Here is a 252085-nt window from a genome sequence, read left to right as displayed (position 1 = left end):
TACAACGAAATAACTGAAATATCACATTTACATAAGTATTCATACTCTTTGCTGTGACACTCAAAATTGAGCTTCGGTGCATCCTAATTCCGTTGATTATCCTTGAGATGCTTCTACAACTTGATTGGAGTCCATCAGTGGTAAATTAAATTGATTGGACATGATTTGGAAAGGCACACACCTGTCTATATAAGGTCCTGCAGTTGATAGTGCATGTCAGAGCAAAAACCAAGCCATCAAGACGAAGGAATTGTCCGTAGACCTCCGAGACAGGATTGTGTCGAGAAACAGATCTGGGGAAAGGTATAAAACAATTTCTGCAGCATTGCAGGTCCCGAAGAGCACAGTGGCCTCTGTCACTCTTAAATGGAAGAACTTTGGAACCACCAGGACTCTTCATAGAGCTGGCCGCCCGGCCAAACTGAGCAATCGGGAGAAAAGGGCCTTGGTCAGGGAGGTGACCATGAACTCTGACAGAGCTCCAGAGTTCCTGTGTGGAGATGGGAGAACTTTCCAGAAGGACAACTATATCTGCAGCACTCCACCAATCAGGCCTTTATTGTAGAGTGGCCAGACGGAAGCCATCCCTCAGTAGAAGGCACATGGCAGCCCACTTGGAGTTTGCCAAAAGGCACCTAAACAAGATTCTCTGATCTGATGAAACCAAGATTGAACTCTTTGGCCTGAATGCCAAGCGTCACGTCTGGAGGAAACCAGGCACCGCTCATCAACTGGCCAATGCCTACGTTGAAGCATGGTGGTGGCAGCATCATGCTGTGGGGATGTTTGTCAGCAGCAGGAACGGGGAGTCTAGTCAGGATCGAGGGGAAGATGAACGGAGCAAAGTACAGAGAGGTCCTTGATGAAAACCTGCTCCAGAGTGTTCTGGACCTCAGAGTGGGGCAGAGATTCACCTTCCAACAGGACAACAACCCTAAGCACACAGCCAAGACAACGCAGGAGTAGCTTCCTGACAAGTCTGTGAATGTCCTTGAGTGGCCTAGCCAGAGCCCGGACTTGAACCCAATTGAACATCTCTGGAGGGACCTGAAAATAATTGTGCATCGACGCTCCCCATCCAACCCGACAGTGCTTGAGTAGATCTGCAGAGAATAATGGGAGAAATTACCCAAATACAGGTATGCCAAGCTTGTAGCATCATACCCAAGAAGACTTGAGGCTGTAATCACTGCCAAAGGTGCCTCAACAAAGTTCTGAGGAAAGGGTCTGAATACTTATGTAAATGTGATATTTCAGTTATTTTTAATTTGCAAAAATTTCTAAACACCTGTTTTCACTTTTTTATTATGGGGTGTTGTGTATAGATTGATGATTAAAAAAAGGAATTTAATCCATTTTAGAATAAGGCTGCAACGTAACAAAATGTTGAAACAGTGAAGGGGTCTGAATACTTTCTGAATGCACTGTATATGTCCAGATGTCTTTAAAAATTGTAATTGTATCCACTTCTTATAGGTTCCTTTAGCAGCTCATTGCAAATACGACCTACCATCTGAGTGAAAAGGTTTATAGTCATACAGCATGGAAACTTGCACTTTGGCCCAACTCGCCCATGTTGCCCATAATGTCATAGAAAAACAGGTGCAGGAGGAGGCCAGTCGGCCCTTCTTTCATGGCTGATCATCTAAAATCATCCCACCTAAGCTAGTACATAGACAGAGTGCTGGAGTAAAACTCAGTTGGTCAGGCAGCATTTCTGGAGAAAAAGGATGGATGATGTTTTAGGTTTGAACCCTTCAAACCGACTGCTGTATCCCCATAACCCACTTTTGGCCCATATCCCTCTAAGCTTTTCTATCCATGTACATGCCCAGATATTTTAAATGTTATTGTTTCTGTCTCCGCTATTTGATCAGGCAGCTCATTCCATATACTCTCCACCTCCTGTGTTAAAAAGTTGCCCCTCAGATTCCTATTAAATCTTTCCCTGTATCATCTTGAATCTATACCCTCTTTCTTGTTTCCACACCTGGGAAATAGACTGTACATTCATCCTTAACTAGTTCCCTCATGATTTTATACACTTCTGAGATCAGTGTACAGTCCCCTGCACTCCAATGAGTAAAGTCCTAGCCTGCTTAACCTCTCCCTCTAGGGCCTTGAGTATTGGCAACATATTTGTAAGTCTTCGCTACGCGCATTCCAGCCAAGTGGCAGCTTTCCTATACCCGAGTTGTACAAAACAAAACACAATACTCCCAAGGGTGACCTCACCATTTCGTACAACTAACATAATGTCCCAACTTCAAAACTTAATTTCCTGACCAATGAAGGCCAGTGTGCCAAAAGCCGTCTTTACATTTATATTTACTTGTGATGCCATTTTCAGGGAATTGAACTTCTACTTGTACTTCTTGAGCTCTCTGCTCAACAATGTTCCCCAGGATATACCATTCACTGTGAATGTCCTATAATGGTTTGACTTCCCAAAATGCAACACCTCACACTTTAACTCCATTTGCCATTCCTCGACCCACTTGCTCAGCTGATCAAATTGTGCTGTAATTCTTGATATCCATCGTCACTGTCTACAATATACTTAGTTTGGTGTCATCTGTAAACTTACTAAGCATGTGTTGTACATTCTCAATCAAAATGTTGATGTAGATGACAAACGACAATTGGCAAAAACACTGATCACCATCCTATGACATACCACTAGTCACCAGTCTGAAAAACAATCTTCCACCACTAACCTCTGTTTCCTACCACAGGGCCAACTCTGTATCCAATTGGTTAGCTGTCCCGTCCCTTCAGACTCGAGTATGCCGCTTCCCAGGGTCACTGTTGCAGAGGTTCGATCAGCCTTCCTAATGGTGAACCCATGGAAAGCAATTGGCCCAGATGGAGTTCCTGGCCGTGTCCTGTGCGAACCAGTTAGCGAGAGTATTTATTCTTTAATCCTCCAACCACTTTATGAGGTGCCCACCTGATTCAAGAAGACCAGCATCATTCCGGTGCCGAAAAAAAGCAAGATCTCATGCCTAAATTATTACCGCCTAGTGGCGGTAATAATTCATAGACTATAACTCTGCCTTTAACACCATTATACCATCCAAGCTCATCACCAAACTCGCGGAGATGGAGTCAGCACTCATCTCTGCAAATGGATTCTCGATTTCCTGACCAACAGACCCCAATCTGAGGATAGGGGACAAATCATCCTATATGATAATCCTCAACACTGGTGCTCCTCAAAGATGTGTTCTCAGCCCCCTTTAATACTCTTTGTACATCCATAACTGCAGCCATGTACAAATAATTCAATTTACAGATTTGCAGACACCACCATTGTGGGCTGGATATCAAATAATCATGAGACAGAGTACAGGAAGGAGATTGAGAACCTCGTGACCTCCTGTCGAGACAACAAGCTTTCAATGTCAGCAAGACAAAGGAGATAGTGATCGACTTCAGGAAGCAAAGTGTTTGCATTGACGGCGCCGAACTAGAGATGGTTGAAAGCTTTAAATTCCTCTGAGTAAATTTCACCTGTAACTTCTCCTGGAATTAATACTGTGGGAGACCTCTATAAGAAGGGGCTCTCTCTTTTCAAAAACTACAGGAGAAATATCACTTGAACGCCAACAATTTTTTTAGATACCTTTAAATCCAAGATTATGTGAAAACATATACACATGGGTCTTATACACATATACTTATGGGTCCCGATATATTAGACGATTGTTTGAATAGACATACCGATACAAGTAAGTTGATATCTTACATTTACAATACTCTTCTAAATATTGATACCCCACCTTCTGAGATTTAAAGGCATGGGAGGACGAGCTGGGTTTACCCATTTCAAAAGATATATGGGAGGAAAGCCTACTATACATACATTACTGTTCTTTAAATGTCAGGCATTGCCAGATACAATTCAAAGTATTGCATAGGTTATAAGACCAAAGACCAAATTGAATAAGATTTTCCCAACTGTCTCCCCTCTCTGTGATAAATGTCACCTCCAAGAAGCTACCCTAACCCATTCTTTTGCATCCTGCATAAAAATACAAAACTTCTGGATGGGAATATTCAATACCATTTCTAAAACACTCAAAATTCAATTGGAATCAGATTCAGAATTAATAATATTAGGAATGTCAGAGGGCTGCCCTAAGTTAACGATATTCCAAAGACGTTTCCTTGACTATGGTTTAATAACTGCGAAAAAACATACTTAAATTCTGGAATAAGATAACAGTTCCCACAGTGAAGATGTGGATCACAGAAATGACCAAGACATTACATTTAGAAAAAATAAGGCTTGTTTTGTCTGACAAATCAGATAAATTTTCCAAAATATGGTCTCCTTTCATTGAATTTCTTCAACAACAGAATGGTTGAACACAAATTCAAAACTGACGCTAGGGTCGGGTGAGCGGGCAGAGGGAAGGGCAGTGGGATATATCTCTTTTTTTCTTCACTTCTTCGTTAGTTCAGGGGTTTTTCTTTCTTTTTTGTATCTTCCTTTCCATTCTTTCCTTTTTTCTTTTTTCCGATTCACTTATTAGTTTATAAAATGTTAAAACTGAAACTACGAAAATTGTTTAATTGTTATATCGATTACTTTCTCCTTGTACAATTGCTTCTAATAAAATAAATATTAAAAAAACAAAAAAAACTTCTCCTGGACCACCTATATTGAAGCAACGACCAAGAAAGCACACCAACGCCTCTACTTCCTTAGATGGCTTAGGAAGTTCGGCATCTCCCTTCCAACTCTCAACAACTTCTACAGATGCACCATTGAAAGGATTTTATCAGGATGCATCACAGCTTGGTTAGGGAACAGCTCCATCCAAGACCGCAAGAAATTGCAGCGAAGTGTGGACGCAACCCAGACCATCACAGAAACCAACCTCCCTTCCATTGACTCCATTTATACCTCACGCTGCCTCAGCAAGGCCAGCAGCATAATCAAGGTTGAGTCACAACATGGCTGTTCCATTCGCCAATTGGGCAAAAGGAAAAGAAGTGTGAAATCGCACACCTACAAATTCAGGGACAGTTCCTTCCCAGCTGTTATCAGCAACTGAAACATCCTACCACAACTAGAGAGCAGTCCTGAACTATTATCTACCTCATTGGTGATCCTCTGACTATCTTTGGTCAGAATTTACTGGCTTTACCTTGCATTAAACGTTATTCCCATATCATGTATCTATAAACTGTAAATGGCTCAATTGTAATCATGTATTGTGTTTCCGCTGACTTGAAAACGTGCAACAAAAGCTTTTCACTGTACTTCGCTCGGTACACATGGCAATAAACTAAACTGGCAGCCAGTTGGTGCTGCTGCCAAGACGACAGTTCATGGAGAACCCTTGGCCAGCTCCAGAAGTGGGCCAATACACTCCCGGTCCATGTTTTTGCAACATGGAAATATAACAAATATAAAATGATTTAAAAAAACAGCATAAGCAATAGAGGACAGATACTAGCAACATTAGTTTCTCACAGTTCTAAGGTGAGAGGTATGTGACTTGTTTTCCCTTCATAATGTATTTTTCAATCCAAATTAGATTGATACCGTCTAAATGTTATGACGTAAATTTTAATATTTAAGCTTATTTATGTATTTTTTCAACTGGTTTTGTGTAACTATTGATCAGAGTTTAAGCTGAAAGGACTTTGGACCAGATTGCCAGGGTTATCCATGTTCCACACCTGCAGCCTAGTCATGGCCCACAGGATTGTCGGGGCAGTAGCCTCAAGTTAACATGGACCCATATGATGTGAAAGGTTAATGCGTGAGGGTGAACTCAATGGTCAAGCATGATCGGAGTAAATCATTTGTCAAGAGCTTTCAATCCAGCACCTTCAGGATGTCCCACTTATTATAAATAGATTAAAGAAAAATGGTCTGTCGTTTACAGTCTTCAGAGTTAAGAATCACTCACAGAGATTGGAATTGAGGGAGAACGAACGGAGTCAAATCTCTGACCTTGAATTGATTCCTGGACGGATAAACCCCATCGTCACAAGTAATTAGAAGAGCTTGGGAAGATGAGCTTGGCCTAAAAATTTTATAGACAGATGGGAGGAAAACCTTTATATACACAATTGTTCGATCAACGTTAGGCATTCATTAATTCAATTTAAAATACTGCACAGACTCTATTATTCAAAGTCTAAACTGAATAAGATCTTTCCAAATGTATCTCATATTTGCGATAAATGTCTTCTTCAGGAAGCAACTATAACCCATTCCTTTGTCTTGTATAAAGTTACATAATTTCTGGAGAGGAATTTTTGAAATTTTTTCCAAAACACTGAAAATAAAATTGGATCCCGACACGGAACTGATCACTCTAGGTACTTCAGAAGCCTGCTCCTATCACTATTTCAAAATGGGGAATACGCCCCAATCTCCATCTACAGGGACAGTGGAGAGAGTCCAGCTTTAAGTTTCTGCGCACTCACATCTCAGAGGACCTCACATGGTCCACCAACACCGCTGCGCTGGTCAAGAAGGCACAGCAATGACTGTTCTTCCTGAGAACATTGAAAAAGACTGGTCTGCCCCAACAGCTGCTGACATCCTTCTACCGCTGCACGACAGAGAGCATACTAACGTATGGTATCTCTGTGTGGTATCTCAGCTGCACGGAGGCGGAGAGGCGAGCTCTTCAGTGCGTCGTCCACAGAGCGCAGAAGTTTATTGGGACACCACTACCAGCCTTGGAGGGCATCTACCACACACGGTGCCTCAGGAAGGCCGTCAGCATCCATAAAGACTCCTCACACCCTTGTAATTGACTGTTCGAACTCCTACCTTCCAGCAGACGTTACAAGGCCTTCTACGCCTGCACCTCCAGACTCAGGAACAGCTTCATTCCCAGAGCTATAGCTGCTCTCAACCAGCCCTGCTGAGTGCCCCCAACCCCCATGGAATGTCTCCCTCGGATGGTCACGTCGCACAGACATCTGCACTTTAGTCTGTTTTGACTGTTTTACTGGTCTTTTTACAAACCATGTTCTCAGGGTATCTAAATCTAAATTTTATTAGTTATTTAAGTTATGACATTAGATGGAAACTGCATACCCAAATCTCATTGCACTTATGTGCAATGACAATAAAAGATAATATTATTATTATTAGTACCAGTATTAAATACGTTTCCTTAATTATGGCCTGATAACGGCGAAAAAACTAATACTTACATTTTGGAAACATACATCAGTCCCTACTCTTAAGATGTGGATTATAAACATGTCCGAGACGCTACATCTTGAAAATATTAGACTTGTCTTGGCAGAAAAACCAAATCATTTTTCGAAGACATGGATTCATTGATTTATTACAAGAATAGTATGGCACAATACAACTTTGGATTTAAATCTAATTACGGGTAGGGTGAAGTGGGTGGGGAGGGATGTGAGGCAGGTATATCACCACTTTTTTCTTTCTTTCTCTTTTGGTCCTTTTTTTTCTCTATTCCTTTCTACTTTCATTTATTCACTCTGGCTACACTACTTTGGTAGTCTATGGGGTTCTATCTTTTTTTGCACATCTCACTTTTTCTCTTTCTTGCTTTTTCTCCTTTCTTTTCTTCCAACTAAAGCTAAAAAGTTAAAATTGAAGCTGTACAATAACTATAATTTTATATGCCATTGGTTCTATTTTTGTACATTTGCTTCTAATAAATAAAAATATTTAAAAAAAAGAAAAAGAAAATGTGATCACTTTCCCCAAAATGCTCTTCCACAGTTACACCAGTCATCTGGCCACCCTAATTTCCCAATACAACTGCAGTATGTCTTCTTGGGTTGGACTATATTGTTTCAGGACGTCCTCTTGAATACACCTAACAAATTGTGCCCCGGCTAAGTCTTTGGCACTGAGCAAGTCGCAGTCAGTAATGGGGAAATTAAAGTCACCCACTAAGACATCTCTGTTGCTTTGGCATCTTTCGGTAACCAGTCTAAATATTTGTTCTTCCAGCCAACCCCCCCCCCCCCCCCCCCCCCATCCCTGCTTGTTATTGAGGTCGATAGTACAACCCCGTTAGTGGTTGTACTATCTGTTGTACCCCGTCAGTGAACAAACCCTCCAGTATGTCCCCTCTCAGTGCCGCCATGTTAGTTTCCCTGATTAATCGAGCAACTCCTCCACCTTTTTCCTCCTTCTTTATCAGGTCAGAAAGTTAAAAACCGCAGAATGTTGAGCCAGTCATGTCCCTTTGAGATTTACTAGTCCTAACCTCTATCTTCCCATCAATCCTTTCAATTTCTGACCTACTACTCTAGTTCCGACCACCCTGTCACTAGTTTAAACCTTCCCAACATTGGCGAAACTCCATGCAAGGATACAGTATACAGTAGATCTCCCTCCAGTTCAGATGCAGCCTAACCCTCTTATGCAGGTCATCTCTGCCACAAAATCTGAATCCCTGACCCCGGCGCCAACTCCTGAGTCATCGGTCCCATATTCCTATTCGTACCCTAATTAGTGTATGGCACTGGGTGTAATCTGGAGATTATTACCTTCTGGGTCCTGTTTTTTAATTTTATGCCTAAATCTCAATATTTAATCCAATGGACCTTGTCCCGTTTCCCACCAATGTCATTTGTGCCAATGTGCACGACTTCCAGCTGCTCGCCTGATCAGTAGCTTGAATTCTTCTACTTCTTCTTGAATTCTTCTTGTTGCACAGCCTAAAGTTGTCGGACAACTTGTTCTATTTGATCTTATTTGATTGTGCATGCCGGGTTGATTGCATTGTCGAAACAGGGCGGACCACGTGAAGGTTGCAATCTCCCACCCCAGTAGCTTGAATTAAACTCCATCCACTCATTTCTATGCCTGATCTTTATCCCACCTTCCTCATTGTGCATAACTCCATCAATTTTGGTGTTGTCTGCAAAATGACTAAGCAAATAATCGACACCTATGTCCAGAAGATAGATACAAAAATCTGGATTAACTCAGCAGGTCTGATAGCATCTCTGGAAAAAAGGAATAGGTGACGTTTCGGATCGAAGCATCTGATAGGGTCTGAAGAAGGGTATCAAACCCAAAATGTCACTTATTCATTTTCTCCAGAGATGCTGTATGATCCGCTGAGTTATTCCAGCTTTTTGTGTCTGTCTTCGGTTTAAACCAGCATCTGCATTTCCTTCCTAGACATTTATGTCCAAGTTATTTTAAAATATTATAAACAAGAGGTCCCAGCACAGATCTCTGTGGAAATCCACAGGTGATAGACCTCCAGCTAGAATAACACCCACCACAACTCTGTTTTCTGTGAGTAAGCCAATTCAGAATCCAAATGACAAAGTCACCATGGATACCATGCATCTTAATCTTCTGGATTAGCCTACCATGAGAGACTTTATCAATAGCCTTACTAAAATCCATGTGGACAACATTCACTGACCAACCCTCATTGATCACATTTGCCACCGCCTCAGAAAACTCAAATCAAGTTCATAACACATGAACTACCACAGACAAAGTCGTTCTGACTGACTCCAATTGGCCCATTCTCTCCCATATGTGAGTAAATCCTATTCTGAAGAATCCACTCCAATTGCTTCCCGACCACTGATACGAAGCACACCAGCCTATAATTTCCAGGATTACCGCTACTTTCCTTCTTAATCAAAGCAACAATATTGGCTACTCTAGTCCTCCGCGACCTCGCCTGTGGTTAAAGACATACAAATATTTGTGAAGTCTCATGCAATGGTGAAGGAGAATTAGAGCTTAAACCCTCAAAATCAGCAAGATGTTGAAACTAGCTGATTACTTCAGTGAGCATGGTAGAGCACATTCAATAGTGTTGAAGTGAAAATGGTTGAGAGCTTGAAGTTACTATTATTTCGAATATTTAAGGTTTAAAAATCACCAACAATCTGTCCTGCATCAACCACATTAAATGTACAAAAACGCACACCAATGCTTCTATTTTCTCGGGAGACTAAGGAAGTTCAATATGCATCCAATGACCCTTAACAACTTCTAGAGATACCTCATAGAGAGCATACAATCGGATTACATCAGGGCTTGGTTTAGGAACAGCTTCGCCCAAGTGCAAGAAATTGTTGAGTTGTGAATGTCGCCTAATCCATCAGACCATACTCTCCGCCATTTATTCCATCTGTACGTCTCAGGAAAGCAGCCTACATAATCAAGGATAGACACAAAGTGCTGGAGTAACTCAGCTGGTTAGGCAGCATCTCTGGAAAAAAGGGATGGGCGATTTTCCGGGTCAGCACCCTTCATCAGACTGGAAGTAAGAAGGGTCCCGTCCCAGAACATCTCCCGTCCCCTACTTTCAGTCTGAAGAAGGGCCCCGACCCGGAACATCACCTATCATTTTTCTCCAGAGGGAAGGTCATAGAAACATAGAAATTAGGTGCAGGAGTAGGCCATTCGGCCCTTCGAGCCTGCACCGCCATTCAATATGATCATGGCTGATCATCCAACTCAGTATCCCGTACCTGCCTTCTCTCCATACCCTCTGATCCCCTTAGCCACAAGGGCCACATCTAACTCCCTCTTAAATATAGCCAATGAACTGGCCTCGACTACCCTCTGTGGCAGGGAGTTCCAGAGATTCACCACTCTCTGTGTGAAAAAAGTTCTTCTCATCTCGGTTTTAAAGGATTTCCCCCTTATCCTTAAGCTGTGACCCCTTGTCCTGGACTTCCCCAACATCGGGAGCAATCTTCCTGCATCTAGCCTGTCCAACCCCTTAAGAATTTTGTAAGTTTCTTAAGGTCAGCAGGTCAGGCAGCATCTCTGGAGAAATGGATAGATGGCATTTTGTGGCGAGACCTGGCGTGGGGAAGCAGCTCAACCGCTGTACCACTGTGCAGGACTGTGTTCAAGAGGTAAGGGAAAATCTCGCCTCAAGACACTTGCTGAATATGCTTGTGGGTGTCGGTGGGCAGCGGCAATGGGTGTCTGCATCAGTGAGAACATCCATCGGGAGGTTTCACGGCAGTCGGGTCACGACCCATGACCCGTATTGTTGCTACGATACTCCAAGTGGATTACACGCGATGAACTGCAGGTAGGTACTTACCATTGTTTCCAGCGTAGCGGGCCCGTTAAAACCCGCTGAAATGGTCAATTTTTGCGCTGTAAATAATTATGGAAATCGGGATAAGCGTGTGAGACATTTAGCCTACTTCAGAATTCCAAAAGTGAGGAGAAATGACGGTAGATAGAAGCGAGAGCTGAAGGGACAACAACAGCCAGAGTGCTTGGCGAACATTGGCCGTTTGCTCACTGCTTTTCATCAACTAAGGCATTATTTGTGTTTTTTCTTGATTCCTTTGGCATCTAAAAAGATTCAGAAGTGATAAATCTGGCTGTAAATTTTTTTAAATCGCCCATGGTTCCGAAGTGGGTTTTTACATACAAAATGAAAACGCACCTGAAGAAAAATTTACAGTCAGATTGATCACTTCTGAGAATTTTTAGATACCAAAGGAATCAAGAAAAAACACAAATAATGCCTAACTGTTGATGAAATGCAGTGAGCAAACGCGATAATTCCCAATATTTTCAATTCCGATATCTGCACGGCCAATGTTTACCAAGTTGGGTACATGTCTCTCACACTTACCCCGAATCCCACAATTTTTTTCAGCGCAAAAATTCAACATTTTGGCGGTTTTTAACAGATAGGAAAGTACACGTTTCTTGCATTAATAACATATACCGGAAGTGACGGATGTCCTCCAGATGGATTGAGTGGCTCCGTGCGTCAAGCCCTATGTCCCAATGACCTTACGTGCAACCCCCCTATAGTAATCTTGTGGTGTCGAGGCCACTGTGGGGGTCAGTTGAAAGCTACGCAAGGGCACTTCAATGTCAGCTGCCAGAAGGGAGATGGTAACTTGGTGGCATCCTCTGAATCTGACCTCCTCCTGGGGAACTGCCAGTTCTTCTGGCCCTCGAACGTAAACATATGTTTTCCCAGTCACCCTTGCCCTGCACCAGGGTTTTGGTGAGTAGCTTGCAAAAGAGTATGGATCAGAGGGTACTGTCTGAGGAGGAATGAAATCACTTGTTGGGCATGAGAAAATCTCTGGATCAAATACTGTCAGGCAAGGGGGTCCTCTGTCACGCGTTTAGGGGTTAAGATCACAACTGGGTGCAGTGGGAGGGGTACAGTTACTGCTGGATGCAATGGGAGTGAGCTTGGCTACTCCTGGGTGCCATGGGGGCGTGATTACTCCTGGTGGCGCGGGCAGGGACGTGGTTATCAGCAAAGATACTCAGGAGGCGGGACATCCATCTTCAATCGCCGACGATGAGCGCCAGGTCGGCCAGTAGGTGGGGAACCGCACTTGTCCCGATCGCGTTTTGAGCCGCCAACCGCGGCGGCCACCATAGAGCATCATGGCGGCGCTGTGAGGAGGGCGGGTGGGCGCGAGCGACGTTACCCGGGAGACGAACGTGGGCCGCGGCTGCTGCTCTCTTACTCTCGCTCTCTCTCTCTCTCTCTCTCGCTCTCGGCACCGTGTCGGCTGCCGTGGCAGGTGAGGCGCTGCCGTGCGACACAGGCCAAGTCCGAGTTGCGCGGCCCGAGGCCTTCTCCTGACCCGATAGCACAACCCCTCCCCCAACCCCCCCCCACCCCAGCACCCGGCTCACCCCTCCCTCTCCCCCCCAACTCTCCTATCCCCATCTTGTCCCACTCTCCTCCCTCTCTCACCCCTCCTTCTCCTGTCCCACTCCTCTCCCCTCCCTGGGGGAATCAGTGACACTGAGTTTTGCATGGCCACGATCATTTTAACATAGTGGTTTAACGGAAGTTGTTCCTCATGATCCATTTGTTCATGTATCAGTTTATGTTGCAGACACACCTGTGTGGAAGATGACATCTAAAGGAACCAGTGCGACTTACTCGAGGAAGAGTTATCGGCTAACCTCTGACATCGAGAAGCCAAAGATCACAGGTATGTTTGAATCAACAGCCAGTGGTTGGTTGAGACAGTTTATATATAAAGAAAATATTTTCCATGGTGAACTGAAACATTGCACGTAGGATTGAGAATAATGCTGTCTGGTCCACATATGGCATCTTGTGTGCTGCAGGAGCCTGATAGTATGGCAAAGGATTTTAACCACATTGCTAATTTTTTTAGTTTTAGAGATTCGGACAATAGACAATAGGCGCAGGAGTAGGTCATACGGCCCTTCAAGCCAGCACCGCCATTCAATGTGATCATGGCTGATCATCCACAATCAGTACCCCTTCCTGCCTTCTCCCCATAATCCCCTGACTCCGCTATCTTCAAGAGCCCTATCTAGCTCTCTCTTGAAAGTTTCCAGAGAACCAGCCTCCACTGCCCTTTGAGGTAGAGAATTCCACAGACTCACAACTTTCTGTGTGAAAAAGTGTTTTCTCATTTCCGTTCTAAATGGCTTACCCCTTATTCTTAAACTGTGGCCCCTGGTTCTGGACTCCCCCAACATCGGGAACATGTTTCTTGCCTCTAGTGTGTCCAAACCCTTAATAATCTTATATGTTTCAATAAGATAGCCTCTCATCCTTCTAAATTCCAGAGTATACAAGCCCAGCTGCACCATTCTATCAACATTTGATATCACGGGAATTAACCTTGTGAACCTACGCTGCACTCTCTCAATAGCAAGAATTTCCTTCCTCAAATTTGGAGACCAGAACTGCACACAATTCTCCAGGTGTGGTCTCACCAGGGCGCTGTACAACTGCAGAAGGACCTCTTTGCTCCTATACTCAACTCCTCTTGTTATAAAGGCCAACATGCTATTTGCTTTCATCACTGCCTGCTGTATCTACATGCTTACTTTCATTTACTGATGAACAAGGACCCCCAGATCCCGTTGTACTTCCCCTTTTCCCAACTTAACACCATTTAGATAATAATCTGCCTTCCTGTTTTTGCTACCAAAGTGGATAACCTCACATTTATCCACATTAAACTGCATCTGCCCACTCACCCAACCTGTCCAAGTCATCCTGCATTCTCATAGCATCCTCCTCACAGTTCACACTGCCACCCAGCTTTGTGTCATCTGCAAATTTGCTAATGTTACTTGTAATCCCTTCATCTAAATCATTAATATATATTGTAAATAGCTGCGGTCCCAGCATCGAGCCTTGCAGTACACCACTAGTCACTGGCTGCCATTCTGAAAGGGACCCGTTAATCCCTACTCTTTGTTTCCTGTCTGACAACCAATTTTCTTTCCATGTCAGCACTCTACCCCCAATACCATGTGCCCTCATTTTGTCCACTAATTTCCTAAGTGGGACCTTATCAAATGCTTTCTGAAAGTCCAGGTACACTACATTCACTGGCTCTCCCTTGTCCATTTTCCTAGTTACATCCTCAATAAATTCCAGAAGATTAGTCAAACATGATTTCCCCTTCGTAAATCCATGCTGACTCGGACCGATCCTGTTACTGTTGTCCAAATATGCCGCTATTTCATCTTTTATGATTGACTCCAGTATCTTCCCCACCACCGATGTCAGGCTAACTGGTCTATAATTCCCTGTTTTCTCGCTCCCGCCTTTCTTAAAAAGTGGGATAACATTAGCTACCCTCCAATCTACAGGAACTGATCCTGAATGTATAGAACATTGGAAAATGATCACCAATGTGTCCACGATTTCTAGAGCCACCTCCTTAAGTACCCTGGGATGCAGACCATCAGCCCCTGGGGATTTATCAGCCTTCAGTCCCATCAGTTTACTCAACACCATTTCCTGCCTAATGTGGATTTCTTGGATATCCGTATAATGTACAAGAACGTACAAACTCCGTACATACAGCACCTGTAGTTAGGATCAAACCCAAGTTCTGGCGCTGTAAGGCAGCAGCTTTAGCACTGTGCCACCCGTGGCAAAATTCAATACCATTCAGATGAATTGGAGCCTTATTTGAATCTCAAATACCTGATGCTGCTTTGAACACGCTTTATTTTGGGTAACACATGGTTTCAAACAATTTGACAGGTACACTACCAGGATGTCCTGCTAAGTTGCACGTGGGGGATTCAAAATCCCCTCAGCATTTTCTTAAATCACAACAAATTATCTAGGAGTCATCATGTTGCAGTGTTAAGGAATTTAATGTGCCAAATTATCTGCAAATTATCTCAAACATTGATTGTACAGATCCCCAAATATGAATACATGAAAAGTAAAAGAACCATTACCTGCTTAGCTGGATCGACTAAGTATATAGGTGGACAAAAATAAGCTCTGCTACTCTATTGCACATGCTGAGACAGTCCTGCACTCAAATGAGTGTTGGGAGTGCGCTGAAATGTTTCTAAGAAATGATTTGTTGGTCTTTGTTTGGAATGTGTTGGTCATGACCAGGTCAGTCTATTGAGCTTGTTTACCAAACAATGTTTTATAACTGTAATGTTGGATGAAAGTATTACGCAGTATGTTCCTGAGCAGAGATGAGAATGCAGTTTAATTTGTACAAGGTGATTATTTACTTTAACCTCTGCTGGGAGTGATTGGAGATGATGGTATATTGACATTGACTTCCCTTGGTCTGGATAGGGATTTTGGTTCAGATCATTCTGCAGTGAATTAAATTAAAAAGAGTACAAGACAGTTTATCTTTGCTCTCTATAATTAAACAGCCTATTAAATTTAAGACTTTGGGTACTTGGAATATCAGTGTGTACTCAGTCAGCCTATCCGCTTCTGATTGGATTTTTGAGAATTGCAAACAAGAGGATGAAATTAGAAAGAGGCTCTTTTGGAAGGAAACAAGGGAGTGCTATTTGCACAATTAGTGCGTACGAGCACCATAGCAGAAATTAATGTTGGAAATAAAAATATTAGGTAGTGTAATAATTCATGAATTTTGTTTTGCAGGTTTTGTTAATGACAGACTCCTCGGCAACTACCTCCAACATGTATTCCCTTTCTCTGAGAATGCTCAATTGGCTACTACATCCAGGTACACCATGTTTGATGAAATGCTTCTGTAGACGGTTTCAACAATCTTGGCTCCTGTGGCGTGTAGATGTACAATGTCCAGTCTTTGTGGCTGCACACTCCAGTTTCTGATAACTGAAGGTGGTCAAAATTTTCGCTTTAGTTCTCAATCTTGTGCTCTGTTGAACGGTTATTTTGTTGGCCTATTTGATGATGTACTCTATAACATTACTCTAGTACATTATTTTGGGGATCAAGCGAGTGATCAGTGTTTATTCTAACAAATACACAGCGCTGGAGTCGATCAGTGGGTCAGACAGCATCTTAGGAGAACGTGGATACATGACATTCCAGGTCATCTCAGGTCAGACTGAAGAAGGGTCCCGACCCAAAACGTCGCCAATCCATGTTCTCCTGAGATGCTGCCTGACCCGTTGAGCTACTCCAGCACTCTTTTGTACACCAGCATTTGCAGTTCCTTGTTTCTACAGTATTTGTCCTAGTTTGTATTTGGATAAGTGAATGCTCTTTTTATTATGTATTATTATGTATTCTGTTTTATTTGGGCACAATGTAAGATACAAGTGATACTTGTACACTTATTTTGTTTTTAATTGATTTTTAAGGCCACTCTCAATTCACTTATTAGTAAACCAATTCAAGCTCCCCTGCCCAGAACTGTCTTAGCGGCTGCACAAGTTCTCCAGTATTTCTGTTTTACAACTGACTAATATGAGGACAGAATTGATGCCTCAGTATTCGGAATAAAATGGTAAAATGTAAAAGCCCTAATGACTTTTTGTGACCTTGTTGGAGTGCGCCCATGTGTGCGCAACAGATTATAACAGGATCATGATATTGGAAATTGCAAGTGATATAAGTTGACTATACTTGTCCATTACACATGGGTGTCAACTGGTAGGCTTTGGTGTATTTGAATCAACTCTCGGGGGAACTATAAAATTATGGTTCAGCATATGAAATAATGTTTTTTAAATAGTGTGTTTTTATTTCTGAGAATGGTACGATATAGTATATCTACACGCCAGATATTAAGCCAATATTTTCTGATTTAAATCTGTCCAGTTGTCAAATTTTTGTCTCTATGATGGGAGAGAACAAGATGTTAGATGTTACAAAGAACCTGATGTAGCCTGTGATTGCCTTTCAGAGAGGTTGCTAGTGGAAACTGCTTGACTATTCCACTTAGCTGTGAGACTTTGTGTGAGTTTGCATTCACTAATAATAGCTTGATAGTGTAACTAGATGACACAGCTCAGATTACACGGCCCTGATGATGCAGATGTTTTCCAGTAAGATTCCAGCCCCATTCGTTAGCTTGGTTTATCTGTGTAGTCCAATTTTAAATTGACATTAGAGGTTGAAGTACAAACCTAGATGGTAACTTAAAAACAGGGAGATCAACTAACCAGAAAAAAGCAAGGGTTATTTATAACAAGTGTCTGAAGAAGGGTTTCAACCCGAAACGTTGCCTATTTCCTTCGCTCCATAAATGCTGCCTCACCCGCTGAGTTTATCCAGCATTTTTGTCTACCTCAGAAAATAACAATAATTTTTTCATTACTATTTATGGTAACAGAGATCCTAAACTTTAATTACCTCCACCACCTTCTGCAGTGTGTGCACCTGTGAAATATATTGCAGTTACTCATCTAGGCTGCACTGACATCATCTCCCAAAACCTGTGGCCTCTACCACCAAGAATGGGAACGCATCATTTGTGGATTCCCCTCTAATTTTCATCACATCCTGACAGAACTAAAATGCTGTTGCTTCATTGCTGGGTCTAAATATTTGAGCTTGCTCCCCAACAGTATTATGGTAGCACCTTCCTTCATCAGAAGGCTGCAGAGGTTTGAAGTGGTTGCCCACTGCAACCTTCTCATGAGAGAATGGCCAATAAAGGTTGGTGTTTCAGCAATGCCCACACCCCAAAAAGTGACACATTTATTAAAAAATATGTTTTCTCTCCACCTCGAATAGGATAAGGTATATGAGTGGGGAAAGCTGAGTTTCTTAAGTTTTAAGGTTACAAATTTATTCTGTAGTCTAGTTTAAGTAAGAAGTATGTCTTTTGTTGTTATTTTTATTATCATTATTTATTTTATACATTTGTTTTAGAAAGCCGTTGAATTTTCAGAATCTGAATGAACATTTGGATCGACTATTGTCTGAGGGATTGGACAGTGAAACAGGCAAAGGTAGGAAAAACGAGTCATGGGAATATCACCACGCATTTCTTTGTGAGCAAGGCTTTATAAATCCAGATGTAGACTTGTGTGGTAGAAAGTTTACCTTTTCGCAACGCCGGTATCTTAGTCATTTATCCTCATGGGGTAATGGGTGATGGCTTGTTCTCTTCCTACTCTAGTTGTGAACAGCCTATGACAAAATTGACCATACAATCTTTCAAGAAAAGGTTCTCGTGTTTAGTTATTTTTCTGCTCCTGTTGTGTTCTTTTCGTGATCACCAAGAATCTGTACTTGGCTCTCTTGTATTTTTCATCTATCCTTCATCAAAACTGAGTGTGCATACCTTGCTGAGTTCTGATGCAAATCTCTGGGTAACATTTATTTTCTCATCTGTTTAATTCCATAAATTAATTTAAATATCTGCTCTCCTTTCCCCAGCATTGTTTTTACAAATCTAATAACCACATTATCCCAGCCTATCCAGACTTATCTTAAAGTTGCAATTTTCTCAACCGGCCCACCGCATTATAAATTCCCTCTGCATATTCTACAAAGCTGTTACACCTTTCTTATTATGTGACTGGAGACGTTTGCACTACATGAACTGTGGCTCAACAATCACCAAATATAATTCGAACACAACGTGCCTGTCCTTGTATCCTATGCCTTGACTCGAAAGGAAAGCACCCAGTCTCCATGTTTAACACTTTATTGATCTGTTTGGTCACCTTTAAAGATTTGTGGATGAATTCTCAAAAGTACCTTTGTGCACCCACTTCTCCCTTCCCTCTCCCCTTCCACCTACACCCCTTCCTCTAGCTTCACAATTCATAATTGAACATGGTTTTACTAAATTGATTATTTGCCAATTTTCATATAAAGAAAGATTAAGTAAAATTGGACTACACTCACCATTTAAAAGAATGAGATGATATTATTAAAATTCTGCAACGGATTGACAGAGTAAGTGCCAAGACCTAGAACTGAGGAACAGGTCACAAGAAAAGAGAATGACTTTTCTGGTCAAAGTTGAACAATACCTTTACCCAGAGTATTTAAATCCACAATGTTTAAATCTTTGGAATTTTCTGTCTCCGAAAGCTCTGAATGTTTAGTAGTTGAGCATATTTAGGGCTCCTTTATCCTAATAGCTTTCTACATTCTGGCTCTTGCATGTTCCTAATATGATTTACTGCTCCAGTAATGGCTATGACATATCTTGCCTGGACCAAACTTTCTGCCTCTCTCCTTTTCTGTAAGACGTCTTTTATAATCTGCCTTTGAATAATTGTTTGGTTACATGTTGTAATGGATCAGATCTTCCGAAGACCAGTCAGTGGCCTGAGCATTCAAGTTCTCTGCCTTTGGAACATAGTGTGTCTTTCAGAGTGGTAAAGAGTTGTAAATAGAGTTGTAAAGGAGGTGATCTTTGGGCTTGATCTTTTGTAGGCCAGCCCATGGGTGAGGACCAATACAGTGCAGGGATTCATGGTGGGCAGCTGGCGGGCTCCATTTCTGAGTGATTTTGACAGCCGGTAAGCGTCTGTCTGCAAACTCCACTAGCTGTCAAACTGCTGCTGGCCTGTGATGAGTTGCATGTTTTTGGTCTGGCTTCTAAAATTAACCCAGAGTTTCTTGGCAAGGAAATTGGAATTCAAAAATTAAATGGAAAATCAGTTGCATCTCTTTATGCTAAGTGTAGACCTCAAATCATTTTCCAGAAGATATCAACACAACAGTGGTAAGTGTGACCAGTTTTGGGCTTGACTGTGTCACCCTCTAGGTTTAGTGTTAATTTTGACCCATATGAACATTTCACCAGAGGAGCCATTCCTCGGCATAAGTGACTGACTTTAATAAAGTAACGATAAACACATTTTCTCTCGTGCACCAATCTGATTAACTGCACACTTTTAACCATTATACATAGAAAAATACAGTACAGGAACAGGCCGTTCAGCCACACTGTCCCGCCCCCCCAAAACTCGCACTCTGACGGCCAACCCGAGCGATCCCGCCCTTACCCGAGTGCGGCCGGCCGCAGCGCCCCGCCCCGCCCACAGCCCAGCAGTTCTGGATTGACAACCCGAGAGACCGAGAAATGCCGAGGAGCACCCAAGTGCTCCCGGCCGTAGCGTCCCGCCCACAGCCCTCACCCGAGCACCCGAGTGCGGCCGGCAATAGCGTCCCGCCCCACCTACAGCCCAGCAGCCCCCTCCCAGGGGATATGGGGAGAAGGCAGGAATGGGGTACTGATTGGGGATGATCAGCCATGATCACATTGAATGCGGTGCTGGCTCGAAGGGCCGCATGGCCTACTCCTGCACCTATTGTCTATTGTCCCTCTTTCTCTCCCTCCCTCCCCCTTTTCCTCCCTCTCTCTCTCTCTTCCTCCCTCTCTCTGTCCCCCTTCCTTTTTTCTCGCCCTCCCTCCCTCTTATTCCCTCTCTCGCTCCCTCTCCCTCTCTCTTCCCCCCTCCTTCTCCCTCTCTCCCTCTCTCCCTCCCTCCTTCTCCCTCTCTCTCTCTCTCTCCCTCTCCTCTCCCGCCTCTCCCCCCTCCATCTCTCCCTCTCTCCACCCCTCTCTCTCCCTCTCTCCACCCTTCCCTCTCGGCCCCTTGAGCCCACCCACCGTTCTGTAAAATCAAGGCCAATCCCAATGTAACTGCAATCCCACCGCCCACAGGTAACTTTTCACGACTAGGCTTATCCAGAATTCTACCACTGCCTGAAAAATAATTCAAGGCTCAACTTCCACTGAGAAAGAATTATTGTTATATGAGATTTTTCCCGAACAGTCTGTGACCCATAAGGCTGAGGCCATAGCGCTACATTTAAAGCCCATAGCGCTACGTTTAAAGCCCATAACGCTGCAGTCAGTAACGCTATATTTAGAACCCATAGCGTTGCAGCCAACAGCTCTTTGTTTAAATTCCCACGTGTTAAAACTGACAGCGCTCTGTTTAAACCTTTGAGCGCCAAACCGGCAGTGCTGTGTGTATTACCTTTACACCCCTTCGCGGGTCGGATGCGGAAATTTCCCGAAATTATTCAATTTCCCTAAAATTACCCAAAGACAACCAGAATGTCCCGAATTTCAGGTAATTTCCTTCAGTGGGAACACTGCCTGGAGCCCAAGATCCTTCTGCAAATCCATGCTGTTAAGGGTCTTGCATATATCTTCCCCTGACATTCAACCTCCCAAACTTGCTTAGATTAAACGCCAGCTGCTATTTCGCTGCCCATTTCTGTAGTTGATTTATACCTCGCTGTATACTTTGACAGCCTCCCTCACTGTCCACAACTCCACAAATAACCGCGATTCCAGCTCAGAATCCCTATATCTCCTCCCTTGCCTGGGACCTCAGCAGTCATTCCAAGTGATACAGAGGTTCATGTTCACCTCCGCTAACCACATCTACCACATCTGCCCAAAGATCACCTCCTTTACAACTCTATCTACCACCTTCTGTACATTGATTAGATCACGTGTAGACTTGGCAACCGGTTAGCTGAACATTTGCACTCAGTCTACTTGATCTCCTGGTTGCTAACCATTTTAACTTTTCTTCCCATTCTCATCCTGATCTTTCTGTCCTGGCCTTCTCCATTGCCAGAGTGTGGCCACACGTAAACAGCCATTGATTATGTGCAACAGTTTCTTTTATTCACCTCTGACTTTTATTTAAAACCCAAGAGAACTTTATGTGTTTGTCAATTTCCAAAGTGACTTTTATGTGGCTTTCAAGTATCCAATGGAAACGGCTCTCTAATCTATGCTTTGTCTCACTAATGTAAAGGAGGCTGCATTAGGAACACCAAATGCAGCCGACAAGCTTGGAACGTATGACTATCTCACCTGGGAGGGCTGCTGTGGCTCCTAGATGGAGATGAGACCAAGCGTAGTCCAGACGACCATTTTGCCAAACACTTGCTCTCTGTCCGCCAAGGCAAACTTTGGCCTCCATTACCGGAGTGAGGCACTTCGTATTCTGTTTTCGTAGCGTACAAACAAACATCTGCCGTTCAAACTTCCTTCGTCTGTTAAAAAAGGCACAGTGCTGGAGTAACTCAGCAGGCTAGGCAGCATCTCTGGAGAACTTGGATAGGTAACGCTTTGGGTTGGGACCCTTCTTCAAACTGGAAGGGTCCTGACCCGAAACGTCACCTATCCATGTTCTCCAGCAATGGTGCCTGACCCACTGAGTTACTCCAGAACTTTGTGTCTTTTTTTGTAAACCAGCATTACACTTCCTTGTTTCTCCCTCATCTGTAGCCATCTAATACCTGCTAGCTTTGTCCTGCCTCTCTTTTCCATCTGTCTTCCCCCCTTCTATAATCAGTCTGAAGAAGGGTCCCAACCCAAATTGTCAACTTTCCATTCCTTTAACTGATGGTGCCTGAACCGCCAAGTTCTTCCTGCACTTGTGTTTGCACAAGATCCCAGAGGCTGTAGTTCCTTATATCTAGGGTTATGGAAATATGCTTTATATAGCAATGTTACAAAATTTTGAGATTTTAAAAATCAAGTCTGTAATTTATCCCATCAGATAAAGCATAAAAATAAGTTTAATTTGACATCTAATTCACTTTCATATCTCAAGTATTTAAAAAGTTATGGCCATTTTCATACTCGGAAATGAGCATCTTGTTCCCTATTGATTTTCTATGGACATAACAAAAAAGTTGTGATCGTGAACAGTCAAAAGCCCATAACTTTCTTAAAAATTAAGAGAACTGAATGAAATTTTCAGTTATCATAGATTGAAGCATTCTGAAACAAATATAAAATAATCTTACTTGGATGACCTGAAATTAAAGCATATAATTAGTTAGTTACCTAATTGTAGCTAATTTCAGACTTCAATTACTAGATCTAAACATCTATCCATTTCTTAATAAATGATTAACATTTTTAAATAGCCTAAATGTCCAAATAATATTCACAAATAATTCACAATAAAACATGATTTTAAAATCTCATTTACATTAATTTATAGGCCAAATGGAAGGAATTCAGTGTTCAATTGCTGTAAATAAATGCCCATTTAAATCAGCTTTCCAGTGGGTCCCTGTGGAACGCGCTGGTTTAGAACGTTCACATTGCGGTAGATTTGTGCCTCAAATGCCGAGAAAAATACTGCGCGATATAATGGGCCCAAATTGAGCTACTCGCAATATTAAATTTTGTATAAAAGGATCTTTAGAAGCCCTTTTGAATGTAAAAATATACAACCTACCTTCTGCTATTTTCTTTATGAGACCCTGCGGTTGCTGACGATCGCGGGTTTAAAGATTGATTTTTAAACTACTATAACTATTATTCAAGGCCTTTAAACCTAATAATAGCTTTTGCGACGGGGTCTATCAGCGATTTTTCGTTAATAATTAACTAGGCTGAACATTTTCGATTGGAACAGCTTAGAGAAAATCGCGTTTTAAACCCGCCCCCTCTAAACGGCGCCAAAATCGCGCACAACCTCAGCGGCAGATATTCAACGACGCTTCAGGTAGGCTTTGCAACATACCTACTTTATAGCAGAACTACAATACATTAAAAATAAATAAGCACAAATGTCCTATTCCTTGACAGCTAGTAGGTTTTTTTTTTGCACAGGATCTGCCGTAAGGGACATAATTGACATTTCGAGATTTTCCATGTGAGCATTAACTTAGTTTAATGTGATTGGTGAAGTTGATCAAGTTTCCTGAGTTCATCTGCACTAATGCAAGCTGAGTTAAAAAAATGGATATAGGAGCGCTAACTTTTAAGATCAACTCACCAAATCACATAAAAGATAGACACAAAAAGCTGGAGTAACTCAGCGGGACATGCAGCATCTCTGGAGAGAAGGAATGGGTGACGTTTCGGGTCGAGACCCTTCTTCAGACTACATCACATGTTGGTGATGTAGAATCGCAACATGGATGTGGTCAAGCTCTTCTGATGACACATGCTCCTATGGGATAACACATGCTCCAATGCTCATTCACTCATTAGCATCAGAATAATGTTCAGGCCTCACCTAGTGTTATACTTTGATGTAGAAGTTGTCATTGTTGTATGGGCAGATGTTTAGCTTGTATACACATCCAAAATAAAGTTCAAAGATACCACGTGGAGACATCTGTTCACGCTAGTCCTATGTTATCCCACTTCCCGACACATTAGGAACAATTTGCAGAGGCCACAACCTGCAAACACGCACGTCTTTGAGATGTGGAAGGAAACCGGAGCACCAGGGGGAATCCCATGTGGTCACAGGAGAAGGTGCAAACCTCACACAGACAGCACCCTAGGTCATGATTGAACTCTGGTTTCTGTTGTGAGGCAGCGGCTGTACCAGCTGCACCACTGTGCTGCAACATTTACATATGAAATGGAACATTTAATAGATAATGACTGATAAAGGGACGTAAAAGATATTTCTGAATCATTCATTCACCACAATCCTGACTTTCCTTCCCTCAGCTAGAATGAGGAAAAGTTGTTAGGAATGCAACCTGGTAATCAGACAGTGAGGTTATTTGTGAAAGCCAAGAATTGAGTCACTATCATCTGTTTAAAATGTATTGCTTTGCACAAGCATAATTTTGAATATTTTTAGTGCCAGATTTTAGAGTCTCTATTATATACAAATTGCCTGAAATGCTCTTACTCTTTGACCCTTTGCTGTGTAACTGTTCTATTCTGCTCTCCAAATACTGATCAGATCGCAAGCTGTAATTTGCTCGCTGCTATCTGTGTTCTATCCATCTCTGCAAGTTTATTTAGTGATTGTTGTCAGTTGGATGCTGGCAGTTGCTCACAGTTTGATTATTGGCTCGATATTTCAGATCAAAATGCGGATGGGCGTCTTGGCCCAACCACAGTGGTCCTGGATCACACAAGTGGGTTTGAAGGATTGCTGCTTGTGGATGATGACTTACTTGGGGTAAGTTCTTGAGAGAACAGTTTCAGGATTAACTCCCTGCTTTTAAAGATAAGTTCTTCTTAACATATTCCATTTTATTTTAGTTTTCTTCCTCAAATTCAGCATGGATATAATGGGCTGAAGGGCCCATTTCTGGGCTGTTTATCATAAAGTTTTGCAACAGATTTGGCCTATCTATCCCTACATCATGCATATCTATGCAAATGCCACTTGCCTGCTGCTATATTACGGACAGCAGAATGAATAACAACTTACACGCAGGCTGCCTGGATCACGAGAGAGATTTATTACCCAACATTCCCTACTTATATACAACACCAACTCATTAGTATATACATGAATATGCATGAATACATTACACCTGCATTAATTCATATCCATCGATGCCCTTCTCATTCAAGTACCTACCCAGATTGTATTGTATTCAAATTTATTGTCATTGTCTCAATTAGAGACAACGAAATGAATTTTCCTTACAGGCAGTATCATAAAAATAAATAAATAATAAATAATAAAACATATTAAAAATAAAATTGAATTAAAAAAAGAAAAGCACAAACACAGAAAGTCCACAAACACAGCCAACCTCCCCTCCGATCTTCCCAGATGTTCATCCGTGGTCTGGGCCTTCCGAGCACCCGCAGTCGCCGCACCGGGCGGCCCGATGTTCAGGCCCTCTCGCCGGGCTGGTGGAACGCCGACGCCGATCCCCGACGGTGAACATCCTCCTCCTCAGCGGCCCGGACCTCCTGATCAGCCGCCTCCCGCAGCCGGAGTCCGCAGCTCCCGAGTCCGCAGGCCGAGCCGGGCGGAGTCGCAGAACCCCGCGTTGTTGATCAGCGCCGCCCGCGTTGGGAGCTCCGCAAACCGCAGCTCCATGATGTCGGTGCCGCAGGTCCATCACTCCGGGCTCCAGACGGCGACCCCCGGTAAGGCATCGCCAGCCCCGTGATGTTACAGCGATGTCCCGCCGCTGCTGGAGCTCTGGTCGATCCCGGCAGGAAAGGCCGCGCCAATACAGTAGGTAGGCCGCTGGGGGGGTGAGGACGCGACTCGAATAATAGTTGCGTCCTCTCCAGGAAGCGACCGAAGGACGGTATCCCCCTTACCGTGCCCTCTTCCCCCACATAAAGACATTTAAAAAAACATAAAAAACACACTTTAACATAACTAAAAAAACAAAAAAACAAAAAGATACCGGGCTGAAGGTGGAGGCTGCTGGCACCAGCGCCACCGGAAGTACAGATATTGTTACTGTTCTTGCCTCCATCAACTCCTCTGGCTGTTCATTCCAGATATCAACAACTCTGAAAAATGTACCCCCCAGATTCCCATCAAGCTATCTCCCTCTCACTTTAAACTATTCCATCCTGCATCAGCACTCCCAAGTCCCTTTGCACCTCCGATTTCTGGATTATCTATCCATTTAGAAAATAATCTACGCCTTTATTCTTATTACCAAAATGGATGACTGCGCACTTTGCTAAACTGAATTTCATCTGCCACTTCTCTGCCCAACCTCCTTACCTGTCCAAGTCCTTCTGCTTGCTTCCTTGCTTCCTCTACACTGCCTGCCCTTCCATTTATCTTAGCATCGTCTGCAAAGCCTTCAATCCACTTATCCTAACCATTAATTTACAATGTGAAGAGAAGCAGCCCCAGCTCCCACCCTTGCGGAACTCCACTCGTCACTGGCAGCCAACCTGAAAAAGTGCCTTTTATTGCAACTCTTTGCCTTCTGCCATCCAGCCAACCCGCTACCAAATCAGTAGGCGGATGGGATTCCCCCGAGAACCAATACACGGAACCGTGAGAGAGTTCCACAAATGGCGATCGTACCTGTTACTCCACCATCTGAAAAACATATTCTTCGAATAAACTGCAAATCATTTTTGAGTTCAATCTTGCACTGTAAAATCAACACATTTGTATGTTTGACAAGGATTTATAGTTCAAAGGCTCAACGGTCACTTTATTGTCACATGTACCAATTAAGGTACAGTGAAAGTCTAATTACCATAGTTGGTACAATAGTTATCATAGTTTGTGCAAAACACAGTGATGGAGTAAAGGGCCTGTCCCACTGTACGAGGTAATTCAAGAGTTCTCCCGAGTTTCCCCTGATTCGAACTCGGAGAATTACGGTAATAGCCGTTCATAGGTACTCGGGGCTCTCGTGGACATTTTTCACAGTGCTGAAAAATCTTCACGAATTACCGCGTTTCCCGAGTACCTGCCGTTAGCATTACGAGCTGCTACTAGACGTCCACGAGCTCCGACGTAGCCGCTACGTACATTCTACGTACTTACCATGAGTTTGATTTTTTTTAAACTCGGGAGAGCTCTTGAATTACCTTGTACAGTGGGACAGGGTCTTAATTCAGCGGGTCAAGCAGCATCTCTGGCGAACATGGACAGGTGATGTTTTGGGTCTGGACTCTGCTTCGGTCTGAATGAAGGATCCCAACCTGAAACGTCACCTGTTTGTCCTCCAGAGATGCAACCTGTCCCACTCAGTTCCTTCAGCACTTTATGTTTTGCTCAGGATTCCAGCATCTGCAGTTCCTTTTTGCTCCATCTATAGTCAGTGTATAGATGTGGCACCGCCAGTTGGATTTCACAGCTGTCTAGTTGCATTTTTTCTGTCTGAGATCAGCTTAGTCAACATGGTCCGGGTTTGACATCCAATGTGATTTTCTTGATCTGTATGGCTTGGCCATGAAATCCTGTGTGCTTCATATTTGTTTTTTACTACCCATTCGTTTGCAATGAACCTTTGAAGGTTAGGAATGAATAATGTTATTATAATGCTCAGAATCCATACTGATAATGTTGCTATTTCTTCATTGCCACTTGCAAGATTCCCTGCGTTTTGCTGTCATTTCACGGATTTGAGGGAATGATTTATAGATTAATGTAATCCATCTCCCGTGCAGCTGAGGAATAATTATGGCACTGTAAATGTTAACTTGTACTTGTTCTTTTTTTTAGGTTGTTGGTCACAGTAATTTCAGCTCAATAAGAGCTACCTCTTGTATATATAAAGGTGAGTGTGAACATTTTTAGGTGGGTCAAAGCATCCGTTTAATTATACCTTTTGTAAGAAGGATCTGACCATGTTGTATTGTGTCATTTGAATTACTGTGGAGTAAAATCAAAGACAAATAGTTCAGTTGCACCACAAACGCATTTACCTACTTTCCTGACCAACTGTCTGATTTTGAACCAAACTGTTCCACATTAACTTGCCTTACTCCAAGGTGTTCCAGGCTACAGATTTATTACATTGCTGGGACCATTGTTTCTACCTCCATAATATCATATAACTCCCCAACTCATCTTCTGGTATACACTGCATTCAGAAAGTATTCAGACCCCTTCACTTTTTCCACATTTTGTTACCTTACAGCCTTATTTTAAAATTGATTAAATTCATTTTTTTTAAATCTTCAATCTCCACACAATACCCCAGACTGAAGAAGCGAAAACAGGTGTTCAGAAATTTTTGCAAAGTAATTAAAAAGAAATAACTGAAATATCACATTTACATAAGTATTCAGACCCTTTGCTATGACACTCAAAATTGAGCTTAGGTTCATCCGGTTTCCATTGATTATCCTTGAGATGTTTCTACAACTTGATTAGAGTCCGTCTCCGTCTGCGCTGAGGCCTAATGGCGGAGCTGGCGGCCTCGGGGCTGTGGCGGCGTTCCGGCGGTGGCCCGACTTGGAGCTGTGGCAGCGTTCCGGCGGCGGACCCGACAACGAGGCTGGTGGACCCGTCGCAGGTTGGTGACCTGTTTTTCCGGAACTCCCGCAACAACTGTTGCGTCCGTTGGACTGGAGGGCGGCAGCTTCAGCAGCTTCGACCACCCCGGGTCGCGGAGTTTGAACCGGCCCGTTCGCGGAGCACGATTGAGCCACAGGACTTACTAACCATCAGCCGGTGGGGGTCACAACATCGGAGGCCTGGATCGCCTCAGCGCAGAGGGAGAACAAGGAGGGAAGAGACAAAGACTTTAAGACTTTTGCCTTCCATCACAGTGAGGAGGTGCCTGGTGAACTCACTGTGGTGGATTTAAAATTTGTGTTTATTGTGTGTTTTTGTTATTTTTTATTATATGTATGACTGCAAGGCAACGAAATTTCGTTCAGACCGAAAGGTCTGAATGACAATAAAGGATACTTTGACTTTGAGTCCATCAGTGGTAAATTAAATTGATTGGACATGATTTGGAAAGGCACATACCTGTCTATATAAGGTCCCATAGTTGACAGTGCATGTCAGAGCGAAAATCAAGCCATTTAGACGAAGGAATTGGCCGTAGACCTCCGAGACAGGAATGTGTGATACACAGATCTGGGGAAGGGTATAAAACAATTTCTGCAGCATTGCAGGTCCCGAAGAGCAAAGTGGCCTCCGTCATTCTTAAATGGAAGAACTTTGGAACCAGCAAGACTCTTCATAGAGCTGGCTGCCCGGCCAAACTGAGCAATCGGGGGAGAAGGGCCTTGGTCAGGGAGGTGGTTACTCTGACAGAGCTCCAGAGTTCCTCTGTGGTGATGGTGGAACCTTCCAGAAGGACAACTATATCTGCAGCACTCCACCAATCAGGCCTTTATGGTAGAGTGGCCAGACGGAAGCCACTCCTCAGTAAAAGGCACATGATAGCCCGCTTGGAGTTTGCCAAAAGGCGCCTGAAGGACTCTCAAACCATGAGAAACAAGATTCTCTGGTCTGATGAAACCAAGATTGAACTCTGGCCTGAATGCCAAGTGTCACCTCTGGAGGAAACCAGGCACTGCTCATCATCTGGCCAATACTATACCTTCGGTGAAGCATGGTGGTGGCAGCATCATTCTGTGACGATATTTTTCAGCGGCAGGAACTGGGAGACTAGTCAGGATCGAGGGAAAGATGAACGGAGCAGAGAGATCCTTGATGAAAACCTGCTCCAGAGCATTCTGGACCTCAGACTGGAGCAGAGGTTCACCTTCCAACAATGACAACGACCCTAAGCCAAGACAACACAGGACTGGAGTCGTGACAAGTCTGTGAATGTCCTTGAGTGACCCGGCCAGAGCCCAGAATTGAACCCGATTGAACATCTCTGAAGGGACCTGAAAATTGCTGTGCATCGACGCTCCCCATCCAACCTGACAGAGCTTGAGAGGATCTGCAGAGAAGAATGGGAGAAATTATCCAAATACAGGTGTGCCAAGCTTGTAGCGTCATACCCAAGAAGACTTGAGGCTGTAATTGCTGCCTAAGGTGCCTCAACAAAGTACTGAGTAAAGGGTCTGAATACTTAAGTAATAGTGATATTTCAGTTATTTATTTTTAATTGCTTTGCAAAAACTCTACTGCCCATTTCCAATCTCGCATCAAGTCACAACCACTCATTAATATTTAAGAAGGAACTGCAGATGTTTGAAAATCGAAGGTGGACAAAAATGCTGGAAAAACTCAGCGGGTGAAACTCACCTGCTGAGTTTCTCCAGCATTTTTGTCTACCACTCATTAATACATTGATTTACATTGTTTTCAGTTAAATAGCATTTCATATGAAATTCTCATTTAAGGCTATTCTCTATCAGAAAGACCTTGAAGCCCTTTTTTTCTTTCTAGAATATATTCAATCAATTCCCCTCAATTAATGCTCTCTTCTGCCTGGTAAAACTTGTTCTCCCCATTAACAGTTCTCTTTTGATTCAACCCATTTGTACAAATTGAAGATCTCGACATGGGCACTCGCATGGCCCCATCTGGTGGCTGACTCCTGGTTGTCTACATTGTGTAGTCAACAATTTTGTTGAGTGGTGTGGGCTGAATCACCTGCAACTCAACACCGACAAGACTAAGGAGTTAGTGGTGGACTTTAGGAGGAGAGGAACACCCTTGTCCCTTGTCTCTTATCAATGGTGTGGATGTGCAGATTACCAGGGACTACAACTACCTTGGCGTGTACCGGAACAGTAAACTGGACTGGTCCAGGAACGCTGAGGCCTTGTACAAGGAGGGACAGAGCCGGCTGTACTTTTTGAGAAGGCTCCGCTCTGTCAACATCTGCAGTAAGATGCTGCAGATGTTCTACCAATCGGTGGTGGCCAGTGCCATCTTCTTCGCTGCCGTGTGCTGGGGCAGCAGGACGAAGGCTACAGATCCAATAGGATCAACAAACTCATCAGGAAGGTTGCTCCCTCCTGGGGGTGGAGTTGGATTTGTGGGAGTTGGTCTTGGAGGGGAGGATGCACCTCAAACTGCGGGGCATCCTGAACAATACAGCTCACCCCCTCCAGGACACACTGGTCAACCTAAGGAGTACCTTCAGCAACAGACTGGTTCAACCAAGATGCAGGACAGAACGCCACAGGAGATCCTTCTTCCTAGTGGCTATCCAACTGCACAACTCCTTCCCCTTCAGTCGTGGGGTAGACTGAGATGGACTCTCCCCCCCACCCCGCCCCCAACCTCAATCTGTACACATCCCCAATCCTTTCCACTCGTCACTTTAATTTCATGTTTCATGTATTTTGTGTTTTTATGACTGTTGGCAGATCAATTTCCCTCCTAGGATAAAGAAAGTTGTCTCGTATCGTCTATGTGGACCAGTCTTAATTCAAAGCCTTCTCTGGTATCACTCCCCAACTCTTTCCTTGCTACAGTAATGACTGCTTTGGTGCTGCCTCCTGCACCTGAGTGTGTCTTTGGAATGTGGGAGGAAACCGGAGCACCCGGAGTCCATTCATTCGATGCAGTCAGTCAGATACGATCATATCCTTAACATTTTTTTGCGATTCTCTCACAATCCTACCAGTCCCATCTTCCCATATCCTCCCCTCTGTGCACTTCACAAGAGCTGGTAGAGCTGCTGCTCCACAGTGCCTGAGACTGGCTCAATCCTGATCTTGGCTGCTGTCTGCAGGGAATTTGCACATTCTCCCTGTGACCATGGGTTTCCTCTGGGCACACTTGTTTCCCTCCCACGGCCCAAAGATGTGCTGGTTTGTAGGTTAATTGGCCCCTATAAATTGCCCTTAGTGTGTAGGAAGTGGATGCAAAAGTGGGATAACACAGAACTAGTATGAACGACAGGAAGGAAATTGTTACACAGGTCTTTTGCAGGACTAATCTTGGAATACATACATTGAAGGCAGAAGAAAGATTTACTAGGTTGATTTCTGGGAAATGGAGAATCCATTTAGGAAACATCAAGTTTCCAACTTGAAACATGGACAATGAATTTCGGGTTTAGAACAATGAAAGGTGATTGTTTCAAAACATGTAATGAGGTTTGACTGAGTGTAGCTGCAATATAATTTTCCATAAACAGGTAGGTGAATGGTGGAGACGGTGTCAGCTGTAGTGATAGGAAACCCAATAGCGGGCAGACTGGAGATGCTGTGGCTGCAAAAGTGATACTAGGTATGTTGTCACCCAGGTTCCAGGATCAATAATATTTCTTGAGTAGTTGCTAGAAATTTTTCAAGGATGGTGGTGAGTAGCAGAGGTCAATGTACATATTGGTACCAATGACATGGCTTTAAAAAGCAGGTTCGCAAGGGTAGTAATCTCTGGAATACTTCCAGTGACCATGTGCAGCTGAGTGTAGGATAAGATAGACACATAGCTGGAGTAACTCATTGGGTCAGGCAGCATCTCTGAAGAAAATGGATGATGATGTTTGAGGTTGGGATGCTTCTTCAGACATTTGAGAGTAGAAATAGTAGAATAAGGCAAATTAATGTGTGGCTGAGGAGCTAGGGCAGTGCCCTTCATAATATTTGGGACAAAGACCCATCATTTATTTATTTGCCTCTAGTCCACAATTTGAGATGTGCAATAGAAAAAAAATCACATGTGCACATTGTCAGATTTTATTGAAGGGTATTTTTATACATTTTGGTTTCACCATGTAGAAATTACAGCTCTGTTTATACATAGTCCCCCCATTTCAGGGCACCATGATGTTTGGGACTCATCACAGGTATTTGTAATTGCTCAGGTGTGTTTAAATGCTTCCTTAATGCAGGTATAAGAGAGCTCTCAGCACATAGTCTTTCCTCCAGTCTTTCCATCACCTTTGGAAACCTTTATTGCTGTTTATCAACTTGAGGACCAAAGTTATGCCAATGAAAGTCAAATAAGCCATTATGAGACTGAGAAACAAGAATAAAACTGTTAGAGACATCCGCCAAACCGTAGGCTTACCAAAATCAACTGTTTGTAACATCAACAAGAAGAAAGAGAGCACTGGTGAACTTACTAATCGCAAAAGGGACTGGCAGGCCAAGGAAGACCTCCACAACTGATGACAGAAGAATTCTTTTTATAATAAAGAAAAATCTCCAAACACCTGTCCCGACAGATCAGAAACACTCTTCAGGAATCAGGTGTGGATTTGTCAATGACCACTGTCCGCAGAAGACTTCATGAACAGAAATGCAGAGGCTACACTGCAAGATGCAGACCACTGGTTAGCTGCAAAAATAGAATGGCTAGGTTAGTTAGCCAAAAAGTACTTAAAAGAGCATCCACAGTTCTGGAAAAAGGTCTTGTGGACAGATGAGATGAAGATTAACTTATATCAGAGTGATGGCATGAGCAAAGTATGGAGGAGAGAAGGAACTGCCCAAGATCCAAAGTATACCACATCATCTGTGAAACACAGTGGTGGGGATGTTATGGCCTGGGCATGTATAGCTGCTGAAGGTACTGGCTCACTTATCATCAACTGCTGATGGTAATAGCATAATGAATTCTGAAGTGTATAGACACATCCTATCTGTTCAAGATCAAACAAATGCTAAAATTCATTGGCCGGCTACAGCAAGACAATGATCCCAAACATACTGCTAAAGCAACAAAGGAGTTTTTCAAAGCTAAAAAATGGTCAATTCATGAGGGGCCAAGTCAATCACCCGATCTGAACCCAATTGAGCATGCCTTTTATATGCTGAAGAGAAAACTGAAAGGGACTAGCCCCCAAAACAAGCATAAGCTAAAGACTGGCTGCAATACAAGCCTGGTAGAGCATCACCAGAGAAGACACCGAGCAACTGGTGATATCCATGAATCGCAGACTTCAAGCAGTCATTGCATGCAAAGGATATGCAACAATATTCTAAACATAATTACTTTCATAATTTACATAACATTGCTGTGACCCAAACATTATGGTTCCCTGAAATGAGGGGACTATGTATAAACGCTGCTGTAATTTCTACATGGTGAAACCGAAATGTATAAAAATGGCCTTTATTAAAATCTGACAATGTGCACTTTAACCACATGTGATTTTTTTCTATTACAAATCTCAAATTGTGGAGTACAGAGGCAAATAAAGGTCTTTGTCCCAAACATTATGGAGCGCACTGTGACTTGGATGAATTGGGACAAGAGGCTGAAATATTATAGCTACTACAAAACACGGCTGAAGGAGGAGCAGATCTGACGGCTCAGTGTTCCACGGTACAACGTGTTGCTTTTTGATTAAGAAAAGAATCACAGCAGTAGTTCGTGATTAAATTACAAGAGTTAGAGGAAGAAATATGCAGGGAGATTGCGGAGAGTTGCAAGGATAATTGGGTTGTGATACCAACTGGGACTGTCATTGTGCTAAGGGCTTAGATGGGATAGAAATGTGGGGTTCAGGAAAATGTTATCAATCAATGTGTAATGGGCCCAGCTAGAGAAGGGGTAAAACTCAACCTCTTGGAAAATAAAGCAGAGTTGGTGACTGAAGTGTGAGTAGGGGAGCACTTTACGACAAATTACCATAATTTTATTAGATTTTAAATATTTATGGCAAAGGATAAAACTTTCCCAATAGTTGATACCCTAAACTTGGGCAAGGCTAATTTTGATAGTAGCTGACAGGAACTTCCAGAAGTTTATTCGGGGTAGCTATTTGCAGATAAAGAGATGTCTGGAAAATTGGTAGCTTTTTAACGTGAGTTAACAATAGTTCGGTGCCTGCATGTTCCTATTGGAGTGAAGGGCAAGTCTGCCAGGAGTAGGGAATACAAGATACAAATAATTTATTAGCCAAGTATGTAAGAACATATAAGGAATTTGATTTGCCATACTGGCATACCAAAAAAGCAGCAAGACGCACTACTACATAAAAATTTGCATAATCAACCACCACAGCGCACTGTGATGGAAGACAATAACGTATTATCTTCTTCCCTCCTTTTTTCCCTGCGGTCGGGGCAGTCGAACCATCCGCATTCGGGGTGATCGAATCTCCTGCTTCGGGGCGATGGAAGCTCCTGCGGCTTGGAGCTTCCAAAAGCCGGCTCTAACCAAGGGACTGCGAGCTCCACGATGTTAAGTCCGCAGGTTCCACGGTTGGAGCTCCTGAAGTCGATCCCTGACAAAGGGATCACAAGCTCCGCGATGTTAGGTCCGAATGCTCCCGCGGTTGGAGGTCCCGAAATCTAACCCCAGCAAAGGGATCGCCGGCTCCACGATGTTAGGCCGCAGTGCGGTCGGAGATACGATACGGAAAAAGTCGCATCTCCGTCAAGGAAAGAGATTAAAATAATACAAAACTAAAGATGACAAGAGATATTAAGGCCCTTGAGAATGCACCATGTAAATCTTCACACAGCAGGGATTGTCTCATTAATAGGATGCGAATCCGAGGTATAATCAGGATGGAAATGTTTAATTAATTTGGGTGTTGATTTTCTGCCTATATCATTTAATTTGGGGTTTTGGGTTAGCAGTATTTGACATTAATCTTACAGAATAATGCTTGAAAAGACCCATTAACTTGTGGGAAATGGTATTTTAGCAATCTGGGAGGGTTGGAGATGGGTTTGAAGTAAAGTAAAAGCATAAAATGCTGGAAATGCACATAGAGCATTCTATGGAGAGAAAAACAATTAACATTTCACGTTAAGGCACAAAGTCTTGGAGTAACTCAGTAGATCAGTGCTGGAGGAACTTTGTGGGTCAGGCAGCATCTGTGGAAGGAAAGAAGGAATGGGTCTGTTTAGGACCCTTTGGTCTGAATCAATCTGAAGAAGGGTCCTGACCCAAAACGTTTTCCATTCCCTTCAAGCACGAATGTCAGTTGTTTCAAACCAATATTTCCATTTTGCCTACATTAAAAATTGGTGCTTTGTCAAAACATGGTGCCTAAATGGAGAATTACTTTCTCAATTTTCTCTTTGGTTTTCAGCAATAATATCCAGGGTAATTCCGTGTTTTAAATTATTTTTTATTGTTAACAATTAAATTATTGTTCTCCAATTTGAGATTATGATACAAAGATGTGTTATGTAGGTGAGACATGTGGAAAGACCTAAACCCTTTGTGTGCTTCTGTTATGTTTGATGTCATTTTGATTCTCGTGTTATTGGCCACAGGCAAGTGGATGTATGAAGTTCTGATCTCCTCTCAGGGGCTAATGCAGGTTGGTTGGTGCACCCTTCACTGCAGATTCAATCAGGAGGTGAGACGATATTTTTCTCTCGCATCTTTGCAAGGTGGGTGGTAAGGTATTTTAACAAGTTGGTGATTCACTAATAACAATCTGCATTTATGTAGTTCCTTCAACATAAAGTGTCCTTGGCAAGAGACTTAACAAATGGGTTTATATTGCGTGGCATAACGATCTATTAAGTTAGGTGAATATTAGTTTCAATGAGAGGTTAAGGAAGGAATTCCAGAGCTCCAAGTTTGCCAAAAGCCCATTTTGGGCATGTACAATTTGTGAGGTGGAGTATGGGAACTGAGGTAAGTGTAGGACTGGTACAGAATCCAGAGGGAAGGATAAGACCAGTGCTTGGGGTTGAATTTCATTGTTTTAACCAATTATTCATGGGGAAAACACCTTGAGGGACTACTTGGAAAATCGTCTTTATTTTTTCCACTATTAAGGCGTACTTCCTGCAATAAATGTGAAATATGCTGACTGTATTTTCATTTAAGCATGTTGCATTTGCCGTGTAAAACTTTATGGAGACATCTCGCTGGTCCCATTTGTTTGCGAGATGTGCTGAGCAGTGACCTGAAGGTGATGAAAGAATGCTGGGGCAGATATGGAGTGAACAAAAAAAGTGTTAGCAATTATGTTATTCTCTGGAGTGTTGGAGGCTGAGGGAAGACCTCCTAAGTATATAAAACTGAGAGACATGGATAGCATAGACTGTCATATCCTTTCTCCAGGATGGAAATGTCGAAGATGAGAGTGCATAACTTTAAAATAAGAGGGGAAAAATTTAAAGGAGATGTTTGGGGGCAAACTTTTTTACGCAGAGTGGTGGGTGACAGGAGTGGCAGGGCTGATGTGGAGGCAAATTCGATAGTGGTACTCAAGAGGCAATTTAGAATAGTGCATAGTTATGCAGAAAATGAAGGGATGTGGATCATGTGCAGGTAGAAGGGATTATTTTAACCTAGTATTATGTTCAGGACGGACGTTGTGGTTCGAAGGGCCTGTTCCTGTCCTGATCTATGTTGTATGGATGTTCTTGTGTGTGGTAAAATCGGGATAAAATTCAGGTTTGAATTGGTAATTAGAAAATATCATTTTGCACTACACAAATGCCAGATGATGGTCATATCCAATAGAGATTTTAACCACCACCCTTTGATAGGTAATGATGTTACTACCCTTGGATTCCCTTCCACCATTGTCTTAGGATCACCATTAAATTGAAACTTACTTGGCTAAGCCACATTAATGTTATGGTATCAGGAATTGATGAGTGACTAAGTAGCCTGCAGTATGCTTTTACAATACGATACTATACAATATAAATTTATTTATCCCAGGAGGGAAATAGATCAAGTGAAATTTTCACTTTACTTCCCAAACCCTGTTCTCCATATGCATGGCATAATTTGCCTAATGATACCTGAAGCTATTGATGATAAGTGCTATTGATCACAAAGTGGCCTGCTTTTCTTTCCTAAGTATTCTCAATCTCGACCACAGGCATGGTGTGGTGACAATACTGTGTAACATCTTGCCAAGATAACTTCAACAGCAATTCTCAGTTTTGGCCACCTTAAAGGGTAATGTCAGCTACCAGATGATGGCACCAATTGCATTTCCCTTCAAGTCATATTTCTTTTTTGGTTGCGTTTAGTGATTCCTTTATTAGGTTAAAAGTCTGGAATACCTTCAGCACAAAGGAAACAGTGATATGAATCCAATTAACGTAATAAGACAATTGGCGATGGACCTCAAATTCTGATCTTTCTGGCAGTATTCACATGTTGTGAATGTTGGATTATTGGATTTGAAAAGCCTAGAAAAAAGTAGCACGTCAAGCAGCTGTGCAAAGTGAAATGGCCAATATGTCAGGTCTACGACCCTTTGTTGGTGTGTAGACTCGTAACATTGTTTATTTTTCTACATATTCTGCCTGATCTGCTTTCCAGCCCATTCTATTTTTGTTTCAGATTTGCAGCATCTGCAGTTTTTGATTTCAAAGATCATTGAAATCTGTTTGATTAATTTTCACACTTTTTCACAGAGATTGTTCATAAACTGTCATTATTTCACAGCGATGATAGCAAAATGTGTTTAATTATAATTGAATCACACACTTATTGATTGATAGTTGAACTATATTATTGGATCATAAGGAGATGTACTTGACTGACATTCATGTTCTTAAGCAGGGATTACGGTACCTGAAAATTTGTAAGTGTTATGGCTAGAAAAGTGTAGTATTCTTGGCAGCGTATACAGTGTATATGTTCCTGATACCTATTTGCCTACTCCACAGGAGGGGGTCGGTGACACCTCAGATTCTTATGCTTATGATGGAAATAGAGTTCGCAAATGGAATGTTACCACCACTAATTACGGAAAGGTAAGTGACTAGCGGCTTAGACATTGATTGGAATTACTCTCTCCTTCCCCCTTGGCCCTTCTCTCTCAATCCCTTCCCCCCCTCAATCCCCCCTCTCAATCTCCCTCACCCTCCTCCCTCTTCCTTCTCGCTTACTCTACATAACTAGATATGGGACGCCATGATATTTTGCATGATTACCTTTCTACACATAATACCATTCTAAAGATTGTTTTCCATCACTTTCCTTCACTTCATCACCATTGTTAACCTTTATCCTTGTCCGTGTCTTAGAAGCTTGTGAGAAAATGGAGATCATTGCAGCCCCGGTGGACTATCCTGTCTTTGAGGGCATAATCTCTGAATATTATTTTCTTCAGACAGCAAAAGATTGTGCTGGGGCACTGGAGAGTGGTGAATTTCATCTCCCTCGTATGCATGTGCTAGCAGGTGTTTTTTTATGTAATAGGGAATGCGATTTACATTATCCAAGATTTCATTATAAATCTCGATAATTTGGGCGGCTGCGTTATACACAGTTGCTTGTTTGTAGCGATGATTTGCTTGCAAATGTTCTGTATTAGGCTCATTCTCTATCAAGCTTCAGAGCACGAGTCCATAATCACTTGGAGTTCATCCTCTGAACACACATGTTGGCGTTGTCTGCATAGTACACCTCAATGACTGTGCTTGGTGTGATCTTGGTTCTAGAGTAATGGTGATAAAGGATGAACAGTTTACAAATCTTCCTGTACATCCGCTACAGTCCCATTATGGGACATGGGATGATTGAAGCCTGGTATCTTGCCATAGAATGTACAAGTAAAATTAATTTTCTAGGCAAAATATTGTCTATACTTTATTTTTTTTTCCAGGCTTGGGCAGCTGGTGATATTGTAACTTGTGTGATAGACCTTGACGAAGGAAAGATTGGCTTCTGCCTGTGAGTGTTAAACCTCTCCCACATTAACATGCTATGTGTGGTAATGTTAAAAATGTTAATTATTTTCCATTATTTTACTAAAACATTCAGGGAACTACGCAGTCCTTCTTGGCAGCCTCATTATAATCTATCTCGAAATTGAAATAAAAAGTCGGGAATAGCATTACAACTCTTGGCTTTTAACCTGAAACTCAATGGGTTGATATTGTTACTTGGTTTCACAGCCCTGTCGAATAACGTGGCTGTTAGAAGCATTTCTTTCCATGAGACTGTACACGGGTAGTGAAGAGTCAGCACAGAAATTGTGTTGTGGTTTTCTAGTGCACTCAGGAGTGGCAACTCAGGGAAGAAGTGGAAAGTGCTTGGTCTGGTCCAGGGTCTACATTAAGGAAAATGTATTCAGGTATTAGTGCCAAGAGCAGCTGTGGTTGGGGAGCAGCAAATTACTGCAAATCTAGCCAATGTGTCAAATGGTCAACTTTCATTTGCATAAAATAATGTCACTATAAGCAGTGGAGTCCAGATCAACAAACTACCAGATTGTTATTAAATACAAACTGATTTACTAATGTTCTTCATTTATTGTTGTTCAAAATCTGGAGGATACATTATGCATGTGGTACTGAAACTCGCCATAATCATTAGCAACATTTTAAGCTTGCACAGGATGAATTTTACACCGCTACTAATAGCCTTGAATAATAAGTTCATAATAACGTGAGACTTCAACCAGATGAACCTCGTGTGTGCTATCTAAATAGTATAAACACATCTTCTGACCCTCCTGAGGCCCAAACACCCTCAACGATTGCTCCACAATCATGAAAGATGCCTATTGTTCTATCTCCTAACTGCATTTTGGAAAATCTGCCACCTGGCAGCGGTTCTGAATGCTCCTTGCTTACAAACAGAAACGGAAGTCAGAAGATCCAGTACCAAAAGTTGTACATTGCTGGTGTGAGGAAACATATGAGATCCTTTGTGATTGCTGTGTGGGTAGTTTGGACCATATTCAAAGCTTCTGTGGCTAACGTAAATGAGTATGCCACTACAATCACAAAGTGTGCAGAGTAATGCCTGCCTAAGAAGACAATACGAGTATTCCCTAACTGGAAACCATGAATAAAGTCTGAGGCATTCAAGTCAAATGATCATGATCTGGTTCAGTGAGGACCCACCAGCAGCAGTACCAGGCACAGCTGCAACATATGTAAAACAGCAGAGGCTACTATTCATCATAGAGCAATATGGTACAGAAACAGGCCCTTCTGCCCAACTTACCCATGCAGATAAAGATGCAACGAAGATAGACACATCATGCTGGAGCAACTCAGCGGGGCAGGCGTCATCTCTGGAGAGATGGACTGGGTGACGTTTCAGGTCGTGACCCTTCAGACTGAAAGTCAGGGGAAAGGGAAATGGGGGATATTGACGGTGATATAGAGAGATATATAGACCAAAGAAATGAAAGATATGCAAAAAAGTAATGATGAGGAGCAATGATAGAATGACATTGGCATCAGAGGGAGTTTGACTATGTATCCTTGACATCCAATAGCATGATCCTTGCTCTGTGCATCCCATCAATGTCCTATCTGAACAGCATTTTGGGGATATCCTCAGAAAGGCTGCAAGTGTTCATGTAGGTGACTGACTAGTGCACCAACTGATGAGCCAGAACTGTTTGGCTTCCCAATTGTGCTCGGAATCCAAACAATTAATGAGCAGAAACAATGTAACAGAACCATTGTTTCCTGATTTTCTGCCTCCTAGCTTTTTGAATCAATTAAGTTGCATTTGTGGTTTTCAAGAGCAAGCTTTGCAGTATGTAGGGAGGATTATAACAAATGCATCCACTATTTTTGTAGCTACTTATTTTGAAATACTTGGATGAGACCATCTGGTCCAGGATCTTTTTGGATTTTAATTCCATTAGTTTGTCTCGTGTGATAGTGATCTTTTTTACTTTCTCTATTACTTTTGATTGATACATAATAGGGGCCAGTGTTTAACTCTTCCTTTTTTACTTGTTTGTTTGTTTAGTTTATTGTCAAAATCTTTCTATTGCATTTATATTTCTTGCTTGCTGCCTTTGTCTATTTTCTCTTTTTCATTGTCATTCCTTGATGGTGACTACATTTTACCAGTAATCTGGTCTACAACTAATCTTCATATTATGTTTACATGCAGTTTGACAGCTCCTCAATTTCTTTAGTTAGTCATAGTTAGAAGTTCCTTTTCAATATTGTGTACCCACTATCAAACTCTGCCAACAGTATAGCAACATTTAAGGAACCCGTATATTATTAGCACCAAATTTTTTTTTTTTCTTTGCTGCTTCAGCCAAAATTGATTCAACATTTTGATGTTCAGAGCCAGGATCAGTTATCACTCTTTATTACTATTCTCATCCTTTGTTAACAGAGCATCCCCACCTGGTTTACTTGCGGCCTGAACCTCAGCTATGTTTCAACTATGACCTTATTGACCATATGCTAATTAATACTGTCCAAGTTCTACTTTTTTTAAGTTAGAACCTAACTGCTCCTCCTCCATCAACAGAACTTATCCCTTTGCCCAATCCACCTATTGGTACTTGTGTGGAATACGACAACTGCATCTTGCACTGCCAAGTTTCTATCCAGCCTTAAGGTTTTGTTAATCCTGGAAGTTGGTTGGCAACACAGCCTTTGTGGTACCAATTTAAATTAGGAAATAATCTGGTACAAGGGCTCATCACAGTGGTCATGGTAATATGGGCCCTGTCTGTGGCATGTGCCCTTTAAGATGCTGTTGTGCCCATCCAGGGGCATTAACGGCACCGATGACCCTGGCCATGATGGTGGCACAACCCACTGACCCCCAAGAGGGAACATAAAGAGAAAATTATAAAACTCTGTCAATTGGCTGATAATTGTCCTGGACAAAAAGGAGGGAGTGTAGAACAGTTACATGACAATTGCCAAAATGCTTGCAAGGGGTAGTTGACACAAAAGCTATAAATTTGTTTACTTCAGCAGTAAACGTGCATCTTGCATTAGTCATCTCAAATCACAAATTAATCTTAATCAGATTGATCAGCCTGTTCTTCAAAGAGTCGGTGGCTGTCAACTTGGGCAGCCAGCCTATCCAATGTCCTTTTCAGGGTGTTACATTGATGAATAACTGTTGTCCAACGGTTGTAAAACTGAACAGTCCCATCTTCATCCCTGTTGTGTATTCGTTTCCAGGTGATGTTTTTAATCTCTTCCCCACTTCACAGCTTTCCTCTGCTCTCCAAATATCTTCATACTTTGTTGAAGCAATAACATCATGTGTTAGCAAAAGCATTCTGTGCTTGCACGTCATGATCTTAAAGGCCTGTCAAACACCCTCATTACCAGCTAAAAACTATCCCCCGATGTCATGTGTATCGTAACTAACTGTCATTTTGCAGCGATAAGCATTTAGAATCTATATAAAAGTTAAAGTTGAATATTAAATGCTAATTACAAGATTAAACAGGTAAGTGAAAGACTCCTAAACTTTTAAAATTTCCCAACTCTGCTCACTCTCCTTGACTTTTGCACTTTGCCTTCCTCTTTCTTGCCTTTTTGCCCTTTCTGTTTCTTGTCCCCTTGGCCTCTTCCTTTCTTGTGATATCTCGCTCTTGCACTTTGCAAATTCTGCCTTCTGCCTCCTTTAGTTCACACCATTTGCTCTGTGTATCCCACCAATGATTACCTCTTAACTTTTGATTCTTGATCCGTGCCTTGTGTCCCCTCAGACTCTACTTATGCCTGCCACTTGCTCCGTATCCATTCTGTCTTCATAACCCCCTCGGCCTCATGTTCCTTACCTGCCCTGCCTCTAATCCCATTACCCTCCCATGGTCCTTTCTTCTCAACTTCCTGCTCTCCATTTCCTTATTTCATGCCCTCCCTCTTTCTACTTTTCCTTCCCATCGTTTAGTTTAGCTTAGAGATACAGCGCGGAAACAGGCCCTTCAACCTACCGAGTCCATGCCGACCACTACCCTCGAATACTAACGCTATCCTACACATACCATTGACAATTTACAATTAACCTACAAGCCTGTACGTCTTTGGAGTGTGGCAGGAAACCGCAGCAGCTGGAGAAAACCCATTCAGGTTAAGGGGAGAACGTACAAACTTCTTACAGACAGCACCCGTAGTCAGGATCGAACCCGGGTCTCTAGTGCTATAGGGCAGCAGATCGTTGTTGCTCTGGCTGCCCTTCCTCACCCCTCCCTTCCCCAGCTGCCATTTTGCGTACGCATTTCCTCACATTCCGCAACCTTGCTCTGTTACTAAAGCGTTTAATTTTAAACCTTCCAAGATGTTTTTTTCCTGTCATCTAATAGGTAGGTATTCGATTGCATCTTGTCATCTTAATCTTGTGTGCATTGATGTGAACATTTTGTTTGCTTTATTTTTCTGAAATACAGTGCGACCTTGTATAATTCTTTATAGAAAAGAAAATAGAAAAGAGTAGGAGTGACCTGGATTAGAGGGTTTTAGCTGTAAGAAGAAGTTGGATAAACGGATTGATTTTCTTTTATCTTTTGGGGGCTGAGGAGAGATCTGAGAGAAGTATATAAATTATGAGAAGCATTGAGAGGGTAGACAGTCAGAGCCGTTTTGTAAGCGTAAAAGATTAGAGGTCATAGGTTTGCGGTCAGAGGAGGAAAGTTGGAGGAGACGCGCAGGGAAAGTTTCTTTACATAGAAGTAGGTGGTGCCTGGGATATGCTGCTAGGGATGGTGGTGGCAGTGTTAATTGTGGCCAAATTGGAGATGCCAGGACACTAAAATTGAGTAAAGGTTTCTGGGCTGCTAGGCCATTTGGTCAATTTAAATGTGCCTTCTGCAGAAATGGTGCCAGCTTGTCTAAAGCCTAGATAAGAGTTGCAGGGAAAGAATGGAACATCTGCAGATTCTTACAATTAGGTGTAAATTGCATGAAACGGATTGGGTAAATGCAAACCAGACATACACATTGTAAAAAATTGTTGCAAAGCTTTACTTTGCTAGATGTTGATTGGGTTAAGTGTTGAGCCTTGTCTTGGTTTCTTGAATATCCAGGCACTTGTTGCATAATTCATTTCTGTTAACTTGCATCTAGAAACGTTGTCAGATACATTGTATTAGTCACTGTATTATTGGGTTAGGGAAATGTCTGTCATGTACTGTGCTAATCGCTATCTGTTATTGGACTGTATAGAGACCCCTATATGGTTCGACCCCTCAAGGTTCGGGGACCTATAAAAGATAACTCCCACGAGGTCCTGTGTCGATCTTCTGGGAGAACGCTTAGGACTGCGTGACCTTCTGGAGTGTCTCTGCTTGCACTAGGCTAGGAGGGCTTGGCCAAGCAGATACAACAATCGAACCCGTGGTGGTTAGGTATAATAGTGGGGAACTGTTATTGCGTTTTTCCAAAATAAAGTTTAGTTGCGCAAGTGCTTGACAGTATCTTATTGACTGAAACTAGACTGGGGGGAAGCTTAGAACGAGCTTTTTACAGCAGCAGATACAATAGTGACATTTAAGAGGCTTTTACGTAGGCACATGGATATGCAGGGAATGGAGGGATATGATTAGTTTAAATTGACATAATGTTCAGCACAAACATTGTGATTAAAAGGACCTATTCCAATGTTGTCCTGCTCTATGTTGTTGAAGTAATCCAATGGAATCAGTTGTATTTAACTGGGAATAATCACAGTTCTTCCTTTTCCAGAAATGGAATAGCTTTGGGAACTGCATTTGAAGACATCAGATCAGGTCCTGGCATAGCGTACTTCCCAGCGATCAGCCTGTCCTTCAAAGAGTCAGTGGCTTTCAACTTTGGCAGCCGGCCTATCCGATATCCTTTTTGGGGTGTTACGTTGATGAATAACTCTTGTCCAACATTGTCGTAAAACTGAACTGTTCCGTCTTCATCTCTGTTGTGTATTAGTTTCCAGTTGATGTTTTTAACTTTGAATGTGTGGCACCTGTTGATGATAACTACCGTCTCATCACCATAAAATGTTAACTAACGGCGTACCCTATGAAAACTGAGGAAGCTTGAGAGGGACTTATTCTTTTGACAGATTTGATGTAAAAAGAAATCTGGAAAACAATTATCAGAACACCAAAACATTTTAATACAATATAATAAAAAGGAACTGCAGATTCTGGTTTATACCAAATATAGGCACAAAATGCTGGAGTAACATAGGGGGTCAGGCAGTTCGAGAAAATGGATTGGTGATATTTTGGGTTGGGGCCTTTCTTCAGACCAATTCTTCCATTCTTCCAAAAGATTTTATTTATTTAAGTAGTGATTCCCCAATTCTGAGTTCCCAAACCCGAAATGCTGACTGGTTTCTCATTCCAAACTAGAATGAGAATGCTTGTCCAGCTGTGTTCTTCAAGTATTTGATTGATAGATACAGCATGGAAAGAGACAGCCTGGAAAGATATAGCATGGAAACAGGGCCTTCGGCCCATCAAGTCAATGGCAACCGTCAATTACCCATTCACACTACTTCTATGTTATCTTACTTTTGCACCCACTCCCCACACACTGGAGGTGAATTTACAGAGGCCTTTTAACTTACAAACCCGCACATCTTTGGCAGGTGGGAGGAAACCGGAGCACCTGGAGGAAACCCACGTGGTCACAGAGAGAACATGCAAATTCCACACACAAAGCTGAATCGAACCTGGGTCTCTAGCACTGTGAGATAACAACAGCTCTACCAGCTACACCACTGCGCCACCGCATGTTCTGTGATTGTTTCAGGTTTCTGTGGCTGTTTCAGATTCCAGCATCTACAGTTTTATTTGTTTTTCATTAGTGATTCTGTTTATTCGATACAGAGTACCAAGTAGGTGTGATCTTAGCTAGCTTTGGACATGTTACAGTCTGTGTCTAAAGATTACTGGATATTTTAAATGATTACAAATGGCAAATTACATGTTGTTGACCAGATGCTTTCTTGTTCAACTAAATTAAGCTCGCCTTACTTGGTTTGCAAGTGTAACTCAACCACAGTGGGAGAACTGCAACTATCTGTGATGCATTCATTTTTCCAGGTCAGTTAGCCAATCTATGGTCAACCTGCAGTGTTGCCCTGGAACGATGTTAGTTGACCGAACTGAGGTCGTGGATTACTCAATCTTTCACAGAAGATAGACTTAGTTCCCAACCATTTTGAGATATGTATCACCTGGGAGCAACCTGAAACCTAAAGGGGTTCAGCTGACCTATTGCATCCGTTCCCTTTTCAGGAAGAATAAGGGTGTAGCACACAAACTGAAAGGCCAGACTCATTGGCAGAAAAACAGTCCAGAGAGGTGTACAAGTCAGTGCAACTCCAAGGTTCTTTTTTACTGTGATTTCTAATCAGTGGAGCATTGCAGGTACATTGCTATGAATGCTGCAAATTGACATTATAGTCTGTCCAATTGGTTAACGATTCTGCTATTATTCTTGCCTCTAATAACTGCCGATAGCCTGTCATTTACCATTTGAATAAATTACGGAATTCAGAAGGGCATTGCTTTCTCTTAACTGCTTTCCACATACCCAATGGAAGGCTATCGTCCCATGCAGGACCCACCAGATGCAGATCTCATGAAGGCACACAAGCTCTTGGGATACCTAAAGAATGTGTTCACTATCGGCTTCGACATCCAGGTATGAACATTTAATTTCCTCTCATCGTTGAAGTTTTATTTAATTATTGCCACAGGTCATCGGTATTCATGTGTTGGAAAGGCAGTGACCATGCTGTGGGAATGGATATTCGTCAGAAGACCTTGTCTGAAGAACGATCTCGACCCGAAATGTCACCCAATCCCTCTCTCCAGAGATGCTGTTGGTCGGTTACTCCAGCATTTTGTGTCTATCTTCTCATTTTTAGTATTCCTCCAACTCCAATTTAGCTTTGGCCACTCAGTCCTGTTGAGAGACACCAGTTCACTCAGTATTGATATCTGTGGCACAAAGTGTTGGAGTAACTCGGCGGCAGGCAGCATCTCTAGAGAACACGGATAGGTGTTGTTTCGGGTTGAGACTCTTCTGACTTTTTTGAATAAATATTAAACAGTGCAACAGCTAGTTTTTTCCCTTCCTATTGTAGCATGATGATGAGAGTTTGTGTTTTGCAGCCGAGTGTTCGATAACTTGGATATTGCACCATCAATTTCTGTAGTTAATTTATCTGTAGCTAAAGATAATATGACAAGTTAAGTGTCATTGCATCATTTGCACAGTAGTAGAACATAGAAGATGAGAACAGCCTACAAAGTCTGTGCCGAATAGGATGCCAAGACCATCTCTTATCTACCTGCACATCCAATACTCTGTGGATGTGTCAGAATGCAGCCTTTCAATATTTAGTGCCTTCAGATTCAGTTCAGTTGTAATGCTGTTGGATTTTTCTTCCTTAATCTTCAATTGGATGAGCTAACAATACAGTGCCCTCCATAATGTTTGGGACAAAGACCCATCATTTATTTATTTGCCTCTATACTCCACAATTTGAGATTTATAACAGCCAGCAGGAGACAGAGAATCAGATATGTAGATAGATTACGAATGGATGCAAGAATCACAGGGTTGCAGTATGGGTGACTTTAACTTCCCCAATATTGATTGGGACTTACTCAGGGCAAGAGGATTAGATGGGGCAGAATTTGTTCGGTGCATCCAAGAGGGTTTCCTTAAACAATATGTGGATAGTCCGACTCGAGGAGGGACCATGCTGGACATTTTATTGGGAAACGAGCCGGGTAAGGTGGTTTGTGCGATGGGAGATGAATTTCGGGGTAGTGATCATAACTCCATAAATGTTAAGATTATTTTGAATAGGGACAGGTCTGGATGTTGGGGAAGGTAGTTAGTTGATTACAATGCCATTAGGCAGGAGCTAAGGAGAGTAGATTGGGATTAGTTGTTATTGGGCATGTCCACAGAAGACATGTGGAGGTTGTTTGAAGGTGAGCTGATCAAAGTACAGGTTCGGCAAGAACCAAAAAGGGCCATGAAATGTCATTGACGAGTTGGATTTAAAAAATAAAGAGGATGAGCAGAGAGCAGGTAGAACCACTCAAAGATAAAGGAGGGAATTCCTGCTTGGAGTCAGAGAATGTAGGTAAACAAATACTTTGCATCTGTATTCACTGAGGAGAAGGACTTGGAGAACAGCAAAATCAGTGTGGAGAACAGAAATATGCTCAGGCAGTTTGAGATCAAGAAGGAGGTGGTGCTGAGGCTCTTGAACATTAAAGTCCCTAAGGGCTGATGGGATCTATCCCAGGTTATTGAGGGAGGCAAGACAGCAGATTGCAGAGGCCTTCACGAGGATCTTTGTTTCTTCTCTAGCCACAGACAAGGTCCCAGAGGACCGGAGTGTTGCCAATGATGTTTCTTTGTTTATGAATGGAGGTAGCGAGAATCCAGAGAATTATAAACCGTCAGTGGTAGGGAAACTATTGGAGAGAATTCTTCGAGATAGGATTTACTCCCATTTACAAGAGAATGGTCTAATTTGGGATAGCCAGCATGGGTTTGCATGCGGCATGTCGTGCCATACTAATTTGATTGAGTTTTTGAGGTTGACAAAGGAGATTGATGAAGGTAGGGTGGTGGATGTTGTATACATGGATTTCAGTAAGGCTTTTGATAAGGTCCTTCCTGGTAGGCTAATCCAGAAGATTAGGATGTACGGGATTTACGATGACTTGGTTGTATTGATTCAGAACTGGCATATTCATAGAAGACGGAGATTTTGGTGGAAGGTAGATATTCTGGCTGGATGTCTGTAACCAGCAGAGGGAACTGTGCTGGGACCTTTTCTGTTTGTGATATAATTGTAAATGACCTAGATGTAAATGTAGACGGGTTGGTGAGTCTGAGCATCTGAGGAAGGGTCTCGACCAGAAACGTCACCCATTCCTTCTCTCCAGAGATACTGCCTGTCCGCTGAGTTACTCCAGCATTTTGTGTCTATCTTTGGTTGGTGAGTAAGGTTGCTGATGACACCAACATTTGAATAGTTGCAGACAGTGAGGAAGGCTGTCAGAAGGTACAGTGGGATATAGATCAGCTGCAGAATTGGGTGGAGAAGTGGCAGGTGAAGTTTAACCAGAGCAAGTGCAAGGTGTTGCAGTTTGGGAGGTTGAATGTTAGGAGAGAGTATATAGTTAATGGCAAGACCCAAAACACCATTAATGTGCGGAGGGATTTTGAGTCCGATCTCAGGTAAGCTGCTAAAAAAGGCATATGATATGCTTGCCTTCATTGCTAGAGGCATTAAATATAAGAGTCAGGAAGTCATGATGCCACTCAATAGGACTTTGGTTAGGCTGTATTTGGAGAATTGTATGCAGTTCTGGTCTCCCCATTACATTAGTGCAGTTTAAGAGGCTTTTAGATAACCACATGGAAGTGTGGGAAATAGAGGATTATTGATTGGTACAATGTTCGGAACAAGCATTGTGGGCACAAGGGCCTAATCCTAGGCTTTACTGTTCTAAATTCTAGTCTGTGGTGTTCTGTTGCTGAGGTAGGATTAGGGTTATGCAGATCACTTCAAGAACCTGATAATTGTAGGAAAGTATATGTTCCTGAACCTGGGACTTCAGGCTTCTGAAAATCCTGCCTTGAAGGGAGCAGCGAGAAGAAGGCATAGCTTGGATTACGTGAATCCTTGATAGATGCCATGAGAAAGCGCCTCATGTAGATGCTTTCGAAGGTGGGGAGGGCGGTCCGTGATGGTCTTGCCTAAGTCAACCACTCTTGGCAGCCTCTTGAGTTCCTGTGCATTAGAATTGCTGTATCAGGCCATGAGGCAACTAATTTGTTGCAGTACTGAGTTTGTAATGTGTTTTTTACAGGAAGGAAGACTGGTGGAGAAGGACCCTGCATCATGGCAAGCTGAGGGAGAACCTACTGTGCTCATTACACTAGCGCACATCTTCAACTGCTTTTCACCCCTCATGGCAAGTACTTGACCATTCTATTCGGCAAAAATGTCAATGAAACCACAGTTTTACTCCAGACCACTGTTCAACTGTTAGTGTCTAATCAGGGCTGACTGGAGCAACATTAGAGAAATTGGATGAGCTTTACTTAGTGCTGCTTTGTTCAGAAGCTGCAAATGGAACCCAACAGCAACTCTGCAACCCAGTAATACAAGATGACATTAACATTCTCTCTTGGCCTGATTGAATTTTCGAGACCAGTGAGTAAAATGTGTTGAGGTTTTGAGAGAGTTGATAAGACCATGGATTAGTTTACAACCCAGCGGTATGAATTTTGATATTCCTAACTTCAAGTAATCCTTACTGTCCCTCTCTCTCCGTCCCTCACCCACTTTAGCTCTACGACTTGTTTCACTGTTGTCCTGATTAATTTTTCTGATTGTACGCTTCATTGCTAACTTCCCCATAGCTAACAATGAACCATTCTACATTTCCCTATCGTCGTCTGCTTTGATCTGTTGTTTTCCCACCTTACACGTGCTTATCTCTAGTCTCCCTCTCCCCCGACTCTCAGTCTGAAGGGTCTTGACCCGAAACGTCACCCATTCCTTCTCTCCAGAGATGCTGCATGTTCTGCTGAGCTACTCCAGCATTTTGTGTCTATCTTTGGTGTAAATCAGCTTCAGCAGTTCCTTCCTACACAAACAGATTTGTCAGTCAGCAACACTGTGTTTCAGAGGCAATTTGAGAAATTGTCTCCACACAGTGTCTTCACTATCACTAAATTTGTTTTTTTAGTTTTAGAGTTGCAGCATGGAAATAAACCCTTTGGCCCGCCAAATTCATGCCAACCATTAATAACCTATTCTCACTAGTTCTATGTTATCCCACTTTCACATTAATTCTCCACACACTAGGGGTAATTTACAGAGGCCTATTAATCTCCAAACCCGTATGTTTTTGGGATGTGAGAGGAAACCAGAGGAAACCAGAGCACCCGGAGGAAACCCACGCTGTCAAAGTGAGAAAATGCAAACTCCACACAGAAAGCCGGGTCTCAGGAATAAACCCGGGTCTCTGTCGCTGTAAGATTGCAGCTTTACCTACTGCACCACTCTGCCTCCTTATTTAGGTCCTGTAAATTCTAAATTCTGGATCAAGAATTACTCTGTACTTTCATTAAATGTTTAATTGATCTGAATTTGAGTAACAATGATTTTGTGGGATTTTTGTCTTATTTTCTGCAATTATTTTGTATACATGATGCCTGCAATATTTTTCTGTTGATGTCTTTCTTTCCCCACCTCACTATCCTCCCTATATTAGTCACTGAAATCATTGACAGTGTTTTGTCGTACACTAGTAAATGACAGCTGATGTTCAGAGTACTGGCTGGAAGAGGAAAATTCTGAAGCGTTTACTCTCTTCAATTCATTTTCCTTTGTTGTAAAACAGTGTAAAGTTTATCTTGTGGAAGAAGTGTTGATGGCCTATTTCCTGGGCATACTGGAGAAAGGTGGGGCAGTAGATGAACACCCATTGATCCAACGCTTGCTCGATCTGATGTGGCTTCTCATGGAGGTGAGTGCCATTGACTAATGATGTCCATCTTGTTACGCCAAGTGCACAATGCCGACTTTAGATCTCCACAGGGTGAGCACGAGTGTGCCTTTGCATCCACCCTGGGGATGTGAACTCATCGTTAGTACCCTTGTTTATATATTTTGCTCACTGCGGGACTTTTTATGTTTATATCTTTTTATCAAATTAGTGATTGACTGGTCTGTATGTGAACCATGTACAGGTTTTAATATATTGATGGGTCTTACTGCTGCCACTTCATTGATTAATAACTTATTGTATTTGTTTTTTAACTTCTATCAAGTCAGTGTACTCTTTGCTCTGTACTCGGGCTCTTTTGGGAGATAACTTGCAGGGATGTATTTCATTCATTTATTCTTGCTTGTCATTTTTTTACTTTTGCAGGACTATGAGGTACAGGAGTGTTTGAAACAGCTGATGATGTCACTGCTTCGTGCCTATAGGTTTTCTCCTATCATTCCTGACTTAGGACTGCAGGTGAGGCCTTCTGTCCTGCATGGCAGCAGTGAGCTGTCAAAGCATGCATCTGGATCTATTTACCAGGGCCCTAAGATGGTCCAGTAATAGTTACCTAAAACTATTAGTGTATTCTCAACCTACAATCAAATGCTAGGAATTTAACTAATTTTAAATATTTTATGGCAAGTTTAGCATTTATAGTGAAATTAAAATTGTTTAGAATCAAACCAATTGCTGGACAGCATTCAGAAAAAAAACAAATTGGGCCTCAGAATACAGCTGCCATATCTTTAGTGGCTAAAATATTGTTGGGGATGTATCTGCTCCACTATCTTCAACTTAACACAGAATACAAGAAGTGAAATGAAACTATTTGCATTTTTAGAGTGTAGAACAGTCCATCAAAGAGATGGCCGTTGGCCTTGCGCACAGAGCTATCCTCTCTGCCTGGGAATGCCAAGCAAATTCATAATTTTGTAAGATCCTTTGGACAGTGGTTGCTGAGCTTCCAAATAGCCAGACACTTTCCCCACATCCAGGACTGGATGAGGAGACATTTCTTCCAATATTGGGAAAACCAAAATCATTGTCTCTGGTCCCTGTCACAAACTCTGTTCCATGGCCACTAACTTCAACATTCTGCCAGGGTACCAGTCTGAAACAGGCAGGCATTTGGCGCTGTTGGCATTGTATCTGACTCTGAAGTTTGGACCTTGGGTGTCATTTCAAATACCAATGATTTCCATCACAATAACATTTTCTCATATTATATTTCCACAGTAATAGCTTTGAAATAACAATAGACAATAGGTGCAGGAGTAGGCCATTCGGCCCTTCTAGCCAGCACCACCATTCAATGTGATCATGGCTGATCATCCATAATCAGTACCCCGTTCCTGCCTTCTCCCCATATCCCCTTTAAGAGCCCTATCTAGCTCTCTCTTGAAAGTATCCAGAGAACCGGCCTCCACCGCCCTCTGAGGCAGAGAATTCCACAGACTCATAACTCACTGTGTGAAGAAGTGTTTCCTCGTCTCCGTTCTAAATGGCTTACTCCTTATTCTTAAACTGTGGCCCTTGGCTCTGGACTCCCCCAACATCGGGAACATTTTTCCTGCCTCTAGCGTGTCAAAACCCTTAATAATCTTATGTTTCAATAAGATACCCTCTCATCCTTCTAAACTCCAGAGTATACAAGCCCAGCTGCTCCAGTCTCTCAGCATATGACGGTGCCGCAATCCTGGGACTAACCTTGTAAACCTACGCTGCACTCCCTCAATAGCAAGAATGCCCTTCCTCAAGTTAGGGGACCAAAACTGCACATAATGTGGTCTCACTAGGGCCCTATACAACTACAGAAGGACCTCTTTACTCCTATACTCAACAGAATAACAGAGTGTAATGTTTAATTGCGTACGGTTAATGCTGTCATTAATCTTAACTCTTTCTGGATTGAATGGCACCTAATTTATGAAAATCTAACAGGCATGCTTTGTTACTGTCACTATTCTTGGCTAGGATATTACTTGTTATTGCCAGTACTTAATATAAGCAAGTCGTTAAATACATAGTTATTACCATCGGCAGTCAGCAATTTGGAGCACTTGAAGATAGCCCCAAAAGATTCCAAGGAGTAATGTCGAGAAGATGTTTTCTCACTTAGAGGAATATCGAACTAGGTGGCAATTTTTCAAAATATAAGAGGAACCCAATTAAAACAATGAGGGTGAGAGTGTACCTTCAGAGTTATCAACGTGCAGAGGATTGTGCCAAATTGGGGGAGAGGGGTGGTGGGTTCAGGTAATAAGCAGGAAAGTGGAATGAAGGCCAAAATCAAAACGGGCTCTGTGATTTTGATTTTACGTGCAACATCAGAGCACGTTAGGACAATGCAGGATTGAGGGGCCATATTTTAGACACCTACTATTTTCGTGTAATGTTCTATGATTCAAATACTTAGTGAACTGTGTTGTGCTAACATTCTCTGTATTTCATTTCAGATCCATTACTTGCGCCTTACTATCGCTATTCTGAAGCACGAGAAAACTAGGAAATATTTGCTCAGCAATGTCTTATATCCTTTAAACATCTGCATTAACCTCTATCATGTCCTGTGGTCAATAAATGCAGGGAAAGAACCTCTTCCCCAGCTATTCCATACTGTAACTGAATTGTGCTGGCTGAAGTATATCTTGTTCTCTGGTTTATTGGTGCAGTAATAGCATATGGAAGGTGCACAACAGCAGCTAATTGTGTCAATGCCTGTGTTTCCTTTTGGAAGAGTATTGGTCCTCTCCATGGCAGTGGCACAATGTGTATTAAATTCATTCAAATCTGGGAGGATTTAGTGGGCTTGACTGAGTAATTTAGTGTCTCCCCATTACCATGCCACTACAGTTGAGAACTTGGATATACCAATGATGGTGGGCAAAAAGTTATATGCCTGTCCTTCATAAATGCCTCAATAATAATGAAGATTATTCACTGCAACTGCTGATCATTGAAGGTTTTGGAACTTTCCAAGAGATATTATGCTTAAAAGAAAAATCTATTCTTTTTCCCCCACGATGCAGCAGCAACTGGCAATACCACTATTTATTGGCCATCCCTAATTACATTGAGAAGGTGGTGGTGAGCCACCTCTTCAAATAGTTCTGGTCATCCTGCTGAAGATGCTTACATGGTTGCCTTGGATTTAGACCTAATGACGATAAAGGAATGGCAATGTATTTCCAAGTCTGGATTGTGCTCAATGGATTGAAACCCACAGGCAGTGGTGTTTCCAGGCGCTTTCTGTCCCTTTCCCTTTTTTCTAGTGACACACGCAGAGGAGCTTGGGAGCTGCTGTTGAAGAGAATGGATGTTTGTGGTAATGAATGGATGCCAGTCAAGCAATGCTGCTTTTTTCCTGGGTGGAGCCAAGTACCTTGAGTGTTGCTGGAATTGTGCATACTCAGTAATTGAAGGGTATTTTGTCACATCCCAGCAGTGTAGATGCTGGAAAGTCTTTGGTAAGTCAGGGATAAGTCACTCATTGTAGGATACCCAGCCTCTGACCTGTTCTTGTCGCCACGTGTGGGTGGTCCAGTGGAGCTGTTGTTTATTGGTAGACTTCCAGTACTTTGACAGGAGTCTCAGCAAGTGTAGGTAGATAGACTCTTTTGTGCAAATCGTAATTGTCTGAGACTTCCATGGTGCAAATCTTACTTACCTCTTATCAGCTTGTGCTTGAATGTTGTCTATATCCTGCAGAATGGTTAACAGACTGACAAAACTTCGCTCCCTAAGTCCCTGTAAATGAAATTGAACATTGTGCAATTAATAAACATTCTCATTTTTTACCTTGTGCTCAAAGTATGGTCATTGATGAAGCAGCTGAGGATAGTTGGGTCTGGGTCACAGCCCTGAGAAACTACTGTGGTGACGCCTGACGGCTCAATGAGTAATTCCTGTAAAGAAATGGGCCCTTTGACAACCATGTCTATGTTGACATCGAGTACCCATCCACACTAATTCCCTTTAACAGCATTTGGTCTGTAGCTGTCTTTTCCTTTGGGATTCAATTGTTCATCCAGATACTTTTAAAATATTATAAGAGTACCTACTTCCACTACCTTTTCACTCAGTGCTTGCCACATTGCAACCATCCTCTGAGTGAAAATGATTTTACTTTAAATTCCCTCTAACCTTTTTATTCCTCAAAACAACAGCCTCTGATCTTAAATGTTTTCATTTTCACAAAATGTTTACCTTTATCCACCATATCTACACCCCTCATAATTTAGTATTCCTCCACCAACTTCCTCCTTCACCTCCTCCACTCGAAGGAAAACCAATCAAGCTTCTCCTCATAACTAAAACGTTCCATCCAAGGCTACATCCTGGCAAACCTTCTGTGCAATTACATCCTTCCTGTGCAGGAATGATTGATCTCCAACAACAGAGGCTAATAAATCATTTCTAAAGCCATCTTTAGCCATTCACATCATTGTATGCCCGATTCTAAAAACCTATCAAATGTCCACCACATCCATCTACGTTTGTGCAAGGTATAGTGCCCTCCATAATGTTTGGGACAAAGATCCAACGTTTATTTATTTGCCTCTGTAGTCCACAATTTGAGATTTGTAATAGAGAAAAAAAATCACATGTGGTTAAAGTACACGTTGTCAGATTTTAATAAAGGCCATTTTTATGCATTTTGGTTTCACCATGTAGATATTACAGCAGTGTTTATACATAGTCCCCCAATTTCAGGGCACTATAATGTTTGGGACACAGCAATGTCATGTAAATGAAAGTAGTCATGTTTAGTGTTTTGTTGCATATCCTTTGCATGCAATGACTGCTTGAAGTCTGTGATTCATGGACATCACCAGTTGCTGGGTGTCTTCTCTGGTGATGCTCTGCCAGGCTTGTATTGCAGCCATTTTTAGCTCATGCTTGTTTTGGAGGCTATTCCCCTTCCGTTTTCTCATCTGCATATAAAAGGCATGCTCAAATGGGTTCAGATCGCTGATATAAGTTAATCTTCGTCTCATCTGACAATAGACAATAGGTGCAGGAGTAGGCCATTTGGCCCTTCGTGCCAGCACGGCCATTCAATGTGTTCATGGCTGATCATCCACAATCAGTACCCTGTTCCTGCTTTCTCCCCATATCCCTTGACTCCGCTATCTTTAAGAGCTCTATCTAACTCTCTCTTGAAAGAGGCAGAGAATTCTACAGACTCACAACTCTCTGTGTGAAAAAGTATATCCTCATCTCCGTTCTAAATGGCTTACCCCTTATTCTTAATCTGTGGTCCCTGGTTATGGACTCCCCCAACATCAGGAACGTTTCCTGCCTCTAGCCATGATCACATTGAATGGCGGTGCTGGCTCGTAGGGCCAAATGGTCTACTCCTGCACCTATTGTCTATTGTCTATTGACAATGTGCACTTTAACCACATGTGATTCTTTTCTATTACAAATCTCAAATTGTGGAGCACAGAGGCATATAAATAAATGATGGGGCTTTGTCCAAAACATTATCGAAGGCACTGTATAACTCAAAATGTTGGAGCATTTTTTCCATTGACCAGTTTTACCAATGGACTTGAGGATCAGTTAAGGATCTTGACTGATCCTTGACAGACATCCATAAATCGATTCTGTATGTCGTCAAGTCAAATTATTTGTCATTTGCACGAGTGCAGTGAGGTGCTGGTACACTATAAATCTAGTTTGGGGACACAAACTCTGTCAACATACAAAAAGATAAATTACACACAAATCACGCATATTATGCAAGACTGAAAAGAAAACTGGAAAAAAAACATGACATTAATTCAAAAATACCCATTTAAAAAAAAAGTCCATGGTAGTTTAAGTGATGGTCTATAGTACTCCGTTGCTGAGGTATGATTAGGAATTTCAAGAACCTGATAGTTGGAGGAAAGTTATTGTTCCCTAACCTGGTGGTGTGGAATTTCAGGCAACTGGGCATGGCTCGGATGGTGGCAATCCTAGACGATAGATGCAGGGCCTTATGAAGCTGCCTTCAATAGAGGAGAGGGTTGTTGTCGTGATGGATTGGGATGAGTTCAACACTCTGGAGCCGCTTGCATTCATGGAATTAGAATTGCTGTACCATGACATTTTCTATGGTGCAGCTGTGGAAGTTTGTTAGTGTGTTCGGAGACCTCCCGAATCTAAACTTTATAAAAAGAGGAAGCACTGGCATGCCTTCCGTGTGATTACATCTATATGCTGGCCCCAGGACAGGTCATCCGAAAAGTTTAATCCCAGGAATTTACACAATACAAAATCACAAAAATCACACAATAGGGTAACCGTATCTCTACAGTAATGTAATCAATAGTTTGAAAAGCACATTAGACTGATAAGAAAGAAAAAACTACTGAAAGTGGAGAGAGTAGAAACTTATTGTGCCATTCTTAGGAACAAACATGTACATACTTTAGACTTTTGAATTTAATAACACTATGGGAGCAAGCTCATATGTAGAGGTGTCTGTAAATTGGGTGATCGTTACCTGGGGATGGCCTTCTATCTGTATCTGTAATGTGATATCTGACAAAGAGTGAGCTCACCTCACCAGTGGAAAATACTTGTGAAATAAACACAGCACAGGAACAGGCTCTTCGGCCCACAAGGTTTGTGCCGAACATGACGCCTAGATAAACTAATCTTATCTGCCTGCATGTAATTCATACCCATCCACTCCCTGCATATCCTTGTGCCTATCAAAAAGCTTCTTAAACGCCACGATCGATATCCATCTCCTCCACCACAACCCCAGACAGTGTGTTCCTGGCAAACTTACTATAATGGGGCGACCAGAATTGCACCAATGTCTTTTAGAGATGCATCATAAGTTCCTGGCACTTACACTCAATGTCCTGACCAATGAAGGCAAGCATACCACATGCCTTCTTTACCACTTGATCTACTTGTGTTGCCACTATCAGGGAGCTATGGATTTGGATGGCAAGATCCCTGGACACATCAATTCTGTAAAGGGTCTTGCTATTAACTGTATACATCCCCTATAATAAGTTCTAGATGAGCAGAAGACTGAATATATGGTATGTTCCCCAGCTAAAGATTGTCTCAGTGTTTTTACTATTGTCTCTCAAAAGTTGGCAAAACTGATTTTTTTCTGCCTGAGCCATGGTTTGGTATATGTAAGTAAATTATCACAGAGTTGGGCAACGATTGGAGAAATTGTTGTACGGGAAGATGATCATTTAAGAACTTGTCTATGACAAACTTCTTAACGTAAGAATTGGTGCCCAAATATCCCTTAACTTGAAGTTACATTTGACGTGCTTCGATCAGTGGTGTTCTTTTATATTAAAACCCCTCTTCGAGTGGAAGAAGCGGGATTAGAAGAGCTCATTCCCACCACTTGGTGGCCAACCAGGTTTGATAAAGAGGTGAGATCCTTTGTTTGATCTTTTGCTCTTTGTGATTGAGCAAGCATACCTGGAATTAGCTTCAGTAGGAAAGGTCTTTTCATTTTAATAGAAGCCTGATTTGTTTTACTTCAGGGCCAGGAGGTAAAGGAAGAAAGTGCTGAGGAAAGGCTAAGACGCCGAGCTTATGAGCGTGGTTGTCAGCGATTGAAGAAACGGATTGAAGGTAAGCACAGCGAGTGAAGGATATCGATGGCTGGAACCATATGTATGGTAATGTATTTGGAGCTTGGTCCAAATGGTCACAATTCTTTGAGGATTTCCTTGTCCCATCCCTTCTCATTACTGTAGGCATATCTTATATTTCTTCCTTGCATTTTATCTAGATGTTCCTGACTACAGTTTCTGGATTAATAGTATCAGTTTAGGTTTAAAGGCTATTCTTCATCTGAGAATCTTATGAATAGATAACAGTGTAATATTGACTGTGTTGGGGAAGCACGAACATATCCGTATCTTGGTATATGTGACAATAATAAACCAAAGCCAAAAAAATGAGCCAATATCTTTCCGCACATTATATTTTTATTTACAGCGGTTACATGATTCCTTTTCTTTATTGCCTTCTTAGCCAGACAGGATCAGGGATGACTTTCTTCCCCTCCAGTTCAGTGTGTTCTGAAGTGTTGCTGATGAGGCCCGTGTGGATTCTTCCACAGGTGGTGCCCGATGGGTTGGGTGTTTGAGCAGTTTATGAGATGGTGCACTTCTGGTGTTAAATGGGAGCGATCTGTCTGAGTGTAACAGAGGTTCAGTACTGGAGATGTTGGCCTCTGATATTTTCTAATCTTTTCAGTAGATATGCTGGATCATGCAAAGACAGTCTTGGTAGTTTTTCTCCACTGCCTTGGAATGTAGTTCAAGTTCAGGATGCATATAAGAGGTTACAAATCACTGCTACTTGGTAGACCAAGAGTTGTATACCAGGTTTGAGGTCTTGATCCTCAGAGACCCTTATTCTCAATTAACCAAGGACTGTGCTAGTGTGCTGAAGGTGGTGGTGAATTTCGTCACTGTCTGCCTTTATGAAGAGATGGCCCCCCGAGATATGGAAAGGGATCCACATTTTCCAGGTATCTGAAGTGACCATTTATTGTTGGAAGATATTGTGGTGAGCATGGACAGAATTCCTAAGGGATCTTTGTTATACAGTGTTATACAAAGATCGACTTCAGAAATCAGGGTGGAGAACCTGGTCCAGTCAGCAACAGTGGAGATGGTTGAGATTTTCAAGTTGCTAGGTGTAAATATCACCAACAATTTGGCCTGCTCAAGCCATATTGATGCCATGGTCAAGAAAGCACACCAAGCCTCTGCTTCTTCAAAATACAAAAGTTCATCATGTTCCCAATGAATCTTACAAATTTCTGTAAATGCACCATGAAGTATCTGGTCGGGATACACGACAGATATGGCAACTGCTCTGCCCAAGAATGCAAGAAATTGCAGTGAGTTGTGGACGCAGCCCAGTCCATTATGCCAATTAGGCTACCCACTCCAGCTCCACCCTATCGACTCCATCTACACTTCACGTTGCCTCGGGAAAGCAGCCAATATAATCAAGGACTACTGACACCCAGTTATTTTCTCTTCTCTCCTCTCCCACTGTGCGGAATATATAAAGGTTTGAAAGCACGTACCACTACATTAAAGAACAACCTCTTCCCCGCTGTTATCAGACTCTTGAACGGACCTCTCATATTGCTAAGTACGAACTCCCAATCTCCAAGTCTACCTGGTTGCAACCCTTGAACTTTTATTAAATCTATACTTTCCCTAGCTGTAACACTTTATTCTGCTTCTGTTTATTTTCTTATGTGCACTCCTTGATATAATCATGTATATTATGATTTGCCTGGATAGCACACAAAACAAAGCTTATCACTATCTCGGTACATGTGACAATAATAAGCCAATACCCATATCACGCACAGTTCCACTAATGTGTCCATTAATGAGATACAATCCCATTATCACTGATTATTAGTTAAGTACAGGTCCATTAGATATCGTCGAGACGGGTCTATAAGGCCTGAATTTTGGTAAGGTATGTATCTGTAGACCTTAATTATTGGTGAGATACAGTTCCATGGGCACAAGATATTGGTGAGGTTCTGTTCTACTGGCACTGGATATGGGTGAGCTACAGATTCGTTGGCATTGGTTGTTGATGCAGATCCATGGAGGTTGATTAATGATGAAGTACAAGTGTACAGCAGCTGATCATTTCCAAGTTGGAGTTGTTTTAATTTGTACCTCCAGAAATGGTACCTTATTTGAGACTCTGCAACAAAAGATGTTTATTGCATAAGGGTGACTCAGCTGGCAAAAGATGTCTTTCCCTGCTTATTTCATTTCTATTTCTGTACCCATTCGTTGCCCTGCTGGTATACAGTTGAGTCAGTCATGACTTTGTACCTATGTTGTTTGTTACAATGGACAATGCCGTCAGCGAATTGAAACCCCATTGATAGAGGTTTAATGTTGTGCAGTTTGTTATGAAATATTGCAATCATGCAATTGAAGAATTGTTGTAAAATATAAAATTACATCCTACTGAGCAGGAATTACTGATAATCTGTAATGTTTTGTTTTGTAGTTGTAGAAGAGCTGCAGATTCAAATACTGAAATTGTTTCTTAACAACAGAGACAAGGGATCGGTGAGTAACAGTCTGCAGAAAGAGCTTATGGCAATGCTCACTATCTATATTCATGTTCAGGAAATCACTGCCAGTGTCTAACCTTGTGTCACCCTTTTTGTTCTTTCTGGCTCTCACCCACTTCAACTAAAAACAGGATTAAAAAAAATCTAATCCCAATGTTCCCATATTTTATTTGGTGCTTTATTTTGCTCTGTGCCAGTTTAATAACAGTTAAATTACCTTTATTAAAGTGCTGCAGAGTATTCCAGAGGCCAATAGTGAATTTCACATGGTGGTGGGAAAAGCATTGGATGAAGTTACCAAAATTAATGCCTGGGAACTTCTTTATGAAGAGATTTTTGAAAAGAGAAGGGAAATTATCATTGATATAGCACATGCTGAAAATTTATGTAAGAAACAAACTGCTGGAGGAATTCAGTATGTCGAGCAACATCTGGGGGATGGGGCAAAGGAATTATAGAAGTTTCAAGATGAGACCCTGCATCAGAACTCATCAATGATTATCAAACATTATCAATATGTTTGATTGAGTGGACAGGTAGAGTGTAAACAAAATAACTGAAAGGTTACTTCTGTTACTGAAGTTGCAATGCAAGAGCTGGGATTTTAAAAAAGTCACAAAGTGCTGGAGTAACTCAGTGGTTTGGGCAGCATCTCTGGATAACAGATAACAATTTGAGAAGTAAGGTTGAGCTAGATCATTGATAGAATTATAGATAGTTATTTAATTTAGTTTGGAGATATAGCATGACATCAGGCCCTTCGGCCCATTTATTCCACAAGGACCATCGATCACATGTTCACACTAGTTCAGTGTTATTCTTCTTTCTCATCAACTCCTTGCACATTAGGGGACAAGTTGACAGAGGTCAATTAACCTATAAACCCACATGTCTTTGGGATGTAGAAGGAAATCTGAGCACCCGGAGGAAACCCAAGTTGTCACAGGGTGAACGTACAAACTCCACTCATACAGGACCCAATTTCAGAACCAAACTCAGGTCTCTGGTGCTGTGAGGCAGCAGCTCTCACAGCTGCGCTACTGTGAAAACCTGAAAATGTCCAAATCTTTCTTTTCCGAATCTTGGAGGACAGGAGTGGAGTATGGGGGGAGAAACTAGTTTCTATCATTCCCACTAAGCACAGTGACTCGCTTCAATGAGTAGTGAGAGAGAATGGCAGTGGAAATGGGATCAGGAAAGGCTGGGGTCCTATATCTCTGGGCAACAGAGCTGGGGTGTGTGGTACGTTGCTGGTGTATACAGCTTGGCAGCTAACAGAGCTCCAGAATGAGTGAGTTGTGTGAGTAGATCAGGCTATTCAAATAAGTTTAGAAGAATGAATCAAATCCATGAAGTGCATCAACCTCTCAAGCCTGCTCTGCCATTGAATGTAATCATGGCTAATCTTTGCTGCCCTCAACTGCTCTTCTGTGCCAGAGCCCCTCATAATTTATTTAAGATGGAACTGCAGATGCTGGAAAATCGAAGGTACACAAAAAATGCTGGAGAAACTCAGTGAGTGCAGCAGAATCTATGTCTGAAGAAGGGTTTCGGCCCGAAACGTTGCCTATTTCCTTCGCTCCATAGATGCTGCTGCACCCGCTGAGTTTCTCCAGCATTTTTTTGTGTATCCCCTCATAATTTAACCCTTTAAAACCTGGCATCGGTCTGCGAATCTACTCTATCCCACTCAAGATGTACATGGTGTTACTGGGATATGGCCATAAGAGGTTTGACTGAATTGCTGTTAATAAAGTCCAACTCATGCACTGGTGGCCGTAAACGCTATGGAGAAGCAAATCGGTTTCTGTGTGATTGGTGACAGGTAGGGTCGGAAGCTTTTAATGAAACTTGTGTGCAGAGGAATTTCATCTTCCATCTAGTTGAGACCATAACTAAATGATTAAATGGTAAAAATGTAATCCAGCATTCAAAAATATTTAATTATTTTCAGGGTGAAGCATCCAGATACATTTTCCTGAATAAGTTCAGAAAATTTTTACAGGAGAATGCCAGTAATCGAGGGGTGAGTACTCATTTACAAATGAATGGTTCTGTATTTTTAACCAAATTTGCAAATGGAATTCTGTGATAATCTAACATATGTCTGGAGTCCTTTAAGGGCCTTTGTTTGTCTCTTCCTATTTCTGGTCTAAATCTTGATTGGCCACAGCATCATTAAAAACATATCACTTTCTTTGTGTCCACTTTGACTGTCCATTTGACTATCCATTTTCCCTGGTAGCCAGGATTGGATGTGCAGAAATTTCAACTATTTCAACATTGGAAAGACTAGGAGAGTTATTTTGGTATTTGCTATGAATTCTGTTTTGAAGCTATGAATTTATTCCATTGTTATTCATAAATGATATCTAAGCTGAAGCAGATCACTCACAGTTTTGGCTTCCAATATTACATTGAGCAGACCTGAGCTGAGCTCTGAGCAGCTGTTATATCTGCCATGTGTAGGAAAGAACTCCAGATGCTAGTTTACACCGAAGATGGACACAAAATGCTGGAATAACTCAGCGGAGCAGGCAGCGTCTCAGGATAGAAGGAATGGGTGACTTCAGATTGAGAGTCAGAGAAGCGGGAGACTCAGAGATAAGGATGTGTAAGGTGTGAAAATGAGACATCAAGGGGGGTGGAGATTAAGGAAAATGGAGAATAGATCATTGTTAGCTAGGAGAAGCTGACAACGAAGCATACAAAGAAGCATAAAATGTAATCAAGGGGACAGTCAGGCTAGTCGAAGAACTGGGAAGTGGGATAGAAACATAGAAAATAGGTGCAGGAGTAGGCCATTCGGCCCTTCGAGCCTGCACCGCCATTCAATATGATCATGGCTGATCATCCAACTCAGTATCCTGTACCTGCCTTCTCTCCATATCCCCTGATCCCTTTAGCCATAAGGGCCACATCTAACTCCCTCTTAAATATAGCCAATGAACTGGCCTCAACTACCTTCTGTGGCAGAGAATTCCAGAGATTCACCACTCTCTGTGTGAAAAATGTTTTCCTCATCTCGGTCCTAAAAGATTTCCCCCTTATCCGTAAACTGTGACCCCTTGTTCTGGACTTCCCCAACATCGGGAACAATCTTCCTGCATCTAGCCTGTCCAACCCCTTAAGAATTTTGTAAGTTTCTATAAGATCCCCCCTCAATCTTCTAAATTCTAGCGAGTACAAACCGAGTCTATCCAGTCTTTCTTCATATGAAAGTCCTGACATCCCAGGAATCAGTCTGGTGAACCTTTTCTGTACTCCCTCTATGGCAAGAATGTCTTTCCTCAGATTAGGAGACCAAAACTGTACGCAATACTCCAGGTGTGGTCTCACCAAGACCCTGTACAACTGCATTAGAACCTCCCTGCTCCTATACTCAAATCCTTTTGCTATGAATGCTAACATACCATTCGCCTTCTTCACTGCCTGCTGCACCTGCATGCCTACTTTTAATGACTGGTGTACCGTGACACCCAGGTCTCGTTGCATCTCCCCCTTTCCTAATCGGCCACCATTCAGATAATAGTCTACTTTCCTGTTTTTGCCACCAAAGTGGATAACCTCACATTTATCCACATTATACTGCATCTGCCATGCATTTGCCCACTCACCCAGCCGATCCAAGTCACCTTGCAGCCTCCTAGCATCCTCATCACAGCTAACACTGCCCCCCAGCTTCGTGTCATCTGCAAACTTGGAGATGTTGCATTCAATTCCCTCGTCCAAATCATTAATATATATCGTAAATAGCTGGGGTCCCAGCACTGAGCATTGCGGTACCCCACTAGTCACTGCCTGCCATTGTGAAAAGGATCCGTTTATTCCTACTCTTTGCTTCCTGTCTGCCAGCCAGTTCTCTATCCACATCAATACTGAACCCCTAATACCGTGTGCTTTAAGTTTGTATACTAATCTCTTATGTGGGACCTTGTCGAAAGCCTTCTGAAAGTCCAGATATAACACATCCACTGGTTCTCCCTTATCCACGCTACTAGTTACATCCTCGAAAAATTCTATAAGATTCGTCAGACATGATTTACCTTTCATAAATCCATGCTGACTTTGTCCAATGATTTCACCACTTTCCAAATGTGCTGCTATCCCATCTTTAATAACTGATTCTAGCAGTTTCCCCACTACCGACGTTAGACTAACTGGTCTGTAATTCCCCGTTTTCTCTCTCCCTCCCTTTTTAAAAAGTGGGGTTACATTAGCTACCCTCCAATCCTCAGGAACTACTCCAGAATCTAAAGTGTTTGGAAAAACTATCACTAATGCATCCACTATTTCTGGGGCTACTTCCTTAAGTACTCTGGGATGCAGCCTATCTGGCCCTGGTGATTTATCGGCCTTAAATCCATTCAATTTACCTAACACCACTTCCCGGCTAACCTGGATTTCACTCAGTTCCTCCATCTCATTTGACCCCCGGTCCCCTGCTATTTCCGGCAGATTATTTATGTCTTCCTTAGTGAAGACAGAACCAAAGTAGTTATTCAATTGGTCTGCCATGTCCTTGTTCCCCATGATCAATTCACCTGTTTCTGACTGCAAGGGACCTACATTTGTTTTAACTAATCTTTTCCTCTTCACATATCTATAAAAGCTTTTGCAGTCAGTTTTTATGTTCCCTGCCAGTTTTCTTTCATAATCTATTTTCCCTTTCCTAATTAAGCCCTTTGTCCTCCTCTGCTGGACTCTGTTTCTCCCAGTCCTCTGGTTGGCTGCTTTTTCTGGCTAATTTGTACGCTTCATCTTTTGTTTTGATACTATCCCTGATTTCCCTTGTTATCCATGGATGCACTACCTTCCTTGATTTATTTTTTTGCCAAACTGGGATGAACAATTGTTGTAGTTCATCCATGCAGTCTTTAAATGCCTTCCATTGCATATCCACCGTCAACCCATTAAGAATCAATTGCCAGTCTATCTTGGCCAATTCACGTCACATACCCTAAAAGTTACCTTTCTTTAAGTTCAGGACCCTTGTTTCTGAATTAACAATGTCACTCTCCATCCTAATGAAGAACTCAACCATATTATGGTCACTCTTGCCCAAGGGGCCACGCACAACAAGACTGCTAACTAACCCTTCCTCATTACTCAATACCCAATCTAGAATAGCCTGCTCTCTCGTTGGTTCCTCTACATGTTGGTTTAAAAAACTATCCCGCATACATTCCAAGAAATCCTCTTCCTCAGCACCCTTGCCAATTTGATTCACCCAATCTATATGTAGATTGAAGTCACCCATTATAACTGTTTTACCTTTGTTGCACGCATTTCTAATTTCCTGTTTGATGCCATCCCCAACTCCGCTACTACTGTTAGGTGGCCTGTACACAACTCCCACTAGCGTTTTCTTCCCCTTAGTGTTTCGCAGCTCTACCCATATCGATTCCACATCCTCCAAGCTAATGTCCTTCCTTTCTATTGCGTGAATCTGCTCTCTAACCAGCAACGCTACCCCACCTCCTTTCCCTTTCTGTCTATCCCTCCTGAATATTGAATATCCCTGGATGTTCAGCTCCCAGCCCTGCTCACCCTGGAGCCATGTCACCGTGATCCCAACTATATCATAGTCATTAATAGCTATCTGCACATTCAACTCATCCACCTTATTACGAATGCTCCTTGCATTGAGACACAAAGCCTTCAGGCTTGTTTTTACAACACTCTTACCCCTTATACAATTATGTTGAAAAGTGGCCCTTTTTGATTTTTGCCCTGGATTTGTCTGCCTGCCACTTTTACTTTTCACTTTGCTACCTATTGCTTCTAACCTCATTTTACACCCCTCTGTCACTCCGCTCACACATTTAAGAAACCCTTTCCCTTTAACTCCATCCTCAACTATCCCATTCGACACCCCACCCCCCCTTATTCAGTTTAAAACCACCCGTGGAACAGTGGCAAACCTGCCTGCCAGAATGATGGTCCCCCACCTGTTAATGGGATGGATGAAGAGAGAGGGAAAGCAAGGCTTATTTGAAGTTAGAGAAGTCAATATTCATACCGCTGGGGTGTAAGCTGCCAAAGCAAAATATGAGGTGCTGCATCTATGAGCAAATATGAGGAACAGCACCTCATATTTCACTTGGGCAGCTTACACCCCAGGCCTGTCTTCTACTGGCCTATCTAATCTTTTTTTCCCCAGTCCACCTTAGACAACTCCACTTCATACCATTATAATAGTTCTTATTTATTTTGAAGACACTGGCTTTGGTCCTGCAGTGTTCAAACCCTGTGGCGTTCTCCTTTCTATTTAGTATAATCTTTTGAGCAATATTTGCACAATTGTACCATCTAGTGGTGAAAAATGATTTTTTTTTCTCTACCTGTAGACGGGATGGTCTTTGATTTTGATGGCTGAGGATTAAATGTTTTAAATATTCTCTGGTGAATTTTGAATTTATATTTAGATTAGGTTTTCCTTGAGGTGCAGAGGAACATGATAGAAACGGTACTTCTGAACTACCGGTTGTGTTAATATAGGTATGAATATCTTTTTTGTGGTGAGCTGCCTTGTTCAACTCGGGCACGTACCAGTTTAACATATCACCACTGAATGTGCCAGACTAGCTCTATGGATGATGATGAGTAAACCACCATGAGAGATTCTAGGGACGCCGTCATGCCAACCCACACCGCCACCCTGGCTGCACATTGACTGGGACTGCCAATGGCAACCCTCACCACACCCCAGTCGCCTGCAAGCCGGGGATTGTCAACTCAGCTGTGTATGATGGCTCCACTGGTCACTGCCCGGCCGGAGGAGTCGATTCTGACAGCTTCCCCTTGATTGACACTGCTGGGTTCTACTGCCTCCCCAGTTGCCTCCAAACCAGGGACCTTAAATACCGACAATTCTAGGTCCTGCTACCTTTCCGACACGTCCCTTCCGATGCTAACCATGCCATCTCTCCTACTCCTGCATTCCTACAGCACGCCGAACACCCCCCTCCTCTCTGAGCTACTATCCTCCCTCCATGGTAATGCCCCTGGGCCCCCCTCTCCTCCTCCCCTCCTCAGAGCCTGGATCTGTTTAGTTTACACCATCCCCTCTGACCTGCCTCTCCAATCCTGAACAGTCTGTCCTCAAAGAGACTTTACCGTTGCATCCCATACCTCAATTAATTCTGAGCCATTATTATATTGAGCTCTTCTGTTGCCTCCAGTCCGGGTCAATTTTCCTGGCAATGAGTATTCGCCTCCCAGTGATGTCCCCTTCTCAAACCCCAACATGTCCCATCCTCCTAGACTAAGCCTGCTGGCCTCTACCCTCTCTGGACCTTTTTATTGCCAACTGCCAGCGCAACATCAACTGTCATGACTTCTCCACTTCCCTTACCCACTCCGGTCTCATCCCCTATGAACGCACAGCCCTCCGCTCACTCAGTAACAATCCCAATATTGTTAACAATCCACAAGGGAGATGCAATTGTAGTCTGGCAGGCTGACTGCTACACTGCTAAGGCCAGGAGCCAGCTCTTGGACATCTCATAGCATTACCATCACCTCACTGATGAACACCTGGTCATCATCCACTGGACTGTTACCAATATTATCATCTATATCCCCCTCCACAGCCTACACCCTCTGTTCCCAGTCCATACTCCCCATATCTCCCTCCCAAAATCATAAGCATGACTGCCCTGCACACCCATTGTTTCTGCCTGCTGCTGCCCAACGAATTCATCTCCAAATACCTTGATTCTACCGTGTCCCTCCCTCTCTTGTCCAGTCCCTTCTGACCTACATCCTTAACACCACACATTCTTCAATACTTAAATAACTTTACATTTCTAGACCCCATGGCCACATCTTTATCATTATGTACAGTCCCTTTATACCTCCATTCCCCACCAGGAAGAACTTGGGGACCTCTGGTTCTTCCTTGAGCAGAGACCGAATTGGTTCCCCTCAACCAGCACTCTCCTCCGCCTGGTGGAACTGGTCCTCGCCCTCAACAACTTCTCTTTTCACACCTCTCATTTCCATCGTCAAATAGAATAGAATGCAATTTATTGTCATTCAAACCTAGGTTTGATCGAAATATAATTTCTACAGTTTAACATTACAACACAATCCAAGACCCACACTTAACACAGTTTTACATAAACATCCATCACAGTGAGTCTCCAACATCTCCTCACTGTGATGGAAGGCAAAGTCTTTATCTCTTCTCTTTGTCCCTTCCCTGTGTAGTTATGGACACTCAAACAATCCTTGTTCCAAATGTACCCTGGTACCATTCCGCAACTCTTTCTCTGCTACATTGACAACTGCATCCCTTCCCACCAAATCGCCTTTCCCCAGGTACATTGCCCTGAAACCGCAGATGTAACACTTGCATCTCCTCCCTCAAGGATGTAGAGGGTTTGGAGAAGAGGTTTGCTAGAATGATGCTTGGATTAGGGGGTGAGTTTGGACAGGAAGAGTTTGGACAGACCGTTTATTTTCTCAGGAATGCCGGAAGTTGCGGGGAGACTTGATAAAAGTATGTAAAATTATCAGAGGCATAAATAAGGTAAACAGTCAGAATATTTTTCCCAGGATGAAGAAATCAAATACTAGAGGGCAATAGATTTAAAGTGAGAGGGACAAAGTTTAAAAGAGATGTGCGGGATAGTTTTTTTTTACACAAAAAACAGTGGGTGCCTAGACAGTGCTGCTGGGGAGTTAAAATGGTTAGCAACCAGGAGATCCAGCAGTCCCTGGCAGACCAAGTGCAAGTAGAACATAGAACAATATAGCACATGAAAAGGCCCTTCGGCAGACAATGCCTCTGCCAAACCTGATCCCAAGACCAACTCTTATCTGCCTGCATATAATCCATATCTCTCCATACCCTGCATATCCATATGCATATCCAAATATTTCTTAAAAGCAAGTTAAGGAACTGCATCTCATATTCCATTTGGGTTGTTTATAATCCAATGGTATGAATATTGAATTCTCCAACTTTAAGTAACCCCCCCCCCCCCCCCCCCACTTTTCCCTCTCTCTTTCCTGGATCCTCCCATCCCCTTCCACAAATAAACCCTTCCTCTGGCTTTACATTTCACTCCTCTTATCTGTTACACGTTGTCTCCTTTTCGATCCTCTATCCTTTGTCCATCTTTGTGACAACCCACCATCGCTCATCTATATCCATCTATCAATTGCAAGGCTTTGTCCTGTCCCCACCTCTTTTTCAGCTCTCTCTCCCTACTACAATCAATCTGAAAAAACATCTTGACCTGAAACTTCACCTAGCCACTCCTTCCACAGATGCTGTCTGACCGCTGAGTTAGCACTTTGTGCTTTATTAGAGATCCTTAATTTTGTTCCGAAGCATTTTTTTTTACTACATCCTTGGTATGAGTGACCATGTTTATATTTAAATTCCAGATTATTAACTTGCCCAAATTCCTGGGATTCTTCACCTCTGCCACCACCATCATTCATGCCATGCTTAAGTGACTATTTAAAAAAAATCATGTAATTACTGCTTGACGTTTGATGTGATATACAGTTAGCCTGACTTTCATCTCATAAAGATTTAAAACAAAATCTTCTAAAATTTTATTTTTTTAAAGTTTCCTCTTTACATTTTTCTGCCTCTATTTCTTTCAAACTTCCATCCTGCCCTCAAATTAATTTGGACAATCACTAGCACCGCTCTCCCCTTTCTTGATCTCTTTGTCTCCATGTCAGGGGATAGACTAACGACTAACATCTACTACAAACCTACTGACTCCAACAGTTATCTAGACTACACTTCTACCACCCTGCCTCTTGCAAAGATGCTCTGTCTCCGCAGCATCAGCTCCCAAGATGAGGCTTTCCATTCTTGGAATCCAAAATATCCTTGTTCTTTCGCAAATATGGTCACTCCCTGCTATCATAGGTGAATCCCTCACCCATGTCTTCTCTGTGGTTCTGCTCTTGCTCTCCCTCCAACCAGACAGAACAAGGATAGAATTTCAGGGATGCCTCCATATCCAACACATCATCCCCTGACATTTCTGTCACCTCTAACGTGATCCCACTACCAGTCTCATCTTCCCATTCCCACCCCTTACCGCCTTCCTCAGAGACCGCTCCCACTGCAACTCCTTGGGTCACATACGTTTGTACTCAAACCACCCCCTCCAACACCTATTCCTATACCTCCTCTCTCACCTCTGTCCAGGGAATCCAGCAGTTCTTCCAAGTGAGACAAATTTCCCATGCACCTCGTCTAAGCTCATCTACTATATCTGGTGCCCCGATGAGATCTCTGTACATCGGCGAGACCAAGAATCTTTCAGTTGCTAGCCATTATAATTCCTCTTCCCATTCCCATACTGACCCTTCTATTCTGATCCTGCTCCATTGCCAGAGTGAGACACACGCAAACTGGGGGAACAACAACTCGTATTCCGCTTGGGCAGCTTACACAGAGAGTTTGTTTTCAAGAGAGAGTTAGATTTAGGTCTTAGGGCTCAAGGAATCAAGGGATATGGGGAAAAAGCAGGGTACTGATTTTAGATGATCAGCTCATGATCGAAGGGCCAAATGGCTTACTTCTGCATCTATTTTTCTATGTTTCTAACCCTACAGTATGAACTTTCACCATTGGCACCTCTTCAATCATTTTATCTCACACCTGTCTGCTCATCTCTGGCTGTTGTCCAACCATCTGCCAATCAAAAAACCCGCCTCACCTGTATTCATTACCTCCTAGCCCTTGTCCTGCCACTCCACTCTTACAGCTTTATTTCACTTCCCGCCCCGCGTTTCATCCCGCCACCCCCGCCAAACAGTCTGAAGAAGGGTCCTGACCCAAAACGTCACTTATCAATGTTCTACAAAGCTGCTGCCTGACCCACTGAGTTACTCCAACACTTTGTGCCCTCTTTTCTAACCTAGCATCTGCTGTTACTTGTTTCTATATTCTTAAGATTTAGTTCTGAGACCAAGCTTTGCTTCCCCATCTTAATGTTGATTGGTTTTAAATGTTATTTGGTCTCAAATAAGTTTCCTACAAAGTGTCTTTGACCTTTTTTTTGTCGTAAAGGTATTATGTAAATTCAAGTTTGGGCGGTATAATGGCACAGCTGATAGCTCAGTTGCCTTATCGCACCGTAGATCTCGATTTACTCCTGACCTCGGGGGCTATCTGCGTGGATTTGCAAATTCGCTCTATAATTGCAAGCGTATCCTCCCAGATCCCAAAGATGTATGATTCATAAGTTATTTGGTGAATGTAAATTGCCGATAGTGTTTAGTGTGTGGTAGAATCCAGGTGGAGATGGTGGTAAAGAAGTAGGATTATTATAGTGGTTGATAGAGTAGATTCAGTGTTCTGTTTCTGTGCTGTCTCACTCGACGATTCGAGGTCAGGATGGAAGTAAATGGACACTTGCTCTAAATCTGTTTAACTGCTCATTAGCATGGAACCAGGATTGATTTCCTGTCTTCAAGGATCGAGCACAAACCAGCTGGATTATGTAGTTAGCAGTGTGAAGGAGCTGACAAATTTTGATTTCTCACAGCAACAGGACCTGTTCTGTAACCTCACCAGCTGCTGCTGAACAAAGGTATGGCATGGTGTTGGCATCATCTGTTCCACATCAACACAGGAAGAGAATGTTGGGGATGGAAAAACTTCATAGCATGCAGGTACAGCAGGCAGTGAAGAAAGCGAATGGCATGTTGGCCTTCGTAACAAGAGGAGCTGAGTACAGGAGCAAGGAGGTCCTTCTGCAATTGTATAGGGCCCCAGTGAAATCACACCTGGTGTATTATGTGCAGTTTTGGTCCCCTAATTTGAGGAAGGACATTCTTGCTATTGAGGGAGTGCAGCGTAGGGTTACAAGGTTAATTCCCGGGATAGTGAGACTGTCATATGCTGAAAGAATGGAGCGGCTGGGCTTGTATACTCTGGAGTTTAGAAGGATGAGAGAGGATCTTATTGAAACATATAAGATTATTAAGGGTTTGGACACGCTAGAGGCAGGAAACATGTTCCCGATGTTGGGGGAGTCCAGAACCAGGGGCCACTGTGTAAGAATAAGGTGTAAGCCATTTAGAACGGAGATAAGGAAACACTCTGTGGAATTCTTTGCCTCAGAGGGCGGTGGAGGCCAGTTCTCTAGATACTTTCAAGGGAGAGCTAGATAGGGCTCTTAAAGAAAATGGAGTCAGGGGATATGGGGAGAAGGCAGGAACGGGGTACTGATTGGGGATGATTAGCCATGATCACATTGAATGGCGGTGCTGGCTCGAAGGGCCGAATGGCCTACTCCTGCACCAATTGTCTATTGTCTATTGTCTAACTTGAAATAGCAGCAAACCAGAAACAAGTATCATAGTTCCAGGGAATGCTGCTTCTACAAACTCGGGAATTTCAGTTGTTTGAATATTAACAGGGATTCAGTCAGTATGAAAAGTATAGAGGCACAGAATCCTTAAGTTGCATTCAGGAGAATTTACTTTTGTCTGTGCCGAACATGATGCCAAATTAATCTAATCTCCTCTGTCTGCACATGATCTGTATTCCTCCATTCCCTGGAGATCTATGTGTCCATCTGAAAGCCTCTTAAACTCCACAATTGGCATTCATCCAATTTATATTGCAATTGGCTATGCAACTAATCTCAGTTACCTTCAATTATTGGTGGAAAGAGGTTCCTTCCACATCTGTTCAGAATTTCACTCACCTGCCAAGATTTCTCATGCCCCTCTTCCACCTCCTAATTCCATTAGATAAACACAAAAAGCTGGAGTAACTCAACGGGATAGACAGCATTTCTGGAGAGAAGGAGTGGGTGACGTTTCGAGTGGAGACCCTTCTTCAGAATCCATCTTCATAATTCCATTACCCTGGCTGGACCTTTTTTCCCTAAGTTACCTCCTCACCATCTAGCTAGTCTTCCACCTCTTGCTAATAGAATTAGCAATGTTACAAAATTTTGAGATTTTAAAAATCAAGTCTGTAATTTATCCCATCAGATAAAGCATAAAAATAAGTTTAATTTGACACCTAATTCACTTTCATATCTCAAGTATTTAAAAAGTTATGGCCATTTTCATACTCTGAAATGAGCATCTTGTTCCCTATTGATTTTCTATGGACATAACAAAAAAGTTGTGATCGTGAACAGTCAAAAGCCCATAACTTTCTTAAAAATTAAGAGAACTGAATGAAATTTTCAGTTATCATAGATTGAAGCATTCTGAAACAAATATAAAATAATCTTACTTGGATGACCTGAAATTAAAGCATATAATTAGTTAGTTACCTAATTGTAGCTAATTTCAGACTTCAATTACTAGATCTAAACATCTATCCATTTCTTAATAAATGATTAACATTTTTATATAGCCTAAATGTCCAAATAATATTCACAAATAATTCACAATAAAACATGATTTTTAAATCTCATTTACATTAATTTATAGACCAAATGGAAGGAATTCAGTGTTCAATTGCTGTAAATAAATGCCCATTTAAATCAGCTTTCTAGTGGGTCCCTGTGGAACGCGCTGGTTTAGAACGTTCACATTGCGGTAGATTTGTGCCTCAAATGCCCAGAAAAATACTGCGCGATATAATGGGCCCAAAATGAGCTACTCGCAATATTAAACTTTGTATAAAGGGATCTTTAGAAGCCCTTTTTAATGTAAAAATATACAACCTACCTTCAGTTGCCTGCTTTATGAGACCCTGCGGTTGCTGGCGGTCGCGGGTTTAGAGATTGATTTTTAAACTACTATAACTATTATTCAAGGGCTTTAAACCTAATAATAGCTTTTGCGACGGGGTCTTCCAGCGATTTTTCGTTAATAATTAACTAGGCTGAACATCTTCGATTTGAACAGCCTAGAGAAAATCGCGTTTTAAACCCGCCCCCTCTAAACGGCGCCAAAATCGCGCACACCCGCAGCGGAAGATTTTCAAAGACGCTTCAGGTAGGTTTTGCAACATACCTAATAGAATCTCTCACCTTTCCTACTGACCCCAGCTTTTTAGCTCCTTCCCCATCCATCAACGTACATTGGTATGATGGTACAAATGGTACATTTCCATGAGCCTTTTTTCCTCATTTACCACCTCTCTACTCATCAAACACCCCACATCTTACCCCATTCTTCCCAATCCTCCTCTTCCTTGTCCCTCCTGTCGCATTACTCTCCACAATCCTTACCCTCCACACTCCTTTCCCCAACCTTCTCCTCCGTCACTCATATTTAACTCTTTTCATTCTGTCCCCATACCCTGCATTGTCCATCTTAGACAATAGACAATAGGTGCAGGAGTAGGCCATTCGGCCCGTCGAGCCAGCTGATCATCCACAATGAGTACCCTGTTCCTGCCTTCTCACCATATCCCCTGACTCCACTATCGTTAAGAGTTCTATCTAACTCTCTCTTGGAAGCATCCAGAGAATTGGCCTCCACTGCCTTCTGAGGCAGAGAATTCCACAGATTCACAACTCTCAGTCTTTGACAGCTTCCTAGATTACAGGTGTCAAGCCACACGTATCCAATGTTATGAGGAAATTGGAACATTTGATCACTTTGAAAGACTAACTATCCAGAAGTGTCCCTCATTGCCTTCATCTGGCCAACCAACATTTACTAATTCAAACACTATAGTGCAGGGGTTCCCAACCTTTTTCATCCCGTTTACCCCTGGCATCTTTAATAGCACATAACAATGTTATTTCACTTACTTATGAACAACTAATGTATACTAATATAGTATAGTAAGACCTGAGTGATCTCCTGGACAAGTGTCGATCGCCTGGATTGGGGTCGGAGAGGAATTTCCCGGATTTTTTTCCCGAATTGGACCTGGGTTTTTATCCGGTTTTTTGCCTCCCCCAGGAGATCACGAGGTTCTTGGGGTGGAGAGGGGTGATAGCGGTATAAAGGGGAGGGTAGTGTCTTGTGTCCTGTGTCTTGTGTCTACTGTTTGTGGGTAAGTGTGTCTGTTTAGTGTTCAGCCATGAGCGAATGGCGGTGCGGGCTCGACGGACCTGGTGGTCTACTCTCGCACCTACTTTCTATGTTTCTATGTTTCTATGTTAATGATGAACATTATACCAGAACTAAGTCAGTCAATGAGAAAAAATATGTACAAATCCAGAATCAACAAATATATCCCCTGGGGAGGCGGAATTTACCCCCTGGGGGTAAATTTACCCCAGGTTGGGAACCCTTGCTATAGTGCTAACAGCCAGAAATCTTTCTCTACCTTTTCAGAATCCAACAATTCTTTGCCCTCCTGAATACATGGTGTGCTTCTTGCATCGACTGATTGTTGCTTTGCGAAGTTATTGGGATGAATACAGACTGAGGAATCCATCAGCAATACCAAGTGAAGGTATAGACCAGTGTTTAATCGTGAGTGATGGTGGGGTCATTATCTCACTTGTATGTTATGAATGATAAGAACACACAGTTCTATCCTGACGCATAAACTTGCCTTCTCGAACCAGCTTCATGTTTATTCTGTTATCATACGTGGACCATTGATGTGCATTAGTCTGTTCTCACTGGAGTGTGGAAGAGTAAGGATTGACTTTACAGGAACATACGTTTTCTGAAACTGTTGAGGGTTTAAGTTCAAAGAGAATATTTCTTCGAATGAGGAGTCCGTTCCAATGTATACTCTCAGAATGAGAGTTGTCACTTTAACATGGAGATGAAGAATTTGTTCTTTTGGAACATAGATCAGTACAACATAAGAACAGATCGAACCGCCACAATGTCTGTGCCAATCATGATGCCAAATTTAACTAACCTTCTCTGCCTGCACATTTAGTTTAGTTTAGTTTAGAGATACAGCGTGGAAATAGGCCCTTTGGCCCACCGAGTCCATGCCAACCAACAATCACCCACACACTAGTTCTACCCTACAAACTAGGGACAATTTACAGGAGCCAATTAACCTACCAAACTGCACGTCTTTAGAATGTGGGGGGAAACCGGAGCACCTGGGAATAACCTAAGCTGTCCCAGGGAGAACTTACAAACTCCGTGCAGACAGCACCCGTAATCAGGATCAAACCCGGGTCTCTGCCACTGTAAGACAGCAACTCTACCATTGCGCCACTGTGCCGCCCTGATCCATAGTCATATACCAAGCACTAATCCATATCCAAATCCAGAATCCAAATGGATCACGTATAATCCATATACGTGATGCATATTCCTCCATTCCTTGCAGATCTATATGTCTATCTAAAAGCCTCTTAAACTCCACTATCGCATCTGCTTCCACCACACCTATGGCAGGATACCAGGGACCCATCACTCTCTGTGTAAAAAAAAATATAGGCTCATCTCCTTTTAAATGTACTCCCTATAACTTTAGAGCCACAGTATGCCTTCTGGACGTTTCCACCCTGGGAAGAATGTTCTGACTATCCACCCTTTCGATGCTTCTCATAATTTTATATATTTCTATCAGGTCTCCCCTCCAACGTTCTAGATAAAACAATCCAAGTTTATCCAACCTCACCATACAGTGCATTCAGAAAGTATTCAGACTCCTTCACTTTTTCCGCATTTTGTTACATTACAGCCTTATTCTAAAATGGATTAAATTCATTTTTTTTATCATCAACTACACACGATACCTCATAATAAAAAAGGGAAAACAGGTTAGAAATTTTTGCAAAGTAATTAAAAGAAATAACTGAAATATCACATTTACATAAGTATTCAGACCCTTTGCTATGACACTCAAAATTGAGCTTCGGTGCATCCTGTTTCCATTGATTATCCTTGAAATGTTTCTACAAATTGATTGGAGTCCACCAGTGGTAAATTAAATTGATTGTACATGTTTTGGAAAGGCACACACCTGTCTATATAAGGTCTCGCAGTTAACAGTGCATGTCAGAGCAAAACCTAAGCCATGAGGACGAATAAATTGTCCGTAGACCTCCGAGACTGGATTGTGTTGAGACACAGATCTGGGGAAGGGTATAAAACAATTTCTGCAGTATTATAGGTCCCGAAGAGCACAGTGGCCTCCGTCATTCTTAAATGGAAGAACTTTGAAACCATAGAGCTGGCCGCCCGGCCAAACCGGTGCCGAAGTGAAAATGGTTGAGAGCTTCGAATTCCTTGGTGTTGATACTAGCAATGATCTGTCGTGGACCAACCACAATGATGCGACTGTTAAGAAGGCATGCCAATACTTCTACTGCCTGAAAGAGACTGAGGAAATTCGACATGTCTCCAAGGAGACATTCTACATTCTAGAGATGCACCATAGAAAGCATACTGTCAGTTGCATCACAGCTTCGTTTTGGAAGAGTTCTGCCCAAGATCGTAAGAAATTGCAGAGAGTTGGAGAAAAAGCTCAGTCCATCACACATACCAGACATTCCTCAATTGACTCAATTTGCACTTCATGCTGCCTCAAAAAAGCAGTCAACGTAATCAAAGACTTGACACAAAGTGCTGGAGTTACTCAACAGATCAGGCAGCTTTTGTAGAGAACATGGTTAGGTGACGTTTTGGGTCTGAACTCTTCTTCAGACCATTTGTGGTCTGGGAGGGAAGGTGAGCTGGAAGAGAGGTGGAGGTGAGACAAAAAGGTCAGAATTTGAATGGAAATGGGAAGAGGAATTAAAATGGTCAGCAATCCCTTCCCATTCCCATACTGACCTTTCTGTCCTGGGTTGCCTCCATTGCCAGAGAAATGCCACACACAAACTGGAGGAACAGTATCTTATATTCCACTTGGGTATCTTACACCCAAATTGTATGAGCATTGAATTATCCAATTTTGGGTAACTAACCTACCAACATCACCACCCATTTCGCAACCCCCATTTGCCAACTCTCTTCCTTGTGACCTGCTCATCCATTTGTCCCATTCCCCTTCCACCTCTGCTTCTCACACTGACTTCATATTTCACACATCGTCTATCCTTATCTCCTTCTCCCACACTTTTATACTTTTCACCTCTGGCCTTTGTCCAACTATCTGCCATACTAAACTCTCCCCTCCCCTGTATTCACCTATCACTTGCCAGACTTTGTTCCACCCCTACCTCTCTGCCAGCTTTCTCCCCTCTTACTCCATCAGTTTGAAGAAAGGTGTTAGAGAGGTGGGGTGGAACACGTCTGGCTGGTGATAGGTAGTATCTCAGGAGAACACGTCACCTATTCATGTTCTCCAGAAATGCTGCTTGACCCGCTGAGTTACTCCAGCACTTTGTCTTGTTTTTGTAAACCAACATCTGCAGTCCTTGTGCCCAGTCTAAAACTTGTCCCACCCCGATCATTCTTTGTGCTCCCTGCTCCCATCTGGCAAAAGGCACGGAAGCTTCAAAGTGCACACAACCACAAGGCTTCTTCCCGTCTTGTTATCAGGTTTCTGAACGGTCCTTCCAAAATCTATGTTTGACTTGATTATACTTATCTATAGTATGTCCGATCTGGTTAGATAGTATGCAAAACAAAGCTTTTCACTGTTCTTTGGTACACGTGTCAATAATAAACCTAAACGTAAATTGGGCGTGTGGAGTGGTGATCCATTGAATGTGCGTGTGGAGTGGTGACCCGTTGACTGAATGTGTGGAGTGGTGACCCATTGACTTTGTGTGTGAAGTGGTGATCCGTTGATTGGGTGTGTGAAGTGGTGACCCATTTACTGGGTGGGTGAAATGGTTAATCCCATGACTGGGCTTGTGGAGTGATGATCCTTTGACTGGCTTTGAGGAGTGGTGACGCATCATCCATGTTTCTGGTTACTTTATTTTTGTGCTTCCAGATGCATACGTACCCCCCCAGCTCTTCTTCAATGGGAAGGTGGATTACTTTGACCAGCAGAGGCTCGGTGGCCTGCTTTCTCATTTAAAAAAGACTCTAAAAGGTGAGGCAGTAGGTATAAATTGTTTTTTACATTCAATTATCAATGCCAATGTATATTTCCTCAGAGCAACTCAGTGTTTAAAAAAACATAATTTGAGCTCTTTTCCGTGTGACATCTCTTGTGTGTCAAACATACAACCTGTTCTCCAGATTCCAGTGATACTTTGACTGAGCATACCAATTGAGTAGTTGTGTATTATAGGTGCGGCACAATTTGTGCTTTATCAAATAAATTCTCAATACACTTTGAAGAAAAGTGCAAAACAAAAAGATCAAAGCATGAAAGTGCAATAATGATCGCAATTTTAGTTGAATAGCTCATAGTATGTATGTAAAACATCATACACCAACCAAATAGGTTGTGAGAGGAATTTAAATAAAGCAAACACTCACTTTTGCCATTGACCTAAAAGAAAGATCAATCCAAAAGAGTTTTGAATGTGGGAGAAAACCACATGGGCATAGGACAATGTGCAAACGCTACGTAGAATGCACTCGAGGTCAGGATTGAACCGGGTCTCTGATACTGTGAGGGAGTGGCTCTACTAAATGCGCCACTATGTTGCTCATGTTCTGGCTGCAAGTAGTGTAGGAGTATGGTACTCAATCATGTATTGATAGTAAATGGTTTAGATAGGTGAATGTGGCAACTAGCATTAGTTCAGGCTGGGTTACAGGCAGTATAACAAGAAGGACATGGGCAATAACATCTGTGCCTGACCCCACTTTGTCTGAGTGTGTATGTGCTGAGAGACATGTAAACATGAGAGTGGGATCAATAATATCTATTCAGTAGAGTCTGATGTCCAGTTGTCTTGGTCTTTGTGGATTAAAGCTTTACTCTGCCAAACCAGTGCAGTAGCTGGTGTGCAATGGCTACATGTTTAAGGAAGTCACACACAGCCTCCACCCTTTAATGTGATGTTTGGGATTTGGAAAGTCACAAATATTGTGGTTAGTCTAAACAATGACAGGCCTTAATATTACTCTGCTGTGATAGTTCACAACCTCAAAATGCTTTGTCAGTGAGAGATAGAACACCACGGCACAGGAACAGGCTGTGCCCAACATGATGTCAAGATATCAAGATAAATATATCTTATCTGTCTAAGCATGTTCCCTATCCCTCAATTCTCTGCAATTCCAAGTGCCTATCTAAAAACCTCTTAAACACCACTATTGTATCTCGTACCTGCCTCCACCATCACTCCTGATAAAGTGTTCCAGGAAAGTACTGCATTCTGCCAAACCTTGCCCCTCTCTCCATAATGCTATGCCCTCTAGTCTTTTACATTTCCATTCTTTGAAAAAGGTTCTGACTCTATCCTATCCATGCCTCTCATTACATTAAAAACTTTTATCAGGTCTCCCCACAACTTCCAGTGCTCCAGAGGAAACAATCCAAGTATGTCCAACCTCTCCTTATAGCTAATACCCCCTAATCCTGGCAGCATTCTGGTAGACCTCTTCTGCACCCTCCCCAGAGCCTCTACATCTTTCCTGTAATGTAACTCCAAACGCGGCCTAACCAAAGTCTTATTGAGCTGCATCGTAACTTATACTCGAGGTCCCTCCAAATGAAGGCAAGTATACCATTCAAGTTCTTTACGACTCTATCTACCCGTGTTGCCATTTTCAGGGTGCCATGAACTTGGATCCCAAAATCCCTCTGTATATCAAAGCTGTTGCCATTAACCTTACCCTTTACCCTTATATTCAATCTCCCAGAGATTGGCAAGGCATACTTATTCAGATTAAACTCTTCCTGCCATTTCTCTGCTCATTTCTGTTGCTGATCTACATCCCACTGTATACTTTGACAGCCTTCCTTGCTGTCCTCAGATCCACCAATCTTGGTGTCACCAGCAAGATAGGCAAGAGATGGTCAAACCAAAGAGCAATGTGGTCGATTCATCATCTTCTGCAGGGCAAAGTGGGAGACGAGGGAAATGAGGTGAAGAAGTTCAGGAAGGGAATTCCAGTAAATAAGATACTTGAAGTTCAGGGCACAGTAATGAATGCCGAACAATTTTGTGACGGTGAAAGCATCAAGAAAATGGGATTAATGTTAGCTTCCTTCAGTATTTTTGGATGATGCTGAAAAGCAACAAGTGGTTAACAATAATAGAGGAAGCAATTATAGATCCTCCTCCTCCACCCTCCCACCTCGCCCACCCTCCCTCTCCTCCTCCCCTCCACCCCCCTCTCCCTCTGTTTCTTGCCCTTCTGTCTCTGCCCCTTTCTCTCTGTCTCTCCCCATTCTCTCTCTGCCCTCACTCTCTTACCCCCCCCCCCCTCTCTAGACGTGCCTGCGAGTTGGGGGCTATGCGTCAGTGGATAGGGCGGTTTTGGGGTAAAAGGAGCAAATTAATAATATTAATATAATATCAAGGGGGGTAGTTAGCGTGTGTGCGGTGGGGTAGTTAGTGTGTGTGACGCCGCATGCTGCCCCCCCAAGCCCCCCCTGCCCTGCAACCACACGTTGGGGGAACAGACACAACAGGTCTGCATTTGGTCTAGTATCTATTAAAACTGTGGGTGTGTGTGTCATTTTGCCTTTGAAACGTATCTCCTCAAAAACCAGATGCCGAAACGAGGATGGGGGGGGGGTGGTGTTGGTGGTTAGTGTGTGTGTGACGCGGGCGGCTCCTCCCCTGAATTCCATAGAGATGCCGACAGCTTTCGTGCATGATGCGCACACGCTTCATTTCCAGAACATTCTGAACGGGTGACGCACGGTTGCATTTCGATCTCTCTGTCTCAACCCCTCTCTCTCCCCATCTCTCTCTCTCCCCATCTCTCTCTCTCTGGCCCCATCTCTCTCTCTCTCTCTCTCTCTCCCCTCTCTATCTCTCTCTCTCTCTGTCCCATCTCTCTCTCTCACACTGTCCCCTCTCTCTCTCTCCCCCCCTCCCTCTCTCTCTCCCCCCTCCCTCTCTCTCTCCCCCCTCCCTCTCCCCCACCCCCTGCCCTCCCCCACCCTCCATTCCCTAAACCCCCTTCCCTCCACCCCTCCCCTACCCCCTCCCCCCCACCCCATCTCCTCCCCTCCCTCCCTTCCCCCCCTTACCTGCAGCCTAGCTCGGGCCCGGTGCCTGATGGGGAGGCTTGTGCTCTATAACCTGGACAGGCGCTTCCTCTACCCCCTCCCCTCCCTCTCTACCTCTACCCCATCCACAGGGCAGAGAAAGAGAGAGAGAGGGGGGGGGGGGATAGGAGGGGAGGAGAGGGGGGGGAATAGGGAGGAGAGGGGTGAGGAGATTGGGAAGGAGATGAGAGGGGGGAGGGGGCCCTTCCTCTCTGCCACCCACCCCTCTCTGACCCCCCCCTCCCTCTCTGCCCCCTTCCTCTCTGCCCCCTTCTTCTCCCCTCCCTCCCTCTCTTCCCCCATCCCTCTCTGCACCCCCCCCCCCCTCCCACTCTGCCCCCCTCCCTCTCTAGGGAGTGGTGAATATTGGGATCTATGGGTGAGTGGTGGGGTATTGCGTTCGGGAACCAGCCCTCCCCTGTGATGCAGACCCCCACCCCTCAATCTCTACCCCCTCCCTCTCCCTCTCTACCCCTCCCGTTGAGGGGATGGGACCCAATGGGTCCCCCTTGGTCTAGTGATTGTTTAAAAATGAAATGAGGCATTTGCCTGAAAGAGAGAAGAATATTAAACAACCAGCAGAAGTGTGAGATTATGCGAGTGTGAGACCAGCGGAAGTGTGAGATTAGATGGCTTGTGGTAGAAGACTTCGGAGACTGGCTTGATCGGAGAAATCTGAGAGATTTAGTAAATGCATAGATTAAGAAGTGGCTGCATTATGGAGTTTAACTAAACAATGCTCTTTGTGTTTTCAATGAAAGTTGTTAGCCTCATCAAGCAGTCACCACCAATTGTTTTGTAACATGTCTCTTCCTTTAATTTTCACAATAAATACAAGACAGAATTTTAAATAAACTTTGTCCCCCATTGAATTTTCACAATGTTGAATTTGCCACCATGCACCCAAGTGGATGTGTCTGCATGAAAGCGGCATCACCATCAGTAACGGGAGCTGGAACAGCTGGAACAGCCTGTAATATTAATTTCTAAGTTCCCAACCTGCTTGAAATGAATGCTTCAAATAAAGTTAAATATTTATTACACCAGATGGTAAAAAACAGGTCTTTATGATGAAAGTGATTTAGAGCAGCCAGTAAATGAAACCAACAATTATGTTACGTGGATCAAGGCCATGGAATAGCAATAAATGGTTGATGGATTTGTAGGTAAGGTCTTGCCAAGATGAGGAATGTGCTTGAGTCAGGGTTTCTGCAGCCTACATCCTGAAAGTATTGGTCACTGAGTAACCACATTTGCTTTTTCTTAGTTTTTTATGTGTCACAATGTTAACCTTTGTTCCCAATGGTGAAGGAACAAATAATTTAGCATAGAGCACATAAACGACCTTCAGCCCAATTCGCAGGTGGGACCAGTGTAGATGAGCCATCTTAGTTGCCATGGGCAAGTTGTACCTAAGGGCCTGTTTTTTTTCATGCCTTATGACTTTAGTCCCATTTAACTGTTTGGCTCATATACCTCTAAAACTTTCCTGTCCATGTATTTGTCCAAATATCTATGAAATTTTGTTATTGTACCTTTCTCAATTATTTCCACAGGCAGCTCGTTCCATGTATCCACTACCCTTTGTGTGGAAAAGTTACCCCATAGGTGAACTCTCTCCTCTCTCACTTCAAACTTATGTCCTCTGGTTCTTGATTCCCCTAACTGGGAAAATCCTTTGTGCATTCACTGTATTTATTCCCCTCATGATTTTGCACACCTCTACAAGATCACCCATCAGCCTCCTGTGCTCCAACACATAACATCCTAGCCTGTCCAACCTTTCCCTATAGCTCAGGACCTTGAGTCCTGGCAATGTCCTCGTAATTTTTCTCTGCACCTTTTTCCAGCTTAATGGCATTTTTCCTACGACAGGGTTACCAATAACATACCAATGATGCCTTGCACATACCCACCTAAATCATTGATATAGATACAAACAGAAATGGGCCCGTCTGAGGCAAACCATTATTCACAGGCCTCCAGTCTGAAAAACAACCTTCCACCATCTGCTTCCTCAGTATTTCAGTATTCAGTATTTACTTTAATGTCATTTTAACTGAGTACTTACATACACAGATGAAACGAAAACATTGTTTCTCAATCAGTTCCCATCAGTGTGGTTAATAAAAACAGAATAAATACATATAGCTTTAAAAATTAAAATTACCATATCTAAAATAGGCCTAAAAATTGAACTAAAAACAGACATTCAGACCGAACAGTGGCATTGCTTTGACAGGTGCCTAGCTGTCAAAGTATGGGCGAGGTTAGATGTGTTGGTGTATGATATATGGGGAGGGGACACAGTCCGTTAATCAGTCTTATTGCCTGTGGAAAGAAGCCTGTCCTGCCATGAAGCTAATTCTATATGCAGTTAGCTAGCTTTCCCTGGTTTTCATGTGATCTAATCTTCCAGGGCAGCCTGTGCAACCTTAAAAATGGCCTCGCTGAAGTTCATATAGACTACGTTTATGGCCCTGCCCTCATCATCCTTTTTGATTACTACTTCAAAAAATTCATGTTTCATGATCTCCCATGCACAAAATCATGCTGACTATCCCTAATCAACCCCTGTATATTGAAATGCATGTATATCTTATCCCTCAGAATCTTTCCAGTAACTTTCATACCACGGATGTCAAGTTTACTTATCTACAGTTCCCAAGTTTTTCTTTACAGTCCTTCTGAAATAGAGGCACGACCTTAGCCATTCTCCAGTCCTCCGGCATCTCCTCGCCCAAGAAACAAATAATTTATATTGGCTAGTTCCCTTTGATCTAGTGCTCATTCAATATTCTGCCTTGGTTGAGATGCTACTGTCATGTTGGATGAATTCTGGTTTTATTTATTCCCCATCCTAAACCAAACTGAATCTAACTACAAGGTACACAAAAATGCTGGAGCAACTCAGCGGGTGCAGCAGCATCTACGGAGCGAAGGAAATAGGTGACGTTTCGGGCCGAAACCCTTCTCCAGCATTTTTGTGTATTTCCTTCGCTCCGTAGATGCTGCTGCACCCGCTGAGTTTCTCCAGCATTTTTGTGTACCATCGATTTTCCAGCATCTGCAGTTCCTTCTTGAACACTGAATCTAACTACATGCTGTTTTATATTTTCATGATCGTTGGTCATCCTCCAAAATCCTACTCAAGTAAACCTAACAATTAGTGTCAGCAGATATTTTAACTGTAACTAGTGTTCTGCCTCGGGAATTAATGCTACGCCCACTGCTGTTTGTCATTTATGTTAACAATTTGGCTAAGAATATACAAGGCCTAATTAATACATTTACAGATGACAGTAAAATAGATGGTATCATCGATAGTGAAGATGGTTATCAAGAATTACAGCAGGATCATGATCAACTGGATGTCGGCCATGAAATGACAAATGGAGTTTATTTTACTTACCGTATTTTCCGGCAATGAAGACGCTATTTTTTACCCAAAAATAAGGCACGGAAATTTACCTGCGTATTGGAGGCCGAAGGTTAGGTTGTTAGCCAAGAAAGATAGACTTGGCTATCCCTCAGTACAGCAACATCAAGAACAATGTTGCTGTACTGAAGGATAGCTAAGGCTATCCCTCATTGCTGGCAGCTGATGGGAAGCGGCTGTAATGGGAGACGCGGCTGTAAATGAACAGCGCCGCTGGGGGGGGGAGAGATCCTTTCACAGCGTGTGGGGAGTCTGGTCTGGGTCAGCATGGCCTGGGCTGCACAAATTGGCTGGGCCGCCAGGGGTAAAGTTGCAGGAAGGGCAGGAGCGTTGAGAAGGAGGGAGTCGGGGATCATGCCAGCAACTCACTCACTGCTGCCGCGGAGCCACCGCATTGTGGCCGGGGAGGGAAGTAGCTCGGGTGGCTGCGAGCGGCCGCTGGGACCAGACAGGGGAACCGGCCACCACCTCAGCGCCTTCTGCCAGGGACTGTGTCCATCGGCACAGGCACAACCGGTGGAGGTGGTGGTAGCTACTTGGCGGTAGACTAGCTGCTCCGTCCCGGGCTCGCGCTCTCTCTCTCTCTCTCGCTCTCGCTCACTCTCTCTCTCTCTCTCTCTCTGTCTACTAGTCCCGTGGCAGGCAACCTGGGCTCGCAGGCGACCTGGGAACTGCAACCAATCCCGAGACTCGCAGGTGACCTGCAGCTAGACCCAGGGCTCGCAGGCGACGTGGGCTCTACAGCCAGTACCAGGGCTTGACCCCTGGACTAAACCAAACCCTTGATCCTGTCCTGCCATACTTTTTTCAAAATTTCGCAAATTAAATTGGGGTGCGCCTTCATTGCCGGGAAATACGGGGCAAGTGTGAGATGTTACATTTTGGGAAATCAACTAGAACAGGACTGTTATAGTGTAGGAAGGAACTGCTGATGCCAGTTAGACACAAAATGCTGGAGTAATTCAGCGGGCCAGGCAGCATCACTGGATAGATGGAATGGCTGACGTTTTGGATCCAGACCCTTCTTCAGACTTTTGTAGTAAATGGTAGGGCTCAGAGGGACGTTGTTTTGCAGATCTAAGAGTACAAGTACATAGTTCCCTGAAAGTGGCGTCACAGGTAGATAGAGTGGCAAAGAAGGCTTTTGGCATGTCGGCCATCATCAGTCAAAAAATTGAGTATAGAAGTTGGGATATTATGCTGCAGTTGTACAAGACGTTGGTGAGGCTGCACATGGAGTTCAGTTTTGGTCACCTTGCCATAGATATGATGCTGAAAATATTCCAGGGGAAATTTCCTTGGATGCTGTCAGTACAAGGACCTTAACTATAAAGGAAGAGGTTGGGCATACTAGGACTTTCTTTTTTGGTGCACAGGAAGCTGAGGGATTAGTTTATAGAGGTGTCCAAAATCATGAGGGGAATAAGATGGGATGATTGCAGAGTGTTTTTTCCCTGCTGCATGTCTCTAGGATTCTCTGTGACACTATGAGGTGGTGAATCCGGCAGCACAGTGGCACAGTTGCTGCCTTACAGCGCCAGAGACCTGTGTTCGATCCTGACTACATGTGCTGTCTGCAGGGAGTTTGTATGTTCTCCCTGTGACCGCATGAGTTTCCTCCGGGTGCTCTGGTTTCCTCCCACACTCCAAAGACGTGCAGGCTTTTTGTTCATCTCTTCTGCTTCTGCCTTACATTAGCTGAGTTTTAAAGAATCTGGTCCAGTTCCCCATTTCTTCAGAAAAAAACACAAAGTGCTGGAGTAACTCAGTGTGTCAGGCAGTATCTCCAGAGGAAATATAAGTGATGTTTCAGGTCGGGACACTTCTTCAGTGTAGAAAAGAGTCCTGATCTGAAACTTCACCTATCCATGTCCTCCAGAGATGCTGCCTGATCCTTTGAGTTACTCCAATACTTTGTCCTAATTTCTTCACTTTTGCTTCCCAACTTTTAAGTACTTTGTGACTCTTTGCCATTTTAAAAGGGCAGATAATGACTATTTCTGATTATAATTCTGCAGATTCTGAATTGTTTTGTTTACTGGTTGATGGATAATTCTCTGGCAAGTTTGATAAGTGTTCCCATCTGCAGGCTCATTGGTGCTTGCCTGGCACTGATTCAGTTTCCAATATCAATAATTGGGAGTCCAGATGTCCCAGTCAATTTTAGTTAAAAAATTTGGTCAGTCTGCTACACGGACAAGGTTAGAGCTCCATTGGTGAATCTCATTTGGCTGATGTGTAGTTACTTGCAGGGCTCTTCCTTAACTTTTTTTCCCTGTTGCCAGCCGGGCAACTTAGGCAGCTTTTTAGGTTGCAAAATGACAGTTTAGGTGGTCAATTTAAGACGGCTTGCATGACGCGTGCGATAATGTGCTCGAACGAAGTGCGTAGTTACCAGTCGGAATTATGCTCAATGAAGCATTCACATATTATTTCTGCTTCAAATAAAGTCACAAACTAAACATATTCACCAATCAAGACATGATATATACCACAATGACATGCAGCAAAGTTACAATACAGTATCTCAACTCTTTTTACACGTTGCAATTAATGCAATTTCTATTATTTCCTTCCACTTCCCAACAAAAATGTGGTTGGATTATTCAGCGTATGATCAACCTGTGTCAATAAATCCTGGACCATGGTAACATATATGCTTAACCATGCACACTACAGATTGATGCAAGCATGTTTTCTGTGAAGGACCGAAAATTATCATGACATGGCCATAGCATGGGTCGTTATTGCTATTGGTACAGAAACACTCGCTTCCCACATAATTTATCCACAACAAAATATACAGGTTGCAAGGACATTTCTAAAGGCATTTTATGATAATAGCTGTTAAAACCGACTATATCCATCTGACAGGTTAAATCACATTAACTGACAAGAGATGGCCAAAGGACATAACTGCAGCAAATGTTCTTTTGGTAATATGTTTAAAGGTGTCAAAACGCCACATTACCGGACAATCAGATTAAATGTATGTGTTGTGAACAGCAATGAAGATACCCAGTTTGTATGCACCAGATTTTTTTTAAATTATTGATAAACGCAGTTTCCATCATTCCCACTGAGAAGGCAAGGTGCTGGATGGATGGATTGAGGCAGGGGAATTAGTGCGTCTTGGTTGGAATAGGTAAAATTGTGTGGGGAGAGCGCGGGGGATGTCAGTGGGGTTGAATGGGGTGGAACAGTGCGGGATGAATGGGGGGCATCAGTACAGGATGAATGGAGGGATCACTACAGGAAGAATGAGGGATCAGTACAGGATGAATGGGAGCGTCAGTACAGTGTGGATCGGAGGGTCTGTGCAGGATGAATGGGTGGATTCACTACAGGATGGATGGGGGATCACTACAGGATGAATGGGAGTATCGTTACAGGATGGATAGGGGATCAGTACAGGATGAATGGGGGGATCTGTGCAGGATGAATGGGGGGGATCGCTTACAGGATGAATGGGGCGATCAGTAAAATATGAATGGGGGGGATCAGTACAGGATGGATGGGAGAAACAGTACAGGATGAATGAGGGGATCAGTAAAAGATGAATGAGGGAATCAGTACAGCATGAATGAGGGGATCAGTACAGGATGAATGGGGGGAGGTATGCAGGATGGATGGGAAAGCGGGTGAGTACAGGATGAATTGGGGGATCAGTGTAGGGTGGATGGGGGGGGGGGGGTGGCAGGAGAATCAATGCAAGGTGGATAGGGAGATCAGTGCAGGATGAATAGATGGAGGGGGTGGTAGATGGGGAGGGGAGCACAAGGGATGTCAGTGAGGACTGAATGGAGGGGAATGGGGATCAGTGGAGGAGGGGTCCCAGGATAAGGGTGGCGTACAAGAGAGAGAGAGGGGGGGGGAGGTGGGGAGGAAGCAAGGTCAGCGCTCATCTGACAGGGACGGTATCATCGCCCCGCTGCCTTGGCCATCCCTGTTCACCGCCAAGTGCCGCTGCCAAAGGGGGAGGCAGTTGGGATCTCCTCGCCACCGCCTCCCCTCCTCTGCCAGCCAAAAGCAAGGTGCGGGGCCGAGCGGTGCAGCTGCTTCAGACGGCGGAAGGAGGCCTCCCCCTCCCTCCCTTCCTCCCTCCTCCCGGCCTCAGCGTGTGGGAGGGTTTGTATTGAAAGCAGTATCGCCGTTAGCGGATTGGCAAGCTGCGGCCGCTATCAGGGCGGGCGGGGTGCTGTCATGTCTAAGGGCCCGTCATTTACCCCATACCACGTATCTTTGCTCCGCACTACGTCGTCGCCGCCGACACGAAGCGTCACGTTCCTTTTCTCCAGAGATGCTGCCTGACCCACTGAGTTACTCCAGTTTTTTGTGTCTATCTTTGGTATAAACCAGTATCTGCATTGCCAAGCCGGGCAAAATGAATCGTCATTTACGTTGCCCCGCGGCACTTTGGGTGATCATTGGCACCCGGGCAACAGCTAATTTCGAGCCCTGACTTGCAGGAATTCCAAGTCATTTGGAAAGATTTCACAGAGTATTTTTATTTTATTGGGCTGACAGATTTTAATCCATCAGGGAACAAAATGTACTTTGCAAAATAAACAATAAATTCATGGAAATTAAAAGGCAAATGAGGTAATATTGTGACATACACCCTGTCCCTTTCATTACAGCGGCTGTTTTAAGAACATAGATTGTAAAACTATACAGCACAGGAACAGGCCCTTCTGCCCATGAGGTCTATGTGAAACATGATGCCAAATTAAACCAACCCCCATCTGCTTATACTTGATATATTCCTGCAATTGAAGTATTATTGGTTTCTTCTTTAGCCTCTCCCCCTACACCTTTACCATGAGCTATCCCTGCCCTGCCTTTCTCATCGCAACTTCCTCCATCTCCTACACTAGCACTCATTCGCACGCACACGCACACACATACGCACACACGCACCTTCCTGTTGAAATCTTTGCACCTATAATTCTTTGCACTGGTAATTTTCGAACTATAATGCAAAATTTTCAGTTTAATATTCTCCTCTTTCATTGACCCAAATGGGAAGGTATATTTTCAATTAGAGTCTTAGAGTTGTACAGTATGGAAAAAGGCCTTTTAGCCCATTTTGTTCTAGCGGGCCAAATTAGCATACTGATCTAGTCCTATTTGGCCCATAGACCTCTAAATCCTTCCTCTCCATATATATGTTCAAATATATTTTAAAAGTTGTAATTGTATCCACTTCCATAGCCTCCTCTGGCTGCTCATTCCATCTGCCTGGCTACCCTACCTTGTGATTTTGTACACCTCAAGAGGTCACTCCACAGTCTCCTATCTATGCTCCAAACAAAAAGTCCCAGCCTATCCAATTTCTCCCTACAATTCAAGCCTCAAAGCCCAGATAACATCCTGATCAATCTCTTCTGCACCCTTTCCTACTTCCAATTCAGAAGAATGCTTCATATATTGCCCTCTGAGTGATTTTTTTGTTGTAAACCAGCATTTGTAATTCCTTGTTTCCTTAAATGTTACCTTGTTATTAGGTAATAGGCAATGACTTAGGGACAGTGATTTTGATTGCAGACCAAGTTGGTTGAAACTTCCTGTCAACTCAAAGGCAACAGTACCCAATCTTGTTATAACCCAAGATGTAAAAAAAGAACTAAATCAATCCACCCCTGATCAAGAATAAAATGCAGCTATCCCTTCATAAATTACTATCGGTTTAGAAAGACGGAATGAACAGAGGCAAATGCTCACTCTAAGGAATTCCTAAATTTAGGATTGCCCTCCATTGGGGCAATTCTAAATTGGGAAATCTTTGTGTAAGTTTTTCCAGTATTAAGAAATCCTGTGGAGAAATTGAGTGATTTCTCTCCCCATCCCCAAAATCCTTGTACAGATTTAAAAATGTGTAAAGTATTCATTCTAGCTCTGTGTTTCACTCAATGGATTATAATGATAAATGAAGGACCTATGAAGGTATTGTTTGGTCAATTTTACAATGTTTTTCAGTTTTTATAAGTTCTGGGAATATAACTGATATTTACTTTGACGTGCCTTTCATTAACTCCTCATCCTTGTTTTATGGTTCATCACCCTAGCGTGTTAGACATATGGGCTCATTCGGACATAGATTTATTTTGCCTAATGATATGGTAAACTTTGAGGGATTGCTATTTATTCTGGTACTCAGCAGTTTTAATTTCATTTGATTGTTGATATCAATAATGTGTACCAGTGCAGTAAAATTGAAGGCTCTAATGCTCATTGTATTATTCATAGACGATCTTGCATCAAAGGCCAACATTATCATCGATCCTGCAGAGATCTCCGCCATATCAATGGATGACTTGGATGAGGATGATGAGAATATAACTCAACAGGTACAAAAAGTGTAGCTTTGTTTGAGTTTGCACTGTTTAATGTAGTTAGTAGATTCCAACGGAAGTGGTAGTAGGACTATTGTTAATCAATAATTTCATAAGGATTGTGGAGGGTTTATTATTGATATTCAGATGATGAAAATGATAGAGTAGCTGATAGTCACATGTATGTGCATATATCATCATTAGATGTCTCTAATTTACATTGAAGCCGCACATCATTGTAAGCAGTTTCTAAATGCTCTTGTAGAACTTATGTTATCCTTATATGGTTGCATTTCACATAAGATTTATTTTATTTTATTGTTGTCATGTGTACTGAGGTACAGTGAAAAGCTTTTGTTTGCGTGGTCTCTGGTCAAAGAAAAGACTATACATGATTACAATCAAGCCGCTCACAATGCACAGATAAAGGGGTACAACATTTAATGCAAGATAAAATCTGATTAAAGATAGTTCAAAGGTCTCCAGTGCTCTGTACTGTGCCTTATTAAATTATTGCTTTTCCAGGAAAGCTCTGTAGGGAAGAACTCAGAATATTAATCCGCCCTTACTCCATGAACACTATCCAATCTTTTTCTTCTTCTTGCACATGGCGTGCACAGCCTAAAGTGTAGGACAACTTGTTCTATTTGATCTTATTTGATTGTGCACACCAGGTTGATTGCATTTGTCGAAACAGGGCGGACCACGTGAAGGTTGCAATCTCCCACCCCACTATCCAATCTGAAATCCCTTGATGTTATCCTCAAGATCCAGTGTGGGTAATGGGTCTTAATTTGAGTTAATTTCATTGTAATAATCTTTAAAATATATAGGAATTGCATATTAAAGCAAAGCACAGTATTATCAAATGTAACCAAGACTAATAATAACTAAATGCATAGTATAGAGGAAATGGCAAAAGCAAATAAATTTGACATTTAATAAATTTGACAGGAGAAAGCAAATCTAAGCAAACATTGCGAAGCAGATAGAGCAAATACCTATCTCAAATCAGTAAGCTCATTTAAAAAAAGTCAGATGTGTTAGTAACAATATCAAGTGGGAAAAATTGACTTTAATACATCCTGCAGGAACTAAAGACATGCATGAAATCAGATGTGGTTAGAAATGTTGAAAGAATGATATGGTGAAAAGGGGACCTATGATAAATCTAGGACTGGCATGTCCTAAGGGAGTGCGGGAAACAGGGTCCTAGTCAGGAAACGGTAGCAGAAAGTTGAAAGGGAGCACATGGAGCACAGTTCAGGTATGTTTAAAGAGACCACAAGAAGAGGGGCTCTTGTATGTATAAAGGGAGTATGGGAAGCAAGATCCTAGTGAGCCAGATGCTGATAATCTGATCGCAGATTATTGGAGTTGTATTGTAGAGAGGAGTGGTCCGTAAGTGTTAAGTTTTAATTACAATTCCAGTCACTTATTCCATCTTTGTAATTGTATTCTGCCTCCTTTGCATGTCCCTTGAATGTTGGCAGAGGCTGGGTGGTGCTACCGCTGGAGGTGGAGCTCTTGCTAGACCAAGTTGGTTAAGTTCTCCAACTCTAGGCCGAGCTAATAGGTTCCTAAGTACAGCAGCAGTGAGCTTGATGAATCCCCGCCGATCCCTGGCGACTGTGGAAAAGGTGAAGGTTCGTACTCTGAATGTGGAGCAGAGGACGGAGGAGGACAGTAAGTACCCTTTTAGTCAGCAATAACATAACTTGTTTGACTTGTAAATCTGTAAAGTGTTACATATGAGAAGGAGACAACTTTTGGTCACAAAACTACAAAATGTTGAAAAAAAAATGTTAAGTCAGAGCTTCTGTTGAAGGATGAGTAAAGCTTGTTTTATGTGGTGGATATTTTATAAATATAGAGGTTAAATATTTATAAGCACAAAGTTTAGGAAAAGGGGCTGAAAAAGACAACAGCATTCATGCTATGGAGATCAAAACTGGAATGGTGAAGAAGGCAAAAGGCTTAAGTGTTAGACCAAGTAACAAAGGGGAAGAATGGGGCATTGTAGTGTGATTTCAGCACACACTGGGTAAATTACGGAACATACATCTGTAGCAACTGTGGGTTCCAGTTACCTGCAGCATACTTGCAACTATCTCCAGAACCAAATCCATCTGACTATTTATTGACTGTGTGGATAATTTGTTATTAAGAAATCATTAAAAATTTGTACTTAAACAAGCCAATTGCCAATTCAGCAAAAAAGGTTCAAGTAGCTATGATATAGTCACTTTGTTCTCTAACATAATGCTGGTTGTGAGATATTTTATACTCAATATACAGTTGAACAGTGAAATGATTGCATTATGTAATGTGTATATATAGTCATACAGCGTGGAAACAGGCCCCTCGGACCAACTTGCCTACATCAGCCAGAATGTCCCACCTACACAAGTCCCACGTGCCTGTGTTTAGCCCATATCCCTCCAAACCCGTCCTATCCAAGTACTTGTCTAACTGTTTCTTAAATGTTGCAATAGTCCCTGCCTTAACAACTTCCTTTGGTAGCTCGTTCCACCACCCTTTGTGTGGAAAAAGTTTCCCCTCAGAATCCATTTTGTATATTCCTATTAAATCTTTTCTCCATCACCTTTAACCTATGTCCTCCGGTCCTCGATTCCCCTACTCTGGGCAAGAGATGCACAATCTACCCTCTCATGATTTTATACACCTCTATAAGATCACTCCCAATCCTCCTGCGCTCCAAGGAATAGAGTCCCAGCCTACTCAACCTCTCCCTATAGCTCAGACCCTCGAGTCCTGACAACATCCTCGTAAATCTTCCCCATACCCTTTCCAGCTTGACAACATCTTTCCTATAACATGGTGCCCAGAACTGAACATAATACTCAAAATGTAGCCTCACCAACGTCTTATATAACTGCAACATGACCTCCCAATTTCTATACTCAATACTCTGACGGATGAAGGTCAAAGTGTCAAAAATATTTTTGACCACCCTAGTTACCTGCAGAAAGGAATTATGTACATGTACTCCTAGATCTCTCTGCTCTACAATACTCCCCAGAGTCTGACCATTCACTGTGTAGGTCCTGCCCATCTTAGACTTCCCATGTGATGAAGAAAGGAGGCTGTAGAACGTGGTTGTTGCCTGGTCCAAGACGGGTATTAACCTCCCTACCATTGAAGGAATCCACACAAAGCACTGCCTCAAGAAGGCAATTAATATCATCGAAGACTCACACCATCCTGGCCACCGTCTCTTACTGCTACCATCAGGAAAAAGCCTACAGGATCCAGAGAACCATTACCTTTAGGTTCAAAAACAGCTTCTTCTCATTAACCATCAGGCTATTGAATCACACAGTATAACCCTAACCATAACACTACCTCAGCACATAGCTACCATGGACTTTGTATAAGAGTTCCACTACATATTTGATGCACTATTATGGGCTGGTTGCCTAGTATAACTGATAATTTATTGTATTATTATTTATTAAATGTTTATTATTGTTGTGTTAATTTGCCTGTACAACTGCAGCAACAATTTAATTGTTCTATGCCCGTTGCATATGGCAATTAACCACTCTTGACTTGATGTAATAAGATTGCTTCTTACAGTTGAAGGAAGCCATGGAAATGATGGCCTATTGTTAGGGCGTCCTCCTGATGAACCAGAACAACCAATCACAGAGAAATCGCTACTGGAAATCCTAGATGGAGCTATCATGATGTACAACCTCAGCGTGCACCAGCAGCTTGGCAAGGTAACGTAGTAAAGCTAGCCGAGAGACTGATGTGAGTAGAGGCACAAGAGACTACAGGTGCCGGAATCTGCAGCAACAACCAAACTGCTGGATGAACTCTGGACCAGGCAGCATTTATGTAGGGAAATGGTCAGTTGATATTTTGGATGGGGACAGTGCACTGAATGAGTAGAGAGATGAGATGAGGGGAAAGGGTGGGTAAAGGGCAAGCAATTGGAAGATCCAGGAGAGGAGGAGTTGATTGACAGATGAAGTCAGGTGGGAGAGGGAAGGGTGGAAATGACCATACAGGCTGAGAGGTGATCGGTGGGGACTGATATTAATGCTGTTTGGTTGTAGACTATCCAGGCGGAATATAAGAAGTTGTTCCTCTAGTTTGCAATTGGCCTCAGGAGTGCAGGAGTCCAAGGATATTCAGGTTGATGAGTGGGAATGAGATGAGGAATTAAAATGTCTTGCAGCCAAGAACTCCAGAGGGCCATAGTGGACAGAACACAGGTTCTTGGCAGTCTGCGAGAGAAAACCACGTTGATAGCACCTAATGTAGATGTTTTTGTTGAACTTATTGGAGTTCAGAGAACAACTGTCTTCTTCTTCTTCTTTTTAAGCCCTTTGCTCCTCTTGGGAGCATAGGCCATTGACAAATGTCCTCCACCTCACTCGGTTGTTGGCAATTCTTTCGCGATCTCCCCAGTTGGGCCCACTTTCAAACATTTCTGTCTGGACACCTCTTCTCCACCTGTTACTGGGGCGACATCTTTTTCCTTGGGGGTTCCACAACTGCTCTTCTTAAAAGTATCACCATTTTACTTAATGCCAAGACACCACCTATGACATTGATTTAACAATGCTTCCAAAAGTCAGCACCTCCAATGGTGCAGCACCGTTCCTATACTCAGCTGAAGTCTTGGCCTCATTCTATCACTACCTGCCATTCAGCCAGCATAGGCTGGAATTTCTAAGCATCACAACATCATGTGAATGTTATACTTCAAGTAATTCCAGGAATTTCTCTCACTTTATTTCACTGTGTAGGAAGAGTGGAAGGAACTGAGTCCAGCCAGCATATAAAGAATCTCCAAAAGCAAAGAAAAGTGTAACAATAAACCCTATTTGGTATTATTCTGAAATTATGTGGCTATACATAAAACAGTACAGCACAGGAAAGGGCCCATTGGCCCACTATGTTTGTGCCGAACATGATGCCGAGTTTAAACTTATCTCATCTGCCTATAATTTACATAATTTATCTAATCTGCCGTATTTGCAATTTATACAATTCTATAGATGTTCCACACCATTCCTCCATAGCTGTTTCTTCCAACAAGGAAATAAATCTTACAATCCAGAGAGAAAGTACAAGGGGTTTATTCTTTTGTTTGACTACAGCTTGTGGTTGAAATGTTCTCCTCACATTGAATTGACATTGTCTTTCTCTGGTGCTCTGTAACATACAGATAGTGAAGATTAAAACTAATTAGCTACGAATTGAGTGGAAAAAGCCAAACCGCATGTTGTAATAGATTCCATTAGTCATCACTTCAGCTCTCTCTGGCACAGTGAATCTTGTGTGATTTTATCCAAGATCTGTGACTTGACAGCTTTTTTGTGAATAATTAATTTTAAAATTCATATGCTAGCTGATCATCCTTGAAATTATTCATGATGGAATCAAAACTAAGTGTAGTATTAAACCGAACTGAAGTAGGATGGTGGAGGATTATTGGACTGGACCAGACCGACTTACTCAATTTTGTTTTTATTTTAGATGACTTTCAGTTTATCCATGCTTTTTGTGCATTACCATTATAAATTTACATATCTAATGGTAGCGCCTTGAGAATCTATTATGCAGTAATAACACCCACCCACTAGATAACTTCACTGAATTAACAGTTATGTACAACTTCATTAATAATAGAAATAAACAAAGTTTAAGGTATAATGTGTGCAGATATAAAATTCCTAATGCTAAGGACTCCCTCTGCATCGTTGCATTTTTAACAGGAAATAAGTTATCCCACATCTCCATTAATAAGATTTCCTGTGTGAGAAATGCTTGGCAGTCAGAGTTTACATTAAAATGGGATTGCGCTATTGACAGAGTGCAGAGCGGGGAGATGGAAATGATAAGCTTGGCATATAATGTGTTTCCACCCATCATTGCAACCCATTCCACCCATTTATTTCCTTTGCTGACGATGCCCTTACATTTCACTCAACTCTCCACCATTAAACTATTTGTCAGTTGTTTGTACACAAAAATGCTGGAGAAACTCAGCGGGTGCAGCAGCATCTATGGAGCGAAGGAAATAGGCAAAATAGACCAAATTCATAATTCATATACTGATGCTCCTCTGGAGGGTCTTTTATTGTATTATTGTTAATTAACTACCTCTGCATGACAACAGATCTAAAAGAGCCCGTCCCTCTGATGGATCCTGGGCAAGTGGCTTGGAATGCATTCTACCTGGGAAATTGATGGCAGTAGCACAGTGATTGATAGGTCTTAAAGCATTAACAGAAGTTTCACAAAAGAGACTCATTAGCGAAATTACATCCAGGGGCAGCGGTTTCCTGGATGCATAATTTATTACGGAAAGGGAAATAAATGGAATTTTTATTTTCAGTTATGTTAGAATTGTATATTGGTGAATCCTTGGGGTAAATTTTGATACCAGGATAAATGATATTTAATTTCAAAGTTTGCATGTGATATGAAAGCCAAAATAACAGGAAATAATATTGCTGATAACAAATCTCATAAAGGCACGGACAGACAAATGAAATAAGCAAACACATTGTACAAAAAAAATTAACATGGGTAAGTGAGAAGTGATTAAGGGAGAGGGGAATGACAATATTCATCAGTTGGTACAATTGGCACAATTTTAATGGGACGTAAAATCAGAGATGTCACAAGAAATCTTTTAAGGTAGCTGGATGAAATGAGTGGGGAGGGATATGAGCCGCAGCTCTGTGGAAATAGTTTGTGCACAGGTGCATGCATACTGCACTTGTGGTGATTATGGGTGGGTCATGGGGCACGACCAGGAAATTGAGCTATGTACAAACACTCAAACTGTTCACAGGAGTGACCATTGCTGCTCCATCTGAGCTAAACGTTGTAAAGCTTTCAGGTTGTGCTTTGGAGGGTGTTGTCCCAAACATGATGATACATAGCATAAGACCAGTAACTTCAGGATGAATTAGTTATTTGCAGCTGCTAATGTGTTACATAATTCAGATGTTAAATCATACAAACCTTCTGAAAATGTTAATGTTATGTATCTTGTAACACTATAACATTTCAAAGTGCTGATGGATGCTTTGAATGGCTCAAGCCTTGTTCTAGTGTCTCTATGGATTTGAGTTTTTTCTTTCCCTTCACCGCTCCTATTTTTTCTGGGATTGAGCATAACTTTTGTAGGTTCCATGCCTCCGAATCAAAAGATAGTGGGCACAATTTCTATTCTGGACTCTTAAAGTCTATGCTAACCATGTCTTGACTCTTATTCCTGTTTAAAGCTGAGTAAAGTAGATGATCTAGTCCTTTATGACTGCCAGTTGTGGGATTCTGGGCTCATCAATTCCTACTTTCTTTAATGCAATATAATCTCACAAAGTTGTTCCTGTACGAATAAACAAACTGATCTGAAAATCAGGCAATATTATCTTGAAACATGTTTGTAATAGTGAGTGTTTTAAGAGAAGAAATAGAGATGCAAAGTAGAATACTTATCAAGGCATTTCCATTGATTTTTTCCCTGAATGATATGTGGGAGGAGCCCTTCAGTTATAGGTCTGGGGGAGAGTGGTAAATGAGAACATTGTGTATGAAGCTCAGCAAACACTGAGCAAGGATCCGCCATCTGTCTCAGCCACTATGGGCTGTGGGTGGAGTCAACAAAAGGATGAGGTTTCTTACTAATTAAACTCCTGTCAGATGGGTGCTGTTTTATTTCTTTTTTGAGAATGTTCATGTCACACAGACCTTTGATTAGATGCTTTGTTAGATGACTTATGCTCAGCTCGACTTTCTCTGTGTTTGTAGATGGTGGGTGTGTCAGATGATGTCCATGAATATGCAGTGGCCTTGAAGGATACCGAAGATAAAATTGCACGTTGCCCTACAACGGTAACTAGATATTTATTCTCATGAAATACCGTGTCTGTGATGTTGCTTAATGGATGGTAATACAAATGTCCTTAACTTGATCCATGTTTTGAGAGAAATCCACAACATTGATCAACCTTTGCTTTTGCCCTCTGATGGTGGATGATTTCAGACTGTTTTGTTTAGAGGTACAGCATGTAATCAGGCCCTTTGGTCCATCGAGTCCTCACCGATCACCTGTTCACACTAGTTCTATGTTATCCCACTTTCGCATCCACTCCCTACACACAAGGGCAATTTAGACAGGCCAATTAACACAAACCCACATGTCTTGGGGATGTGGGAGGAAACCAAACCACCTGGAGGAAACCCAAAGCACTGTCACAAAACATGCAAACTCCACACAGATGGCACCGGAGGTCAGGATCAAACCCAGGTGTGTGGTACTGTGAGGCAGCGCCTCTACCAGTTGCGCCACTGATATCACAAAATATTTTCAACTTGTAACAACACAGAGATATGCCATCGTGCCCAACAGGTAAATGCCAGAACTCACACACAAGTTGAACTTCCTCTACCCCATCAACAAGATTCCATTCCTTTTGCCCTGATGGTTAGATATTCCTCGTGTGGTAAAGAGTTTACCATTCTAATCACCTTCTGGATGAATACATTCCCTTGATGTTCTCCATTAGATTTATTGGAACTGATATGTAAGATATGACTTAAGGGAAAATGTCTTCATATTGAATTATATATTGGATAAATGAAGCAGAAGCAGGAAGTTCTGCCCAATCTCTTCAAGCCGGCTGATTGATGCAGACGGAAACACCAGAGAGCCTGCAGGAATGAGCAAGAATGGGATACAAGATGGATGGCAGACATCATGGTTTCCAATTTGGGGTATTGTGTGTAGTTTTGGTTGTCTCATTAAAAGAAGGATATAGAGGTTTTGGATAGGGTACAGAGGTACTGAAATGCTGCCTGGATTAGAGGGTATTAGTTATAAGGAGAGATTGGACAAACTGGAATTTTTTTTGTGCGGCATCAGAGATTGTGGGGAAAAGTGATAGAAGTATACAAAATTATGAGGCATAAATAGAGCCTCTCAATTTTATATACTCAGGGTAGAAATATCAAATCTAGAGGGTGTAGCTTTAAAATCAAGGTGGAAAGATTAAAAGGGTTGTGTGGGACATGTTTTTACACAGTGTGATGGGTGTCTAGAATGTGCTGACAGGGCTGGAGATGGAAGCAGATATAATAGTGAAGATTGAGTTTTTTTGATAGGCACATGGATATGTATAGAATGGAGGGGAATGGATCACATGCAGGTTGAGAAGATTAATTTGGCATCATGTTTGGTACAGGCATTGAATGGCCTGTTGCTGTGCTGAAGTGTTTCATCTTCTATGAAGCATTGGGATAAGAGAGTGTATTGCCTGGGGCAACAACATTTCTTGCACAGTACCAATTTCTCCTGCCCTCCCAGTCACCCGGCTAATATTCTCTCCTTCGGACACACATCTCCCATCCCTGAGTCACTTATTTCCCTTTTATTCCTTCCTCTTTTCCCTCTCCCCTCACTCTGGCTTTACATTCCAGTCCTTTTTTCCTTATCCGACACCCTTTATCTTCTTTTCACCATTAGCGTTTGTCGCTTACGCCACCGATCTGCCATTCAAACCCCCCCCCACCCTTATCCACCTATCACTTTGCCAAGGTTTGTCCCGGCCCCACATCTCTTTTCCAACTCCCCCCCCACTAGCAGTCAGAAGAAGGGACCTGACCTGTCTATTTCCTCCCTACCTGTTGCCTGACCTGCTGAATTTCTCCAGCACTTTGTATTTTGCTCACGATTCCAATATTTGCAGTTCCTTGTGTCTCACTCTGTAAAAGATGTAGGTCGCTATATGAAATGGAGACCAGACTAGATCTGTTGGTTCTTCACAAGTTTAACACAACAACGGGAGTGAACGCCTTTAGCACAGAAGGAAACCATTCTCTCCTTCACGTCGGTGTTAGCCATCAAATTTGACATAAGCTCCTGTTGTCTCCTTTTGATATCTCCATTTATAATCCACTCAAGAAATTCTATTATTAATTTGTGTCTTTTCCCTTTCAGAGGAAGGATATTCTAGATGAATTGACCAAGAGTCAGAAGGTTTTCTCTGAGAAGCTGAATCATCTGAGCCGTCGACTAGCCTGGATAAATGCCACCATCTATTCCAAGGTAAAGTGAGCATCACAGCTGTGAAATGGAGACATGAGAATGCAGATGCTGGAAACTTGAGCAAAAAACAGTGATTGAGGAACTTAGCAGACCAGAGACCATCTGTGGAGGGAAAAGGTCAGCAATGTTTCATCTGGCAATTTCCCTCCACAGATGCTGCCTGTTTATTGTTAGTTTATTAGCACTTTTTTTTATTGTTCAGAGCTGTGAATATTGATGAAAAGACCAAATCTCCTTTTACCATTCTAGTTTTTTTTTTAACAGGTCCGGGTGAAATATTAAACCACTCATAACAGGGTTTTTTTTTTTTTGTATGTTGGAATGTTGCTGAGTACGAAGAGAAACCTCACTATAACACTCAGCTCTTTCTCAAAAATACAGGAGCATCAGTGTATTATGGCCACCCATTAATTAATGTAAGGGGGCTGTGCCACTTAGGCGATTTTTCAGGCGACAGCCGGAAAATAGGCTGTTACCACATGGTCGTGGGGTGACGCCTGTATTGTGAAATGTTCAAAACCTTTCGGCGACAGTGAGCTTGACGTTGCCTGTCTTCTCCTGTCATAGGTGCTGTCGTAGGTTGGCATAGGTTATCGGCAGAATGACGCCGGGTGACGTTGGTTTTCGCCAGGTGCTGACTACGTCAACCTACGTCAACCGGCGACAGGTACCGGCGAATGAATTGTCTTCAGTTGTCGCCGACAGGGTCGCAGCTTGTCGTGGATGGACGTAGATTGACTTCAGTTGTCGTAGGTTGTCACCTGTGTGGTGGTGGGTTGTCTTGGTGTGGTCGTAGGTGGACGTCCTAAATCGCGACGATTGTGTCGCCGATTGTCAGTAGCTTGGCGTAGCTTGATGTTGACTAGGTGGTAGGTTGTCGTAGACATTGTCGTGGGGAGGTCCAGTCGCCGCTTTTTCGGCGACCTGCTACGACTGTGGCAGTCGGCAAAAAAATCACCTAAGTAGGACTGGCCCTTTAATTTTAAGTTTATTTAAAAACAAGGGTCCCGCAAATGGTTAATCCAAAGGTAAGGCTAGATAGAAATTTGAATTTTCTAAAGATTCATTTTATTTTTCTATGATTGTAATAAAATTACTACATGTTTCAGGAGAAGATGTTAGACATCTATTGGCTGCTGCAGGTGTGCATAAGAGTAATTGAGCACAGCGACCGGACTAAGACGCTATTCGCTTTCATGCCGGAGTTCTACATGAATGTTGCCATGAACAGCTACAGTGCTCTGAAGAATTACTTCAGTCCAGTCAACCCCATGGATGAGCTGCCTGGTAAGTGGAGGGTGGGTAGGTTGAACAATCTTCAAGGATTTGGAAAGACTTTCTGCTCCTAGAGCATTTGTCTGTAAGTTTATTCAAAACTTCCTTGCACTGTTAAATCTTTTGCAGATATCCTACATTTGTAAGTGATGCAAGCGATGGTCAAGGTCCTAAGCTGTGTAATATCCTCATTAAACTCTCTTTATATCTCATCTTTAAATTTAAATTTACCAGTCAGACTCAAACTTTTATCAACTGCTTCTAAAGATTGGTGTTATATTTTGTTTAATATGTTCATCATGTGAAGTGCCTGAGGTGATTTTATGATATTATATATGAATGCAAATAGTTATTGGAAGACACTTTGTTCCCTTTCTCTGAGTATTTTCCACAATGGGTGTTGCGTCACTTGATATAGAATAGAATAGAATAGAATACCTTTATTGTCATTCAGACCTTACGGTCTGAACGAAATTTCGTGCCTGCAGTCATACATACAATCATACAATAATAAACAACAATACACACAAATTAACACCACCACAGTGTATCCTCCAAGCACCTCCTCACTGTGGTGGAGGCAAAAATCTTAGGGTTACTGTCTCTTCCCTCCTCTTCTCCCTCTGCGCTGAGGAGATTCCCCACCGGGCGATGGTACCAACAGTCCCGCGGCTCACCGAACCCCGCAAACGGGCCGGTTCAAACACCGCGGCCCGGGGGTGGTCGAAGCTGCCGCCCTCCAGTCCAGCACACGCAGCCGCTGACCCGCGGCTCAACCCAGGACTCAGGTCACCGCCTCAGAACGCCGTCCCAGCCACCGGAGCACCGTTCCAGCCCCGAGCCGGATCGCCCTCACGTGAGTACCGTTCTCCCTCGGGCTGGGCCACTCCGACGTGAGTGCCGTTCTCCCTCGGGCTGGGCCACTCCGACGTGAGTGCCGTTCTCCCTCGGGCTGGGCCACTCCGACGTGAGTGCCGTTCTCCCTCGGGCTGGGCCACTCCGACGTGAGTGCCGTCCTCCCTCGGGCTGGGCCACTCCGACGTGAGTGCCGTTCTCCCTCGGGCTGGGCCACTCCGACGTGAGTGCCGTTCTCCCTCGGGCTGGGCCACTCCGACGGGCCACAGCCCCTCACGGGAAAGTCTCTCAGCCCCTCGCCAGGCCGCTCTCACGAGAGCGCAGTTCCAGCCCCGGGCTGGGCCACCCTCACGGGAGCTCAGGGCGAGTCCTGTCAGCTGCCTCCAGAGTCCCGAGGTCGCCAGCTCCGCCATTAGGCCTCAGTGTAGACGGAGGCAGAGAAGGGGGATACGACAAAAAGGTCGTATTCCCCCGTAGGGAGAGACAGCAAGCCCCGTTTCACCCCCCCACCCCCACCCCACATAAACACGACCTAAAAACCAAAAACGTAACTAGACAAAACGAAAAAATACAACCCAAAAAAGTAAAAGACAAACGGACTGCAGGCGAGCCGCAGCCGTTCCCGGCGCCGCCACTTCCGGAATGCGAAATATGTCTCCTCCACTGAACCCTGTCCTTGATCAGAATAATTTGTGTTAGTTCATATAAGATGTAGTTCTGGACTTCTCATCAAAGATGTGCTCTGCCTCCCTGCTTCTGTGTGAAAACTTAACCCTCAACCCCCTTTAAATCTTTTCCCTCTCACCTTAAACCAATGCACACTCATTTTAGACTCCTCTACCCTGGGCAAAAAAAGCCTGTAACCATTCACCTTACTTATGACACTCATATTATAAATTTCTATAAGGTCACCCTCAGTCTCCTTTGCTCCAGGGAAAGTCCCAACTTATCCAATCTAACTGATGCCCTCCAGTCACCAAAGGCATCCTTTAGAATCATTCTCCTGCTTAAGAAAGAAAATGAAAATCTTTGACAGTGAGGTAAACCATGTCCCTCGGCCAAACTGCTAGTCGAAACTTCGTACAATATCTCAGACATGTGAGAACCTTCAAAGATGATATCAAGATGTTAAAAGTTGATCAGGCTACTTCAATTGTTATAAAATTAAAAAATAATAAAATGTTGGAAACATTTTAAACAAAACATTCAATAAATTAAACAAATATGCAACAAATTCAAATCAAAGCTCAGCTTTCTCCATTGCAGCAATTCCACATCATTGACATCAATGGAGTTGCTGAACTTATGCTAGCTCTAACATGCCACAGGTTCAGGAGACACATGCTCCAGTTTTGGTGCTGTGGAATGCAGGAAGTTATTGCTTCGTTGGTCTCCTGTAGTTTCCAGTGGCGGTGCATAGTTGGCAGAATCTCAACGGTTACACATCAAGAAATATAAACTCAATTTCCAGCACATTTCTGAGGTAATCCTCAGATTGTAGACAATCGTGCAGAGAAGTGATACACATTCCATGTGGATCTGCCAGTATTTCTCAGGAAAATTCAGCCCATTGTGTTCACATTGCAATTAAATAATTGCAGCAGCTGATTGCATCAAATAGTTGGAGATGTAGTTTGATGGTATAAGAGTTGGTTCATAGTGAACAGAGTGATGCAATTTCAGGTGCGGGTAGGTTAGAGTGAGTAAAGGGGTGTGGGAAAAATCAAGATGGTCAATATCATGTCTTTATTAGCAACGTCTGCTTGGCAATATAGTTGACAGTCTCTACATAGCATCTCATCTGTATCCCACAGGCCTCACCTTCACCCATTAGCCTCTGCATTCAATGGATCATCCTTTGCAATTTGGAGAAACCGAATTGATATCTATTTTACGGAATACCTGTGTCGGTCTGTATCCTGAGGTTCTTGTTGCTTGTCGTTTTAATTCTCCATCCCATCCCCACTGATGCACCTGTCTTTGGTCTCCCGCCCAATGGAAGATCGAGGAACAGCATCTATTACTGAGCTAATGCTTCAGCCTTTCCGATTAAGCAGATGGAGCTCCACTGTTTGAGAGCTACCTACTGGTAGTGGAGGATCCAGTATTAGCAGGGAACTGACAGAATGCTACCCACTCCTTTCTTTGAACAGGGAGGACTTAACAGCACAGCAGGATTAATGGGGAAAATATCATCCTTATTTATTTTTATTATTTCTGCAATCGAAGATCTGAGGGATTGAGTTTCTGGTACATCATCCTGGAACTGTGCCAAACAGTGTGACGAATTACCCCATCGAGATGGTGAGCAGGCTTCCTTAAGGCACTGGTACTTGTTGGTTGACTGAGTAACTGGGAGCAGGATTGGTAACCACATAAGCTGCAGGTGAACGATGAACAAGGGCACGGTTTGCCTATCCAATTTGCACAGGGGTAGTCGCATTTTCAAAATAAGAACACAGCACAGAACACATTTCTGTAATTGATTCTGTATTGAGATGTTGTATACTTTTCATTGATAGTTGAGAAGGTATCTGGTGAGAAAAATGTGGTTATGCACAGTTATATACAGGCCTAATGCAAATAATACCTTCATCCACAGGGTATCAAGAGACACTGAGCCGATTAGCTGCCATCCTCGCCAAGCACTTTGCTGACTCTCGAATTGTGGGAACAGGTGAGGTATTACGAGTCGGGTCTGACTTGATTCAGTACAATCCTTGGTGAAGTTGACCATGGCCGCTGGAAGGAATAAGATCAACTCAAAGAAGCTAATTGTCCACAGTCTAAATGTTCTGTCCACGAGGGATGTTTGATGCTGATTTAGGAATCCTTCACACATCAGTTTACTGGTTTTGGGATGAGGAACTTGTTGCATGCAGTAGAAACTGCTCATCTGAGGGTGTTGCTTTGGAGTAGAGCAGAGAGGACTCTGTTCAACTCTTGCTTGAATTGGACGGTCACCTATCCATGTCCTCCAGAGATGCTGCCTGTCCTGTTAAGTTACTCCAGCACTTTGTGTTTTTTTGTTTCATTTCCCAGCAGCTATATCTTCAACTTGTGAAGCTATTTTAATAATTAGTTAGCAAGATAGGTTTCTTAGCGTTCTGAATTTGAAGTTTTAGGTTAACACCAGTTGCTCCAAATTCGGATACAAATGGGAAATTTGATAGCTGCAGGTTTGCTTCTTAGGTGTAGGGGGTACATGAACAAGGTGTTGATACTTTAACGTGGACACTCCCAGTTCTGTTTGCAAACAGCTTGAATAAATCACTAATACTTTTAAAATGTTACAGGTCTAAGGATGATGGTGAGTATTAGAATGGATCAGTTGTTAAGGTTTGGTAGATCTTCTATCCCAATGCCAGAAATTATATCTAGGTCTTGCCTGGGAATCCCTGAGGGAGACTCGATTTCCAGTGCTAACATTGGCCTAAGCACCTTTGGCACCCCTATCTGCTCTGGTGGGGGACTCAGTACAGAGGGTCTGCCTGATCTTCCACCGCAATGCATGGTCTTGGCCCGAAATATTGACAATTCCTCTCCCCTTGCCCTCAAAGATGTTGCCCAACTGGCGGAGATCCTCTAGCAGATTGATTGTTGTTCCTGATCTTCCTCTTTCCTACTGGGACTTAATATGCCGGATTAAATGTGCAGCACAAGCACAGCAATCTCCATTCAGATCAATGAGAGAAAATTGCTGCTGGGGAAAACAGCTGCTCCATTGCATTATTATTTATTTATGTTAGTCTTAATGATTTCAATTGAATTTTTATAAATAAATGTTTTAAAAACTCTAATATTTCTAACTTTAAACGTTTTTAAATTTTACAAAATGTCCCAATTGTTACTGAATGTAACTTCTCCACTATGTGGCCAGCTTTGAAGCCTGTCTGCTTGAGAGCCTGGTGGGTGTGCAGAGAGACTCCGGGCTGCCAAAGCCATTCTTGAGTCCATCAGACTGGTTTTGTTGAGGCAGCCCTCGGGGTTTCACGTCATGCTGAAGTTTGGAGCTGTGCTACCAGTAGTAGACTGACCTGGGGCCACTCTGGAACGAACAATGTGATGTAGGAGCAGGAAAGTGTGGATTTGGTGCATCAGGAGATATGCCCATTGTTTCAATTCTGCTGCAGTTACCATGTGTTGTGTTGAATTCACATTTATAGATACATCACTGACAGCTGGTGAAAGTAGACTTAGCTTTATTCAGTCTCTTGATTGTATGATACAGGCACTCACAGTTTCCACAGTATCACACGTCAAGCCACAATTCAATCAGTCTCAGACTTGTGACACAAGCTTTCCATCAACCCCTTTCTGAATCCTGGTCTTAGATCTTCATTCTGTTTCACGTTTCCATGACCCATCTCTCACCACTTCATTCAGATCTCAGATTAAAGTTTTGCTTGCAGCAAGTAAGAAGGCCATTACCAGGCAGTGGCTTAATGAAAAAAGTCCAAAACAGGAACAGTGGTTAGAAATTGTGCAAGACATCTTTAATATGGAGAAATTGACATATTCCTTGAGAGTCAAGGAGAATTCATTTGAGAAGATCTGGGAAAAATGGACTGTTTATTTGAGCCATGACACCAATTAGATAAATGCCGAGCTAGATATGGGAAGATTGTGTTATATAGAACTAGATGGTATGAATATTGAATTATCTCCAGATAACTGATCAATGTAATTTTTTTCTTTTTTTAATTTGGTAAGTGAACCACACGGTCCTATTCCAATTTTTTTATTTATTTACTTTTTTTTTCCCCCTATCTACTTATTTTTTTTATTTTGATTGCTGTTTTTCTTACTTTGTTTTATTTATGGTGATGGTGTTGCACTGTTTTGTATATATCTCTTAAAAATCAATAAAAATTTAAGTGGATAAAAAAAAAGGAAAGGTTGCAGAGGAGGTTTACAAGAATGTTGCCTGGTTTAGAGTTTGGATAGACTTGGATACGTAGGGAATGGAGGTATATGAATTTAGGCAGATAAGAGTTGGCCTTGGCATTATGTTTGGCACAGACATTGTGGGCTGAAGGGCCTGTTCCTATGCTATGTTTCTTGTTCATTCCTGACTCATGAGACTGGTCCCCTCCCTCTGGATAGGGTGTGATTTGTGATTATACAGTACAGGACAAACTTAATTATGCATCCAGCCTATCCAGCACTGCTGCTTTGTAAGATGGAAATTATTCATTTCCACAGTATTAATCTATGGTGTCCTTAAACAATGAAATACTTTGACCCTCGCTCATTCTCTTTCTCTCTCATTTAGATATTAAGGATTCTCTGATGCAGGCCCTCGCTAGCTACGTCTGCTACCCACACTCTCTGCGAGCTGTTGAGCGCATCCCAGAGGAGCAGTAAGTACAAACACTATTGGTTATTACATGTGCAAAAGAGACTCACTGAACATATTGCCAATTGGTGGTTAGCTTTGCAATGTGTTATTATCTAGTGATGAAATCGCAATTCATAGGTTTGATCTCAAGTGACGGGAGAAATCTAAATTGAGCACGGTTGTGCAGGTACAGCAGGCAGTGAAGAAAACTAATGGCATGTTGGCCTTTATTGCGAGAAGATTTGAGTTTAGGAACAAGGTTCCACTGCAGTTGTACAGGGCCCTGGTACAGACCACACAATACAATCAGTTTTATTCGTCACATTGCACATAAAGTGCAAGAGAAATGAATTTGTCAGCAGCGGTACAATAATAAAGAACACACAATACACAATAAACATTTAACACAAACATCCACCACAGCATTCATCACTGTGGTGGAAGGCACAAAATTTGGCCAGTCCTCCTCCATTTCCCCCTGTGGTCGGGACGAGAGTCCAGAGTCAGTCCAGGATCGGCTCTTCCCCACCGGAGACCGCGACTTTAGGTTGGTGTAGGCCGCAGGCCGGCGGTCGAAGATTTAAAGTCCCCGCCGCAGCCAGAAAGACCGCAGGGCCGGCGGTCGAAGCTCCCCTCTAGGGGTGATGGTAAGTCCACGCCGGGTCCACGGTAGAAGTTGGCCGTGGGCCGGCGGTGGAAGCTCCTTCTTCTCCCAGGTCCTCCTGGAGTATTGTGTGCAATTTTGATCTCCTAATTTGAGGAAGGACATTATTGCTATTGAGCAAGTTCAGCGTAGGTTCACCTGGTTAATTCCCAGGTTGGCAGGACTGACATGTGATGAAAGAATGGGTCGACTAGGCTTGTATTCACTTGAATTTAGAAGGATGAGAGGGTATCTTATAGAAACATATAACATTCTTAAAGGATTGGTCAGGTTAGATGCAGGAAAAAATATTCCCAATGGGGGAGTCCAGAACCAGGGGTCACAGTTTAAAAACAAGGGGTAGGCCATTTAGGACTGAGATGAGGAAAAACATTTTCACCCAGAGAGTTGTGAATCTGCGGAATTCTCTGCCACAGAAGGCAGTGGAGGCTAATTCGATGGATGTTTTCAAGAGAAAGTTAAGCCCCTGTCCCACTTTCACGACCTAATTGGCGACCTCTGCTGAGTTTGCCCTTGACTCATACTCGCAGCATGGTCGCCACGAGGTCGTAGGAGGTCTTCGAAACTCTTCCTCATGCTCGTGAGTGGTCTCCGCCTACTCGTGGCCTCAAGTAGGTCGCGGCATTATTTCCAGCCTGACAAAAAATGCCCACGAGTAAAAAAAAGGTTGGCATGGAAAAAATTGATACTTTTTACTCGCAGGTAGGTCGTAGTAGGTTGTGATGGTAGTCGTAGGTAATCGTAGGTCGGTAACTGGCCCGAGAAAAAAAATGCAAACATGACATCATTTTATCATGTGATAATTTCCCACTCGTAGCTAGTCGTAGTTGGGTTTAGGTGTGGAAGACTGAGGTCAAGGGGGGGTCGTAGGAGGTCGTAGACATAGTCGTAGGAGGTCTTTTACTTTGGCGAGTCAACACAACCTTGACATTTTTTTCAACTCGGGTCCTCTAAACTCATGGATCAGGTCATCCAAGTGGGACAGGCCCTTTAGATTTAGCTCTTAAGGCTAAAGGAATCAAGGGATATGGCGAAAAAGCAGGAAGGGGGTACTGATTTTAGATGATCAGCCATGATCATATTGAATGGCGCTGCTGGCTTGAAGGGCCGAATGGCCCACTCCTGCACCAATTTTTCAAAGTAGAAACCTTTTTAACCTGGATGACATTCTCCCATTGTGTAGTCCTGTGAGACTGGAGGAGGCTGTTAAAGTGAAAAATAATAAGAACCCACCAAAGCAAGATCTAATGGGTGGTGCAGTTGTAATTCTGACCAAAGTTTATGCTGTCAGAAAATGTTTTCTTCCTGCACTTCCTATACCCCAGTTTTCCACGGTGTAGAACAGTAACAGTTGAATGTGTTTAGCATGCTTCACATCAGCAGTTTGCTAGCTAGAAACTTCATTGTTACAAACATTGAAGATAACAGTCAATCATTTGCTGATCCTCTGTTAAATGCACCCTGCCAAGTTCAATGCAAAATAAATTTTGTATATCTGAAAGTTAAAAATGGTGGCCCAAAGAATGGTGATCTCTGTTACCTTGTTTATAACAATACAAGCATTTGAGAATTTGATAAACCTGTTGAGATGTTGTTGTTATGAACTGTGATTAAAGGGATAATTTTCATCAGAGTTCTCTAGTTTGTTGTTTGAACTATTGTTAGCCTGTTCATAGAGCACCAGTATGACAGAAGCATACGTCAAGTTCCACAGAGCAGCTTTTCCAACGCGATTTCTTGCAGACGGTTAAAGATATACCTCCAGCAACAAATAAATCTGGTTCCGGAAACATTGCAGTCTAGAGTTTTTCATCTTCTCAAAAACATTGTCACAACCATTTACTCAAAGCCAAGGAAGGTCTATAAAAATGCAGCCGATAAGTTGTTAATAAAAATGAGTACTTCGAGAGTCCCATGTTTTTGTTTTTACAGATGTCTCGCCATGATGAAGAATCTCTTAGCTCCATATGAACAGCGACCTTGGGCACAGACTAACTGGATCCTTGTGCGACTCTGGAGGGTAGGCTTACTTCATGGCACAGAGGTTTTACTTGCAATTGTAAAAGCAAATATCCCTCTCCTCTCCCCCGCCCCTTCCCCCTTCTGTGTGTGTGTGTGTGTGTGTGGATGTGTGTGTGTTATTTTGCATGTGAAACGTATCTCCTCGAAAACCAGACGCAAAAACGCGGAGATTTTTACAATTTCGGTGGGGATTTAACATGAGTTCAGAAATCCACTCCTTGGTCAATTATTTCCACAGATTTTGAATAAAATTGATCACAAAACTCAATTTTAAAAATATAAATGCCGCTCACCAGCTGCTGACGTCACAATGCCCACATGCCCACCAATCCAGGCCCACCTGCCTCCAGGCCCCGCCCCCCTGCCGCTGTGGATTAAAATGCGCAGAAAGATCGAGAATGTTCTGCAGAACAAAGATTCTACAGTTCCACTCCGCTATAGCTTCTTTGTTCTACAGATCTCTGGGCAGTGACTCCTCACGCGCTGAATCTACTCCTCTCCGTTATAGGATCACGCGCTTAAACTTCTCATCACTGTTGGCGCAGCTCGTGAAGCCCTGCACGCTCATTCCAGCTGTGGGTTTCCAGAGTCAGAAGCCGCTTCTCTCTCTCTCTTCATTTGGCAGCCGGGCTCCCCTCCACTCCTCCCCGCCCCCCCCCCCCCGGGCCTGGCTCTGTCACGCTGGCGGAAGCCACGATCGGCTGGTCCCCCCGCTGCTTTTCGCCGTCCTCAGATCACTCCGTGCCTCCCTGGCGGCCCGCAGGCTCACTCGGGACCACGCCCACCCGCCCACTCCCCGTACTCGGGGTCCGAAGCGTTCGGGAATCGGTCCTCTGTGACGACCCGGAGATAACCGGCTGGCTCCGGGGCTACAGAGGGGATGCGCCGAGGATGCGAGGCCATGGAGCTGAGGCTGACTCTGAGGCCGACGGCTGCTGGGCGGCCCTACCCCACACCCCCCTCCCCTCGACCGCCCTCCCCTCGCCCCCCCCTTCTCCCCTCCCCTCTCTCTCCCCCTCCCTCTCCCCCACCCCCCCTGCCTCCTTCTGCCCTCCACCCCTCCCCTACCCCCCCCTCTCAACCCCCCTCTCTCATCCCCTCTCTTCTCCCATCTCTCTCTCCCCACCCTCCCTCTCCTCCTCCCCTCCACCCCCCTCTCCTTCTGTCTCTGCCCCTCTCTCTCTGTCTCTCCCCATTCTCTTTCTGCCCTCACTCTTTAACCCCCCCTCCCTCTCTTAATAATATTAATATAATATCAAGGGGGGGTAGTTAGCGTGTGTGTGGGGGTGGTTAGTGCGTGTGACGCCGCATGCCGCCCCTCCAGCCCCACCACCGCAACCGGGCGTTGGAGGAACAGACCCAACGGGTCTGCACTTGGTCTAGTATAGATTAAGACTCAGATCACCTGGAGCTTATGCCAGATAATCTCAAAGCTAAATTCACTAACAGTATAAAACAATGGTGATGGTGATCTCCTAGAATAAGTAGGAAAAACCACAGAATGACATCAATATACTTCGACATTGTGCTGACAGTGACGTTAAATGCAATCAGCTGCTTGGGACAAAGGCATACATAAATATACTTCAAATTAAAAAGAAAATTACACGCTTCGAAAATGAGAGAGACCTAGAGATTGGCATTATCTTGAAGCTGTCATATTAATGATCAATAGTGGTAGGAAAACAAGATCAAATCTTGGAATAGATAAAAAGGTTAATGCTGAGCATAAAATCAGGTGTTCCATCATTTTATTAACAAATGGTGCTGCTGCATTTAGAATAATGTACATATTTTCAATCATTATGGTACAGGAAAATGTTGCAACTTCTGGCAAAGAATATAGAAGAATGTAATCATGAAGGATTTGGGAGTTTAAGAACTAACAATGTAATAGGAGCAGGTAGACTTCAGCCGCACATTTACTGTTGTGGTGTGGGGACGATGGAAGTCAATTTGATGCACATACATCATAACTGATGTTGAGGGTTCAATGGTGGCTATTACAAATAGTGTCTTTGGAATGTTCTAAGGCGATTTATGGTGAATAAATGTTTTGTGGGGTAATGAGGCATGAGATTAATCCAGAGATTAATCTCTTTTAGTGATAATAATAATAATAATGGATGGGATTTATATAGCGCCTTTCTAGAATACTCAAGGCGCTTTACATCACATTATTAATTCACTCCTCAGTCACACTCGGTGGTGGTGAGCTACTTCTGTAGCCACAGCTGCCCTGGGGCAGACTGATGGAAGCGTGGCTGCTAATCTGCGCCTACGGCCCCTCCGACCACCACCAATCACTCACACACATTCACACACAGCAGATCTGAGAACTTCCCTGTCACCTCTGAATATGGTTTGGGATTGTTTATGTCCGTCTGAGCAGATGGCGATTGATTTAGTAATCCAAAGACTAGAACTGATAATTCAGAAAACGACGGGTACTGATCTCAGTGGCAGTGGAAATAATAGGTTGTTAACAGTAAAAGTGTCGATTAAGCGGTCAGATTGTCATTAACTAATATTTTTGTTCATTAACTGCTGTAATATGGTCATTTTGTGTGACTGCACTGTGTACAAATTGACTCCGTCCTTCCATTGTGGAAGGAATACATTTGCATTATAGCCCCGTGGAATGTCCAGAGTGTCTCATAGATTCATATTAACCAAGTGTTTTTTCCTGTTGTTTTTTTTAATTACCCCATTCCTTGGACCTTAATAGTATTGCATAATTCAAATTGAACTAATGAGCTTGAAGGTTATGGAAAGTATATAGCAGGAAATGACGACAGCTGATTCAACCTAATTTGCAGAACATTGATTCCCGAACCCTGGGAAAAAGATTTTCCCTATCTATGCCCCTTGTGATCTTATACAATCTCTATAAGATTTCAACTCATTCCCAGCTTGCCCAGCTTCCCCCTATAATTCAATCCCTCAACTAATGGCAACATCTTTGTAAATCTTTTCTACAATCTTAAGATTCCAGCTTAATGGCATCTTTCCAATACTGAACACTGAACATGAAACTCCAGGTGCAGCCTCACCAACGTCTTCTACAACTCTAATATAATGACCCAACAACCAGACTCAGTAACCTGACTGATGAAGCCCAGCATGTCAAAATCCTTCTTCACCACCCTGTCAAGCCATTTTCAGGGAACTATGCACTTATGCTCCTAGAACCATGCACTTATGCTTCTATAACGCTCCCATGGTCCTAGCATTCACTATGAAGGTCCGAACGTGGTTTGAGTTCCATAAAATGCAACACCTCTCATTTAGCTGTCTGAAATACTATTTGTTGTTCCTCACTAATAATGCCTTGTACACTCTCATCCAAATCATTATGTTTAGAGATACAGCAAATAAACCAGCCATTCGCTGACCGCCAACCTTCGATCACCCATTCACAGTTCTACCCACTCCCTCTACACACTCCCTACACATTAAGGGCAATTTTACAGAGGCCAATTGATCTACCTGCACGTCTTTGGGAGGAAACGGAAACCTACATGGTCACGGAGAACGTGCAAACCCCACATGTACAGTACCTGAGATCAGGATCGAAACTAAGTCTCATGCTCTGATGCAGCTGCTCTACTAATTGCAGCAATGTGCTGCCCAATATAGATGACAAACAATAATGGATCCAGCACCGATCCCTAAGGTCCACCACTAATCACAGGCCTCCAGTCCGCGTACAATCTTCCACCATCACCGTTTGCTTCTTAATATCAAGCCAATTAGATTGCTGTTCCTGAATCCCTGCTGAAGCCCATCTAGACTAGATCTGCTGCCCTGTCCTCATCGACCTGTCTTGATCATTTCAAAAAACTCAATTGAATTTGTGAGACACAATCTTCCATGTAGAAAGCTGCTCTGACAATCCCTAATCAACCTGTCTTTCCAAATGTATATCTTATCCCTCAGCATCTCCTCCAGTAACTTACCTACCATGGGTCAGGCAGCATATCTGGAGAAAAGGAATAGGTGACGTTTCAGGTTGAGAACCTTCTTCAAACTGAAGAAATGTCACCTATTCCTTATCTCCAGAGATGCTGCATGACCTGCTGTTATTCAAGCATTTTGTGTCTATCTTCGGTGTAAACCAGCATCTTCAGTTCCTTCCAACACAACCTACTTACCGCACCTGGTTTCTATTTCTCAAATGTTTCTTAGCAGCTTTTCCTGAATAAAGGAACATAAGGCACCTTCTTCCGCCACCTCGCCCATGGATAACTATGATGCATGTATCCCAACAAATTGGTCTTGCACGTTCTTCTCTTGTTTTTCACAATGTTTTTATTGATATACTTGATCAGGCCCCAGATATTTATCTACTTTTATAAGTTTTAAGACATTCAGCAACACATCTATTGTAATGCGAACTATCCCCAAGATATTCCTATCAACTACCCCAAAGACCCTGGAGGTCATGTCTTTCTCCGCAGTAAAAATAATGGAGAAATATTTATTAAGGACATCTCCCACCTCCTGCAGCTCCACACACACGCACATGCACACTTTGGACTCAAAGGCCTCCTATTGTCTCCTTATTTCCTCTTCCATTAACATACGTTATTTTCACTTAAGGGTAGCTTATGACTTGAAATGTGGTATGATTCCTGATTAACTTATTTAGTGAGTAGGTGGCATAGTGGTGTAGCGGTAGAGTTGCTGCCTTACGGCGCCAGAGACCTGGGTTCGACCCTGACTACAGGTGCTGTTTGTATAGAGGTTGTACTTTCCCCCTGTGACAGTGTGGGTTTTCTCCAGGTACACCGGTTTCCTCCCACATTGGAAGACATACAGGTGTGTAGGTTAATTGGCGTCTGTAAATTGTCCCTAGTGTATATGGATGATCGTTGGTTGGCCTAGACACGTTGGGCCAAAGAGCTGTATCCATTCTTTATCTCAAAACAAAACTAAAGGATGCTATTTTAAAGTCATTCCTGCACACAATCACTCTTCCTGACAGTCACAGACCAGAAATACTGCATCATTGAACAAATTCATTACTTACTTTTGCTTCTTTGGCAGCCACTTTTAAAAGTTTCACTTTGTGGAGTTTTATTTAATGGAGCTAAAATGCTGATTTTTAAGTAATTTTTCAATTGAAATTAATTTTCTGTAAACTAATGGAATTTATGTAATGTAATACTATTGTAATACTAATGTAAACTAATTTATGGAATTCCCTGCCACAGAGGGCAGTGGAGGCCAAGTCACTGGATGGATTTAAGAGAGAGTTAGATAGAGCTCTAGGGACTAGTGGAGTCAAGGGATATGGGGAGAAGGCAGGCACGGGTTATTGATAGGGGACGATCAGCCATGATCACAATGAATGGCGGTGCTGGCTCGATGGGCCGAATGGCCTCCTCCTGCACCTATTTTCTATGTTTCTAATGCGCACATGAGGAAGTGGCAGAGAGTCAACCGATACCTTGGTGAATGGTGGATGGGTGGTGGGCAGTAGCCTGGTCTGTTGCAAAAATAAAATGCTGGAGGGACTCAGCAGATTAGACAATATTTGTGAAGTAGATGGATGAAATTTTAGGCTGTGGCCCATTCAGATTGGGATCTGTTTATTCCCACATTCTCCTATGGATCCCTCCCACACTCTTGTTGAGCCTTGCATTAATTACAGTTCTAATGTTTAGAATTGCCATCCCCTTCTGTGAGTACGTGCCAACTCGGTTACTATTTCCTTAAATATTTTCGACGAGAGTAAAATTCTGTTAAGCAGGACAACATATGCAACATATGAGTGCATGCAACATTCAGATCCTGTCAGTTCATTCCATATTCCACATTGTAACGTAGGTGAATGGGAGAGTTTAGATTAGTTTTCCCATTCTGGAGCATGTGACTTGTTGTTTGTTGACCCAACAGAAATCTTACGTCAGTTGTTGGCAACCATCTTTATTATTAGTTAGTCATTTTTCAATTTCAGTTGCAGTATAATTTGTAGCTAACCTGAATGTAGCTTGGTATTACAAAGAATCTGGGGTTTCATATCTGTTTGAGCAGCATGCCAATTTTGGATTAGAGGAATCATAAACTGTTTAGAGGTTGACTGACCACGAACCAAGCTGATATTCCTCCCCTATTTAGGACTGTGAAGTAATGAGCCAGTCTGCAGCAAAGCATATTAGAAGTATTAATTTCTTTGAACTAGTGGCTAACTGCAAAATCTTGTTCACTTCCTTCACAAGACTACTTTGAATTTGGAGCCTAATTGTAATTATTGGCTTGAACACCCCTGTAGGAAAATGCTAGATGCAAGGGGATGTTCATGACTAATTAAATTAAATTAAATTTCTTTATTTAGATAGCACATTTTTAGTCAACTTGCATTGACCCCAAAGTGCTTCACATAATTACATGTTAATGTTAAGACACAGACTATTTTGGAGCTTTCTAGTGAATTAATTCTCCATTTCTATTTCCAGGGATGTGGGTTTGGATACAGGTACACACGTCTCCCTCACTTGTTGAAAAGCAAACCAGAAGATGCCAACATGCCAAGCCTACAGAGTAAGTATGAGCCAAACTGTAACTTCACGGGCAACTTAATCTGGAGGGTTATGGTCTGAGCGCAGGTATATGGGACTAGGGGAGATTATGTGTTCGGCACGGACTAGAAGGGTCGAGATGGCCTGTTTCCGTGCTGTAATTGTTATATGGTTATTATATGGTTAATCTATGGGCGATTCACCTCGTAATGCTGTCACCATCCATCAGTTTTCCCTATTGTTGTTTAGCTACATACAAATGAAATGAAGCAAAATTATTTGGCATTTCATACCTTGTAAAAAAAGTCTAATGACAGACATGAATCACAAAGTTAAGCAGTTTTTAGTCCACACGTCAATCTACTGTGCAGAATTCTCACAACTCTGTAGTTAGATTTATTGGCAGGATTGTGATTAACTGTAGCAAGGATAACTTAAATGTTATGGTTATTATTAAACTATTTAGAAAGTTCTTGGACACGAATCAGATTTTCTTACTCATTTTATCCTGAACACAGGATGTGGATGAAACGGATCTGATGTGACTTTGAACAATACCTGCAGAGTTTAACAGTCGAGCAATACAATAGCAGTCGAGTGGTTTATTTATTTATTATTAATGATTGGTTTGTTGTTATTATTTTCGCATATATTGAGATATGGAGAGAAACTTTGTTTTGCATGCTATCCAGGCAAATATACCACACATGAGTACAGTAGTGCAGTAGTCTGATAACAGCAAGGATTATGTTCTTCATGCTTTCAAGGTTTTGTACCTTCTGCCAGATGGGAGAAGAAAGAGTCACCGGGGTGTGAGTGATCCTTGATTTTACTTCGGAGTCACGTGAGTGACTACGTGAAGAACCCCGCCACGGCGCATGCGTGACATATCGCTACACGCATTGCAACAAGTCACAGCAAGGAGGAACGACGTTCCCCTAGCGGCAAAATTTGAAAGCCAAGAACAGCAGGTAAGGAGACTCTGCGTTCCAGAATTTGAAAGTCGGGAACAACAGGTAAGAAGACTCTGCGTTCCTTCCACTTACCTTTTAGGTGGAGACATGGACCGGATCCATGAAGGCTGCGGGAAAGCTGGCGGTGGAGAACCGCGGAGTAGCGGGCAGCCGGCAGCAGCAGCCAAAGGCACGCTAATCACCCGTAATGGGAACAGCTGTGCCCGACTTTCGCTCCCGACTCGCTCCCGCACCGGGCCCGGCCGGGCGGGAGAGGGAAGCAAAAATTAATGTTCCCCGCGCTGGTTTTTTCACAGGGGGGGAAGCTGGACAAAATAGTGTCCACAAGTGCTGCAAGTAAAGCTGACTGGGGAGGACCGCGAAGTTGCGGGAGACAGCAGCAGCTGAAGGCACAAGCCCCGTAAGGGATCAGCTGTGCCGACTTTTGGTCCCGCGCCGGCCAGAACACCACGGCCGGGCGGGAGACTATTTAAAGAGGGCCGTTGACTTTTGGACAAGTCAATAACGGCAGCAGACGGGGTGGAACGACGTTCACCCGTAGCGACAATTTCAACCTGGACCTGCAGGTAAGAGCTGCGGTCTTTTTGTTTTTTACCATGCTGATTTCAGGTGGAGAAACCAACGGGCTGCGACAAAGCTGGTGGGCTAGATGGGATCAGCTGTGCCCGATGTCGCCTCCACACCGGCCATATCCACTCCACGGAAGGGCAGTAAGAACAATGCTGGAGAGGGAGGACCGCGGAGCAGCGGGCAGCCAGCAGCAGCCAGCGGCACTCGGATCACCGATAGTGGGATCAGCTGTGCCCGATGTCGCCTCCGCACCGGCCAGATCCACGCGGCCGGGCGGAAAGGCTAGACACAAAACAAACAAGGTCGTGCACTCAGAGGAGTCCGACTTTGAACAACCGCGGGCGGCCAGCGCCCGAGAGCGCTGGAGCCGGATGGAGCGGTGTATGGAGCTTTGCTCCAACGTGACAGACTCCGGGAGATGGAGTCGGGTCACTGTGGGCCCTATGATAAACCCACAGCAGTACCTCTTGAAGGGCTGCACAGTGCTTCTACCTCATCAGAGGGGAGCACTGCGGGTCAGTTCTGGGCTGACCTGGAAGAGGGGTCCGCAGAAGGAAAGACAAGTGTGCAGGGGGTGCAAGAACAAGAGAACTTACTGGAACCCACTACGACCAAAGACAGCACCCCCACGCACCCACCAGCAGAACTGGTGAAAGCTTGAAGGTCCGGTACCCAAAACATGAGTCTTTTTAGGCCATGGCCCAGGCCGGCCTTCTTGGAAGATGCGGGGACCTCTAACGCCAACCAAACCGAAAATCCAGACCCCAGCGCGACAACAGCAGCAAAGAACCTACAAAAAGTAAACCTACCACTGGTAATTATGGAGGTACGTGGGTCTGGTTCCCTACAATATACAGGGATCACGGAGGTTGGGTGGAGATTACACTCTTTCTGAATGCATGGAGCATGATAACAACCGATACTTACATCTTAAGCAGTATCCAGGGATATACAATAGAGTTTATACACAAGTACAGCCCTCCAGTTCAACATATACTGAACCGAATGTTCGTGCCTTCTGATAAAGGAATATCAAAAGCGCAAGCTGAACTGAAGCGGCTTTATATAAAAGGTGTAATTGAGAAAACTCAACACGAACCATTAGAATTCATGTCCAATATATTTATCAAAAACAAAAAAGATGATGGTTATCGCATCATCATAGATCTGACAAAATAGATACCTTTGTTACTCCTTAACAATTAATTTCCAAAGGTTACTTCAATGGCCAGCATCGATTTAAAAGATGCTTACTATTTTCAGTGCCTATACGAGGTGACCACAGATGTTACTTAAAATTCAACTGGATGGGACAACTCTGACAGTATAAAGCACTGCCAAATGGGTTATCATCAGCCCCAGGCTGTTCACAAAAAATTTGAAAACAGCCCTAGCGTTTCTACGGAAACGTACTCACATGGTCATGGCATATTTAGATGACATACTCATTGTGGGCAAAACTTTGGAATTGGCCAAACAAACTGTAACAGCCACAAAAAAGTTATTTGGAAAACTGGGATTCATTTTCCATCCAGTTAAATCTAAACTAACGCCTTCCACTACTATGGACTATCTGGGGTTTCACCATTGACTCAGTTCACATGTCGGTGACTCTGCCTAAGGGAAAGGCTAGAGATTTAATAGAGGCTTGCAATAACCTCACTGACATCAGCAAACCATCCATCAGATTGGTAGCAAAGTAATTGGCATAATGATGGCTGCCTTTCCAGCCACACAATTTGGACCTCTACATTACCAAAACTTACAGAGAGCAAAATACAAGCACTCTAAATTATCCAGGTCACTTTGACAGATCTATGAAACTAGCAATCAAGCTAAAATGGAACTAAAATGGTGGATAGATAACATCTGGCTTTGTTCCAATCCAATCATTGTCAGTAACCCTTCCATGGTACTACAAACTGATGCCAGTGCACTTGGGTGGGGAGCCACCAATACCATCACAGCTGTGGAGGTAGATGGACTGCCCAGGAGGCATCATTATTACTCACACTGGGCATAAACTACCTGGAAATGTTGGGGGCATTACATGGCCTAAAGTCATATTGTACTGGGTCATATCACCAGCATGTTAGACATAGATAGACAATACCACCGTGGTAGCATACATTAACCACAGGGTGGAAACAAATCGACATCATGTGACAATCTGGCTATACAATTTGGCAATGGTGTATCCAGAAAGATATTTGGATATCAGCCACTTACCTACCAGGAAGACTAAATTCAGTGGCAGACACCAGGTCACGCAAACTTAATGAAAACACCAAATGGATGTTGAATAAAATAGTATTTGCTGATATCACAGCAAAATATGGAACACCAGATATCGATTTATTCGCATCTAGACTTAACCACCAGTTATCAAATTATGTTTCATGGGAACCAGACCCTGGGGCAGCGGCGACAGATGCATTTTCGCTGCATTGGGGTGGGGGGGGGGGGGATTGTTTATTTACGCATTCCCTCCTTTTCTTGCCTCATCAGTTGGGTATTAAGGAAATACAACAAGACTCTGCATCTGGTATTGGTAGTACCCGATTGGCCTACACAACCATGGTTCCCAGTGGTATTAGAACCATGTATCACCATCCCTCATAGACCAGATTTATTGCTACAGTCTATATCAGGGAGTGGGCGATGCTCTGCCATAAAAACAACATCACCTACAGAGACATGAACATCCCGTCTGTTCTGGAATATCTGGCAGGCCTCCTCTATGATGAGGGGCTCAGTTACAGTGCCATCAACTGCACCAGAAGTGCCCTATCGAGTTACCTATGTTGGGACTCACCCACTGGTACAAAACTTATGAGGGGAATTTTAATACTATCCCCCAAGAACCAGATACTCCCAATTATGGGATGTAAGAATTATCCTGAAGATGCTCAGGAATTGGTCTCCAGCAACAGTTCTGTCCCTACACAGACTGACATTAAAACAGGCATGCTAATGATATTGGTCACGGCACAGAGGATACAGGCACTGCAAAAACTAGACTGGACAACATGACTTCCTCAACAGAAAATATTACGTTTTCATATTTATGAGTTAGTAAGCAGAACAGAAAGGGATCAGCAGGCCTCAATATACAATTAGGTCATACCCAACAGATGACCGTCTGTGTATAGTAAGACATCTGTCGTTATTCATGGAGAAAACGAAAATCCTAAGAGGCAATGAAAAGGCACATTTTGGTCAGCCACTAGCAACCACACCAAGAGTGACGGTCCAGACCATCTCAAGATGGCTGAAACAGGTACTAACACAGGCTGGGGTGGATACTAATATTTTAAAATCTCTTTCCATCAGGGCTGCAGCCACATCGGCAGCGATACAGTTGGATGTCCCAATGGACCAAATCCTCAAGGCAGCAGGATGGTCTGGGAGGGGGAAAACACATTCCAATTATTTTATAATAAACCAGTAATGAAACCTGGAACGTTTTCAGAAACAATTTTAAGTTCTGTAAATTAATTTAAACCCATAAAAAGGGGTTATAAATTTGTGTTAACAAATTTTATGATTTCAATGTCGAATTCATGTCCAAATTATGTTAACACAATTCCTCCTACAGTCAAGGCAGACGTGATGCATGGACTCGTTTCCACGGCATGAAATCACAGAGCTTTAAAATCTTCACGTAGTCACTCACGTGACTCCGAAGTAAAATAGTAAGATTAAACGAGAACTTACCAGTTTGAAGTTTGATCTGTATTTTATGAGGAGTTACGATGAGGGATTACGTGCCCTCCGCTCTCACCCTTGATCATATACTTAACTGGTATCTCTTCTCTAATCTTACTATGTTTAGTCATTACAGTTATCTGTGATTTCACACCGCTGCTTTGAAGAATGACACGCATGCGCTGTGGCGGGGTTCTTCACGTAATCCCTCATCGTAACTCCTCATAAAATACAGATCAAACTTCAAACTGGTAAGTTCTCGTTTAATCTTACTATTATATTGGCTACTTTTCCGAGGCAGTAATAAATATATGGGTGAGGATTTCAACAGTAGAAGAACAAAGGCGTAGTTATATTCAGCTTGTGAATTGAGGTAGGAGTAGATGTTCATGTGGAATGAAGAATGGCACCAAGCTGTGTGAACCCTTTTTCCTGTGCTCCACTATTGTCTGTTCCATGAACAGGATGCCCCATCTAAGATAGTCCCATTTGCCTGCTTTTGTCCCATATTCCTCTAAACCATATCCATGTACCTCTCGAAATACATTTTAAATGTTGTTATTGTATATGCCTCAAGTACATCCTCTAGCAGCTTGTTCCATATACCCACCACCTATTGTGTGGAACAAGTTACCCCTCAGGTTTCTATTATATCTTTTCCCTCTCACCTTAAACCTATGCCTTCTAGTTTTCAATTTCCCCACCCTTGGGAAAAAGACTGTGCTCTCACCCTGTCTTTTCCCCCTCATGATTTTGTACATCTCTGAGATCACCCCTCCGCCTAGCTTGCTTAACTCCTCTCTATAGCTCCGGCAACATTGGCAAAATCCTCATAAAGTTTTTCTGCACTTTTTCCAACCAAATGGCATCTTTCCTATAGCAGGGAGATCAAAACCCTACTCTAAATTCTGCCATCTCCATGCTCCCATGATGAGGCTTTTCTTTCTATGCCATACGAGATGCACTCTTTCTTTAGTAAATGTAGTTTCCCCCCCCGCTATCATATATGGATCCGTCACCCATGTCTCCTCTGTGTCCCTTAATTGTACGCTCACTCTACCCCATTTTCTCCTCCATATCCCGCTTTCATTCCCCACTGCCTCCCTTGTGCCACACCGAGACTTGCACCTATTTCTCCATTCCCCCTCTACCTCCACTTACATTCCTTCCTCTGGCTTCACAATTTGAAACTCTTAATCCTTTTGCCATCTCTGGCCTTTGTCCAACCATCTGCCTATCAAAATTCCCCTCATCTGTGTTCACCTATTACCTGCCACACTTTGTCCCACCCCTCCTCTTCTAGCTTTCTTTCGCCCCTCCACTTCTTCCCCCACCCCACCCACAATAAGTCTGCAGAAGGGTCCCAACCGGAAACGTCACCAATTCATGCTCTTCAGGTATGCTGTTTGACCCACTGACTTACTCCAGCACTTTGTGACTTTCCTGCAACTATCAAGTTATAATATATGTAATTCATATGTAATTTAGGCTTGCCCTGGTCATGAAAATGCAATTTAAAGTCTATGCATAGGCCCATGGGATTGAATTATACTTTATTTCAATGTGCCTTAGCGAGCAGTTAACACAATATATTGGAACCTGTGACCTTCCTCTAATCACTTGGAATGCTGCTCTACACCCTTCCCAATCCATTAGGTTCCTTTGACCTAATTTTTAATTGTAAAAGATTTGCCAGATTCGCATGAAAGACATGATAGCACAGCACTCAGTGCACGCTGTCCCAAGTGTGTGCCTTGTCGATGTGTTATTAAATTTTACTGATCGGGGTTGTGAAATAAATGCAGTAGAATCAGGCAGTGTTCTTCACACTGTGTGATCCTGCAGTTGTGTTATTTTGTCATTGATTCATTCGAATCAATCATTGCACTAAATTGCTTGACGGTCCAAGGACACTTCATTTTATTTGCAGTCTTGTCAGCAGCTTGCAAGGACAATTGTAAAACTCTGACAAAGTTTGTGCAGTGGCAGACGATGGCTCAATGGAACATTGCATTGACGTTACTGTAAAGGGGTTAGATTGATTAGAATAAATGTATAACATTAAATTGATCTAACAGTTGTGGGATTGCATAACGCAGGCTGCTTTTGCTATTTGGCACACAAGTTTCCCTGTATGGCATCTTCACCGCTTATACCTTTTGGTGCTCCTGGCATGTCCCTCTGAACTACTCTTTGAACCAAAATTGATTCCCTAGCTTGATAGTTAGTTCAAAATAAGGGATGTGTTGGGCCAAGAGGTTACAGATTATATTTTGTATCAGATTATATTTTATATTATATTACAGATTATATTTTAAATGAATCTGGATTCTGATGGTCTTCTTTCGTGTGGCGTGCACAGTCTAAAGTTGTTGGATAACTTGTTCTGTTTGATCTTCCGTTTGTGCATGTCGAGTTGATTGCATTAGTCGAAGGTTGCAATCTTCCACCCCGATTCTGATGGTGGTAGTGCCTCTACAATTTCATGTTGCATAATCTGTTCTGATCTCAGTTTCATTGATGGTTGTGCCACACAATGTGATGGACAATATCCTCAGTTTGAAGACTAACTTTTGTTTCTTTTGCCAGCATTGTTGGTCACACCTGTTGAGCTGATATGAAAGATTTATCTGCAACCTGTAGGTTGGTGAGGGTCGTGGGTTCATCTCTACTGCTGCTTCACCCATTTGCCCACCACAGACCAAGTCTTGCAGCAATTGTCCTTTGTCCAGTTTGTTTATTTCTGTTGTCAACCCCCTTTGTTAATGGGCATTGAACCTGCCCTCCATAATACCTTATGTCCTTTTGTTGCTCTTGGTACTACATCCAAATGTCGTTCAATATAGAGGAGCACTAATCATCAGCTTAGAGAGGACATTGGGTGATAATAGAGTAGGAAATGATCTTGTCCTTATTAAATTTGTTAGTGTGGGACTTACTGAAGTTTGTCTAATTTATTCTGAACAGACTGCCAGAGCCATTCCCTCCCTCGTCTACTGCTCTCGCTGGTGGTTCTGCCTATTGATAATTGAATTGTCCTTCTAATCTCCACTGTCCTTCCATCTTATCAAAATTTCTCTCTGCAGATTGGTTTTTCTACATAGTTATAGAAACATGCAGCACAGAAACAGGCCCTTCGGCCCAACTTGCCCATGCCGACCAAGATGCCCTCTCCACACTAGTCCCATATTCCTCTAAACCTTTCCATGTACCTGTCCAAATGTTTTTTAAAGTCTTTGTAGTACCTGCCTCCACTACCTCCTCTGGCAGATCGCTCCATATTCCCATATGTGAAAAGGTTGCCCCTTAGATTCATCAGAGCAGTGAATCGTGTTTCTCATGGTCTGAGCGTCCTTTAGGTGCCTTTTGGCAAACAGCAAGCGGGCTATCATGTGCCTTTTACTGAGGAGTGGCTTCCGTCTGGCCATTCTACCATAAAGGCCTGATTGGTGAAGTGCTGCAGATATAGTTGTCCTTCTGGAAGGTTCTCCCATCTCCACAGAGGAACTCTGGAGCTCTGTCTGAGTGACCATCGGGATCTTGGTCACTTCCCTGACCAAGGCCTTTCTCCCCCGATTGATCAGTTTGGCCGGGCAGCTAGCTCTATGAAGAGTCCTGGTGGTTCCAAAGTTCTTCCATTTAAGAATGACGGAGGCAACTGTGCTCTTCGGGACCTGCAATGCTGCAGAAATTGTTTTATACCCTTCCCCAGATCTGTGTCTCGACACAATCCTGTCTCGGAGGTCTACGGACAATTCCTTTAACTGTCAACTGTGGGACCTTATATATATAGGTGTGTGCCTTTCCAAATCATGTCCAATCAATTTAATTTACCAGTGGTGGACTCCAATCAAGTTGTAGAAAGATCTCAAGGATAATCAATGGAAACAGGATGAACCTAAGCTCAATTTTGAGTGTCATAGCAAAGGGTGTGAAAACATGCAAACGTGATATTTCAGTTATTTATTTTTAATTACTTTGCAAAAATATCTAAACACCTGTTTTCGATTCTTCATTCTGAGGTATTGTGTGTAGATTGTTGATTACAAAAAAGAATTTAATCCACTTTAAAATAAGGCTGTAATGTAACAAAATGTGGAAAAAGTGAAGGGGTTTGAATACTTTCTGAATGCATTGTATAAGCACTCTCGACTTGACTCCTCACTCCTGATCTGTAGTTTTCATGGAGGGGAAGTCTTAGTGTTGCACAGCCACTGTCGGTCTATCCCGCTTCACCCTTTATGAGTCAGTTAAGGATACATACCCAAGGGCAAAGTATTTGCTGGAATATCTCCCTCTGGGATTTTGATGCATGGGCCACTGCCGTTAACCCTCTAATCATGTTTGTTTCCTTGATAACTTTCTATTAACTGGCAACTTTGCATTTCTGCTTTCCTATAGAACCTTGTCCTTCTACTCTACTGCAACAACATATGGCGGATCTGCTGCGTTCTGACTGTGAAATGGCAGCAAGTTTCCTCAATAGTGTGCTCAACCAGCTGAATTGGGCCTTCTCCGAGTTCATTGGCATGATCCAGGAGGTAAGGATCACTGTACTCCCACAGTAAAGTCTAGCTATGCTTTTATCTATTCAGAATTCCATTCTCTCCAACTACTTAGGCAACTCCACGGGATCCAGGCCAACTTACTTTTCAGAATTGGGGTGACACAGTGGCACAGCGGAAGAGTTGCTGCCTTACAGAAACAGGCCCAGGTTTGATCCTGGCTATGGGTGCTGTCATAGATTTAACAGGAACCTGAGAAGCAATTTTTTTGCTCAGAGAGTGGTGGGTATGTGGAATGAGCTGTGGTATGTGTAGGAAGAAACTAAAGTTGCAGGTTTACCCCAAAGATAGGCACAAAATGCTGGAGTAACTCAGCGGGTCAGGCAGCATCTTCTCTTGCCAGAGAAGGTAGTTGAGGCAGGTACTATCACAGCATTTAACAGACATTTGGACAGGCACATGGATAAGAAAGGTTTAGAGGGATATGGGCCAAACGCGGGCAGATGGTACTAGAAGGATGAGAGGGCATCTCATTGAAACATATAAGATTGTTAAGGGTTTGGACACGCTAGAGGCAGGAAACATGTTCCCAATGTTGCGGGAGTCCAGAACCAGGGGCCACAGTTTAAGAATAAGGAGTAAGCCATTTAGAACGGAGACGAGGAAATACTTTTTCTCACAGAGGGTGATGAGTCTGTGGAATTCTCTGCCTCAGAGGGCGGTGGAGGCAGGTTCTCTGAATGCTTTCAAGAGAGAGCTAGATAGGACTCTTAAAAATATCGGAGTCAGGGGATATGGGGAGAAGGCAGGAACGGGATACTGATTGGGGATGATCAGCCATGACGTGTTCACCGTGTTCCGTCCTCCCACAGTTTATGTGTAGCCTCCTCTCCTCAGCCTCCTCTCTGAAGACTCTCGAGCCAAAGACACACACTTTACTCACAAGCACTTCCCTCACAAGGCCACTCCCTCACTTCTGTTCCCTAAGAGCCGTCTTGCTTATATTGACTGATATATTGCCTAATTTACCAATTTACAAACCAAATTCCTCAGTTTTCAACTGTTTTCCCCCTCTGACTCACTTCTAACTCTCCTTCCACTCAGGCTAGAGCCAATCAGTGCTCTCTCCTGCGTCTCTTTGTTGCAGTTGCTTCAAAATCCACAGGAGCTCTGAGTTAAGTCTGCCTGTGCTTTGCCTCTCCTTTTCAACTGTTTTCCCCCTCTGACTCACTTCTAACTCTCCTCCCACTCGGGCTAGAGCCAATCAGTGCTTTCTCCTGCTTCTCTTTGTTGCTGTTGCTTCAAAATCCACGGGAGCTCTGAGTTACAGTGGTGGTAAGGATGAGTGAAATGGGAAGAAAGGTGAAAGGAATCGCCTTCTGCACTTGGGGCCGCTGCTTTTGCTGGGTGCAGTAATGTATGGTTAAAGGTATTTCAAGATATTGATCAATTATGGGGCAGTGGGCAGAAAGTAACCAGATTGCTCAGCAATTAAGAGTTGGATATTCACTTGGGAATGTGCCTGAGAGAAAAATGAAAGGAGCAGAGAGAGGCTGATGAAAACAGAAGAATGGTGTGGGAAAAGATGAAATAAAAGTGATACTTTTAAATTTAAAGAAAACAGTTAGTATGGAACTGCATAGAGTACAATACAGGAGCAGGCCATTCACTCCAACCAAGTCACTTGCCACGCATCCTTTGCTTGCTGTATATGGATAGTCCTTCTTTCCCTTTCATGCTTTTAGTGCTTGATTCCCCCAAGCTGCAAACTCTGTGTATTCTCCCTGTCTATTCCCTTCACGATTTGAAAAACCTCAATAATATTAGCTTCCTGTGGTTCCAATCAATAAAACCCTAGCCTGCCGAACCTCTCCCTATAGCTCAGGCCTTCGAATCATAGCAAAATCCTTGTAAATATTCTCTGCACTCTTTTCATGTTTATGGCATCTTTCCTATAGCAAGATGCCCAAAATGAACACAATAGTCCAAGTGTGACCTTAAACCCATGCCCTCTGGTTCTCCAAGTGTGATGTCACCAGTGTCTTGTACAAATGTAACATAACAATCCAACTTTTGTATTCATAGAAACATAGAAACATAGAAAATAGGTGCAGGAGTAGGCCATTCGGCCCTTCGAGCCTGCATCGCCATTCAATATGATCATGGCTGATCATCCAACTCAGTATCCTGTACCTGCCTTCTCTCCATACCCCCTGATCCCTTTAGCCACAAGGGCAACATCTAACTCCCTCTTAAATTTAGCCAATGAACTGGCCTCAACTACCTTCTGTGGCAGAGAATTCCACAGATTCACCACTCTCTGTGTGAAAACTCAGAGAAAGAGAGAGATAGAGAGAGAGAGAGAGAGAGAGAGAGAGAGACAGACAGACAGACAGACAGAATATATTATTTTCATATCCATGTGACTGCATCACTGTGCATCTTTGGTTCCCTGAACATTTCTCTTCGTAGGAAAAGGTGTGATTAAATCTTTCCTCTGGCAATGCCACCTTCACTCATGAATTATAAATATGTATAATAGTGACTGCTACCTCTTTAAAACAAATATATAACAAATAAAAACAAATAGTCTTTCTTTGATATTTTTTTAATTAAATGTGGTTATCTCATTTTGAATCCCATCTTCTATTGCCATGCACGCCAGATCTTTCTCTCTAGTAAATCTACAGTTGTTTGATAGTGATATCACGGTTTGTAGTTTTTAATCTAGGTTTTATTGTAAAGTAATTTTCCTCTTTAATGTGACCTACATGGACCTTCTGTATATATTAATTTGCACTAAGACCATACATTTTTGTACTTACAATTTGATCATTGCTGAAATGGTATTGTCTCAATCATTTCTTGCTGTAAATTCCTTGCCCTAATAAAACCAGCAGGAAGAACAGTCTAATTCTAGTCTCTATGTTGATGTGGAAATCTTCCATGTGAGGTCATACTGCCTATTCCTTTCCCTGGCAGATACAACAGGCTGCTGAGCGACCAGAGAGGAACTTCGTCGACAGTCGCCAGCTGAAGGTTTGTGCCACTTGCTTTGACCTGTCCGTGAGCCTGCTGAGAGTTCTGGAAATGACCGTCACACTTGTCCCGGAGATCTTTCTGAACTGGACTAGACAGTCTGCAGAACTACTGTTGAGACGTCTGGCACAGGTAAGCTGCAGACCTGCATCCCATGTGCACTTTTAACGTAGCAAATCACTGATTGCTTCATGATACCCCAAAATCTCTATTCTCGATCTTAGCTTTTGGAATTGTCATGTTTACAATAAATATTTATCTTTATGCTCAAAAAACTGATTGGAGATATTGTATAACTAAGCTTTCTATAGTGCATCAGCCAATCAGTTTTACATGCTGATTTATTATTTTTGTTGGTCTATTTACCTTGGGTATTAATTTTGAGAGTTTCCAGTGGTAGACTTAATTTTTATTCTAATAATCTCTGCTAAATTTGACTCAACGTGTCCCTAATCTCAACATTCAACAGTATAACACATGAACAGGCCTTTCAATCCACAATAACAATATCAATATCAGCATGATGCCAAATTAAGTTAATTCCTTAGTCTGCACATAATGTATATCCCTTCATTCCCTGCATATGTATGTGCCAATCTAAAAGCCTCTTAAACAGCACTATTGTACCTGCTTCCACCACCACGCTGAAAGCACGATGTAGGCTCCTACCATTCTTGGATTTTAAAAATCACGCACATCTCCTTGAAACTTTCCCTCTCTGACCTTAAAAATATGCCATCTAGGGTTTATATTTCAACCCTGGAGAAGAAAATTCTGACATCTATCCTATCTATGCCTCTCATAATTTTATAAATTTATCCCCTTAATCTCCGATGCTCCAAAGAAAACAATTCAAGTTTATCCACTTCATTTTAGAGATAATACCCTCTAATCCAGGCAAAGTTAAAGAAAACTTCTAAACACACCACAAAGATCGACCAAGGCAGTCGAGACTTTATTTAAGTGCATCAAATACATGGTCCGTTGGAAACAGTCAAACTAAACTGTTCACCGAACAAAGATTCATGTGAGCGTTATACAATGTTTTTTCTCTTAGGTGTTTATTTACACCATTAACCCAAACATATTTAACACAGCCTCTTTGGCATTTTGTCTTTCATCAGAATGGTCTTAACAACAGTTAGATATAATGCACCTCCGACAGACACATCCGCGTTCCCGGAGTTTTCTTTCAAGACCACCCTCAAGGAATCTAAACGGATGTCCTGTTACCTTTCGCCCTCATGTTATTCTTTTACAGTTCCCCACTTTTGTACTTTATAACAAAATACAAACTTTATTACCAATTTGTTAATTGTAAGTCTCATGAAAGGGGAACGTCGGGAATGGTTGTATTTGGGCTGTTACCCCAAGAAAGTATTTAATAGAAACTGCACTGTGTCCTGTTAACCATTAAACATTAATATACAGTTCAATTCACTGATTCTTCACATGTTTTCTGGATAACCTTATTCTGCACCACCAAGACAAATGACTGTTATCGTTACCAGCTAGTACTTCATTTTTCACCATCCTGGTTTTTGACCTGTTTACAATGTACATTTTTCTGCACATTTTACTGCAGTATTTGTTAGCAGGAGCAGCTGATATGGTTCTTCATACTAGTATTTCTATTCTAATTTAATCATCCCCCTTTGCTCACGTGGCTTTGTCTGTGAGCATGGCTACTCATGGGGAAACATCTATTCAGGGGCAACAGGTAAACCGGGCATGGTCCAAACCTGTCGGAATTCTGAGATGTCCCTAAGTGGTGTCATCTCAGTTGTTCCATTTTTGGGGAAGTTTCTTGGGAGTTCCTTAATAAATCTGGTGGGATTCCAAGAAAAATCATAAGATGGGAAGGGGAAGAGTGAGCTATAAAGGGCTTCATGGAAGCACTTATCAGCCATATCATTCACTTTTCTGTGTAAGAAGGAACTGCAGATGCTGGTTTAAACTGAAGATAGACACAAAATGCTGGAGTAACTCAGTGGGACACACAGCATTTCTGGAGAATGCTGGAGAATTTCTCCAGAGATGCTGCCCGTCCCGCTGAGTTACTCCAGCATTTTGTGTCTATCTTCATTCACTTTTCTGTTCTGTTCTGTGCCCTTTTTACCATCACTCCTTGATCCTTTCAGTCGCCATATATATTGCTTCCCACTTCGTTCCATTCATTTACCTCTCATCAAATCTTCTATCAACACCTATCACAATGCTTAGATATTTCTTTCCAGCAATTTCTTTTAAAATCTGTTCAATTTTTAAACCTTAGAGTGAGATAAGATTTTGGGGCTGACCCAGCATGTGTATATGTGTCTCTTTCCCTTTCATGAATTGCCATTCTTCACAACGATATAACACTTTCAAGAGAGAGCTAGATAGGGCTCTTAAAGATAGTGGAGTCAGGAGATATGGGAAGAAGGCAGGAATGGGGTACTCAATCAATCAATCAATCAACCTTTATTGTCATCTTGCAAGCAACAGTTGTACAGTGCAAAATGAAAAGACATTTCCCAGGGAATACCGGAGCATCGCGCATGAAATTTAAAACATTTCACACATAATAACACTAAAAACAATCCAGTCCCTGATGGAACAGTATAAATAGTTAAAAGCAGTTAAAACAACAACGTTAAAATACAGTAAAACCAATCATAAAAATGTCCGGGGCAGCTGATTTGAGTGGCCAGTGCCAGTTATTAAAGTGTCCGTGCCAAGCCGCAGAATCAGGTGACTGTGAGTACAGAGTGACTGTTTAGCAGCCTCACAGCCTGTGGCAGGAAGCTGTTTAGCAGTCTTGTAGTCCGGGCTTTGATGCTGCGATATCTCTTGCCTGATGGCAGGAGATCCAGGTGTATGTGGAGGGGGTGCAGTTTGTCCTTAGCAATTCTCTGAGCTTTTTTCAGACAGCGGCTCTGGAACAGTTCTTGTACCGAGGGTAGGGAGACGCCAATGATCCTATCTGCTCCCCTCACTACCCTCTGCAGAGCCTTCCTGTCCGAGCAGTTGCAGGTGGAGTACCACGTATTTATGCAGTACGTGAGTACAGACTCCACCGTACCCCTGTAGAAAGTCCTGAGGATGTTGGTGGGGAGTGAGGCCTGTTTTAGTTTCCTCAGGAAGTGCAGTCGCTGATGGGCCCGTTTGACGGTCCCAGTGGTGTTCGTGGACCAGGTGAAGCTGTCTGTAATTTGCACACCGAGGAACTTTATGCTCTCCACTCTCTCCACTGTGGTGCCACTGATGTTGAGGGGTGTATGCTTTGGCTGCGCCCTCCTGAAGTCGACAACCATCTCCTTTGTTTTGTCGACATTTAATTCTTACTGATTGGGGATGATCAGCCATGATCACATTGAATGGCGGTGCTGGCTCGAAGGGCCGAATGGCCTACTCCTGCACCTATTGTCTAACAGATATAATTAGTGCAATTTATCCATTAACTTTAAATTTTAAATATACACACTTATCGTCAATGTTATAAATTCAAAGCGTGAACATTATAAAAATATAGTTTTAAAAATTTGGCTTCCAGCTTTTGTTCAAATCTGTGGGCAAAACAAGCAGAAACAACGTGTAGTTAAAAAGGTATTCTTTACTGATTGGATCTAATGTTTTAAATGAATGGATTAAAAGGCAATATAGTAAGCATATAATGGCATATTAAACATTTTCGAATGTGGTTAGTGTTAAATTATGGGGAGACTACGTGGGGAGATCTGTTGTAGTATTAAATATGTATGTGTAGTTCCAATAAAAAAGGCCAACATTTGAAGTATGAGTCAGCTTCTCATTCTGCAAATTTAGTAGTTTTAAGTTTCCCCTTTAAACAATCCAAGCTAACCTGAAAATATATATTGGGATGGTGGTATTAAATATAAGTGGACGACTAGAGGAATTACGCTTGGGTTAGTGTTAAGTCTAGTTTTATGATTGAGGAAATAGCCATAAGAAAATGTGAGCAATGATAGAAGCCGTTTGACTTCTTTTGTTTGTTACTAATTTATACCTGTTTGTTTCTTCCACAGTTGATAAATCAAGTATTGAACCGAGTGACAGCGGAAAAGAATCTCTTTGACCGCGTTGTCAATCTGCGTTTACCTGGTGAGTGGCATCCTCATTACTTTCTCAGATGCTCTTTTGGTAAGGCTTTATAAAAGACATTCATGATGCTTACCTGACATGTGGCTACCTTTAGATTATTAGATTTATAACCATTCTATATTCTCTGCTATATTCTGCACACTGGTATTTTTCTCTTTGCACTACATGTGGTACCTGTGTATGGCTTTATTGTACTCACTTATAACATCACTTAACTAGATAGCATACAAACAAAAGCGGTTCACTGTGTCTAAATGCACGTGATGATACTAATAAATTTAACCAACCCTAACTTGCATTAACTTATTTAGCGTCATAAGGTATACGTTCTGTATTTCATCCTTGGAGCTTAGGATCATTTGTTTCCAGTGGTATAGGTTCTGAAATAGCTAATGGGGCCTATGATTGGGACATGCAGTTGAGCAGTGGTGCTTCCAGTGAACTTTCTCAGTGTCACCGAGAATACTACTTCTCTATTTTGAGCAGTGAAGAGCCGAAGGAATCCCACTAGTCAGAGTAGTGGTTACAATTTTATAAGAACCCTGAGGACATTTTTGAACTGTCTCCTCTATCCACCAAATGATCTCATGCCATGAGGGAGCTAATAGTATGCCTTTCTTGGCATTGGTATTGCTTTGTTTTGTCACTTGTCCTGAATATAATAAATAGTGCACTTTCTTTGAGGTTTGAAGTCTTGGTTCTTGCCTCGTAAATCATGTTTTCCAGGGTCTTGTCATTGACCATCAGAAGTGGTGGATGATATCGTATAACAGAAGCAAGATGATTTATTTGTTCATTGGGTATTAAATGCAAAGCCGTTCTTTTGTATGCCTCTGTTAATGTATCAACTGTGACTTAGAGCTCAGCTTTGGAATATGTGAATACATAACCATTGTGTATGTACTACATTCAACGGCTGAAGTTGGGGTGACTTTGACATAGTAATGGTGGTACAGGTTGAACAGCTTCCCTTTGATTTATGGATTAACTCTTCACCAGAAGAAAGTTTTTGAGGAGAGGTCCAAAATTGTAGCAAAAAATTGCTGCTTAAAGTGTCAGGACTGATGCAGCCTTGTTTGACACTGGTCTGCACTGAGATTAGGTCTGTTATGAACCCACTGGTTAAGAACACAACTTGCGTACCATTATGTAACAGATGCAGGGCCGCCAACTCTCATGCACTGTGCGTGAGACTGACGCATTTCATGAAATCCTCACCCTCTCACGCTGATGACACACTCAAAAAATATATATTTTAAAATATATACATAAATAAATAAAGTCATTCTCCTCCACACTCACCAATGAGAAAAGTTTTCTGTCGGCGGGTTTCCCGTAAAGAACGAGCAATTTGATTGGCTTAAGCCCATTGCAAACTATTTAAAATGGCATTGTAGACAAAAATGCTGGAGAAACTCAGCGGGTGAAGCAGCATCTATGTCTGACTTTGACCCTTCTTCAGACTCAAGCATTTCTCCAGCATTTTTGTCTACCGCTCTATAGATGCTGCCGCTCCCACGTTCACATTCCCGTGCAGATGGTGTGATAGGTGAGACACGGCGGTGGTCCCAGCACCGACCCCCCCCCCCCCCCCCCCCCCCCCGAGGCACTGCTCACGCCTCCCACCCTCACCTCCGGCGGCTCTGTCCGTCGGCCGCTCTGTCCACACCGCATGAAGTTTTAACCCCGTCCCCGGAGCCAGGGGTGGACCGGGTGAGTGGGGGCGTCGGTGCCACCTCCGGAGCCGCGGGGATGTATCTTGGGCTAAGGCTCCACTCCGATGCCCGACCCCCGGGTCACTGTCCCTCACCTCCTCTGAGATTGAGGGACAGTGACTTGACCATAGAGCGTTGGCCCATTAAGGATTAGTGTATAAAAAGCTGATAACATGCTTTACACTTAAAGATGTACACCAGGAATATGTAGGTATGAAGTACAGTCCCCCTATTCAAGAATGTGTATGTAAGAAACACAGTCCCACTATTCAGGAAAGTTAGAATAGGCACCTTCACTCCTTGGTTCACAAATGTGCTCGAGACCTGGAATGTATACAGACAGCATTGCCTCCCTGTTAACTACCATCTGGTAAGAATTGTGTGTGTGTGAAGTACTTTGACATTTCGATGTATGTAACTGCCAGAACAGATTGGGAGCAGGATCCACAACCATACTGCCTTGCTTCCGAGTGATATACACAGAAAGCATGTATGTTCAGGAATTTGTCCAAATGCAGTACTACCCCCTTTGATCAAGAAAACATGCATTTATGAAGTACTCTTTCTCATTCGTGAATCACAACAATATTCCCTTGTACCTGCACTGAAAAAATTCTTGCACTCAAGGTCGATATACCATTTGTATCTTAACTGCTTGCTGCACCTTAGTGTTAGGTTTACAAGGACACTCAGATCCCTTTTTGCATCAACATTTTCCAATTTATCATCATGTGTACCTATCAGATTTTCCCAGCAAAGTGGATAACTTCACATGTATCCACACTTCACCATATATGCCATGTACATGCCCACTCAGTCTAAATTGTTTTGCAGCCTCTTTGCATTGTGCTGACTCAAAATTCCAGGTCATGAGTAATATGTAAATTTAGAAATATTGTTTTTGTTCCCCTTAGCAAGATCATTACTGTATGTGTAAATCGCTGGGGTTCGAGCACTGATTCCTGTGGCTCCTTACAGGTTATGGCAGGGCACCCCAAACTAATTTATTGCTTATCACTATATCCTGTCTCAACCATTTTTTGAAAAAACATAGAAAATAGGTGCAGGAGTAGGCCATTCGGCCCTTCGAGCCAGCACCGCGGTGTTTCTGATGAAAGATCTTCTGAAAATCCAAATGTAATGTATCCACTGATTTTTTTTCTCCATTCCACCAGTTTCAACCCTAAAAAATCTCCAGTAAGTCTGCAGATGACATGAATTTTCCCATCAGCTCCTTATTGCTCACCTACGCACAAGAGAGCAATTAATTTACCAACCCACACATATATGAGATATCAGAGGAAACCGGGATAAATCTACGCAGTGACAGGGAGAAAGTGCAAACTCTGCACTGATAGCACAGGAGCTCAGGAATGAACCTGGGTCATTGGAGCCGTGAGACAGCAGCTGTTCTAGTATGCTGCGTTGTGGGTGCCTTGGGAATGATGGAGATGGAAGGGGGCAGATTTAGGTAGGATTAACTGCGTAGAAGAGGAGGATAGGCTAGCAGTATGTTTTATTGCAATTAGTTAAGTGACAACTATTATGAAAATATAAATCATTTGGATTTGTTGCTGTTTGATTAATTAGTACAGAAGTCTGGAAATCCCTTGTTCATCTAATTTTACCATGTTTCAGAATAATCAGACTCTGCTAAGGGTTGAATTATTATGCAGGCTGTTAATGCAATGAAATATCTCTTCCAGGCCCAGCCATAATCCTGTCTCCATTCAGTCTTGTTCTCCTTTCCTATGGGTCAGATATTCAGATAACCTCCCTTCCTAAACCTATTTGCTTCTCTTGTCTTTAAAATATTCCATAATATCTCATTTTTGAGCAGGTTTTGGATATCTTTCCAGCTCATTGTTAGATTTTACCACTGTGATTATATTACTCTTTTTATACAGAGTGTGGTTGATATCTGGAATGCACTGCCCAGAGGTTGTGGGATTAGAAACAATTTAACCAGGCATTTGAATTGGTCTTAATGCAGGCATAGAAGATTGGTGTGGACAGGAAAAAACGTTCACCATGGATATGGTTGGTTATTTGACTCTATGACAAAGTGGATAGCAGTAGCATTTTAACAGAGTAAAATACATATGTATAGATGCTGTTAAAAGACAGTGGAGTAAAATGGTCAAACTGATGTGTAACCATGAATGAAATTCTGGAAAATATCTGAGCAGCAGGGTGGCCCAAAGTTGCATTGCAGCCAGCGGGTTAGAGGTTTATATGCCCCAGTCTTGTTTAACATTGCAATAGTAAAAGAAGCAGAGGTAGACTAAAATGGCACAATGAACCTGCACTGCTCTTCAGTAAGCTGATTGTATACCTCACGTTTGTGTTCCCATTTGATTCTCCAAACCCCTAGATTTCTTTGGAATACAAAATCTATTCGGCTAAAGCATGTCTATGCAGAATGACACCCATATGAAGGCTCTGATCATACACACTTTCTTGCAACAATTTTGCTTTGATGTAGATTAATGCAGCATCTTAAATATTCTCTTTTTTTTTTTTAATTAATATGCTTGTGATATTATTCACTCCATTCTTTTCCTCAGGTTTGGAGAGCGTGGATCATTATCCAATACTGGTAGCTGTGACGGGAATTCTTGTTCGCATCCTAGTTGACTCTGATGTTCAGGGGTAAGAAATTGTTTGCCAATTGTTGGAACAAGAATTTTTGGCATGTGATGTGAATCTTTATATGGTTTTATTGATCTGGTTAGACAGTACATGTGACATGAGTGATTGCATTAAGATACTTTCAACATAATAAGTCACCTTTTTAGAGGTATATTTTACTTTGTGCTTTGATGTATAGAAAAAAAATAGACATGGCTGATAGAAGGTGCTGACTTTTTCTTGGTTCTTTATTTAAGCATAGTAGCAAAAAACAGCCCATGAACAATTGAGCTTAACTTGGATTATGTTGACCCCTGATATTTGGATTCATTATTCATAATATATTCTAAGAGTTAATTGTATAAAGGCAGATCAAAGCACCAGAGCTGGAGCAGAGCCGCTATGGAAACAATAGAGAATTAGGGGCAGTACTGCTATATCACCCCCATTTTAACGTTATAAAACTTCCATAAGAATCATTGAAGCACAAAAAGAGACCATTCAGCCTAGTAGGTCCATGCCTGTCTTTGCAAGAATCTCCAGTCTGTTCAATTAACCTTTTCTTCATCATACTACCAGATTCAAGAACAGTTTCTTCCCCATTGTTATCAAACAAACAAAACTCTCATAAGCTAAGGATGTGTTCTCAATCTTTCTTTGTACCTCATTGGAGTCCTTGCACTTTTATAGTGCCCTCCATAATGTTTGGGACAAAGACCCATCATTTATTTATTTACCTCTGTACTCCACAATTTGAGATTTGTAATAGAAAATATCACATGTGGTTAAAGTGCACATTGTCAGATTTTAATAAAGGCCATTTTTATACATTTTGGTTTCACCAATGTAGAAATTCCAGCTAAGTTTGCACAGTACCCCCATTTCAGGACACCAGAATGTTTGGGACACATGGCTTCACAGGTGTTTGTAATTGCTCAGGTGCATATAAGATGCGGTTATAAGAGAGCTCTCAGCACCTAGTCTTTCCTTCAGTCTTTCCATCACCTTGGAAAACCTTTATTGCTGTTTATCAACATGAGGACCAAAGTTGTGCCAATGAAAGTCAAAGAAGCCATTATGAGACTGAGAAACAAGAATAAACCTGTTAGAGACATCAGCCAAACCATAAGGCTTACCAAAATCAACTGTTTGGAACATCATTAAGAAGAAAAAGAGCACTGGTGAGCTTACTAATCGCAAAGGGACAAGCAGGCCAAGGAAGACCTCCACAGCTAATGACAGAAGAATTCTCTCAATAATAAAGAAAAATCCCCAAACACCCGTCCGACAGATCAGAAACACTCTTCAGGAGTCAGGTGTGGATTTGTCAATGACCACTGTCCGCAGAAGACTTCATGAACAGAAATACAGAAGCTACACTGCAAGATGCAAACCACTGGTTAGCCGCAAAAGTACAGTTTGCCAAGAAGTACTTAAAAGAGCAACTGGAGTTCTGGAAAAAGGTCTTGTGGACAGATGAGATGAAGATTAACTTATATCAGAGTGATGGCAAGAGCAAAGTATGGAGGAGAGAAGGAACTGCCCAAGATCCAAAGCATCTGTGAAATACGGTGGTGAGGGTGTTATGGCCTAGGCATGTATGGTTGCTGAAGGTACTGGCTCACTTATCTTCATTGATGATACAACTGCTGATGATAGTAGCATAGTTAATTTTGAAGTGTATAGACATCCTATCTGCTCGTTCAAACAAATGCCTCAAAACTCATTGGCCGGCGGTTCATTCTACAGCAAGCCAATGATCCCAAACGTACTGCTAAAACAACAAAGGAGTTTTTCAAAGCTAAAATATGGTCAATTCTTGAGTGGCCAAGTCAATCACCCGTTCTGAACCCAATTGAGCATGCCTTTTATATGCTGAAGAGAAAACTGAAGGGGACTAGCCCCCAAAACAAGCATAAGCTAAAAATGGCTGCAATACAGGCCTGGCAGAGCATCAGCAGAGAAGACACCCAGCAACTCATGATGTCCATCAATCACAGACTTCAAGCAGTCATCAAAGGATATGCAACAAAATACTAAACATGACTAGTTTCATTTACATGACATTGCTATGTCCGAAACATTATGGTACACTGAAATGGGGGGGGGGGGGGGGGTCTATGTATAAACACAGCTGTAATTTCTACATAGTGAAACCAAAATGTATAAAAATGGCCTTAATTAAAATCTGACAAAGTGCACTTTAACCACATGTGATTTTTTTCTATTACAAATCTCAAATTGTGGAGTACAGAGGCAAATAAATAAATGATGGGTCTCTGTCCCAAACATTATGGAGGGCACTGTATATCTGCACATTTTAATATCTGCACTTTCTCTGTAACTGTAACACTATATTCTAAAGTCTGAAGAAGGGCCTCGACCTGAAACGTCACCCATTCCTTCTCTCCAGAGATGCTGCCTGTCCCACTGAGTTACTCCAGCATTTTGTGTCTACATTATATTCTGAATTGTTTCCTTTGTTGATTTGTACTATCTGTTGTACATATGTGTGCTATGATTTGCCTGGATTGCACATAAAATTACGTTTTTCACTGTATCCAGGTACATATGACTATAATATGCCAACACTAATAACATAGCAATACCAATAACAATCAATGTATCATCAGTTATTTTTTGCCTTCAGTGATTATGTATTCCCTTCAAAAAAACATAATTAATTCTACATCCATCATACTTTCCAACAATGAATTTTAGGTCATAACTGCTCACTGCATTATGAAGATTTTATTCTTGTCAACTTGTCAACCTAGATCTTTTGCAGTCATTTAAAATCTATCCTTGGTCTTTTGCTCATGGGAAAAGATGTAAATCTATCCTTATATTGTCCTCCTAGCCTGCTCTGAGAACAAATATAAGCTTCTTCAGTCTATTTTTGTAACTGAAATTTATTCAGGCCTCTATGCATGTTCTGCAGGATCTTTACATCCTTTCCGGAACGTGATCAGCAGAATAGGATGACAAACTCTTGTTGTGGACCAGTTAATGTTTTATAAAAGTTCAACATAACCTCCTTGCTTTTCTACTCCCTTATCTCTATTTATTCACATAACCACTTCCTCACCTGCCCTGCCAGTTTCAAAGATGTATTGTCTTCCATGTTCTTGTCTCCCAAATACTATAATGTGGCCTCTCTCCGTTCTTCTTTTCTATTTCTTCACAGTATGTGGATGTAGTTGGTAATGCCAGTATTTATTACCCATCCTCAATCATTCCTCAATCCGGGAAGCAGTTAAGAATCAAATACATTAGTAGTTTCAGAGTCACATAAAGGGCTGGCTTGGTATGAACAGCAGATTGCTTGCCTGAAGGGCCTCAGTGAATTAGATGCGATTTTAAGTCAAGTCATGTTAAGTCAAGTTTATTGTCATATACACTAGTGAGGTACTGGTGCAATTAAAGCGTCACAGCCATCTGGATACGCAAAAACATAACTTATACATAAATTATACGTTAATTACATATGTTCTACAAGGTAGATGAATCCCAGCAATATGACCCAGGGACATTCAAGAAGTGGCATTATGTTTACCTCAGGCCAGTGTGTGACCTGGAAGGTAACAAGGTGTTAATAGGATCATGATTAATAATTATGCTGATGATACCAAAATCATCAGTGATAAATCTCCCAGGTCTGATTGGATATATCTGAGGATGCTGTGGGAAGTTGGAGAAGAAATTGCTGGAGCCCTGGCTGAGATACATGAATCATTAGTACAGATGTGGTGCCAGAAGAGGGCGGCTAATATTGTGTCTTTATTTAAGAAGGGCAGCAATAAAAGCCTGGGAATTATTGACTAGTGCGCCTAACATTTGGTTCCAGGCCCTTGTCGGATTATCCATCAGTCAGGGTATTGAGTGTAACAGTTGGGACAGTTGCAATTGTACATGATCGCATTTAAAGTATTGTGTTCAGTTTTGGTCATTCTGCTATCGGAGGGATGTCATTAAGTTGGAAAGAGTGCAGGGAAGATTTATGAGGATGTTGACAGGACTGAGCTACAAGGAAAGATGGTCAAGCTAGGCCATTATTCAATGGAGTGCAGGAGACTGAGGATTGATCTTATAGAGGTGTATAAAATTATGAGCGGATTGAAAGGGGGAAGTCTTTTAGTGAGGGTAGGGGAATAAAGAACTAGAGGACATGTTCAAAGTGAGAGGAGAAGGATATAATTGGAACCTGAGAGGCAACTTTTTCACTCAGAGGTTGGTGGGTATTTGGAACAAGCTGCCAGACAGCATATAAAAGACACTTGTCTAGGTACATGGATAGGAAAGGTTTCGAGGGATATGGACCAAATATGGGCAAATGGAACTAGTGTAGAATGTCATTTTGCTCAGTATGGATGTGTTGGGCTAACAGACCTGTTTCCATGCTGTATGACACTGTGGTCAGTAGTAAAGAAGAAAGTTCTCAGCTCCAGGAACATATGAATGGACTGATTAAGTGAGCACAAAAATGGCACCTATTTAATCCAGAGATACGTGAGATGATGCAAAAGCTAGGGGAGTACATGATAAAAGATGGGATTCCGAAAAGCTCATGGAAGAATGAGATCTCAAAGTGCATATCCATAGGTTCCTGAAGATAGGAAGGACAGTGGACAAGGTGGTTTAGGCATACAAATACCTTTCTTTAATGACTGATATAGAATACAAGAGCAAGAGGATCTTGCACAAACTGTAAGCGATCAACTTGGCTATAGCTTGAATACGGAGTACAATTATGCTCTTCAAAATACAGGAAAGATGTAGCAGCAGTTATTTCACTCATTGGTAGGTTGATTATCTCAGTGTGACATATCTGAGGTGGTGGTGGTGGTAGTGCAGTGTCATTGAGGCAGAAACCCTCACCATATTTAGAAGTGCCTTGAAGAGTACATGAAGAACCATAACATACCAATGGAGCTGGGAAGTGGGATTAATTTCAAATGTAGTTTTGCTCTAAATGGACATGGTGGCTGCATGGCATATGTGTATACTGTCAATTTGCATGCTCTGATTTAAGTCTGCACTCCTGATCCTAAACTAATGTCAGCACACATCTCAGCCCCGTTCAAGCCTGGAAGGGTTAAAATCTTTGGCTCTCCGAACTAAAAGATAACAGAGTCAGCAGCTGTATTACTATGTCATTTGACCGGCTCTCAGGATGCACCATCAAATCAAAAGCAACCTCCTGTTATGAAGGATTTAGTGCTAATCCTGACTAAATCAATATTGTCACGTCAAGCACACTGACACAGACAGTATGGTGCAAAGCAGGTATCCAAAATCTTGACCTTCACCAATGCAAAGAATAGAGTTAGTGATTATCATTGCAGTTTATCTTCTGAATGCACAAAAGTATTAGATCTGAAGAGTAAATAAATGAGGAAAATTTCCTTTCCCACTTAAAACATTTTGCCTCTCTTCTGAGGGACCACTTGTTGCAATTTTTATTTGAGTTCAAAATAGTCTGAAGGAAAGTATGATATTTATTCTTAGTGAAACATGAACAGCTACCCTGACATATTTAATATTGGTTTAATTCTTTGATCAAAATGTCTTCATCTCTGGATCTTCATGCTGTTTTTGTCCATACCTGACTTTCCAAATAAACCTCACTTTGACTGCCCTGGTAGGTTTGATATGTGGGTGTGTTCCTACCAGACGATTTAGAGTGATGGTGCTTTGTCTGTTGCACAGGCTGGATAAATGGGTGGTTCAAAGAGCACTAACTTGACATATTTTGTAAAGTTGTACAACATGTTTCTCTATTTCCCACGGTATGGAAAATCATTCCATGCATTTAATTTAGCATCCATTTTCCTGCTACGTCCTCTCGACCTCCACTCTGGACGTCCTTACACTCATAGGAACCCTGACTAGAAATCACATGCCACATCCACATTCACCAGATATGCACATCTGAATCTGTAAAATGGGCTCATTTGCTTTACCAACCCCATCGCAATGCCTCCTTTGCAAAAACATTGCAGAGTTGGATGTATCCCAGTCCACCACACAGACCAGACTCCTCAGCATTGATTCCATCTACACTTCACTATGCCTCGGAAAAGTAGCCAACATAATCAAAGAACTTCCCCACCTCGGTAAAGTTGCAGAAGCACGCACAACACCAGACACAGGAACAGCTTCTTCTCCTCTGTTTTCAGGCATCTGAATGGTCCTTCCATAAGATAGAGTTCTGTTTAATATACCTCTACCCCACTGTAGACATTGGAGTTTGTCTCTGGAACTGGTGCACTACAATGGTGAGAACGATATTCTGCACTCAAAAACTTTCCATTTGCTCTACCAATTGTACTTGAGTTTGACTTAATTGTATTTATGTATAGTATCTGATTTGTTTGGATAGCATGCAAAACAAGCTTTTCACTGTACCTCAGAGTATAAGACACTAATAAACCTAAACCATTACAAATTAACAGCAGCACACTATATGACTTCATGTTTACTTCATGCTGCCTCCAGAAACCAGCCAACAAAATTAAGAACCGGTCACAGCCCAGTCATTTCTTTCTTCACTCATCTCTTGATGGGTAGAAGGAACAAAGGCTGGAAATCATTTACCACCGAGTTAACAACAGCTTTCCTGTTGTTAACTCGTAACACGTGAACAGATCTCCCGCGTGCTAAGGGCATTATAGTGACAATTTTTACAACGTCTCAAGGGTTTAGCCCTCAATTATCACTTTAAATGATGACCGTGGATCAGAAGATAATCCATACGCACCCACGAGACATTCAATGCCGTCGAAAGATGAATCTTCCCAAAAACAGTCTCTTGATTAAGTTTCTTTATTGTAGTAGTACAAACAGTAAGATAATTCATAAAAGCTTCTTCTTGTATAAGTACATTTCAATCATACTCGTGGTCATGCTCGTGCATGGTCGAAAACTATGTCTCTCCCACGATCTTCATTGAACTAAACTAAACTCCTTGGGAGTCTGCCCCAGACTGCGTATAAATCCCTCTCACATAATAGCAGGCAGATAAAAATTTAAAGGTAACTGGTTATAATTATAACATACTCTTCTTCTTGCATATGGTGTGCACAGCCTAAAGTTGTAGGACAATTTGTTCTATTTGATCTTATTTGATTGTGCACGCCAGGTTGATTGCATTCGTCGAAGCAGGGCGGACCACGTGAAGGTTGCAATCTCCCACCCCATAACATACTGATTTAAGCTAAATGGCTACTACAGGTATATTTGTGTGGTGCATCCCCATTGTCCCTGTTACTCTGGCCATGACCTTCCAGATCTATTGTTATTTGTCACTTCATACTTTTATTCTGCATTTGCTATTAGTAAGTGTTTTGTTAAAGCAGATTGAATTTCCCATTATCTCTCCCACTGAGTACTGCTCATAAAATTTTCATTGTAAAAACAGTATCAATGGAACAACCTATTTCTGGCTGGCTTTCTCTATAACTGTTAACCGTCAGCTCTTTGGTCTGTGGACAGCACACATACACTGATTCTTTATGCCATTAATGTTAATTGCATTAAATATGCACTAATCAAACTTTTATACCTGTGGTATAATCACTGCAGCAGTCTAAAGTGGCAGATCAATTTTACTATTACCATCTTTCACCCATCCGTTGAAAACTACTTTAGTAGATCCAATTAGGTCACTGTGCTTATTTCTGGAAATGTATGACACTATATGGCACGTTAACAAATCACAACTAAGAGTAACGGTATAGCAGCCTTGTGCGAAGTCACCTCTTATACCAGAATGAAGAATTTTATTTTTCAATTTTCTGTTTACCAATTGAATCACCAAACCCGTGCCTACGCTTGTGTATGGGGCATTGGTATTAGATGGCACCAACATTTGTAGAAGGATGTGTTTGAGCTGATTACCTGAATCTCTGTGATTGAACCTGCAGCTCTCTGATATCACATCTAGCCTGATTTCCTTCAAAAGGGAACGTATACAAGGGATCAAAGCCAGCCAGAAATCAGCACACAGAGCAAGACAGGTGCTCGGTCCAGTCCTCACATAACATTTATCTTCCAAACCTGTGGCCTCCTCCACTTAGACAGACAAGAACAGCAGATGCATTGCTACCAGGTTCAATTAGCTCTCTCATCTGCCTTGAGCGTATATCACAATTCATCATTGTTGTTTGATTAAAGTCTTGAACCACTACAGTGCTTCAAGAAGGCTCAGTACCTTTTCCAAGTTAACGGAGCATACATTAGATGCTGACCTTGTCAGTGCTGCCTGATACAAGCATGACAAGTGTACATTTTGGAATGTGCAGGCAGGGAGAGAATGAGTGATTGTCAAGCAAAAAAAGAGCAAAACCAGGCAGGTAGTGCAGGATCTCTTGAGCCCATCTTGCTCACTCGCAGGTATTTAGTGCTGATCTCACGTGAGGTTAATGATTTCTTCAGGCTGTGCAAACAGAGCAAAGATCACAGCACCACGGAAAGCCCAGCTACACAAGGGTGAAGGGTTGTGGGAATTTGTTGACGGGAAGGGGAGAGAAGGAGAGCAATAGTGGTAAGGGAAAAGCCAGTCCATTCGGCTGTAATAGATTTTGACATTGATTTCAAGGTCAAGGTTGTCTCTGGACAGCTGAAGGGGTTGTCTCTGACCAACCAGAGGTTATGGTTCATATTGGTGTCACTGAAAGAGGAAAAAAGTGAAATATACCTGCTGGCAGGATTTAGTGATTTAGAAAGAGATTATAAAGCAGGAATGTAGTAATGCCCAGATTATTAGCAGTGCCGCATGCTTGTGAATACAGAAGATGGGAAATAGGGCAGACAAATGCCTGGTTGAAGGGATGGTGGTGGAGGAAGCTCTTTAGAGTCCTGTGAAAGTTGGATTGTTTCAGGCCCTATACAACAAGAAAGGTTGCATCTGAATCTGAAGAGGAACAGTATCTTGTGGGCACTTTTGCAACTGCTGCATTGGAGGGCTTACATTAGAATGCCCGGGGGGTTTGAATCAAGAGAGGAAATCTAATCTGGCAGTAGAAGATTCAGATGAAGGGGTATTTGGGAAGACTAAGAAAAATGCAAATGTAATAATGGAGGACAACGCCAAGGATGTCTCTAGACAAAGCATATTGATCAGATGCAGAGCATATAGCATAGAGTGTAGAGTGTCACAGTGAGGAAAACATAAAATTATTTTTTTTTAAAAAGATAAAATCATAGGTTCTCTATTTGAAGCCATGCTGTTATAATTTTATATAATTCTATCGGGTTTCCCCTGAACCTCCGATCCTCCAGAGAAAACAATCCAAGTTTCTCTAACCTTTCCTTGTAGCTAAAACTCACGAATGCAGGCGGCATTCTGGTAAATCTCTTCTGTGCTCTTTCCAAAGCCTTCACATCCCTCCTGTAATAGGGCAACCAGAATTTGGAACATGACTTCCTGACTTATACTCAGTGCCTCGACTGATGAAGGCAAGCATACCATACGCCATCTTTACTACTCTATCTTCTTGTGTTACCACTTTTTCGGAACTATGGACTTGGAGCTCAAGATTCCTCTGTACATCAGTGCTTTTAGGGGTCTTGCAATAACTATATACTTTCTCTTTGCATTCAACCTCCCATAATGCAGCACCTCACACTGGAGATGATTTTATTGAAAAAAATTATATTCCATGGGCAGTGACACGATGGATGCTGAAAAGGTTTTTCTTGAAGTGGGTGTATCGAGAAATCAGGTCATACTTTCAGAAAAATAGGTCTCCCTTTTAAATCAGAGCTGAGTAGGGATTTCTTCTGAAAGGTTGTGAACATTAGAAATTCTTTATCCCTGAGATCTGGGTAAATGACTGCATTCATTCTATCTATTCTCCTCAAGGGGTAATTCTCCCCAGATTTCCTGATTTTAATCAAAGGGCGGCATTTAATGTATTGTACAATCTCATGTCATTTAAATTGCTGGTTTAAATCAAATATAACCTTAATTCCAGCAATTTGTAGAATTGTCATAGCAAATTTGCGAACTCCATGGCCTATCACTTCTGTTCATGATGGAGGTATCCAGCCAATCCCAATGCCAGAGGTAGTTATGGGACAGTTCCACAGTCAGGTGGCCACTACCAATCAGAGACCCATGCAAATACAACAAACCTGCTGAAGGGCATGCAGCCTTAAAGCTGGGAATAAGATTGACAACTGTCTAATGTAGATTTTGCTTTCATTGCTCTTCACCCTCTCTTTAGTTATGTACCTCATTCTTCAGCTGAAGTTCCTGGAGCAAGTTTTTATCTCTGGAAACAGCCGTATATGTTTAAAATTCCTGTGGCTCACAGCAAGCTGATGGCATTTGATGTGTGCAGAATACTGCTATATTACTTACAATCTCTACGGTGACAACTCACCGTATAAAGTGATGGTGCAGGCTATAAATAACTGCCGGCAAATTGATGCTATCATTTCCCCGACACATATAGCCAATGTCTCTCAGATCCTTGGGCAGTTGTATTCAACAAACTTACTTGAGCAGGCAGAATAATGAAAGGAGACAAAATAGCTCAATTCCCACTTGAGTGCAACTTGTAAGTGAAGTGCGCGGTGAGAATGCCAAACGCTGTATTCTACTGTGCATTTATAGTGTTATAACCTTCTTAATGCATGATCTATCAGTTTCCACTGGTACTGATGAGACCATTTTAAAAACTGAGAAAGATTGAGACCTGTGTATTTATTTATCTTTATATTGTTTGTTTCCCTCAAAGAGGTAGTTGTGAGGGAGGGCAAGGTGTCAATTTGCTTGTAATTCGCATGGGTAGAATGTTACAGTAGGGTCAGTATGAGTATCTGTAGCCATCTCATTATAATATAATCTGCATAGGTATGCTTCTTGGTGTAGTCATCTCCTCCACAGTGCAGGTGATGTGAGAGAGCTGGATAGATAGATAGACAGAAAGACAGACAGACAGACAGACAGACAGACAGACAGACAGACAGACAGACAGACATAACATTTGAATTTGCTACTTATTTGGTGAGGTGTGGAAAATTGCTCTTAAGATTTAGGACAGAATTCAATCAGTTCAAAAGCAGTTAAGGATGTATCTATCTATATATATATTACAAAAACTCATCTTGTTTGTTTGTTTGTTTGTATGCGTGTGCGTGTGTTCTGGAAACTCCGCAAAATGGTACACGATAGCGCTACAATTATTGGCCCACCTTCCTCACCATTGTCCTGCAGTGTGCATTAGCCAAGTTTCGTTCAGATTGATGGTATATGTTACGTAATTGACATCTTAAACTTGACAAAAACCTCTTATCAAAAACACTTTTCCACTTGCCCTGCCTGTCAGCTGCGTTCGATGTCACAATGGGATCCCAAATTTCATTGTGGGGGAGGTAGGGAGTGGGGGATAGAGGGAGAAGAGGGCAGTGGGGGAAGTGAGGGAGAGTGGGGGGGGGGGAGGGGTGGGATAGGGGGGAGATGAGGAGTGGGGGAGCAGGGGGATAGAGGGAGAGGAGGGGATAGGAAGGAGAGAGGGATTATGGAGGGAGGTTGGGAGTGACAGGGTAGGGGAAAGGAGAGGGAGGGAAAGGTGAGGGGAGGAGGAGAGCGGAAAGAAGAAGAAGGAGGGTGTAGAGGTGGGGAGGGAGTGCTGGGGGATGAGAGGGAGGAGGATAGGAATAGGAAGAGGGATGCGAGGTAAATGGGGAGGGGGAAGAGGGAGGAGGGGAGGGAGGGGGTGAGGGGAGGAAGCAGAGGAGGGTTGGTGGAGAGTAGGGAGAGGGAGGATAATAGAGGAGGGGAATATGGGACTGAAGAGGGAGAGTGAGATGTGTTCACATTGATCTTATATTTTGCAGGTAATTGCCATTTTGTTTTGAACATTAAAAACGTCTCAGTCACGCTCCCACTTGCCAGCAGCGCCTGCGCAGTTGGGGGAGGATAGCCGTGACTTGTGTCACAACGGGGATCTCTGGCGTCACAGCGGGAACCCTTCAGCCGCGCCTGCGCAGTTGGGGGCTATGGGTCAGTGGTGGAATGTTGCCTTGGGGGACGAGCCCAACGGGTCCGCACCTGGTCTAGTAGCCATTAAAAATCAGCAATATGAGATCAAACCCAATTATTCACCATTGTAAGGATTGCAAACTCTTATTGGGTGTTTTATGTACATTTCCAGCAGGGGGATTTGACTTCTAATGTACATTGGTACCTCACTAGGAGCTTAGGAATGAAAATACAAGTAAAATCTAGGCCAAAAAAGGGTAATTATAGCATTTATAAATAGAGATGTGCCACTTTGCCAAGACACTAATGTGAAGCCCTGCCCTCTGATGGTGTTCTTTAACTGTTCACAGAGCATGCTTTACACCCTATTGACTGAATATAAGGGCTGGAGCTGAGTAGGTTGGACCAGGATGTACAGCTGTTCAATGCTGAGATGTAATGGCTTAACAGAGTAGATATGGAATTGATGTTTCTCCTCAAGGGGATACCACAGTGCCAGAATAAGAGGTGGGTCAACCAGAACAGATTTGAGAAGTTATCTTCACCCAGTGGGTTGTAAATATTTAGAATTCTCTACCCAAGAAAACTGATGTGGATCAGTTGCTAAGTATATTCAAGATACAGACGGGCAGATTTTTAGATATTTTGTGAATCAATGGTCATGGGATTAATGTGGGAAAGTGTAGCTAAAGTAAAAGAATAATTGATTTACTGACCTTTGGAACTGGCAAGAGGGGCTGAATAGTTTACTCCTGCTTCCACTTCTTCATAAAATCATGTGATAGGCGCAGGATTAGGCCGTTCGGCCCTTAAGTCTACTCCGCCATTCAATCATGGCTGATCTATCTCTCCCTCCTAACCCCATTCTCCTGCCTTCTCCCATAACCTCGACAACCGTATTTATGTTTCTTAATTGATAGAATGGTTGCACCATGCTGGATATGTGGCTCTGTTTCCATGTAACAGGAAGAATTTCAATGCTGCACAAGATGGTGGGTCACTGGTCAGTATTAATGGAAGGTCCATGCTGTACTGGAAAGACAACTCAATTTATCTGTATATTCTCTGTAGCTGCAATATTATATTCTACACTCTGTTTTCTTTTTCTTTTTCATTACAACACCACTTCACAAGTATTTAATCGACTGTCAAGTCCTTATCACGGATTAAAATTTAACTTAACTTGGATATAACACTTTGACGTGATACATCATAACTAGGATTGCCAATCCTCTGCCGTGGACATCGGGCTTTGTCATTAAAATAATAAACAAATGCACCTAGTGTATTGTCTGAGGCTCAGTGCTCGCCTGGATTGGATTACAACACATCTTCCTGACCAGAGTGACATCACATCTTTCTTACTCTCAGATAGCATCAGATGTTACGAAGTATAATGCTGATGAAGTGCATTTTTGTTTGGAGGGCAAAGTTCAGATTTCACCAGTTGCAAAGGATTTAGTTTGGAAATTGCATAACATTTTGAGAGCAGTTGCAGCAGTGCATTTACAGCTGCATTCAGACAACCATAATATCTTCATTTGTCAGTAAGTGGCAATAAATAAATCTCGGTCCATACAAGTCTTCATGGTCCTCCATCAGTCGCCTGTTCAAAAATGGGGCACTGCATTCTCCCGCAGGAAGCATAGATACATAGAAACATAAAAAATAGGTACAGGAGGAGGCCATTTGGCCCTTCGAGCCAGCACCGCCATTCATTGCGATCATGGCTGATCGTCCCCAATCAATAACCCGTGCCTGCCTTCTCCCCATATCCCTTGATTCCACTAGCCCCTAGAGCTCTATCTAACTCTCTCTTAAATCCATCCAGTGATTTGGCCTCCACTGCCCTCTGTGGCAGGGAATTCCACAAATTCACAACTCTCTGGGTGAAAATGTTTTTTCTCACCTCAGTCTTAAATGGCCTCCCCTTTATTCTAAGAAGCCTGCTGGCCTTTCCCTGTGTGAGGGAAGGTGTTCCAGTATATGAGAAAACAGATCTGCACGTGCTCACATCAAAACATTCTTATTGCTGGGTGACAAAACTTTCCTTAATTGAATTTGGCTAAATAGTGACCTGTCAATAGCAAGACTTTGAGTCACTGTTTGAAAAATCTTTAAAGAGAATAGTATTCTATCAATAGAGTCAAAGTTCTAAAGGTTAGGCACGTCATTGCATGAACTGATGGCTCCCGGTCGGCAACCCAAAATCATCCAGTCCGCAGGCATAACACAAAACACACACAACACTTGTCCAAGAGTAGTTCTCACACACATACACAGCCAATTCCATATCACAACACCTGTCGACTCACTCGGTCTCTCCGTCCCTACCCTCCCACCCCCTCTTCCATCCTCCCGGCCACCCGGAGTGAATGCGCCTCCCCCCCCCCCCCTCCCTCCCCGGTGCCGCGGCATGTGTGAAACTGAAGCGGGCTGAGAGCGGTTTTCTCGGGAGCTCAGTGGCGGGTGGGCTGGAGGAAAGCGAAGCATCAGCAGGCTCGGTGAGGAATTCCGTTCATGCCACAGTTGTTGTACTTTAGTTGTAGTATGTCACGGGGGTAATTGCCTTTTGTTACATTTTTCTAGCGATTTTCTTTAACTATCATTAATTATTTATTAACTATGGCGATAGATGTGGCCCGCCATCCGCTCACAGACATGGGTCCTGGCTCCTATGCAGAACAAGGTTGCCGACCCCTGCCGTAAGTGATACTTCCAAGCTACGGCTCAGATGGAAGCAGGCATTGAATGTGTAAGATAATTTCTGCTGAATTTATTTAGAGGAGACAGTCAATGCATGCTGGTGCAAGGTTTATAAAGCTTAATATCTACAGGTATTTCTTTGACTTAGGCTAAACTTAATATCTACAGGTATTTCGATAGGTTTTTTGTGGGAGACAGAATGGAAAGGTGATTTACTGTGTGTGCGTTCGTAATAATAATAATAATAATAAATTAACAAGAGAGAAAAAACATATAGTCGGAGTAAAATAAATAATAAGGACATCACCAGTACACAAATTAAAGACAGAAAACGCTCCAAAGACAAAAAATCAAAAACACAATGTGAAGAGAGAGCAGCGGCAGCTAAAGCGCGCTAGCGTCCACTCTCCCTTCCGACAGCCATCTTGGACACAGACTAACATATTAACTCACACACAAAAAAAATCATCCCCCCACAATGATTGCCACTGTGGGGGAAGGCACAATGTCCAGTCCCCATCTCCAGTTCTCCCAAAGTCAGGCCTATTGAGGCCACCGCTATTGCCTCTACGGAGGCCTGATGTTCCTGGCCGTTCTGGCCGGGTGGTGATGCCCCGGCGTCGGGAGAGTCCTTTCAGCGGCTGGGCCACCTGGAACGGCCGCTTCGTAACTGGGGACCACGGCTCCCAAAGCTGGCAAGGCCGCGCCGGTTTGGAGCTCCCAGGCTCCCGATGTTAGAGTCGGCACCGCCCGCTCCGCTCCGCAGACCCGCAGCTCGGAGGTGTTAAACACGGCGGTCACAGCTCACCGGAGCTCCAGCGCGTCGATCCAACGCGGCGACCCAGGCAAGGCATTGCCCGCTGCACTCCGCAATAGCGCTCCAGCGCTGTGCCGCCACCGAAGCCGAGGTGCTGGGCGGTCCCTGACAGGAAACGGTGCTCCAAGCCCGCTGGTAGGCCACGAGGACGGGTCGACGGGGCAGCCCAGAGAAAAAGCTGCCTCACCAACCAGGTAGGGACCTAGAAATATTATTACCCCCTACCCCCCACATTAAAAAGTAATTTCTCCCACAGACAAGGCACAGAACACACTAAAACTTCCCAAAAAAAGTGAATTAAACGGACGGCTGCTGGTTAGCAGCCGTTTCCCAAGATGGCTCCTCCTCCTTCAACATCTACTTTGGTACGAATCTCTCAGTCTTGCCGATAATATAGAAGAGATTCAATATCCTAACTAGGGAACAGATGCTTTAAATATGGAGAGGCTTTCGAGAACCTAAAGCTGATTTTATTGGAACAGTGGGTTATTTCCCAAAGTTGGTAATGTTTTTATGAAGGTAACAAAAATTTACTTTGACTGGGAATAAGTAATTTTAGAATTGCTTCTGTAGTGCCTTGCTATGTTTTAAATTCACATCACTTTCCATTTTAATATTTTGGCGTATAACATATCTCAGCTTAATTGAAGACTTTTTTTGAAGCATAGGTTTTTTTAAAAGAATCTCAATAGCAGTTGCACACAGTTCTAATTACCATAATATGTAAAAATACTGAAGTGTGGCAGAAAGTGCATCAGAGATCTACCCAATGTTACCCGAAGTGAGAAAAATCCAACAATCAGTAAAATTTGAGCAGTTGCTTACTTTTCTGTGGAAGAATGGAATCAGAATAGTGTCCTGATAGGGGCCATTAAACGTATGGAGGGCGTTTGATAAAATGATAGATAGTCCAGAACAAGAAACATAAATGTAAGATAGATACAAATGGAACAAGCAAGTCTGCGCTGATCAACGATCAAACGTACATTAGTTCTATCCTCCACAATAGGGACATTTTACAGAAGCTAATTGATCTACAAACCTGCACGTCTTTGGAGTGTGGGAGGAAACTGAGCATCTGGAGAAAACCCACACGGGCAAAGGGAGAACATATAAACTCCATACAGACAGCACCCTTATTCAGGCACCAACCCAACCACTGTGCCACCCCCTGTTTGCTAATGCTGTGAGTTCCCTAGTCATGTTGTGAATAGAGAGGTTCCCAGAGTCACGCCGTGAATAGAGAGCTCTCCAGTGTCATGCCAGGAATAGTGCGCTCCCCAGAGTCACGCCGCGAATAATGACCTTCCCAGAGTCAGGGCGTGAACAGTGAGCTGGCAGAATTACTCCATGGGTAGTGAGCTGTCTAAATCGCACGGGAAAAGAACACAATTGGAGTGAACTGCCTAGAGGCATACTAGGTATGGTCGAAGACGGAATGCATGACCTGTAACTCAGCGGCTGTGTACCGGAGAATAAAGTAGCATCTACAGTATTCATCATTCAGTGAACCTATGGCAGCCCTGCAGGATGCAACAATTACTCCCTCTGGCAATGCGCATGCTACACTCGTCTCTTCAGCCAGATCTTTCGACAATTCCTTATCTGCATTGATGATGCCATCATTAAAAACATATCACCCCTTCCCCACAATCAGTCCCCACTCCAGAAACTTGTTTTCACGTTAATTTGCTGTGGTACGGTCTGATTGTAATTTTCAAACTCGCAAATATTACTTCCAATGCCTGTGAAGATTTTGTTTAGTTCATTATTGTCAAATATACAAAGGTACAGCTTTTTGTTGCGTGCTATCCAGTCAGCAAAAAGACCATACATGATTACAGTCAATCCGTCCACAGTGTACAGATACAGGATAAAGGGTAGAACGTTTAGTGCAAGATCCATTAAGGTCCAATTAAAGATAGTTTGAAGGTCTCCATTGAAGTAGATGGGAGGTCAGGACCGCACTCTAGTTGGTGAGAGGATGGTTCAGCTGCCTGATAACAACTGGGAAGAAACTGTCCCTGAATCTGGAGGTAGGCATTTTCAAACGTCTGTGCCTCTTTCCTGATGGTATAGGGGAAAAGAGAGAGTGACTGACTGAGACCGGTCCTTAATTATGCTGGTGGCCTTGCCAGGGTAGCGTGAAGAGTAAATGGAAGGGAGGTTGGTTTGTGTGATGGTCTGGGCTATGTTCATAACTTTCTGCAATTTGGTGCGGTCAGCTGTTCCCAAACCATGCTGTGATGCATCCTGATAAAATGCTTACTACGGCGCATCTGTAGAATTTGATGAGGGTTGTTGGGGATATGTCTAAGGAAGTAAAAGCGTTGGTATGCTTTCATGGCCATTGCTTCGATGTGGCTGGTCCAGGACAAATTGCTCAGAACTAACATTTCTACCATTCCACTTCAGCACCATTAATGTACACTATGCGTACAACTTTGTTTCCTGAAGTCAATCACAATCTCCTTTGTCTTGCTGACATTGATGGAGAGGTTGTTGTCTTGGCACCAAGTTATGAGGTTCTGAATCTCTTACCTGAACTCTGTCTCGTCGTTATTTGGTATCCGGCCCATTATGGTGCTGTCGTCTTCAAATTTGTGACTTGAAATTGATTTATACTTATCTGCATAATCATGAGTGTATAAGGAGTATAGAAGGGTCTGAGAAAGCATCCTTGCGAGGCACCAGTGTTGAGGAGTATTGTAGAGGATGATTTGTCATCTGTCCTATTGATTGTGGTCTGTTGGTCAGGAAGTCGAGGATCCTGTTGCAGAAGGTAGTGCTTCTGCAACACAACCACGAGTTTGGAGATGGGATAATGGTAATGAAAGAAGAGCTGTAGCCATTGAATAGGAGTCTGACTTGGGTTTCCTTATCCAGGGATGTGTGTAGGGCCAGGGCGTTGGCATCAGCCGTGGACCTATTGTAGTGGTAACAGTGGATCACGGTTGTTTGGTTAGCTGGGTTTAAAGTGTTCCATAACCAGCCTCTCAAAGCACTTCATGATGATGGATGTCATGGCCACTGGACAGTAGTCATTAAAGCATGAGGTTTTGCTTTTCTTTGCCGCTGATTGTGGTCTTAAAGCAGGTGAGTACCTCAGAACGGAGAAGGGAGATATTAAAGATGTCCGTGACCACTCCTGCTCATTGGTCCACGCAGTGCCTGAGGGTACGGCCAGGGACTCCGTCCATTGCTTTTGTGCGTTCATCCTCAGGAACACCGATCTAACTTCTGCAACAGTGGCCCTGGGAAAAGGCACACTCGAGTCTAATGGGATGGATGTCATTGCCCTGTTCGCCTTTTGCTAAAGCGAGCATAGAATGCATTGTTAATCAGGGAGGGCCGCACTATCACCAGCGATGCTGTCTACTTTGCTTGTAGCCAGTTATAGCATTTGACCTTGCCACCGTGTGCGGGTGTCCGAATGGTTATACTGGGGCTCAAGTTTGTGCTAGTATTGTCTCTTGGCATCCCTGATGGCTTCGTGCAGATCCTAGTGAGCTTTCCTGTACCACTTGAGATCATTTGATTTGTACGCAGCAGTCTTGGCCGTCACCTAGTTTAGTTTAGTTTATTGTCACGTGTACCGAGGTACAATGAAAAGCTTTTGTTGTTTGCTAACCAGTCAGTGGAAAGACAATACATCATTGTGCCTCACAGGAATTCATGGTTCACCCATGGTTTTCAGTTGGGGAATACTTGGATTGTCTTCTTCGGTACACACTCATCTACGCACCTACTGATGAAGTCAATCGTGGCAGTGGCATACTCATTCAGGTTGACCACAGATTCCCTGAATATGGACCAGTCCACTGTCTCTAAGCAGTCGCTTTGGATGTCATCCATGTCCGCAGACGAGCACTGAACAACTTTCTATACCAGATCTTCTTGATTCAGTTTTTGTTTGTAGGCAGGGATAGAAGCGCAGCTAGATGGTTAGATTTCCCGAAATGTGGTTGGGGAATGGAGCGGTAGGCATTTTTTATGGACGTGTAGCAATGGTCGAGGGTGTTCTGTATCCTGTTGGGACATGAGACATGCTGGTAGTATTTTGGTAGTACCCCCTTGAGGGTGACTTGATTGAAGTCCTGGCTACAATGACCAGGGCTTCAGGGTGTTTTGTCTCAAGGCTATTGGTCAGAATTCCTCCTCATAGGCTCCAAAGCCACACTCAGCAAAATCAATAACCCCACTCTCACCATCGACGGCACCACTGTCTCCCCATCTCCCCAGGCCCGCAACCTTGGCGTGATCTTTGATTCCACCCTCTCCCTTGAGCCTCACATCCGCCATGTCATTAAAACCTCCTTCTTTCATCTCCGCAACATCGCCAAACTCAGACCCTCTCTCACACCGCCTGCTGCTGAAAGACTCATCCATGCCTTCATCTCCTCCCGACTGGACTATTGCAACTCACTTCTCCTTGGCATCAGCTCCACCTACATCAACCGACTCCAACTGGTCCAGAACGCAGCCGCCCGACTCATCACCCACACCAAATCCTGGCATCACATCACTCCAGTCCTCAAAAAACTTCACTGGCTTCCCATCTTCCACCGGATCACCTACAAAATCCTGGTCCTCACCTACAAAGCCCTACACCATCTGTCCCCCACATATCTCACTGACCTCCTCTCCCCCTACCAACCCTCACGGTCCCACAGATCCACATCAGCCGGTCTCCTCTCCATCCACAAGTCCAACCTCCGCAGTTTTGGGGACAGAGCCTTCTCCAGGGCAGCTCCCAGGCTCTGGAACTCCCTCCCCCAACTGATCCGCAATTCCGTGTCCCTCCCCATCTTCCAGTCCCGCCTCAAGACCCATCTCTTCACCTCTGCCTATCCTTAGCCCCACGTCCCCGTCCCTTTTCATCTGTGCATTAATTGCCTCATGCTGTGTTTTGTATTGAATTCTGTCTTTACTTTGTGTACTAGTCATGTCTCTACTATTTATTTCATTCCCCTTACATGTTTTTCCTATACATGCTCAATTTTTGTAAGGTGTCCTTGAGACTCTTGAAAGGCGCCCATAAATAAAATGTATTATTATTATTATTGGTAGCGGAGTGCAGTTCATTCAAAGCAAGCTTGACATCCGCATGGGGAGGGATATAGACTGCTATCATGATAGCTGGGGTGAATTCCCTTAGCAAGTAGTACGAACAGCACTTCACAGTTAGATATTCCAGGTCTGGGAAGCATGAGCTGCTCGGGATCATTATTTTTATATTTAACGTATAGGGGTGTTTTTTCAATCCTTTGGGACCAGGGAATTTTGGACGATTATAAGCACATTAGGTGCAAATGTAAACAGAGTAGGAAGCACACTGAACATAATGTAATCAAAGTGTGAACTACCCAGAAATCGTGTAATCAGCGAGTGAGCTGCCCAGAGTAACACTCAGCTGCAAAGTCATCAGTGAATGAGCAATGAGGGTCACCCTGGGCAGTAGCGTAATCAGTGAGCTATCAGCTTCATTGAGTTTAATACAGTAAACTTTGATAAGGACGACAGATTGCACAATGGGCTAAGTGTTCGGCTGGCGACCGGAAGGTAGCTGGTTCGAATCCCGCTTGGAGTGCATACTGTCGTTGTGTTCTTGGGCAAGACACTTCACCCACCTTTGCCTGTGTGTGAATGTGTGTGAGTGATTGGTGGTGGTCGGAGGGGCCGTAGGCGCAGATTAGCAGCCACGCTTCCGTCAGTCTGCCCCAGGGCAGCTGTGGCTACAGAAGTAGCTCACCACCACCGAGTGTGACTGAGGAGTGTATGAATAATGCGATGTAAAGCGCCTTGAGTATTCTAGAAAGGCGCTATATAAATCCCATCCATTATTATTATTATTATTATAATTTTCTCTATGACTCTCAGGAAATGCTGATGGTTCGGCATCTGGCTCACCAGGTGATGTTTACTGTACTCCCCACGCCACTCACTGGCGTCTTGGTTTCCACGCTTGCTTTAAAATAAACTCACCTGGTACTGTTGGCCACACTCCCTTGAAACTTCTTCAGTCTGAAGAAGGGTCTCGACTCAAAACGTCACGCATTTCTTCTCTCCAGAGATACTGCCTGACCCGCTGAGTTACTCCAGCATTTTGTGTCTCCCTTGAAACTTGCTTGGTTCTGTTTCCCACCCTCTGTTTGAACTAACCAGCTTTACTGGAAGATTTATTATTCTACTGTGTAAAATTTAAGGAAAAAGTGTGTTGAAGCATTAATAGAATAACATTTGAAAGTCTGAAATATCCAAAATCCCAAGTGTGCCAGTTTAATGGAGATTTATTGTGTTGTGATCAGAATAAACTGCAGAGACAAACTCCGCAACAATATTACCACAAGGTTAAATGCACTGTCATACTAATCAATCATAATTGGAAGGTGAGTTCAGAGTCTTGGTAATATTATAACTAATGTGAAATGTACAATATTACACTGAGCAGTCGTGTATTTGTACTACACACTAATGAATAATGTGAGTGAGGTGTATTAAGTATACCAGACAATATCATAATCAGAACGTGAGCTATAATAGTTCAGTCAGAGGAGCCACATGGGTTAACACTACTTACTAGTATAATCAAAAACCATGCATCACCAGGCGTAGGCATAACAAGGGAATGAACTCGAGGAATGATTGTACACATTAGTGCAACAGTGGGGAGTGAGCTGTCTGGTCACAGGTGTTAAAGCTAATCTAAGTTACACTTGACAGCAATGTCACCACCAAATAAACCACACAGAGTTACATGGATATAAATAGAAGAAAGGTGTGCGCTTTAGAAAGTCACACTAGATATAAATATAATAATGATGTGCTTAAGACCAAATAAAAAATATATCTGGGGAATGAGTTTTATGGAATCTCACTGTCACTCCCGATGTTGGGGAAGTCCAGGACAAGGGGTCACAGCTTAAGGATAAGGGGGAAATCCTTTAAAACCGAGATGAGAAGAACTTTTTTCACACAGAGAGTGGTGAATCTCTGGAACTCTCTGCCACAGAGGGTAGTCGAGGCCAGTTCATTGGCTATATTTAAGAGGGAGTTTGATGTGGCCCTTGTGGCTAAGGGGATCAGAGGGTATGGAGAGAAGGCAGGTACGGGATACTGAGTTGGATGATCAGCCATGATCATATTGAATGGCGGTGCAGGCTCGAAGGGCCGAATGGCCTACTCCTGCACCTAATTTCTATGTTTCTATAAAAGGTTGGTTTGAGCCATGCTGGCATCAGTTGTGAACAATACATGGAAACTGAGAATATTTTAAATTTTAGTGTGTGCATCAGATCAAGTCTGGTGGAAAAATACCTGTACACATTGCAATGTGCAACCAACTTATCAAGTAATTGTGGGGTAGGATCTGGGAACAACTCAAAAGTGCACTGTCTTGGATATTTTTTATGAGTAATATGTTGGGTAAAATCTAATTAAATTTTTTTGACATTAATGGATTTTTCTGACAGAATTGCTTATTATCTCTGTTGACAGCTGCCTATGATTAAATGATGTTAACATTCAAAGGGTGATGGAAATAGGCCTGTATAATTTAACTGTACGGTGCCTTTGGGTTTAGAGCCTTGCTAAACGTAAAGTAGAATATTGTTGTATCCAGAATTAATTTGAAATGGGAGGAAAGATAAATGAATGCATTCTCATGTACATACCCTAAAAATATAAATGTGAATAGATCAAACAAATATTCGGAAATCAGACATCACAGTATCATTGGTGCTCTAACTTAGGGTTTTTCATATTGTGGGTGACGATCCACAAGGTTACAATGTTAGCAGATTAAATCATGATGTGGGGCATCATTCAATCTGCCATTTTGCCTCAGGTTTGAAACCCCCAATCTATTTTTGTCACAGTAGTCCAAGACCACTCTCCACCACTCACCATTTTGTTGGACAGCCCTTTGACACTCCTTCTGCTTTATTGGTCTGTGTTAATCTAGAGGTGTGGGAGTGAAGATCTACTTACCTACTCCGCTGTGCAAATTTTCGCCTGCTATCTACTGGACAGCAGGAATTTCTTAGAAGGTGAGAGGGAGGAAACTAAGGCTTAGCCTCTTTCTGAGCTGGACACCTGGACGCTGGGACAGGAGAAGGGAGACAGAGGGAAAGCAATAATGTCACTTTGCTGCCTCCACCTCCTGCTCATTAGTTGGAAGCCTGGGTGTTTTGTTAAGCTGGAGTATTCATGGCCAGAAATTGTAATACCTAGGCATGTGCATGTACATCTTAATGCAAATTGCAGAGTTACCTCAATACATATATTAGCTGGTATATTCTCAGAAGCAGAACTCTCACCACTCAGTGAGAAAGTAGTGGTTCAGGCCACGTTCTAGAGATTTGAATGTGAAAGTGTAAGTCAAAATTCCAATAATGAGGGTGTCAAAGATCTTAGAATACCTAGAATCTTTATGGTACTTTGACTTAAATTAATTCATTAATCCATGTCCCAATAATTGATGACCTAATCATCATAGTTATGGATCTTGCTCTGCACAATATTATGTTGCTGTCTTGGGTTTATGTGAAATTTGGAAAATAGTTAGAGAAGCCCTTCTCTACTTCACTAGTATGCCTTGTGAACTAATGTTAAATTGCTCAATAGTTTTCTCCAAGTACTATCAATCATAGTGTTGCATTTAAAGATCAAAACCTTTTTTTCTCTCACTCTCTCTCTCTCTCTCTCTCTCCCTCTTTATTTTCTAAGTCCTCTATCTCTGCCTTTCTATTTTGAGAGGCTTTTTTGGTGCCGTTAATTCTGAGACGACCTATTCCCTTTCAATAAGCTCCATCCAGTTATTTCTTAACAAAATATGTAAGCAAGAAAAATTAAGGATAAAGAGTTGATAGAAAATGAAAGCAAATCCAATTAAAACATAGAACATTACAGCACAGGAACAGTTCCTTTGGCCCACAATATTTGTGTTAAACATGATGCCAAATTTATCTTCCTTCTACCTGCATGTGTTCCATATTCCTCCATTTCCTGCATATTCATGTCCCTTTCTAAAAGCTTCTTAAATGTTGTATCTGCTTCCCCCGCATCACTGGCAGTGCATTCCAGGCACCTATCTTTCTTGAACACCTCCTTTAAACTTTCTCCCTCTGACTTTAAAGCCATGCTCTTTAATATTCGATATTTGCACCCTGTGAAAAATGTTCTGAGAGTCAACCCTATCTATACCCCATAAAAAATGTTAAACTTCGATCAGGTCTCCCATTTGGTTCTGATACTTCAGAGAAAACAATCCAATTCTGCTTAACCTAAATTTTGCGGATCTTTTGAAAATGATTCATCCTTTGCCTTTTCCCCTCCTAAAGTAGGCAGTGGAAGCTGAGATCACCTCTAAATTCCAGAATTACATGCACTCCTTGATTCTCTCTGTCCATGAATTTGATCTGTGAGATATACAGGGTTAGAAATAAATCAAACTATTTATTATAAATCAGTTCATATTAAGGATTACATCATTGCAATGGACATGAAATACATGATATGATACAATGTTTAGTTAGATACCATACATAGATAATGAGGACAATATATTTAATGTAGAACACGTTCTCTTCATTTTGCATCAGTTTATAAATTCTAGCCAAACACTGGCCTCCTTCATCCCACACGTCCTGTTGTTGGCTAGAACGGGATCTTTGCCAAACTCAAAACATCTGGATAAAAAGTGAGATCCAAACTAATCATGTGAGGATTACGGAGAGTTGTAATTAGCACAATATCATTACCTGCCTTTCCCATCAAAGGGTATTGAATTTCTGTTAAGTGGCATGTGCAGCGGAACTACTTGTAAACTGATCAAAGTGCATTTTGGCATTTGATGTGAAATTGTGTACAGCATCACTTCTACCAGCAAAGCTCAGTGGGTTAATTGGGTTACTGAGGAATTTCTAACAGTGTATAAAAGCTTTTTTTCCTCCTCCTAGTGCATAATGGGAGTGTCTGAGAAAACAGAACTGATGGAATCTGTGTCTGATTTTAATTGTAGGAGTTTGGGGTTTTTGATATCTGGGAACTCCTCACTGACCGCGAGCCGTATCTTGCCATTCTGGCAATCCTTTACCGGCTCCAGGAACACCACATGCTTGCCACCACCAGCTTTACGGCCGGCTTCATCGTTGCATGGCGGGGTAGCACTTAATATGGAGGAACGGGCACTGCACTCGTTTGGCGGAGCAGGGTTTTGTGGTGGCTTGTAACAGCAGTGACATGGAGTCAGGTACAAGTACATTAGCACCAAGACCAAGCTCACCACACACCCGAGGAGAGTGGTGAACCCGGTGTTGAAGCCCTCGCCATTTTGCTTTCTGTGATACACTGTCACGTTGACCTCATGGGACTCATTGCGCATCAGACCCTTGTCAATTGCAATGCAAGTGTAGATGCCAGCATCCTCTTTATGAGCCTTACGGATCTCCAAGCTCCCATTGGAGAAGAGCTTGAATGTCTGGTTGAAGCTGCTTGTGATAAGCTCTTTGTTCGGTGAAATCCACAGGTAGGTGATCTGCTTGCCCTGCAAGCTGGTCTCGCACCCAATCAGTACCGGCTCCCCCACCACCCCTGTGAAAGCAGCATCTCCCATCCCGATCAGTCCAACAAGGGTGCAGTTCTCAAACCTTTTACGGTGCTTCAGGAAACGCAAAGAGGCTCTGGGCTGCCTCAGAGCCAGGCAGGTGTGTTCTTCTCGAAAGTCGTGTACTGAATTAAACCCACTCTTCTCCCAGTGCAGGAACATGTTGTACAGAGTGCAATCACATGTGAAAGGGTTGTTGTGAAGGTAGAGGCCATTCTTAACATTCTGAGGTAATGTAATCACTTCATCAAAGGGAATGGAAGAGAGCCTGTTGGATGAAATGTCCATTATCTTCAACTGAGACAAGCTGTCCTCCTGCAAGGCACTGTAGGGAAAATCTGTCAGCAGGTTCCAGCTGAGGTACACCTTCTGCACGCTGCAGAGCATGATCAGAGCATCACCATCCACCCGCTGTATTTGGTTGTTGTAAAGCAGCAGCTCCTGCAGATTGATCAGTTCCTGGAAGAAGTGCCACTCCACCGAGTGGAGCCTGTTGGAGGACAGGTCTAGGTGCGTGAGCCGGGAGGCATTATGGAAGGCACCTGCCGTTATGTGGCTGATGCGGTTGTGACCCAATCTAAGCATGTGCAGACGAGGTAGCTGCACCAGCCATCTGTCCTGCAGCTGATGCAAGTTGTTGTGACTGAGGTCCAAACTAGTTGCAGTGTTGGGCAATCCAGGAGGCAGCACAGACAGACTCCGACTAACACAGCTTAGCAGGTCTGAGGCACAAATGCATACCCCAGGACAAACATGGAGGCTGGTTTTTACTTTGCTTGAGATCGAATACAGAAACAACTCTGCCATTAGCCACCACAGAACAAGAATTATCAATCCAGAGCTACTCATTGTCTCAGTTTAGTGGTCCACTCTTGAAACGTTGCAGTGAAGTTTGCTCGGAGTTAAACAGACAATTTCATTTCACATCAGTTTCATTATTAAACCATGAACTGCACAGGGATCCGCATAGTGCAGGGCTGCCGTCTTTGAGCGTTCAGTTCTGCATGCTTAACCACAGAGACTGGCTATTACTAATGTGATGGCATAATGTCACAGTATAAATTCACACAGGCTACCTCCCAGCATCACCTTCTAATGATAGTACTCACAGCTGATAATTTCTTTCCGATCATTTAGTGACCATCATTCATCCTGTCAGAGTTATTGTTGCTGCTGCTGATGTTTCGGGACAGCATCTGGACACATGTTTCAAGAGTTCCCTTCCCTTGTAATCGGTAGGCAAATTAAGTTACGTAAAACACAGCGCAAAATAAGCGACGTAGCCTCTCATCCCTTGTGCCTTTGTTTTGCTCACTCTTTTCCCTCTGGACAAGTCTTTAAATGTAGGCATTCCATCCCTCGGCAACAATTTCTAACTTTCTGCTTTGACTGGTGTCGTGCGTAAAGCTCCCACAGCCTGGATATCATTGATCTCTCTCAATTTAAACAAGTGCATGGGAGGTTTGCTGAGAAGGCAGGCTTGACGCTGATTGGCTGCCAATAGTTGGGGCAATGTTTTATTAGGTTTCAATGCAGTGGTGTGCAATCACTATTCACCACTAGTGGGTGGGAGTGAGCTGCACCCGGCACTCATTTCACTCAATGTTGGCAAAGTCAAAGATAGGCTAATACCGCTATAATGTCATTACATTTAAAAGAGACAGAAATATATCGAGGTTTAATGTAAAAAATATTAGGATTGAATTTAACTCACTTAGCGAAAGCAAAAGGATCAGCTCTCATATTCTGAAGAAGGGTTTCGGCCCGAAACGTTACCTATTTCCTTCACTCCATAGATGCTGCTGCACCCACTGAGTTTCTCCAGCATTTTTGTGTATCTTCGATTTTCCAGCATCTGCAGTTCCTTCTTGAACAGCTCTCATATTCTGTTGTGCTGCAGCAAGTAAGAATTTAATTGTCCTATCTGGGACACATGACAATAAAACTCTCTTGACTCTTGACTCGACTCAATGTGAGACCGCTATATCAGGGAATCTAGCCTTAATATAAAGGCATGGAAGAATGCTTCTTATTTCAGGATAATAATTATGGAGTGGCTTACATTGTTAGAGCACACTTTTCCAGTATTCGTTTCTATTATGACTTGTACACAATCTTGGACGTTAAATTCTGAACATGGTGCTTCTTGTTGAATGGATTACCTTCTGAATATGTTTTGCAGAACTTCAGGTTGAACAGGCTATCCTCCGAATTCTGTCAATGTTGTTTTGGGTTTAATACCCATATAAAACAGTGAGGGAGACATCATTGTCATAGTGGAATCAACAGTGGGGCTATTACTAATGTCAAATCTATACATTGCAACTCACATTCTGCTAATTGCACAACATGTGCATTTATGATTACAATGATGTGGAATGTTTGGACACGTGAACGATGCCACAGAGCCCAGGTCATTTGGGGTCATAGAGTCACTGACAACATATGTTGTTTCTTTGCATCAGAAGGTTATTGTTTATCACTGGGAATCTGTTGTTTCAGCAAGAAGAGGTTCCACTGCACCAAAGCAGCATCTGCTGCAGCAAAGGCTTTGATCTGCTTGTTGCAGGCTGCTGATGATTGTATACAAGTACCACTGAGAAATTATTGGAATTGCTTCATGTGCCTTGTCACAATGTCAGTTGTGGATCAGTTGGCACCACTCACCTCCCTGAATAACTTGGGTTGGGTTCAATTTCCATTGCTGGGATTTGATCAGATAATCTGAGGGATTATTGAACATTTGAAATTTCTATCTTTCAAGTGAATGACAAGATAACACACAGTCTGCCCTTTCACTTTGTATAAAAGTCCCTATATTTTGACGGTCTTCCTACTACTCTGATCAATGTACATCCCTCAAGAAAATCATTACTAGGTTTATCAAATCATTATCAAATTGTAATTGTTGGATTTTGTTACAAATTGATTAATACCCTACGGACTATACCTCAAAATAAAACCTAACTGGCAGTGAAACATTTGGAGAGTCCTCCTCTTTTCACATTGGGCACAAATATTGCAGCACATAGGAATTCATTTTATGTAGAAACATATTGGCACACAGGGTAGGTCTGCCAGCATACAATGCTCAACCTCAACACAGCTCGGGCCTCTATGGAAATTTAAAGAAAATTGAATATTCACGTCATATTTGTTCCAGGGTGGAGTTCAAAAACACTTCAGCTGCCCTCCAAGGGCTAATGAGAAGTAGTCAGAAAAATTATAAAGGCACAAATATCCCTTGGAACCCAAATGGAATTGCACACGGCAAATATGTCAGGTAATAGGGACCGAATGATAAGGAACCTATGCATCTATAGCCATTTACAAGTTAGTCTGTGTGTTGGTACACAAAATTGCTGGGGAAACTCAGCGGGTGCAGCAGCATCTATGTGTTGGCTTGTTTTGTACATTTACAATACGACTTTCATTTAGTCGGTTTAAGAAATTATCGGTAGGATTAGGAAATCTGATGTGAGTAAATTCCCAAGTCATAGCTTTACAATATGTTATTACATATTGAGGACATAAATTCATAGTGAATTGAGTTGCTTTGCTCAGTAATTTAGATCAATATAAAATGGTGATACAAGAATCTGCAGATCCTGGAATCTGGTGCAAAAAGCAAAATGGTGGAGGAACGCAGCGGGCCAGGCTGCATCAGTGATAGGAAAATGGAATGTCGACTGTCCATTTCCCTCCACAGATGCTGCGTGCCTTGCTGAGTTTCTCCAGCATTTTGTTTTTTGCTCCACTATAAAATGGGTCCTTTCAAGTGAAGAAGGAGAATATATTCACCTCCCATCTTAATGGCTTATGTATCACCATAATAGCTTCATTCTCTGTAGTGCTGTGCTGTATAATTTTCACCTAAATTTGGCTCATAAATTGAAGGTTAATGAATTAGCAATAACTGTGCTCTGTACTATATCAGTGAGATATATATCCTGTAACGTGAAACTGGCTGTAATCTCAATTGTCTCTGTGATGTCTCTTAAATATTTGACCCATTCCCAATGACATTCAGAGGAGTTTAATAAAAGAATGCAAGGATAGACAAGGTTATAGTTATTTTTACTCCTTTTCATCTTTGCATCAATCATGATGCTGATGATCATCGGTTTGCAACTACACAAATATCCTTCATCTTATAATACTGCAGCTAAATTGTAGAGTCCAGCACAATTCCTCCAAATTGACCAGGAGAGGCAATTCCAAAACAAAATGTAGCAGGAGCCCCAGAAGAGAGTGCAGATTTAACTCAGAATCAGTTGTCTAAATAACGGAACGATGCACCGGCTGCGCTGAAAAGCTGTAGGAGCTTGGATTTATAATTATGTTAACAGTTCATATATCAGCTCAGCTGGTAGAGCTGCAGCCATGACCCGGGCTCAGTCTTGACATTTAGTGCTGATTGTACTCCGCTTGCATGATCTCTTTATGATTGAATGAGTTTTCTCCAGGTGCTCTCTTCCTCTTCCATCACAAAATGTGCTGGTCGTAGGTTAATTGGTCACGGTAAATTGCCCCCAGTAAATAGATGAGTGGTAGACTCTGGGGGAAATCTGGGGGAAGTTGACAGCAATGTGGAGAGAATAGTAACAGGGAACATTAGTGGGGGAATTAGATTGCTCCATGACCTGCCGGAGATTTGAAAGGCCAAATAGCTTCCTATTTGATTAATTATAGCAAATATACCTATATTGAATTCTTGGGCACCTGTCTGTCAGAAATCCTCAGCATACTTTTATTAAAAATTGATTAAGAGACTTTCAGCACAGAGTGTACATAACAAGCCATTCATCAACATGCCTTCGAGGTGGTGAATGAGCCATGGATTAGAAGATAATTTTATTCACTTGATCTGATGTTGTGGCTGGGAAAGCATTGCCCGAAAAAATGGAGGAACCAGATACAATAATAACTGCAAAAATGGGATGTGATGTATTGCTGAAAAGTTAAACCATGTCAGGGTTGTGGTGAAAGAGCAGGGGAGTGGACAGAAAGTGCTCATTCAAAGTGTTGGACTCTACTACTTCATCACCCAGCATTTTGTGACACCTCTGATACTTGTGACCAGACTCAAAACATACGTGGCTCATAATGCCAGTTTATCTGACTTTCTTTACAATAATGGTAGAATAATAATAATGTTTTTGTAGGGAGCACAAGATTTACAAACCAAACTACATCTAAGGACCAGTCATGAGAAATATTTTATTTTAGCTGTACTTACCCAGAATCTGAAATTGCTAAAAAAACATTTAAAGACAGAAAGGACTTGATCACTGTGCTTCACATTCCCTTATACAACACTCCATGGCCTTTCTGCTTCATGCACAACCCTTACGCAGCTTAATCACAACTTCTCGATGCTCCACTTCCATCCCCTCACCTCCACCCACTACCTTATTTATTATCTCAAGTTGCCACCTTGCTGCTCCACTCATCACCCCCACGCCGCCTCTACTTGTCGTCTCCACTTGCCGCCTCTACTCACTGCCCACACTAGCTTCCCCCCACTATCCACCTCTACTCACTGCCTCTACTCGTCGCCTACACCAGCCATCTCCACTCACCATTTCCACTCGCCGCCTTCACTCCCTAACTCCCACAGAGTCCGTTCCCGCCACAACTCCCTGGTTAACTCATATTTTGCTTGTGCAGCTTACAACCCAGTAGTATGAATATGATTTCTCTAACTTTAAGTCACCCTTGCATCACCTGTCTCCCCAACCCTCCACCACCCTAGTCGTCGTACTAGTTTCACTGTCCTGTTGAGTTACACCTTCTGTATAACTCATGATTACCTACCCCACAGCCAATAATGGACCATTGAGGGCTCCTTCGTTCCTTGATCTTTGTTGCTTTTGGCATATCTTTCATTCATTTGTTCAATTTACTTTCTATATCTCTTGTTTTCCTTTCTCCTGACTCTCAGGCTGAAGATGGGTCTCAACCCAAAACATCACCTATTCTTTTTCTCCAGAGATGCTGCCTGACCCTCTGAGTTACTCCAGCTTTTTGTATTTATATTTGTGTAAACCAGCATCTGCAGTTCCTTCTTACACATTTAATCCATTGAAATTTGCCTACTGCCACAACAGGTCCTCAGCAGACGCCTTCCCCCTGGACTTTCACTCTTCCCTGGAATGCCTGAATAACATAGATAACTACATTAGTCTCCTATTCATTGATTATAGCAGTGCCTTCAACACCATCATTCCAATCAAGTTTATCTCCAAACCCCTGGACCTTGAACTCAGCAACCCTCTTTGCTATTGGATCCTTGACTTCCTGTCATACAAACCACAATTAGAAAGAATAGGTGACTAAAACATTCCCTACGGCGCACCACAAGGATGTATTCTCACCACCTTACTCTACTCCCTTGACACTCTAACCATACAGCTAAATTCTGTTCTAACTCCATTTACAAGTTTGCAGATGGCACCACTGTATTGTGCAGGATCTCAAACAAGATGGAGTATAAAAAGGAGATTGAGAACTTAGTAGCATAGTTTCAAGACGATAACTCCCTCAAAGTCATAAAAACAAAGGAGTTGGACATCAATTTCAAGAAGCAGTTGGAGTACATGCTCCAGTCTATATCAATATTGCTGAAGTGGAAATTCAGTGCTTCAAGTTGCTAGGTGTAAATGTCACCAACAATTTGTCAGTCCAACCACATTGGCGTTAAGACCAAGAAATCACGGCAAAGTCTCTACTTCCTCAGAAGAAAATGAATTTCAGCATGTCTCCAAGACTCTTACCAAAGAAAGCAAGATCAGGATGCATCACAACTTAGTTTGGCAACATCTCTGTCCAAGACCCCAAGAAATTGCAAAGACTGGTGAATGCAGCTCAGTCCATCATTCAAAACAAACTCGTGCTCTTGCCACCCCCCATCGACTCCATCTACATTTCACACTGCCTCAGGACGACTCCATCGACATTTCACACTGCCTCAGGGAAGCAGCCAACATAAATCAAAGACCACTCATTCCTGCTCATTCGCTAATCTCCCCTCTCCCGTCACTCAGGTGATATGAAAGTTTGAAAGCATGTTACACCAGATTCAGGAACAGCTTCTTCCCTGCTGTTCTCAGATTCTTGAACAGATGTCACATATGTTAGGGATGAATTTCTGATCTTCCATTCTACCTTGTTGAGGCCCTTGCACTTTTTTAAATCTGCATTTTCTCTAACTGTCATACTACATTCTGCACTCTGTTTATTTCTGATTTTATGCCACCTGATGTACTCATGTATGGTTTTATTTGCCTGCTTAACAAACAAAATTAAGGTTTTGGTGCCTCTCGATACATAAGTAAAGTAAAGTATCCTTTATTGTCATTCAGACTTTTCAGTCTGAACGAAATTTCGTGCCATGCAGTTATAACATAGAATAAAATAACAAAACACACAATAAACACAGATTTAACATTCACCGCAGTGAGTCCACCAGGTCCTCCTCACTGTGATGGAAGGCAAAAGTCTTAAGTCCTTGTCTCTTCCCTCCTTGTTCTCCCTCTGCGTTGAGGCGATCCAGGCTTCCGATGTTGCGACCCCGCCGGGTGATGGTAAGTAAGTCCCGCGGCCGAATCCAAGCTCCGCGAACGGGCCGGTTCAAACTTCGCGGCCCGGGGCGGTCGAAGCTTCCGAAGCTACCACCCTCCAGTCCAGCGGACGAAGCTGTCGTTGCGGGAGCTCCGGGAAACAGGTCATCAACCTGAGACCTGCGAGCTCCCGACGATGTCGTTCCCTGGGCCCGCGGCCGAGCCTCCGAGGCTCTGAAGTCGGGTCGCCGCTGCCGCAACGCCACCACAGCCCCGAAGTCGGCCAGCCTTGCGTTGGAAAGTCGTGGCTCTGCCTCCGGAGCCTCGAGGTAGACGCCGCACCAGCTGGAGCTCTGCAGACCGCGGCTTCAGGCTGCGACTTCAGGCTGCCGGCAGCCCCGGGTCAGCGAAACGGAGCGCTCCCCTCCAGCGAGGGATCACCCGCTCCACATCGAGAGTCCACGCAGCGCCCGCCGCTGAAGCCCCGGGCACGTCTCCGGGAAAGGCCGCGTCGATCCTTGATGTTAGGCCACGGGGGAGGCGACCTGGAAAAAGTCGCCTCTCCATGGAGGAGGCGACCGAAGCGGTTTCCCCCTTACCCCCCCACACCACCCCCCACACAAAACACACGAAGAAACATTAAATACATACTTTAAAACATACTAAAAAATAAAAAAAAGCTGGAAAAACTGACGCGCTGCTGACATGGCTGCACACAGAGGAGCGCCCCCTACATGATGCAGGACTTCCTCGATATTGCAGTGAAATGACAGCTCACATTCTTATAGAATCATAGAATCATAGAAAGTAGGTGCGAGAGTAGACCACCAGGTCCGTCGAGCCCGCACCGCCATTCACTCATGGCTGAACACCAAACAGACACACTTACCCACAAACAGTAGACACAAGACACAGAACACAAGACACTACCCTCCCCTTTATACCGCTATCACCCCTCTCCACCCCAAGAACCGCGTGATCTCCTGGGGGAGGCAAAAAAACGGATAAAAACCCAGGTCCAATTCGGGAAAAAAATCCGGGAAATTCCTCTCCGACCCCAATCCAGGCGATCGACACTTGTCCAGGAGATCACTCAGGTCTACTATACTAACCATACCTAGGTCCATATCCCTGCCCTCTCCCCGTAGCCCCTTATCCCCTTGGCAGCTAAAAAACCATCTATTTTTGACTTAAATATATTTAACGTTTCTGCTTCCACTGCTCCCTGGGGCAGTGAATTCCACAAACTAACCACCCTCTGGGTGAAGAAGTTCTTCCTCATCTCAGTTTTAAAAGAGCCCCCCCTCACTCTGCAACTATTTCCCCTAGTTCTAGCCTCCCCGATTATTGGGAACATCCTCGGTGCATCCACCCGATCAAGGCCCCTCACGATCTTATACGTTTCAATGAGATCGCCTCTCATTCTTCTAAACTCCAAAGAGTAGAGTCCCAGCTTACTTAACCTTTCCTCATATGTCAATCCCCTCATTGCAGGAATCAATCTTGTAAACCTTCGCTGCACTGCCTCCAGGGCTAGTACATCCTTTCTTAAGTATGGACCCCAGAACTGTACACAGTATTCCAAATGTGGTCTCACTAATACCGTGTACAGCTGCAGCAAGACCTCCGTGTTTTTATACTCAATCCCCCTAGCAATAAAGGCCAAAACTCCATTGGCCTTCCTGATTGCTTGTTGCACCTGCATACTGACTTTTAGTGATTCATGTACTAATACCCCTAGATCCCTTTGCGTTGCATTACAACGCAGCTCCTCCTCATTTAGAAAATAACTTGCCCTATCATTTTTTTCCCCAAAGTGAATGACTTCACATTTATTAGTATTAAATTTCATCTGCCAAGTTGTTGCCCACTCACCTAGCTTATCTATATCCTTTTGCAGACTCTTCCTATCCTCCTCATCCCCTACTTTCCCTCCCATTTTCGTATCGTCCGCAAATTTTGATATATTACACTTGGTTCCCTCCTCCAAATCATTTATATAAATTGTGAACAACTGGGGTCCCAGCACCGACCCTTGCGGAACCCCGCTAGTTACCGGTTGCCATCCCGAGTATGAACCATTTATCCCCACTCTCTGCTTCCTATTTGTCAGCCAATCCTCTACCCATGCTAATATATTACCCCCAATCCCATAATTTTTATTTTTAGCAATAGTCTCTTATGTGGCACCTTGTCAAAAGCCTTTTGGAAGTCCAAGTATACCACATCCACCGGTTCCCCTTTATCCACCCGGGTTGTTACTTCCTCAAAGAATTCGAGCAGATTCGTTAAACAGGATTTCCCCTTCACAAAACCATGCTGGTTCTGTCCGATGAAGTCATGTTTATCCAAGTGCCCCGTTAGTGTTTCTTTAATAATTGTCTCCAACATTTTACCCACCACCGATGTTAGACTAACCGGTCTATAGTTACCCGCCTTCTGTTTACTTCCTTTTTTAAATATAGGTGTTACATTGGCCATTTTCCAATCCACTGGGACCGTTCCTGCCTCCAGGGAGTTTTGGAAAATTATCACCAATGCATCCACAATCCCCACTGCTATCTCCCTCAAGACCCTTGGATGTAATCCATCAGGCCCAGGGGATTTATCCTCCTTCAGTCTCATTAATTTCCCTAATACCACCTCCTTGGTGATCTTAATAGTATTTAGCTCCTCCATTCCTACCGCCTCCTGTTTATCCAGCGTTGGAATATTTTTTGTGTCTTCTATGGTGAAGACCGATACAAAATACTCGTTTAATGCCTTTGCCATTTCCATGTTCCCCACCAACAACTCTCCAGTCTCACCCTCCAATGGACCAACGTTCACCTTAGCCACCCTTTTTCTTCTTATATAGCTATAAAAACTCTTACTATTAGTTCTTATGTTGTTCGCTAAATTCCTCTCATAGCCTATTTTCCCCGTCTTAATTAATCTCTTAGTTACTTTTTGCTGACCTTTAAATGCTTCCCAATCCTCTACCCTCCCACTACCTCTGGCTACCTTATATGCCCTTGCCTTCAGCCGAATACTATCCTTTATAGTTTTACTGAGCCATGGCTGACTGTTCTTACCCTTACCCCTTTTTTTCTTCATAGGAATAAATTTTTCTTGAAGGTTATACAGTAGATCCTTAAACGTACACCACTGCTCATGTACCGTCTTATTCTTGAGTCTGCTATCCCAGTCAACTTTGATCAGCTCAGTCCTCATACCTTCATAATCCCCCTTATTTAGACTAAGCACCCTAGCCTGAGTTTCAACCTGCTCCCCTTCTATTTGAATATGGAATTCGACCATATTGTGGTCACTTGTTCCCAACGAGTCCCTAACTATGACATTTTTAATTAATCCTGTATTCAAGTCTATAGAATGGGACATGAATCTACCACTGTTTGATTCAGAGCTAGACTGCTGCAAACGACACATGAAGTGTTGTTCGCTCTACGTGGAATAGACATGCTATATCTCCCTACAGATACATGCTTGACAAATCTACAAATGAAATAACTGAGGATTACTGATTATCACAGAAGTACTACTGAACTTTAACCATAGTTTCCCAGAGGCTACACATGATAATACAAATTAAGAGCCATTCAAAAAAAACATCATGGGTGATCTGCCTGCCCTAAGATGAACCTAATATCATACACAGACCATATACAACTTTAGAACCCCCCCACAAAAAAAAGGATTTGGAAAAATTAGAAGCAGTTCCTAAAGTGATTCACCAGGATAATTCATAAGATGAGAGGATTTTCCTATTAAGAGGTCTGACATATGGGTTCTGTATTCTACTTAAGAAGATTAATTCTCTCTATATCCACCATCAGCACCCTATATCCACCATCAGCACCCCTCAGGATCTTACATTGAAAACCCCTCTCACTACTCTAAACTGTAGTGAATATGGGTCCAGCTTGTCCAACTTTACCTCCTAAAAGACATCCCATCCATTCCATATATTAATTTAATAGACCTTCTCTGAACTGCTTCTAATGTGGAGTTTAGAAATAGGATTTTTTTTTTTACAATTGCACAAGATGAGACCATATACAACTTTAGACCCCCCCCCCCCCACGACAGAAAGGATTTGGAAACATTAGAAGCAATTCCTAAAGTGATTCACCAGGATAATTCATAAGATGAAGTTTTTCCTATTAAGAGGTTCGACTTATGGAGTCTGTATTCTTTGGAATTAAAAATAGAGGGGTGATCCTATTGAAACATATGAGATGCTGAGTGAGGATGCTTATTAAGGTAGACACCGAGATTCTTTCACTAGTGGGAGAATCTCAAATGAAAGGATTTACTACAATTGGCTTATTATTGTCACATGTCTTCCTTCGGGGGGATGCGACCTTTTCTTGTCGTATCCCCCGTCTCCATCTGCGCTGAGACCTAATCGCGGAGCTGGCGGCCTGCAACTGGGACCGACCTCGAGGCTCCGGAGGCAGAGCCACGACTTTCCAACGCAAGGCTGGCCGACTTCGGGGCTGTGGTGGCGTTGCGGCAGCGGCGACCCGACTTCGGAGCCTCGGAGGCTCGGCCGCGGGCCCAGGGAACGACATCGTCGGGAGCTCGCAGGTCTCAGGTTGATGATCTGTTTCCCGGAGCTCCCGCAACGACAGCTTCGTCCGCTGGACTGGAGGGTGGTAGCTTCGGAAGCTTCGACCGCCCCGGGCCGCGAAGTTTGAACCGGCCCGTTCGCGGAGCTTGGATTCGGCCGCGGGACTTACTTACCATCACCCGGCGGGGTCGCAACATCGGAAGCCTGGATCGCCTCAACGGGGGGGACCCGGGGGAAGAAGAAGCCATCACTGCCGGCCCGCGGCCGACTTCTACCGCGGGTGCGGCATGGACTTACCATCACCCCTGGAGGGGAGCTTCGACCGCCGGCCCTGCAGTCTACGGTGCTTCTGGCCGCGGCGGGGACTTTAAATCTCGACCGCCGGCCTGCGGCCTACAACAATCTAAAGCCGCAGTCTCCGGTGAGGAAGAGCCGATCCTGGACTGACTGGACTCTGGTCCTGTACACGGGGGGGAAATGGAGGAGGACTGGCCAAATGTTTGTGCCTTCCACCACAGTGATGAATGCTGTGGTGGATGTTTGTGTTACAGTTTTATTGTGTGTTCTTTATTATTGTACTGCTGCTGACAACCCAAATTTCCACCAACCCTGGTTGTGTGGCAATAAATTATATCTATCTATCTATCTATCTATCATGTCTGGATAAAGTAAGGAACAAAGGTCCCAATTTTCTCAGTGGATTGAGGGGAACAATCACAGCAGAACAGAGTTTTCCTTAGAGTCCTTGTCAATATTTAGCCCTCAATCATTAACACTTAAGCAGGTATTATTATCTTTCCTTCTTGTATGTGATACCTGGCAGTGTGCAAGCTGACTGCTATGTTTCCAACATAACCTATGGCTATAGCTATAACCTGTGGCTGCATTGCAAAATGTTTTTTATTGTCTGAGGCACAAAGAACATCTTCACATCAAACAAATCGTATACTAATGCATATTTTTCTTCTATAACTGCTATGTGCATTTCTCAGGAGATTGGTTGAGTTTCTTGAATAAGGTGATATATTTTGTAGTTACTCAGATGATGCAAACACCTTAGCTTAAATAGAAAATAAACTCTATCTCTAAATTAGCTCGATTAAGTTAATTTTATCCACAACAGAAGAATTAACAGTATTTCCAAATTGTTCAAAAGTCAAGGGTTTTAAGTTATTTCAAAGGTTGTGCTGTAATTGCAAAGATACTGTTAATTGATTAGCATTAGGGACTCACTTTAACATCAACATTTAGGATTACTCAACAGGATAAGGATTAGTTATATGTTATTGTGATTTTTCAGCATTAGTAATTATTCATAGTTATACAGTATAAATTACTGTATATTACAGAAGAATATACTGCAGAAACTACAGTACAGTAGAAATTGTGGCAGGATCTTGATTGGTTGGGCAGATAGGCTGAGCAATGGTTGATGGAGTTTTATCCAGAGAAATGTGAGGTGTTGCATTTTGGGAAGTCTAACAACGGTAGGATCTACACAGTGAATGGCAGTCCATTGAGGAGTGTTAAATAGGAGTGGGATCCAGGAGTGCAGGAGTTCCTTGAAAGTGGCATCACAGAAAGATGGGGTGGCCAAAAAGACTTTCGGAACATTGGCCTTCATGAGTCAGACTACTGAGTATATAAGTTGGGAGGTCATCTTACAGTTGTATAAGACATTGGTGGGGCCACATTTAAAGTATGTGTTCAGTTTTGGTTACCATTTTTAGGAAAGATATTGTCAAACTAGAAAGAGTGCAGAGAAGATTTATGAGGATGTTGTCACGACTGGAGGGCCTGAGCTATAGGGAGAGGTTTTTGATATATTTCATAATGTCCTCTTTGACTTGGGTTTAAAACTTTGATATCTGCAATTTGCCTTACGACTTTGTGCTATGTTTAACTTCATAATGGCAAGTTATTGTCAATCATCCATGGTATCTTGTCAGTATTTGGTTTCTCTTGTCTTATTCAGTGGAATATAATGAGCCACATCCTCCGGGCCTGGACTCACTGCCTGAAGTCTCCCAAATATCTACTTTGCTGACGTAAAGCATCCAGGAATCCAGTAGCATGGTCTGCGGGAAAGCAGGGTCTCCAGTGGTGCACTGAGGAATTTGCCCCCAAAACTTGGCAAAGTCACACCTATACAATTCCAATCACAAAACCTACAATAATCATTGAATCCTATTTAACACGATCTTTCTATTTGGAGATATTTTTTTTAAACTGTTAAAAATGCTTTAAAATATTAAAAATATATAGGACTTAAATCAACACAAATAATTACAGCCATTAAACCAGACTTAAATAATTAAACAACCTGCATTTGACTTTGCTTTTTATCTGCAGTCCTTCAGTCCGAGTTGAAATCAATTATGTTTTGGGTCCTTTGCCAGGTCAAACTTGGTACAGGATCCAATCAGTTTCCACAGCATAGATCCTGGGAGTTCAGCAAGCAGGAACTTGCAGCTGGACTCCATGTTTGGTTCACTGACATTTGACAAATATTCTAGGGTTACTTCCACTTTAGCATGCAAGTGCTGGTGGTTCCATTCAGAATTCCTAGTATTTACCAACGAGTTATTATCCATTTTCTTTCACATTGTTTTAAATTGCCTTTCCCTACTATAAATTACCAATATGATCAGTATTAATTTTCTTCTATTCTTAGCCCTTCCGGGTATTTTTCCAATCGTTAATCCCTTTTTTAGTACTTTCATCTCTTTCTTAATTATTTCATGAGACAGACTGGGCTATTTTACCAAAATATTCAGGACAAATTGTCGGTCTGCATGAAATTGCGGAATCAATGAGGCACAGTGAATTTTTGTAGATTTTGCCTTTCCAGTTTTCAAGCAACACATTCATCCTTAACGAGTCAGCGTACACAACATAAACATATCCGTCACCATTCCTGCGAAAGGTAGAGTTTGCAGGGCCTTTCTGCCTCCTGACCATTATCCTCATTATCCTTGCGAAATTCAGAAACAAACCTTTAATCACTTTTTACTCTTGCGGCATGATATTATGCTGTCTCAACATGAATTTCCCCAAACGCTCTTGAAGGAGCTGTATAAGTATTCTGTTATAATTTCCTTCATTTTCCTAACAAACTGTCTTGAAGTCATTTTCACCCCCAATATTTTCAGTATTTTGCTGTCTTCCTCTCAGCTGGGACTTTTCCAAAATGCAAAGTCTAATAACTATATATTTAAGCAATATTATTCTATTAAATGTGTTAATGTGAGAGCATAATATTTTCTGTGGTACATTATGCATACATTATTATACAGGTGCACAACCTTTTATCCGAAGATCCAAATAACGAAAACCTCCGAATAGCGGACATTTTTTCGGTCCTTGAAGAAAGGTCCTTGAAAACGTTCACCGAGGGCGGCCCGCAGAGGTGACAGCGGAACCTCCGGTCGGTCCTCGAAGAAAGGGGAACTAAATCCCCATTCATAAAAGAGAAGGTGAGGGTATATTGCGCGGGAGGGTTAATAATTGACAATATGCTGCTGCCTGCCCGCTGAGTTAAAAAGTTCCCACGGTAGACTCACGATACACAGTGTATCGTGAGTCTTGCGTGGGAACTTTTTAACTCAGCGGGCAGGCAGCAGCAGATTGTCGCTCCCTTCAGTTTCTCCCCACCTACACCCCTCTGCTTCCCGGCCATGTGTGTGACCCCTTCCCTCCCCTCTCCAGCTCCCCGCCCATTGCACCGGCGCGGGGGCTTTGCACTGTCTTCATGTCGGCAATGCCAGCAGGTCAGTGCCAGTCACCGGAGACGTCAGGACCAACGGGACACCGACCCCCAGGCCCACTGCAAGCACGGAAATCCCAGAGACCCACAGCCAGCAGCAGCCCAGCCCCGTTCCAACTCCAGAGGAAAACTGCAAACTGGCCGGAGACGTCAGGACCACCAGAAGCCGCTCCCCGATGGGCCGCTACGGCGACAGTTCGCCCACAGCCCGAGCTGTGCCCCCTCATCGGGACACCGACCCCCAGGCCCACTGCAAGCACGGAGATCCCAGATCAGCAACTCCAGCCCAGCCCCAGCTCCAGAGGAACACGCTCCCCGTATGGGCAGAAGCTGATGGTGTGCAAGGTACGTCTTGTTCTTGGGATCGCGCAGCTCGGGCTGTGGGCGAACTGCCACTTGTCGCTGTAGCGGCCCATCGGGGAGTGGATTCCTCTGGAGTTGGAGGGGGAGGGGGGTATTGTGCTGTTTGATCGCCCCCTACTATCCCAGGGACAGGGAGACAGGACGTTCACCGAGGGCAGCCCGCAGAGGTGACAGCGGAACCTCCGGTCGGTCCTGGAAGAAAGGGGAACTAAATCCCCTTCATAAAAGAGAAGGTGAGGGTACATTGCGCGGGAGTAGGAATCCCAAGACAAAGTTGAGTGAGCGTTCACCGAGGGTGGCCCGCAGAGGTGACAGCGGAACCTCCAGTCGGTCCTGGAAGAAAGGGGAACTAAATCCTCTTCATAAAAGAGAAGTGGAGGGTATATTGCCCGGGAGGGTATATCGCCTACCTGGAAGAAACCGGACATTTTTTCCAGGATGTCGTCTGCACACCAAAGCTCACCAAAGCTCACGTTTGGCGCCAAACGCACGTCGCCTCTGCTGCACACGGATATAAGAGTGTGAAAATGTCGCCTTAGGCCGCCTAAGGGCATGTAGCCCCGCTAGGGTGACATGAGTGCGAGAGGTGATTCAATGCTGCGGTCACATTTACAAATTCAGGAATTCATTCAACACACTGCATTTCATACAGACATTTATTCTGCAAGAAAAAACTACATTGAAGACTCAAACTCGCGACCGAGGAACTGCCGGGATCAAGGCGCAAACTCGCGACCTTGCGGATATGAGCCGAGCGCTCTACCACTGAGCCAGCCATTAAAATCTACGCTAAAAAATTTCCATTCCGAAGGCCGACAAATTCCGAATTACGAAAAGTGTCTGGTCACAAGGCTTTCGGATAAAAGGTTGTGCACCTGTATTACGGTTAATATGTACCGAGGGCATATTTTTGTTCCAATGCTCCCCATTGCCAATATCTTTAACATTGAAGTGATTGAAATCCAAGTGGTTTAAATGGCATCAGAAAAATAAAACCTCCGGAATGGATGATATTCATTACGTGGTTGGTTGGAGTCAGTATCAGCACAATTACTATATTAAACTTTGAATCTTCAGATGTCCTGGTTCAAGCTAAAACTAAAGACAAATAATAACCTCGTCACACATTCCCCTGCAAGTATCTCTGTCATTCCTTTAAAATATGCCCCTTCTTTGAATCTCTTAAACATCGCATCTGAATCAGTTTCCATCTGATTACACTCCTTGAGGATGTTCATCTACGTGTTCAATTAATAAAACAACGAGATTGGGGATATTTCTATTCAACCTGTCAAAGGAATTTGGGGGGGGGGGGGGGTTAGAAACAGTCAGTAAGGTAAACAAACATAATAGTTGAGTGGCAAATGACAATAGTGCTACCTTCCCAATATTTAACTGAAGGAAATAATGGGTTATCGGAGCTGTATGTTGTGACAGACAGCCTGACACCTTGCATGTCATTTTAATATTACACTTATCCCATCCCCCAAGATATTCCGGATTAATAAATTAAGGTTTTGTCAACTAATTACAAATCAGGCTAATTACAAATCAATAACATTAGCCAACTCCGAAACACGAAGTGCTGAGCATTGGGATCCAGACATCACGGACAACTGGCCTCAGTTCCCCACTCACAACTGGCAGTGCTCGCCGTCTGAACCAGGGGCCACGGAGCGTTTTTTGAAAGTGGGGAGGCTGAGCGATCACTGATCACTGGCCTTAGGGGGTACCCGGCGAGGGAGTGGAGCAACCAAGTGGGGGGACGGTAGGGACTTTTTGAAATTTGATGTATTAAAATTATTTTTTAGTGCATTGTAGAAGTATGATTTCAATGTTTTTTGTTTGAAGTATTTTTAAGCGGTAACTTTTTAAGGGGTAACTTTTTCCACACAAAGGGTGGTGGGCGTATGGAACAAGCTGCCAGAGGAGGTAGTTGAGGCATGGACTATCCCAACATTTAAGAAACAGTTAGACTGATACATGGATAGGACAGGTTTGGAGGGATATGGAACAAAAGCAGGTAGTGTAGCTGGGACATGTGGGCAAGTTGTGCCGAAGGGCTTGTTTTTACACTGTATCACTCTATGAGTACATTATACCTCCACCATGCATGAATGCTTCAAAATCAAGTGGTCGAGTTTTATTGCCATATATTCAAGCATATTAAAGTTTAAAGTCTCTCCTCATCAGACAACCTTTTTACCCCAGGAATCAATCAAGTGAGTGTCTCTGAATTCCCTCCAATGCAAGTACACCTTAAATAAAGATATCCAAATTGTCTGCAATACTCCTGCTGTGATTTCCCCAACACCTCCAATGGGTACAAACATACTTCTTATTTTTATTCTCTATCCCCTTTGGAACAAAGGCAATGTTTCATCTACCCTCACAATTACTTGCTAAGTGCTACTTTTTGCCACTTCACATACAACATCACACCAATTCTTCTGTGCAGCTGTCTTCAATAATCTCACCATTTAAACAGAGCTCTGGTTTCCATTCCTTTTACCACAACAGATAACCATCATATGGTATACTGGCACCAGTGTATCCGGTGTGGGCTGTGGTGCTAAGGTAGGGTTTTGCAATGTGATTCAAGAACCTACTTCTGTCCGGGACCTGAAGTTTGCAAGGACCTCATGATATGCTTGTTCATGTTGACGAGAATAAACGATAAATAGACGATCGGACTGAGCGGAGGTGTTCAGCGAAACGATCGCCAAGCCTGCGCCTGGTCTCGCCGATGTAGAGAAGTTGACACCTGGAACAGCAGATGCAGTAGATGAGGTTGGAGGAGGTGCAAGTGAACCTCTGACTCACCTGGAAAACTTATTAAAGATTAATATGTCAACTATGTCAACTAGACCACGATTGTGCAAACACCCAAATAAGGAGAGCAGCCATAGTAGTGCAAAGTTCAATGCTGAGGTAGGGTTTTGCAATGTGATTCAAGAACCTACTTCTGTCCGGGACCTGAAATTTGCAGGGGCAAAATGAACAGCCCCTGTGCAGTAGAGGGCTATGGGTGAGTGGTGCAATATTGCGTTGGGGGAACAGTTTACGTTGGGGAAATGAGTGAGTGGTGGAAACGGGTTGAGTTGGGGAGAATGGGTGAGTGGTGGATTATTGCATTGGGGCAAAGGGGCCCAACGGGTCCCGCTTGGTCTAGTGTATTTTAAAATAACACTGGGCACCATAGCTTGAATTGTGAAGCAGGTCCGTGAATAATTGACAGGAGAATGTTGGGGAAAGTGGTAAAAAAGGCTAAGTACACCTGCTGCAAAGTATTTGCTTCATCTTGGCAGTCTTTGACGTTTGCATAATATGTGTACTTGGACAAATAAGGATATTTCTTTCCAAATGGACCAGACTGAATTCTTGATGGGACTAGTTTCATTAGTGGAATGATTTTGTAGCAATTGCAAGTTGACATCTATCCACATGATTGGTTATTGGACAGAAAGCAAAGAGTGAGAATAAATTGGTTGTTTTCAGGTTGGCAGGATGTGACCAGTCAAGTGCCGCCAGCAATCAGTGCTTGGACCAGAGCTTTTCATGATCACTATCAACAATTTGGTCAAGGGAACAAACCTTACATTTCCAAGTTTAATGATGATACCAAGCCAGATTGGATTGTGATTTGGTAGGAGGATATAAAGAGACTGAGGGATATGGACAAGCTGAATGAGTAGGCAAGAATGTAGTGAGATACAATATATTATGTGAAAAATGTGAACCTATCCACTTTGATGCAGAAAAGTTGAGTTTTATTTAAATGGTGAGGAATTGGATGGCATTGGTGTTCAAATGATCTTGAGGGTCCTTCAACGTGTAACTGAGAGGCAATGTGCAGTTACAGCAAATAGTTAGGAAGGAAAATGGTCTGTTAGTCTTTACTTCATTCATTCCCACCTCCTTGCGTATAACCTACTTGAACCCCTCCAATCTGGCTTTCGCCCCCTCCATAGCACAGAAACTGCTCTCCTCAAAGTCCTCAACGACCTCCTCACCTCTGCTGACACTGGTTCCCTCAACATCCTCATCCTCCTCGACCTGAGCGCAGCCTTCGATACAGTGAACCATAACATCCTGCTCACCAGACTCAAAGACCTCGGCATTGAAGGCTCTGCACTCAGCTGGCTCCGTTCCTACCTTTCCAACAGATCCCACTTCATCTCTCTCCACAACCACACCTCTGCTACAGCCACAGTCACTCAAGGCGTTCCCCAAGGCTACGTACTCGGCCCCCTCCTCTTCATCATCTACATCCTCCCCCTTGGTCAGATACTCCGCCACTTCAACCTGGATGTTACGCTGATGACACCCAGATCTACCTCGGCACCAAATCCCCCCACAAGCCCCCCCCTCTCCCATATCAACTCCTGTTTGTCAGCTATAAAAACCTGGATGCAACATAATTTCCTCAAACTCAACAGCGATAAGACAGAATTCCTCCTCATAGGCTCCAAAGCCACACTCAGCAAAATCAATAACCCCACTCTCACCATCGACGGCACCACTGTCTCCCCATCTCCCCAGGCCCGCAACCTTGGCGTGATCTTTGATTCCACCCTCTCCCTTGAGCCTCACATCCGCCATGTCATTGAAACCTCCTTCTTTCATCTCCGCAATATCGCCAAACTCAGACCCTCTCTCACACCTCCCGCTGCTGAAAGACTCATCCATGCCTTCATCTCCTCCCGACTGGACTACTGCAACTCACTTCTCCTTGGCATCAGCTCCACCTACATCAACCGACTCCAACTGGTCCAGAACGCAGCCGCCCGACTCATCACCCACACCAAATCCTGGCATCACATCACTCCAGTCCTCAAACAACTTCACTGGCTTCCCATCTCCCACCGGATCAACTACAAAATCCTGATCCTCACCTACAAAGCCCTGCACCATCTGGCCCCCCCATATCTCACTGACCTCCTCTCCCCCTACCAACCCTCACGGTCCCTCAGATCCACATCAGCCGGGCTCCTCTCCATCCACAAGTCCAACCTCCGCAGTTTTGGGGACAGAGCCTTCTCCAGGGCAGCTCCCAGGCTTTGGAACTCCCTCCCCCAACTGATCCGCAATTCCGTGTCCCTCACCATCTTCCAATCCCGCCTCGACCCATCTCTTCACCTCTGCCTATCCTTAGCCCCACGTCCCCCTCCCTTTTCATCTGTGCATTAATTGCCTCATATTGTGTTTTGTATTGAATTCTGTCTTTACTTTGTGTACTAGTCATGTCTCTACTATTTATTTCATTCCCCTTACATGTTTTTCCTCTACCTGCTAAATTTTTGTAAGGTGTCCTTGAGACTCTTGAAAGGCGCCCATAAATAAAATGTATTATTATTATTATTATTACTGTAGGAGGATTCGCGTGTAGGAGTAAAGATGTCTGATGGCAATTCTACAGAGCTCTAGTGTGACTGAGCCAAAGCACTGAATAGTTTTGGTATCCTTTTCTGTAAATGGATGCACTTACTATATAGCAATACAAATTCATAGGGTTTGCCAAATGAGGGAGATTTAGCAGACTTGGCCTATGTTCTCTCGAGTTCAGAGAATTGAAATACACAGAATTCTTTTGGGGCTTGATACTGTGGATGCAGGGAGTTCCCCTCACGAGGGTATCTTCAGCCAAGGCTACTGTCTCTAATTTAAAGTTGGGCTGAGACTGAGAGAAATTTCTTATCACAGAAGATGATGAAACTTTGGAATTCTCCTGTCCAGAGGGCTGACTAAGTCATCCCAAACCGGTGGATAGATTTCTGGATGCCAACAAATAGACAATAGACAATAGAAAATAGGTGCAGGAGTAGGCCATTCGGCCCTTCGAGCCAGCACCGCCATTCAATGTGATCATGGCTGATCATCCCCAATCAGTACCCCATTCCTACCTTCTCCCCATATCCTCTGACTCCGCTATCTTTAAGAGCCCTATCTAGCTCTCTCTTGAAAGTATCCAGAGAACCGGCCTCCATCGCCCTCAGAGAATTCCCCAGACTCACAACTCTCTGTGAGAAAAAGTGTTTCCTTATCTCCGTTCTAAATGGCTTAAGGGCCTGTCTCACTGCGGGGACCTAATTTCCGAGTTTAGAAGAGTTTGGGAGAGTTTATAAAAGTGTCATGGTCTTGTTGTATCGCTGAAGTGGAACACCTCCTACGATCTCCTTTGACAATGTAGAAGATCTCCTTCGACCTCCTTCGACTATGTTGAAGACTAGCTTCGGGAAAATTGGACACCGAATAGTGGAGAGTGAATAAGACCACCTTCGACTACCTTCGACTAACACTATCTACGACTACCTTCGATTACCTTCTATTGCCTTCGATTACTGACGAATAACATGCTGACCAACTACGACCTGTTTCGACTAAACCTACGAGTAAAAAAAATACCGATTTTTTTTTTCCCATGCCGACCAATTTTTACTCGCGGACAATTTTCAGCATGCTAAAAAATACTCCTCGACCAAATTGAGGCCTCGAGTATGCGGGAACTTCTCTCAAGCATGAAGGAGAGTTACATAGACCTCCTAGGACCACGTGTGTCAACCATGCTGCGAGTTTGAGTCAAGCCCAAATTCTTCTAAACTCGCAAATTAGGTCCCTGCAGTGGGACAGGCCCTTTATCCCTTATTCTTAAACTGTGGCCCCTGGTTCTGGGCTCTCCCAACATCACGAACATTTTCCCTGCCTCTAGCGTGTCCAAACCCTTAATAATCTTATATGTTTCAATAAGGTACCCTATCATCCTTCTAAACTCCAGAGTATACAAGCCCAGCCACTCCATTCTCTCAGCATATGACAGTCCCGCCATCCGGGAATTAACCTTGTAAACCTACGCTGCACTCCCTCAATAGCATTGTGGGGATAATGCAGGAAAGTGGCACAGGAGAACATCAGCCATGATCATGATGAATGAAGGAGCAGGCTTGAATGACCAAATGGCCGATTCTTATTCTAATTTCTTACTTCTGTTCTTAATCAATTGTACTGCACTTAAAAACCTACAGGTTCTGGTTGTGGAAGCTACTGCATTGATTTTGTGTCATTTTCTTTGGGCCCGTGCTCTCCTTCAAATAAATATCCATTGATTTTACCAGAAATAGATTGTCTTTCCTTTCACCTTTCTATATATTTGGGAGAATGATCACTATTGTAGGTATTTTAAACTCTCCGTGGTTTGTCCCAGCTATGTGTTCTGTTCTCAACACAACCTTTCAATAGTAACGGATTACTTGCAGTTGTATATTAATCTGTTTTTGCACAGTAGCTTACTAAAGAGATATGTTTTGTCTCCTATGAAGTTTAAATCCATATTGACTGGAAGATGAATACCATTGTTTCACAGAGATTTGTGTATATGTTTGAGCATCGGTTTATTATTGCCATGTGTATCGAGGTACGGTGAAAGCATGGTTTTACATGCTATCTAAACAAATCAGATAAGCAATACATAAATACAATGAAGTCAAACTCAAGTACAATAGAGCAAAAGGGAAGATACAGGGTGCAGAATATAGTTCTCAGTAATTGTGGAGTACATAAGTACCATAGACAAAATCCAACGTCGACGATAGAATGTGTGTAGTGTGCTAAATGATCTAATACTCCATCCTCATCTTGTAGAAACTAATACAGCACAGAAATATGCTACATATTACTGAACAAGCAACCAATCTAATAAAATTGGATGGTTTTGCTCATAAATTACTCTGTGAATATTCATGGGGGCTTTTCAGACCACATAGGGAACCACGAGTGCAATGTTTGTGCAGTGCATAGTCTTTACAAAGGTTATGGAAAATGATACAAACAATCATTTCCATAGCCTGATTGTGGCCTTCATGGTTTGCGGGCACAACACTCAGGAGAGGCCGATAGGTCATGATCTCCTTCAACTCACCTTCACAACCCTTACCCACTGACCCACATCAGAGCTCCAGCCAATGATGCAGGACTCCAGCCAGGAATGGGAGCGAATCCTCGAGTCTTTCAGAACTGTGCAGCACTTTATCCGCACTCCATCCTCAATTACCACTCTTGGGTCGATCGTCACATTGGGACCAATGGCGCATTTCTCTCCAATCTGAGCACCTGGGTCCTAGGAGAAAGAACAATACATTGATTGCAAGTCCAGTAATCTGCAATACAGTGCCGTCCATAAGGTTTGGGACAAAGGCCCATCATTTATTTATTTGCCTCTGTATTCCACAATTTGAGATTTGTAATAGAAAAAAATCACATGTGGTTAAAGTGCACATTGTCAGATTTTAATAAAGGCCATTTTTATACATTTTGGTTTCACCATGTAGAAATTACAGCGGTGTTCATACATAGTCTCCCAATTTCAGGGCACCATAATATTTGGGACACTGCAATGTCATGTAAATGAAAGTAGTCTTGTTTAGTAATTGTTGCATATCCTTTGCATGCAATGACTGCTTGAAGTCTGCAATTTATGGACCACCAGTTGCTGGGTGTCTTCTCTGCCAGGCTTGTATTGCAGCCATCTTCAGCTTATGCTTGTTTTGGGGGCTAGTCACCTTCAGTTTTCTCTTCAGCATATAAAAGGCATGCTCAATTGGGTTCAGATCGGGTGATTGATTTGGCCACTCAAAAATTGACAATTTTTTAGCTTTGAAAAACTCCTTTGTTGCTTTTGCAATATGTTTTGGATTATTGTCTTGCAGTAGAATGAACTGCTGGACAATGAGTTTTGAGGCATTTGTTCGAACTTGAGCAGATAGGATGTGTCTATACACTTCAGAATTCATTATGCTACTACCATCAGCAGTTGTATCATCAATGAAGATAAGTGAGCCAGTACCTTCAGCAGCCACACAGTGTTTCACAGATGAGGTGGTATGCTTTAGATCTTGGGCAGTTCCTTCTCTCCTCCATACTTTGCTCTTGCCATCACTCTGATATGTTAATCTACGTCTCATCTGTCCACAAGATCTTTTTCCAGAACTGTTGTTGCTCTTTTAAGTACTTCTTGGCAAATTGTAACCTGGCCATCCTATTTTTGCGGCTAAGCAGTGGTTTGCATCTTGCAGTGTAGCCTCTGTATTTCTGTTCATGAAGTCTCCTGCGGACAGTGGTCATTGACAAATCCACACCTAACTCCTGAAGCGTGTTTCTGATCTGTCGTCTAGGTGTTTGGGGATTTTTCTTTTATAGAGAGAATTCTTCTGTCATTAGCTGCGGAGGTCTTCCTTGGACTGCCAGTCCCTTTGCGATTAGTAAGCTCACCAGTGCTCTCTTTCTTCTTTATGATGTTCCAAACAGTTGATTTTGGTAAACCTAAGGTTTGGCTGATGTCTCTAACAGTTTATTCTTGTTTCTCAGTCTCACAATGGCTTCTTTGACTTTCATTCGCACATCTTTGGTCCTCGTGTTGATAAACAGCAATAAAAGTTTCCAAAGGTGATGGAAAGACTTCAGGAAAGGCTAGGTGCTGAGAGCTCTCTTATACCTGCATTGAGAGCTCTCTTATACCTGCAATTAAACACACCTGAGAAATTACAAAGACCTGTGAAGCCATGTGTCCCAAACATTATGGTGCCCTGAAATGGGGGGAACTATGTATAAACACAGCTGTAATTTCTCCTTGGTGAAATCAAAATGTATAAAATTACCCTTTAATAAAATCTGACAATGTGCACTTTAACCACATGTATATTTATTGCTACATGTAATTGTGGAGTACAGAGGCAAATAAATAAATGATGGGTCTTTGTTTCAAACATTATGGAGGGCACTGTATCACTTCAAGGTCCCCTCCATTGTACTTAATTTTGTACTTTTTTCTAGGGTCCAACGAGGAACAGTTGTGCTCTTGGCCGATCCCTGCTTTCAGCTGCGATCAATACAGTATCTTCTTGGAGAAAACGATCTCACTGCTCTGGGAGCAAAACCTCCAGGAAGCGTGAAGAAACACTTCTCCCTCCAAGCATGTGAGTATAGTGGGTACAGACCTGAGGAACATAATAAGTTTGAAGATTTCCATTACTCTTTTGAGGGAGGAAATGGAGAAATTGTTTGCATTTTCATTTGGTATTGTTTTCCCAAAAGCTTTCTCTCTCCTTCAAGGCACACGTTGGCAGGACAAGTGGTCCAGTTATGGCTATCAAGAGTAGTTAAAGATGTATGATGTGGACAAAAATGAACATTAATGCTCTGATTGGAAAGAATATCAGAATTTGCAAAGAAGAACCAAGGCTAACAAGATATTTAACACACAGTTAGAGCTTTCATTGATATGCTAACTGCAAACATTAACTAATGATACATAGATCCCTTACAGATTGAAATAGGAAAAGTTGTATTGAGGAATAAGGAAATGTCAAATAAATTAAATCCCAATTTGTGTATTACATAAAGCACAGAAAACCTACTGAAAATGATGGAAAACTACAGGGCTAGAATGAGTGGGAGATGAAAAATTTAGCATGAGTAATAAGTAATGTTGGAGAATTTAATGGGACTAAATGGTGTTAAATCCTTAAAGTCTGATTAACTGTATCCTCAGATTTTGAAGGAATTTGTTCTGGTGGATGCATTGGTGTTATTTTCAAAATTCTATTGTTTCTGGAATAGTTCCCACAGGTTGAAGGGACACCAATATTACCCAGTGATTTAAGAAATGAGGAAGAGAGAAAATGGAGACAAGCAGACAGTTGGCCCAACATCAATGGTAGAGAAAATGCTGGAATTAATTATTAAGGATTGTTTACAGGGTGCTTAGAAAACAACTGTAATGATTGATTGAGCAACGTCACTGTGGATTTATCAAAAGGAGGGCATGTTTGGAAAATATTAATTTAAGTTGTAACTGGCAGGATAGATGAGGACAAGGTGGTTGAAATAGTGTGTTAGCACTTTCAGAGGCTTTTGATAAGTTGCCACACTAGAATTATTTAATCAAAATTGGCGAGCCGTTAACTAGCATCAAAATTCCTAAGTATGTTTCTCTCTTGGGTTCACACCTTTGTCTATCCAACAATCTGCGTAGCAACAGACTACCTGAGGTAGTCTGTTGCAGGCCCTGATTTGACCTGCTTTTCTTCACTTCCATTTTTTTTCTCCCTCTCCTTACTATTCAATCTGAAAAAGGTTCCCGACACGAACATCACTTAACCATTTTCACCCGAGTTGCTGCCAGAGTCGCTGAGTTACTCCAGCATTTTGTGTCTATCTTTGGAGTGTGGACCGTTGGAATATACCCTAAGGCCATTCACTCTATTTTTTTGTTAATAATTTCTAGTTAAAATCAAATTAGAAATAAATGGGTCATTTTTGGATAGGGATCCTGTAATCAATGGGGAGCTGCAATCAATGCAGTGGCTCCAGCTGTCCACAATCTAAATCGTATCAGTGGTGAAGAAGCTGTATGGTACGCTTACCTTCATTGCTTGGGGCATTAAATGTAAGTGTCAGGAAGTCGTGATGCACCTCTATACGACATTAGTTAGGGCGCATTTGAAATATTGCATGCAGTTCTGTTTGCCGCATTATGAATAGCACAAGCATGGGGAATAGATTTCTAGGGGCAACAGGGGAATGGGAGGGTATGGCATTGCAGGCAATCCCAAGGTTTCCCCTGCAAACACTGTAGCCAGGCAAGAGCACTCGCTCAAGTGGATAGAGAACCTCTAAAATCATAGAATTGTATAGCACAAAACGAGCCCTTCGCCCAACACCTCCATGTCTCTTGATGCCTATCCATACTATTCCCGTTTGTCTGCATTAGGTCCATATCCCCTTGTTCCTTTCCTAACCAAATGTTGTTTAAACCTTGTATTTGTATGCCTCCTCTGGCAGCTTGTTCCAGATAACCACTACCCTCTTTGTTAAAAACTTAACCCTCAGATCCCCTCTCAGCTTAAACCTGTCTCTTCTTGTTCTAAGGTAGACACAAAATGTTGGAGTAACTCAGTGGGACAGGCAGCATCTTTGCAGAGAAGGAATGGGTGACGCTTCAGGTCGAGAGCCTTCTTCAGACTGATGTTAGGGGAGTGGACAGAACAGAGATAGAATGTAGTCAGCGACAGTAAGACTGGTGGATGAACTGGGAATGGGAGGGAATGGAGAGAGAGGGAAAGGAAAGGCTATTTGAAGTTAGAGAAGTCAATGTTCATACCGCTGGGGTGTAAGTTATCCAAGCGAAATATGTGATGCTGTTCCTCCAATTTGTGCTGGGCCTCACTCTGACAATGGAGGAGGCCCAGGACAGAAAGGTCAGATTGGGAATGGGAGGGGGAGTTCAAGTGCTGAGCATCCGGGAGATCAGGTAGGTTAAGGCTGACTGAGAGGAGGTGTTCAGCGAAATGAATGCCGACCCTGCGCTTGGTCTCGTTGATGTACAGAAGTTCTAAACTCCCCAGCTCTTCTTGTTCTAAACTCCCCAGGCCTGGAAAAAGACTCTCATAATTTAAAAAAATATCTGAAGTCACTTTTCAGCTTCATCTATTCCAGTGAGAAAAAAATCGAGCAGATCCAATCTCTCCTTATGTCTACCGGCTTCCATTCAGGCAATATCCTGATAAATCATGTCTGCACTTATTCTTTTGCTTTTATGTCCAGCCTGTCGTGCGGTGACCAGAAATATATACAATATTCCAAGTGTGATCTGATCAATGTTATGTGCAATTGCAACATGATGTTCTAACTTTTATACTCAATGCCTCAACCTGTGAAGGCAAGCATACAAATGCCTTCTTCGCTACCCTATCCACTTGTGCCTCCATTTTCAAGGAGCTGTGGGCTTACATCCCAAAGTTTCTCTGTACCTCAACACTCCTAAGGCCGCTGTCGGTTACTCTATATGTCCTACCAGAATTTGACTTACCAGATTGAATTAGCTCACTTGTTTGGATTAAATTCCATCTGCCACCGTTTCATCCAACTTTACAGGTAATCAATATCCTGTTTATCCTCCCATGTTGGAGGAAAATATTGTGGTCCTCTGCATTATAGGCTACAGGTAACTTGCGAATTATGAGGCAGATAGTCTATCTCAATAATAATTTAAAGGATCCCATTTACCAGAGGATTGCCGAAAAGACACAGCATAGATGGAGAACATTTGGCCTTCGAGTCTATAAACTATATACAACAGCATTCAAACTCATCCCACTGCCTGTCCTTTCCCCGCAGCCCTGCAAATTATTTACTCTCAGATAGATCTTAATTGAATACCGCAACCAAATCTGCCTCCCCCCCCACCTACCCAGCAGTGCCCCTTATTCCAATGGAAGTAGTATCTATCTAGTCTAGTCCTTTGCGATTCTGTGATTTTAAATACCTCTCGCTGATAATATTGGGCATTTTGGGTACCTGACAAAATGGAGGATTTCTGCTTTTGCAAAGCCTGCTTGACATCTTTTGCAAAAGCTGTAAAGACCATGAGGACCACGGCTCCAGAGTGTCTGTGGCCTGGGAAGAGGTTGAATACAGGTTGATGTCCAGGTGTCCCCTAATTGATAATATGTATGAGGGTTTTGCAGAGGGTGCTAGGTCCTGCTGAAAATGCATGCTCAGGTTGGTTGGGAGATGATGGGTTATAATAATGTTGATAACTATGTTGCATGGTCTTCGCGCTGTTACTCGTGATTGGACAAGGAGAGAGGCTTTGCACAAATTGTTCACTTTATCTGGTAGAATGTTTCTTTGCTTAATGAAACTGTTTCCCACGAAGTGCTTTCTATCAAAACAATGTTATGTGATATTTTGTGATTGGGTTAGGGAACTGTCAATTAATGTATTTTGTAACCCTTATTGATGATTGGCTTGTAGGGGTTGCTCGCCCCATGTATTTCGCGCCAAGGGACGGTGAAGGAATAAAAGAGGGGAGAGCACATGAGAGTGTGCCGATCTTCTGGGATAGCACATGGGACAACTACAGCTGATCTGCTGTAGTTGTTCTATTCGCACGAGGCTGAAGGGCTTGAACGAGTAGAGATAAGGATCGGACCCACGGTGTTGGACTAGGCATCGTATTGGTGTTGGATAATAAAGAGAGTTGATTACCAGTGCTTGTATTTGATGTTTGACAGAACCAGACTAAGGGGGTAAGATTAGGACCGGAATTACATCGCATCTGCACACAACCACTTCTGTTCTAACAAGAACCTCTCGGTTTGAGCACAAAATGACATTTTTTTCAAATAAATCTCTTCTGTACCTCTCTAAATGCTTTACCTATTCCCCAGAATGTGGCCCAGAACTGCATGAAAGGCTCCAGTTCTGGATGAGCCAGTGTTTTATAAAGTTGTGTTTGTGTTTATAAAACCCACGGTAATGTAACCATGAAAATTCATGTGAATTTAAGGCAAATTCGTGAAGTGTATTTTGCTTTCGGTGCATTGTTACCTCATCAGTAATTGAGTATAGAAATTGGGATGCTATGTTACAGTTGTACAAGAAGTTGGTGAGGCCACATTTGGAGTATTGTGTTCAGTTCTGATCACCCTGCTGTAGGAAGGATTGTTAAGCTGCAAAGTGCAGAGATTTATGGGGAGGACATAGATTTAAGGTGAGAGGGGAAATATTTAATAGGAACCTGAGGGGAAACCTTTTTCACACCAAGCCTCCCTCTGGGGTGTAACAAGGGAATTAGTCGTGTTTTAATCTGAAGGTGGGAAACACACAGCTGAACATTAACTTCTTACACAACTCCATCTTGGCTGTTTTATGATTGCTTCCATTGGAGTTGCTTCAGGTTATGTGAGTGACTGAATGTACCTCTGAATTTTCCTCTGCAGACCCAGATTATATCAGCCTTGAAGAGCTGATGAAGGTTGAAGGTTTGCTCTCCCATCTCTCCCGTGAGTCCAAACAGGCTGCAGCCACTGCCCTGGTGAGTACAACAGACAACAACATTTCAGATCTTTGCATTTATTTATTCATTCTTGTACTGTTTTTTTTCTCACGGCATGAGAAGTGTGAACATTTTGATTAAATCTGCTTCCCGATCAAAAGCTGAAATCATTGTTGCAGCAGTTTCTACATTCCTGGCCACAGATTTCATTGTGAGGCCTGGGAAAATCAATTGTAAGCTGCTGACTGCCACAGTGAGGATGTGTCAGACTGTTGTAGTATCACACACAGTCCGATTTCATAAGACTTACAGTGTCCAACAAAACCAGGTCAAATCGTGTCAGAGTGTTATGATGTCTGACACAGTCAGGCTGTATCAGGGTATTGCAGCATTTTGACACAGTCAGGCTGTATCAGGGTATTGCAGCATTTTGACACAGTCAGGCTGTATTGGACTGTTGTAACGTTTGACACAGTCAATCTGTATCAGGGCAGGGCTCGAAATTAGCGGTTGCCCAGGTGCCACTGACCACTCAAAGTGCCGCCGGGCAACTTAACGGCGAGTCATTTTGCCCGGCTTGGCAACTTGGTTTATACCGAAGATATACCGTGGGAAAGATGCTAAATGTGGCGTGACGGAGGGTCGGAGCGAATGACGGGCCCCGCACAGCAGCAGCGGCGGCTCCATCTCCTCCTCCCGCACCCCGCCCGGCCTGATAACACTATAGGATCTTTGCTGATAGCGGCCGCTGCTGTCACTCCGTCAACGGCGCTTTCAAAACAAACCCTTGGAGGAGGGAGGTGTCGGTCAGAGGCGGAAATGGGGGGGGTGGGGGGGGGCATGAGGATAGAGCGCGGTGATTGGAGGAGGGAGACGTGCCAAAACACTCTCGGCAGCCCTGCACCGCAGCCAGGACCGATCCCGGTCTCCGGCACTGCAATCGCTGCCGAAACGCCACTGGACCATCCCCGTCCCCACGAGAGCCCCCCCCCATGCCCACGCCCGGGCGTGGCCAGGGGCATCAGGAGTCAGACAGGCGCGGTGCCACCGGGCCCACAGCCAGCGCAGAGAAGCAGCGCTGCTCAACTCTGCCTGTCCCTGTCTGGATTGAGACAGGGCTGTAGGCGAGACAGGCAGTTGAGCTGCATTTAGCGCTGGATTGAGCTGAAATTTCCGTTCACAGGGCCTCCGAAGCCTCGCGCGTGTGTGTGAGTGTGCGCATGCGCGCGGCCGCCAAGATATTCTGTCCCCCAGTCCCCTCCATATTTTTAAAGCGATTTGAGCGATGATGCCGGTGTTGTCCGAGGAGCGCTGACCTTCCTTCCCACCTCCTCTGCCCCTTCCTCTCTCTCTTTCTCTCTCTTGTACGCCCCCTCCACTCCCCTTATCCTAAGACCCCTCCTCTCCATCCCGCACTGATTCCCATTCCTGGTTCTATTCAGTCCTTACTGACATCCCCTGTGCTCCCCTCCTCATCTACCCACCCCCCATCTATTCATCCTGCACTGATCTCCCTATCCACCTCGCATTGATTCTCCTGCCACTCCCCATCAATCCTACACTAGTCCCCCAATTCATCCTGTACTGACCCCTCTTCCCATCCATCCTGCACTGCTCCTCCCCTTCATCCTGCACAGATCCCCCCCCATTCAACCCACTGTCATCCCCCGCGCTCTGCCCTCACAATTTTACCTACTCTAACCAACACGCACTAATTCCCCTGCCTCAATCCATCCATTCCGCACCAATTGCCTTCTCAACCCCCCCCCCCCCCCCCACCGCCACCTATCCATCCTGCACTGATTCACACCCCCCCCCCCCCGACCCTATTGTGCTGGAAATGTCTTCAGAGCGAACATTGACTATGTTTGATAACTGAATGGAATCAAATATGTTTTAATTCCCAATGTTATTATTTGTTTTAATCCATAAAGATGGATTAATTAAATTGTGAACACGTGAAACATTAAAACCGCAATGTTCGATTGTCACTGCTACCGTTGTCACGTTATTACAGAATTCATTTTAACGACAAATCAATGCTCTTAATATGGAGTATCAGTACTGTAGTTATTTAATGAGCAACATTCACAACCATACGTTGGATTTATCCAGGTTTTACTTCTACAGTCAGTCATATACATCACAAATTTGGTCAGGAGATATTTCAGTTGAAAATTTAATGTTAATTCTGAAGTGTGAATGATGGGAAAAGCGTTTATCAACAATTGTTTTTTAATTTGTTGCTTACAAACTGGGTATCTTCATTGCTGTTCACAACACATACAACTAATCTGAATGTCCGGTAATGTGGTGTCTTGACACCTTTAAATATATTACCAAAAGAACATTTGCTGCATTTATGTCCTTTGGCCATCTCTTGTTAGTTAGTGTAATGTTTAACCTGTCAGATGGGTATAGTCAGTTTTGTCAGCTATTATCATAAAATGCCTTTAGAAAATTCCTTGCAACCTGTATTTTTGTGGGAAGCTAGAGTGTTTCTGTACCAATAGCAATAACGACCCATGCTATGGCCATGTCATGATAATTTTCGGTCCTTCACAGAAAACATGCTTGCATCAATCTGTAGTGTGCATGGTTAAGCATATATGTTATCATGGTCCAGGATTTATTGACACAAGTTGATCATACGCTGAATAATCCAACCACATTTTTGTTTGGAAGTGGAAGGAAATAATAAAAATTGCATTAATTGCAATGTGTAAACAGAGTTGAGATACTGTATTATAATTTTGCTGCATGTCATTGTGGTATATATCATGTCTTGATTGGTGAATATGTTTAGTTTGTGGTTTATTTGAAGCAGAAATAATATGTGAATGCTTCATTGAGTATAATTCCGACTGGTAACTACGCACTTCGTCCGAGCACATTATCGCACGCGTCATGCAAGCCATCTTAAATGACCACTTAAACTGTCATTTGGCAACCTAAAAAGTTGCCATGGTTGCCCGGCTGGCAACAGGGAAAAAAAGTTAAGCGAGAGCCCTGCAAGGTGTTAATCAAAATAAACAATAACAGCAGATACTGGAAACAGAAAATGCTGGAAGTATTGAGCAGATCAGGCTGCATCTATGGGGCAGAGAAACAGTCAATGTTTCAGGTTGAAGACCTTCATTAGAAGAAGAGAAAATAAACTGGTTAGGCTGCAGGGAGGGATGTTGTCTTTATTAGAAATGAGGAGCAGGAGCAGCTTGAGCGTGAGAACAGAGACAAAAGAGTGTAGGAGTTGCCAAATGCAGAGCGGGAAGGTCAGGCTGGACCCACTGTTGGGGAAATTAAAGCAAGCTGATATATCACAGATATTTGACTCATCCATTTCCTGCATCTCACCTCTCAACCTCTGTTCCTCTGGGAAAACAATTAACATTTGATTCTTTTTGGTGGAAAGGTTTGGGGAGGGTATTGATCAGCAAAGCATTTCAAGAAGCAACATGGTTAACAAATTGTGTTGTTCAGTGTAAGTTATCATAGTGTAATGAGCTGCATCATGCTTCGGTTTTTAAATTAAAATCCATGTGACCTGACCATGGCCAATTTGAGCCCAAGTACTTATAATATTTTCTATACCCATCCTGATCCGGCGCATTTGTGGAAAAGCAACAAAAAGGGTTGCTCTGTTGCACACTCATCGTTGTTGATCAGTTATGCTGAGCAAATCATCCTTAATGCTTGAGCTCCAGGCTTTGCCAAACAGTGGGGTTTACTAAATGTTTATCCGTCTGAAGAAGGGTATCGACCCAAAACATCACCCTTTCCTTCTCTCCGGAGATGTTGCCTGTCCCACTGAGCTACTCCAGCATTAGGTGTTTATCTTTGGTTTTAACCAGCATCTGCAGTTTCTTCATACACATTAGGCTTACTATCTTCCAGTCTGTGAGACCCATTCTGGAAAATGGCAAACCAGTATCTTCTCTCGCTATAGCCTTCACTTTCAAAACCCTTGAGCTACTAGTTGTAGCTGGTTATCTAATTACCTAGTTACTTGTTAATCACGTTATACCAAATGAAAACTTGGTATAAAGGCACTTGGTGGGAGGCACAGTGGCGCAGTGGTAGAGTTGCTGCCTTGTATCGCCAGAGACCCAGGTTCAATCCTGACTATGGGTGCTGTCTGTACCGAGTCCTACTGTGTGTCACATGACATATTAGGTTAATTCACGCAGTATGGATATTTCAGGGTTTTCAGGGTGTACTGGTGTCTGACACAGTCAAGATAGCTCTGAATGCCTTGGTGTTTAACACAGTCAGGATATTTCAGGCTGACCTGGTGTCTGACAATATCTAATTATCTTGGGCAGTTCCAGTGTTTGATGTAGTTTTTGCTCCTAATTTTATTTTAAACTGCATCAGATAATCTCTCCTCCTTGATCTGTCTGATCCCCATATATACTCCCTTCAGTCACAACAGTATTTTGCACTTTGAAAATTTTTGATGATAACTGCAATCTTTGAGCAGCGCCGAGGTGAGTCACCTTCTCATGATTTGGCTGAACGTGATAGTTCGGTTTGAGGCATTGAGCATACAAATTGCGCAAAGCCTGAGCTGAAAAAATGCTGGCATGATGAATAATTGACAGCACAGGCACTCCAGTGGATTCCACATTTCGGAGTGGTACTGAGTCAGCATCTCTCAGCTCCACTGCAGTCTGTGTCCTGTCTGCCTCATCACGTAATTTAATGAAGTGAAGATACTGTTTGTGCTCTAGTTAATGCCCCAAGTGCAAGAGAAATTATTGCATAAACATGTCTTGCTATCAACAGTCAATGAAATGTCAAGCTAGCACTGTTTGATCAATTTCCAGTAAAGGGATATGATGTTCTATTAGCACATAATATTAAATGATTTAATGTGTAGGAAAGAACTGCAGATGTTGGTTTAAATCGAAGGTAGACACAAAATGCTGGAGTAACTCAGCAGGACAGGCAGCATCTCTGGAGAGAAGGAATAGGTGGCGTTTCGGGTCGAGACCCTTCTTCAGACTGAAATGATTTAATGTCTGGTCACTGAACATAAGATCAGAATGGCATGATTCATATCAGAGTAGATAAATATCGGCTCGCTCCACTCTCAAAGTGTGTCCCCATTCTGCCCAGCACCAGTAGCCTGACTTATCTCCAGCCTCTGACCCCAGTAACCTACCTAACTGTACTTCCATTATACCTTCAGTGAACCCTGGTCCTCTAATTTCATCCTATAACTCTCTCCCCTTACACACATCACAACAAATTTTACAAAAGATAATCATAATTCATTGACGGTTGCTTTGTTGTGGTGAAGACTCATAGTGCCACTCAGACAATGTGATCAAATAATCCAATCCTGGGTGGAAAAACCTTATGTGCACTCTCTGGCACGCTCCCTTCTATCGAGGCGGCCCAGTGCCTGATACTTCTGGTCCTGAGACACTCTTCCAGCGTATTGCCCCAATTGCTCAGCTGTGGAGAGATCAATAAGCCAATAAAGTGAGCAACTTCCTTCCTATACCTTTTAGACAATACCACTTCCTCCACCATGACAGCACCTGCTACAAATGCAACAATATATGTTTCTGAAATTAAACGTGAGCCTTTTCACCTTTGCCAGCTAAATATTGTCCAGTTGTACTTTTCACAAAGCAGTGCTTCCTTATGACCTTTATGGATAAACAGCAAAGACTGTACTATTTTTTTGTTAGTGTCCATATATATATTCTCTGCTAGCTATCACACAATCATGTCAGCAACTTTCTATACATCAAGTTGCATCGTTGAAATGCAACCGACCTCAGTGCAGATCCACAGGAAAGAACTTGGCTTCTTTACTTAAAAAACAAATCCAGAAATTACTCAGAAGTCACAAAGCATCTGGCGAGATAGGATTGAGAGTTAATAGTTCAGGTTGATTACTGGAGAAGTGTTGCATGTTTTAAGATGCAGAGGAAGGGCTAAGGTTGGGAGAGAAAAAAAGGAGGATCTGTGAAGTGTGGAAGCTAGGAGAAATTAAACGATGAAGTGGCGGAGAGTTCAAAATGACAAAAGCCGAAAGGACATGAAAACGCAAAGTGACTATCTTAAAATGCCAAACGGATTTAAACTCTCCTGAAAATCTGAAATGATGTCTGATTATTGAATCAGATGCTGTGCTTGTTGGAACAGTGAAAGAGTGCAAAGAAAAGCCAGGAGAGGAGGGAGGTGATGAATCAAGATGACCAGTGACTGGGTGCTCAGGTCACGGCCACAGATTGAATGGTGATGTTCGATAAAGAGTCACCCTATCTACGTTCTACATTCAATCTACATTGAATGCAACTCATTCAATGTATGACCACCCTTGTGAAGAAGTTGCCCTCAGGTCCCTTTGAAATCTTTTCCCTCTCACCTTAAACCTTAGCATTCTAGGTTTTGATTCCCCTTCCCTCAGAAAAAGACTATGTGCATTGACCTTATTTATGCCCCTCATGATATATACATCTCTATAAAGTCACCTCTCAGTCTCCTGCGCTGTGTATAAAGTCCTAGCTTGCCCAACCTTTTCCTATAATTCAGGCCCTCAAGTCCTGGCAACATTCTTGTAAACCATCTTTCCACTCTTTCCAGGTTAATGACTCTTCTCCTATACCAGTGTAACTAAAACTGAACACATACTCCTGTCTCACCAATGTCTTATACAACATAATGTCCAAACACCTATGCTCAGTGCCTTGACAGATGAAGGCCAGCGTGCCAAATGCCGCCTTCACATTTGTCCACCTGTGACATCACTTTCAGGGAGCTCTGTATGTGTATTTCTTTCTCCCCCTGTTGTACAACCAGGGCCCTACTATTCACTGTGAAGGACCTACCTTGGTTTAACTTCCTAAAGTACAATACTTCACAGTTATCTGAGTTAAACTCCATTTGCCATCCCTCAGCCCACTTCTCCAGCTGATTGTTCCCATTGCAATTCTTAATAACCTTCTTCATTGTATACAATACCACCTATTTTAGTGTCATCTGCAAACTTACTAACCATGCTTTGCACATTCTCATCCAAATTGTTTATATAAATGACATTCAACAGTGAGCTCAGCTCTGATCACTGTGGCAAAATAAGAGAGAAGCAAAATTATTTGCCCAGAGCTTCGCTTCTGGTGTTTCTCTTGCCAGCTTGAATATAGAATGCTAAGTGATTTTGCATTTTTAGAAGCAAATAAACAATAATTCAGGACAAAAGATATCACAGAGTTAACAGAAGCAGGGGAGGATTTAGCAGAGGCTCTTACCCATTACTTCTCAATCTCTAGATCTGGTCATGATGCTGTGGTACCAGAAGGCTGGTAGTATTATTTAAAAGAATACACCAAGTACTTTCCAGCCAATCAACCTATCAAAACATTCTGACAACATAATTAATAATTTAGAAGAGCAGACATTAATCAAGAGTAGTAAACATTAAGGGAAGATTGTATCTGACTAAGTTTGAAGAGGGTGCATATTTGTAGCACTTTGAAGTTGTGTATGTTGAACAAGATTCCACTTTGTAGACTGATCAAGGTAAGCAAAAATAGCTAGCTGGAGCAACAGGGGAGGGAAACAGAAGGTAATGCGGATAAATATTTCAGTTAATATAAGCCCCTTTGCGGTAGGATCCCACAGGACTGAGTGATGTGTCCTTGCTGTCTTTGTGAATGCAATTTGGAATTGAATGCAGGATCAAAGTGATACAGAAATTTGTGGTGTTTGATGGTGAGGAAGGAAGTTCTGGTTAAGTTCTGGCTGTGAAACCCTGGCCCATGAGACACAGCCGCAGTTCTCCTTTACCCAGCTGCTTGCAGTGATTATTTTAATTCAATTTATAACAATCAAATAACAAGAAGCCTATAAATCAAAAAAACCTGCAGATGCTTGAATTCTAAAAGTACATTAAAATAATGCAAGATTCATAAATCTATATCTGTCAAGGTCAGTTTATTGTCACATGCAGCACTTGAGCCGCAACAGTGCTGCACTTTCTGTCGGTGAGGCCGCACATGACATCATTAGTTACTGACACCAGACGCTCGTCAATAACAACTACTTCAATCCGATATACCACAATCTATAGCACTGCTATTATTTTACGGAAGATCAGCAAAAATTTGATACAAATTATTGATGGAAAGAGATTTATATAAATAACGGGCTTTCCGAGCAACCAGGAACTGCAATGTTACAGAGAATGATTCTTACCCCACCAAATAACCAGTAGCATTCGTACAGTAAGTGACTATTAAACCTGCTGGACACGTAGGAGCTCTGAACATTCACGGTGAGTTTGTCTTGCAAAGTTGCCTACAGAGTAGCATCACAATCAATGCTGCTTCCTTACAGCTCCAGAGACCTGGGTTCAATCCTGATATCTGGTGTTGTGTGGAGTTTGCATATTCTCCCTAAGACCGCGGGTTTCCTCCAGGTTTGCTCCTGTTTCCTCCCACGTCCTGAAGACGGCTGGTGGGTTAAGTGGCAAGTGAATTACTTTAGTGTAGGCCAATGGAAAAAATAATCAATGAGGTTAAAGAACTGCAGATGCTGGTTAAAACACAAAAGGATGCAAAGTGCTTGAGTAACTCAGTAAGTCAAGCAAAATCTGGAGAACATGGATAGGTGACGTTTCGGGTCAAGATCCTTCTTCAGACTTTTGAGGTCACACGAAACGTCACCTATCCATATTCTCCAGAGATGCTGCCTGGCATGCTGAGTGGATATGTGAGAGCAAATAATCTACAGGAATACAGATATAAGGAGAGGAGGAATGGAACAGATAAGATTGCTTCATTGGCATGGACCTGCCGTGTGTCGTTATAAGTGTGAGATGAAGTGGACTGGAAATTTTATGAGGTTTTGTGATGCCAGTCCAAGGGGGTCCTGGTACATTTACCTTTACAGTCCCAATGATTAGCTAAGCCGAGAAAGGAGCTGAAATCTGGCTGTATAAAGGGCAGCTGTGTGTCCGTGAATCTGATGTCTGATTAAAACTCGGTACAGGGTCATCCAGTGACCGGTCCCACCTCCTTCTCCTTGTGTCTTTATTGGAATCCACAAGGTCCAGCCCTTCACGTGATGAAAGGTGATGGATTAAGGTTCATACACCAACCTAATGTAAGAAACTGCATTAATACAGGTTTACCTCATTGCAGTCTAATCAATATGTTTGAATTACAGTCTCGGTTATTCACATAAGTTTTAAGATTGAAGTTTATCAGAACTGAGATACTTCTCTTGGAAATCCTTCAAGAACTGTATTCTAAATGTAGCAGCAGCATGGGGTGAGGGTTCTGGGCCATATAATGCCACACCTTGAGGGTTGTAATATTTTTCTGTTTTCTTGCAGCCCACCAGTGAGGAGGATCTGTGCCCCATCTGTTATGCACATCCGATCTCTGCCATCTTCAGGCCATGTTCTCACAAGTCTTGCAAGTAAGCCCAATTTGAGTAGGCTTGAGACTAAGTCCTACAAGTGTTAAAATATTAACCTTTGTATTGTCCAGATTTGTTATGATGAATTACAAAAGGTCAAATGTCTAAGCAACATGCTGGTGTTGACACTTCCTTTCAGCCTCTTCTCACCCTTCTTCATCTGGTGCTTTTCTGACTTTTCTCTAAATGCATCAAGCCCTTAGGTCACACGGTGTACCAATGCCTCTGGTAATAGATCCACGGTATTCCACATTCCCTGCCTGCTTCTCATTCGTTTTCCTTCTATTGCTTGTTTATGGATTCTTGTGTAAATTCCTCCAGCTCAACACCTATACGAGCACAAATTATGCACTTCTGTGCATTCCAAATGATCTTCAATTCAAAATGTGAATCCACTGGAATCAACGCTGTAAGTAGCGGGCTAGTTTAGATGCATTAGCGCGACTGCAAACTCCCGATGTTAGCGACGGTAAGGGAATCCCTGATCGGAGGGGAATCCCCGACCTCGCAGAGGAGTGCAGGTACAGTAGGAACCTTACATGTAAACACCGGGGGGGCCGTCATGGAGTCCGGAATCAAGGCCGTCGGGCAGGATCTCCCAGCAGTAACGATGCTGGAGGTGCCGACTGTAAGGCAATCCCCGATCTCAGGGGATTCCCCGACCTCGCGGAGACCCGTAAGTACTCTACCTTTAAACACCGAGGAGGGCTCCATGGAGTACAGAAACGTGGCCGTCGGGCAGGACTTACAAGTAAGACTGAAGCGGATGGGACTTCGGCCCCCTCTCCCTACTATCCTACTGGCCAACGTACAGTCACTTGAAAACAAAGTGGAGGACTTAAGGGCAAGGCATCTTGTTCAAAGGGAGCTGAGGGAATGCTCTGTGTTCTGTTTCACAGAGACATGGCTCACCCCCCAGCTCCCCAGACGCAGCAGTCCAGCCTGAAGGGTTCTCCATCCACCGTATGGACCGTACGCGGGCATCTGGGAAAGGGAGAGGGGGGGGCCGTCTGCCTCATGGTCAACTCTGCGTGGTGCTCAGATGTGGCAGTCCTGTCCAACTCCTGCTCTCCACACCTCAAACATCTGGCAGTGAAGTGCCGCCCCTTTTACCTTCCGAGGGAATTCACCTCCATCATCCTGACCGCTGTCCACATCCCACCCCAAGCAGATGTCCGTCTGGCACTGGAGGAGCTGCACGCAGTGGTCATCAAATACCAGACGTCTTCCCGGAGGCATTTACCACCATTGCTGGGGTCTTCAACAAAGCAAACCTCAAGTAATCGTTCCCTAACTTCCACCAACATGTCTCCTGCTGCATCAGAGGACCTAACACCCTCGACCACTGCTGCACCACCATCAAGGAGGATGCCTATCGCTCTATCCCTCACCCTCACTTCGGTAAATCCGACCATACCGCGGTGCAGCTTCCTCCTGCCTACAGGCAGCAATTAAAGAGTGCACCCCCAGAGGTGAGGACTGTACAGAGCTGGTGGGGGTGGGGGGGGGGCAGAGGAACAACTCCAGGACTGTTTGGAGTCTGTAGACTGGGCAATGTTCAGGGACTCGGCAACGGACCTGAATGAATCGTTACAGACTTCATAAAGAAATGTGTGGAGGACTGCATCCCAACAAAAACCTTCCAAGTATTTCCCAATCAGAAGTCTTGGATGAACTATGAGATCCGCACTCTTCTGAAGTCCAGACACCGGGCATCCATGTCCGAAGCTACCGAGGACTACAAGAAGTTCAGATACGACCTTAGTAAGGCCATCAAAAAGGCCAAAAGGGACTTCTGCTCCAAGCTGGAGGATGAGACGGATGTTCGGCAACTGTGACCGGGCCTGAATGCAATCACCTCCCACAAGGCGTAATCAGGAGGCAGCACACATGTCAGCGAAACATCACTCCCCGACGAGCTCAATGCGTTTTACGCACGCTTTGATAGCGAGAACACTGATGTGCCTTCTCGAGCCCCCATTCGCTGTGATGGTATTTTGGTCACGGTCACTGAGGTCGACGTCAGGAAATCCTTCCGAGGGGTGGACCCTCGGAAAGCGCCTGGACCTGATGGTATACCCGGTCGTGTTATACAAACCTGTGCGGACCAACTGCCTGGAGTTTTTACAGACATTTTCAACCTCTCACTTCTGAGGTCTGAGGGCATCAATTCTACCGGTGCCCAAGAAGAGCAAGGTGACGTGCCTCAATGACTATCGACCAGTGGCACTAACGCCGGTGGTGATGAAGTGCTTTGAGAGGTTGATCATGGCGCAAATCAACTCCTACCTCGACAAAAACCTGGACCCACTGCAGTTCACTTACTGCCACAACAGATCAACGGTGGATGCGATCTCGCTGGCTCTCCACTCCGCTCTGGACCACTTGGACAACAAAAACTCATATGTCAGGCAGTTATTAATTGACTACAGCTCCGCATTTAACACATCCCCTCCAAGCTGGTCACCAAACTCTCAGAACTGGGTCTCTGCGCATCCCTCTGCAATTGGATCCTCGACTTCCTCATTCACAGACCACAGTCTGTCCGTGTTGGTGGAAATGTGACAGCCTCGATAACAATCAGCACGGGAGCAAGGCTGCGTGCTCAGCCCCCTGCTGTACTCACTCTATACTCATGATTGCATAGCCGGTCATAGTGTGAACTCCATCATCAAGTTCGCTGACGACACCACTGTTGTGGGACGTATCACTGATGGGGACGAGTCAGAGTATAGAAGAGAGATCGACCGACTGACCAAATGGTGCCAGCACAATAAACTGGCTCTCAACACCAGCAAAACCAAGGAACTGATAGTGGACTTTGGAAAGGGTAGGATGGGGACCCATAGTCCCGTTTATATTAACGGGTCGTTGGTGGAGCGGGTCAAGAGCTTCAAATTCCTGGCCGTGCATATCTCTGAAGATCTCTCCTGGTCCGAGAACACATGCAATTATAAAGAAAGCACATCAGCGCCTCTACTTCCTGAAAAGATTACGGAGAGTCGGTATGTCAAGGAGGACTCTCGAATTTCTACACGTGCACAGTAGAGAGCATGCTGACCGGTTGCATCGTGGCTTGGTTCGGCAATTTGAGCGCCCTGGAGCGGAAAAGACTGCAAAAAGTAGTAAACATTGCCCAGTCCATCATCGGCTCTGACCTCCTCACCATTGAGAGGATCTATCGCAATCGCTGCCTCAAAAAGGCTGCCAGCATCACCAAGGATCCACACCATCCTATCCACTCACTCATCTTCCTGCTGCCTTCAGGTAGAAGGTATAGGAGCCTGAAATCTGCAACATCCAGGTTCAGGAATAGCTCCTTCCCAACAGCCATCAGGCTATTAAACTCAACTCAAACAAAACTCTGAACATTAATAGCCCATTGCACTTTATCTGCTTATTTATGTGTGTATATACATATATTCAATGGTATTCAAAAGGGAACTGCAGATGCTGGAATATCGAAGGTACACAAAATTGCTGGAGGAACTCAGCGGGTGCAGCAGCATCTATGGAGCGAAGGAAATAGGCGACGTTTCGGGCCAAAACCCTTCTTCAGTCTGAAGAAGGGTTTCGGCCCGAAACGTCGCCTATTTCCTTCGCTCCATAGATGCTGCTGCACCCGCTGAGTTCCTCCAGCAATTTTGTGTATATTCAATGGTATATGGTCACACTGATCTGTTCTGTATTTATTTATGCCTACTATATTCTGTTGTGCTGAAGCAAAGCAAGAATTTAATTGTCCTATCTGGGACACATGACAATAAACTCTCTTGAATCTTGAATGTGACCATGCCCCAGTAATCCAGGTCCAACTATCCGGAATTCCCTCACTCTATTCTTGTGGATCCCTCCGTTAAAGGGACTTGCCCAAGCCTTGGGTTATATGCCCCAAATTTATTTCAGCGGCTTGGTGTCACTTTCTGTACATCATCGTGACATCGGTGACATCATCGCTGAGCAGCAATTCTGAGTTATTTTGTTTTGTAAAAGGCAGTTATGGTGGCTTACCAGTTTTGATTTTTGTACAACCCATGTACAATTAAATCAATGTTATTAAATGTAACTAAATATATGAAATCGACTCGAAAAGTCACCTATTCCTTTTCTCCAGAGATGCTGCCTGACCTGCTGAGTTAAACCAGCATCTGCAGTTCCTTCCTACACATTTCCTCAACCCACCCTCCTTCCCCAGATGATACCATTCACTTACACACTAAGGGCAATTCACAGTAGCATGTGGGAGGAAACTAGAGCACCAGGGATAGTCAGCCTGCTATTGAATGTGTGAAATTATACTTCAGAAACTTGATTGTGGTTTTTGAAGAGGTGACAAAGAGGTTGACATGAACAAGTCAGAAGACATTGGCAGCATGGATTTTTAGCAAGGAGTTTGACAATGGTAGAGTTGGTTCCGGAAGGTTAGCTCACATGGGGTCCAGCGTGAGCTCACCAATTGGGAGACAAACTTGGTTTAATAGTGAGCGGGCGGGCGGGCGTGGGAGTCCAGCTGCGGGAGGCGTGGCGTGAGCGTACTTGGGCTGGGCGCGGGGCTTTAGTCCACAGCGGCGGGGGGCGGGGCCTAGATTGGTGGGAATGTGGGCATTGTGACGTCAGCAGCTCAAGCGGCGAATGTATTTTTTTTAAAGTGAGTTTTGTGATCAATTTTATTCAATATCTGGGGAAATAATTGACCAAGGAGTGGATTTCTGAACTCATAAGATAAATCCCTACCGAAATTGTAAAAATCTCCGCGTTTTTGCGTCTGGTTTTCGAGGAGATACGTTGCAAAGGCAAAATGCCGTACACCCACACACACAGTTTTAAAAGTATATAGATGTAATGGCTTTTCTTATTGGAAGCAGCTGGAATTACGTCTGGAGCTCGTGCTTGAAGGTTTTAATTATTCTTCCTTCATCTTTCAGGGCCTGCATCAACCAGCACCTGATGAACAACAAAGACTGCTTCTTCTGCAAGGCCACCATCACAGCTGTTGATGATTACATAAAACCATCCTCTTCCTCGTAGTTGCGGTCCTTGTGATTTCCGTTTCCAACATAGGGTAAAGGAGAAGACACTCTTCAGGATATTTGCAACTGTGTAACATGCAGAAATTGGAATGATCAACATCCGTTGTTTACAAAAGGGAATGATCCTTGGTGCTTCATCAAGCAGTGATATGCTTGTTCAATTGCTATTTAATTTCAAATATTGATTGCTAGTGAATGAAGCTAACATGCTCAGAAGGGCAATTTATAGATTGAATTTCGCTGTGTCCCTTCAAACCCTGACACGTTAATTTTGTGTCTTAGCCTTGATTCCCACCCTGGGTCCTAATGCATCGCTACTAGCTTATCAGCTGTAAACTAGCATCAAGTGAGATTTCAAATCTTTTGGAAGCAAATATTCATATAACTCCCACTGCATTATTTATTATATCAAGGGTCCAGCAAGGGCTTGGAACAAGGCCATAAGAAGACATTATTTGTATTCAGCAGGTGGATTCAGGCTCCTGTGGTTATTGTTCATAGCTGCCTGGTTTACTCTTGTCACATATCAATGCTTTTGTTGGGAACAATTTCAACAGTGGAACTCAGTTGCCAGATTTTTCAAAGCCTTACTCTGTCTTGAATTTTATGAACCAATCCATCATCAAATGGTGAAAGCACTTTCTACGAATCTAGAGGCCCTGCCAATGTCCTGAACAGTTTATCTAAAGAATCCTACTTGGAAACGGGATGTTCCTGCACTTCCTATCTGATTGCCTGGTTTCATAACTGGAGTCTCAATTAAACATTTGAAATGGTTTTAACTTCAGGTCCCTTGACGTTAACTACCTGGCACTGACAATGCAAGACTGGAGTTCAGAGCGCTTACTCCACTGCACTGTGGTGAGCTCTGCAATCCCATGATTGATTTTGTTATGTTTCACCCATGCCCTGGTGACAACACTGGAGATCCGCATGTCTCAGATGCAGGTCCAGGTCCAGTCACCCAGTATCTGGTATCTTTCTTATTCATTATCCAATCTTCAGTTTTAAGTTGAGATGTTTTTCCAACCTCTCTAATTCTTGAATTGTACATAAAGCCAATCAGGATTACATCTGTTTAACACTGGAAAACATGCCACTCAGCATCCTGGGTGTCTCCAACTGCCCCAGACACTGGGGAAGATACCATTAGGACTTACCTGCCCATAGACAGACAAATATTTACCCCTTGTGAAGCAGTCTTGTGTTCACATGCAGACCAGTACTGTGAGACAGTTCATAAGTGACATTGGATAATACAAGTCCATGCTGGATAATGTTCAAGTTTAGCCTGTATGTCCACACCTAAACTGATGCTATGACACTGGACAGTGAATGAGTCAGGGTACTAATGTATTCACCTGGCCTAATAATGGATAATACCATATTGCCCACCTGGATTGTCATTAGGTAATATACAAGCCAGGATCCTAAGAGTCTGCATCTCACATGAACCATGAATCAATCTATATGTGCATATCTGGCTTGTCACAATATATCCCCATTGTGTCCCTAGTTGGAATGACACTGTATAACATGTAAGACAGTGCCTTTAACTCTTTATTTTCTTGTACTGCTATCTTTTTCTGATTTTAGTGAGGCGATTATCGTGTTGGTCACTTACATTATAAACCTCACTACAGAGAAATTTTAATAATAATTAAGTTATCCACCATTTCACAATGTAAAGCCACTTGCAGTTGCTATGGCAAACAGAGTCAAGTCTACTGTGTGTGATGACTGTGCATCTTGTTTGATGCAGGAAGCTCCCCTCGCTGAGCCCAGAGTTTGTGAGATAGCTGTCATTGGGTTTTAAAAACTGGGCAAAACAGAAAGTCAGTTACAAGTTTTTAAGGAACTGGGTAACTTGTCCCATACTTTTGCTGCACAGCTGTGTGACAGATGTATGTTTTTGAAGACTGATATCCCTGCCCCTCGCTGACTTTTTTTGCTTCACTAATAAAACAGAGTCCCTAACACTGGTCACTCTCGGTAACCAGTGCAATACATCCACCTTGCCAAAAATAACCTGACCATGTACCAGCCTATGTGGATTGCAGCATTGTGAGGTCAGTGGGTGATGTTAGGCTGAATTAAAGCTAGAACTTAGTGACCAGGAAATGTCATTGCTAAAACAGCACTGGTTATGTTCAAGTATGATACTTGCTGCTGCCTGATTTCTACTGGATTCTTGGTTGCAGTGAGGAATGCATGATTTGTACTATTTGGTCTCCAATCTCAACATGTTAAAAACTGAGGATTTAATATTTATAAATTAATATTGTGACTCTATGTGTGGCCCTAGTGCATCATCATACTCTCTGACTAGGTTTATTTTTACAAAAATAATTTCACAATCATCACATATGAAATAACTGGTCTAAGCAGTTGGTAGGACACTAGAACCCTGTACCCTGTGTTAAGATGAGAAAGAGTCAGCAGCAGAGGAGCCTTCATATATCCATCGGAAAACTGCATGCAGTGTGAAAGCTGCCGATTTCTGTTTTTTATACTTTGGGATTCTCTTTAGTTGGAGATATCAAGTGTGTGGGAAGAAACTGCTGCTTGCGTGGAATTTGATGGCCTGTTCTTATATCTGAACTTACTAGCACACATGAACAATAAAATGAGTTAGCCATCAGATTTGAGGCCTGTTTCTTGAAATTCTCCTACAAGGTCTCACCCTGTACCTGGACTCAAAACACCACCTCAAACAAGAGATGCATCTGATTTAACCTATCCATTTGCTCACTGTACACGTATCAGTCTATATCATACACTGATAAATTCAGATCTCCAAACTAGACTCTAGCAAGTCCCACCTTTGAATGGTACTCTGGTCACAGCTTTCGGAGGTCACCAAGGGTAGATCAAGGTTATTACTTCAGCTGCAGTTAAGCGTTGAAATGCTTTAAATATTAACACTATAGGTCTTCTTTGAATTGCCAACCATATATGTGACAAATGCAAATAAGTACAGAATTTTCATATTTCATTTAAAACGTGCAAAAGTTAATTGGAGAAGAAATGATTTAGTGCAACAGGGAATCAATAACAATGTAATCATATCAACATTAAAGACAGTTCTGCCTGCTGCAACACGAGCAAGGGAATGTTGAGTTAAATCTTTGAAACTTCCCCCTGACCACTTTCAATCATTCCTCAAAGAATGAAATAATCAATTTTATAAAACACATGGCCATCTCAGCCATGTAAATGCTAAAAGTATTCTTGATCACCATGAGAGGCAAACTAACATAAGAGCCTTTGTGTTAGATTATATTTAGAACAGATTGAAAGACGAAAAGACTACTGCTAGAGCCTGCACTGTTCTTCTCAACTATATTTGCACAAAACTTCAGGATTTATCTGGATAAAATACAACAGAAGGTTCCATTCATTTACAGGCACTTCAATGGCCAATTTCCCAACTAATCAAACAAAATGATGCCTTCTGATAGCAAGTAATTCTACAATTCCAAATAAAGCATAGTTTTTGAAACAGTAAACAAATTAATAAAACTAATTCACATGAGAAACCCAGGTGGTATTAATTTGGAACTTCCATTATCACTGGTCTATATTTGACCACAATGGGTATTTGCTTATATTTCTAAACAATCTAGCCTGCACATGCATGTGAAAATAAAATGAACACTACAATTATAGAGGCAAGCAGCATCAATCTTGCATGACCCAGCACAGTGCAATCATATCTGACCCGACATTCTTCTCGACCCCTGTTATAACCATGTAAAACTACAGTTAAGATGCTGGATGTCAAGGATTAAGACCAATCTCTATACAGCCAGTTAACCAGGTTTGACCATGGGCTTTCTACCCTTTCACTTTTATAACAAGCAAAGGCTGCAGACTTCAAGATCGTTCTAAAGAACATGCCATTTCATCAAGTGAATCAGACAAATTCAGTGGTTAAATTTACACACACACTGTTAAAGAATTGTTATAACAGTCAGTAAGTGAGGTTCAAGAGTAAATACAATGAGTGCTTTGCTTTTAGGGGGCACATTTTTCCCAAGTAATATTTTAAAAGCCATCCTCCCTAGGATATTTACTGGATCCAATCTTGTATCAGACTTACTCCCTCGACAGGGAGTAATTCCAAGTTGCGAGTATTTAAGGCAAATCAAATCGCAACCATTTTAAGTGGAACTCTCTTCGCACGCATGGGTATATGATGCAGTTTAAACAACAGCATTGTTAGTGATTTGTCGCAGTCCGATTCAGGTTCAGCAAGGTGAGTTTTCAAAGTACCCAGACCCTTATTAATAACTTCATTAGTAGCTCCATTCCATCTTGTTGCAACTGGCAGAGCTCAGCCCTTCAGCTTGGGCTCAGGCACAGCCATGATCTACATGATGATCTTGGGCTCGGGCACGGAGTCAGCAATAGACTTGTGAGGTAGGACATTGGCTCCATTCAAGTAGAGTTCATCTTTCACAATCACATCCTCTCCCAGCACTGCAACATTCTCCATTCGCACCTGCAAGCAAATAGACAACAATCAACCCAAACAATGCCAGTGGCAATTCTGTACCTGCCCTGTGTTAGAACAAAGCGGCAACCTGACTTAGGATGACATGGTTTATGTCACAGGCATCAGAATATCAGGAAGAAATGAGGACATGCCAGTGGACAGGCTACAAGATCATTACTCGGCTACAAAACTTTCTCATTCAATATTTAGATCTATCATTTATAAATGACCAGCACCTCTGCCATTATCCCTGCTTCAATTTCCTGATTGAGCAAACTCTCCAAACCATTGAAAGCTCCTGTTTAACTCCGACTGTGTCTAATTAGACGTTATTGATTGATGGCAGCAGTTTGTCCAGCAGAAGGAATCAATGCTGCAATTTCCTGGAAGGGGTGCTTAAAATATAAGCTTTAGAATATAAAGCAACATACGTGCATTTGAGCAAGAGTCACACATCTAAGAAATTGGATCTTCTCCCCTTTTCCATATTTTTACACCCAAAGATGGACCAACATTTTGCTTATTTCTCTCTTGTCGTGAGGAGTTTGGGAACTAAGTGATCCTCAGCAGGATGTGGGAGCTGAACAAGTGATATCAACCTAGTTCACCATCTCCAAGTACTCCAACTGCCTATTACTGAACAGCACAAGTCCAAGTGCAACATGCTATGGGACATAAGGGTGGCACAGCGGTAGTTGCTGCCTTACAGTGCTTGCAGCGCCAGAGACCCAGGTTCAATCCTGGCTACAGGTGCTGTCTTTACGGAGTTTGTACGTTCTTCCCGTGACCACGTGGGTTTTCTCCGACCTCTTCGGTTTCCTCCCACACCACAAAGACGTATAGGTTTGGATGTTAATTGGCTTGGTATAAATGTGAATTGTCCCTAGAAGTGCCTGTTGCCGCGTGGTATCTCTAAACAATAGTAAATGCTGGGCGAGAGGAGCCGTGAGGCCCCAGGGAGTACAGCCAGGAAACAGGGAAACACAATGATTCTGCTCCTTCTTTCCTTCTCACCCCCCCCCCCTTCTTCATCACCACACCCCCTCTCACCTTCACAACCACTTACCCACTGACCCACATCAGAGCTCCAGCCAATGATGCAGGACTCCAGCCAGGAATGGGAGCGAATCCTCGAGTCTTTCAGAACTGTGCAGCGCTTTATCCGCACTCCATCCTCAATTACCACTCCTGGGCCGATCGTCACATTGGGACCAATGGCGCATTTCTCTCCAATCTGAGCACTTGGGTCCTAAGAGAAAGAACAATACATTGATTGCAAGTCTCGTAATCTGCAATACAGTGCCCTCCATAATGTTTGGGACCAAGACCCATCATTTATTTATTTGTCTCTGTACTCCACAATTTGAGATTTGTAATAGAAAAAAAATCACATGTGGTTAAACTGCACATTGTCAAATTTTAATAAAGGTCATTTTTATACATTTTGGTTTCACTATGTCGAATTTACAGCAGTGTTTATACATTGTCCCCCCCCCCCCCCCCCCCCCGTCCCCCCCAATTTCAGGGCACCATAATGTTTGAGACACAGCAATGTCATATAAATGAAAGTAGTCTTGTTTAGTATTTTGTTGCATATCCTTTACATGCAATGACTGCTTGAAGTCTGCAATTCATGGACATCGCCAGTTGCTGGGTGTCTTCTCTGGTGATGCTCTGCCAGGCCCGTATTGCAGCCATCTTTAGCTTATGCTTCTTTTGGGGGCTATTCCCCTTCAGTTTTCTCTTCAGCATATAAAAGACATGCTCAATTGGGTTCAGATCGGGTGATTGATTTGGCCACTCAAGAATTGACCATTTTTTAGCTTTGAAAAACTCCTTTGTTGCTTTAGCAGTATGTTTGGGATCATTGTCTTGCTGTAGAATGAACCGCCGGCCAATAAGTCTTGAGACGTTTGTTTGAACTTGAGCAGATAGGATGTGTCTATACACTTCAGAATTCATTATGCTACTATCATCAGCAGTTGTATCATCAATGAAGATAAGTGAGCCAGTACCTTCAGCAGCCATACATGCCCAGGCCATAACACCCCCACCACCGTGTTTCACACATGAGGTGGTATGCTTTAGATCTTGGGCAGTTCCTTCTGTCCTCCATACGCCATCACTCTGATATGTTAATCTTCATCTCATCTGTCCACAAGACCTTTTTCCAGAACCGTGGTTGCTCTTTTAAGTACTTCTTGGCAAACTGTAACCTGGCCATCCTTCTTAATGATGTTCCAAACAGTTGATTTTGGTAAGCCTAAGGTTTGGCTGATGTCTCTAACAGTTTTATTCTTGTTTCTCTCTCATAATGGCTTCCTTGATTTTCATTGGCACACTTTGGTCCTCAAGTTAATAAACAGCAATAAAAGTTTCCAAAGGTGATGGAATTTGAGGAAAGACTAGGTGCTGAGAGCTGCATTGAGGCAGCAATTAAACACACCTGAACAAGTACAAACACCTGTGAAGCCATGTGTCCCAAATATTATGGGTGCCCTGAAATGGGGGTCTATGTATAAACACAGCTGTAATTTCTACATGGTGAAACCAAAATGTATAAACTGCCTTTAATAAAATCTGACAATGTGCACTTTATCCACATGTGATTTTTCCTATTACAAATCTCAAATTCTGGAGTACAGAGACAAATAAATAAATGATGGGTCTTTGTCCCAAACATTATGGAGGGCACTGTAGGCAAAGTTAAATATTACAAGCTAAATGTGAAGATTGAAATACAAAGGGATCATCACACAAAATCGGACATTGGATTTTCACGTTTGACCTGGATGCTACTGTCATGCCTTTTGGCATTAAAGATCCTGTTTGAAGTGACTAGCCAGTCCGAACGCTGCTCCTGCACTTCACCCTAAAGCTTGTAAATCCACTCCAAGTGACAATGTCACTTACAGTAGATAGGCATGCTCGGTCAGACAGGGGTTGGATCACAGACACATTATTTGGGCAGGAGGAAGGTGCCATACACTGCAAGGTACGAGATTAGAGAGTGCTTAGTGGTTGTACTGGTTCCCAAGAGCAACAGCCTTCTCTGCAATTTTTAGAAGCAATTATCCTCGTAGATGATTTATATGAATGTTGCCAGGACTCGGAGACCTGAGCTATAAGAATGTGAGGTGTTGCATTTTGGGAAGTCTAACATGGGCAGGACCTACACCATGAATGGTAAAGCTCTGGGGAGTGTTGTAGAGGAGAGGGATCTAGGAGTACAGGTGCATGGTTTCTTGAACGTCGAGTCGCGGGTAGATAAGGTGGTCAAAAAGGCTTTGGCAACATCCTCGTAAATCTTCTCTGAACCCTTTCCAGCTTGACAATATCTTTCCTATAACATGGTGCCCAGAACTGAACACAATACTCTAAATGAGGTCTCACCGACATCTTATAAAACTGCAACATGACCTTCTAACTTTTATACTCAATACTCTGACTGATGAAGGCCAATGTACCAAAAGCCTTTTTGACCACCTTATCTACCTACGACTCGACCTTCAAGGAACCATGCACCTGTACTCCTAGATCCCTCTCCTCTACAACATTCCTCAGAGCCCTACCATTCACGGTGTAGGTCCTGCCCATGTTAGACAAAAATGGGTGAATGGAACATGCTGCCAGAGGAGGTAGATGAGGCTGGGGCTATCCCAATGTTCAAGAAACAGACATATGGATAGTACAGGTTTGGAGGGATATGGACCAAACACAGGCACTACAGTAGTCCCACGGACAGGTGGGGCAACTGTAGTGTTGGCCGGTGTGGAAAAGTTGGACTGAAGGGCCTGTTTCCACACTGTACACTCTATGACTCTATAGAGGTTGGGCAATCTAGTATATTCCTATTTCTGGGCTGTGTTACAATGAAGTACAACCCCGAAAGCTTTGTTCACCCCTAGGAGCTGTACAGTCCCTTTACACTGAAAGGCAAATGAAACTCAGATTGTAATTAACAAGCAACCAATTGTGATGGGAAGGAAACTTGTTGGCTTCATCTGCACTATGTAGTCGACTCGACCAACCTTACAAAAGTCTTGGTCTAGCTTGTAGCTTCATTGCATTGTACTGGAAATACTGGTCAGACATTGCCACCTGCTGGGGAATGGGACACTTTGCCAACACAGATGAATCTATCCTCTCGCTATAGATGTTCACAATGCCAGCAACCTAAAAACACATAGATCATATGAAATATGGTAAAGCCAGCGAGGCTCAACCTGAAACATGAATTTAGACAGACGTAGTTGCACAAGAAAAGTTGCTTAATCATGGTGAATCAGATTGCTATGTGAAAACACACAAAATACATAGAAATATAGAAAATAGGTGCAGGAGTAGGCCATTCGGCCCTTCGAGCCAGCACCACCATTGAATAAGATCATGGCTGATCATCTAAAATCAGTACCCCGTTCCTGCTTCTCCCCCATATCCCTTCATTCTTTTAGCCCTAAGAGCTAGATCTCTTGAAAACACCCAGTGAGAGTTAGATTTAGCTCTTTGCAACAAACAACTTTGGGCTTCTGACCAATTACACAATGATCACATGCTCACAAAGGGCACGCATATCATGGTTCATCACAGGGGGTGCATGACGATATTGTATGCAGTCTTGATATTGCATGCTGCAGAAACTGTTCCAGAGTCTAAATACCAGCTCAACATAGCGGCTGCTGTTTGTGTGCTCCAGTGCAACTTCTCAAACCAGCCTAGTTTGCTGAGCAGGCGTTAGTAGGACAGGGGATCTCCTTTCCCTCTCCAGTACCCTCTGTTATCAGGAGTGCAGCCAGGTTGGGCTGGAGAGATCCAGGCCCCCAGTTACACCTGGGATTGGTGAAGCTGATGAAGTACACTGTTGGGACATTAATAGTCCATTATCTGTTATTTGCACTTTATCAGTTTATTTATTCATGTGTGCATATATTTATATAATGGTATATGGACACACTGATCTATTTTGTAATCAATGCCTACTATGTTCTGTTGTGCTGAAGCAAAGCAAGAATCCCATTGTCCTATCAGGGACACATGACAATAAACTCACTTGAACTTGAACATTGCATGAAATCCAATGTGTTGGCTGATGGCAGCACCTGACCCAAGCCAAAACCTTGTTGCAAAGCCAAGACCGCTGACCCAAAGATTGGCCAGGGAGTCGGCTTGCTAACAGATAACATGCAAGTCATAAGTTTCCTTAACGCAAATGCCCCGACAGATGAATCAGGAAACAAGCTCAAGGTGCATGAGCCATCAGGATCTGCAGCTTACCACCAGCACATTTCCAACAATTCCAGGCCCTTGGTGCAGTCTGTCCGGTGCTTTATGTCGTAGGGACTGCAAATACATGCACATTCCAGTCAAGAAGTCTTTGGGCTGCCCGATGTCCATCCAGAATCCTGCACACAAGAATACAATTGCATCAGCTGCCAAGGCCAGAGATTTAGTACCAGAGCTTCAACTGGGATCGGCATTCAATGGTGGAAATCACGTTCCGCTCAGAAGAACCAATCAGAAACTGCGATTGCATCAACCCTCAACATTATCTATATTGTCCAATTACCTTCTTCCCTAGATCTTTTCAAGAACAGATTGTACGAAGGCAGATCAGCTGGCAGAATGGGCAAGTGGCAGACAAAATCTAAGTCGAAGTGTAGTAGGTGAGAGGTAGAATAAAAGACAATATAGACCAAGTGACACAGATCCAAAGGATGTACATGAACACAGACCTGGGCGTCTATGTGTTTACATGTCTATGTGTGAAAATGGCAGGGCAGGTTAAGAGAGGATCCTCAGTGTGATAAATGGGGTACTAATACAGATAATTTAGGTTGAGCCTGTTTTGGCCACAAGTGGAGAATTGCTTCTAGTTCTGGCCGTCTAATTTTAGGAGGATGTGAAGGTCCTCGAGATGGTGCGGGGAAGATTTACCAGTAATTTTCCAGAGACGAGGGGTTTTAGAGCCGAGAACTGGAGCAAAGTTGATGGAGAGGAGGTTTCAGAGAGGTGCACAAGATCATTACTACAATAAATGGGGAGAGTTGGTGATACTGTTCTTATTAGTTTGACCAGAGTGCTTGGATTTAAGATCTTTGGTAAAGGTACACAGCAGATGTGAGGATAAACACATTCTCCCTTGTGCAGTCATCTCTGCTTTATAAACCAAATGTCCAAAATTTACTTGCTCTAGGCGTTAGGAATTGAATCAATCCATGCCTTTAAAAAACTTAGATAGTCACAAGGGGGGAATATCTGCAGGATTTTTGGGAGAACAAAATGGCCAAGTGTGATTGTTTATCAAGATTTAAATGCTTCTTTCAATCTTCCCTGTTCTTGTGTTTTGCTGAACTATCCACACAGCAAACCTCTATCCTCACCAAAGCCTTGACATCCTTTCCCATGTGGTGTATAGAACTGGTCACAAAGAGGTTAATTATAAGTTTGACGTCACATCCTTGCCTTCAGCTGGATTGAATCCACTAATATGCATCCATCACAATAGCCATCCAAAAATATATAAATCCCAAAAGCTTCAATTAGCCAACAACCTTAGCTCTTTGGGAAGACAATTCCAAATTTGCTTTACTTGTTGTGTATACTTCTTCCCAGCTTTATATATAAATGCTGTGTCTCTAAGAGGGCATCAAAGGGAAGAATTTATTTATTACAGCTAGTTTCCCATTCCATACTAAATCAGAACCATTGCTGGTTTGGATGGTGTTGAAAATTAGAGCAGGTAATGTGACAGTGGAAGTGACTCCTGTGTAGGTTATGAAAAAAATCAGTGGAGGAAAAAGTTAATGGATCAGACACTGTGGTGAATTGGGATCCTCTGAAAACCAACGGCAGACTCTCCCTTAGGAGCTTAACCTGCAGGCAAAAGGGCAGCACAGATGCACAGCTAGTTGAGCAGCTGCCCCACAGTGACAGAGACGTGGGTTCCATCTTGATCTCAGGTGCTGTCTGTATGGAGTTTGCACCTTCTCCCTGTGAGAGCCTGAGTTTCTTCCGGGTGCTCCCGTTTCCTGTGACATCTCAAAGATGTACGGATTTATAGGTTATTTAGCCTCAGTAAATTGCTCCCCATGTGTAAGGAGTGGCTGAGAAAGTGGGATAACATAGTACTAGTGTGAACGAGCGATTAATAGTTGGCATGGACTTGGTGTGATGAAGGCCTGCTTCCATGTTGTATCTCTAAAACAAAAAACTAAACTAAAAGCACCTCAAGATCGACTCCTGGGAGTGCAGAAACAATGCTCACTCGAAAGAAGATGCGATCCAGAGCTCTTGAGCTGGGTCACCAGTACTGACAGAGGTATCAGACATTAGAACACAGAATTTTGGTCGCTGGTTTAGGTCCATGGGACTGAAGTACCCAGCACTCAGATTCAATCCCTGCCGATCTTGAGGCACAGCAACGACAGTGGGACATTGGGTAAAAAACCTACCCCTAATGTCCTCCCTTCCAGTCCTCCAATTAGTATTTGTGTGCTCAGGATCAGTAATGAAACCTTCTTATGGCTAAACTCTCACCAACATTCATACCAGCTTTAGGGAGATGTATCTCACGATGGACAAATGAGATTGGACTGTAATTTCAACAGCACAAAATGACCCAAGCTGAAGATTTGAGCCAGGAGGGAGAGCAGAGCAGAGGTGTGGAGGTTTCAAAAGGCACTTTTTGATTGGCTCATTGAGGAGCACAACAGTCAATAAGAAGTAGTGAAGGTATAACAGAGCAGCTTGCTGGGAGTGATGAGGGCAAGTTTAGTTGAGGATACAGTGCAGAAACAGGCTGCACCGACCAGTGATCCCCGCACACTAACACTGCACACACTAGGCACAATTTTACCAAGCCAATTAACCCACAAACCTATACATCTTTGGAATGTGGGAGAAAACTGGAGAAAACCCACGCAGGTCATGGGGAGAATGTACAATTTCTGTACAGACATCACCCATAGTCAGGATCGAACCCAGGTCTCTGGTGCAGTAAGGCAGCAGCTCTACCGTTGCGCCACCGTGCCATAAGCTGATGGACGATCAGCCATGATCACAATGAATGGCGGTGCTGGCTCAAAGAGCCAAATGGTCTCCTCCTGTCTATTTTCTATGTCTATGTTTCTAAGTATTGAGGCTTTGATTCGAAAAGCTTCTTCAGCGAGAAGGCCGAGCTGATGGTGACAAAAAGATACAGTAAAATCTTTCTGTGTCTTTCTTCTTGTCCAAGTGCAGTTGGCATGTCAGTTAGGGCAGTGCTCCTCCAGCATGATGTGAGAAGACATGGAAACTTCCAGTGTCCCCAAGGATTACGCCTGTGGGAGGTTCGTCCAGCTGCAGCTCATGACTGACTATGTTAGGGAACTGGAGCTGCAGCATTACAAACTCAGGATCGTCCAGGACAATGAGAGAGTCACCGACAGGAGATACACTGAGGTGGTCACATCCAAGATGCACAGCAAAAGTAGTTGGGTGACCATCAGGAAAAGAGTGCAATACCCTCGAAAACACATATACTTCTTTGGATACTGCTGGGGGAATGACTGTGCAAGAGAAAGCAGCAGCTTCCAAGTCTGTGACTCTGAGGCACAGCAAGATGCAGGTGGTTAGACAAGGCTATAGTGATAGGAGAATTGATAGTTAAAGATACAGACAGGAGGTTCTGCAGCCACAGGCAGGACTACAGGATGGTGTGTTGCTTCCAGGCTGCAGAGCATTCTCAAGGGAGTGGATGGGCAGCCAGAGGTTGGTGTGCACATCGGTACCAACAGATAGTGAGGAAGAGGGTTGAGGTCCTGCCGAGTGAATATAGTGGATTACTCCAAATGCAGCCTAACCAAAGTCCTATACTGCTACACCATGACTTCCTGACTTATAATCAATGCCCTAAGCATTGAAGGCAAGCATACCGTATGCCTTCTTTCCCACTCCATCCACGTGTGTTGCCACTTTCAGGCAGATGTGGACTTGTACATTATGTACGTCCCAAGATCACTCTGTACATTAATGCTGTAAAGGATCTTGCCATATGGTCCCCTTATATTTGATATTCCAAAGTACAAAATCTTGCACTTACTCAGATTAAATTCTATCTGCTGTTTCCCATCCACCCCCCCCCCCATATTTATGGATCTGATCTATTCTGCCGTATACTTTGCCATCCTTCCTCATAGTCCACAACTACAACAATCTTGTTGTCATCTGCAAACTTACTAGCTGATCCATCTACATTTATATCCAAGACATTTACATATATATCACAAACACCAGAGGTCCAGCACAGATCCCTGTGGAACTCTATTGATCATAGACCTCCAATCTGAATAACAACCTTACCCCACAATCCTGTCTTCTATTAATAAGCCAGTTCTGAACCCATACGATCAAGTCACTGTGAATCCCATGTATCTTCTGGATCAGCCTGCCATGGGGACTTTATCAAGGGCCTTACACAAATCCATATAGGCAACATCCACCGCCCTACCTTCATGAATACTTTGTCACCTCCTCAAACAACTAGATAAAGTTAGTAAAACTCAATGAAGCTCAGACATTTTGAATTGTAGGAAGAAATCTGGATGCCACATTCCAGGCCTTTTTTGGGCACATTCCTCACCTTGCAGCTCCATGGCATACAGCTGCCCCTCCTGTGCCATGACGGGGAAAATCTCCTTCTCTATTGATGTTGGCCTGAGCTGCAGAAAGACAAAACAACATGCAGAGTCAACATCGCTAACCTTGCCTACACCAATGCAGCCAAAAGCTTTCAAATCCCTGGGACTTGATGGTCTGCATTCTGGAATTTGATAAATGGATACCGAATCTATGGATGAAACTGGTGTGACTCTTCCCCTCCTCCCCTCCTCCCCTCCTCCCCTCCTCCCCTCCTCCCCTCCTCCCCTCCTCCCCTCCTCCCCTCCTCCCCTCCCTTCCCTTCCCCTCCCTCCCCCCCTCCCCCACCCACTGATTCTGGAATGACCCCGGCAATGCGTGCAAACAATAAATATAACATCCTATTCAAGAACTGACGGTAGGAAGAATAAATCTAAGCTAGGCAAGTAGAGCAACTGCCTCACAGCTCCAGTGGCCCACATTCCATCCCAACCTCTGTGTGAAATATTCACAATCTGTCTGTGGTCACATGGATTTCCCCTGGTGCTCCAGGTTCCTCCCATATTACATAAGCATACGAGTTGGTAGTTTAATTTTCCAATTGACCCTAGCATGTTAGATGAGTGGTGAAATCGGGAATTTGACGGATATGTACGCTGTTATCCCATATTGTGGATGATGAAATGACCTTATTCTACATCTTAAGGAAATACGGAAAGTGGAGTCATCGATCAAGTGATAACAAGACACGTAGAAAAGCACAAATTGATTACAGTCAATATGGCCTAGTGAAGAGGGAAATTATGCTTGTCAAAGGTTTTTCTGTCAAAAATTGTCTGGAAGGCTGAAGAATCAGTTGAGGTTGTATTTTTATGTTGTTGAAGAGTTTATGATAAAGTATCACATAAAAAAGTTGTTACACAAGTCACAGTTTGCAGCTAAATAAAACTCTGGTTAGACCACATTTGGAGTATTGAGTGCAGTTATGGTCACCATATTACAGGAAAGAATGAGAGGAAGCAGAGGGTACAGAAGAGGCTTACTACGGTGTTTTTAAAAAAAAAGACAAAGTGCTGGAATAACTCAGCAGGTCAGGCCGCATCCCTATCAGTCTGAAGAAGGGTCCATACTGGAAACATCACCTATTCATGTTCTCCAGAAATGCTGCCTGACCTGCTGAGTTGCTCCAGCGCTTTGTGTGTTTTTTTTAAACAAGCATCTATTGTTCGATTTGTTGAGATTAGTTTAGAGATATAGCGCGGAAACAGGCCCTTCGTCCCGAGTCCGCAACGAGCAGCAATCCCAGCACATTAACACTATCCTACACACACTAGGAACAAGTTACACTTATACCAAGCCAATGAACCTACAAACCTGTACGTCTTTGGAGTGTGGGAGGAAACCGAAGATCTTGGAGAACGTACAAACTCCGTACAGCACCCGTTTAGGGTAAGACCGGGAAAGTTTAAAGGAGATTTACAAGACATTTTTTTTATATACACAAAGACCAAAAGGTGCAGAGGTGGTGGAAGCTGATACAATAGCACCTGATTAGGAGTTATTAAGAGAGGCACATGAACAGGGATGGAGTGATATTTACCATACACAGGAAGATGGGGTTAGTTTAAATTGATGGTTGGCACTGACATCATGGGACAAAAGCCCTGCTCAGTTGCTGTACTGTTCTATGTTCCATTCATCTCCTTGGCAACATGATAACAACCAAAAAATATAAAGTGCTAGAGTAATTCAGCAGTCAAGAAGCATCTCTGGAGGACATGGATAGGCGATGGTTCAGGCCAGGTCTCTTCTTCAGCCAACACCCAACACTGGTGTTATATCCAACCTCAAATTAAGATTAGAACATACAATACACCAAACTGAGACCAGTATTTCCATTTCCTCAACAATTCCCTTTATCTCTAGATTGTCAGATGTACTGAATTTACCCCAGACACTCATAATGAGCTGATCAAATCTGGCATGCAAGCCTATGGCATCTGTGTCTAACGCACACAAAGTCATGTTCACCCATTGACGTACTCATTGATACAATGGTTAAGCAACAAATAATTTTAAATTCATGCATGTATTTTCAAAACTGTCATTTCTCTCTCCTCATTCTTCAGAACTCCTGAGAATACAGATCTATCTGCTGTGTCTGTTTGTGAGAGGACAGCCCTTTCATCCCAGGAATTAGTGAATCACTTATGGACAGCCTCCAATGCAAACATCTTTTTTAAATATGGCTGCAAATATCTTTTTAAAATACAGCTACATAAATTGTACACTATAGTCCAGGTGTGGACTCAGCAACATTCTGTATACTTGAAACAATACTTTGCAAATTCTAAACTCCATGCCCTTAGCAATACAGCCCAGAATGTAATTAGGAATGTAGAGGACGACAGATGGCACAATGGGCTAAGTGTTCGGCTGGCAACCTGAAGGTGGCCGGTTCGAATCCTGCTTTGAGTGTGTACTGTCATTGTGTCCTTGGGCAAGACACTTCACCTACCTTTGCCTGGGACTAGAGACAGAAATTAGCTACTGATTGGCTACAATCTCGCATATTTACATGCAAAATGTTCATTAATATGCACTGTCCCTATAAACAAAACATTATTAATGCATTTCGTTGTCTCTGTACTGTACACTGACAATGACAATTAAAATTGAATCTGAATCTAATTACCCTTCCTAACTGTTTGTGATTCATGCACAAGAACACCTAGATCCCTCTGCACTCCTTCCCATTGCAGTCTCTCCCCATTTAGATCATACTTTGAGATTTATCTTTATTGAAATGCATGACCACACACATTCACACAATGAATTCTATTTGCCAAGTTATCAACCACTCACTCATCATAACTATATCCTGTTGCAGAGTCCATTTCAACATACCCTTTGAATATGTTATTTTTATTTAGCAGCTATGTGTCTATGAGAACATTAATTATTTTAGGATTACAGCTTAGAATCACAGCAGGCCACATACTCCAAGGTATCCACATCAGTTCCCAATTTCATTTTCCTGCAGCCATACAAATTACTTTTCAAGTGCTGAGAAACATTTCCTTTTGAAGTGCCATATTGAATCTGTATCCATCATTCTTACAGGCAGCGAATTCCATTTTTATCACACTGCAGAAAATAAATTGTCGTCGCCAGTTTGAAAGGTGTACACGTGAGAAAATCTTTAAGCCTATTACCCCAGATCCTGAACTTTCTGGAAATGGGAGCAGATTCCACATATCCTATCTTAACACATCAGGGTCTGGTACATTTCCATCAAACTTCCTGTCAATTTTCTTTATGACAAGGAAAACAATCCCAGAGGTACCAGTTAAACCTTGGACCTTGAATCCCTCATCTCCAGTACATCATTCCACAGCCACAGCCAGAGAAGAGGCAAACCTTTTAATACAACAGGCAAACCTTTCATGCAATGTGAGAAGTTATTGTATTTAAGGAATAACTTGTCTGGGTTGTCTGGTAAAAAGGCCGGGTGTTAAACTAAATACAGGCTTGAACAGAATTAATGTTAAGCAGTAACTAAATCAAAGCATTGGAGGCTCTTTGCACCTAAGATTTTTCTTCTCACTAGGGCAACTTTCAAACTGGAGATATAATACAGCAGCTGTTAACAGAAATCGAGTCATTCAGCATTAATTAATTATGCAGAAATGGGCTGATGGGAGAGATATTTTAGTGAAGTACATAGTTAAGAGTATGAACTACTCTATCTAACCTTTATTCTTTATCCCCTGGGAGTCTTGATAGAACAGAAAAGTGGAAGCCTTATTCCACCTTCCATGATGACATCTACCATGACAAGGTCTGGTGCCATTCATCAGCACTTCCTATGACCAAGAGTTTGCCAAATGTCCTACTTGTCTGGTAATGAGACCCAAATCCATGCCATCTCCAACATAAAAAGAAACTCTGTAGAGCAATGACATTTCAGCACAAAGCATTGTGAGCTCCACTGTCCTTTAGTCCTGAGATTTTCCTTCTTCTTGGAAAGACAATCATACCTGTATCCTGTTTAAAACTGTGGGGCTGAAGATATACATTCCTGCATTGATCTTGTTCGACACAAACACCCGAGGCTTCTCCACGAATCTGTGTATTCGCCCAATCTCAGCTTCATATATGACCACGCCGTATTTGGATGGTTCCTCCACTTTAGTAACCTGTCAAATGGAAGGATAGGTTAAAGAGGAAAGGAACAAAGTAATTGAAAGTCATCAGGGAAAGGAAGAACCTTTAAAAGACAACTTTGCCTCTCAGCCTCACACAGCTAATTTGTTGCCACTGCAAGAAGGCAGCTCACACTGCTTAATGCTTCATTCAGAACTGGGGCTGGTGGCAGGGAGATTATATTATAAACACGCTTACTTAACTTGAGGCAGTAACCTGTTGTTAGCTGCAAAATACCAGACTACATCTGAGGAAGGGTCTCGACTCGAAAAGTCACCCAATCCTTCTCTCCCGAGATGCTGTCTGTCCCACTAAGTTACTCCAGCATTTTGTGTCTACATTCCTCAAGAGTCGAGTCAAAAGTGTTTAATTGTAAATATGTACCAGATATAAAACAATTAAATTCTTACTTATACATATACAAAGTATATAGTAGTTCGTTGCTGAGGTATGGTTGTGGTTAGGGTTGTGCCGTATGCTTCAAAAGCCTGATGGCTGATGGGAAGAAGCCATTCTTGAACATGAAAGTAATGGTTATTAGGCTCCTGTATCTTCTTCCCAATGCTAGCAGCAAGATGAGAGCATGGCCAGGGTGGTGTGGATCTTTGATGATACTCCACTTCCTATAGATCCATTCAACGGTGGGGCGCTGGCATTGAGTATTACAGCATTATTTACACCAGATGACAAAGTCTTTATTTTTTATGTTTTGAGGATCTGGGCATCAGCAAAGCCAGCATTTATTGCCCATTCCTAACTGCCTTTCAGATGTCGCACCTACTGCCCTTGCCTTTCTTATGGGTCGAGGTCACAGGTTTCAGAGCTCTATCACAGTAAACTATGTTCGGCACCCACCACAACACACCAGCCCCTGGCCATTTCTTGCAGCTGGTCCAGTTGAGTTTGTAGTCAGTGGTGATCCCTGTATGTTGATCGTGGGTAATTCTGAGATCGTAATGTCAATGAACATCAAGATTAGGTGGTTCAACTCTATGTTCATGGAGATGATCATTCCCCTCCTATGATTTGTCAATTGCTGACCCAATGCTAATGGGCTTTATACTTACCACTATGGTACCTTCCTTCCCATGGTGCTTGTGAAAACGGACCATCTCCTGGAAGGGAAACTCGCAGATTACGTCACTATTTAGGACAAAGAAAGGCTCTGAACTATCGGCAAACAGCTCATGGGCCAGAGCAAGAGGTCCAGCTGCAAATACAAGAATGGGAAAGAGTGAATCCAACAGTTCACTGCTCCTGTTAAAATGTTGAGGTTCAGAAAGCATGCAACTATTTACTAGCTGCAAAACAGTCAATCACTCAGTCTCTAATCCTCTTTCAAAATCTATCCAAACCCTCCATTCACTCCACTTACCACCCTCTCACAGATAGGCTAGCATCAGAAGCAGCAAACCTGTAGGTCTATGAAACAAGTTTCGCCGTCAACGATGGCAGCCTCGCCAACGGTCTCTGTCTTTTCATCTTTTATGTTATTTTTAGTGTGTTTTAAAAAGTATGTGTTAATGTTCTCAGGTTTGTTTTATGTGGGGGGTGGACGGGGGGGGGGGGGGTGGACGGGGTGGTCGGGGGAAACTTTTTCCTCAATCTCTTACCTTGCCGGAGATGCGATTGTTTCCCGGATCGTATCTCCGGTCGCTCTGTGACATAACATCATGGAGCCGGCGGCCTTGCTCGAGACTGACTTTGAGCCCCACCGCGGGGCCATGGACTTACCATCGGAGCCTGCAATCCCTTGCCTGGGATCGACGCTCCAACCGCGGCCTGCGGATTTCAACATCGAGGAGCTCACAGTCTCGGGTCGGGATTGATGTCGGGAAGCTCCAAAGTCGCAGGAGATTCGTCTCGCCCCGACCTGGGGTCCGAACGCCCGGCGCGGGGAGCTGAGATCCCTCCTGAGGCAGTAGCTTGATCGCCCCAATGCGGAGGGCACGACCGCCGGCTAAGGGAGCCAAGATCGTCCCATCAACGGAAGGCTCGTGGCCCCCGACCGCAGGAGGACAAAGAAGGGAAGAGATTTAACTTTTTTATCGCCTTCCATCACAGTGAGGAACGTGGAGGAGTCACTGTGGTGGATGTATATGTTTAAATGTATTTTGGGTGTTTTGTTGCTTTTTATTGATATGACTATGGCAAATCAAATTCCTCGTATGTTGCAAAACATACTTGGCTAATAAAGTATGATTACGATTATTAAAATGATTCTGAAGTTTCCTATTAAACTTATAAATCAGGGACTAACTGTTTTATTGTCAAAGAAATAATATATTAAAGGAGGAAAGTTAAGTTAAACATCTGCCAACTTAAGAGTAAGAGAGGTCACCTGAATGGCCCACACCTCTTCCTATAACTCACCACAAGTAATATAGGCAGCCCTCAATGAGTACATTGTATCTCTTACTGAAGGATATCGTCTATCAAAAGATACATTAATAAACTTTTGTAGGAACTTTGATATCCTGAAACATTTGGTAGACAAGAGTGAAAAATTCAGGGTTGCATAAGAAGTATAAAACTTGATTAATTTGAAGAAACAGTTGATTATTCAATCTGATACATATGTCTCTCTAATTAGTATTAGTGTAGCAAAGGACAAAAATGAAATTTGCAATGCTGCCACTGACACGTAGAGAGATCTCTTACCTGTTCCTAAGGGTTCCTTTTCATGAGACAGTGAGATGCGAATACCCAGCTGAAAGAAGTAATGAAATACACAGTTACACTACCTTTGCTCTCTCTCTCTCTGGTAGTTTGTCATGGGCTTTTAATTTAGGTGGCCATTCATCCTATACAGAGCTGGACAAAGAGGATGCATTGGATGGATGTTTAGCAGTTTGACCTGACCAAGTGCTCACCCAACCTGCAGCTCTGAAGTATCCAGAGGTACAAGGTGGTGCCTTCATGCACTGCATTGAGCCCATATTGTAAACCGGCACTTCCTGTGCAATGCTGCACTGTTAGAGGTACTCTTTTTCAGGTCAGATATTAAATGAGTTCTTATTTGTGTTTTGAGCTGGACAGTCCTTGCAGATCCCTTTAATAGCATTACAAATAGATTTCCCAGAAAATGTCACAATGTTGTTTATGAAATTTGATCGTCTGCAAACTTACTGATGCTTATCGTCAAGGGATATGTGGAGAAGGCAGGAACAGGGTACTGATTGTAGATGATCAGCCATGATCATATTGAATGGTGGTGCTGGCTCAAAGGGCCGAATGGCCTACTGCACCGGTTGTCTATTATCCCACTTTACAGCATGACCGCCTTTCAAACGTACTTCACATTGAAGTTGTGGGAATCAATTTAGGATTGTACATTCACTTATCTATTTCCCCCTCTCTAATACACATAGCATTCGAAAACACGGTTGTTTACTTATTTTTGTTGTGCAAAGGCATTGTACTTCTGATTGGGGCTATTTCCTGCATGATTCTTACACATTCTCCTGCACTCAAACATTTCCCACCCTCTGAATTGAATTGAATTGATTTTTATTAGGGACAGTGCATATTAATAAACATTTGCATGTAATATGCAAGATTGTAGCCAGTAGCTAATTTCCATCTTTAGTCCCACACAAGGTAAACACATCCCAAACAAGGTAAAAACAAAAGACAAAAACAAAAACAAAACAAACAATATGGTTTAGCTTCAATTACTTCAATCGGGTTTGGGTGAAGAATCAATCAAATATAACTGAAAGAAAATTAGATACAGTTTGCTTGGATGAAATTAGGCTGCATCACATAATTTAGTACGAAAGTTTACTTTTGCCTATTACAACCAGAAAAACTGTGAATGTACTGAAAACATTATTGTAACCTTACCCGTTGTTCCTGTTCCTTCATTTTCTTCTCCAGCATCTCGGACATGTAGCTGACAGCAAGAATCACATGTGATACACCAGCCTATTCAAAACAGTTACACTCCATAAAGAATTGATAAAACTTTCTTCTCATAGATTGCATTTTTGGCTAAATAATGCCAAGCTCCTGATGAACACATATTGTAACGTGCCAAACAGTAGTTTCCCAGATGTCTTCTGACACATCATTAAATAAGCTTAAGATATATTATACCATCTAAAAAATACTCTACAATTAGAGAAACTTCTTTTCACAGTTTAGATTATTTATTGGATACAGCATTATAACACAATAGTGAAATTGTGTTTACTTTACTTTTAGACTTTAGAAATACAGCACGGAAACAGGCCCTTCGGCCAACCGAGTCCACGCCGATCAGCAATCACCCCTTACACACACTAGGCACAATTTTACAACTTACCAAAGTCAATTAACCTACAAACCTGTACATCTGGAGTGAGGGAGGAAACCGGAGCACCCGGAAGCAACCCAAGGGTGAATGGCCAAACTCCGTACAGGCAGCACCCGTAATCAGGATCGAGCTCGGTCCCTGGCACTGTAAAGCCATTGCACCCAAGAGGGAAATCAAATTGACCACAAATATATTACTCCTAAAGGGCCTGTCCCACCAGCATGCGACTGCGACCAAACGTGGTGGCTTGAGGCGTACGGCCTCGCGGGACCGGTCCCACTTCCAACCGCGGAGCCGTCTGGAGCTGGTCCCGACATCATACTCACCGTACGGCTCAAGCGACCACGTTAGGTCGCGCTCGCCGCATGCAGTCGCATGCTGGTGGGACAGGCTCTTAATTAGGAACATCTTGAGCTAATGTGCTGTCAACTGAAAGTTACTAAGCACTGTAACTAGACTCTGTAACATTAGTGCTAACAAATTTTAAAGGGGAATATCCAATATCATATCATGTTGGATAATCTGTAATATTTGTGACATGTTGGCACCCATGAAATGGAAACTGTATGTACAGTGCAGAAGGTATGCAGGTGTTCAAACAAAATAATAGGGTCAATAATGAAAGGATAATTGGGGAACAATAACCCCACAGAAAACCAATCATTGTTACACTCTGACGACATTTCCGTAGGGTGCACAAGTTCATGCCATGGTATTAATTAGCACCATTCTCTCCATTGAGACATTCTGCCACAAAGTCGCTGAGCGTACCTTTACTAAAGCCTCTACTTGATGCAGAAGAATTGGCTTGTTGCAAAAGTCCACCAGTGGTTTTGGAACACTGAGCGTCAGCGGTCGTAACCGTGTACCATAGCCGCCAACCAAAATTAATGCTTTCATTTTCACCTGCAAAACAAAATTGGAAATCCAATCTCTCACTATGTTTCAGACGTGGAAACTGCTGTAGTAATGGGGCGTTCAAATGCTACGATACACGAATAACAACAACTTAATCATAGATATACCAACTGAAGCATCATAAAGGCGTATGTGGGAATGCACATCATCCTATCCTTCCCTTTGCTGTACTCATGTTGTTACTACTTCAAATATTCCATGAACATTATATTTTTCACAAGAAAAACCATCAAACTCTTTATTGAGATTTCTGCAATTGCCATTGTACCAAATAGCCTTTACTGAATAGCCTGTCGAGCCACTGTCTTACAGCACCAAAGACCCAGGTTCAATCCCGACCTCTGGTGCTGTTTGTATACAGTCAGAGTGTTTTTTCACTTGTGAATGTATGCGATTCCTCCAGGTACACTGGTTTTCTCCCACATATGGGTTAATTAATTACTTCAAATTGCACCTAGTGTGTACGTTGAGTGGCAGAATCTGGGGAGGGTTGATGGGAATGTGAGAAGGGGATTATTGTAAGACTTGTGCAATTGAGTGGTTGATGGGCAGCATGGACTCGGTGGGCCAAAGGATGTATCAATCTCTATGAAGTCACAAACCACATTTTAGATGACTTTGTTCTTAATACGTTCCTATTATGTACTCCCCCTTGATGAAAGCATTAAAAAAATATATAACAACGCAACAGCTGATACAATAGAGGAATAACTGAAGTTAGGCACTAACATGAGTTTATCAATTGCACGAAAAAGCAGTTTTGAGGAGATTTTTGTTTAATTCAGCTAGTTGTGATCTCAAATTTACTGACTGAAAAGGTGGTAAAAGAAGATTTTATAATTGCACAAGAAAACTGGTGAAAAAAATGAAATACAGCAGGGAACTAGGGTAAGAATATAAGGAATCCACATCCAAATCTCCCAGAAGCAACTACAATGAAGTTGCTGGACAGCAGAAAACTGCTGTCACTGTAACATTGTATGATCGAAGTTCCCGTCTGCCACTTCTCTTGAATCATCCACCAGCAGACTGCTTGTCCAGCTTCCAGTAAATCGACGAGAGTTTTACAACACCTTCTCTCGCTGCTTTCCCTTGGTGATTCGTCCTGCTCCACCGCTATCCCTCCTTGTCACATTTCCCTCAGCTAATAATGAACCAGTCATTCCTTATCGTCATCTCAAGGCACCATTCCACATTTCCTTATCGTCGTCTGCTTTGATATGTCGTTTTCACACCTTCCCCATTTCTCTGGACTCCCTCTCCCTCGATTCTCAGTCTGAATAAGGATCTTGACCCAAAACATCACCCGTTCCTTCTCTCCAGAGATGCTGCCTGTCCCCCTGAGCTACTCCAGCATTTTGTGTCTATCTTCTAGACTTTTCACAATGTTGGTGATATATTTCAAAGTTCATAGGAGAAAAAGCATCAACTGAATTTACCCCTGTTGAACCATTTAAACCATCATCCAAATCTATCTTCAATTCAAGCCCAACTTTCTTAACACACACCTGACCCCGCCCCCACTTTCCATCTTCATTAGCTTAAACTCATCCAAAGTTCAGCTGGTCAGTGTAAAGACGAGTGGAAACGCACTAAGTCTTCACTACTATTTTATTACTAATCACACACATTACTATTCATACACATTCCTGCCCTAGCTGTCCGTGGTCTGTCACCGGAGCTAGAGAGAGATCTGGAGGTGGGGAGGTTACAATTATACTGGTGATATGGGGAGTGGTTAGTAGTGGTGAGGTCACTGTGTTAAAGGAACATGCACTAGTCTACAGTCAGATCTTAACTTGCACTAAGTCCTCGAGCTCTCATTGATCTGTGTTGCCAACAGCAACTCAACATTAGGTTGGATGTCAGTGTTCGAATTCTCCCAAGATTTTCAACTCCCTAGGTCTGCAACCACTGTCAAGTTGAGCTCAAAAGTAAACTAGAAGAACAGTATCTCATAATCCATCTATGTAATCAATAATGGTATGAACATTGAATTTACAATATTAGCTAACAAATCCTCTCTGTATCCTTTCTTTCTTTGTTTTCATCCCCCTCACCCAATTTCATATCCCTTCCCCACCTGGTTCCATCTGACCATCATCCCTCCTTTATCTCGTACCACTTATTACCCTCCTTGCCTATCGAATTCCAGCAGCTCCAGCCACTTGTGTCGCCCAGCATCACTTTCCAGCCTCCCACCCAATCCTCCCTAACCGGCCTTGCTCTATCTGCCCAATGTTTTCCTTATTTGTTTCCACCTCTCACCAGCTTCTGTCTCTCAACTTCACCCTACCCAACCTGGTCCCGTCTGCCCACCTTCCTTGCCTGGATTCACCTATCACCTGCCTCACAGCTCCTTCACGCCCTCATCCCTCCACACCCTCTGTCATGGAGACCGGTCTTGACCACTTCTTTCCCTCCACAAATGCTGGCCAACCCACTGAGTTGATCCAGCAATTTGCTTGTTGCCCAAAATCAATGCACCTGCGGCCTCCCGCAGTTTCTGGCTCCCCAGACCTACCCACCGCACCTTGAGGATCGCAGGCACAGCCGACTCACCGAAGCGGAACGCGGAACACTGCACCACACACTCACTCACTCTCTCACTCTCTCCGTCAGTTCGCCCGCCCGCGGCCTCCCAAACACACGAGACGTGGCACTGCCGCCGCGCCGTAACGTGGCAACAACCAATGGCGGATCGCCTGCGGCTCAGCCGGCCAATGAGAGGTGGGCGCTCGAGCGGGTGTGCCGGCGTCCACCAATGAGTGGAGGCCGTGTCGAGGGGGTGGGGGAATTCGTCAATGAGGGGAGGCCGTGCCGGGTTTGTCCACCAATGAGGGGAGGCCGTGCCTGGTTTGTCCACCAATGAAGGGAGGCCGTGCCGGGTTTGTCCACCAATGAGGGGAGGCCTGGAAGTGACAAGAAGGAGACGCCGCGGGGAGGAGGGGCGGAGACGCCGCGGGGAGGAGGGGCGGCGGGGAGGAGGGGCGGCGGGGAGGAGGGGCGGCGGGGAGGCGGGGAGGAGGGGCGGCGGGGAGGCGGGGCGGCGGGGAGGCGGGGCGGCGGGGAGGCGGGGCGGCGGGGAGGCGGGGAGGAGGGGCGGCGGGGAGGAGGGGCGGCGGGGAGGCGGGGCGGCGGGGAGGCGGGGCGGCGGGGAGGCGGGGCGGCGGGGAGGAGGGGCGGCGGGGAGGAGGGGCGGCGGGGAGGCGGGGCGGCGGGGAGGCGGGGAGGAGGGGCGGCGGGGAGGAGGGGCGGCGGGGAGGCGGGGCGGCGGGGCGGCGGGGCGGCGGGGCGGCGGGGCGGCGGGGCGGCGGGGCGGCGGGGCGGCGGGGCGGAGGGGCGGCGGGGCGGCGGGGCGGCGGGGCGGCGGGGCGGCGGGGAGGCGGGGCGGCGGGGAGGCGGGGCGGCGGGGAGGAGGGGCGGCGGGGCGGCGGCTGGGAGGAAGGTCACACCTGCTTGAAGGAGGGTCACCAAGAATGGCTGCTGCTGAGCCGTGGACAAGACCCAGGTGTGTTTGGAGAGAACGTGAATGTAAAGCAAGAAATCGCAGAGATTTGTTTTAGATACTGCAGGTTGGAAAACCGAACGAAACCCGAAGAGGGCGCTAATGTATTTTTGATTATTCTGTATCCTCTTTTTTTTTAAATTTCTATATTGCACTACTACTACGGACTGACGCAAAACTGCATTTCGTTGTACCCATACTCAGTATTTGTGCAATGACATTAAAGTTGAATTGAATTGAATTAAACAGAGTTGATCTGTAACACTGGACCATTCGTCTGGCTGTTTATGGAAGAAGAGTGGGTGAAAGTTGCCCTGACCTCACCCTGGAGCGCCACCCTTGTCAGCATCACCCCCTGCAGCGTTAAACTAGTTTTTTCTCCTCCTTAGAAACAAAGTGCTGGAATGACTCTGAAGAAGGGTCTCGACCCGAAACGTCGCCAATCCCTTCTCTCCATAGATGCTGCCTCACTCGCTGAGTTTCTCCAGCTTTTTTGTCTACTTTCGATTTTTCCAGCATCTGCAGTTGTTCTTTAAACATGCAGTATTTTTATATCATTTTTGATAGCATAATAGCAAGGTTCGTCACATACACTTGTTTACAGGGCTAACTATTATGATCCAACATTCCGTAACTTTTCATGGAGAAACAGGCTTCTTTATGTGGGAAGATTAAGGAGCCTCGGAGTAGCCTTGAGTTAATAAGCTCTTCTTTGTATTCCATGCTAAACAGGCTTGGTGCAGGTGACTCTTCGAGTAAAAAGTTCAATTCTCACAGAGTGAAGTGCTACCCATGTTGAAAGATAAAATGGAAGACAAAACAGCTCAGTTCTTCCCACAATTCCCACAACAAGATTTCGTTATCAGACACATATTCTGTGCCAAATTGATCAATCCCTTTTACAGCTCCTTTATCCGTGCTTCCCCCATGCCTACTGTGTCTACTGCTCTTTATATAACATTTTCTCATGTAACCATGGGTGCAACACCTCTCCTTCCATCTCTTTTTTCCCATCAGGCTTTCCCAGTGAAACAGAGATTCACTTGCACTTCTTCCTATCTAGTGCATTACATTTGACATTCACAATGTGATCTCTTCTTCCCAGGGAAAATCTAATTGAGATTGAGTGAACGCTTTGTGGAATACTCGTGCTTGTCTAAGGGCGTGATCCTGAGCTTCCATTTGCCTGTCACCAACCTACTCCTACTCTGACCCCTCTCTCTGTGGCTTCCTGCACTGTTGCAATGAGACTCCATGCATGTTTGAGGAATAACACCCCGTCTTTGCTGCCTGCGGACTTGATATCAAATTATCCAACCTTGGATAATTCCGTCTTTCTTTCTGTTCATGGTTATTTTTGCCTGCCACATTATTTTTTCTTTTTGTATAGTCTGGCCTACAACATTACCTAGACTAGACAACATGAACTGGAATAACTCAGCGGGTCAGGCACCATCTCTGTAGAACACGAAGGAGAGGCTCTTTTTCTGAATTCTGATGCAGTTTCATCCGGCGGAAACATTCTCTCTCCACAGCTGTTGCTTGACCAGCAATTTCATGGGGGGGGGGGGGGGGGGGGGGGTTGAGGTGGTAGGCAACTAGGTAAAATGGGATTTCCCTCTCAGCCCCATTCTCCTACCTTATCTCCATAACCTTGACATCCTATGTTCTGTAATGTGTGCAGTTTTGATTGTGTTGAGTGAAATTTGTGAGACACGATCTCCCATGCACAATACCATGCTAACTTTCTGAAATTGATAAGTGAAGTTCTGAAGGCTTTGGAAAGAATACGGAGGTTTACCAGAATGATATGTGGCAGATGGGCATTGGCTACAGGGTGAGGTTGGACAGACTTGGATTGTTTTCTCTGAATCACTGGAGGTTTGGGGGAGACTTGATAGGTATTTAAAATTCTGAAAGGTATGGAAAAATCTAATTCTAGAGGTCATATATTTACAGTGAGGGGATCAAAGTTTAAAGGAGATGTACTGGAAAGGTTTTTTTTTTACCCCAGGATGGTCAGCACGTGGAACGCGCTCATGCAGTGGTGGTTGGGGCGGATATGATAGTGGCATTTAAGAGACTTTATGATCAGCATATGAATATAAAGGTATATGGATTATGTGCAGGTATATATGAGATGGCCTTAGCATCATGTTTGGCACAGACATTGTGGGCTGAAGGACCTGTTCTTGTGCTGTACTGCTCTATGTTCTAAACTCCATTTGCCATTCCTCTGACCACTTACCCAGCTGATCAAGAACCTACTGTAATCCTTGACAACCATCTTGACTATTGTACCACCTATTTTAGAGTCATCTGAAACTTGCTAATCATGCATTGTACATGCTAATCCTGATCTCATCTGCAGTCTATCCAATGCATGTATATCTTATCCCTCAAAATCCTCTTCACTTGTGAAGACTTCAGTCTTGGAATCTTGTATTCTTCCTGCTCACACTATTGACTCGAGGAGTTCGGAGCAAGGGAGGGAATTTGTATGTCTAAAAAAAATATATAAATTCCCTCACTACATATAGTGCTGTAGGTTGGGCTGGTGTTGTGCCAAAAAGTGGTGATGGTCAGCAGGTTGAGGCTAAGGGAAAGGACAATAGTAAGCGTGGGGCATTTTTGAGAGTACGGTGATAATAGCAGGTTCTTCCATCAGTATTTCCACCAGACGGGCGACACGGTGTTGCAACGGTGGAGCTGCTGTCTTACAGCTCTAGGGATCCGGGTTCGATCCTGACTACGGGTGCTTCTCTGCACAAAGTTTGTACCTTCTTCCCATGACCTGCGTGGGTTTTCTCAGAATTCTTCGGTTTCCTCCCACGCTCCAGGGACGTGCAGGTTTGTAGGTTAATTGGCTTGGTATAAACTTAGAAGTTGTCCCTAATGTGGGATGGTGTAAGTGTGTAGGGATCGCTGGTCGTAGAGGACTCGGTGGGCCGAAGGGCCTGTTTCCGATAGTCCACAAATATAAAGCTTGCTGGTCTATAGATTCCAGGTTTTTCTTTGCACCTCTTCTTAAATAGAGGCGCATTAGCCATGCTCTAGTCTTTCGGCACCTCACGATGATTAGTATTTCTCAACCAGGTCTTTGCAATTTCTTCTTTAGCATCCCTGGATATATCTCATCAGGCCCAGGAAATGTATATACCTTCATACATCTTAGAAAAACGCAATATCTCCTCCACTGTATTACTCAACACATCTCCATTAACTGTCCCAAGTCCCTTAATTGCATCAATTTGAATTCTGATGGGCCCTATTCTCTCTTGTTCCCTTTAGTATAAAATATTTTCAGTTTCTCTTTAATCTTATCTGCCAGAGTTATCTCTTGCCCTTTTTTTGTTAGCTTATTCCTTCTTAATTATACTATTCAATCGCTATACTTCCCCATGGATACACTTGACTTCAGCTGCGTATACATGACCAAACTCCATTTTAAGTAACTCTTACATTTTCAATCTCTTACCTTGCCGGAGATGCGATTGTTTTCAGGGTCATATCTCCGGTCACTCTGCGGCCTAACATCGATGGAGCATGCTCGGACTGGCTTTGAGCCCCACTGTGGGGCATGGACTTAACATCTGAGCCGATTCGTTGACTGGGATCGCTCCAACTGCAGCCTGCAGACTTTACCATCGAGAGCTCGCAGTCTCGGGTAGAGACCGTAGATGTCGGGAGCTCCAACGACGCAGAGGTTTGACCAGCCCCGACCTGGTGTCCGATCGCCGGCGAGAGGGAGCTGAGATTCCCCCCCGATGCAGGAGCTGATCGCCCCAATGCGGAGAGCCCAAACGCCGCCGGCTATGGGGGTCAAGATCGTCCCCTCAACGGAAGGCTCAAGGCACCCGACCGCAGGAGAACAAAGAAGGGAAGAGATTGAACCTTTTTTTCGCCTTCCATCACAGTGAGGAATGTGGAGGAGTCACTGTGGTGGATGTTCATATTAAAATGTATTTTGTGTGTTCCGTTGCTTTTTATTTGTATGACTGATTGGCAAATGAAATTCCTCGTATATTGCAAAACATACTTGGCTTTTTATTATTGTATCGTATTATTGTATTCTTACTTCCCCTCCCCCACCCTAGTCATTCTACTAGTTCCACTGTTTGCATCCTTGTATCCCTGACATCAACACATCTTCCACAGCCAACAACCTAGACTAGACAACATGAACTGGAATAACTCAGCGGGTCAGGCACCATCTCTGTAGAACACGAAGGAGAGGCTCTTTTTCTGAATTCTGATGCAGTTTCATCCGGCGGAAACATTCTCTCTCCACAGCTGTTGCTTGACCAGCAATTTCATGGGGGGGGGGGGGGGGGGGGGGGTTGAGGTGGTAGGCAACTAGGTAAAATGGGATTTCCCTCTCAGCCCCATTCTCCTACCTTATCTCCATAACCTTGACATCCTATGTTCTGTAATGTGTGCAGTTTTGATTGTGTTGAGTGAAATTTGTGAGACACGATCTCCCATGCACAATACCATGCTAACTTTCTGAAATTGATAAGTGAAGTTCTGAAGGCTTTGGAAAGAATACGGAGGTTTACCAGAATGATATGTGGCAGATGGGCATTGGCTACAGGGTGAGGTTGGACAGACTTGGATTGTTTTCTCTGAATCACTGGAGGTTTGGGGGAGACTTGATAGGTATTTAAAATTCTGAAAGGTATGGAAAAATCTAATTCTAGAGGTCATATATTTACAGTGAGGGGATCAAAGTTTAAAGGAGATGTACTGGAAAGGTTTTTTTTTACCCCAGGATGGTCAGCACGTGGAACGCGCTCATGCAGTGGTGGTTGGGGCGGATATGATAGTGGCATTTAAGAGACTTTATGATCAGCATATGAATATAAAGGTATATGGATTATGTGCAGGTATATATGAGATGGCCTTAGCATCATGTTTGGCACAGACATTGTGGGCTGAAGGACCTGTTCTTGTGCTGTACTGCTCTATGTTCTAAACTCCATTTGCCATTCCTCTGACCACTTACCCAGCTGATCAAGAACCTACTGTAATCCTTGACAACCATCTTGACTATTGTACCACCTATTTTAGAGTCATCTGAAACTTGCTAATCATGCATTGTACATGCTAATCCTGATCTCATCTGCAGTCTATCCAATGCATGTATATCTTATCCCTCAAAATCCTCTTCACTTGTGAAGACTTCAGTCTTGGAATCTTGTATTCTTCCTGCTCACACTATTGACTCGAGGAGTTCGGAGCAAGGGAGGGAATTTGTATGTCTAAAAAAAATATATAAATTCCCTCACTACATATAGTGCTGTAGGTTGGGCTGGTGTTGTGCCAAAAAGTGGTGATGGTCAGCAGGTTGAGGCTAAGGGAAAGGACAATAGTAAGCGTGGGGCATTTTTGAGAGTACGGTGATAATAGCAGGTTCTTCCATCAGTATTTCCACCAGACGGGCGACACGGTGTTGCAACGGTGGAGCTGCTGTCTTACAGCTCTAGGGATCCGGGTTCGATCCTGACTACGGGTGCTTCTCTGCACAAAGTTTGTACCTTCTTCCCATGACCTGCGTGGGTTTTCTCAGAATTCTTCGGTTTCCTCCCACGCTCCAGGGACGTGCAGGTTTGTAGGTTAATTGGCTTGGTATAAACTTAGAAGTTGTCCCTAATGTGGGATGGTGTAAGTGTGTAGGGATCGCTGGTCGTAGAGGACTCGGTGGGCCGAAGGGCCTGTTTCCGATAGTCCACAAATATAAAGCTTGCTGGTCTATAGATTCCAGGTTTTTCTTTGCACCTCTTCTTAAATAGAGGCGCATTAGCCATGCTCTAGTCTTTCGGCACCTCACGATGATTAGTATTTCTCAACCAGGTCTTTGCAATTTCTTCTTTAGCATCCCTGGATATATCTCATCAGGCCCAGGAAATGTATATACCTTCATACATCTTAGAAAAACGCAATATCTCCTCCACTGTATTACTCAACACATCTCCATTAACTGTCCCAAGTCCCTTAATTGCATCAATTTGAATTCTGATGGGCCCTATTCTCTCTTGTTCCCTTTAGTATAAAATATTTTCAGTTTCTCTTTAATCTTATCTGCCAGAGTTATCTCTTGCCCTTTTTTTGTTAGCTTATTCCTTCTTAATTATACTATTCAATCGCTATACTTCCCCATGGATACACTTGACTTCAGCTGCGTATACATGACCAAACTCCATTTTAAGTAACTCTTACATTTTCAATCTCTTACCTTGCCGGAGATGCGATTGTTTTCAGGGTCATATCTCCAGTCACTCTGCGGCCTAACATCGATGGAGCGTGCTCGGACTGGCTTTGAGCCCCACTGTGGGGCATGGACTTAACATCTGAGCCGATTCGTTGACTGGGATCGCTCCAACTGCAGCCTGCAGACTTTACCATCGAGAGCTCGCAGTCTCGGGTAGAGACCGTAGATGTCGGGAGCTCCAACGACGCAGAGGTTTGACCAGCCCCGACCTGGTGTCCGATCGCCGGCGAGAGGGAGCTGAGATTCCCCCCCGATGCAGGAGCTGATCGCCCCAATGCGGAGAGCCCGAACGCCGCCGGCTATGGGGGTCAAGATCGTCCCCTCAACGGAAGGCTCAAGGCACCCGACCGCGGGAGAACAAAGAAGGGAAGAGATTGAACCTTTTTTTCGCCTTCCATCACAGTGAGGAATGTGGAGGAGTCACTGTGGTGGATGTTCATATTAAAATGTATTTTGTGTGTTCCGTTGCTTTTTATTTGTATGACTGATTGGCAAATGAAATTCCTCGTATATTGCAAAACATACTTGGCTTTTTATTATTGTATCGTATTATTGTATTCTTACTTCCCCTCCCCCACCCTAGTCATTCTACTAGTTCCACTGTTTGCATCCTTGTATCCCTGACATCAACACATCTTCCACAGCCAACAATGGACCATTATGGACTCCACCCTTCCTGGGGGTCATCTGTTGTCGGCCCTGTTTTGTTTTGGCCTTCTCTATCTTTTAATCTGAAGAAAGGATCCGACCCGCAAAGTTATTGTTTTTCTCCAAAGATGCTACCTGACCCGCTGAGTTATTCCAGCATTTTGTGTCTATCTCCATTTCTCTCATCATCTAGGGTTCCTTACTCATACCTTCCTTGCCCTTCACTCTAACAGGAACATACATACCATGAATTTTCACTACCATTCTTTTAAAAACATCCCATTTTTATAATGTCCCTTTGCCTGGAAATAACCTACTTCAATCAACTTTTGCAAGTTCTATCTAATAGTTGGCTTTGTCCTGATTTAGAACATTAATTTGTGGACCTTAAATATTAATATTTTAGAGCAAATACAACTGTAGTTGTTGGTCCCAATGGCACCTCAATCATTCATCCTGCCCAGTTAACTAAGAGATAAACCTTTACCCTCTCCCTTGTAAGGCCCTCTATATACAGTATTACCTGTGGAAACGTTTCTGATTCCACACTATCAAAGCCCTTGGCACAATGGCAGTCCCGGGCCATATTGTAACATTTAAAATACCCTAATATGACAACCCTATTAGTCTTTCAGCTGCCTGCAATCTCCCAGCATATTGGTTCCTCTAATTAGGTGCCTATAGTTCAAACCTACCAAGGTTTACAATATGGCAAATTTATAAACCTCAATCTTTTTCAAAGATTCTCATGATCATGGGATGAGTAAAGCCATTTTACTTCATGCATTATAAACAAAATTTCCTGGGGTGGAAGAAAGCAACCTTCACGTGCTCCGCCCTGTTTCGACGAATGTAATCAACCCGGCGTGCACAATCAAATAAGATCAACTTTAGGCTGTGCACGCCATATGCAAGAAGAACAACAACAACATTCCCTGTACTATTTGAGTCTTGTAAACTGCGTGTTCACATTTCCATTCTGATGTGGAACTTACACATGATGTTGATTTTTCTTTTTTGAGACTTTGATACGAATCATCACACTCTGCTACCATTTGGTTATGAATTGCTCTTTTTAATATTAGTGCGATGTTCGTGTAATTAGAGTTTATACCAATAATCAAGGTGATTATGGAAAGGCTGATCAAGGGGAAATGTTTTTGACTTTTCTACAAGCACTCAAAAATGATTAATGCATGTGTTCACATTTACAATTACTTTGGAAAGAGGAGCATCTGTATAATAAACAAGAGCTGGAGAGTTCAGATGTAGGTGCCAAATACAATTAGGTAAAATCTGAGATGGTTCCCCGAATATAATCATCAAGGAAGATGACGTTATAACTACCCATACATTCCAAGCCTCCAACATTGGCAATAACTCCTACCCCTGGGAAATAACTTTGTTAGTTGAGTAGACAACATGGGCCAACTAGAGATGTATTTCTACAACTTCTGTCCACAAACTTCATCCTGATAACTATTTTTGTAAAATGCACACATTTTGGTCTATGAGATTGAAATGCAACTTTCTCAGACAAGCAGTGGTAGTACAACTATCTGATTTTTACATTCCATTCCTCTAACAGAGTGCGTAACATGCTATCTGTCTGCTCCCAATCCCCTGGAAGGCACATTTAAATTCCAAACGGAACAGCTGAATGCAGATTGAGCTGCGCATTATTATCACTGCCCTCACTGTTATCACTCATACAATTGAGTTTTGAATCTTGTTTACGTTTGATTTATGTCATGGAAATTGTGCTGAGCTCAGGTCCTCCTTAACTGGAGACCTGTTTCTAACCATCACATTTCTTGGCTCTGCAAGTTAAGTTCTAGGCATGGTTGGTGTTCAATGAGAAAAACAAGATTGTAGCTCGAAGCCTCTGAGGCTTGGGTCACAGGGAAATACTGTAGATCCTGGTTTATGTTTACTCCAATAATCCACAGTATGTGTACCAATCACTTTACGTATACAGCTGCTGGCAATACAAGTATATCTTCTTTATGAATTGAAGGGAAGCCATGAATATGCTAAGATAAGCCAAAGTAAATCCACTCATCACCAATGCCTCTGTCAACACTCACTGTAACCTTGAAGGTTGGCAGTGCAAGATGTGTGTTTAGGATTCTGCCATCCCGCTCTTAATATCCATCAGCCATTTAGATGATTCAGCTGATCTACACCTCAACACTATTTCACATTGTTTGGTAACCCAACACCCTTGCCTCTCAGTGAAAACTACCAAATTGACATCTGAAAAATTCATTTGACTATTTTCCATCCTTCGTGGGTTCTTGAGCCATGTTAAAGTATTCAATTATCAGGTTTTCACCCAGCAAAATACACAATTCCCTGAGCAATTTTAAACAATTTTATCACTCCTATTCTTCTGTTCTCATTGTGGATGATCAGCCATGATCACATTGAAAGGTGGTGCTGGCTCAAGGGGACGAATGGCCTACTCCTGCACCTTTGGTCTGTTGTCATAGGAATCTTTCCACTGCCATGAAAGAGCACCAGGCAAGGAATTGGGTATCTACAAGGAAGATGTTACAATAGAAGCCAGAGTTACTGAGTGTCTCACCTCCAGATGCTTTGGGATACGAGTTTTAATGAACGAGCTGTCTTGCAACATCTGACTCCATACATGCCATTTTATATGAATTTGTGTCCAACAGGTGTTCTTGTCTCCTACCCATGATTAACAGGTATAGCATGAATAACAGGTATAGGCTGCTATCAAGTTAAAGACAGTAGCTGTAAGACTTGGAGTGACAATTTCAAACTGCATTGATACATTGACAGGATCTTCCACATGTGCGACGAGTAGTATCAACACTCTATTCTCCCCACTAAATTGAGCTTGGCTAACTGCAACCCTTTTTGGAGAGACTAGACTATAACGGAGTTGACCATCACAAGCCTCAACTGGCAGCCTTGGAGTTGTATGGTGAAGTTCAACATGCACCTCCCACTCTTGCTTCTAGATGATGCATGCCCAGCCCATTGGTGCTATGGTACAGTTGCTGCCTTAATAGACTGCATTCACTGAATCCTGCAGCAAACTGCATGGCTAACCTTTCAGCCAATAACTGGGCACAGAAGAGTAAAAGCCTTTCTTCACACATTCCTTTTGATGAATTTATGTAGCATGACTGAAGGAAACAAAAGTAATCTGACACAGGGACTGCAGATGCTGAAATTGTGATGTTTCTGTGCACAGTTCAGAGTCATCTATATTCACACACCTAAGTGCTGGTGAGCACAGGTGGATTGGCATGAAGGTCTGACCATAAGGTCGGAAGTTATAATAAATCTGCAACATTGGAGGAAAGATATAGGGGACTAAAAATGTTTTCTTATTGGCGCATTAATAAATGAATGATTAATATAAATCACTATTTCTACTGCTGTGGTCTCCGTCCAAGGTGGTTTATCACAGACCCTGCAGGAACTCCAGCACTGTCTGATGCCATTCCTCGGAATTACTCATGTAACAGGCATGGAGTGCCTCCTTCATTATGTGCACCTTGTGGTTAGACAGGTTTTTCAGATTGTTGAATGACGTCTCTCCCATTGGCTTATCCGCACCACCGTAGACTATCAGTGTTGGGGTCTGTCAAAAACAAAGCAGGGGTCAGTAACAGGCTCTGTATAGTTATCCAACTATTGAAACAATGCAAGTAGGATCCATTGTGGCATCTGACATCACTCTTCTACATTGTTCACTGCTCAGGTTTTTGAAGATCTCCAACAATTTATCAAGCGGCACTGCTTACGGACCATTTGAGCCAGTTTAACATCTTGTATTTATACTGCATGTTTAATGTCAAAACATTATCAAAGCAAGAGGTGGTAGGGAGGGTTGGGCTAATTTTTGCTTAAAGAGAGGTTTTATGGAGGAACAGGAGATTAGTGGAAGGTGCAGGAATCACATGCTGAGAGTGAGCACGCAAGTTTAAATTGAATTCAAGGCAAAGAAAAGACTTGAGTCAGGAAGAGTGAGTTTAGCGACATAAATTGTGGAGCTGAAGATGACAGACTAGTGGACATTTGTTACGTGGAGGATAAAAAATATTAAATCTAAGGCAGTGGGAATCTGTTCTAATTCCACATCTGCAGCGCTGTCTATCCTTACTTCAGTA

General features: G+C 43.1%; 4 protein-coding genes across 8 annotated transcripts in view; 1 reads left to right on the top strand and 3 right to left on the bottom strand.

The window, feature by feature from the left end:
* The first annotated feature begins 12277 nt into the window (after positions 1 to 12277).
* On the top strand, positions 12278 to 216619 carry rnf123 (ring finger protein 123). 4 transcript variants are annotated; one of them, XM_033036858.1, is made up of 39 exons: positions 12278 to 12319; positions 12847 to 12945; positions 15876 to 15960; positions 18081 to 18160; positions 24990 to 25087; positions 28079 to 28133; positions 36466 to 36551; positions 38839 to 38925; positions 39780 to 39847; positions 45589 to 45714; positions 47421 to 47535; positions 50739 to 50843; positions 52281 to 52406; positions 52812 to 52904; positions 54887 to 54960; positions 59710 to 59827; positions 59942 to 60032; positions 62466 to 62527; positions 64487 to 64558; positions 77776 to 77896; positions 81305 to 81406; positions 94182 to 94282; positions 95761 to 95953; positions 97868 to 98013; positions 102068 to 102151; positions 104256 to 104363; positions 105473 to 105650; positions 109096 to 109170; positions 111769 to 111856; positions 114431 to 114518; positions 120982 to 121066; positions 130698 to 130837; positions 133784 to 133972; positions 137869 to 137944; positions 142227 to 142311; positions 194501 to 194643; positions 199453 to 199547; positions 208861 to 208946; positions 213872 to 216619. In XM_033036858.1, the coding sequence occupies exons 2-39, from the start codon at positions 12864 to 12866 to the stop codon at positions 213972 to 213974; spliced, it is 3909 nt and encodes a 1302-aa protein (XP_032892749.1). In that variant the 5' UTR covers positions 12278 to 12319; positions 12847 to 12863; the 3' UTR covers positions 213975 to 216619. The 4 variants fall into 4 exon arrangements, with proteins under 4 accessions (XP_032892749.1, XP_032892750.1, XP_032892748.1 ...); XM_033036859.1 differs by lacking the exon at positions 12278 to 12319 and adding an exon at positions 12359 to 12525 and having other exon boundaries at positions 12835 to 12945; XM_033036857.1 differs by lacking the exon at positions 12278 to 12319 and adding an exon at positions 12363 to 12514 and having other exon boundaries at positions 12842 to 12945.
* On the bottom strand, positions 167396 to 169964 carry amigo3 (adhesion molecule with Ig like domain 3). The gene has a single exon (XM_033036860.1). The coding sequence runs from the start codon at positions 169258 to 169260 to the stop codon at positions 167761 to 167763; it is 1500 nt and encodes a 499-aa protein (XP_032892751.1). The 5' UTR covers positions 169261 to 169964; the 3' UTR covers positions 167396 to 167760.
* Positions 216620 to 216954: 335 nt separating the features above from the next.
* On the bottom strand, positions 216955 to 240213 carry gmppb (GDP-mannose pyrophosphorylase B). 2 transcript variants are annotated; one of them, XM_033036861.1, is made up of 10 exons: positions 240073 to 240213; positions 237364 to 237498; positions 236142 to 236222; positions 234957 to 235005; positions 233363 to 233505; positions 232130 to 232288; positions 228094 to 228172; positions 223749 to 223876; positions 219541 to 219723; positions 216955 to 218480 (listed from the first exon to the last, which is right to left on the bottom strand). In XM_033036861.1, exons 2-10 carry the CDS (start codon positions 237490 to 237492, stop codon positions 218349 to 218351), a joined length of 1083 nt encoding a protein of 360 aa, XP_032892752.1. In that variant the 5' UTR covers positions 237493 to 237498; positions 240073 to 240213; the 3' UTR covers positions 216955 to 218348. The 2 variants fall into 2 exon arrangements, with proteins under 2 accessions (XP_032892752.1, XP_032892753.1); XM_033036862.1 differs by having other exon boundaries at positions 240044 to 240113.
* An 8778-nt stretch (positions 240214 to 248991) lies between these two features.
* The window catches only part of abhd14b (abhydrolase domain containing 14B), a 13882-nt gene continuing 10788 nt past the window's right edge, over positions 248992 to 252085 (bottom strand). The window contains exon 4 of the mRNA XM_033036855.1: positions 248992 to 251556. Within this exon, the coding sequence (XP_032892746.1) occupies positions 251377 to 251556 (180 nt within the window). The 3' untranslated portion in view covers positions 248992 to 251376. The remainder of the gene's footprint in view (positions 251557 to 252085) is intronic.

This window comes from Amblyraja radiata, chromosome 18 (assembly GCF_010909765.2).
Source record: "Amblyraja radiata isolate CabotCenter1 chromosome 18, sAmbRad1.1.pri, whole genome shotgun sequence".
NCBI classification, from domain to species: Eukaryota; Metazoa; Chordata; class Chondrichthyes; order Rajiformes; family Rajidae; genus Amblyraja; species Amblyraja radiata.
Note: the sequence above shows the minus strand (reverse complement) of the source record. Positions and strands in the feature narration are given on the sequence as shown.

Coding starts and splice junctions, on each gene's coding strand:
- rnf123 (XM_033036858.1), top strand. CDS start 12,864: ATGACATCTAAAGGAACCAGTGCGACTTACTCGAGGAAGAGTTATCGG. Junction 28,134..36,465: donor TACCTCTTGTATATATAAAG/GTGAGTGTGAAC, acceptor TATTGGCCACAG/GCAAGTGGATGTATGAAGTT. Junction 54,961..59,709: donor TATTTGCTCAGCAATGTCTT/ATATCCTTTAAA, acceptor ACTTGAAGTTAC/ATTTGACGTGCTTCGATCAG.
- gmppb (XM_033036861.1), bottom strand. CDS start 237,492: ATGAAAGCATTAATTTTGGTTGGCGGCTATGGTACACGGTTACGACCG. Junction 236,223..237,363: donor AAGTAGAGGCTTTAGTAAAG/GTACGCTCAGCG, acceptor TGTTTTGAATAG/GCTGGTGTATCACATGTGAT. Junction 218,481..219,540: donor GCTCTGATGTGGGTCAGTGG/GTAAGTGGTTGT, acceptor ATTTGCTTGCAG/GTGCGAATGGAGAATGTTGC.
- amigo3 (XM_033036860.1), bottom strand. CDS start 169,260: ATGAGTAGCTCTGGATTGATAATTCTTGTTCTGTGGTGGCTAATGGCA.